The sequence below is a fragment of the Equus przewalskii genome, chromosome 26, assembly GCF_037783145.1.
Source record: "Equus przewalskii isolate Varuska chromosome 26, EquPr2, whole genome shotgun sequence".
Taxonomy (NCBI): domain Eukaryota; kingdom Metazoa; phylum Chordata; class Mammalia; order Perissodactyla; family Equidae; genus Equus; species Equus przewalskii.
The window spans coordinates 17,309,286-17,597,643 of record NC_091856.1 but is presented as its reverse complement, the minus strand read 5'-3'; the positions used below and the strand labels follow the sequence as shown (position 1 = coordinate 17,597,643).

At 42.8% G+C, this 288,358-nt stretch overlaps 4 protein-coding genes, 2 long non-coding RNA genes and 2 pseudogenes across 7 annotated transcripts; 4 read left to right on the top strand and 4 right to left on the bottom strand.

Annotated features, from left to right (window-relative positions):
* Window positions 1-17,716: 17,716 nt before the first annotated feature.
* LOC103546844 (major allergen Equ c 1-like) lies at window positions 17,717-22,192 on the top strand. The gene is made up of 7 exons (XM_008513730.2): window positions 17,717-17,981; window positions 18,343-18,479; window positions 19,221-19,294; window positions 19,967-20,077; window positions 20,428-20,529; window positions 20,707-20,752; window positions 21,917-22,192. The coding sequence occupies exons 1-6, from the start codon at window positions 17,760-17,762 to the stop codon at window positions 20,748-20,750; spliced, it is 690 nt and encodes a 229-aa protein (XP_008511952.2). The 5' UTR covers window positions 17,717-17,759; the 3' UTR covers window positions 20,751-20,752; window positions 21,917-22,192.
* Window positions 22,193-45,002: 22,810 nt separating this feature from the next.
* LOC139079560 (uncharacterized) lies at window positions 45,003-62,403 on the top strand. Its single transcript, XR_011533264.1, has 3 exons — window positions 45,003-45,063; window positions 58,058-58,169; window positions 60,553-62,403. It is a non-coding gene; the product is annotated as an uncharacterized lncRNA (long non-coding RNA).
* Window positions 62,404-81,685: 19,282 nt separating this feature from the next.
* LOC103546849 (THO complex subunit 5 homolog) lies at window positions 81,686-85,707 on the bottom strand (annotated as a pseudogene).
* Window positions 85,708-85,976: 269 nt separating this feature from the next.
* Window positions 85,977-90,441, top strand: LOC103546523 (major allergen Equ c 1-like). The gene is made up of 7 exons (XM_008513154.2): window positions 85,977-86,167; window positions 86,795-86,931; window positions 87,666-87,739; window positions 88,418-88,528; window positions 88,887-88,988; window positions 89,163-89,208; window positions 90,166-90,441. The coding sequence occupies exons 1-6, from the start codon at window positions 86,072-86,074 to the stop codon at window positions 89,198-89,200; spliced, it is 558 nt and encodes a 185-aa protein (XP_008511376.1). The 5' UTR covers window positions 85,977-86,071; the 3' UTR covers window positions 89,201-89,208; window positions 90,166-90,441.
* Window positions 90,442-110,333: 19,892 nt separating this feature from the next.
* Window positions 110,334-158,901, bottom strand: LOC139079578 (uncharacterized). The gene is made up of 3 exons (XR_011533303.1): window positions 158,756-158,901; window positions 152,353-152,474; window positions 110,334-110,875 (listed from the first exon to the last, which is right to left on the bottom strand). It is a non-coding gene; the product is annotated as an uncharacterized lncRNA (long non-coding RNA).
* Window positions 112,623-113,270, bottom strand: LOC103546531 (adapter SH3BGRL pseudogene; annotated as a pseudogene).
* SLC46A2 (solute carrier family 46 member 2) lies at window positions 154,814-166,225 on the top strand. 2 transcript variants are annotated; one of them, XM_070595071.1, is made up of 4 exons: window positions 154,814-157,577; window positions 159,248-159,331; window positions 159,748-159,904; window positions 165,357-166,225. In XM_070595071.1, exons 1-4 carry the CDS (start codon window positions 156,449-156,451, stop codon window positions 165,412-165,414), a joined length of 1,428 nt encoding a protein of 475 aa, XP_070451172.1. In that variant the 5' UTR covers window positions 154,814-156,448; the 3' UTR covers window positions 165,415-166,225. The 2 variants fall into 2 exon arrangements, with proteins under 2 accessions (XP_070451172.1, XP_070451173.1); XM_070595072.1 differs by lacking the exon at window positions 159,248-159,331.
* A 3,173-nt stretch (window positions 166,226-169,398) lies between these two features.
* Window positions 169,399-286,785, bottom strand: SNX30 (sorting nexin family member 30). The gene is made up of 9 exons (XM_008513171.2): window positions 283,147-286,785; window positions 236,915-237,106; window positions 227,455-227,565; window positions 217,004-217,162; window positions 213,481-213,676; window positions 211,812-212,011; window positions 196,954-197,040; window positions 186,146-186,298; window positions 169,399-175,548 (listed from the first exon to the last, which is right to left on the bottom strand). Exons 1-9 carry the CDS (start codon window positions 284,158-284,160, stop codon window positions 175,489-175,491), a joined length of 2,172 nt encoding a protein of 723 aa, XP_008511393.2. The 5' UTR covers window positions 284,161-286,785; the 3' UTR covers window positions 169,399-175,488.
* Between the last annotated feature and the right edge of the window lie 1,573 nt (window positions 286,786-288,358).

Genomic DNA, 288,358 nt, shown 5'->3' with positions numbered 1-288,358 from the left:
CCTAGGCTTCACCATCACCTGGGGGCGGCAGAACTAGTGAGAAAAAGCTGGCTTTTCTCGGCCCTGGCTGCCCAGGGGGAACTTGGCAAGAGCTGAGGTCTCCAGACACAATTTTCTGAAACACTGAGCACAGAACTTCCCGTTTTCTGAACTTTCCCCATCGTTTTATTCTTGACTTTCTCATATAACATTTTAGTGAGACTTAATTTTGTAAAAGTATTCATTTATTGAGGCATTTGGAAGCTCGACAGAATCACACGCTGTACTAAGTTTTCCATATTCAGGATTGTTTCTGGGGAGAAATCCCATCACAAACTCAGAGAAAGGAAAAACGTATCTACGATGAGGATAAAATATACAAACATTGGGGTCTTCCAGTTGAATGAATTGGAGACCTGTCCAAGTGCCCTGGAGAGCCATTCTTTAAGACTATAAGAAAAGGATTCAGGATCAGGAATTAGGTAACTCTTTTCTTGCTGATCTGCCTATAATGGATCTGATCATGGAGGGCTGTCCCCATGATTGATTCATGTAACTCCTCTGAATCTATTTATTGAACAGCATTTATTAAGCGTCTAATGTGTGTCAGACACCATGTTACTCACTGAAGATATGTGACGTGACCTTAAGGACATGTATAGTTCAGCAGGGGAAGATGTGGAAACAAGGGCAATAAAGTGTTGTAGATGCTGTGATGGTGTGAAGTGTGTATAAGGTATGGTGGCAGGGGGTGGGGGCAGAGTGAGGAGTGGTCGGTTCCACTGGAGATAGAGTTTCTGGAAGTTCCTTATAGAGGGTGTGATGCTTAAACTTTGCCTGTTGGAGGCATTGAGAAAAGAGCAGACTTTGAAGCCAGTATCCTCAGTCCAACTGTAATGCCTGCAGTTTTCTAGCTGTGTAATGCTGGGCAAGGGAACCTCTGGGCATGCTTCCAGATCTATAACATTAGGATTATAGTAGTAATCTCATAGTGTTGTGGTGAAAGTTACCTTAGTAACATGTATATTTAACATTGCCATTAAGGAACAGACAATTCCTGGTGGAAGGAATGAGCAGATCCTATGCTTGAAAGGACTCATTGGATTCAATCTTGTCCCTGAGACCCACCCTTGCTGGGAGCTGTCCACGGTGCTGATCTCACCAGGGCTTCATGCTCACTACCTTGGGAAGGCCTGCTGGGCACTCTGCCTAGGTCATTCTGCTGGATTCTGAGCTGTTTGCCTCCATCTCAGCCAGAAGCCTTGGCTGCTCAAGTCTGTTGACTCCACCTCCTCCCTTTCCATTCCCTTCCTGCCAGTCCAGCCCTTCTGTGAGCCTTGTGGAAGAAGGGCTGCTTCACAACCATCATGATGGCCTGGGGGTTCTCAGCATCCATTCTCATGGGCCTGCAGAGGTAGAATGGGCAGACTTGATGGGGTTTTTTCATGTCCTCCAGCTGTCTGAGAGGAATTCCAGGCTCTGATTCTAAGTTTCTACATGGAAAACACACCACTCCTGCAAGGCCTAGGAAGTGTTTAGTTTCTGTTATAGCAGTGGTCTCGAGTGGGGACAATTTTGGCCCCCAGGTGATTTGGCAATGTATAGAGATGTTTTTGGTTGTCACATATACTCATATGTCCCTGTACAAGATGCCCTGTGATAAGAAGAATCAGAAGGAGTTTCCTTCCAGAAATGGTTTTCTCAAGTTGTTGCAATTTGATGACAGAAACTTCTACCACATTGGGTTTCAGAGTGATTTGACATGGACAGGCCAACCTAGTCATGCTAAGATGGAGCAAGCACATGTCACAGGAATATTTTAAATTATCCTTCTTAAAATTATCTTTTCATGACCCTCCATCACGTCACTTCTGAGTGTAAGGAAACAGACCTCTTCGCTCTGCCTGTAGGTCAGGGAGTGAGAAGCAGCTAACACCCCCCAGGAAAAGGTGCTCCTATAGGAGTGAACCTAGGAAGCATCCCTCCTCCCCCTACAGCCTCACTTGCTTGAAACCAGCAAGAAGCCTATAGCATTTTTCAGAGGACTCTTCAACAGAGAATTCAAAGAGAATCAGGTACAAGTAGTACCTTAAGCAAAGGCAAGGAGAAGAGATGTGGAAAGCAGACCAAACACAAAGGAAAGCTGAACAAGGGGAGTGAATGGTGACCCACAGCAGGACCAAAGGGCACTACTCATCCCCACTCTGGGCATGAGAGGTTGGAGGTACCTATGGTGGTGGATCACTACTGCATATTGCAAACCGGAGAAGAGGCCTGCCTGAGAGAAAATGAATTCCTACTTACTCACTATTCAGGTGTAGACTTTGGGAGGGATGCCACAGAGGCGATTCAGGCTCTGGAGGGGGATGGAGGAGACAACTTCCAGCCATAAGAGATGAGGCAAATCTTGAGGTCAGAAACCCTGGCTAGGATTGTCTATAGGTTAGAACATGGAATGTAAAGTTAGGCTAGGCCAGTGATCAAACAGGAATTCCTGGAGGCACATGGAAACACAAGTAAGTACGGTTTGAAGATAATCAGTTTCTGTATCCTCTTTCCTAAAACTTATTCCTTTAAAATAAACCTGTGTTCACGGTAACTCTTCTCCAGGTTTATGTAAGACAGGTATGCTCCTCACACATGCCAAGCTTCGCTTCTGCATCACCACACAGATGAACGCCTTCTCTGTGATTAATGAAGACACCATGACGCCCTACGGCTTCCTCCCATCAAGGGTGAAGGAGAGGAGTAGAGACAGTGTGTTTGGCCAATATTAGGATTTGTAAAATGAGATTATGGTAGAAGGAGTAGTGGGAGTAATGAAACTTTTTAAGAACTTCTATTTCCCCAAGTGTTGCCAAAGAATGTCTTGCTCTTCAGGGAGGGTCCCTTGCAAGAAGAAAAAAGAACATCTGTAGAAATACTAATGCTAAAAATATCCTTGTTCATATAATTATACACAAACAAGTATTCTCACCTGTTCTTTATCTTCATCGCTAGCTGTGTTTTTAGCTAGGAAGAGAAAGGATTTCTGAACAATAGCAGTGAAGGTCTGTATCAGTGCACTGGGTCATCCACTTCGGAGGAAGTGAGAGGTGGTCTGAGATAAGGCTCTACAAGGACCCCTGAGCCCTGGGTCAAAGGTAGGGAGCCGTGGAGGCCGTGGTGGTGGCACCCGCCTCCTCTATTTATTCTGAGTTGACGTTGCTTTTCTTCTACCAGCCTCACAGGGTGAAGCTTTAGGTCATTGATTTTAGACTTTTCTTTCTTCATAAAAATAAAGTGTTTAAAACCACAGGTTTTCTTCTAAACACTGCATTAGCTGTATCCCCAGAATTTTGGTATAGTGTATCTTCATTTTCCTTTAACTGACCAGAATATTATAATTTTCTTGTGATTTCTTCTTTGACCCTGACGCTAGCTGCCCCATCGTAGCTCCGGTGGGCACCTGTGTCAAGCCCTGGATGCCTTCATCTCATAGGTATCCAGCCCAATGTCACCTTCCCGCAAGCCCGCAGCTAAGTGCTCAGCTTTAGAGGCACTCACTCTCCCTGCAAGAGACAGAGGATATTGTGTGCACGAACACACAGACACACACAGCGCCGCCACTACACTCCAAGAGCGCAACAGGGGCCTAGGCCCTCTGCAGTGCACTCCCAGCCTCCTGCTCTTGTGGAGTCAGGTTTGTCCTTTCCTCTCCCTTTGTTTGGGCATGGTCGCCCCTTCACTTTCTTTTCATGGTCTCCACTTTCTTTTTTTTTTTTTGTCTTTTTTTTTTAATTGAGGTAACATTGGTTTATAACATTATATACACATCAGATGTACATCGTTATATGTTGATTTCTGTGTAGACTACATCATGTTCTCCACCCAAAGACTAATTACCATCCATCACTGTACACCTGTGCCCTGTCACCCCTTTCATCCCTGCTTCTCCCCGCTTCCCCTCTGGTAACCACCAATCTAATCTCTGTATCTCCGTGTTTGTTTGGTGGTGCTGGTGTTGTTTTTCTCTTCTAGTTATGAGTGAGATCATGTGGTATTTGACTTTCTCCATGTGACTGATTTGACTTGGCATAATAGCCTCAAGGTCCATCCACGTTGTGGCAAATGGTGAGATTTCATCTTTTTTATGGCTGAGTAGTATTTCATTGTGTCTATACACTACATCTTCTTTATCCATTCATCCCTTGATGGGCACTTAGGTTGTTTCCAAGTTTTGGCTATTGTGAATAATGCTGCAATGAACATAGGAGTGCTTATATCGTTATGTATTCATGTTCTTTGGATAAATACCCAGCAGTGGGACAGCTGGATCATATGGTAGTTCTATTCTTAATTTTTTGAGGAATCACCATCCTGTTTGCCATAGTGGCTGCACCAGTTTACATGTCCACCAGCAGTCTATGAGAGTTATCTTTTCTCTACATCCTCTCCAACACTTGCTATTTCTTGTCTTGTTAATTATAGCCATTCTGACAGAGGTAAGAGGATATTTCATTGTAGTTTTTGTCTGCATTTCCCTAATGGTTAGTGACGTTGAACATCTTTTCATGTGCCTGTTGGCCATCTGTATATATTCTTTGGGAAAATGTCTGTTCAGATCTTTGGTCCATCTTTTAATTGAGCTATTTGTTTCTCTGTTGTTGAGATGTATGAGTTCTTTATATATTTTGGATATTAACCCCTTATCAGATACATGGCTTGCAAATATCTTCTCCCAGTTGTTAGGTTGTCTTTTCACTGTGTTGATGGTTTCCTTTGCTGTGCAGAAGCTTTTTAGTTCAATGTAGTCCCATTTGTTTAATTTTTCTATTGTTTCCCTTGCCAGATGAGACATGGTTACTTGAAAATATGCTGCTAACACCGATGTTGAAGAGTGTACTGCCTATATTTTCTTCTATAAGTTTTGTGATTTCAGGTGTTACATTCAAGTCTTTAATCCATTTTGAGTTAATTTTTGTGTATGGTGTAAGATAATGGTCTACTTTCATTCTTTTGCATGTGGCTGTCCAGTTTTCCCAGTACCATTTATTGAAGAAACTTTCCTTTCTCCATTGTATGTTCTTAGCTACCTTGTCAAGAATTAGCTGTCCATAGATTCAGGGCCTCTAATTTTTCTTTGCCAAGCGTGCATAGGTTTCCTGACTGCCTCTTTAGCCTGCTGCCAGGGCTAGATGAGGGCCCAGTGGGGAAAGAGGGACAGAGAAGCGCAAGTGGGTGGTTGATCTCACTATGGAAGTCATGTGGAGAAGTAGTTAGACCAGGAATCCCGTAGCACTAGAAGCTGACAGTGGCCTCAAGCCTGACTGCTTACTCACTCCCTCACTCCCTAGCACCCACCAGCCTCAACTGCAACTTTCCAAGGCCCTTTGCTGCAACTGTTGATTTGTGGGATGAACAGAGGCTTCGCTGGCCTGGCAGTGGATGAAGGAGTCAGCATTTAAACTCTAGGGCATGTCACTTAGAATGGGAGAAAATAAAGAAATTAATTAAATTCCCCACTCAAAAAGCCCATAACAACATCATGGTAAATAACAAAAGAAAGAGGAAAGGAAATAAAATTGATAAAAGCAGATATTAGTGACATATAGGACAGAAAGGCAGTAGAACTAATATATAAATCAAAATTCTCATTTTTTGAAAAAAATTAAAAACAATTACACTGACACTAGTTAACCTAACGAAGACAAAAGAGGGAGGGGGAAGGAACTAAAAATACACTAATGAAAAGTGACCAACGGACTGGATCTAAGAAGCAGGCCTGGCTGCACAATTTGTGGGGCCCAGTGCAAAATGAAAATGCAGGAATCTTTGTTCAAAAAGCAGGAAAAAAGTGCCCTGAAAGGTAAAAAAAATATGTGATTTTCCATCCTGTGGTCTTCTTGCTGTTTTTTCTTTTCTACTTAATGCCATTCTACTTAAAGGAAAATTTACATTATTAGCACGAATTTTACCTTTCATTTTTATATTGTGCAATGCCAGCTTTAAATGCAATATAACAGCAGTTACCCCATCTGTACAACGACCAGAATTAAAGTTGTGTTTGGTAATTCACATGTGCCTGTGTATTTAGTTTACCAGAACAGTAGAGATGCTGCACAAAACTAACTCACTTTTCATTTCACTTCTTGCATTGGCACGTTCTACCAACACTCTCCCTCCAGCTTCCTGATGGGTAGATAAGGCCTGAGAGGAAAGGGAACTACGTGTTGCTCTGTCTTTTCCTTTCCTTCTTTGTCGTAATTTTCAGCACAAGTACTTGCAGGGAAGTCACTCTAGTGAGAGAGGATGTGACCCGGCTCCTTGATCGTCTGTGTTTCTTACAACGCCATTGCCTTCTTTCTGAGTTAGAAGTTAGTTTCCGGTTCACACAGAAAGCACGGCCTCTTGGTGCTGTGAGCACCCCCATTTATTCAGTTGTAGGTGTAACACACTGGCCTTTTTTGAGACTCACTGCATTCCTGCACATTGTGGGTTCACTGCAATTCTGTGTTCATGGGACATTGTGAATGTTCTGTGCAAATGGGACGGCAAGGAATGGCAAACACACATATGGCGTGGACATCCTGTGCTCGTGCACATGCTCCGTTGTCCCATCAGATTTGTCTTCCGAAATATAAGTTTACAAATAAAGTTATTAAGAATTTCAAGATGACGACAGCAAAGTATTAAACCAAGCAAGGGTCCTTTCGAGCCCTGGGCTCTGTGTGACTGCACAAGTGGCACTCTCAGGAAACTAGCTCAGAAGCACATGCACACGCCCAGCCCTATGCAACTAATTTGTCAGTTTACTGATTGACCACTGTGGCCTAGGAATCAGGATCCGCGGGCCTGGTGCCCCGAGCCTGCAGCCTGAGCTGAGCGTGGAGCACGTTGATGGCCTAGTGCAGGGCCGCCCTGGGGGAGAGTCAGCTACCAGAGAGCCAGGTGCACTGTGGGACTGTGGGCTTTGTGCCACCAGTGGACACTCACAAGAGGGCGTCCCCAGAGACTGCAGCTTGTCCAGGGCCACCTCCAGTGCACCCACGTGCGTGAAGAACATGAGCATCGGCTGGGCATGCACACTTCCCACGACCTGTGGCTTGGGAATGCACATGTGACACTGAAATCTTTCCATCATTTGGTCCCTTTTTAATATGATTTACACTGGAACTTAATAGTATAATGTTATTACATATCTTTTCTTAAAACATTTTACTTTCCTTAGCGTTGCTTATTGCTTTATAGTTTTATTTTCTTTATGTACCTCTCCCTTACTGATTAAATGTGTAAGCTGCCTTTTAGTTATTTCTTTTCTTCCTCCCCTTTCTCTTTTTTTTTCCCTTCTCCCACTTCTCCTTCTTCTTTTAAACCTGGAGCCACATTCCTGGGGCTCTTCCCCGTCTCCTCTTGTGCCAACTTTCCTGCTTTCTCTTGGAACCTTCCTTCTCATCATCCTAGGAGTTCCCTTTGCTTCTCTCTTACGTATCATCCCATTTCCACATCTTTCTTTTGCTTTGTTTCCTTCCTCATTTTATGAATCTCTTCCTCCAGAAACTTCCTGATAAAGGATACAAGGAAGTAAAATTGTTCAACTCTTCATAAGTGAAACTGTCTTTATTCTGCTCCCACACTTGATTGCTATCTTGGCTGGATGTAGAACTCCAGTTTAAAAATCATTATCTCTTAGAGTTTTGATGATATCTCTCCACCATTTTCTAGCTTCCAGGGTTTCTGTTAAGAATGCCATTCTGATGCTGTATGTGACTTATTTTTTCTTTGTAACTCTTAGGCTCTTTTCTTTTTCTCCAGTGTTCTCAAATTTAAGTGTGATGGTCCTTGCTTTTGGATTTTTTCATTTACCAGCATATAAATCCGTTGTATCAGTGTACATTCCATCAAGCTTGTGTGAGAGTTCTGGTTGTTACACATTCTTCTAATATTTGGTGTTGTCAGGTTTTTTGTTTTTTTGCTTTTTGCCATTCTGGTTAGTATGTGGAAATATTTCATTGTAGTTTTAATTTAAAAATGTAAATACACAAGAAAATAGCAAAATATCATTTAAGGTTACTCCCTCCCCCTTAATAAGAATAGTCACATCCTTTTTGGTTGAGGAATTCAGAAAACCAGATTTTCATGTAATGTTGCTGAAAGTATGAACTTATTCATGCATTTTGGAGAGCAATTATCTATTCAATAAATCTTCACTCACTGTCTGTCTACTGTGCCAGGCACTGTCCTAGGCATGAGTATAACGGGGAATGAGACAGGGTCCTGTCTACATGGGAAAGACAGATGATACAAAAGTAAATAAAAGCAAGATCTTATACATCATTTCTGTGCTAAGAAGAAAATAAATAGGTGCCATGAAGTAAGAACAGGGGTCGGCATAGCTAGACGGCAGGGTCATAGAAGGTTCTTCAACGAGGTGATACTGAAGCAAGTTGCACACATACCTAAGGTAAAACATGCTTACTTCTTGTCTGAGACCGCCTTTCAGGCATCTGGATTACAGAAACCCACGTGCACACACAAATATCTATGTGCAGGGTGTTCTCGACTGCCTCCTCTCTCGCCCCACCACAAGCCATCCAGCTCATAGCAGCCAGTGTGACTTTCTGACAACTCAAATCTGCTCATGTCACTTCCCTTCTTAAAACCCTTCAATGACTTGCACTTCAGATAAAATCCAAACCCCTTGCCATATGGAGCCCACAATGATCTGGCCATTCCCTATTTATAGCTTAGCTTTGTTTCACACCATCCTCCCCCTCTCTCCCTATGATCCAGCCCACCCTGCTGTTTCCTATTCTTCACATAAGCTAAGCCTTTGTACACACGGTTCCCTTGGTCTGAATGCTCTTGCCTAGAAGCTTCGTGTGGTCGGCACATTCTCGTCCTTCTGGTCTCACCTCCTAAGACTGGTCTTGACTACATAGGTGGCTTGTGTTCTGTCAACTTGGCTAAACTGGGAACTATATTTCCCAGCACCATTTTCCATGTACAGTTCCAGTTAGAATTGGCCAAGAGAGGACCTTGGATGAAGTTTGGAAGGCAGAAGTAAAGCAGTGGCCATTACTCTCTGAAGGTCACTGTAGTGAGATGTGGGGATGGACAGAGACATGCAGAGGTGCCCGGCAGACTCCAGCTTGTCCCTGATCTCCCTACCCTCACCGGCCCTGTTTGGCTCTGCTTTCCGACTCCTGGCCCTGCTGACCAACAACAGCCTTGACCACACCCACAGAAGGGCACAAGGGGCGTGATGTAAGGATCCCAATCCCACATGGACACCAGGAAACTGAGGCTCGGAAAAGACAGTCCATGCAGCGAGTAAAACAGGAAAACTAGAGGAATCGTGAGCACCTCATGTCTGTAACACTTCTTTCTCCACAACACACACTGGGTGAGGTGGATGTGATGCTTCCCATCTGGAGAAGAGAAAAGACTGGAAGCGCAGAAATTGTCCAGTTTGTACCCCTTGGGGGAGAGTGTATTAAGAATATTTACTGATTATTTTCTATGTGCAATTTTCCGAGATCTTTGACTGGCTGTTCTACTCTTTTGAGAAATGTTGGTAAGATGTTCAGTTGAGAGGAAGCTAAAAGATTTGTAAAAATATAACCAATGACCAGCCAGTGCCCTGAAGTGACTTATTTTGTCACTGGTGTGATTAGGTCACTTACATATATCCAGAATCACAACGGGAGTAGCTCTCGTTTTATTCCCTCACTGCTTTTGGCTTGTTCTTGGAAATTCAAAACAAAACACTCTGACATGAAACATCCAAAGCAGGATTTTTGACATCCACATAGCCAATGTCTTACATTCCTCTATTCTTTATTTGTCATGTGTCCAGTTAGCTCCTGCTTTCTGCCAGGGAAAAACCAGACACAATCTCTCCAGTCCTCAAGGAGTTTATATTCGATTCAGAGAGACAGACAATAAGCAAACAAATGAAACAAATACATCATAAAATTGCAGGACTGTGTGCTATGGAGTAAAACAAAGCAGGGCTCGACAGTGGCTTTGTGGAGAACAAGGCTTGCACAGATGTAGGAGAACCGTGTTTGAGATAGAGGGAACAGCAACTGCAAAGGTGGTGGGATGGAAACAAGCTGGACATGCTCAGGGAACATCAAAAAGGCCAGTGAAAGAGGGAGCAGGCTAGGACGTGAGGTGGGGCTTGGAGACGTCAACACCAGAAACAGTTCAGATGGATTTCTAGGAGTGATGGGAAGACAGTGGAGATTTTTTTTTTCAAAGCAGCAGTTTGGTGGAAATGAATGGTGAAATCTGGACTGGGGAGCAGAGATTCAATTTTTTAAATTTTTGCACGGGAAGATTCACCCTAAGTTAACATCCGTTGCCAATCTCCCTCTTCCCCACCCAAAGCCCCAGTACATAGTTGTGCACAGTTGTAAATTCTTCTGGTTCTTCTATGTGAGCTGCCTCCACAGCATGGCTACTAACAGATAAATGGTGTGGTTCTGCATCCGCAACTGAACCCAGGCCATCAAAGCGGAGAGAGCACCAAACTTTAACTGCTAGGCCAGCAGGAATTTGTTGTCAGAGGTGAAATTGGCGAAGCCCTGTAGAGATCCTTCAGTGTTTCCCACTGGGGGCGCTGTTGATGTGTTGGATGAAACAGTGCCACCTTGTGGGGGACTGGCCCGGGCACTGCAGAAGGGTGATCATCCCCGGATGCTGGACACTAAATGTCAATACTCTCCAGTCACTGTAAAAACCAAGAATGCTGCAACCCCCCAACCCCATTTCCAAAACCTGCCCAGGACTAGTGTTGCCATAGTTAAGAACCACTGAATCTTCTCATTTCCATCAATGGGTAAATTGAGGCCCAGAGATGGGAAGGAACTTACCTAAGTCACAGACAAGACACACATAAAACCATCAGAGAGGATTTATTGAAAACCTTCTACACAGTGCTCAGGCATTTCATTAGAACCTGGCCAGGGTGAGTGGCTCAGGTGGGGGAGTAGATAAGAAATACAGAACATGGTCTTTATCTTCACAAGAGGAGAGAAAGAGAAGGAAAGCTCTAATATTTATTGGGAACCTATTGCATTCTAGCATTTTTAAAAACTTTTTGTACTCTCTTGGCAACAACTCTTTGGGGAAACTGAGGCTCATAGAGGTTGTGTGGAGTCAGAATTCAAACCAAGGTTTTTCTGACTCCAAAGTCACCAATGCCTTTCCAATGTATGTGCAACCATAGAAACTAGGGTTTTAAAAAATTATCCAAAATTTGCAAAAAGGTAAAAAGATGACCATGTCTCCTTTCAAAGTACACAAGAGTACTATCTAATAAGCCTTCCTAGGGTCTTCTAGTCCTCCCGGCAAATGTGAAAATAATTAACTTACTATTCACTGTTGTTTAGAGACCAGACTCTGTGAAGTTAGGGATTAATTAATAAATAACTGAGAAGGCGCAAGGTATTTTTGTCTGGTAAGTGTAGAAATGATCTCTATCCAATTGAGAAGGTAACCACAAAGGTTGTGATTTACTGCCCTGTAGGACATTAACCACTTTGTGTCTATCTTATCAATTTTATTCCAGCAATTTTTCTTTTATTGACAATATATACGTCAGTTTTTCATATTCTCCTTTGAACCAGCTGTCATTGAACCAGCTGCCTCCCTCAATAAGGAGTTGGTTAGATGTTTGACACATTCTCACTACATAGTTGCGTGAGAGCTATGTGTCTTTAACTCGTTGAGAATTGTATTTTGACATTAGCATGACCCACTAGGTGGCTGCCTGCTGTGTGGTGACAGTAAAGCTCTAGGGGCTGTGGGAACACACAAAGGATGAGAGGGTGAGCTCTGGGAGAATCAAAGGACAGAGATTCTTGGGCTGGGCCTTGGAGGAAAGGCAATATTTGAACAGGCAGAGAAGGGAGGGCTTTCCAGCAGGGACTGCAGCATGAAAGGAAGGAATTAGGGGTTTTGTAGAGGCTACAATTAAAGGAGAGGCACCTAGTTTGGTCTTTTTCCTCGTGTCATTCTCTTGACCTTGTGGGATGCAGAAAGTGAAGATTAAATGGAAACAGGCCACTTTAGAATCCCAGTGAGGACAGGGGTCGGAGCTATTTTGATCAACGATGTGCACTCAGTGCTTGGATAGTGAGCCAGTGATGACTATCTGTGGAATGAATAAGTTGATCAAAATAAAGGAATATGATTAACTTCCATTAATTGACTACTTACTATGTCCCAGGCACTGTGCCAAGCTCTTTGCTTAAATAATTTCATCAAACTCCCACATTGATGGTATGAAGCAGATTTTCTTAGTTTTCAAATTAGGTCTAGCCTATGGCAAAATTGTAACATGGATGATTTTTATCTTTGGGGCTCCTTAGCCCTTTCCCCCAGAGTCCAGGACCCAAGACATGATTATTATTCCTACTGCCCAAACTGTCTTCCCCCTCCCTAAGCCTGGTGGCATCAGTGGCACTGGAATAAATCAGTGCTAAATGATGTCCTACTGAGGCAGTCCTAGATGGCCTTCTGGGTAACCTGGGGCCACATGTATGTAAGTACTTGCTGAATTTTACTGAGTGGATCTGGAGACAACAATCACCAGAATTCTTGGTTTTCTTACCTACAGGGAAACCTCATGTTGTGATAGAAATTTCAAACTAGAAAACAGGGAAAAGATTCTGCTTCCATCCCTGCCCATAACCCATGTGGGGAGAGAACTCTGGACCTGTTTTGAGGAGACCACCTATTTCTGGGTATTCGGATGGTGTGTCAGACACAGAGATGTATTGCTCAGATTCTGCCTGCAGGAAAGGACTCATGCCCAGCTGTGAGGAGTGTGGTTAGCTGGCATCCTCCGCTGTTAACTCATTCAGATTTGCCTCAACTCTTGAGATGAAGTGCAGGTCTTCTAGGGGTGACTGCAGCCAATGACTGAGCAAGACTGCGGCACAAGTGCCTATCCATTTCTGTCTAACACGGGGCTCCTCTAACATGCTCCAGGGATCCCCGCTGGGCTGAGGGAGACTTTGTCAGATCAGAGACCTCATGGTCTGGTGACTCCCCTTCCCTAATCCTGCTTCCTGCCTTTTTCCTTTCCCAAGTGCTACTCCTCAATAAACCTTTTACTCTCCTAAATCTGTCTTGGCACCTGCTTTCCGGAGAACCCAGCTGACACAGATCCATGTTGTTAGCTCCAAGGAACCTTTCGTCAGTGAAGAGAGTTGATATTTTAGACCTGGATTTGAGCCAGTACCAGCAATATGCACACTCATCCTGGAGGCTGGGGACCAAGGTGTCCTTCCACTCTGGCACATGAACCAAACAAGCTTGTGTTTCTTGTTCTTCTTCTTGGCACTGACTATGCCTTGATATTCTATAACACAGTTTGAATGTTCCCACTGGCTTTCTCAATGAGTGAATTTTCCAATTAATCAAGTGTCACTGAAGACAAGGTCACTAAGTCCATTTCCAGTCAGCCAGTTAGTTTCAATCAAGTTGCCTGGTTATAAATAGACTGTTATCTGGTCATATATGAACTCCATCAGCCCCTTCCCCATACAATGACTCATGGTTTAGTCCAGGCCTTTCTCAACTACCTGGCAGACTGTCACCCTTCTCTTGGGTCACTTATAAAATGCCCTATATTTGGTGGTGGGTGAGGAAGTCTTAACGTGGTTGTTGACCAGGTACTTGGAAGTCACGAAGGGAAGGGAATAGTTATGCTTTTTGGTATGGAAGCATCTCCTACTTCCTTATTAGAAGAGCAATACTCCCCAGGTCATCCATCCATCCACTCGGCCATCAAATATTTGTTGACCAAGAGACAGTTTTTACTTGCCACTCACTTGACCAGACTCTTGCAGTTACACCCATAGGGCCACATTTTGGGGAAATCTACATGCAGCTTCTTCAGTAGCACCTACCAGCTAGACAACTCTGAGGGTCTAAAGCACTACTTGTCCCTGTTCCATCTGCCCTTCATGTCAGAAACATCAAGCCTTGACTTGTATAGTGGAGTCGATAAGAGTAAGGGCTCTGGGATCAGACAGTCTTGGGTTCAAATACGGGTTCTCCCACTTAGTGGCTGGGTGATCTTGATAAGTTTAAACTTCTCTGAGCCTTAGTTCATACCTCTGTAAAACAGGACAATGGGTTAAATGAAATAACATTTGTACAGCACTTGTCTAATACTCACTGAGTTCTGACTCTAATTCTGAGATCAAAAATTATTTTTACCAATGTGTTCCCTGACTGATGACATTTGTACTATTGCAAAATGCATCTCCATTATAACTATTTGCCTTGGTAAGTGGATTCTGGCACAATCTCTTACTTGAACAAACATCACTTTGAACAAGACCTTTTTTCTTTGATTGCCAGATTGTTTCTAAGTTTGTTGAAGACTTAAGGGCCTTATATGTAAAAGTAGCTGATGCAACTTGACTGTATTATAGCAGTTTGGATTCAAGTGTCAGTGACACTTTTCAAATGTGGGAAGGTGATTGAATATTAGCTCTCTATTCTAGAAAGACTGGTAGATATTTGGGGCCTGGACAGCTTGGTCCTGGAATGACCAGCTACTCTTAACAAGAATCAAGATGATACTCAGTTGGTTCCATAAACGAGAAGATCTGAAGTCTGATTCTCTAGGGTTTCACCAGAGGACAGGGTGTGCACTCGGTCCAAGTGTGACTGTTGTTCTGACTGAGACTGGCTCATCAGAAGTGCTGTTTGTCCCCTTACAGAAAGGAAGGAGTCCATTCTCTTGGGGCCCATAGGCTGGCAGAACAACTCAACTCTCACCCCTTTCTCCTCAAAACCTTTACTTCCCAGAGGACACTCTCTTTCCCTCTCCACTGGACCAGAGTCTATTAGAGTCGATTACAACTTGCGTTCTGTAAGTAAAGTTCTGCTCATCTGGAGGGAAAAAATACTGGCTCCATACCTGGAATTGGGTGGTCAGTCTGTAATTGAATCAAATCACGTTTTATTTTTCTCTCCTTTTATTCCTCTTCTTCGTTATTATTGGCTTCTCTGGTTTCCTATATAATTTTTTTTTTACTTTCTACCTTACAATTAGATTGTTTTCAAGTCATCCTGACAGTAGGCAGTAGTTTCTTGAGGGCACAGCCCTATCTTTCTTATTTCTTTAGCCCTAAAATTGCATGGTACAGGCCACGTGTGGAGTCGGCATTTAATTATGGTAGCTGAATCAGGTTGAATCATTATTTTTCAAAAATCCCTCAGTGGCATCATCTCCTAAAGCAACATACTACACCACAGGCAAAATTACTCTACAGTCAAACGCTGTACTTGGATATCTTGCATTACACAATAGACCTTTTCCCCATCGATGGGTGGCCAAGTGAACTTTCATACATTGAATCCTTTTTCCACGTACTTGCACCATCATCTGGGAGATGATAAGATCAGTGGTTACTTTTTGTTTTGTTTTGTTTTGTTTTTGTGTCATCTTTCCACATCTCTACCTCTTCCCATCCTCCCCAATATAAAAGTGGATAATTCATTCACCTATGGTATTTATCGATCGTCTACAAGTTGTGAGAGTGTTTTCAGATCATTAATCCACAGATTCTACCACAAATATTTACAGAGACTACAAGAGTATTATTTACAGGAATCCTATTGTAAAACTAAACGTCACTACTGATTGATTTAATACTCGTTCAGCTTTTATTTTTGCCTGGGTTTTCTTCCATCATGTCTCTCACTGGACCACCTCACACTTCTTGGGTACTTTTGCAGGCTTGACCTTACTGTCACAGTGCTTACAGGCTGTCCTGGCAACGTTCACAGTGACCATCGAAAATGTGGTAGATTTGAAATGGAAGTGAATAATCAGAGTGAGGAATGGTCAACTCAGATCTTACTAGATAAGATCATTCATAACATAGGATTCTGACCATAGCCTTCAGTTCTATGCTCTCTTTCTACTCCTGTGACCCAGTAATATATGTTAGGAGGTCACTAGCCAAGAGTAACATTTCTATTTACAACAGGATTTTCTATAAGGTTCCTTCTACTAACAAGAATCCCTAGTGCTTTCAAGAGAGGATTTAGTGTACGATCATTCCAAAGGTGATCCTACGTATCAAGTGCTGTGGTAGGTACAGGGGTGAACAAGGAAATATCTCCACTAGAAGCAGAGAGTTACAATATGGTGCTATGATCTAAGACTGCCCAGTTAGCCGTGGTGGTGGGATGGGTAGAGGTGATGTGTGCAGCATTGGTAGCTGACTTTCCCCTCAGCATCATAGCCCAGGGAGAGCAGCATTCATTTTGCAAGTCTAGTTGCCCATAGGCTGCCATCTATTCCCAGAGAGAATCAAATGGAGGGAATAAAGTACACAGTCTTTGCCACCATTTATCAAGCTCAGTTGCTCCATCTCAGGGGCAGGAAAACCTACAGCCAGCCCATGATGGCTAAAGATCTATAGGCCTCAAGATACCAGTGATTAGATACAGGTTGAGTATGAAGTAGGAATGAGCACCCAGGGCCTGGGATGACTTTTTAGAGCAGGCCACAGATAGAATGCCACAGCTCCTATGGTCACTGCCTTGTGCACAGCTCCTCCCCTGACACTAGCTACCTTCTGTTGTAGGGGGTGCAGGAGTGGGCCAGTAGCACAAGGCAGAAATAAGCCATAGCTTTTAATAAGCCTCAGCTGGGAGCATGGGAGCCTAACTCATAGGATTCCTCTCACCCGGAATCCTCTTCCCACACACTCTCCATATCTCGATACCCTCCAGAACTTTCAAGACCTTCCCCAACTCCCACCTTCTCCAGTAACAATTCTCTCATCCCACCAGCTCAGTGTGTGCCAGACACCATGCTGAGGGTTCTACGCACATCATCCCATTGAATCCCTACAGCAATCTATAGGCGGATCTTCCCCCATTAAGAGGAAGTGAAGACTCAGAGAGGCTAAATCGGTCCTCACGGCTTCAAAACGGCGGAGATAGGAATGAAGCCCAGGTCTACATGACTCCACAGCCTGTGTTCTTAAGCACTTTCTACATGACGCCACCTCCCTAGCATCACCCCCTTTCTGACCTACAGTGATCTGGTCTTGGTCCCACTCAGGTGGATTATTTCATATGCTTGTAGAATTAAGTTTTTATGGAGGATATGAAGCATTTCTCCACCTTCATTGAAAGTTGCTTGAAGGAAGGGATGACATCTTGTATTTAGCCGTTTCTCTTAGGGGCCTAGGGTATAGTGAGGTACACATAGTGATTAAACAGTTGTTCATTCATTGTGGGGAAAGGAAAGGCTGCAGGGGTTGAGTTCAGAGAATATGGAAAAGGAGTTAAAATGTACTGAATATCAGACACCATACTTTAAAGACATTAGTTTATTCAACGCTATTTTAATCAACACTGTTTTAACACTTTGTGATATCTACCAAAGATATCATCTTTGGTACAGACAGTTTCTTTGTTTCTGAGGCTAGTAAAAGTGGAGTAACTCACCTAATTCTGTACATGATGTGAGCGGTGGAACACAGATTCCCCACACATTCCGTTTCCCAGTTACACTCCATTCTTGCCACACATCATTGGCTTTCTGATTGCAAGCCAGATCCACGATTAAATCTGCTTCCAAAAGGCAGCCCTTTACTGCATCCAATATTTTTCTTGAGTATGTGTTGTGAGAAATTGAAAGTCACCAAGTAGATCTGAAAGATATGATACTGCCAGATTTCAAAAGGACAGGAACAATGTTTGGCCTCACATCAGCGAATGACAGAACACTTCACAGAGTGGGAGGAGGAAAGATGGTGCCCCAGGGACAAAAATCTGGACCCAGAATGGATATAGAGAGGAGCTGGGGAGTGGAGCCACGATCAGGGAAAGACTCACTCCCGGTGACTATAGAGGAGTCAGTGCTGTCCCCGGCCAGGATGAAGCTGCTGTTGCTGTGTCTGGGGCTGATTCTTGTCTGTGCCCAACAGGAAGAAAACAATGATGTTGCGATAAGAAACTTCGATATTTCAAAGGTAGAGTCGGTAGAGCAGAGTGACTTCTGACTGTGGGGGGCAGTTCGGAGGATTCTGAAGCAAGGTGGCCCTGCCAGAGGGCAGGAGTTGCTCGACATATTAGACAAAAGGAGTGGTTGTAGACCTTGAACTAAGAGTAATTGTACCATGTTAAAGAATGACAACACTTGGGGACCTCCATTCTCCCTGGAGGGGCAGTGGAAAGAGCCCTAGATGTGGTGTCAACTGACCTTAGTTCTAATTCCATCTTCACATCACCATTATGAGTCCTGGCCCACAGCACTGAATTCAAGAGGACCAGTGTTCATGTGGGATCCCCTCTCCTCTTTGCTTACCCAGTCATTTTATTTATTTATTGCAGATTTCAGGAGAGTGGTATTCCATTTTCGTGGCCTCAGACCTTGAGGAAAAGGTAGAAGAAAATGGCAGCATGAGAATTTTTGTAGAACTCATCTATGCCTTGGACAACTCTTCTCTGTACTTTAAATTTCAAACAAAGTAAGTGTGGCCTTTTTTACTTGGGAGAGGAAAAAGCAAAGCCTGACTATGGTTTTGGACCTCTATACACACACACACACACACACACACGTATGTACACCTACATTCTGGGTCCGTATCCAAAATCAGAGTCCTTCATCTGGCACTGATCTAGGGCTCGATGAACCTGGGGCTTTTCTAGATTCAGCAATAAGAATTGGTTACAAGAATAAATTTATATGAGATTAGAGGAGGTAAGGAGTAGGGGGGTATTAGAATCATCAATAGTGTGGCCCAATTGCATAGATTAAGAGCATAGGGTTTGTAATAAACAGCCTGTCTAGCTCTTGAATCTATCTCTTATTGGTTGTGTGACCCAGAAAACTCATCTCTTTCCACCCCAAATTTCCCTTGGATAAAAGAGGATGATAATGATTCTTTTTCTTGGTTTTCTGTGAGGACCAAGTGAGGTAATGTTTATTTATCTGAGAGGCTGGCACTTGGTGAGCACTCAGCCAGTTATCAAGACAAGTAGCTGTAATAACAGTAATAGTGGGACGTAATGGTAGGGTAACAGGGGTAGGAGTAGTTGAGTCATTCTCAAAATATCAAATAGAGTGAAATAATGAAAATAAAGTTCTTTGAAAACTGCACAAAAAAATGTTAAACAGTTAAGTGGAATAAGAAACTCAAGTTATGGGTAGAGTGTGAGGGACCTGCCACACCAGTGTCTCCTGGGCATCAGCTCATTGCATTTTACAGGGTAAATGGAGAGTGTACTGAATTTTCTGCGGTTGCTGACAAAACAGAAGAGGATGGTGTATATAGTGTTAACTGTAAGTATACAAAACATGTCTTCCTCTACTCTGCTTCCAACTGCAACTAAACTCCAATATCTTCAAGATCTTGCTTAATTACTGATCAGTGCCTATTTAGTCAATGTAATGGAGGCCACCTAATAGCTAGTATCCTGAATTTGGAGATCCTTGTGCATAAAAGCTGATACCTTGCACATAATACCATCAGATAAAGAAAGCAATCTGTTCATATGTACCTCCTGCAACAAAAGAAAATTGGCAACAAAAAAAATAAGTAAATTGGCAGGACAGCTGCTCATTCCCTGCCCACTTTCTGATGACATCTGGTGGCTCTTGCCATAGCACACTGCTCAGGAGATCACACTGGGTATATAATGCCAGAGGGGCTTATAGAGAGGACAGAGATGCACAGTTGGCAGAGATGGCCAAGAGAAGTAGGTGAGTCTCAGAGAGCATGACACAGGGTCAGTTACCACTGCAGCTGAAGTTTTCAACCATAGTAGTCAACCTGCCAGTATCCCTTAGAAGTCACCTCATGAAGCCCAGGGAGATGCAAATGGAAGGCATTAGCTATCACTGTCTATCTCTTCCAGGATATGCGCTTGAATTTGGTTAGTGGGAGAGAATAAGTGTTTTACTTGCTTCTCATGGACCAAAGAAGTTCTGAGCTGTGTTCTTTTTCCTCCACAGATGATGGATACAATGTATTTCGCATAAGTGAATTTGGTGATTCTACCTATATTATTGTTTATCTTGCGAATTTCAACAAGGACAGACCATACCAAGTGTTGGAGTTCTATGGTATTCACACTGGCACTCACCTTGGGGTGGGGAGAGAGGGGAAGGAAGGAAGCCTGGAGACACAGGGGTCCTCCCAATCTTATCCTGGGAGGCTCTCCTCCTCTGAAGACAGATGCTCAGCTTTCGTAACCCCTCAGGCTTGGTGTTGGGAAGATGATGAAATCTCTCATCATGCCAGAAGGAGATTCTAAAGATGTCAAATTCAAGACAGGTTATATCCCATCCCCAAGACTCTGCCCAAGCACTCAGTCAGTGTCATCCATCTTCCCATCCACCTGGAGCCCCACGCCCTTCATGAGCCTCAGTGACAAATATACAGGACACAGTAGTTACTGTCACTCTTCCTACAGCCCGAGAACCAGATGTGAGTCCAGAACTCAAGAACGAGTTTGTGGAAATTGCCCAAAAACGAGGAATTGTTAAGGAAAACATAATTGACCTGACCAAAATTGGTAAGTTCAGCTATCTCTGGTTTTCTCTTCCTAAATTCCCATGTTACTGAAAGGAGAAATCCAACAGAAGGTGATACCTCCAATCAGTCCCCTTTGTCCTAACCTGGAGAATCATTTGGTTTCTCTCTGGGAAATAAACTGCAGTTGGTTTGAATGTGCTCTGCTCTGCCTCTACAGATCGCTGTTTCCAGATCCGAGGGAGTGGAGTGAGCCAGGCTTAGAGGTGGGTAATCTCTGGTGGAAAGGGGGTGGCCCAGGGATCAGTGCCTTCCAAAAGCATTAGGGGTTTATGTCTAAAGATTACAACAAAAAAATTTGGAAAGGCAGCTTGTGGAGAGAGCTTGCAATTTGGATTTGGAGGACCCGGGTTCAGGACCCACTCCTACCATGAGCTTTTGAGCAAATGATCTAAGCAATTAAAAGGGAAACTATGATGTCTACTTACAGATTTACTGTGTGGATAATAATGCTGGTGAAAAGGGCTCAATGATTGATAACGTGCTAAAAATCATTAAGACTTAAAGTTTTGGGGCCTGCTTGGTGGCATAGTGGTTAAGTTCACACACTCTGTTTCAGTGGCTCAAGGTTGGTGGGTTCAGATCCCGGGCACAGACTTACACACTGCTCATCAAGCCATGCTGTGGTGGCATCCCACATACAACAAAATAGAGGAAGTTTGGTACATTCTTTAGCACAGGGCCAATCTTCCTCAACGCCCCCCCCCCCCCCAAAAAAAAGAGAGACAATGTTTTAAGTGGGAAAGGAGTAATAGCATGTGAGTATAACACTCAAATACATTCTGTATTTGTGGTCCGTCTTCCAAGTCCAGAAGGCCATCTCATCCTCAAATTTATGGCAAAAATGTCTTCCTTTGATCTCTGCACGGCCTTAACTTCTAATCTGGGAATAGAGTCGTCTAACCTTCCAGTTGTCTTCTGACTTGGAAAATAGACTCTGAGTTTCCTCATCTGTTTCCTGCCTCAGATTTATTGTGGGGCTTCATCCAAACAACTTATGTGAAATTCTTAGCCACTATAGCTTGCACAAAGTCAGCACATAATCAAAGGTAGCTATGGCTTTGGACATTATTTTGCAATTTACCAAAAATGACAGAAATGAGCCCTGGTTCCTTCATTGCTTCCATTCTTTGTTTCATAGACTCAGTCAAGGGAAGGGTAAGATGGGATCAGCAGTAGGAAAAAATGTCACTTATGCCATGTCCTCCCTCCCACTATTCTGTCAAATAGCAGAGATATCAATTTGGTAACGCAGGTTGATATCAATTTCTTCACCATCTTTCTCCGTAATATAAATTCTCTTTGTCTTCTATTCAATCCAAGATGTGCTTAACAGATTTCTGTGTTTTCTTTCTCATCGGCTTATGTAGCTGAGTGAGAGTGAACACTTCCTCACCTGGGCTCCAGAATCTTCCCTCCATGATCCCCATGACATCTTGTGACAAGTTCTGTGACCTGATTTCCATCACTATCGCATGTGAAGGCATTATCTCTGCATCTTCAGGATCTTCCCTAATTGTCTAGGAAGACTCCTCAACTCACCAAGAATCAAGGTTTTTCCCAAATTTCCCACTCTCTCTGCCATGCCCAGAACTCGACCATGCTGAGACCTTCCTCTACCTGATCAATAAATGATTAGCCTTGCAGTCATGTGACTTGTCTTTGTGTGTGTGAGAGATGTGGGGCAGACAGCAAGCGAATGAGGGGGCTTCCTTGGCCCTGTACCCATAACCCTCCTCTAGCTTCTCAGAATCTTCCCTGAGTTTCAGGATTCTCCCTCCTCCACAGTAATTCTCTGTCCCTGTGAGGGCTGCTTGCCCTTTGATTTGCCTATTTCTTAGTGAGCTGCTGAGACAAACTATAAGACTCGCCCTATAATTTGGCCCATCCTGCAATTCTCTTTTTCAATGAGTTACTGAGAGACAGATCCCGCTGAGGCTGATACCACCTGGACATGTTTCAGAGCATGCCTCCACATCCCAGCTTCTCTGTGTCATCCACCCTATGAGATGGCCCGTGTCCTTTCACGCTCTTGGGAAACCTCCTTCAACCACTGCTGTTACCCACTGTGAACATATTCAGTGAGATTCCATGACATGTGAGCAATACCTGTCCTCAGCAATCTGTACTTGGTACAGTCAGGAGGCATCAAGCAGCCTAAATGTAATTAACTTCTTCTTTATGGAGCTTGCAGTCTTTGGAGAAAGGAAAATAAAAGATCTTCCTCTACTTATCATCTTTTCCTGACAGTGTAAAATTTACACACGGGTGTTGGGGCAGAGCAAGACATGGGTGGGGGTTGTCATGCAAAAAGAATGACTCAGTCACCATGGACATAAGGTTATGGAGAGAAGGCTTTCTAGGCGTCTGATGCTCCCCATATCTTACCCCACCTCCAGATCAGAAGATAAGTTAGCTTCAGGCTTATGACTCCTGACTGAAGCAATGGGTCTGGTTTGCTGAAATATGACAAAAGGCTATGCAGAAAATCAATCTGTCATATTAGAGTCTTTCATTTAAAAATGTTGGCATTTAAGGGTCAGAACAGCTGATATCCAGAAGGGCACAGCCCAGCATTTCCTTGAGATAGCTGAGAACATTAACTACCGTAGCAATCAATGCAAGGAGGGCCACATTGATGGTGAAAATGGCTGGGTTGTACCACAGGTCAGGAAACTGCAGCCCAGTGGGAGGCACAAAAAGACCCTCAGCTGTTCCCAGGTCAAGACGGCAGCTTGAGCTCACACTGAATCCTACCCTCCAAATCCAGACATTTTAAGCAAATGAGGCGTGAAATGTTAAGAACGCTCAACAGCAAGGAGTGAAGAGGTTTGTAGATCAAAGACAGAGAGGTTCTTTCCAGAAGAAAAGAAAGAAACCGAACAGATGGGAATGATGTGGGTAAACAGGCCAGAGTAGCACTGTCCTCTGGCTTCTGAGTACAGACCTGGGTCACTCGTGCAGGGTTGGAGGCAAGCGTCACAACGGCCAGGTGGGGATGCAGCTGAAAATGCATACCTCTGAGAAGCAGGGGCTGAGTGAGAACGAATTTGAAGACAGCTCCTCTCCCTCACCTGGGGTCACAGAAAGAAGCTGACTGCCTGAGGCCTACAAAGGAGGCATTGCCACCCATTTGAGAAAGAAAAAAGCAGCCACTCCTATCCTGGAACTGGCTTGACGCTCATAGCTAGGCTTATATGTTATCACAGGCTGGCCTGATGCTCACGGCTAGGCCAAGTTTTTCTGTTGGATGGAAACAATCTTATAAAACATCAGCATCACACAAGGTCTCTCCAAGTTCATAAAAACAAAATCATTCTGGGGCCGGCCAGGTGGCGCAGTAGTTAAGTTCACCTGTTCGGATCCTGGGTGCAGACACGGCACTGCTTGCCAAGCCACGCTGTGGTAGGCATCTCACATAAAGTAGAGGAAGGCAGGCATGGATGCTAGTTCAGGGCCAGTCTTCCTCACTGAAAAGGGGAGGATTGGCAGCAGATGTTAGCTCAGGGCTAATCTTCTTGAAAAGAAAAAAAAAGATCATTGTATAATCTACAAACATGCCCCTCTCTCTGCTAGAATGAGTGACTACTACTTCTTTACTGATTACAGCTTTCTCCTCATGCTTATCTCCACTCCCTGTAGACTCTAGACAAGATTTATTGGGATATCCAATCACAGACTTCCCCCAGCACCCAATTAGAGCTTCCTTAGATCCTCCCCAAATCCTATAGTAGGTTCTTCCTAACAATCTCTTGCTGAGATACCCATGGTCCCCAATGGTGAGCATTCTTCCCAGCTGCAATAATAACCCAGCTTATTCCACTACATGGATGTTCCTGGTGGTCTTTGGTTGAAGAGTATTAACATTTTTAGGACTAGAACCCAGGCCCACTCCATGCATGTGTTGCCTGGAATTCTGGGAAGCACCAAGCTAAACCACAAAATGCAGGGCCTGGTTTAATGCTTTGCACCCTATAGGGGCTGGGACATGGGACGACTCCGGGGATTTTGGTCTGAGCAACTGGAAAGATGAAACTGCCATTTCCTCCAGTCAGCTGGAAGAACCAGCTTAGTGGGAAAAGATAAATATCTCAGTTTTGGATTTTCATTAGTTTATCTAGCTAGACTGGTATAAAAAAAGAGACCCAACCATAATCCAGTATGGTTTAATGAAGATAGAATGAATTTTGCTCTCCTAGGAATAATCTGAAGTAAGTGTTCCAAGTTGGCTGGCAGCTCTGTCCCATGTAGTCATTCAGGAGCTCTGTTCCTTCTATCTTGTTTCTCCACCAACCCTAGGACATTGTCTTCACCTGCGTGCTTAAAGCAGAGGAGCAAGAAGTAAGGGAAAAGAGAATGTGGTGGAAGCATGGTCTTATGCCCACTGTCTTCCGTGGCCCCTGGCTCTGTGAGGTTCTTCCTTGTCACTTATCCCCCATGGTCACATCCACTTCCTGCTTGTGCAGGTTTGAAGAGGTTATTCTGCGGATTAATGAGTCACATGCTTTTGCTATAGGCCACATCTAAATGTCTTTTGGCCATGCAAATTCCTCAAAAGCTCAGTAGGCTTCTGATGTATTTGTCTCTTGACTCCTCCATGTGCAGATAATCAGATCCCAAAAATCTTATCTAGACATAGAGTTAAGCCTAGAAACTCTGGTGTTTTTCTAGATTGGGCTTTATGCCCTGCCCAGCCCATCTGCTTTTCTCAATTTGATAATGGCTACTTTGAGGCCATCGAAAACAATGGATTTGGGTGGGGTGAGCCCTTAATCCCTTCTTTGCCAGCAGGCTCACAACCTTTCATGACAGCAGCATTCTCTCCGAAGACCAGACTTCCACTTCACAGCCACTACTTACAACTGCTTCACTTTGGGTAAAGAAGCAGTGACCCTCACTCAACTTAGAGTGAGGCTTCAGGCAGAGGGGGCCTCCCTTTTCAAAGCTGTGCTACCTTCTCTCTCTGCTTGCAGCCTCGGTGGCTCTAGCCTTGGTTCCTCCCTCTTGTACATTTTGCTGAAAGCAGCAAGAAGTCCTGCACATGACACCAATATTCCAACACCCTGAATCTTTTCTATTTCTTCCCCTAGCTACAGCCTCTGTCAGCACATGGTCTGTTTTCCAAGGACAGCAGGCAACCATTTGACCAAATGTTTTCCCAACATGTAATGAGAGTTACCGGCTTTCTAGGCTGTGATAGCTGAATCCTTGATGCCCAACACAAGCCCTCGCGTAAACTGACCACATCTTTTAGGTTCTCTCAATTGCCTCAGCTAGCAAATCTTCACCATATCCCACATACATTTAACTAGCCGTAACTTATTAAAATCATGAGAAAGCCAGACACTGCACTTGTTACTGAAGATCGAGTCAGTTAAAGGACCTCTGAAATGTGGAGCCATTTATGTCTGATAAAGATCAAAGCTTGAGAACCTTTGCTGGCTAGTTTCCCTGAAGATATTTAGAATACAAATCTCCATTCAAGTTGGGATGAATGACCCTTTGTATTCTGTGCATCCGCCCTCTTAGTGTAAAGTGTCCTTGCTGGTCTGATTTGCTTTGGATGTGCTCATTGACATCAAGGTCTGGACTTTTAAAACTCCTTATTTTTTCCTGGGCATGTAACATTTAGTCTTAAAGCCATAAATAGTCATTACTTTTCTTTGGGAAGTACTTTCCCCCAGTGGCTGTGATGCCCCCAGGAAATAAAAGACTGCCTTTTCTTTTTTTTTAAATAGAGAACATTAAGACTCTGGTCATCTCCATTTGTACCTGATTGCAATAAATGAATGCCATTAACAGGTTGATTTAATAAGAGATCTCATTATCAGCAAGATAAATGTGAATTTTCTTCAACAAATTAAAAGGGAATGTACTGGATCTATATATCCATGAGTGGTTGTTGAAATAGGTGTTTCTGTGGGGGGTATAAGGGCCGGCACCTCCGATTCCACATCTTGCTGATGTCAACCCAGATCAGTTACAATTGCACCTAAAAGACACACAGAGAAAAAGACACTAAGTGTTCAAATGTATTTTTTAATTTTCTAAAATATCTAATGAAATCAGGAATGAAGTGAAAGCTACGGTGGAATCAGCCATTACAGGGGCTATGCTGCTGCTTCTTGCTACACTTTGCTCAGGGACTGGAGGGCCAGGCTCACAGCCAAGTCCCATTGGGGATTTTCCACCATGATATTTAAGTCATTTCTTATTAGTTCCTTATCACCCTACTGTCCCCTCACTGCCCATCAACACGTTCTTAGGGTCTGAAAACAAGTTGAGTTGATTAAAGGAAAGGAAATCAATCTGCTGCAAAGAGCACCATGGAATAATATTCCAAATGCAGGCAAGTATGAATTAGGATTACTCAGTAGATCACAGATGCCACCCTTCCTTCCAAGACTTAAAAATATATGTACAGAAACTGTACTTGCGCATCAAAAATACAGTTACGAAGCTCTATTCTTGGCATCCAGCTGAATGGAGAAATGGGTCCTGTATTAGTTTCCTGTTTCTGCTGTAACTAATCACCATAAACTTAGTGGTTTAAAATAGCACAAGTTTATAATATTATAGTTTTGGAGGTCGGAAGTCTGACATGAGGCTCAATGGGCCAAAACCAAGACAGCCCTGTGTCTGTCATTTTATTCAGACAATCTTCTATATCCTTTCTTAGAACTTTAAAGTTTTCTCCCTGGTAATTTTCTTGTGTATTCTTAGTTGTTGATTCCTATATACTTTCACAGTTTTTGGGGGTTTTTTTTCGGTGAGGAAGATTGGCCTTGAGCTAACATCTTTTGCCAATCTTCCTCTTTTTTGTTTTTTCCTTCCCAAAGCCCCAGTACATAGTTGGATATCCTAGTTGTAACTCCTTCTAATTCTATGTGGGATGCTGCCACAGGATGACTTGATGAGCTGTATGTAGGTCCATGCTCAGGATCGGAACCAGGGAACCCTGGGCCACCAAATGGGAGCATGCGAACTTACCCACTAGGCCATAGTGGCCTGCCTCTGTCTTTTGCTTTTTTAACCATTAGTTATTGCTCTTAGTTTTTGCTGGTACAGTCATCCCTCAGTAACCGCAGGGGATTGATTTCATCACCCTCAGCAGATACCAAAGTCCGCAGATACTCAAGTCCCCTACAAAACACGACTTAGTACGATAGACACACCTAGCTCTCCATATCTGTGAGTTTCACATCCACGGATTCAACTTAATTCCTCTGTACCTGTCAAAATGTGATTTATGGTTGGCTGAATCTGCTAATGCGAAACCTACAGATATGGAGGGCAGACTACATAAAGAAATGTTATTGATTTTTGTAAATTGATCTCTCTAGCAACCTTGATGAAATTTTTTATTAGCTATAATAAAATTATTTCTAATACTTTGTGGATTCTGTTAGTTTTATAGGTATATGGTTATATCATCTGCAAATAATGTCAATGTATCTCTTCTAATCCTTATGCTTCTCTCTCTTTTTTCTTCTCTCCCGACAGCATTAGCCAGAACCTCCAGGAACACGTTAAACATTGAAACCACATTTTCTATACCAGGTGTTGGCAAACTACGGCCCATAAGCCAAATCCAGCGCATGGCCTATTCTTGTATAGCCCATGAGCCAAGAACATTTGCAATCGATGCAATATTAGGAACACGAATTTTCAACCACGCTGGAGCAAAATGTTCTTCAAAAAAGAATTCCATTCTTCTGATATACCTGGATTTCCAAAAGAAAAAAATTGTACTCAATATTATATTTTGAATTTCATCAAAAAAAGTAGAAATGTGTTCTCTCTATTACTATATTGGCACGTACATATCTGCAATCTTGTCTCTTGGACAAAACCTACAATATTTACTACTTGGCCCTTTAGAGAAAAAGTTTGCTGACCCTCTTTTCTACACCATGGCCTCTCCCCCTGACTGCTATTTGCTATAGTTTTTGTGCCACGTTTTCCCCCAAATAAACGTGTTTGTGAAATTGAGCCCTTCAGAGTGCCTTCAATAAAATGAGCATTAAATTATATGACTTAGGGATTAAGGAGATATTTTAAGTTGTCCTGTTACTGCTCCCCTTTAAATATCATGAATAACTGAAACCCAAATAGAGGAAATGCAGATAAATATCAAATGAACTTCCAGAGTAAATATCAAACCAGGACACCCTGAGGTTATTTGAGCTTTCAAGGACAACACTGAAGAATCCAAATCTCTATTCCTGGCTTAAAGGACCTTGTCAGTTGATTCTCTTGTCCTAGGACAGAACTTAAGTTGAAACTGTCTGCTCCTGGAAGCAGGCTGCTCAAAATACAAACTGCTGTTCTTAAAAACATTTCTTAAATATAGCATTCTTAAATAGCATTTCAGAAACATTGTTCTATTGGTTTCAAAACGTTTATGATGGATCTGTTTGGTTATTAGAATAATGGACAATTACTGGCTAACCACTCGGTAAAGAAAGAGAGAGAATTGGAGAGCCAGGTTGTTCAGGAGAGCCTGACCCCCGAAATAGGACCTGGTCAGCAGCACTGACAGCCAGTGCCCAGCTGCCAGGATTCCCACAACCTAACACAACTACTTGCATTTTCCCCTGTTTCCGTTAAATCTGAATTAGTTATGCACACAATTTTCCTCAAACACCCCATGAGCATTCCCATCTATAGACCCCTGTTCTTGCTTCTTGCTCCCTTTGTCTGAGATACTTGTCCCCAGTATCTGCATGGCCCACTTCCTCATGGCCTTCTGGCCCCTATGAGTCACCTCACACAGAGGACTCCTCTGAACCCCGAGTACAAAGTAGCACTCTTTCCCCACCTTCCTTGACAGGATTTCATAATTATCTGTCTAATGCCTGTACCCACACCCTCTAGAATGTAAGTGCAACAAAGTCAGGGAGCTCCTTTTGTTCACTTCAGTAGCCAACACCTGAAACACTGCCTAGCCTGACACACACACTCCATGTTCATTGTCTTAGTAAGTGGGCTTCCCTGACCTGCACAGGAAGAACGAGGGAACCCATCCTCTTTCTTCTTTGTCTTGTCCTAATATTTTCAGGAGGGTGTCTCAGCTCAGACCGCAGAATGTGGGGCCCTTAGGATTTTTCCCATTGGTGGAAGTAGAGAGATGGGGATTCTAAGGAGATTGCTTCCTAAAATCTCTTCATAAAACCCTGGGCTCTTGGAACGGAGGCCTAGTTGTCCCTCACACACAAGAGCAGGCCCTGCAGTCAACCTTCAAGAGAAGAACAAGGGATCCATGACCCTTTCTCCCCACCTCCTACAACCCTGGCCAGAGTGCTACCCCAATCCCATTTCTGTCAGCCACCTGGGGGTCTTGAAAGAAGTCAAGATTCAAGAAGCTCCTGACATGACAGGCACAGACTTGATCAGAGGGAGGGAGAAGGGTATTTCTAAAACATGACCCAGTCTTCTGAGTTGAGGCTGGGTGGGCTGAGAGCACCAGAGGTCTCTGTATACACAGATAAAAATGGATGGCCAGGTTTGAGTGTTCCGAAGAAAAGCAGGGACTGAGTGTGTGGGAAGGTCAGGAAACAGCCGTTACCTATGCTTTACCATTTCCTCTTCCCTCACATCAGTTTGACTGGTTTGAAGCACAGACTCTTGCAGTAGGTAAGTATATGTGTCTCCACTCAACAAAATAAAGGGATTACTACCTGAGTGGTCATCTTGTATGATATGTATATTGCTATCCCTCTGCCCCAAACTGACAGCTATGCCCACATCTCCACATTCCTTCAAGGCAGGAAAAGAGATGTAGAAAGCTTTCCCCATCACTGAGCTGCTGCTCCCTATATTCCTTCACTATACTTTTCTATCTCAGATCTAAAGCAAAGGATATGATAAGAATCCATTGATATCTTCCCCATCTGTAAAAGGGCCATAATAATAATAATAATACCTAAACAATAGATTGTCACAAAGATTAAATTAGGTACTATTGCAAACCATTTAGAACAGTGGCTGACACACAGTAAGTACTACCTAAAGTATTTGACGTTATTATTCTTTTAACAAATTTCTGGATTCACTTTGCTCCTAGCTTAATTGTAATTTTTACATCTATCTCCAAAATTGAGATTCATCCATAGTATGATGCATTTTTAGTTTTGCAGTATGATTCTTATCAGATTTGATTATAAGATATTGTTAACTGCATAGAATACATGACAGGTTTCCACCTGAAAATAGTTCAAATACCTTCAGGATGATCAATTCTTTGGAGATTATCATTTAAATTACAGAGAATTCACCCGTAAAACCACTGGACCATCATTTTTGTAACTTGTTTCTTCAGTTTTCTATTTCTTTAGAAATAGATATTTGTGACATTTGTGTTGTTCACCAAAGATGTATGCTTCTCCTAGGCACGTTGCAATTAGATGTGGCCCTGTGACTTGCTTTGATCAGTGTAAAGTGAGCCTAAGTTCCAATGTCCTGGCCATCAGGATTTTTAAAAGCTCCCAGAGGAGCCAAAAGTGTAGCCCAAACTGAAAAACACTTACGGAAGGATGGAATGAGTTGGTCGCGCCACCCATCTCTAAACTACACTCTCTAGCACTGGAGTCGCGGAGAGGCGGTGCCTGAAGCGGCCCCAAACGATGCTTTGCTGCTTTGCAGTTGCCAGGAGGCGGCCGGTGGGAAGCGAAATCGCGGATTGGCCCCTTCACATCCGTCCCGGTGCCCACAGGAGCCCTGGAGAACGGTTCGGGTCCCCTCGCAGGCGGCCTCGCGAACCTTCGTGTCTCAGGCTTGTCTCCCTGCAGTAGGGAGAGATGCACCCAGTGGGCGGGGACCTCGTGGTGGACAGATGTGGGAGCCTGCCTCCGCGCTCTGAGGACGTCCGCGGAAAGCCTGGCGCCACCTGCTGGCCGACCGCGCGCATCGCAGGGCGCTGCTAGGAAAGCCGGGCGTCCCGCTGCCTGGGCTGAGTCCGGCGCAAAGCAGCCCCTGTGGGAGGCCTCTCCCAGCAGGCCTGGGGCTCTCGCTGGCTTCCTCGGATTCTGTGCAGGTTCGTGCGGAGCTGGAGGGGAAAGTAGCCCAAGGGGGCTGTGGGGAGATGAGGAAGTATGAGACTTCAGCCGGCCTCGCTGATGGGGAGGCTGGTACAGTTGCTCTGTAGAATCTGGGCGTCAGGAGCCTCCAAACCTCTCTGGCCTCCTCCCAGCACCCGCAGGAGTGGCAGAGCTTAGAAAGAGTGCCTGCGGGGGCCCTGTGTTGGGAGACTTTGCAGCCAGTGGATGGTTTGTTGTTGTTTGCTGTCCGCAGGTTTATTAGAAGGGGCCCCCAAGTGTGCTTGGGAACCAGGAGCCTTTGCCTGTCAGAGCCCAGAGCCCACCTAGGGATGTCCAGAAGCTGGACCTCAGAACCAGGGTCTGGCGGGGAAGCAGGATCTGGCTGGAAGTGAGTAGACTGTTCCGGAGTCTTCACCTCACTCAGCCTTTAGGTACTAAGGGAGCACCCCCACAATAGCCCCGGAGCCTCCTCTCTGAAGTGTGTTAGTCAATGCAGTGTGGGGAAGTCATTAGTTCTGTCTTCCAAATAGAGGCATTTCCCACATCACATCAGAAATGAAAGTCATGGTCATGAAAATCAGAGGTTCTGTGTGAAAGTGCTAAGTGGAAAGTTACTTCCTATTTTTAATAATAGTTTTATTGCGGTATAATTGACAATCAACTGCACATATTTAAAGTATAAAATTTGATAGGTTTTTACATGGATATACCCATGAGACCATCACCACAGTCAGCACAGTGAATATGTCCATCATCCTCAAAAGTTCTCTCTGTCCGTTTGTCATCCCTCCCTCTCACAGTGCCACTCAAGCCCCAGGCAACCCTTGAGCCACTTTGTGTCTCGAGAGTTTGCAGTTTTTAGAGATTTATATAAATGCAGGTATTAGTATGTACTCTTTTTTGTTGTTTTTCTGGCTACTTTTACTTGGTATAATTATTTTGACATTCATTCACGTTGTTTATCAATAGTCTGTTAGGTTTTACTGCTAAATAGTGTTTTGCTGTACGGAAGTGCTACAAGTGTTGACCCATCCGTCTGTTTGATGGACATTTGGGTTGTTTGTTAGTTCTTGGCTATTTCAAAGAAAGCTACAGTGAACATTTGTGCACAAGTCTCTTTACAGCCATATGTTTACCTTTCTCTTGGGTTATACCTATGGGTGGAATGGCTGGGTCATGTGGTAGGTGTATGTTATTTAAGAAGCTGACAGAACTTTCTAGAGGGGTTGTACCATTTTGCATTTCCATCAGCAGTGTGTGCGAGTTCCAGTTCCTCCATATCCTCACCCACACTTGGTATTTTAAGTAGGAAAAATTGTAATGTGTTACACGGAACCCAGAGCTTCCCAACAGTTTCCTAAAATCCAAGTAAACACATGGAGTGCCTGTAGGAAAACAGCAAGCTGTAATGTTGGGCTGTAAAAAGCTTAAAACATCGCTTCTTTATCACCAAAAACTAACGTGGTTGCTTTGTGATGCTTTTTTTAGGACATCCGAAATGCACATCACTTTTGATGATGCTGAATGTCTTTGGAACATGTCAAGCTTTCCCCACAGATTGTTAAAAATGTTGGCTTATCCATGTTGCTTAATCTTTGATTTATGGCTCCTATCTTCGGGCTAACCTCTTTCTGTAAACTACACAATGTTTGTACAAGTTCAGCTATTTCATTCTTATTTCTAATCTTAACGGGTTGTTTTCTCCCTAGTGTCCATGTTTCCCCACCAAATAGGTTAGAAGAAAGTATTCACTCTTTCAGTTCACCAAATACTATTCAATGTCTTAGTATGTTTTCAGAGTCTGAAATAAGTTAATGCATTTCCCTAAAAGCCTTGGCTAGCTCTTACAGAAAGCCTTTCTTTTCTGGCCCCTACTCCTCCCATTGCTTGCTCCAGTGTGCCTCACACCAAAGCCCTCCTGGGCAACGGCTGCCTGCTTTCCCTCCTTTCCCAACTTCACTTCCACTAGGCTCCCTCCCCAGCAGGCTACGGAGAAGAAAATTAAAATGGTACATCAGAATGTTTCTCCTCCGCTTCCATCTTGTCTGCCTTTTAGTGGTGACTCTTGGAAGTTCACAGAGTCACTCCCACTTCTCCCACAGTCTATCTTCAGCTTTAGGTCTTGTCACATAATTCAGTGCACACTGGAGACATCTTTTACGGCAGGGCACTTAACCTGAAAGAAATCCGTGTCTTGCTCAAGGCCTAAGATGATGAGATAAGTGTAGGTTCTTATGTCTTCCTTCACCTGTATCCACACTTTACAGACTTGGCAGCTCTACACCAAGGTTTGTGCTCTGGGGTTGTTGCTAATGACTTGTTTCATTACGGATGGATTTTCCTCTCTGTTTTTCTTTATTTCTGTTGTTGACTGCCAGGTGCGGAGAAATGTACTTCTTCTCCCGCATTTTTAAGTAGAAGTCTTTATAAAAACTTTTGTAAAAATAAAGATGCTGATGATACAAAAAAAAAAAAAGTTGGCTTATCTTTTTTTAATGTAAACAAATTTTCCCCAAACAGCTGCCCCCAAAAAAACCATTATATTGAGAGATATGAGTATTCCATGAAGATTTGGGTATTAAGAACTAAAAGACTAGGGGGCTAGCCCTGTCGCCTAGTGGTTAAGTTTGGTGTACTAGGTTTCAGCAGCCCAGGTTCAGTTCCCAGGCACAGACCTACACCACTCGGCAGTGGCCATGCTGTGGCAGTGACCCACATGCCAAATAGAGGAAGATTGGCATAGAATATAGCTCAGGGTGAATCCTCCTAAGCAAAACAAAAAAAAAAGAAAAAAGAAAAAAGAAAGAAAGAACTAAGAGACTGAGAAGCATTCTGTAGCACATGAGTTTATTTCAGGTTTTCCCCTGGAGTATACAGTGGGATTGCTCTCTCAGCCCACCCACCCTCACTTCGCCTCCCCACCTTAGAGTGTGCCACTCCTTGGCGGGAGTTTTGAGAGCCAGTGTTCAATTCATCCATCTCTTCCTTTGCCGCACTGCCAGCACTCAGTGGCTACTCCATCCACCTGGTCCCAGAGAATGATGACCCGAAGCCCAGAGTCCCCAGCCAACTTGTGATGGGCAGTTTGGTTTGAGGAAGAACCTTTATGGTGTTAAGCCACTGAAATTTGAAGGTTGTCACCACAATATAACACTACCTAGCCTGCCAAGCACATGGAGTTAATTTTGAACACTCATGCTTTGCTAGGAAAGCAAAACTCCTCAAGGTTTTCAAGTTTATTGCCGAAGAGTTATACTGAATATTCTCATGTATTTTGTCATCTCTTTATATCATCTTTATTTCTAATTTTATTGCTCAGAAAAGAACCAGGAAACTTTATTTTTTAAGTTAAATGTCCAAATATGTCCTGTTTTATATGTTCCACAGAATGTATGTTCTCTATATGAGAGTTCACTAGAGCTATTATACTACTGCAAATTGTTTTATTCCTATTCTTTTGTTTTTTTTTTTTTTTTTTTGCTTTCTAGATAGCCTGGTCATTTTTAAGAGCTATTTTCAACAATCCACTAAAATTTCTTATCAAATTTCATTTGTTTGGGGAGATTTTTTGCTGTGTTCTACAGCTGGCTAAATGTAGACCAAATTTGACTACCATATCTCCTGTTTAATCTGCCAGGGGTATATAAAATCTGTTTGTCCTGTTAACGCCCTAACAGTCTTAACCGCCCTTAAATACCTGTTTGTCTAAATATGTCCCCATCTGTTTGTTTCTCTCTTTAATCTCTTTGACTTTCATTAAGGACACACAGTTGTGCTTTTTCTTTTCTTTTTAAGGTATACTTTTTGGTGAGGAAGATTGGCCTTAAGCTAATATCTGTTGCCAGTCTTTCTCTTTTTTCTCCCCAAAGCCCCAGTACATAGTTGTATATCCTAGTTGTAAGTCCTACTAGTTCTTCTATGTGGGATGCGACCACAGCGTAGCTTGATGACCTGTGTGTAGGTCTGCTCCAAGGATCTGAACCAGTGAACTCTGGGCCACTGAAGCAGAACAAGAGTCCTTAACCACTGCACCACCAGGCGGGCCCCAACAGTTATACCTTTTAATCCATGCTGACATCCCATTTGAAAATACAAATCATCTGGCTCCCATTTCACTGATTTTAATTCTTATTTTTCCCTTTTTTTCTGTGTTTACTCTGTTCCTTAGACTGAAAGGTCTGATCACGTTTTTTAATTCCTTTTTCAGAACCACCCCTGAGCCTTGCTGTAGAAGGAAAACCCATGGTATGTCTCTCCCAAATGATTGCTCAAAATTTCACTGGCTGCTGACTCTGCCATCCTCAGCCAGCGGGCTCTGACCATTCATGAGGACAGATGGGACCTAGCTGGTGTTGGGGACAAACTGGACTGACTGCCCTTTGGAAGACCCTTCAAATAGACAGAACTGGGAAATTGAATGCTCACCATTTGGCTGCAAAGGCCATGTTGGGGCCTGTGCTTTCTGACTAATGTATATCCCACTTCAGGGGCCCCCCTCAAACTGTATACTTTCCAGGGAACTGTGTTTTCCTTCAGGAATGCACTGCCTATGTGGAAGCTACACTTTGGCCTACCTCTCTCCTAAAACACAATGGCTTACACCATAAGAAGTGGTCATAAGAGAACTGGAAGTGTTTAAGGACATATCACCTTGGTCCTGGCAGGCACAGGTCAGCCTGAATTCTCTGGCCTGGGTTGTTTGCAGATGAGAGAATCACCCTAGGCTTCGTCCCTGTGGGCCAATGTAATCTGTGCAATTGATAGTACGCCCTGTTCACCTGGACTAATGCTTTGGGTTGCTATGGAAACTTAAGGAGAAAGGCACTTGGCCTTCTAAGGTAGACACTGATGGTTTATGAGCTTTGTTCAGCTGGAAGGCTGGGGGGCATAGCTGAGGTCATAATTGCAGGTTGACCAGCAGGACCAATTCTGCTCAGAGTACACATTGGATGGATTTGGTCTTAGCTCCTGTTGGCTTAACTAATCATAATGTTTGACTGAATGGCATATTCATAGGAAAACTTGCCAGAAGCCAAGACCAGCATAATCGAAGACAGACATGTGGAAATGTTCCAGACAGAGGAGGAAAGAGAAGAGTAAAAAGAAATGAAGAACGTCTCCGAGAAATATCTGACTCAATGAGGAAATGCAACATAAGAATTATAGGTATTCAAGAAGGAGAAGAGAAGAAGAATGGAGCAGAAAGCATGTTCAAAATAACAATAGCAGAGGACTTCCCAAACCTAGGGAAAGAGAGGGAAATCTGTGTGGAAGAAGCTTCCAGATCTCCTAGATTTTTCAATGCAAAAAGACCTACTGCAAGGCATATAGTAATAAATCTGGCAAAAATGAATGACAAAGAAAGAATACTCAGGGCAGTAAGGCAGAAGAAAATAACCTAAAAATGAACCCCTATAAGGCTTTCAGCGGATTTCCCTGCAGAAACCTTACAAGCTAGGAGAGAATGGAACAACTTATTCAAATCTTTAAAAGACAAAAATCTTCATCCAAGAATACTCTATCCAGCAAAAATATCCTTCAGATATGAGGGAGAAATAAAAACTTTCCCAGACAAACAAAAGCTAAGAGACTTCATAGCCACGAGACCCCCTCCCCAAGAAATCCTCAAGAAGACCCCATACTTGAAAAAAAAAGAGAGAAAGGGGTCACAAAACACAGAGTAAGGAGATAAATATTTAGACACAATCAGAATATGATAGCAAATACTCAAGTACAGCATTAAGCTGAAAGGAAGGAAAACACCAAAAACAAAGATAATCCTGTAATTTGAACCACAAACTAACAACACAAGATGGAATAAGATATGAGAAAAACAACTGAGGAGGCAAGGAGGAAAGGGACTGAATCGGTTTAGACTAAGGAAATAAGAGGCCATCAGAAAATGGACTATCTTATACATGAGATTCTGAATACACACCTCAGGGTAACCACTAAACTAAAAAAGCAGAACAGAGACACAAATAATAAATCAGGAGAAAACAAAGAAACACATCATAAAACACTACATAATTCAATGGGTAGACCAAAATACACAGGACGAGAAACAAAGGCAGTGCAGGAAAACTGGAAACAATAAAGTGTTTTATGTAATAAAACAATAAAATCACGGCATTAAGCCCTCATACATCAATAATCACCCTAAATGTAAATGGATTGAATTCTCCAATAAAGAGATTAAAGAACAAGACCCAACAATATGCTGCCTCCAGGAAAAACATCTCAGCTCCAATGACAAACACAGTCTCACAGTGAAGGGATGGAAAATGATACACCAAGCTAATGGCCAACAAAAGAAGGCAGGTATTGCAATACTTAAATCAGACAAAGTAGACTTCTAGATAAAGCAGGTAAAGAGAGACAAAGAGGGACAGTATATAATGATCACAGGGGCACTCCATCAAGAAGAAATAACACTTATGAATATATATGCACCCACCACAGGAGCACCAAAGTTCATAAAGCAACTATGAACAAACCTAAAAGAAGATATTAATAACACAATAATAGTAGGGGACCTCAACACTCCACTCACATCAATGGATAGATCATCCAGACATAAAGTCAACAATGAAACAGTCAGATTAAATGAAAAGCTAAGCCAGTTGGACTTAACAGACATACATAGAACACCCCACCCAAAAACAGAAGAATAGCGGCCATCCTGGTGGCTCAGTGGTTAAGTTTGCATGTTCTGCTTCTCAGCGGCCCAGGGTTTGCTGGTTTGGATCCTGGGTGTGGACATGTCACTGCTCTGCAAAAGGTCATGCTGTGGTAGGCATCCCATGTATAAAGTAAAGGAAGATGGGCACGGATGTTAGCTCAGGGCCAGGCTTCCTCAGCAAAAAGAGGAGGATTCACAGTAGTTAGCTCAGGGCTAATCTTCCTCAAAAAAAAAAAAAAAAAAAACCAGAAGAATACACCTTCTTCTCAATTGTGCATGGAACATTCTCAAGGATAGACCATATGTTGGGAAACAAGACAAGCCTCAGTAAATTTAAGAAAATTGAAATAATAGCAAGCATCTTTTCTGATCACAATGCTGTAAAGCTACAAATTAATTACAAGTAATAAGCTGTGAAAAGGAGAAAGATGTGGTGACTAAACAATATGCTATTGAACAAGCAATGGATCATTGAAGAAATTAAATGAGAAATAAAAAAAATCTGGAAACAGATGAAAATGATAACATACCATGCCAACTCATATGGGATGCAGCAAAAGCTGTATTAAGAGGACAATCCATCTCAATACAGTCACAACCTAATAAACAAGAAAAATCATAAAATAAGCAATTTCAAATTACACCATAGTGAATTAGAAAAAGGCAAACAAACAAAGCCCAAAGTCAGCAGAAGGAGAGAAATAATAAAAATCAGAGCAGAAATAAATGCTATTGAAACAAGAAAGACAGTAGAAAGGATCAATGAAACAAAGAGCTGGTTCTTTGAGAAGACAAATACAATCTACAAATCCCTAGCCAGACTTACAAAGAAAAAAAGAGAGAAAGCTCAGATAAACAAAATTAGAAATGAAAAAGGAGAAATAACGACAGGTACCACAGAAATACAATGGATTATAACAGAATGCTATGAAAAACTATATGCCAACCAATTGAAAATCTAGAGAAAATGGATAAATTCTTAGACTCTTACAACCTCCCAAAGCTGAATCAATAAGAAACAGACAATATGAATAAACCAACCACAAGGAAAGCAATTGAAACAGTAATCAAAAGCATCCCAAAGAATAAAAGCCCAGGACCAGACAGCTACCCTGGGGAATTCTACCAAACTTTCAGAGAGGATTTAATACCTATCTTTCTCAAGCTATTCCCAATAATTAGGGAAGATGGAACACTTCCTAACACATTCTACAAGGCCAGTATCACTCTGATACCAAAGCCTGACAAGGACAAGAAAAAAGGAAACTACAGGCCAATATTGCTGATGAACATAGATGTAAAAATCCTCAACAAAATTTTGGCAACCCGAATTCAGCAATACATCAAAAGGATCATACATCATGATCAAGTGAGACTTGTACCGGAGACACAGGGTTGGTTCAACATCTGCAAATCAATCAACGTGATTCACCGCATCAACAAATTGAGGGATAAAAACCACATGATCATATCAATAGATGCAGAGAAAGCATTTGACAAGATTCATCAGCCATTTATGATAAAAAAAACTCTTAAGAAAATGGGGATAGAAAGAAATTACCTCAACATAATAAAGGCCATATATGACAAACCCACAGCCAATATCATACTCCATGGGCAAAAACTGAACACCATTCCCCTGAGAACAGGAACAAGACAAGGATGCTCACTCTCACTACTCTCATTCAACACAGTACTGGAGGTTTTGGCCACAGCAATTAGACAAGAGAAAGGAATTAAAGGAATCCAAATAGGGAGTGAAGGAGTGAAACTCTCACTGTTTGCAGATGACATGATCTTATATAGAACCCCCCCAAAAATCCGTCAGGAAACTAATAGAAATAATTAACAACTACAGTAAAGTTGTGGGATACAAAGTCAACTTACAAAAATCAGTTGCTTTTCTATATGCCAAAAACGAACTTACAGAAACAGAACTCAAGAATAAAATTCCATTTACAATCACAACTAAAAGGATAAAGTACCCAGGAGTAAATTTAACCAAGGTGGTGAAGGACTTATACAATGAAAACTATAAGACATTACTGAAAGAAATTGATAAAGAGATGGAAAGAGATTCCTTGCTCATGGACTGGAAGAATAAACATAGTTAAAATGCCCATACTACCCAAAGCAATGTACAGATTCAGTGCAATCCCAATCAGAATCCCAATGACATTCTTCACAGAAATAGAACAAAGAATCCTAAAATTCATATGAGGGAACCAAAGACCCCAAATTGCTAAGGCAATCCTGAGAAAAAAGAGCAAAGCTGGAGGTATCACAATCCCTGACTTCAAAATGTACTACAAAGCCATAATGACCAAAACAGCATGGCACTGGTACAAAAACAGACATGCAGATCAATGAAACAGAGCTGAAAGCCCAGAAATAAAAGCACACATCTATGGACAACTAATCTTTGACACTAATATTTACATTTATGCTTACCACATTGTCTGTATTCTGTAGTTTTCTATTAAGTCTTGAAATCCACTTTATTCTTCTTTTTTCAAAATTGTTATACCTATTCTAGATCCTTTACATTTCCACATCATGTGAGAGTCAGCTTGTCAATTTCAATAAAGAAACTGGAAGGGATTGAATTGAACCTATATATCAATGTTGAGGTAACTGACATTTTAGCAATTTGAATTTTCCTCTCCACAAGCATGATCCATCTATTTAAGTCTTCTTTAATTTCTCTCAGCAAAGTCTTGTAGTCTTCAATGTGTAGGCATTACACATATTCTGTTAAATTTTCTCTAAGAATTTCATATCTCTAGAGTTGTAAAGTAAATGATATTTTATTTTCATTTCAACCCAAATTTTTCACTGTTCATATTTAAAATACAATCATTTACTATATTTTATTCTGTATCCTTGCTAAATTCACTTACTGGATGTATTAGTTTTATTTTCAGATTTCTTAGGATTTTGTATGTGTAAATTGTCTATTGTGCAAATAAAAACTAATTTTATTTCCTGTTTTCCAATTTGTATCCATTGAAAAGTTTTTATTCTTGTCCTGTCACACTGGCTAGTACCTCTAACACAACATTAAGTAGAAATGAGAAGAGTGGACCTCATTTCTTCTTTTCCAATCTTAGGAAGAAAGCATTAAGTTTTCACCATAATGTCAGCTGTAAGTTTTTCTAGATGCTCCTTATTAATTTGAAAAAGTCCCATCTATTCCTAGTTTCTGAGAGTTAGTTTTTTATTGTTGTTTATCATGAGTGGGTACTGAATTCTGTCAAATGCCTTTTCTGCATCTATAGAGATGAACATATGGTCTTTCCTTTTTCTTCTGTTAATATGGTCAGTGTTATTTCCTGACTTTAATGTTGATCCAATTTTACATTCCCGAGGTAAACTCTACTTGTTCATGATATGTTCTCATCTTTATATACTTCTGTGCAGCTAACTCTGGCTTGAATAGTCTAAACTCCTTGACCTCCCTGATGTCTGATTTCTTTCTCCTCAACTCAACTTAGTGAACCCCTGGGCTCTGAGATATTCCTCCCTGAGGATTTATCCTGGAGACTTCCTCCAGGCTGCAAACTGGGGCAAGCACAGAGCTCACCTGATTTTTCTCTTTTCTTAAATATCACAGTTCTGTACTGTTATTTAATGTCTGAAAACCATTGTTTCATATGTTTTGTCCAGTTTTCTAGTTGTTTGAGGTAAGAGGGTAAATCTAGTCTCTCTTGTTTTTTTAAAGATTGGCACCTGAGTTAACATCTGTTGCCAATCTTCTTTTTTCTTCCTTCTTCTTCCCAAAGCCTCCCCAGTACATAGTTTTATATTCTAGTTGTAGGTGTGCTGTGTGGGACACCACCTCAGCATGGGCTGATGAGCAGTGCCATGTCTGTGCCCAGGACCCAAACTGGCAAAGTGCTGGGAGGCCGAAGCAGAGGGCATGAACTTAGCCATGCAGCCAGCCGCAAATCTAGTCTCTTTTATTCCATGACGGATGGTAGTGGAATTCTTACCTCCACCCCCCGCAATACGTTTTTAAAAAATGGAGTTGTCAGGGCTGGCCCCGTGCCCGAGTGGTTAAGTTCCCACGCTCTGCTGCGGCGGCCCAGTGATTCACCAGTTCAAATCCTGGGTGCGGACGTGGCACCGCTCATCAAGCCATGCTGAGGCAGCATCCCACATGCCACAACTAGAAGGACCCACAACTAAGAATATACAACTATGTACCAGGGGGCTTTGGGGAGAAAAAGAAAAAATAAAGTTTTTTAAAAAAATAAAATAAAAAATGGAGTTGTCATGTTTCTTGTCAACTTCATCTGAAATTTAAAAGGCAAAAATTAGCCCAAAACTTCTTTGCAAAGAAGAACATTCACAGAGGAACTTCTCTACCTGATAAACTCTATAAAGCTATAATAATTAAAGTATTATCATATTTGCACAGAAATGGCCCATTCTGGTACAGAGTGGGGAGTCCACAAAATTATATATATACATAAATATATAAATATACATACATATAAATACATACATGTATATGTGTATGTATGTATTTAGAGGGATTGTATATATGTATTTAGAGGGATATGTATTTGGCATTTCAAATGCTGAGCCATAAAATTTGGATTGATAGATATGAACAAATAAACAAAAATACTATATTCCAAATTAGAAAAACAAGAGGGATTTGGGGAAAATATTTGCAATGCATACAACAGAAAAGATATTAGTATTCAGAATATAGAAAAAATACCTATAAGTAAAACAGATAAAGATAACCTATCCAAAAGAAAAAATTTGGAATAATGAAACAAGTAATTGAAGGAATAAACATATGAATGATACCTAATTTTATGAGTAATCAAGGAAACACAAATAAAATGAAGAAAATATCAAGTGGGCCAAAATAATTTTTTAAATTAATGTATAAGTCAGGTTCCAGTGAAGAAAACAGAACCTATGCTAGATAGTTCAATAGAGAAACTGTAAGACAGAGAAGTTGTTGCAAAGGTCTAAGAAAACCTAAAAAATGCCAAAAGGGGAAAGTGAGACTCACCAAAGATTAGCAACAATAGGATCTCCTTTAAGCTGTCAGAGACTGAATGTTCGTGTCTTCCCAAATACTCCAAAGGTATTTGGAGGTGGGGTCTTTGGGAGGTGATTAGGTCATGAGGCTGGAGCCCTTATAAATGGGATTAGAATCCTTATAAAAGAGACCTCAGAGAGCTCCCTTGCCCCTTCCACCCAATGAGGACTCAGGATAAGAGGGCTGTCTATGAACCAAGAAGTGGGCCCTCACTGCACAAGCGAATCTGCTGGCGCCTTGGTCTTGGACTTCCCAGCCTCCAGAACTGTGAGGAATTCTGTTGTTTATGAGCCATCCAGTCTGTAGCATGCGTCCTGTGTTAGCAGCTCAAATGAACGAAGACACATGCGCTGCTGGTAAGAGTATGAATCATTGCAGCCTTTTAGAAAGGTAGTTTGACCATGTCTGGAATGTATTTAATCCTCTGTGATTTTGTCCTAACCAAATAAGGGTGTGAATAAAGATCTAGCCATAAGCATATTTATTTCATATTTGTTCATAATAGCAAAAATTGGAAATAATATACTACTATTCAAATATTGTATTTAGACTCAGTTTGATGGAAAACTATGCTACCATTAAGATAAAAATGTAGAATAATATTTAAAGACGTGAAGGAACATTTACAAAGACCTAAATTTAAAAAACACTTTGAAGATATTACATTGCTCTTTTTAATTTTAAAAGTATATATAGTACATATCTTTGCAGATGTAATTATATATAATTTGCATATATATGCATAGAAGTAGCCTATATATTTAAATATATAATAGTGGGTATCGTAGAGTGGGGTTTTAACTGTTTTTAATTTTGTTATTTTTCCTTATCTCTATTCTTTACAATCCATATGTATTCTTTGTATAGAAAAACGCTAGTTGTGTACAATTCACTTTCAATTAAATTCATTTATTGGACTTTATTCTCAAGAACAGATGTGGAGGAGGGCACAAATTAATCTACAAGGATTCTTCTAACACTATTTTTGGTAGCGTTAAAATGAACATACCCTAAATTCCTAACATAAAGACGTACAAAACGCTAGGAAAAATTTTTACCCAAAAAAGTGGGACCTCATTCTTGGTTGAAATCTCTCTCTTTCTCTCTGTTTCTCTCACTCACTCACTCACACATACACACACACACACACACACACACACACACACACACACACACACACACACACACACACACACACACACACACACTTATAACAAAGCCTGGGGTTATCTGTCAGAGAGATTTATTTTTATGCTATATATACACCACGGCGTGAATAGTGATTATCTCTGTCATGGAATTCCATCTAGTTTAGGGGTTTTGTTTGTTTGTTTGTTTGTTTGTTGGCCTTTTTTCTTACCCGTTGAATAAAAGGTTATTTATTGATCATCTACTGATGTAATGAACGGGCATTACTTCTGTGTAAGGGGGGAAAAGGTTGTTAACGAAAAACTTGCATCCTTTTGGATTCATATTTATCTACAGCCAAAGAAAAAGCTTTTTCGTCTTCCTCTTTCTTTCCATTTAAACGTCGAAAGAGCAACACACGTTTGCAACTCCCAGCGAGACAGAAAGGCAACTCTGGAGCCCAAGAAGAAACGTTGCGCGCAGGCGCCATGCTTTTGCAGAGCATGCTGGGAAATGTAGTTCCAGTGGGCCGCGTGAGCAGGCGCACTTCCTGGCTTCAGGTGTTGAGGATACCCTGGCTGTGTTCTGAATTTTTCAGTGGAGCCGGTTAGTTTGTTATCTCCCCTGCGCTTGCATCTGGGTGGCAGTTGGGGAGGTTGCTCCCCTCAAGGGTTGAGGCGTGGCGAGAGGGGCATGAGAGACTGCACTGGCCCAGCTTAGTGGCAGGGGCGGAAGAAAGGCGGAGATTGGGCAGTTGAGGTTTGATGTTTGGTTCGCGTTGGAGTCACGTGCAGAGTGCTGCCCTGGACCCCGCTTCCCGGTTGTGCAGGCCTACGACTGTCTCTGGGTTATGAGGAGGCAGAGCCTAGCTGTGCATCCAGCCTTAAGGGAGAGGAGTTTGGACTCCCACTTCGGAGTTGAGGGTTAGGCAAACAGCTTGGGGCTTTGGGGGCTTTGGCTATCATGGGATCTGTCGGGCAGGCAAATACAAAAGACCACTCCAGACCTGGGCAGGGAATTGCAGGAAAATTGATCTAGAAGCTCAGTGGCCCTAGAATTTAGGTTTCCTGACACCCAGTCCTTTGCTCTTTCCTGTGGAATGTACCTCCTCTAGAGGTAGTTTTCTGTTTTATTTTGTTGGTAAATTTTTGAAGGCTCTTGTGTAAAGAGCTGTGGCATTGATTCCCTACTTTCTGTGGCTTTTAAACAGCAGTTGACTGTTCTTCTTTGAGTTGGCATTTGTGAATGCACTTTCAACAAGTTAAAGTGCTTTACAATTATTATTATTATTAATAAACAAGGAGGGGGACGGTGTACTAGATGTCACCCATCTTGGGAGAGCCAGAGTTTTAGGGTTAACTCTGTGTCTGGATTGCCAGATTGGAGCTGTGTCCCTGGACACTGCAGTGACCGTAGAGACTTGGCTGGGAAGAAATCTGTTCCCAGACTCGTTCTGACCTTATTTTTAGGGAGGGTGTGAGTTACATCCAGGGAGTCAGACAGGGTCCCCAGAAAGGCAATCCTGATTTCTCAGGACCCCTTTTCTTCTTTAGCTCTGTCTTCTGAAGTCTCTACTTGATTAGATGAGATGGCAAGAAGGAGGACCTGACCATTGGCCCCCTACTACCTTGTTTTTTGTGAGCAAAACTTTTCAAGGCTTTTGTACCTTAAGCTGGGTTTACTTTCTAAAGTTAACACCTGAAGTTTGGAAAGTCACGTGGAGTTAAATATGTCTTGAAATTCTCTTAAACTGTTCATAATTTACATATATACCACTATGCAGCAATATATATATGAATGTTCCAAAATATATTCTTCAAACATTAAAATATCTCTTAGCATGGCAAGATGCTCACTTATGAGAGGCATGTAAGAGTTGAGGAATTGAGGAAACAGCAGACTCTTCCATCTCACACTTCACTCCAGATAGCGTACTTTCTTGAGCCTTTTTGGCAGATTTGTACACTTGGAACATACAAGTTGATCTGTACTGCAACTCGGCTTTATTTTTTCTTTCCTGAAATATCATCTCTGTGTCCAGACGGAGGAAAGATTTTCTTTCTTTCATTCATTGACTAAATCTTGAGAGCCAGCTTTTTGCCAGGTAAGGGTTGAGGCTCTGAGGTTACAGCAATGAACAAAACAATGAACAAATACAGCAATGAGAAAGTCCCTGTCTCCATGGAACTGACGGTCTGGGATGAGCACACAGGTGATAAACAAGTAAATACAGAGTGTGTCAGATGGTGACTAGAGGAGGAAACTGTACTAGAGAAATGGGGTTAAGGAGGGCCTGGGACAGCTGTTATTTCCTATAGGGGTTCAGGGAAGGCTTCCCTGGTGGTGTGACATTGAGTAGAGACTTGAAACTGAGGAGGTGAGCTTTGCAGATATCTGGTGGTGGGGGCATTTCCCAGGTAGAGGGAGCAGCATGAACAAAGGCTCCAAGGTGCACATGTGCTCAGCCTGTGTAGGGAGCATCAAGAAGACCATTGTGGACAGAGGGGTGAGTGACACAGCATAGTCGCAGTTGAGGTGAGAGGGTGAGAAAGGTCCAGATCACACAGGGCCATGTAGGCCGCTACGAGGAGTTTGGTTTTCACTCTGAGTGAGAAGGGAAGCCATAGGAAGGTGGTTGTAGTTGTTATTGTTTAATCAGCTTTGTCAAGGTCTAATTTGCATACAATTTACCAATTTTCCAGGGAGGATTTTGAGAGGAGAAGTCACATGATTTGACATATTTTAAAGGAACCAGTTTGGAGGGTCTGTTGAATAGACTGTAGGGGAGCAAGAGCAGATACAGGGAGATAGTTTCAGCAGCTAAGGCAGTAAGCCAGGAGAAAGAGAGACGATGTCCCATTTCCTTCCCCTTCCTGCTCTCTCAGCCACACTTCACTCACATCAGACCTCCACTCCTCCCCCATCTTCACTCTCAGTTCATGATCCTGCTTCCTATTTCACTGAGAGAAGAGAACAACCAGACAAGAACTTCCAAAGGCTGTCACCATGACCTCCACCAGCCTTCCTGGAGGACTTCCCATAGGGTCTGTCTTCCTCCTCTTACTACAGAGAAAAGGTCTGTGCTCTGATTTATGGCCAGCCCCTCTGCTGTGCATTAGATCCCACCTCCTCTCACCTACCCAGGACAGTGCCTGAGATAATTGGGCAAAATTCCTGATAGTTCTGCTATTTGTTTTTTGTTTGTTTGTTTGAATATATAGGCAACATTAATTTTTCCAGAAAAATTCAAAGAAAATGCTGATTTAAGAAAATTTATAAATGATCTAATATCCATGAACACTAATTTGCTCTGGAAGAAATCTCTACTAATATATTAAGCTTCTGTCCTTCTTGAGTTACAAGGGACTTGTGTTAAAAGAGTTCACCTATAGCCCCATTGGAACAGAACCAAACACATAGCATTTCCTTCCCTTCCAAGCCCATCTCATTTTCAGTTTAGGTGACTTCAAACATAGAAAAGAAAAGACATCTTTGTCAGCTCTCACAGCTCTGGTATCTATATTTTCAACCTGGGTTCAGACCACTCAAAGGTATCCTGATTGCACTTCACTTGTGTACATATTCCAGTGTTGTTGGTGAATGGAGGTTTACAGGCAATAAGTTGCTTGTGTCAACTATGAAGCTTTCCATTTAAAATGGTTACAGCTTTCTACCTGTTTGATTAAAAACCAGCACATTATTATGATAATCGTTATTTAAACATTTACTTTATAATATAGTCATGTCTTTAGTGAGACTCAGAAAAACTTAAATAGTCCATTGCTCTTTCAAGAAAATCTCTACAGACTTCTGAACCAATGATTTAAAAAGAAAAGTTTTTCCTCTACAAATTTGATTAATAATTCAAATATTTTCTTCTGGTCAGTCTTTTCATAAATAGTGTTTGGACCATTTTAAAATGGAGAGAAATAATACTGAACTTGAGAATCGGGGAGAAGCTATAGTGCTAGCCCTGCCAGCGGCTAACTGTGTGACCTCAGCAAGTCACTTAATCACTGTTGGCCTGAATTGCATCTTGAGCAAACCAGGGAATTAGCCTTAATGTTTCCTGAGCCTCTTTGTAGTTCAAATGTGTTACAGAACCGCGGCTCACGTCTGATGTGCAGAGAGAGCAATACTACAGCAGCAGCTTTTGAGAGAAAAAGAGCTTTATTGCATGGCCAGCCAGCAAGGAGACAGGAGGCAAGGCTCAAATCCATCTCCCCAAGCTGAATGAGGACCGACTTTTAAGGAATTGGGCACGGGAGTGGTTATACAAAAGTGCTAACTTGGTGGAATCTGATTGGAGGGTGGGAGTGTAACAGTCTTATAAGTCTGATGTCCTACAAGTGAAGGGACCCCTCGCTTCTTATTAGCTTCCCCACTCCACTTTCTCTTTATATTGAGTTCTGTAGTTGGGGAACTTTTGGTTCCTACACAGCTAGAGGTCACCTGAGGACAAGGTTCCCATCTTCTGAGCATACTGCAGCTACATGACTTGCAGTTTTTGCTCTTTACACCTGCAAAACGACTTTTGATACAACTTTGTTAATGATACAATAGGACACAAAAGGGCCCCTCCGAATTGGCCTATGATGGTTACAAGTGAAGTGATATCATCTGTGGGGTTTAGAAAGCAAGAGCCTCTAGCAGTCCTTGTGTTCAACATCTTATCTTTACTACTCTAACATCAACGTCAGCCTTGGAAAAGGAAAGAATTTACAGTTGGATGGTCTGAGGGTTGTGGCAAAGATTAGGATAGTCACACATCTTTTCCTGGCTGATTGTGGAGATGGTTAAGAACTGAGAGCATAGTACCCACAGGAGGTTTTTAATAACAGATGTCAGGTCACTAGGATACTTGGAAGTAAAGAAGGCAGGGTCTACGTTACATTGTTGGTGGGTGGTCATGGGTTCTGTCTGGCTACTCTGATCCAGACACTTCAGACTCAGCAGTAGCAGCACAGGTACAGTTTAGAACTCTGATATGGTGGCTTCCAGAAACTAAACTGATAAAGGAGTAAATATCAGTTTGTAGAATACTAATCAGCAAGTACTCATTAAAACATCTGCTATGCAAGGGGCACCCTACTAAGTACATGGGGATTTTTTGAAAAATCAGTGATCATAGTCCTTGCTCAGTGCAGTGGGTTCTTGGACCCAATTCCAACGTGTGTGTGTGTGGAGGCTTCCCCACACCAACAAGCAGTTCTTGGATGCCAGCAGAGTCTCCAAGAATTCAACTCAATTCTGACACTATCTACCTGGAGATAGAATCAGATTCCACAGGTAAAAGGCTTAGTCCCACGAGACTGCCCTCCACTTCAAACACTGGTCTTAATCCCAGGTTTGTTACCTGTGCTTCTGACCAACCGGCTCCAACCTGGAGGTTCCAATAACCCCCTCCAACTCAGGATGCCTGTTGCAAGTCCAGGTTGTTACCTGTGCTTCTTACTTACTGACACCCTCTTCAGGTTCAATTAATTTGCTAGAACAGCTCACAGAACTCAGCAAAACACTTACGTTTACCAGTTTATTAAAGAGTAGAACAAAGGATACAGATGAGCATCCAAATGGAAGAGATGTGTAGGGCGAAGTATGAGGGAAGAGATGCAGAGCTTCCACCCGTTCTCCAGGCACACCACTCTCCCAGCACCTCCTTGGGTTCGCCAACCCAGAAGGTCTCCAAGAAAGGGCCAAGGAGCTGTCATTTGGGGTTTTTATGGAGGCTTCCTTATGTGGTCATGATTGACTAAGCCATTGGCTATTCGTGACTGATTGAACTTCAATCCCCCCCTCCTCCCCAGAAATTAGGGTGTGGGACTGAAAGTTCCAATCCTCTGATCACGTGGCTAGTTCTCCTGACAACAAGCCCCCACCTTTGGGTGAGGTCCAAAAGTCACCTTCATTAACATAAACAAGAAATTCCAAGAGTTTTGGGAGCTGTGAACCAGGAACTGTAAATGAAAACCACATATATATGAGAAATATATTTTGGTCATCTGAATGACGAAATATGTATTTCTCATAAATCACAACATTGCACTTAGAAGTGTAAAAGCTGACTACAAGAAACATTAACTCTAATCTTGCTTTGCGGTTAGCAGGGGTTCAATAAACATTGAATTGAAAAATGTAATTAACAATGGTTTAGCTGTAAGTCAGTCTGCATAGAGAAAAGGGCAAAGATTAAATGATATTTTAGGATCCTAAATCCTAGGCAATTCTGAACTTTTTATGGCAATATCATAAGGCACTCTGGACACTTTCCTGGACTGTTGAGACGTAGGAAAACATAGTGTCTTGAATCAGACTTCTTTAAGATAGCAGGTCTAACTAGCAGCATGCTGTAGTATAAAGACCACTGAATTGGGAAGCAAGAGAAATCTCTATTCATTCACTCTTTCAAGAAACATTCATTAGATGTGTAATATGTGCCAGGTTCTATGTGTGGGACTGAAGATGGAAGAGTAAATAAGTCAGACAGTGTCACTGTCCTCAAGAAGCTTACTGTCTAGGAAGGAAGACAAGACATTGGAAGTCGAACATTAAAGTATAATTAATGTAGTAATAGGGGAAGTATAAGGTGCTATGAGTTAATTTTTGCAGGTAACATAATTATTATTAAAGTACATGGTATGGGGGCTGGCCCGGTGGTGTAGCATTGAAGTTCACGCACTCTGCTTCACTGACCCAGGATTCACTGGTTTGGATCCAGGGCACAGACCTAACACCACTTATCAAGCCATTCTGTGGGAGGCATCCCAAGTATTAAAAAAAACAAAAGTGGAGGAAGATGGGCATAGATGTTAGCTCAGAGCCTATCTTCCTCAGCAAAAAGAGGAGGATTGGAGGCAGATGTTAGCTCAGGGCTAATCTTCCTCAAAAAATATATATATGTGATATGATTGTAATGTGACTTTAATACATATAAATAAGTGCTCTTTCCAAAAAAGATTCCCTCCCCCTGAAAAGACTGTTTCAGTTTAAACACCCACTAACAGTGTATGAGAGCACCCATTTCCCCACATACTTAAACAAGTACTGGATATTATCTGTTTTTGACAGTTTTGCACATGTGATGTTTGAAAAATGATATTTCATTTAAATTTGCATTTCTATGATTAAAAGCAAAGTTGAAAATCTTTTCATATATTTATTGGCCATTTGCATTTCTTCTGTAAATTTCCTGTTCTTATCCTTTGCTCATATTTCTATTGCATTTTATTTTTTCCTAATTGGCTTGTAGGAACTCTATATAATAAAGCTAATGATCCTTTCATTTTATTAGCTACAAATATTTATTCCCAATATGACTTCTCTTTTTTAATGTTGTTGTTTGCCTTGTATGTTTGAGTAGTCAAATCTGAGAGTCTTTTCCTATATAAACTCCAGGTTTTATATTTTTTAAAGGATCTTCCTACTGCAAGATTATGAAAGTATTTTTCTAATATTTTTCTGGTTATTTTATAGTTTTCTTTTCTTTTCTTTTTTTTTTTCTGCTTTATCTCCCCAAACCCTTCCTGTACATAGTTATATATCTTAGTTGCAGGTCCTTCTAGTTGTGGGATTATAGTTTTATTTTCAATGTTTAACTTTCATTCACTTATAATTTATTTTTGTAAGGTGGTGGCAAGTTTATTTTTTCCTAAATGGATAAGCCAGTTGTCCTGAGATTGTTTATTGAATTTCCACCTTTCCCCAAATATTGGAAATGCCACCTTTGTCATATTGTTACCACACAAAGGGCACTATCTGCTTGCTGCAAGACAAAAGCCAATCGTCAGGTGGCAAGATGGTGGCAGAGAAAGGGCATTTTATTACAGCTTGCCAGCAAGAGGAAAGATGGCCAACAAATGTCCAGAAGAACCACCTTAAGGGGGGCACGGAATCTGGAAGCAGTTATATAGACCAATGAGTTATAGGGGAGGGGGTTAGGAATGTCGACCCTCTGGTGTTACAGACTGGGCATTGCCACACAAGATCTTTCGGTTTTCATTGATGATGGCTATCAGCATAGACTCTCTGTTTGGGGGTCATCACAGTCCTAAAGAACTCAAAAGAACGAAGTTATCATCTTATGGGAGCTGGAAGGTATATGGACAAGCAAGGGTCACAAAATCTACAGAGCAGGTGGATCTCCTGGAGGGTGCAAATCCAGCTGGGTTAGTTAAACCAGAGGTCATTCAGAGTTACAACGTGGTCTCTTTTCTACAGTATGGCTTGCCTTATTGTGTTGAGCCAGTTTCAATATGTTAAATTCCTATAAAGAAATGACCTATGTCTAGACTCTGTATTCTGTGTTATTATTCTTTCCGTCTATGCTTGTGTGAGTACTACCCTGTTTTGGTTAACGTAGCTGTATAATATGTTTTGATATCTAGTATGGACAAGTCACCCCCATCCTCATCTTTTTTTTTCTTTTTCAAAAGTGTATGTCATATAGGTGAAATTGGGGGGCGTGTCAGTTTCACAGGACTGCTGTAACAAAGTACCACAAACTGGGTGGCTTAAAACAATGGGAATTTATTGTCTGACTGTTGTGAAGGCTGCAAGTCAGAAATCTGGGTGTCAGCAGGGCCAGCTGCCTCTGAAGCCTGCACGGCCCCTTCCTAGCTGCCCGTGGTTTGCCGGCAGTCGTTAGCATTCCTTGGTTTACAGCTGCGTAACTTTAATCTCTGCCGTCATTGTCATGGGGTGTTCTCCCTGTGTCTCTCTGAGTCTTCACACGACCATCTTATATGTGACGCCAGGTACCTGAGGGTTACTATAGATATTAAGCCAATTTGCTGTTTTCCTTTTTAATTTGAGGGGTGGCTGGGGTCTCGAGGATTTGTGAACTTGTTTTGCAGAAGAAAGAGAGTGCCTTCAGGGAGATTGCAATCACTGGATGGCCAGCCCTCAGCAGCCCTTGAGGCCCAGAAGTCAGATTGCCCAGGGGCTTATTGGCTCCTCCTGCCAGCCCCTTAGCTCTATAAAACCCCCCTGCTTTCTGTTCTTGGGGAGGTGGATTTAAGTGCACCCAGACTTCCACCTACTCATTTTGGTCAATTCGAATAAATCTTTCTCCATCTCCAAGCACCGATGTCTCAGTGTTTGCCTTGTGCATCCAGCACATGAATTTGAAATTAAGAGGTTTGGTATCCTAAGGACACCAGTCATATTGGAGTGGGGGCCCACCCTACTCCAGTGTGACCTCATCATAACTAAGTATGTCTGCAATGACCCTATTTCCAAATAAAGTCACTTTCTGAGGTTTTGGGAGTTAGGACTTCAACACGGTTTTTTTGGGGGGTGAGGGGGACACTTTCAACTTACAACAGGAGAGAACTGGCATCTCTAAAATATTGAGTCTTTTCATCCAGAAACATGGATTTTCAATTGATTCTCTTCAGCTGCTGAGAAGTCAGCAGAGTGCTGCTGTTTTGAAGTTACTGTGCCTGTTTCTAATCCTGTTTTTAAAGAGATAAGCATATATTTAAAGAATTACGTAAACTGTGTCATCAGGCAGTAAAACATAAAACAAGGCTAAATGGTGCTCAAAAGAAAGATGTAAGCTGTCAGAAAATAGTTGAGGTAAATAGGAGATTAACTGAAATAAAACAAGGTATCTTTTTGTTTTTGCTGATAAACATTTTATTTTAGAATAGTTTTAGATTTATAGAGAAATTGCAAGGATGGTACAGAGAGTTCCCATGTATCCCACAGCCTGTTTTGCCTATTGTGATATTCTGATTTATACTAGGAAATATATATTGGGTCTTCATCCCCATTTCTGGCACAGAGCTCCTTAAACCCTTGGAATTTCCTACGTGATGAGAACAATAAAGTTGTCTTTCATTATGTTAATGAGGTGACTTTAAGACTGCACCTAAGGATGCGGGCTTGCTGCCAGGACAACGAACCATGTGATTAGAGGGTTGGAACTTTCAGTCCCACATCTCCCACAACTTACCAAGAAGGAGAGGGCCTGAAGGTTGAATCAGTTGCCAGTGGCCAATGATTTAATCAATTGTGACTATGTAATGAATCCTCCATAGAAAAATCCAAAGGACAGGATTTGGGGAGCTTCCAGGTAGGTGAACACATGTGGGTGCTGGGAGAGTGGTGCACCTGGAGAGGGCGTGGAAGATCTGAACCCTTTCCCTGTACCTTGTCCTGTGCTTCTCTGCCATGTGGCTATTCCTGAGTTATATCGTTTTATAATAAACCAGTATTCTAGGAAGTAAAATGTTTCTCTGAGTTTTGTGAGCCGTTCTATCAAATTAAACCCAAGGAGGAGGTGTGGGAGCCTCTGATTTACAGCCAGTCAGTCAAAAGTATAGGTGATAACCTGGGCTTGCCACTGGGGTCTCAAGGGAAGTGGGGCAGTCTTTTGGGACTGAGCCCTTAACCTGTGGGCTCTGGTGCTATCTCCAGGTAAATAGCCTCAGAACTGAGTTGAATTGTAGGACACCCAGGTGCTTGGTGGTGCGGGAAACTCCTCTCCCAACCACACACATTAGAATTGGTCTCAGAACCTTTACCTATTAACATTCTACATTAGTTTGGTACATTTGTCACAATTACTGAACCAAGGTAGATACATTATTATTAACTAAAGTCTGTATTTTATTCAAGCTAGTTTTTACCTAATGTCTTTTTTCTGTTCCAAGACCCTATCGAAGACACCATGTTACATTTAGTCCTCGTGTCTCCTTAGGCTCTTCTTGGCTGTGACATTTTCTAATCCTTTTTAAAATTATCATTATTCTTTGTGTGTGTGTGTGTGTGTGTGTGTGAGGAAGATTGGCCCTGAGCTAACATCTGTTGCCAATCTTCCTCCTTTCTTCTTTTTTTCTCCCCAAAGCCCGAGTACGTAGTTGTATATCCTAGTTGTCTTTCTAGTTCTTCTAAGTGGGATGCCAACACAGCACAGCTTGATGAGTTGTGTGTAACTCTGCACCCAGCATCTGAACTGGAAAACCCTGGGCCACCCAACTGGAGCGCACAAACTTAGCCACTATGCCACTGGGCCAGCCCCTATTCTTTTTGTTTTTTAACCTCTATGCTTCAATTTGAGTATTTTTTATTGGTCTGTTTATCTGTTAGCCCAGTCTGTTATCCCCATCCAGTAGAGTTCTTAATTTCAGTATTCATTCTGTTCTAAATGCTTATTTGATTCCTTTTGGTCTATTCCAAGTTACTATTGAAATTTTCCATCCTTCTATTTTGTCTGTCCTTCTGCTTTGTTGTCTCTTGATTATAGGCCAGTGATACCGAGAACTTTGTATGTCAATAAGTTTTTATTATGTGTTTGTCATCATGATGAAGGCACCATAGAGATTCAAGTTGATGGCATCTTTCACCAGGAAGAGTTCTCTTTCTTTCTTTTTGAAGTAGATAGGATCACCTCAGCCAAGCTGAGTTAGTTCAGGGTTGTTTGATAAGATTTATTTTACGTCTTGGTTGCTTCTTTTCTAGGATGTGGCCCTCCTGGGCACTCAGTAGAAAATGTGGCAGGTCTTTCTTTCCTCAGCCCAGAAAGATTGTGGAAGATTTTCTTTTCCATTCAGAGGTTTTCAGCTTAGCTCTTCAGACTCCCACCCCATTCAGCTTAAAAATTCACTCATACTTTTAGGGAAGAGTCTGGTCATGTGTTTGAGGCTGCTTCAGTCCCTCCTTTTGTCCCTGTAGCTACTTGTGAGTGCCAAAGTCTATGCAGTTTTCTTTGTCCTTCTGGAATGGCCTTCTGTGAGGAGTCAAGCTTGGATTCTCAGCCAGAATTGGCAAGAATTTAGTTCCTCCAGGTGAACAGTGGCTGTATATCCTCAGTGTCAGTTTATCACTCCTCTAGAGATTTCTTTTGCCTGTTTTGTTTTCAGGCTCTTCCTAAGTCTCCAGAAAACTTTTCTTTGCAAACAGAGGACATATCTTTTAACATCAGGTCCTGTATCTGTTATATCTTCTCCATTACCTGTAGAGTGTAAGGCAAGGGAGATTGTATTGCATGTGAAATATGGGAGGCAGTAATATCAAAGTTTTCTAGGTAAGTTGATTGGCTGTTTGACGTTTGAGGAATCTCATATTGTGGCACTTATCTTGATGAATTCTCCATGGTCCAGGATCTAATCTTCGTATTTGCAGATTAAGAAACCTGAAATCAATATAGAGACAGATTTAACCACGTAAGTTTACAAGGGATTGATGAGTTAAACAAAAAGTGGATTTATTTCACACTAACATCTAGAACTACTATGGAATTCAGATCTGCAAGTCCTCTGGCAAGAAAAAAAAAAAAGAAAACCAAATTCTCACCCTAATTTTTCTTGGCAAGCATAGAACTATACCAAGGGGAGTTAACGGTATTATGAAGATGTATAATTCTCTTAGATAATGCTATTTTATGAGTTCTAGCTCCATGATAGAGCCTTGCCTGCTTACAGAGATAAACGGGTCTAGCTGGTACTTGGTACCAGTCTCTTTTCTCCCAGATGATGTATGAAATAGGAAGGACTTACCAATATTTGCATCTCTATCTTCTCTTTTCCTGTGTTCTGTTACCATTGCTTTACTTTTGATTGATCCATGTTTTTATGTGCATTGCTACCAAGAAGAAGGTTATAACCATGTACATTTATGCATAACCTACTTATGATATCCCTACACTTTATTTCCTGAGTTCAGTTTATATCTTACATCTATCTCTCTATATGTTTATATCTATATCTATATAAATAGATATACATAGATATTTATTTTCAGTGTCTTTGTAAGGAAACCTCAGTATTGCTGCTGTGTACTCTCAACAGTAGACACCAAATCAGGTACTCTTGGCCACTCTTGAACTTAGAACCCTGAACCCCTTTGGAACAACTTCCTAGCCCCTCACTTTGTCATTTTCAGTTGTTTGCTTTACTATTTCCTAAATGTTTGCAGGAGTGATCCCTGAGTGAGTATGTATTAGATGTTTTAGGAACCAGTGGCATTGGAGGCTATGCCACTGGACTTTACCTTGTAGGAATGAAAAGAACCAAGGCATTGTCAGATGCTGTACAGGGATGTGACAGCAGTGACAGGAGCCTTTTCTCATTGGATGAGCATAGCTCTATAATCATTACAGGGGACTGCAGTGACTATTTCTTCAAATGTCAAAACGTGGTAGTATGGGATTTACAGGTGCTTATCTGAGACTGGGTTTTGAGCTTAGGGACCAGAGATTTTTAATTTTATTTGTGCACAAATATATTTATTTTTATACTAAACAGGTGGTAGCTCTTCTCTTTAAAACCCTGTAAATAGGGGCCGGCCCTGTGGCACAGTGGTTAAGTTTCCAGGCTCCATTTTGGTGGCCTGGGGTTCACAGGTTCGGGTCCCCGGCACAGACCTAACAAGCTCATGAAGTCACACTGTGATGGCGTCCCACATAAAATAGAGGAAGATTGGCACAGACAGTAGCAACAGTCTTCCTCAAGCGAAAAGAGGAAGATTGGCAACAGATGTTAGCTCAGGGCCAATCTTGCTCACAAAAAAATAAATAAGGAAAGAAAGAAAAATAGAACATTGGAAATAGGTATGTTTATCTTGTTACCTTAACAGCATCAACATTCCTATATCTCAGAGTTCCTGAAGACGACTGAGGACATGATTCTGAGATCCATCATCAACACCCAAGCCCCTATCTTTCACCAAGAATGGGACATCAGCTTTTCAAATCAGATGTTATCTCCCAAGTAAGAAGAACCATACTAATAGATAACAGAGGGAAAAATGGACAAATGTCACAAAATACTTAGCCAAGAAAGAATCAGATATCTAAGTAACAATCAGATAGTTAGAAATCCTTGTAAAGAGTAGTCCATCTGTGCATCGTGGTGGTGGTACTAACAATACTGGTACTGGAGGTAGCTTTGGAAATATTGGTTAGTGTCTGCTGTGCAGAGCCCCCTGATCTGTATAGAAAACTGAGTTCATCTAGTGGAAACAACAACTTCATTTCTACATATCTTTATCCATCTTCTCACCTATCTCTGTGATCTCAGAGGAGGAGATGGCCCTCTTCCATTGTTAATCTCTCCATCTGTACCCCAGATTCCATTCTTTTTGACTTGTCTTAGGATCTTCATTTAGTGATTATTTCATGATTCAATCTTTTCCTGTTCTAATTTCAGACATTCAAAAGGTTTTATTGCTTTGAAAAAGTATTGTGCCTAATAATAATTTAATTTTACTTATCTTTCAATTTTATTCTCTCCTTTTATTATGAAACTCTTCATACTTGTAGCTAATAACTTCAATTCCTCTTCTGTTTCAGTGTTTGAAGCTAAATTGTCTTCTCTTTTTCTACTAAAATTATTCTGAAGAGAGTCCTGAATTCCAAATTCTTTCTTGAGAGCAACCCATTCTTTAATCCTTTCTTATTTTGTTTGGTGTTTTGTTTTCTTTTCTTTTGAGGAAGATTAGCCCTGAGCTAACATCTGCTGCCAATCCTCCTCTTTTTGCTGAGGAAGATTGGCCCTGAGTTAACAACTGTGCCCGTCTTCCTCCATTTTACATGTGGGACAGCTGCCACAGCATGGCTTGATAAGCAGTGCGTAAGTTCGCACCCAGGATCTGAACTGGTGAACCACTGAAGTGGAGTTAGCAAACTTAACCATTACACCACCGGGCCTGCCCCCTTTACTCCTGTCTGTATTCAGACTTTCTGCTGCATTTGTTATTTTGTCTTTGCTTATGTGACATCACTAGATTCTTTTCTATTCTAATCTCTTTCCAAATGCTTTTTCATTAGCTTCACTTCCTTCATAATAACAATGCATATACTTTTAAAGCCTATTTTCTACTTGTTTATTTTTTATCTCAAAGAATCCATGCATTCTGATATCCTCAAATAGTCTTTCTGTGTGATTAATTCTCTGATGTACTTTTTATATAATAACTATCAGACCAAATATCTCATTTGCATTCTATCCCCATAGTTTCCCCAGCTTAGAGTCTATCTCCACTTGAATGTCCTACTTCACCTTAAATCACTTGAAACTCAATATGGTAAAAAACGAAATCACTAGCTTTCCCTAAGTAGTCTCTTTTTCCTTCTTCAATATTTCTGTCATTAGTACCATATTAGTGGCACTATGATTTCCTCTATTGTTACCACAATTAGTTCCAGCCTTCTTGGCTAGAAACCGAGAAGTATCTTTATGCAGCTCATTTTGTAAAAGTTCCCCATAATCATGTCAGTATTTTTTCTTTCTTCCTTTCTGTGTTTTAGATTTACTCCTCTACTAAATTCTTACTATCATATTCCCAATCCAGGCCCGTATCATTTATATTACACTTTCTTGCTATATTTGACAGCCTTATTCTCTCATCATCCATTTTAGATGATACTAACAAGCATCTTCATCTAAAACACCACATGTTTGTCATGTTATTATTGTGACAGAAAACCTCAATGTTCCCATCTCCTCCTACGTGGCATAGAATTTCTCTTCTTAATTGTCAGAGTTCTTTATTATCCACTCCCATATCTTTATTCTTCTTTTTATTTATTTATATATTTTTTTTGCTGGGAAAGATTCACTCTGAGCTAACGTGTACTACCGATCTTCCTAACTGTTTTTCCTCCCTAAATCCCCAGTAAATCATTGTATATTCTAGTTGTAAGTGCCTCAAGTTCTTCTATGTGAGCCACCACCACAGCATGGCTACTGACAAATGAGTGATGTGGTTCTGCACCTGAGAACTGAACCTGAGTTGTCGAAGTGAAGTGCACTGAACTTTAACCACTAGGCCATCAGGGCTGGCTCATTCCTTTCTTATTTTTTACCCCTGCTTTCCAAAGCCGTAGGTTTGAATTAGTGTCATTGACTTGTTCTCATGTCCCATACTCTTCTGTATCTTTGCCTTTAATTATGCTATGCATTTTGTCTCAAAGCAGCCATTTCTTTTACCATGCCTATCTATACTAACCCTTTCCTGCTTTAAACATACATATTAATCAGGACCTGTACTGTATAATCTTTCATTTTATCATAGCACTGGTTTATTTTTATTTGTGTTCTCATTTTTTCTGTAACTGAGGAGTGAGTTTTGTTTTCCACTTTTGTATTCCAGAGGGAACAGACGTTGTCTTCTGCTTGATCCTGGTGCTATATTCAAAGTCTGAGCACCAACTCCGAGAAGAAAGTGTCTGAAAAACAAATAGTGTTATGGCATGATGTTAGAAAAATTTTCAAATCCTTGTTCCTAAAACTTCACATTAGAAGAATTGGAATTTGAAAACCACCAGTAAAACTAAATTACAAGAAAATTCAATTCAAGAGGAAGATTATGAATATAATAATTTGGGGAAAATATTTAATCTGAGTTCAAACTTTTTAAACAACTGAGTGTTTCTAGAAGATAAAGACCTCATAATTATGACACAAATGATAGGGTTTAAAACATAATTCTTCTTCAATAGATTTTTTAAAAGGAAATTCAAAACAAAAAATAATTTATTAGGTATAAGAAAGGATACATTTGTAGCTAAAACCTTACTTATTCTGGAGACAATTTAAATGTAAAGCCATAGTTCAGCACTGATGGAATCTGAGAAAATTTGTATGAAAGAGAAATGTGAATGTAAACTATGTGGTAAATCCTTCAGCCAGAACACTAATCATATTCAAAATCAAAGAATACATACTGGAGAGAAATCTTATGAATGTAATGAATGTGGGAAAGCTTTTAGTGAGAGAACTAACCTTATTAAACATCAAAGAGTCCATACTGGGAAGAAACCTTATGAGTGTAATGGATGTGAAAAAGCCTTTATGTATAAGTCATCCTTTAGAAATCATGAGAGAATTCATACTGGAGAAAAACCCTATCCATGTAATGAATGTGGGAAGGCTTTCAGCCATATTTCAGCACTTAGTCAACATCACAGAATTCATACTGGAAAGAAACCATATGTATGTATTGAATGTGGGAAGACCTTCAGCTGGAGCACACATCTACTTGAACAACAGGGAATTCATTCTGGGGAGAAATCCTGTCAGTGTACGGAATGTCAGAAGGTTTCTTGCCACAGCACATCATTAATTTGGCATCAGAGATCTCACACAGGAGAAAAACCCTATGAATGTAATGCACGCGAGAAAGCCTTCAGTCATACGCCAGCCTTCATCAACATCAGAGAATTTATACTCGAGAGAAATCCTATGAGTGTAACACACGTGGAAAGGCCTTCAATCGGAGGGCACATCTTACTGAACACCAGAGGATTCATGCTGGAGAGAAAGCTTATGTTTGCAAGGAATGTGGAAAAACCTTCAGCCAAAGTACACACCTTACTGAACATCTAAAAAATCATTCTGGTGAGAAACCCTATGGATGTAATGAATGTCAAAAACTATTTTGCTATAAAACATCACTAATTCGACACCAGAGAACTCATACAGGAGAGAAACCCTACCAATGTGATGAATGTGGGAAATCCTTCAGTTTAAGCTCAGCCCTTACTAAACATAAGCAAACACATGCAGAGGAGAAACCAACCTTACTGATGTAATAAATGTGGTGATGTTTTTTCTCACAGTACGTCTTTAATCTGACATCAGAGAACTCAGTTCAGAAATGAGACCCTATCAGAGTAATAAATGTGGGGAAGCCTGCAGCCATGGTTCATCACTTACACCTGAGCACTCACAATGGCAAGAAACCCTAGGATTGTCACACAAGAAAAACTTTAGGCAAATACTCACTTACTCATTATAACGTTTGTACTGAGAAGAAACACTGTTCTTGTAATCAATCTGAAAAATTTATTGTTATTGGAGAAAAACTTATAGTGGAACTATTCATCTCAAAGACTGGTTTGTTTTTTAAAGACATTTTTAAAATTATTTTCAGAGATAATTTATTAATATATGTATATATTTGCTTATAATAAAAGCCTTTTCAGGTACACAAAAATTTTAATGGGGTGGTCAAATTTCTTTACTGTTTATGTAATCTTTTATCCTTTCATTCCCACGTGATTTTTCAATGTTAAAGAAACATCTTTATGGAGGGTTTAAATTTTAAAAATTGACAAATTTGATTAATAGCCATAGACATACAGATATAATATGCATTATTTTTCAGTATTCATGAAATGTTTTTTAAATGGACCATATATATGGCTATAAAGAAAATCTCAACAAATTCTCTCTAAGGGAAATATTCAAGTCCTACATTTTTTTTTTTACCACAATGAGATAACAGTAGAGAAAACAAGTAAAAGCACATCAAAATTATTTAAATTAAATAATTTTCTAAGTAATTTTTTGGGTTAAAGAATAAATCCAAACAGAAAATTGCAATTATTCAGAGAATAATAAAGCTAGAAATTAATTATTCAATTCAAAACTTAGGGAATAGAATGATGATATAAACCTGAAGAAAAGAAAAGGAATGCATTAATAACAGTAAAAGCAGACATTAAGGGAAAAGGTACAAAAAGTACATTATATAAGCCAATAAACAAACTTCTAGCCATAGGACAATGGGAAAAGAGGGAAAACACAACAGCTGGGAGTAAGAAAAGGAATATAAATGCAGATAAAAGGGAAGTTAAATTTTCAAATTCAGTCATTAACAAGTCAAATCTAGCACCTTAGTAAATTCAGTACTGAGATTTGTCGTAGGACTTCCAGACTAGTTCAAAACTAGAAATGTACACTAATAAAGAAAGAATATATCTTAGTAGACGCTATAAAAGTATTTGGTAAAATGCTACAGGCATGGATTTTTTTAAAGTTAGGAATGGAAGGAAATTTCCTTAAATTGACAAAGGATATTTACCAGAAAACTACAGTAAACACAACAAATACATAGAAGCATTCTTACCAGAGACAAGAATGAAACAAATGATGTTTGATGTTGCCACTGTTAATGAAAATTGTTTGAAGGTCTCAGATAATTCAATAAGAGGGAAAAGATGAGCTAGTCATATTTGAAAGAAAGAAAAAAAGCTAACATCATTTGAGATGATATGTTTGGTAACTAGAAAATTCACTAGTAACATTACTAATGTGGAGATTATATACATATATGTCAACAACGCACAATTAAACAGAAAAATAGAAAACAGAATGTAAATAAGTGACAGCCACAATATTGACCAAAAGAAATCTAAAAATATCAGGAATAAAAAAATTCCAACAGAAGATTATATGATAAGCCTTTTCTAAAGAACATACAATATTATAATAAATGAAGAGACATGAGTGGAAGAATAGTATAAAGATTCAATTTGTTTCAAGTTTACCTTTGATTTGCAAATTTAGTTAAATCAATATCAATGGAGTTTTAAAACATAAGAGCTTTATTGAGGTATAATTCACATACTATGCAATTCACTCTTTTAATGTTGTATAATACACTGGTTTTTAGTATATTCACAGAGTTGTGCAACCCTCACCACTCCCTAATTTCAGAACATTTTCATCACTCCAAAAAACAAGCCCCCTACCCAATGCAGTGACTCCCATTGCCCTTCTCCCTCCAGCCCCTGGCAACCACTCGTCTACTTTCTCTTTCTGTGGAGTTGCCTGTTCTGCCCTTTTCATATCAATGAAATCACAGAATACGTGGCCTTTTGTGGCTGGCTTCTTTCACTTAGCGTAATGTTCACAAGGTTAATCCATATTCTAGCATATATCAGTACTTCATTTCTCTTTATAGCTAAATAAAATTCCATTGTATGGATCTACCACATTTTGTTTCTATTCATCAATTCACGGACATTTGGGTTGTTTCCACTTTTTAGTTATTGTGAATAATACTGCTATAAACATTCATGTGTAAATTTTTTTTGTGTGGACATGTTTTTTGTTCTCATGGGTATATACCTGGGAGTGAAGTTGTTGAGTTATATGTTTAACTTTTAAGGAAATGCCAGACTGCTTCCTAAAGCAGCTGCACCATTTTACAAGCCCACCAGCAACAGGAGTGTTCTTATTTTTCCACATCCTTGTCAGTATTTGTTTTTTTCTGTGAGATGTATATGTATATAAGTATATGTGTATGAATATATATATGTATAAGTTCATTGGAGAAACGTATATTCAGATCCTTTGCCCATTTTAAATTAGGATTGTTCTTTTATTGTTGAGTTGTAAGAGTTCTTTATATATTCTGGATACTAGATCCTTATCATATATAAGATTTTAAAATATTTTCTCTCATTCTGTGGGTTGTCTTTTCACTTCTTGATGACGTCCTTTGAAGCACGAAAGGTTTTAATTCTGATTAGTCCAGTTTATCTATTTTGTCTTTTGTTGTTTGTCCTTTTGGTGTAACCCAAGGTCATGAAGATTTACATATTTTTTCCTAAGAGTTTTATAGTTTCAGCTCTTACTCTTAGGTCTATGATCCACTTTAAGTTAACTTTTTTGTATATGGTGTGAGGTAGGGGTCCAATATTATTCTATTTCATGTGGATATTCAGCTGTCCCAGCACCTTTGTTGAAAAGACTGTTCTTCCCCACATTTAATTGTCTTGGCATCCTGGCCACTGAATGAAATTTTAACATGAAATTTAGCACACTAATAATAAGCATAGTAGAATAACTAAAAGAATGTTAAACATTAGAAACAACAGCTGGGGCTTGCCCTCCAAGTAATCCAAATGGTAGTCTGTAGGAAATAAAATAGGTGGCACACCACAGATGAAACAATTGGATCCGCGAATAGAAAACAAAGAGAAATATGCAATGTGAGAGTTTAGTATATGATAACAACATCTCAAGATAGTAGATAAAAACTGGACCAGTCAATAAGTGATGTTGGGATAATTGGATATTTATTTGGAAAAATAATTACTTCATAACATACACAAAATTAAATTCCAGAAGGGAATAAGTGAATGCCACTTAGTGGCAGTTTTTCAGGAGACAGGAGCTGGACTCACAAATCAGGTTTTCTTCAGATCCTTCCATAGCCACTATGGGAAGGACGAAAATTCAAGAAGAGTCTGAAAAAGCTTTATTATAATCACTGACAGAATTATAATGGCGTGTCTCTCTTAAAATCATTGCCAAAAAATGGAGAAAGGAAACAACATTTCTTTTGGGGGGAAAAATAAAAAGGAATAAACTTAAAACAAATTTAAAAGATTGAACGTAACCATTTTAAATAGTGAAGGTCCCTTTTAAAAAGATTCAACTTTTAAATCAGATTTACAAGAAGGAAAACTAACATTTTTTGGTTGCTCAATTAAATAGTATAAGCAATTAAGTGGTGAGGTTCTCTAACTCATCCACAGTCTTCCAGCTTTTAAGGGCAGAATCAGGATTACAGAACAAAATACACCTAAAATGAAATTATGCAAAAAATTTCATAATTCAAAAGTAGGCAAATAAACTTGTAGGGTTCTGATGACAAAGCTTGAATGAACTTTGTTACGACACCCTACACAGAAGCCTATGCCATAGGGTAGAGTCCACTACTGGGTAGAATACGGACATAGGAAGCTGAAGGTATGTATATTCACTTTCTAGGGCTGCTGTAAAAAATCAACACAAACCAGGTGACTTAAAACCCAAGAATTTATTGTCTCACAGTTCTGGAGGTCAGAACTCTGAGATCAAGGGGTCAGCAGGGCCCCATTCCTTTTGGATTCTCTAGAGGAAAATTTTTCCTTGCCTCTTCCAACTTCCGGCAGCTGTTAGCATTCTTCTCGGCCGCATCACTCCAATCTGCCTCTATAGTCATATGGCCTTCTCCTCTGTGTCTGTCTTCTCCTCTTCTGTCTCTCTTTTTTTTTTTTTTTTTTTTTTGAGGAAGATTAGCCCTGAGCTAACATCTGCTGCCAATCCTCCTCTTTTTGCTTAGGAAGGCTGGCCCTGAACTAACATCCATGCCCATCTTCCCCTACTTTATATGCGGGATGCCTACCACAGCATGGCTTGTCAAGGAGTGCCATGTCCACACCTGGGATCTGAATCTGCAAACCTGGGGCCACCAAAGCAGAAAGTGGGCACTTAACCACTGCGCCACTGGGCCAGCCCTCTTCTGTCTCTCATAATGGCAATTGTCATTGTATTTAAGAGCCACCTGGGTAATCCAGGGTGATCTTGTGTCAAGACCCTTGCTTATATCTGCAAAGATCTTTTTTTCCAAATAAAGTAACATTCACAGGTTCCAGGGGTTTGGACAGGGGCATATCTTTTGGGGGGCCACAACTCAGCCCACTATAGTACACGGAACTGGAGGACGAAAATGAATCATAATTGCAGCAGAATGCCAACAGATGAAGCCCTTCTGAGTGTTAGGATAAGAGGTCAGGCAAATGTTGAGGTCAGAAACCCTGGCTAGGATTGTCTATAGGTTAGAACATGGAATGTAAAGTTAGGCTAGGCCAGTGATCTTCAAACAGGAATTCCTGGAGGCACTTGGAAACACAAGTACGTATGCTTTCAAGATAATCAGTTTCCATATTCTCTTTCCTAAAACTTATTCCTTGAAAATGAACCTGTGTTCACAATCACTCTTCTCCAGGTTTACGTAAGACAGGTATGCTCCTCACCCATGCCAAGCTTCACTTCTGCATCACCACACAGATGAACTCCTTTTCCGTGATCAATGAAGACACCATGAAGCCCTATGGCTTCCTTCCATCAAGGGTGAAGGATAGGATTAGAAAGAGTGTGTTTTGACCAACGTTGGGATTTGTGAAACGAGATTATGGTAGAAGGAGTAGTGGGAGTAATGAAACTTTTTAAGAACTTCTCTTATTTCCCCAACTGTTGTCAAGGACTGTCTTGCTCTTCAGGGAGGCTCCCTTGAGAGAAAAGAAAAGGAACATCTGTAGAAATATTAATGCCAGAAATAGCCTTCTCCATATAATTAAACATAAGCAAGTATTTTCACCTGTTCTTAATCTGGGTGTCCTACAATTTAACTCACTTCTGACACTGTCTACCTGGAGATAGCATTAGATCCCACGGGTTAAGGCTCAGTCCCACAGGACTGCACCCGCCCTACTTCAGCTGCCAGTCACAAGTAGTAGGTTCCCAGGTTACACACAACTTCTGCCCGATTTGGCTACAAATCAGAGGTTCCCGTGACCTCTTCCTCAGTTGGATTAACTTGCTAGAACTCAGGAAAACGCTTACTCACATTTACCAGTTTATTAAAGGATCTGATAAAGGATCCAGATGAAGAGCCAGGTGAGAGATACACAGGGAAGGCCTGGGAGGGTCCCAAGGGCAAGAGCTTCCGTCCCCATGGAGTTGGGGGGTGCCACCCTCCTGGTGTGGATGTGTTCACCAACCTGGATGCTCTCTAAACCCCATACCATCGGGACTTTATGGTGGCTTCCTCACACGGGCATGACCAATTATTAACTCCATTTCCAGCCCCTCTCTCCTCTCTGGAGAAGCTGGGGGGCGGGGAGGCTGGGTTGAAAATTCCAAGCTCCTAATCATCGTTTTGTCTTTCTGGGAACCAGACCCCTCTAGGAGCCATGGAACACAAACATCTATCCAGGTTGAAAAGATTCCTATTCATAGAAACCACCAGCTTGGGGGACTGGGGCTTTAAATGAACTGTCCCAGCGTGCTAGGTACGTCCCCCTGCTCCCCGCCCCCCCAACCCAACAGCAGCCCCGGGTTCTCACAGGGAGAGGCTCCCCACTATGGTGGCCCCTGCCTCGAGAGAGGATGTGCCAGGGCCACACTGCCACATGGGGAGGAGCTGGGGACACAAGGGATCAAAGGTAGGGAGCCGTGGAGGCCGTGGTGGTGGCACCTGCCTCCTCCATTCTGAGTTGACGGTCCTCTTCTTCTACCAGCCTCACAGGGTGAAACGTTAGGACGTTGATTTTAGACTCTTCTTTCTTCATAAAAATAAAGTATTTAAAACTACAGATTTTCTTATAAGCACTGCATTAGCTGGATCCCAAGAATTTTTTTTTTAAGTTTTTATTGGAGAGTGCTGATCTAGACGATTTATCAGATTCAAATTTGATCTTTTCTTTAAAGATTTTATTTTTTTCCTTTTCCTCCCCAATGTCCCCCAGTACACAGCTGTACATTCTTCGTTGTGGGTCCTTCTAGTTGTGGCATGTGGGACGCCGCCTCAGCGTGGTTTGATGAGCAGTGCCATGTCCGCGCCCAGGATTCGAACCAACGAAACACGGGGCCACCTGCAGCGGAGCGCACGAACTTAACCACTGGGCCACGGGGCCAGCCCCCCAAGAATTTTGATATAGTGTATCTTCACTGTCATTTAACTGACCTGAATATTTTAGAATTTTCTTGTGATTTCCTCTTTGACCCTGATGCTATCTGCCCTGTCCTATCTCCAGCGGGCGCCGCTGCCAAGCCCTGGACGCCTCCATCTCCTTAGGTGTCCAGCCCAGTGTCACCTTTCTGCAAGCCCGCCGCTAAGTGCTCAGCTTTAGAGCCACTCACTCTCCTTGCAAGAGACAGGAAATGCGCGTGCATGCACACACACAGACACACACACACGTACACGCCGCTGTCACCACTCTCCGACAGCTCAGCGCAGGCCCGGGCCCCCTCAGGGCTCCAGGTCTCCTGCTCTTGGTGGTCAGTTTGCCCTTCCCCTCCCTTGGGTTGGGCAGGGTCGCCCCTTCACTTTCTGGTCAGGGTCTCCATTTTCCTCGCGGAGCCTGCAGAGGTTTCCTGACGGCCCCTTTGGCCTGCTGCCAGGGCTAGACGAGGGCCCAGTGGGGGGAGAGGGACGGAGAAGAGCGAGTGGACGGCTGATCTCGACCTGGAAGGCGCGAGAAGTAATCAGACCGGGGATCCACTTGCGCTAGAAGCCTGCAGTGGGCTCACTCGCGAGTGCTTTGTCTCCGCCTAGCGGCCACCAGCCTCAACTGCACCTTCCCAGGGCCTGGCCTTTTCTGCAGCTGTTTTCCGCAGCTGGCCGTGCATGAGGCAGTCAGAAGTTAGACTCTAGGGTGTGTCAGTTACAATAGGAGAAAGTAAAGAAATAAAATAAATTCCCAACTCAAAAACCCCGTAAAAACATCACGGTAAAACAAAACAAAGAAGAAAGGAAATGATAAAGAGAAAAGCAGATATTAGTGATGTACAAGATGGAAAGGCTAGCAATTATTAAAGCAGAACCAATGTATAAATCAAAATCTTCATTTTTTGCAAAAAATTAAAAAGCAATTATACAGCCACTGGTTAACGTAATCAAGACAAAAGTAGGAGGAGGCAGGAAGCAAAAATACACAGATGAAAAATGACAAAGGGACTGGACCTCGGAAGCAGGCCTGGCTACATAATTTGCTGGGCCCACTGCAAAATGAAAATGCTGGAATTTCGTTCAAAAAGCAGGAAAAAAGTGCTGTGAAAGGTACAAAAACATAAGTGGTTTTCCCTTCTGTGGTCTTCTCTGTGTTTTTTCTTTTCTATTTAATGCCATTCTAATTAAAGGAAAACTTTAATTATAAGCATGAATTTTACTTTTCATCTTTATATTGTGCAATGCCAGCTTTCAGTGCAATACAACAGCATTTAACTCATCTGTAGAATGACCAAAATTAAAGTTGTGTTTGCTAATTCATGTGCATATATATTATATTTACCAGAACAGTAGAGATGCTGCAGAAAACTCACTTTTCATTTCACTTCTTGCATTGGCACATTCTAGCAACACTCTCCCTTCAGCCTCCTGATGGGTAAATAAGGCCTGAGAGGAAAGGGAACTACGTGGTGCTCTGTCTTTTCCTTTCTTCTTTGTCCTAATTTTCAGTGTAAGTAATTGCAGGGAAGTCACTCTAGTGAAGAAGGATATGACCCGGCTCCTTGATCATCTGTGTTTCTTACAACGCCATTGCCTTCTTTCTGAGTTGGCAGTGAGTTTTTGGTTCACACAGAAAGCACGGCCTCATGGGGGCTGTCAGCACCCCCATTTATTCAGTTGTAGGCGTAACACACTTGCCTTTTTTGAGACTCACTGAATTCCTGCACATTGTGGGTTCACTGCAATTCTGTGTTCATGGGACATTGTGAATGTTCTATGCAAATGGGACGGCAAGGAATGGCAGACACACATATGGCGTGGATATCCTGTGCTCGTGCATGTGCTCCGTTGTCCCATCAGACTTCACTAACACAACATAAATTTACAAATAAAATTATTAAGAATTTCAAGATGACAACAGCAAAGCATTAAACCAAGCATGGGCCCTTTTGAGCCCTGGGCTCTGTGTGACTGCACAGGTGGCACTCCCAGGAAACTGGCCCTGCTCAGATGCACATGCACACGCCCAGCCCTATGCAACTAATTTGTCAGTTTACTGATTGACCACTGTGGCCTAGGAATCAGGATCCGCGGGCCTGGTGCCCCGATTCTGCAGCCTGAGCTGAGCATGGAGCATGTTGATGGCCTAGTGCGGGGCCGCCCCAGGGGAGAGTCAGCCACCAGAGAGCCAGGTGCGCTGTGGGACTGTGGGCTTTGTGCTACCAGTGGACACTCACAAGAGGGCACCCCCAGAGCCTGCAGCTTGTCCAGGGCCACCTCCAGTGCACCCACATGCGTGAAGAACATGAGCATCGGCTGGGCATGCAGACTTCCCACGACCCGTGCCTGCACTGAAGGCTTTCCATCATTCGGTCCCTTTTGATATGATTTACACTGGAGCTTCATAGTGTAATGTCATCCATATCTTTTCTTCTAACAACTTCCATTTTCCTTAGAGTTCCTTGTTGCTTTATAGTTTCATTTTCTTTATGTACCTCTCTCTTATTCATTAATTAGCTGGTAGAGGTGTAAATTGCCTTTTAGTTATTTCTTTTCTTCCTCCTCTTTCTCTTTGTTGTTTTTTTTTTTCCCTTCTCCCACTTCTCCTTCTTCTTTTAAACCTGGAGCCACATTCCTGGGGCTCTTCCCCGTCTCCTCTTGCGCCAACTTTCCTGCTTTCTCTTGGAACCTTCCTTCCCATCATCCTAGGAGTTCCCTTTGCTTCTCTCTTATGTATCATCCCATTTCCACATCTTTCTTTTGCTTTGTTTCCTTCCTCATTTTATGACTCTCTTCCTCCAGAAACTTCCTGATAAAGGATACAAGGAAGTAAAATTGTTCAACTCTTCATATGGGAAACTGTCGTTATTCTGCTCCCACACTTGATTGATAGCTTGGCTGGAGGTAGAACTCTAGATTAAAAATCCTTTTCTCTCAGAATTTTGAAGATATTTCTCCACCATTTTCTAGCTTCCAGCGTTCCTATTAAGAATTCCATTCTGATGTCGTATGTGACCTGTTTTTTTCTTTGTAAGTCTTGGGCTCTTTTCTTTTTCTCCAGTGTTCTCAAATTTAAGCGTCATGGTCCTTGCTTTTGGATTTTTTCATTCACCAGCATATAAATCCGTTGTATCATTATACATTCCACCAACAATGTATGAGAATTCTGGTTGTTCCACATTCTTGCAATATTTGGTGTTGTCGGGTTTTTTGTTTCTTTATTTTTTGCCATTCTGCTCAGTATGTAGAGATATTTCATTGCAGTTTTAATTTAAAATTGTAAATAAACGACAAAATATCAAAATATCATTTGTTTGTCCCCTCCCCCGAAAAGAGAGCAGTAACATCCTTTTTGGTTGAGGAATTTGGAAAGCAGGTTTTCATGTGCTGTAGCTGAAAGTATAAACTTGTTCAGGCATTTTGGAGAGCAATTACCTATCCAATAAATCTTCACTCACTGTCTGTCTACTATGCCAGGCACTGTCCTAGGCAGTGAGTATAACGGGGACTAAGACAGGGTCCTGCCTTCTTGGGAAAGACAGATGATAAAAAAGTAAATAAACACAAGATCTTATACATCATTTCTGTGCTAAGAAGAAAATAAATAGGTGCCATGAAGTAAGAACAGGGGTCGGCATAGCTAGATGGCAGGGTCATAGAAGGCTCTTCAAGGAGGTGACACTGAAGCAAGTTGCATACATACCTAAATGTCAAACATGTTTACCTCCTGACGGAGTCATCCCCTTTCAGGTACCTGGGTTACAGAAACCCACGCTCACACACAAACATCTATGTGCAGGGTGTTCTCTACTGCCTCCTCTCTCGCCCCACCACAAGCGGTTCCAGCTCACAGCAGCTGCTGTGACCTTTTGAAAACTCAGATCTGATCACATCACTTCCCTGCTTAAAACCCTTCAATGACTTGCACTTCAGATAAAATCCAAACCGCTTGCCGTATAGAGCCCCCTGTGATCTGGCCATTCCCTACTTACAGCTTAGCTTTATTTCATCCCATCCTCCCCCTCTCTCCCTATGATCCAGCCCACCCTGCTCTGTTTCCTATTCTTCACATAAGCTAAGCCTTTGTACAAACGGTTCCCTCAGATCTGAAAGCTCTTGCCTCGATGCTGCGTGTGGTCGGCACATTCTCATCCTTCTGGTCTCACTTTCCAAGAGTGGTCTCCTTGACCGCATAGGTGGATTATGTTCTGTCAACTTGGCTAAACTGGGAACTGTATTTCCCAACTCAGAAATTGTCTAGTTTGTACCACTTGGGGGAGAGTGTATTAACAATATTTACTGATTATTTTCTATGTGCAATTTTCCGAGGTCTTTGATTGGCTGTTCTCCTCCTTTGAGAAATGTTGGTAAAATGTTCACTTGAGAGGATGCTAAAAGATTTGTAAAAACATACCCAATGACCAGCCAGTGCCCTGAAGTGACTTATTTTGTCACTGGTGTGATTTAGGCTACTTACATATCTCCAGAATCACAATGGGAGTGGCTCTTGTTTTATTCCCTTACTGCTTTTGGCTTCTTTTTGGAAATTCAATACAAAACAAAACACTCTGACATGAAACATCCAGAGCAGGATTTTTGACATCCACATAGCCAGTGTCGTACATTCCTCTATTCTTTATTTGTCACGTGTCCAGTTAGCTCCTACTTTCTGCCAGGGAACAACCAGAACAATCTCTCCAGTCCTCAGGGAGTTTATATCCAATTCAGAGAGACAGACAATAAACAAATAAATAAAACAAATACATCATAAAATTGCAGGACTATGTGCTATGGAGTAAAACAAAGCGGGGCTCGACAGTGGCTTTGTGGAGAACAAGGCTTGCACAGATGTAGGAGAACCGTGTTTGAGATAGAGGGAACAGCAACTGCAAAGGTGGTGGGATGGAAACAAGCTGGACATGTTCAGGGAACATCAAAAAGGGCAGTGAGAGAGGGAGCAGGCTAGGACGTGAGGTGGGGCTTGGAGACGTCAACACCAGAAAAAGTTCACGTGGTTTTCTAGGAGCGATGGGAACACACTGGAGATTTTATTTTTCAAAGCAGCAGTTCATTGGAATGAATGGTGAAATCTGGACTGGTGAGTAGAGATCCGATTTTTTAAAATTTTTGCACAGGAAGATTCGCCCTAAGCTCACATCTGTTGCCAATCTCCCTCCTCCCACCACAAAGCCCCAGTACACATTTGTGTACAGTTGTAAATTCTTCTGGCTCTTCTATGTGAGCTGCCTCCACAGCATGGCTACTAACAGACAAGTGGTGTGGTTCTGCATCCGCAACTGAACCCAGGCCATCAAAGCGGAGAGCACCAAACTTTAACCACTAGGCCGTCAGGGCTGGCTCATCACTGGAGATTTTGAGCAGTGGACTGAAGTGATCTCATTTCCATTTTTATAAGTTAGCTCTGAAAGCTGCGTAGAGAATAGGTTGCACTTGAGAATGGAAATCAACAAGATGAAGACTAGAGTCAAAAGCCATTCTACATTTCTCGTACTTGCAAAATAACAGACTGTCCAATTTTTAAAACAGTTCATAATATGTACCAGTTCTGTGCTCTGCTGAGACTCTTCAGCTAATAGTTGCAAATTATGTTTATATGTATATATATATACAGGACAAAAGTAAGGAATCATTTAACACTCCTGACCGCAGAAACCTTCTCACCACGCACAGAGGAAGAAAGGAAGCAGGAAGAGGCTGCTCCACCAGCAGCAGTGTGGCTGTGCGATGCAGCTTGACCCTCCGGCCGCCCACTAGGGGGCGACAACGCGCCTTACTGCACTTCTGGCCTCTGGTCCTCTCAGCCAAGCACTGCACCATCAGTCTGCCTCTTTGCCAGCTTCCACGAGCTTCATCTGCATCCCAAGCTGCTGATAGAAAATGGAGGTACGAATTCCTCCCCTTTCATCTGCGGGATGAGCTGGAACAGGTCCAAACATCTTGGAGAGGCTGCTGCCCCTGTAGCCCCACAGGCACAGGTCTTTCTAAGGCCACCTCTTACCTTCAGGAGACTAAATCAAGCAGAAATTTTTTCAGTCCACATTTTACTTGACTTTTCACCAGTATTTGAGCTGTCCCCTCTTTCCTTCATTTTTCTCTATGCTAAATTAAAACTCCATTGAATAAAGAACACTCTCCAAAACACGAGTGGATGGACTGGACCGCACGCAGTTAAGCTGAACACGACAGTCATGTAACAAGGAATATCACACAGATTGGTATTTCTCATTGTACAATACTGTTTACATACCTGTTTTATAGTAAACAAAATGAACAATACTAGATTTGTAAATCATGTATTGAAGAAACTGGTGGATTTTTAAAAATCTGTTCCATATATACTATTTAAAAACTATTTCAATTTCTTTTTCATTCTAAATGCCAACATCAAAAGTGATCAGCCCAGAAAATTGACTCTCACACTCATAACAGAAAATAAGTTCTGAATTAACATATATTAAGTGAATTAAGTGGGGCAAAAACCAAGAAGTACCAGTTATTGCCAAATTCATATAGGCAACCTTATTAGTCGAGTTTTAAGCAATCTTAGGCATTTCTTAAATTTTCTCTCATTAATGATTAAATTATGTTTTAAAATTCTATCATATAAGATCAACAATTACATATCAGGAAAACAAAATCATTAATGTCAGCAGTAGTATCACCACCATTTGGTTGAACCAAATGAAACTGCCAATATTCAATTGTTTTTTTGACCTCTAAAGTGGCAATTTTATGTGTTTCAACTCAATAAATGCCGTGTTGTCTGCAAGTGTCCCCTGAATATGATCCAGTGTGTTTGCTGTAAGTTTCTAAGTTGGAGAAAGCTACAGAAACTAACAAAATTGCCAGACCTCATATTGAATTAAAGTTGAAAATATATTTCCTTAAAAATGGGCATTTAAGCTGATTAGTAGAGTTTAACCGTTCAACTGTGTTACCCTGATTATTATCAATACGTGACAGACTAGCAACTTCCTAAGTGAGTACAGCTAGACCCTATTTTCTCTTTAGTTCTTCTGGAGGAAAATTAAATCTGTCCTCTTCTGCCACCTTGTGGCTACTTCATTTTCCTGCTTTGCTAGTTTTTACTAAAAGAATCTCAGTGGTCTTATGAAGACTCCGCATTTCCTGAAGAAAAAGTATTTTGTTCCTTGGCTTAAAGAACTTGCTTCTTTTCAGGATGCCAGGGAAAAGGGTGAATTGATAGCAGAATGAGATTTGGTTTTAAAAGTGTATAAACTTAGTGCTTGCCTTGCTAAGCCCAGGAGGAAACAGAAGACAGAGAAGAACGGGACCCAGTGGCTTTCCCCTTAGAACTCAGCGTCCAGGGGAGGGAGATACCAAGACAATTGCCTGATGCAGGACCGTGAGCAAAGGAAGGAAGAGAAGAGAAGGTTTTTTGGAGGGAAGTCACTCAGAATGCAGCTAGCAGGCCTCCAGCTTTCTCCTGGAACTCTGGGGTTACCTGTGTCGTAGGCTTGTTTTTTCCCTCCTGATGGCAGGACCTTGTCTTCAACTTCCCTGCTGTTCTCTCTATCAGGCCTGGCCACTCAGCAAAGACCAGTCAGTTCCCAATAAGGGTGCCCTGGAGCAATCTTTTTCCCCAGAAAATGGATCTGCTCGGTGTGGCTGGCAGCAGCAAAAAGCAAGAACTATTCTTCAGACAAGAAAGAGCAACAACGTGAAGCTGTGTTTCAGGCACGGAATAATCTAGAAAATTGCTAAAATGTTTGGAAACAAAGCATAATTTTTTTTGAGCAAAACAGGCCTCTACAGTGCAGCTGTGCTCTTCCAGCCCTCAAAAAACAACAACAACAAAACGCCAGAGAAGCAGGAATTTGTTGTCAGAGGTGAAATTGGCGAAGCCCTGTAGAGACCATTCAGTGTTTCCCAGTGGGGGCGCTGTTGATGTGTTGGATGAAACAGTGCCACCTTGTGGGGGACTGGCCTGGGCACTGCCAAAGGGTGATCATCACCGGATGCTGGACACGAAATGTCAATACTCTCCAGTCACTGTAAATACCAAGAATGCTGCAACCCCCCAACCCCATTTCCAAAACTCACCCAGGACTAGTGCTGCCATAGTTAAGAACCACTGAATCTTCTCATTTCCATCAATGGGTAAATTGAGGCCCAGAAAGGGAAGGAACTTGCCTAAGTCACAGACAAGACATAGATAAAACCATCAGAGAGGATTTATTGAAAACCTATTACACAGAGCTCAGGCATTTTACTAGAACCTGACTGGGGCAGGGGGCTGGGGAGGGAATAAGAAATACAAAGCATGGTCATTATCTTCACAAGAGGAGAGAAAGAGAGTGAGAGATCTAATACTTATTGGGATCCTATTGCATTCTAGCACTTCCTAAAACTTTGTGCGTTATCTTTGCAACAACTCTTTGGGGAAACTGAGCCTCATAGAGGTTACATGGAGTCAGAATTCAAACCCAGGTTTTTCTGACTCTAAAGTCACTCTTACCTTTCCAAAGTATGTGCAACCATAGGAACTAGTGTTTTAAAAATTATTCAAAAATTGAAAAAAAGATAAGATGGCCACGTGTCAAAGTCACACAAGAGCACTATCTGATAAGCCCTCCTGGGGTCATCTGATTCTCCCGGCAAATTGACAATGTTTCACTTACTATTCACTGTTGTTTAGAGGCCAGACTCTGAAGTTAGGAATTAATTAGTAAAAAACTGAGAAGGTACAAATTGTTTTTGTCTGGTAAGTGTATAAGTGATCTCTGTCCAGTTGAGAAGGTAACCACAAAGGTTGTGATTTATTGCCCTACAGGACATTAACCACATTGTGTCTAACTTATCAATTTTATTCTGCCATTTTTTTCTTTCGCTGACAATATATACATCAGTTTTTCATATTCTCCTTAGAACCAGCTGTCATTGAGCCAGCTGCCTCCTTCAATAATGAGTTAATCAAATGTTTGACACATGCTCACTACATAGTTGTATGAGAGCTATGTTTTTTTAACTCATTGAGAACTATGTCCTGACAATTAGCATGACCCAGTACGTGGCTGCCTGCTGTGTGGTGACAGTAAAGCTCTAGGGGCTGTGGGGACACACAAAGGATGAGAGGGTGAGCTCTGGGAGAATCAAAGGACAGTGATTCTTGGGCTGGGCCTTGGAGGAAAGGCAATATTTGAACAGGCAGAGAAGGGAGGGCTTTCCAGCAGGGACTGCAGCATGAAGGGAAGAAATTAGGGTTTTTTGTAGGGGCTACAATTAAAGGAGAGGCACCTAGTTTGGTCTTTTTCCTCGTGTCATCCTCTTGACCTTGTGGGATGCAGAATGTCAAGATTAAATGGAAACAGGCCACTGTAGAATCCCAGTGAGGACAGGGGTCGGAGCTATTTTGATCAACGATGTGCACTCAGTGCTTGGATAGTGAGCCAGTGAGGACTATCTGTGGAATGAATAAAGGAGTATGATGAACTTCCATTAATTGACCACTTACTATGTCCCAGGCACTGTGCCAAGCTCTGAAATAATTTCATCAAATCCCCACATTGATGGTATGAAGTAGATTTTCTTCGTTTCCAAATTAGGTCCAGCCTATGGCAAAATTGTACCATGGATGATTTTTATCTTTGGGCTCCTTAGCCGTTTCCCCAAGAGTCCAGGATCCAAGACATGATTATTCTTCCCCCTGGCCAATTTGTCTACCCCCCTCCCCAAGCCTAGTGGTGTCAGTGTCCCTGGAATAAATCGGTCCTAAATGATGTCCTACTGAGGCAGTCCTAGATGGCCTTCTGGGTAACCTGGGGCCACATATATGTAAGTACTTGCTGAATTTTACTGAGTGGATCTGGAGACAACAATCACGGAGATTCTTGGTTTTCTTACCTACAGAGAATCCTCATGTTATGATAGAAATTTCAAACTAGAAAGAGGGAGAAGATTCTGCTTCCATCCTTGCCCATAACCCACGTCGGGAGAGAACTCTGGACCTCTGTTGATGAGGCCACTTATTTCCGGATATTTGGATGGTGTGTGAGACACAGAGATGTATTGCTCAGATTCCGCCTTCAGGAAAGGACTCATGCCCAGCTGTGAGGAGTGTGGTTAGCTGGCAGCCTCCACTGTTAGCTCGTTCAGATTTGCCTCAAATCCTGAGTTGAGGTACAGGTCTTCTTGGGGTGGCCACAGCCAATGACTGAGCAAGACTGCCGCACAAGGGCCTATCCATTTCTGTCTAACACGGGCCTCCTCTAACATGCTCTAGAGCTCCCCGCTGGGCTGAGGGAGACTTTGTCAGATCTACCTCATGGTCTGGTGACTGTCCTCCCCTAATCCTGCTTCCTCCCTTTTCCCTTTCCCAAGTGCTACTCCCCAGTAAACCTTTTTCACTCCTAAATCTGTCTTGGCATCTGCTTTCCGGAGAACCCAGCTGACACAGATAGAATGTTGTTAGCTCCAAGCAACCTTTCATCGGTCAACGGACTTTAGAACTGGATTTGAGCCAGTACCAGCAATATACACGGTCATCCTGGATGCTGGGGACCAGGGTTTCCTTCCACTCTGGCACATGAACCAAACAAGCTTGTATTTCTTGCTCTCCTTCTTGGCACTGACTATGCCTTGATATTCTGTAACACTGTTTGAATGTTCCCACTGGCTTTCTCAATGAGTGACTTTTCCAATTAATCAAGTGTGACTGAAGACAAGATCACAAAGTCCGTTTCTAGTCAGCTAGTTAGTTTCAGTCAAGTTGCCTGATTATAAATGGACCGTTTTCTGGTCATATATGAACTCCATCAGCCCCTTCCCCATACACTGTCATGATTTAGGCCTGGCCTTTCTCAACTACCTGGCAGACTGTCACCCTTCTCTTGGGTCACTTATAAAATGCCCTGCATTTGGTGTCAGGTGAGGAAGTCTTAATGCGGTTGTTGACCAGGTACTTTACTTGAAGTCATGAAGGGTAGGGCATAGTTTTGCTTTTGGGTATCGAAGCATCTCCTGCTTGCTTATTAAAAGAGCAATACTCCCCAGGTCATCCATCCATCCACTCGGCCATCAAACATTTGTTGACCAAGAGAGAGTTTTTACTTGCCACTCACTTGATCAGATTCTTGCAGCTACACCCATAGGGCCACATTTTGGAGAAATCTACATGCAGCTTCCTCAGTACCAACTACCAGGCAGACAACTCTGAGGGTCTAAAGTGTTACTTGTTCCTGTTCCAACTGTCCTTCATGTCAGAAACATCAAGCCTCGACCTGTATAGTGCAGTCGATAAGAGTAAGGGCTCTGGGATCAGACAGCCTTGGGTTCAAATATGGGTTCTCCCACTTACTGGCTGTGTGATCTTGGTTAGTTTACTTAATTGCTCTGAGTCTTAACTCATACCTGTCTAACTAATATCTGTAAAGCACTTTAATACCCACTGGGTTCTGACTCTACTTCTGAGATCAAAATATTATTTTTATCTATCTGTCCCCTGGACTGATGACATTTGTACTGTTGCAAAATATATCTCCATTATAACTGTTTGCCTTGGTAAGTGGATTCTCACACAATCAGTTGCTTGAACAAACATGACTTTCAACAAGACCTTCTTCCTTTGATTGCCAGATTGTTTCTAAGTTTGTTGAAGCCTTAAGGGCCTTATATGTAAAAGTAGCTGATGCAACTTGACTGTGTTATAACAGTTTGGATTCAGGTGTCAATGCCACGTTTGAAATGTGGGAAGATGATTGTATATTAGCTCTCTGTTCTAGAAAGATTGGTAGATATTTGGGGCCTGGGGGGCTCAGCCCTGGAAGGACTACCTACTCTTAACAAGAATCAGGACGATACTCAGTTGGTTCCACAAAAGAGACGGTCTGCAGGCTGGCTCTTCAGAGCAGCACCAGAGGACTGGGTGTGAACTCAGTCCAAACACAACTGTCATTCTGACAGACTGGCTCATCAGAAGTGCTGTTTGTCCCCTTACAGAAAGGAGGGAGTCCGTTCTCTTGGGGCCCATAGGCTGGCAGAACAACCCAACTCTCACCCTTCCTCCACAAAACCTTTACTTCCCAGAAGACCCTCCCTTTCCCTCTCCACTGGACCGGAGACTATTACAGCTTGTGTTCTGTAGGGAAAGCTCTGCTCGTCTGGAGGGAAAAAATTCTGGCTTCGCACCTGGAATTGGGTGGTCAGTCTATAATTGAATCAAATCACATTTTATTTTTTCTCCTTTTATTCCTGTTCCTCATTATTACTGGCTTCTCTGTTTTCCTATATAATTTTTTTTTTTTACTTTCTACCTTATAATTAGATTGTTTTCAAATCATCCTCGCACTGGCCAGGAGTTTCTTGAGGACACAGCCCCTATCCTTCATATTTCTTTAGCCCTCAAAGTGCCTGGTACAGGCCTAGTGTAGAGTAGGCATTTAATAATGGTAGCTGAATTTGGTTGAATCATTATTTTTCAAAACTCCTTCAGTAGGATCATTGCATAAAGCAACGTACTACCCCACAGACAAAATTACTCTACAGTCAAATGCTGTACCTTGCATCTCTTGCATTACACAATAGACATTTTCCCCATCGATGGGTGGCCAAGTTGACTTTCGTACACTGAATCCTTATTTCACATACTTACACCATCATCTGGGAGAAGCTAAGATCAGTGCTTACTTTTTATTTTAATTTATTTTTGAGTCATCTTTCCCCATCTCTACCTCCTCCCATCCCCCCCAATGTAAAAGTGGATAATTCATTCACCTGTGATACTTATGGATCATCCACAAGTTGTGGGAGTGTTTTCAGATCAGCAATCCACAGCTCCTGCCACAAATATTTAAATGCAGTACAAGAGCATTGTTTAAGGGAATCCTATGGTAAAACCAAGCACCATTCCTGATTGATTTAACGTTCATTCAGCTTTTATTTTTCTATTTTTATTTTTTTCTTGGTCAGGTGGCATTTTAATAGGCTTGAAATAAAACACCTGTCTTTCGAGAGTATCAAGAGCCATATGTGGGCCATCGCAGAAAGCAGAGGCACAGCACTTGGGGCCTTGGGGGAAGCAACAGGCTAAGCAGGAGGTCAGCGATGGCTGAAGAATCCTTGAGGATGGTTATATTTAAACGGCTTCATCCTCCTGGGACCCCTGAAAAGCCAGAGACACATCTTCTCCTGGGGAAATTCCTTGGGCCCCTCAACACTATTGTCATGGTTCTCCGTCTCCAAGTAGATGTCCAGCAGCATGCATTGGTGCTGCAGCTGATTGGTCAAGAACTGTTGGCTGGGCCGGAGGCCACACAGCTTCTTGTAGTACATGGTGACCTCACTCTCCATGGCCCGAATATTGTCATCCTTGCTGTTGGTTTCCTCCCCTTTCCAGCTGAGACAGATCTGGATAATGGGTGGGATGGAGGAGTAGCCAGGATTCAGCACCACAGTAGGCTGGAGTTGGCTGCGCCTCTTTCCACAAGAGCCATGTAGCAGAGATTGGTGTCTCCAGCCAGTCCCACCTCCACAATGTCTTTCATGAAATGCACCTCCACGTAATCTCGATGGGTAATCGTCACCCACTTCACCAGGTGAGAGACAATCTTTGCAGGGAAAAGGGATTGGCAATCACTGGTAACTGGGACAATGCCATGTTCCAAGGATGCAAATTGTTTGTGGAGGCTCAGGAGAGACTGCACCCTGGTCTTCAGCAGCTTCATGGTGGTCTCCAAGTGGCTGGTGCTCAGCGAGTGGTCAGCAGTCACTGTGTGCAGGAGCCATTCTTTTGGGAAGTGGAGGCCACCGAGCTTCTGTACCCACAAATAGACGAGACCTAGGTTAAGTACGTAGTCTCTCAAAGTCAGGATGCCAACTTTGCCAAACTGATACTGATTGGCTAGATTCCGAGTTTTCTTTCCATGATCCCCAGGACACAAACAGCTCAGGACTGAGTCAGGAGACAGCAAGTCACCTGCACTGATGGGGGTGATCAGATCCGTGGCGGTAGTCACTTTAGCTTTGACCGTCATGATGTTGAGGTTCATGAGGTAGTAGAAAGTCAGGTGAAGCACACTGTCATCTTGGGAGACCTCAGGAGGCTTAAAAAGAGCCTTGGCTTCATCCACACTGCCTTCAATCACCATAGACAATGTCTTATCACAGTCCTACCCACATGCAGTGGCCTGGACAAGGAGGACGTAGAGGGGAGGCGGCAGGTGTCTGGCTGTCTCATATTGCTTGTGAACCTGGTCGAAAGGCATGAACAGGTACCCTTGCACTGGGAGGGAAGCCTGCATGAGGCGAGGCTGGAGGCTGCTCCGGTACTCCTCCTTCACCTCGCTCTCCTTGAAGATCTTCTCCTTGTTGGCCAAGCACTCTCGGCACATCTCCACTAGGCTTTTTCACTGCTCCAGGCCCCAGTCCAGGTGTGCGAGGGTTTGCTGGTGAGGGTCTTCCATGGTGACTTCAGCCTTGCTGATATCTGGAGGAGCCTCCTTATAAAACTCCTCTAAATCGACCAGATCAATTTCTTCATGCTTTGACTTAAACTCCAGACACTTGACGATCTCTTCTGCAGGTGCATCGCCTCATACAACAGGTTCTGGAGCTGCAGGTGATAGGCATCTACTTTCTGCTTGGCCTCGTGGGTCTGATCTCTCCCTTTCTTCAACCTGTTGTGGGCTAATCTGTGAAGCTTCTTCAGGCTCATGAAATGCACACAGCCCTGGATCCTCCGATCTTCTATCTCAACTGCCACATGCTTGCCTCCCCGGCTCTTCAGGTCCTGAATCTTAGCCATGAGCTTCTGCAGCTCCCGGCAGGTGTACTTGTACAGCTCATAGTCTCTGCCAGGGTCCCACAGGCCCACCTCAGCCTCCTCACTGTAGTATTTACCTTCCTGCTCAGTCAGAATGATTGCGCTTCCCTTCAGCTGGGGCTCCATCACTTCGGATCACTTTGGGCTTCCGTTTGTTGCTTGATTCTGATGATGTGGTTCTTAGATGAGGTCAGGAAGAAACAGCAGAGACGTCAGGGGTTGTTGTGGACAGTAACACAGGAGGCACTCCACTGGGGAAGGTGATAGAGATGATCTGGCCTTAGGTGGCACGTGGGTGATCTTAATGTTGAACACCGCATGGGGCCCAGGACCTCTCAGCTTTTATTTTTGCCTGGGTTTTCTTTCATCAAGTCCCTCGATGGACTGCGTCACATCTCTTGGGTATTTCTGCAGCCTTGACCTTACTGTTTCAGTGTTTACAGGCTGTCCTGGCTATGTTCATGCTGACCACCAAAACTGTGGTAGATTTGAAATGGAAGTGAATAATCAGAGTGGGGAATGGTCAGCTCAGATCTTAGTAGATAAGATCATCCTCAACATTGGTTTCTGATCATTGACTTCAGTTCCATGCTCTCTTTCTACTCCTGTGACCCAATAAATATGTATTAGTAGGTCACTACCCAAAAGTAATATTTCTGTTTACAACAGGATTTTCTATAAGGTTCCTGCTAATAGCAAGAATCCCTAGTGCTTTTAAGAGAGTGTTTAGTGCACGATCATTCGAAACATGACCCTGTGTATCAGGTGCTATAGTAGGTACAGGGGTAAACAAGAAAGACATCTCCACCAGAAGCAGAAAGTTACAATATGGTGCTATGATCTAAGAGTGCAGAGTTAGCCGTGGTGGTAGGATGGCTAGAGATGGTGTGTGCAGCAGTGGTGGCTGACTCTCTCCTCAGCATCATAGCCCAGGGAGAGCAGGGTTCATTTTGAAAACCCGGTTGCTCATAGGCTGCCATCTATTCTTGGAAAGAATCAAATGGAGTGAATAAAGTGTGCAGCCTTTGCCACCATTTATCAAGCTCAGTTCCTCCATCTCAGGGGCAGGAAAACCTATAGCCAGCCCATGATGGCTAAAGTTATATAGGCCTCAAGATACAAATGACTAGATACCGGTTGAATAGGAACTAGGAATGAGCACCCAGGGGCTGGGATGACTTTTTAGAGCAGGTCACAGATAGAATGCCACAGCTCCTATGGTCACTGCCTTGTGCACAGCTCCTCCCCTGACACTAGCTACCTTCTGTTGTAGGGGGTGCAGGAGTGGGCCAGTAGCACAAGGCAGAAATAAGCCATGGCTTTTAACAAGTCCCAGCTGGGAGAATAGGAGCCTAACTTATAGGATTCCTCTCACCCGGAATCCTCTTCCCCCACACTCTCCATATATCCATACCCTCCTGAACTTTCGAGACCTTCCACAACTCCCACCTTCTCCAGTAACAATTCTCTGATCCCACCAGCTCAGTGTGTGCCAGACACCATGCTGAGGGTTCTACGCACATCATCCCATTGAATCCCTACAGCAATCTATAGGCGGATCTTCCCCCATTAAGAGGAAGTGAAGACTCAGAGAGGCTAAATCGGTCCTCATGGCTTCAAAATGGCGGAGATAGGAATGAAGCCCAGGTCTACATGACTCCAAGGCCTGTGTTCTTAAGCACTTTCTACATGACGCCACCTCCCTAGCATCACCCCCTTTCTGACCTACAGTGGTCTGGTCTTGGTCCCACTCAGTTGGGTTATTTCATATGCCTGTAGAATTAAGTTTTTATTGAGGATATGAAGCATTTCTCCACCTTCATTGAAAGTTGCTTGAAGGAAGGGATGACATCTTGTATTTACCCATTTCTCTAATGGGGCCTATGGTATAGTGAGGTACACATAGTGATTGAACAGTTGTTCATTCATTGTGGGGAAAGGAAAGGCTGCACGGGTTGAGTTCAGAGGATACAGAAAAAGAGTTAAAATGTACTGAATATCAGACACCATACTTTAAAGACATTATTTTATTCAACGCTATTTTAATCAACTCTGTTTTAACACTTTGTGATATCTACCAAAGACATTATCTTTGGTAGAGACAGTTTCTTCGTTTCTGAGCCTAGTAAAAGTGGAGTAACTCACCTAATTCTGTACATGATGTGAGCGGTGGAACACAGATTCCCCACACATTCCATTTCCTGGTTATACTCCATTCTTGCTACACATTATTGGCTTTCTGGTTGCAAGCCAGATTCACAGTTAAGTCTGCTTTCAAAAGGCAGCCCTTTACAGAATCCACCATTTTTCTTGAGTATGTGTTGTGAGAAATTGAAAGTCACTAAGTAGATCTAAAAGATATGGGACTGCCAAGTTTCAAAAGGGCAGGAACAATCCTTGGCCTCACACCAGGGAATGACGGACCACTTCATGGAGTGGGAGGAGGAAAGATGGTGCCCCGGGGACAAATATCTGGACCCAGAATGGATATAAAGAGAGAGGAGCTGGGGAGTGGAGCCACCATCAGGGAAAGACTCACTCCCGGTGACTATAGAGGAGTCAGTGCTGTCCCCGGCCAGGATGAAGCTGCTGTTGCTGTGTCTGGGGCTGATTCTTGTCTGTGCCCAACAGGAAGAAAACAGTGATGTTCCACTAAGAAACTTTGATATTTCAAAGGTAAAGTCGGTAGAGCAGAGTGACTTTTGACTGTGGGGGGCAGTCTGGAGGATTCTGAAGCAAGGTGGCTCTGCTGGAGGGCAGGAGTTGTTCGACATATTAGACAAAAGGAGTGGCTGCAGACCTTGAACTAAGAGAATTGTACCATGTTAAAGAATGACAATAGGGCCAGCCCCGTGGATGAGTGGTTAAGTTGGCATGCTCTGCTTCAGTGGCCCAGGGTTTCACCAGTTCAGATCACAGGCACGGTCCTAGCACCGCTCATCAAGCCATGCTGAGGCAGCATCCCACGTAGCACAACCAGAAGGACCTACTGCTAGGATATAAAACTATATACTGGAGGCTTTGGGGAGAAGAAGAAGAAGGGGGGAGAAAAAGAAGAAGATTGGCAACAGATATTAGGTCAGGTGCCAATCTTTAAAAAAAAAAAAAGAATGACAACACTTCGGGACTTCCATTCTCACGGGAAAGAGCCCTAGATGTGGTGCTAATTGACCTGAGTTCTAATTCCAACTTCACATCAGCATTATGAGTCCTGGCCCACAGGACCGAGTTCAAGAAGACAAGTGTTCGTGTGGTATCCCCTCCCCTCTTTTCTTACCCAATCATTTCACCGATGTACTGCAGATTTCAGGAGAGTGGTATTCCATTTTCGTGGCCTCAGACATCAAGGAAAAGGTGGAAGAAGATGGTAGCATGAGGATTTTTGTGGAAAACATCCAGCCCTTGGACAACTCTTCTCTGTACTTTAAATTTCAAAGAAAGTAAGTATGGCCTTTTTTACTTGGGAGAGGAAAAATAGAAGGCTGAGTATGGTCTTGGACCTCTATACACACACACACACACACACACACACACACATGCATTCTGGGCCAATATCCCAAATCAGAGTCCCTCATCTGGCACTGATCTAGGGCTTGATGAACCTGGGGCTTTTCTAGATTCAGAGATAAGGACTGGTGACAAGAATAAACTTAAATGGCAGTAAAGGAGGTAAGGAGTAAAGAGGTATCAGAATCATCAACAGTGTGGCCCAATTGCATAGATTAAGAGCATAGCATGTGTGATCAACAGCCTATCTACCTCTTGAATCTCACTTACTAGTTGTGTGACCAAGAAAACTCATCTCTTTCCACCTCCAATTTTCCCTTGGATAAAAGAGGATGATAATGATTCTCTCTCATGGTTTTTTGTGAAGACCAAGTGAGGTAATGTTTATTTATCTGAGAGGCTGGCACGTGGTGAGCACTCAGCCAGTTATCAAGACAAGTAGCTGTAATAACAGTAATAGTGGGACGTAATGGTAGAGTAACAGGGGTAGGAGTAGTTGAGTCATTCTCAAAGTATCAAATAGAGTGAATGATGGAAATAAAAGCTCTTTGAAAACTGCACAAAAAAATGTTAAACAGTTAAGTGGAATAAGAAACTCAAGTTATGGGTAGAGTGTGAGGGACCTGCCACATCAATCTCCTGGGCATCAGTTCATTGTGTTTTACAGGGGAAATGAAGAGTGTAGTGGATTTTCTTTGGTTGCTGACAAAACAGAAGAGGATGCTATATATAGTGTTATCTGTAAGTATACAAAACATGTCTTCCTAAAGTCTACTTTCAACTGCAACTAAACTCTAATATCTTCAAGATCTTGCTCAATTACTAATCAATGCTTATTTAGGTAATGTAATGGAGGCCATCTAATAGCTAGTATTCTGAATTTGGGAGATCGTTATGCATAAAAGCCAATGCCTGGCACATAATACCATCAGATAAAGAAGGCAATTGGTCATATGTACCTCCTGCAACAAAAGAGAATTGGCAAAAAAAAAACAAAAGTAAATTGGCAGGACAGCTTCTCCTTCCCCGCCCACTTTCTGATGACACCTGGTGGCCATTGCCACAGCACACTGCTCAGGATATTGCACTGGGTGTATCATGCCAGAGGGACTTAGAGAGAGGACAGAGACACACTGTTGACACAGATGGCCAAGAGAGCTAGCTGAGTCTCAGGAAACATGACAGAGGGTGAGTTACCACTGCAGCTGAAGTTTTCTACCATAGTAGTCTATCTACCAGTATCCCTTAGAAGTTGCCTCTTGAAGCCCAGGGAGATGCAAATGGAAGGCATTAGCTATCACTGTCTATCTCTTCCAGGATATGCACTTGCATTTGGTTAGTGGGAGAGAATAAGTAAAGCATTTTATTGGCTTCCCATGGACCAAAGAAGTTCTGAGCTGTGTTCTGTTTCCTCCACAGATGATGGATACAATGTATTTCGCATAAATGAATTTGTCAATTCTGACTATATTATTATTCAGCTGGTGAATTTCCGCAAGAACAGACCATACCAAAAGTTGGACTTCTTTGGTAGAGTATTTTCATGCTGACACTCATCTTGGGGTGGGGAGAGAGGGGAAGGGAGGAAGCCTGGAGAGAAAGTGGTCCTCCCAATCTTATCCTGGGATGTCTCTCCTCCTCTGAAGACAAATGCTCACCTTTGGTAAGCCCTCAGGTTCAGTGATGGGAAGATGATGAAATCTCTTATCATGCCAGAAGGAGATTCTAAAGATGTCAAATTCAAGACAGGTTATATCCCATCCCCAAGACTCCGCCTAAGCACCCAATCAGTGCCATCCATCCTCCCATCCATCTGGAGCCCCATGCCCCTCATGAGCCTCAGTGACAAATATACAGGACACAGTAGTTACTGTCACTCTTCCTACAGCCCGAGAACCAGATGTGAGTCCAGAACTCAAGGAAGAGTTTGTGAAAATTGCCCAAAGACAAGGAATTTTTGAGGAAAAGATATTTGACCTGACCCAAACTGGTAAGTTCAGCTATCTCTGGTTTTCTCTTCCTAAATTCCATTTTACTGAAAGGAGAAATCGAAGAGAAAGGGACCTTTAATCAGTCCCCTTTGTCCTAACCTGGAGAATCATTTGGTTTCTCTCTGGGAAATAAACTGCGGTTGGTTTGAATGCCCTCTGCTCTGCCTCTACAGATCGCTGTTTTCTGACCCGAGGGAGCGAAGTGGCCTAGGCCTCCAGGTTGGTGATCTCTGGTGGTGAGGGGGTGGCCAAGGGATCAGTGCCTTCCAAAAGCATTAGGGGGTTATATCTAAAGATTACAATAAAAATAATGTGGTAAGGCAGCTTGTGGAGAGAGCCTGGTTATTTGGAGTTGGAGGACCAGGGTTCAGGATCACTCCTACCATGAGCTTCTGAGCAAATGATCTAAGCAATTAAAAGGGAAACAATGATGTCTACTGACAGATTTCCTGTGTGGATAATAATGCTGGGGACAAGGGCTCAATGATTGACAATGTGCTAACAATCATTACGACAAAGTTTTAAATGGGAAAAGAGTAATAGGGTGTAAGTATGACACTCAAATACATTCTGTGTTTGTGGTCCATCTTCCAAGCCCAGAAGGGCATCTCACCCTCCAATTTGTGGTAAAAATGCCTTCCTTTGATCTCTGCATGGCCTTAACTTCTAATCTGAGAATAGAGCTGTCTCTCCTTCCAGTTGTCTTCTGATCTGGAAAATAGACTCTGAGTTTCCTCATCTGCTTCCTGCCTCAGATTTACTGTGGGGCTTCATTCAGGCAACATATGTGGAAGCCTTAGCCACTATAGCTTGCACAAAGTCAGCACTTAATCAAAGGTAGCTATGGCTTTGGACATTATTTTTCAATTTATCAAAAATTCTTCAAAACTTCTAATGCTAAAGATGACTGAAAAGAGCTTAGGATCCTTCATTACTTCCATTCTTTGTTTCATAGACTCAGTTGAGGGAAGGTTAAGATGGGATTAGCAATAGAAAAAGAAGTTACTTACTCAATGTCCTCCCTCCCACTATTCTGGCAAATAACATAGATTAGACTGCAAGTTGATATCTGTTTCTTCCCCATTTTTCTCTGTAATATAAAGTTTCTTTGCCTTCATTTCAATCCAAGACGTGCTTAATACATTTCTGTGTTTTCTTTCTCATCGGCTTATGTAGCTGAGTGAGAGTGAATACTTCCTCACCTGGGCTCCAGGATCTTCCTTCCATGATCCCCATGACATCTTGTGACAAGTTCTGTCACCTGATTTCCATCACTATCGCACGTGAAGGCATTATCTCTGCATCTTCCGGATCTTCCCTAATTGTTTAGGAAGACTCCTCAACTCACCAAGAATCAAGGTTTTTCCCAAATTCCCCACTCTCTCTGCCATGCCCAGAACTCGACCATGCTGAGACCTTCCTCTACCTGATCAATAAATGATTAGCCTTGCAGTCATGTGACTTGTCTTTGTGTGTGTGAGAGATGTGGGGCCGACAGCAAGCGAATGAGGGGACTTCCTTGGCCCTGTACCCATAATCCTCCTCCAGCTTCTCAGAATCTTCCCTGAGTTTCAGGATTCTCCCTCCTCCACACTAATTCTCTGTCCCTGTGAGGGCTGCTTACCCTTTGATGTGCCTATTTCTTAGTGAGCTGCTGAGACAAACTATAAGACTTGTCCTATAATTTGCCCCATCCTACAATTCTCTTTTTCAATGAGTTACTGAGAGACAGATGCCACTGAGGCTGATACCACCTGGACATGTTTCAGAGCATGCCTCCACATCCCAGCTTCTCTGTGTCATCCATCCTATGAGATGGCCTGTGTCCTTTCATACTCTTGGGAAACCTCCTTCAACCACTGCTGTTACCTACGGTGAACATATTCAGTGAGATTCCATGACATGTGAGCAATACCTATCCTCAGCAACCTGTACTTGGTACAGTCAGGAGGCATCAAGCAGGCTAAATGTTATTAACTTCTCCTTTGGAAGGCTTGCAGTCTTTGGAGAAAGGAAAATTAAAGATCGTGCTCCACTTATCATCCTTTCCCAAGACTGTAAATGTTACACACGGGTGTTGGGGCAAAACAAGACATGGGCGGGGTGCAAAATAATGCAGAAAGAATGACTCAGTCATTATGGACATAAGGTTATGGAGAGAAGGCTTTCTAGGCATCTGATGCTCCCCATGTCTTACCCCACCTCCAGATTACAAGAATGTTAGGTTCAGGCTTATGGCTCCTGACTTAACCACTTGGTCTGGTTTGCTGAAATATGGCAAAAGGCTATGCAGAAAATCAATCAGTCATATTGGAATCTTTCATTTACAAATATTGGCATTTAAGGGTCAGAACAGCTGATACCCAGAAGGGCATGGCCTAGCATTTCCTTGATATAGCTGAGAACGTTAACTACAATAGCAAGCAATGCAATGAGGGCCACATTGATGGAGAAAATGGCTGGGTAGTACCACAGGTCAGGAAACTGCAGCCCAGAGGGAGGCACAAAAAGACCCTCAGCTGATCCCAGGTCAAGATGGCAGCTTGAGCTCACATTGAATCCTACCCTCCAACTCCAGACGTTTTAAGCAAATGAGGCATGAAATGTTAAGAACACTCAACAGTAAGGAGTGAAAAGGTTTGTAGATCAAAGACAGAGTGGTTCTTTCCAGAAGAAAAGAAAGAAAGGAAACAGATGGGAATGATGTGGGTAAACACGCCAGAGCAGCACTGTCTTCTGGGTTCTGAGTACAGATCTGGGTCACACGTGCAGGGTTGGAGGCAAGCGTCACAACGGCCAGGTGGGGATGCAGCTGAAAATGCATACCTCTGAGAAGCAGGGGCTGAGTGAGAATGAACTTAAAGACAGCCTCTCTCCCCCACCTGGGGTCTCAGAAAGAAGCTGACTGCCTGTGGCCCACAAACGAGGTACCACCCCCGACTTGAGAAAGAAAAACAGCAGCCACTGCTATCCTGGAACTGGCCTGACTCTCATAGCTAGGCTTCCATGTTATCACAGGCTGGCCTGATGCTCACGGCTAGGCCACATTGTTTTGCTGGGTGGAAACAATCTCATAAAACATCAACATCACACAAAGTCACTCCAAGATCATTGTGCAATCTACAAACATGCCCCTCTCTCTGCTAGAATGAGTGACTGCTACTTCTTTACTGATTACAGCTTTATCCTCATGCTTATCTCCACTCCCTATAGACAAGATTTATTGGGACATCCAATCACAGACTGGCCCCTGCTTTCCAATAGCACCCAATCTACAGCTTCCTTAGATCCTCCCCAAATCCTATAGTAGGTTCTTCCTAACACTCTCTCACTGAGATACCCATGGTTCCTAATGGTGAGCATTCTTCCTAGCTGTGATAATAACCCAGCTTATTCAACTACAGAGATGTCGCTGGTGGTCTTTGGTGAAAGAGTATTAAGATTTTTAGGACTAGAACACAAGCCCACTCTGGGCATGTGCTGCCTGGAATTCTGGGAAGCACCAAACTAAACCACAAATGCAGGGCCTGGTTCAATGCTATGCATTCTGTAGCGGCTGGGACACAAGATGCCTCCAGGGATCTTGGTCTGAGCAACTGGAAAGATGGAATTGCCATTTACTCCAGTCAGCTGGAAGACCCAGCTTAGTGGGAAAAGACAAATATCTCAGTTCTGGACATTTCATTAGTTTATCTAGCTAGGCTGCTATAAAAAAAGAGACCCAACCATAATCCAGTATGGTTTAATGAAGACAGAATTAATTTTGCTCTCCTAGGAATAATCTGAAGTAAGTGTTCCAAGTTGGCTGGCAGCTCTGTCCCATGTAGTCATTCAGGAGCCCTGTTCTTTCTATCTTGTTTCTCCACCAACCCTAGGACATTGTCCTCACCTGCGTGGTTAAAGCGGAGATGCAAGAAGTAAGGGAAAAGAGAATGTGATGGAGGAGTGGTCGTATGCCCACTGTCCTCTGTGGCCCCTGGCTCTGTGAGGTTCTTCCTTGTCACTTATCCCCCATGGCCACATCCATTTCCTGCTTGTGCAGGTTTGGAGAGACTATTTTGAGGATTAAAGAGTCACATGCTGTTGCTATAGGCCTGATCTAAATGTCTTTTGGCCATGCAAATTCCTCAAAAACTTGATAGGTTTTGGCTGTATTTGCCTCTTGACTTCTCCATGTGCAGATAATCAGATCCCAAAAATCTTATCTGGACATAGAGATAAGCTTGGAAACTCTGGTGTTTTTCTAGATTGGGCTTTATGCCCTGCCCAGCCCATCTGCTTTTCTCAATTTGATGATGGCTACTTTGAAGCCATCTAAAACAATAGATCTGGGTGGGGTGAGCCCTTAATCCCTTCTTTGCCAGCAGGCTCACAACCTTTCATGACAGCAGCATTCTCTCCGAAGACCAGACTTCCACTTCACGGCTACTACTTACAACTGCTTCTCTTGGGGTAAAGAAGCAGTGACCCTCACTCAACTTAGAGTGAGGCTTCAGGCAGAGGGGGCCTCCCTTTTCAAAGCTGTGCTACTTTCTCTCTCTGCTTGCAGCCTGGCTGGCTGTAGCCTTGGTTCCTCCCTCTTGCAAGTTTTGCTGAAAGCAGCAAGAAGTCCTGCACATGATACCAATATTCCAACACCTTGAATCTTTTCTATTTCTTCCCCTAGCTACAGCCTTTGTCAGCACATGGTCTGTTTTCCAAGGTACAGCAGGAACCATTTGACCAAATGTTTTCCCAACATGTAATGAGAGTTACCAGCTTTCCAGGCTGTGACAGCTGAAGCCTTGATGCCCAACACCAGCCTTCCAGTAAACTGACCACATCTTTTAGGTTCTCTCAGTTGCCTCAGCTAGCAAATCTTCACCATACCCCGTATACTTTGAACTGCCTTGGGTAATTAAAGTCATGATAAGGGCAGACATTGCAGTCATTATTGAAGATCCAGGTCAGTTAAAGGACTTAAAACCTTTCGGGGAATCACTTCCTTCTCAGGTGCTAGGCTCCTGTAACAGGGCCATATGATCAACTCCCCAACTCTTTGGGACTTGGATCTGTATTTTCTCTTGTTCCTAGCTTATTGAGGCCCCTAACTTTGATAGTGTGACCCTCCCTAGAGGGAGAACAGGGCATTCTGATTCCTACAGAAAGGAATGCTTCAGTATCTTTGACCCTATTTCATAGGTCAAGAGCTCCAGAAACATTTTGGTGTCTCCTTTTCCTGATACTCCTTTTATGCCACACTTTTTTTTTTTTTTTTTTTGGAAATGTTTCCCTCTTTGGCATTCAGCACCGAGAATGTGGCTCCAGTATCCAGCAAGAACTTTAACATGTTTTCCTCCTACTGCGGAGGTCACCCAGGACTCCTAGGGCCAACTGGGGAGCCCCACGGCCCTGTCACATCTCATCTTTAGTCAAGGGAAGGTGCCATGGCTTGGTCTGTTCAACCCCTTCCCTCTCTGGGTATGCTTGGGACAGTCCTGCCACTAATGCCCTTCCTGTCCCTCAGTGGGAGCTGGTGTCACTCACCCATGGCATCTTCTACTCTTCCTTGGGTTACCTTGAGCAGACTGGAGAGCCACATCTAACAGGGTGGCTTGCCTTTTCACCTTGTCTTCTTTTTCGTGATCATCAGGGATCATTGGGATTCCACCCATGGTCAATCCTTGGCATAGCCTGTTAACTAGGCCTGTGAATGACTGATCCTGGGTCATATTCATTATCTGCTTGTTCTCTAGCTTTTAAGAGAACGTCTGACTTTTCCTTGGCCATAAGGAGTGTAGTTAGCAGGCTTTGAGTATCTGCTCAGGTTGGATTATGAGCGGCAGATTTGTGAATTCCTCTGCGTCAGCTCTCAATCCTTTAGTGTGTGCCTTCCAATTATACAAATCAAAGGTGGAAAAGGGGATGCACACATGAATAAGTTTCCCCTCACTGTCACGTACCTGTCTGAGGGGATATATCCCAGGTGTGTAACTGGTTCCTAATCTAGTTGTACTATCTTCAAGAGGAGGGTGAGGGGTCTTTGGTTGTTGGAGCCTAGATTCCACCTTTAACTCTTCAGTAAGACATAGTGCCATGAAGTTCTGGATATAAGGGATTTCTTCCCATTTCTCAGTTCTTTTGCAAAATAGATCTAATCATAGTATGGTATTAACATTTAGGGTCTCATTTTCTTGCCATTTTTCCCCATCCTCCAGTGAATATTATAGCCAGGCTGTGTTACCTGCTCTCGGGTCAATGGGGAATACCCAAAGGCCTTCCAATTCTGGAGGATGTAGCCCAACAGACTATCCTCTGGGATGGAGCTTGCTCTCCCCATATTCTAGTATCTTCTTATCACCTGTTTTCAACCGCCCAGGAGCAACTTATAATGGTTAGTGGTGATGCAGATGCCACAAGGTTGTGCCCAGAGGAGGTTTAGCACCTTGATAGCCCAAAACTAGGCTCAGGCCAAGTTTCCTCAGGCCAAGTTTGGCTCTGGCCAAACTAAATCTTTAAATAGAAAATAACACTGGTGGACCCTGACAGGGAGGGCCAGAAAAAAAAGAGACCTAGGAGTCCAGAAAGGCCAGACTGTAGAAAAACCAGATTGATGTCGAGCATCCTCAACAAAAACAAACAAACAAAAACAGACTCAACAACTCCAGAGGGGGTTTAACCTCATCTAAGGAGACCCCGCCTCTGGTTATAAGCACAACACAAAGACAGATTCTGCTGCAAAGAGCACCACAGAATAATATTCCAAATGCAGGCTAGTGTGAATTAGGATTACTCAGTAGATCATATATGCCGCACTTCCTTCCAAGAGTTAAAAATACACGTAAGGAAACTCTACTTGTATATGGAAAATACAGTTATGAAGCTCTATTCTTGGCATCCAGCTGGACAGGAGAAATGGGTCCTGTATTAGTTTCCTGTTTCTGCTGTAACAAATCACCATAAATTTAGTGGCTAAATAGCACAAGTTTATAATATTATAGTTTTGGAGGTGAAAAGTCTGACATGGGGCTCACTGGGCCAAAACCAAGAGAGCCCTGTGTCTGTCATTTTGTTCAGATCATCTTCTAAGTCCTTTCTTAGAATTTTAAAGTTTTCTCCTTGGTAATTTTCTTGTGTATTACTTTCTTAGTTGTTGATTCCTATATACTTTCAGTTTTTTTGTGTTTTGTTTTTTTCAACCGTTAATTATCGCTATTACTTTTTACTGGTTCAGTCGTCCCTCGGTATCTATGGGGGATTGATTCCAGGACCCCCGACAGATACCAAAATCCACAGATGCTCAAGTCTCTTATATAACATGGCCTAGCACAATGAATACGCCAGCCCTCCATATCTGTGAATTTCACATCCGCAAATTCAAATTAATTCCTCCACATCTGCAAAATTTTGATTTATGGTTGGCTGAGTCCACTAATGCGAAACCTACAGATACAGCGGGTGGACTACATAAAGAAATGCTATTGATTTTTGTAAGTTGATCTATCTAGCAAGCTTGATGAAATTTTTTATTCACTGTAATAAAATTAGCTCTAATACTTCATGGATTCTGTTAGTTTTATAGGTATATGGTCATATTATCTGCAAGTAATGTCAACGTATCTCTTCTAATCCTTATACTTCTCTCTCTTTTTTCTTCTCTTCTTATAGTTTTAGCCAGAACCTCCAGGAATACTTTAAACATTGAAATTGTAGGGGAGGAAGAGATATCCTCTACCCTCTGGGTCCTTCTGGCTGGGCTATAAACTAAACTCACATGAGACAGAATAACAGGAGAAAATCAAACAGAGCTTTATAACATGTATGCATGGGAGACACTGAAAAACTGAGAAACTCACCAAAATGGCTGAGACCGTTCCCTTAAATACTATCTTCAGCTAAAGACAAAGGAGGGTGTTGGAGGTAGTGGTTTGGGGCTTCAAAGGGGAGGAAGGCAATTCACATGGAAATGGAAAAGCAAATGTTCGATAAACAGAACTTTGATAAGAGTGGGTTTAGCAAGGATCCTCCCAGGCTACGGGTACCGGAGTAATCTGTGGTGATGACTCAGGACAGGCCTTATCTTAAATTTCTTTTAGGCAGTTGGGGGAAGGTCAAAGTTTCTTTCAGAGTCTTTTGTTCTTAAAAATAATCAAGGCAAGGCAAAGAGACATATTTGGGGTGGCCAATTTTGATCCCCCACAAAACCATATTTTCTATACCAGGAGTGGGCAAACGATGGCCAAGTATAGCTAAATCCCGCCCATGGCCTATTTTTGTACTGCCTATGAGACAAGAACATTTGCAATCAATGTGATATTAGGAACACTAATGTTCAACTCCAATTCAGCAAAATGTTATTCAAAAAAAGAATTCCATTCTTCTAATAAACCTGGATTCCCACAAAAAGAATCATACTCAATATTATATTTTGAATTTCACCAAAAAATATGGAAATGTGTCTTCCCTATTACTATATTAGTACCTACATAACATCTTCAATTTTGCCTCTTGGCCAAAGCCTAAAATATTTACTACCTGGCCATTTAGAGAAAAAGTTTGCTGACCCACTTTTCTACACTATGGCCTTACCCCTGACTGCTATTTGCTATCGTTATTTGTGCTACATTTTCCTCCAAAGAAACAAGTTTGTCAAATTGAGCCCTTCAGAGTGCCTTCAATAAAATGGGCATTAAATTATATGATTGAGGGATTAAGGAGATATTTTAAGTTGTGCTGTTACTGCTCCCCTTTAAATATCAAGAATAACTTAAACTCAAATGGAGGACATGCAGATAAATGTCAAACTTTTGGAGTAAATATCAAACCAGGACACCCTGAGGTTATTTGAGGTTTCAAGGACAACACCGAAGATTCCAGATCTCTGTTCTTGGCTTAGAGGATTTTGTCACTTGATTCTCTTGTCCCAGGACAGAACTTGACTTAAAACTGTCTGCTCTGGGAAGCAGGCTGGTCAAAATATGAGCTGTTGTTCTTAAAAACATTTCTTAAATATAGTATTCTTAAATAACATTTCAGAAACATTGTTCTATTGGTTTCAAAAAGTTGATGATGGATCTGTTTGGTTATTAGAATAATGGACAATTACTGGCTAACCACTTGGTAAAGAAAGAGAGAGAACTGGAGTGCCAGGTTGTTCAGGAGAGCCTGGCCCCCGAAATAGGACCTGGTCAGCAGCACTGACAGCCAGTGCCCAGCTGCCAGGATTATTCCCACAACCTAACACAACTACCTGCATCGTCCCCTGTTTCCGTTAAATCTGAATTAGTTATGCACACAATTTTCCTCAAACACCCCATGAGCAATACCAGCTCTGTACCCTTGTCCTTACTTCTCCCTTTGTCTGAAATACTTATCCCCGGTATCTTCATGGCCCACTTCCTCATGGCCTTCTGGCCCCTATGAGTCACTTCACACAGAGGACTCCTCCGAACCCCAAGTATAAAGTAGCGCTCTTTCTCCACCTTCCTTGACTGGCCCCCCGTATTTATTTGTTTATTGCTTGTCCCCACTCCCTCTAGAATGTAAGTGCAACAAAGTCGTGGAGTTCCTTTTGTTCACTTCAGTATCCAACACCTGAAACACTGCCTAGCCTGACACACACACTCCATGCTCATTGCCTTAGGAAGTGGGCTTCCCTGACCTGCTCAGGAAGAATGAGGGAACCCATTCTCTTCCTCCTTTGTCTTGTCCTAACATTTTCAGGAGGGTGTCTCAGCTCAGACCAAAGAATGTGGGGCCCTTAGGATTTTGCCCATTGGTAAAAGTAGAGACATGGGGGCTCTAAGGAGATTGCTTCCTAAAATCTCTTCATAAAACCCTGGGCTCTTGGAACGGAGGCCTAGTTGTCCCTCACACAGAAGAGCAGGCCTAGCAGTCAAGCTTCAAGAGAAGAACAAGGGATCCATGACCCTTTCTCCCCACCTCCTACAACCCTGGCCAGAGTGCTACGCCAATGCCATTTTGTCAGTCACCTGGGGGTCATGAAAGAAGTTGAGATTCAAGAAGCTCCTGACATGACAGGCACAGACTTGACCAGAGGGAGGGAGATGGCTGTTTCTAAAACATGGCCCAGTCTTCTGAGTTGAGGATGGGTGGGCTGAGAGCACCAGAGGTCTCTGTGTACACAGATAAAAATGGAAGACCAGATTTGCAGGGTTCAGAAGAAAATGAGGGACTGAGTGTGTGGGGAGCTCAGGAGACAGCCTTTAGCTGTGCTTCCTGTTTCCTGTTCCCTCAAATCAGTTTGACTGGTTTGAAGCACAGACTCTTGCAGTAGGTAAGTATATGTGTCTCCACTCAACAAAAATAAAGGGATTACTACCTGAGTGGTCATCTTGTATGATATGTATATTGCTATCCCTCTGCCCCAAACTGACAGCTATGTCCATATCTCCACATTCCTTCAAGGCAGGAAAAGATATGTAGCAAGCTTCCCCAATTACCGAGCTGCTGCTCCCGATATTCCTTCACTGTCCTTTTCCATCTCAGATCTAAAGCAAAGAATATAATAAGAATCCATTGATATCATCACCATCTGTAAAAGAGGGGTAAAAATAATAATAATACCTAAACAATAGATTGCCACAAAGATTAAATTAGGTACTACTGCAAAGCATTTAAAACAGTGCCTGACACACAGTAAGTACTATCTAAAGTATTTCCTGTCATTATTCTTTAATACACTTCTTGATTCAGTTTGCTCATAATTTAATTGTTTTTACATCCATCTCCAAAATTGAGATTCATCCATTGTATGATCCATTTTTTATTTTTATCGTATGCTTCTTATCATATTTGATTACAATATCATGCTAACTTCATAGAATATATAAGGGAGGTTTCCCCCTGAAAATCATTCAAATACCTTTGGGATGATCTATGCTTTAGAGATTATCATTTAAATTACAGACAATTTATCCCTAAAACCACTGGGCCATCATCATTGACAACAGGTTTCTTCAGTTTTCTATTTCTCTAGGGCTGTGATATTTGTGTTGTCATCAAAGATTTATCCGTCTTCTAGGCACGTTGCAATTAGACGTGGCCCTGTGACTTGATTTGATCAGTGAAAAGAGAAGAGAAGTTCCACATGCCCTGGCCATCAGGATCTTTTAAAGCTCCCAGGGGCCCCAAAAGTGTAGCCAAAACTGAAAAACACTTATGGAAGGATGCAATGAGTTGGTCACGCTGCACATCTCTAAACTGGACTCTCTAGTACTGGAGCCGCGGAGAGGCGGTGCCTGAAGCGGACTCAAACGATGTTGTGCAGATGACGGGAGGCGGCCGGTGGGAGGTGAAATCGCAGATTGGCCCCTTCACATCCGTCCCGGTGCCCACAGGAGCCCCGGAGGACGGTTCAGATCCCCTCACAGGCGGCCTCGCGAACGCTCCTGGCTCAGGCTTGTCTCCCTGCGGTAAGTAGAGATGCACCCGGTGGGCGGGGACCTCGTGGTGTGCAGATGCGGGAGCCTGGCGCCGCGCTCTGAGGACGTCCGCGGGAAGCCTGGCGCCGCCTACTGGCCGACCTCGAGCATCGCAGGGCGCTGCTCTGGAAGCCGGGTGTCCCGCCGCCTGGGCTGTCTGGCACAAAGAAGCCCCTTTGGGAGGCCTCTTCCAGAAGGCCTGGGGCATTCGCTGGCTTCCTCAGATTCTCTGAAGGTCCGCGCGGAGCATGGAGGGGAAGGCAGCCCAAGGAGTCTGTGGGGAGAGGAGGAAGTATGAGGCTTCAGCCGCCTCGCTGATGGGGAGACTGGTACACATGCTTTGTAGAACCTGGGCGTCGGGAGCCCCCAGACCTCTCTGGCCTCCCAGCACCAGCAGGAGTTTCTGAGCTTAGAAGTAGGGCCTGCAGGGGCCCTGTGTTGGCAGACCTTGCAGCCAGTGATTGATTTGTTGTTCTCTGCCGTCTGCAGTTTTGTTAGAGGGGAGCCTCAAGTGTGTTTGGGAACCAGGAGCCTTTGCCTGTCAGAGCCCAGAGCCCATCTAGGGATGTCCCGAAGCTGGACCTCAGAACCAGGGTCTTGTGGGGAAGCAGCATCTGGCTGGAAGTGAGTGGGTTGTTCTGGAGTCTTCACTTCACCCAGCCTTTAGGAACTAAGGGAGCACCCCCGTAATAGCCCGGGGCCTCCTCTCTGAAGCCTGTGAGTCAATGCAGTGTGGGGAAGTCATTAGTTCTGTCTTCCAAATAGAGGCATTTCCCACATCACATCAGAAATGAAAGTCATGGTCATGAAAACCAGAGGTTCTGTGTGAAAGTGCTAAGTGGAAAGTTATTTCCTGTTTTTAATAACAGTTTTATTGAAGTATAATTGACAATCAACTGCTCATAATGAAAGCATAAAATTTGATAAGTGTTTACATGGATATACCCATGAGACCATCACCACAGTCAGGATAGTGAAGATGTCCATCATCTTCAAAAGTTCTCTTTGTCGTCCCTCCCTCCCACAGTGCCACTCAAGCCCCAGGCGACCCCTGAGCCACTTTCTGTCTCTAGAGTCTGCATCTTTTAGAGATTTATATAAATGCAGTCATTAGTATGTATGCTTTTTTGTTGTTTTTCTGGCTACTTTCACTCATAATTATTTTGACATTCATTCATGTTGTTTATTAATAGTCTGTTCCTTTTTATTGCTAAATAGTGTTTTGTTGTGTGGATATATCACAAGTGTTTACCCATTCATCTGTTTGATGGACACTTGGGTTGTATCAACTTCTGGGCTATTTCAAAGAAGGCTACTGTGGACAAGCCTCTTTACGGCCATATGTTTACCTTTCTCTTGGGTTATACCTACGAGTGGAATGGCTGGGTCATGTGGTAGGTGTCTGTTCAATTTAAGAAGCTGACAAGCTTCTCTAGAGTGGATGTACCATTTTGCATTTCCATTAGCAGTGTGTGCGAGTTCCAGTTCCTCCATATCCTCACCCACACTTGGTAATTTAAGTGGGAAAAACTGTAATGTGTTACACAGAACCCAAAACTTCACAACAGTTTCCTAAAATCCAAGTACAACACATCAAGTGCCAATAGGAAAACAGTAAACCATAATGTGGGGATGTAAAAAGCTTAAAACATTGCTTCTTTATCAGCAAAAACTAACATGGTTGCTTTGTGATGCTTTTCTTAGGACATCAGAGATGCACACCACTTTTCATGATTCTGAAGGTCTTCCAATTGTATTTGGAATATAAGTCAAGCTTTCCCCCCAGATTGTTAAAAATGTTGCCTTATTTTTTTTAATGTAAACAAGTTTTCCCCAGACAATTGCAAAAAAAACCCATTATATTGAGAGAGATGAATATTCCATGAAGATTTGGGTATTAAGACTGGGGGACTGGCCCCGTGGCCTAGTGGTTAAGTCTGGCTCTGCTTCAGCAGCCTGGGTTCAGTTCCTGGGCACGGACTTACACCACTCAGTGGTGACCATGCTGTGGTAGTGACCCACATACAAAATAGAGGGAGACTGGCACAGATTTTAGCTCAGGGCAAATCTTCCTCAGCAAAAAAAAAAAACCCAAAAAACAAAAAACCAGTGCCTAACATTCAATGGTATTACTACTTCTATTTTGTTCTCTCCAAAATATTCAAATTGACACTTGGTTAATTTCTTTTCGGTCTTGAAAATATAAAAGGCATTTAAAGCAAACAGATGCCCTCAGATTTCAGCTTAAATTGTGTCACATTATTTTTGGTAGAAAATGTTCCCTTTTCATTATTTTATAGATTAATTTCACAACAAAGTAAAAGGAAATAGCTGGATCAGATTTTCAAGTCAAAATTTCTCAATTCAGATGAAGAATTTATCACCTTTATTTATTTATTTTTTTAAAGACTGGCCCTGAGCTAACATGTGTTGTCATTCTTCCTCTTTTTTTTTCTTCTCCCCAAAGCCCCCCAGTACATAGTTGTATCTCTAGTTGTAGGTCCTTCTAGTCCTGCTCTGTGGGACGCCACCTCAGCATAAATTGATGAGCAGTGCTGGGTCCGCACGTTGTTTTATTCTTATTCCTTTTTTTGCCTACCAGATAGCCTGGTAATTTTTAAGAGCTATTTTCAACAATCCCACTAAAATTTCGTATCAAGTTTCATTTGGGGAGATTCTTTGCTTTGTTTACAGTTGGCTAAATGTAGACCAAATCTGATGACTGTATTTCCTGTTTAATCAGCCAGGGCTTACGTAAAATCCTTGTTTGTCCTGTTAACGCCCTAATAGTCTCAACCGTCCTTAAACACCTGTTTGTCTAAATATTGCCTCATCTGTCTGTTTCTCTCTTTAATCTCCTTGCCTTTCATTAAGTCACTCTAAGGACACAAAGTTGTGCTGCTTCTCTTTTTTAAGGTATGCTTTTTGGTGAAGAAGATTGGCCCTGAGCTAACATCTGTTGCCAATCTTCCTCTTTTTTTTTCCTTCTCCCCAAAGCCCCAGTATCTATTTGCATATCCTGGTTGCAGGTCATTCTAGTTCTCCTGTGTTGGACACCACCACAGCGTGGCTTGATGAGTTGTGTGTAGGTCCGGGCCCAGGATCCAATGGGCAAACCATGGGACACCGAAGCAGAGAGCGCAAACTCAACCACTATGCCCCCGGGAGGCCCAGCCGTTATGATTAGTTAAGCCGACAGGAGCTAAGACCAGATTCATCCAATTTGTACTCTAAGCAGAATTGGTCCTGCTGGTCAACCTACAACAATGACCTCAGCTATGCCCACCACGCTTCCAGCTGAACAAAGCTCATAAACCATCAGTGTCTACCTTAGAAGGCCAAGTGCCTTTCTCCTTAAGTTTCCATAGCAACCCAAAGCATTAGTCCAGGTGGAACCACATGTATTAGCAATTGCACAGATTTCCTGGGCCCACAGGGATGAAGCCTAGGGTGATTCTCTCATCTGCAAACAACCCAGGCCAGAGAATTAAGGCTGACCTGTGCCTGCCAGGACTAAGGTGACACTTCCTTAAACACTTCCAGTTCTCTTGTGACCACTTCTTAGGGTGTGAGCCATTGTGTTTTAGGAGAGAGGTAAGACAAAGTGTAGCTTCCACATAAGCAGTGCATTCCCAAAGAAGGACACAGTGTCCCTGGAAAGTATACAGCTTGAGGGGCCCCCTGAAGTGAGATATACATTAGTCAGAAAGCACAAGTTTACAGTGGCCCCGACATGGCCTCCCAGCCAACTGGTAAGCCTTTGAGTTCCAAGTTCTGTCCATTTGGAGGGTCTGCCCGAGATCAATCTGTCCAGTTTGTCCCCAACACCAGCTAGGTCACATCTGTCCTCATAGAATGGTCAGAGCCGGCTGGTTGAGGATGGCAGAGTCAACAGTCAGTGAAATTTTTTGCAGCCATTTGGGAGAGACGTACCCTTGGTTTTCCTTCTGTAACAAGGCTCCGGGGTGGTTCTGAAGGACAGAGGTCATTAATGCCCACTCCCTCTGTCACACCTCCCAGGTGCTGCTGTGTTGCTCTTCCTTCACCTCCACAACATCTCGTGTCCCATTCCAGAAGCTATAACTTTACCTTCTACCCAATCGTTCCTACTCATACCCAAACCTTTTGTCTGGAAGAATCAGGTGAAAGAGACCAGGACATTTTTATAAAACTTAAGAATTAAGTTGGAAACCCCTAGGCCTCCCTTTCAGTGTCAGAGTAAGCTGATCAGCAACCTGAAGCAGTATCAGTGGTGAGCCACCTGACAGCCTCAGAGAGGGGCGAAGGGCTGGTAGAGTTGATCTGCTGGGCAGGGGAAGGGGAAACACCCTTCGTGGTGTGGCCTCCCCCACCGTGGGACAAGCAGGTCAACTTTTGAGGAACACAGTTTGAGGGACGTCTTTGATCTGTTCTTCCACTTGGAACAGTGCAGACTGCCAAACAGCTAGGCCATTGGCAACAACAAACAAGTCTGAGTTCTGCCCACTGAGTGGGGTGACCACATTCACTCCCAGCTCTGCAGGGTTGGCTCTGAGGCAGAACAGCTACATCAGCCCTGTGGACACTGCCAGGTTTCAACTTATCCAGACCTTCATCAAGCCAGAGCCAGGTAGAGAGGCACTGTTGGGCTGGTGGCTTTGCTCCTGTCGGAGGAGAGAGGATGTAAAGTCTGTAGACAAATATCTGCTACTTTTACCACGTAAAGCCAAGATGCCACTGGGGTCAGGACAGCTGTGTTCTTGAATACATTATGTTCATTTCTAAGCAAGGCTTTTGTGGACTCTTTCTACCTTGCTAGGCTTTGGGTCCAGGTTGACCCACCCCAAAATGGGGATTTGAGGACTGAGAGTCACAAAGCCTTCATGGGTCAAGTATTCCATTTCAACAAGAACTCAGCAAGCTAAGAGCTGCCTTCCAAAGGCTACTTGGCAGCCATAACACAGGGGCCACAAGTCCCAAACCCTGAGGGCACTTCCAGGTAGAATCTGTCTCCCTTTGCCAGAGGCTCCAATTGGCAAAAGTCACGCTTTTTCTGTCTCCAGTAACCAAGGAGTCTAAGATGTTGGGCTCCTCTTGGGGAGAGAGAGCTTGGGCAAAGACAGCGTTTGTTGTTTTTTCCTTGACTGCCAAAGAGATTGAGTGTCCTGAACCCACTGCAGACCTAAGAAAGTTTACTTGGCATCTGGCCCCCTGAATTTTCAGGTTTATCGGGCACACCTGCTGGCAGAGATGTGCAACACTGTAGTCAGGGCCATGGAGACTGAGGCTTATGACTTGCCAACCAACGAGACATCTATATGGTGAAAGTTTTGGTCATCAGAGGGTAGAGGCTCTCATGCTGAATCTTGACCCACCTACTGGTGGCAAAGGGCAGTAGAGTTTGTCCCACTATTTGTCATTTTTCTATGTGCAGCTCTTCCCCAATCAGGCTAATCCCCTCTGGGATGGTGAAGCGGAAGCATACAATGATTTCTATATAGTCAGATGTAGATGCAACAAAGACAGTAGACTGAGTCAGCCCAAAGGACCTATCCACAAGATCACATTAGTTTCTCTCCCCGACCGTGACCTTAAACCCCATCCAGGCATCCATTCCTGTATCAGACCAAATAGGACAGTGACTTGAGTGCCTATATCTAACAGTCATCATCCTGTCCCTACCCAAGGTTCCCTAGCCTTTTCCTTAAAGTGGCTGGTGTGCAGGTAGAGGGGAAGGGAGGGATCAGGGTGTGAAGGGAGAAAGTGGTTTGGTGCTAGTGAGCAAGGCCCCTTTACTTTGTTTCCAGCAGTTGCTCATGGCATCTCTCACTGGAAGTGTGCACAACCACCAAAAGCACAACTGGGCTGCATGTTTCAACTCTACCTCCCACCCTCAATCTCACTAACAGGCAGGATGGTGGGAGACTCTTCACCCGCCACCACTTGGGCAACAGCACTTGCTTGAGATCCCAGGGTATTTGGTCCTCGTATCCCCAAACCTACTTGCAAACTAATATGTTCACCTACTACAGTGTTATGGATGCTGGGCGAGAAGACATGAGACCTCTGGGTCAGAGACAAGAGACTATTATTTACTACGTGGCAGGCAGCATGAGCCTCATGTTTGCATGGGTTTTCTTTGTCCCCCAAGTCCCATGGGAACAATGTGGAACAAGCTTAGGTAGATGCTACACACAGCATGGCTCTGCCATAGCTGAGGATCCCTGATCTCAGGAAACCACTCATTTAAGGGGGCTGCTAACAAAATATCCAGTTTCAGCCACATATCAAAATAATATTTCCTCAAGAGTATTCAGGGAGAAATCTGCTTAGTTTTCAGTGACTTAAAAATGAATTTAATTCTGGCAAGATGAGTAGTCCCTGCAATAAAGGTACCACTGTCTACCAGTTCCTACTGCTCTCGCCTCTCCCATCTCAGTGTATTCACAAATACCAACCCGCAGTCTGGTCTGGCTAAAATCCAGAAGCCTGCTTGCTCTCCAACAGCTTTTCCATGTGTGCCTGACAGGACTACCTTCTTGCGTAGAGAATTCCATTTATTCTTTGATCGCTTGGTCCTTTGACTTGCTCGATGCTGTGGGTAGAACCTGTGGAAGCAAGCCTACACAACAAGTAGAGATAATATTCCTTCCCCTTTCCTGGGAGATGTTCTCCTTCCCTAGCATCCAACAGGAAGAACCCAGGGACCTGCGTTTTCCTGACATGAGTGTTCTTTTCCCATCCCTTCCACATGAAGATTTTAGTTGTCTTCAGGGTCTTAGTTCCTATAGGTGTTAATTTCCTCAAAATCCAGGTTTGAGGCCTTTGGGGTCTAGGGTCTGTCAGGAAAGTCTGCTGGTTTAGTGAGATAAGAAGCAAGGTGCCATGTGCCTGGTGTTTTGGCTGGCAGAATCGGATTGGGTAATATGAAGAAGAATCTCTTTGATGTTTTAATCAAAGTCTAGACTCAGGCCTATGTTTCACCCATTTTGCTTGAGAAGCTCTTAGGGGATTGAGGTGGTAGTAGGAAACAAGAGCTTGAAGCCCATTGGGAGAGTTAGGGAGAAAAATAGATTTTTATCACCAATACGAATTCCACAGTATAGTTTAAGGTCCAGGGGCAGTCATGACTCCAAGATTATTTTTCCAGAGCAGGAGATAAAACTTGTATAAGTTGTTGAATGATTGACACTCAATTACATCCATGGAATAACAGACCCATTACAAAGTGTCTTCAAGTTTCCTACTGCAGACTCGAAGCTCTGTCTCTCAATACATGTAAACCCTGCCACCAGAAGTGAAAACAGGGGAAACATTAGTGTACAGTCATACCTAATATTCTCACACTAACTTTTAAGAGTCTCTTTCATCCTAGTGTCTTAAAGATGCTGGCCATCCAGACTTCTTGATTCACCCCAACCATTTTCCTCTGGGTTTGGGGGCAAAGTTGGGTTCTGCCTAGTCAGCCTCCTGCTCCTCTGGAATCTTTTCAAACCTGATGGAATTGGAAGCCCCTGGAGTTGTTTACTAGCAATACCCCAGAGGCCAGCCTCATGTGTTTTACTTTATGCCCAAGGCCCTACAAATGCAATCCGAGAGAGCCTTAGCACAGTGATTCTCAATCGTGGGTGATTTTTGCCCCTGAAGGGACACTTGGCAGTATCTGAAGACGTTTTCCGTTGTCTTCAGACCTTGTCTTCAGGGGAATGTTACTGACATCTAGAGAGTAGAGGCCAAAGATGCTGCTAAACATCCTAAATGCATAGCCGGTCCCCCACAACAAAGAATTATCCAGCCCAAAATGCCGGTAGTGCCAAGGAGAGAAATCCTGCAAGGGGTCAGTGTAACACTATCCTCAGATGAGCTTGGTGGGTTTTTATTTGTTTTAAGGCACTGCATTGCTGCCCAAACAGAAATCCTTCATTCAGATTCTCAGTGCAGTTACACTGAGTTAAAGTGTTATCACATGGTAGGTTTGAAGAAATGTATCCGTTTTTCTGGAATGGAAGCTCAATTTCTGCCTCCTGCAGAAAGTAGTCTTTCTGATTCAAGATAGAGCTTGTCACTTCCAGTTTGGGACTATATCTCTTTTGGGTTAGTGCTCAGTGGTTTCAGGATTTCTCCCTTATTTTTACTTTTTACTCCAAGGTCAATTTAAATTCCTAAGAGTCTTTGGTATTGTTCTGACTTTGGGGAAGAGGCATCTGGTCCACTATCATCAATACTCGCTCACACCAGCTTTCAGAGATGTTCAGCCCCTGCTAGTCTTTGCTCATCTGCACCCATCCCCGTTGCCTTCATTGCTGAAGCATCTTCAGCCCACATCTCCTCTCCCTCCACTACACAGGTCTCTAGTCAGCTTCTTTTCCTAACAATGGGGCTATTCCAGGTATGCGGATTCTCTTTATGGGAGAGTTGCCATTCCAAAGCAACAAGGAAATTTCTCATGCCCTCCTACAACACTCTGGAGCCCTGAGACACTATGGGGGGGATGGGGGGGCACTACGTCAGGCTTTCTCTTGGCCTTCGTGAGCCCTGTCACGGTTCCCACTCTGCTTCAGTTATCCTAGTGAATGAGTCTCTTTCCTAGCCTAGGATCATAAACAGAACTTACATACAAGTCACATTTGTTCTCCAGACCCCATGAAACTCACCTGGGGTTTCTATCATGACCCTACTCCTCAGCAAGGGTGGGTAGCAGAAGGAAGTAGCTCAGGGTCACTCAGGAACACTCACCAACATATCATTCTCTTACAATTTTCTTCCAATTCTCAATCCTTCTCCAACTCGAGTCTTCCTTTTGTGGTCGGAAATATCTTTCTTCTACGTCCTTTGTTATGGGTAAAGCAACGCAGCCTAGACAAGGGCACCTAAGAGTGCACAGAATCCAAAGCAAGTGGTCACGCTTTAGCCTCAGCTTATGACATCCATAGTTGGAAGCTCTGAGGTAAAAAGAAGCCTCTGGTGTGTTTTGTTGTGTTGTGATGTTAAGAAATAGACGAAAGGAGAGAACATAAATGGAGGGGGAAAAAACACCTTCATTGCTACAGCTAACTGACTATTGACGGGGAAGCGAGCTGCTGCTGGGGTCCTGTTACTGACCTCCGGGAGCTATTGTGGATGAACACTGCCAGGACTTCATACCTTTCCAGGAAAAGCCAGGAACCTGGAGATATACGTGAAATGTCTTGATTTAAAGTAATGCCATGATTGTGTGGACCAAATAAGACTGGTTTGTAGGCCTGATCTGTCCTGTGTGCTGTAGGCTGGTCTCAACCTGCCCCTCAGTCGAGCACCATGAGTGATGTAGCATGATGAGTCCATAGAGAGACAGAGAGCAGGGCCATTTTTCCAGACCCTAGGGCAGAGCTTAGCCATCTGAAGTCTCCCTTGCAGCCAGGAAGCCCACTGCCAGCAGCCTGAAGCCCATGTTCACTGTTCTTTGAGCTGCCAAGGCCAAGAGTTGTGACGTCCTGGTAGGGTAGGGCTCATGTGCTCAAATACTTTCCTCCTTTAATTAGCCCTCAGCTGGAGCCTAGGCCCAAGTTCAGGCTACAGGTGAGTCAAATGTGCCAGCTGTGTGGAAGGGGAAGGAGCAGCCCCTGATCTGGGGGCTTAGGGGCTGATGGGTTCAGGAGCCTTTTTAGGAGCCAGTCTATGAAGGAAGATGATTCTGCATCTCTCTGCAAGACACTGGTGCACCCAGGGTTAAATTCTAAGTACCTTGGGCTTGAAAAAAAATGTTTTTTCCTTTTTCTTGTCCCATTCATATGTTAAGCCTTTTGCTGCATATACGTGACTCCTTGGAAAATATATAGCATGTTTTGCATGAATTAAAAACTTTATATCAATGATGTCATACTGTACATTTTCTTCTGCTTTTTCCCATTCAAATCCTACATATAAGACTTGACTAAACAGAAATAGGTAAAATCATAATCATAATGGGATTTTATTTTATTGTGGTAAAATACACATAACATAAAATTTACCATCTTAACCATTTTTAAGTATACAGTTCAGTGGGATTAAAAACATTCATAATGTTATGCAACCATCACCACCATCCACCTCCGGAGCTCTTTTCATCTTATAACACTAAAACTCTATACCCATCATCATAGAATTTTTTAACCCAGAAAATGACAGATCAAATAAACAAAAAATAAGGATACAGGAAATTTAAATAATCCCTATTAATAATCCAAATATTATATAGAGAGAGAGAAGGAAAGAAAGAAAGGACTGTGAAAAGAACATATATGCACAGGGCCAGCCCAGCGCAGTGGGTAAGTTCACACATTCCACTTCAGCAGCCCAGTTCGGATCCCGGGTGCAGACATGGCACTGCTTGGCAAGTCATGCTGTAGCAGGCGTCCCACATATAAAGCAGAGGAAGATGGGCACAGATGTGAGCTCAGGGTCAGTCTTCCTCAGCGAAAAGAGGAGGATTGGCAGCAGGTGTTAACCCAGGGCTGATGTTCCTCAAAAAAAAGAAAATAAAGGAACATATATTCACTATTTTGGGAGGACAGATACCTGTGGCCATGTTTTAGACCGCAGGAAATTATTCAGTAATTCCGTGGATATAGAGAGTATAAAACTAAAAAGATTGCCTTAATCTTTTTAAAAATCTTTTTAACCTATAGGTGTTAAGTCACAGTGGTATTAAATGGGAAGCCTTGAGGAATTATAGCCTTGTTCATACCAGTACTTTGAGAATTAAGATTTAAGTGAGACTTCCTGGGGTTAAACATGCCCTCTGGAAGTCAAGATAACCATCCCCATAAATAACAGGATTTGAGAGGAAGGTGTTGAAAGCCTGCCTGTCCAAATGTCTGTGAGCTAGGACCAACTTAAAAATTCCTGTTCATCATGGGATGTACCCTTCCTGTTCATGAATGGGACTAATGGTTTAAAGGAATTCAGTCTATTCCATTGAATTAATCAAGCATCAACCAAGGAACATACAAATGACTAAATAGAAAGGCCAGTGGAGAAAAAACAAAACAGAGAATCCAGGTATATAACCGAGTGCATATAGAAATTTCATATAAAATAAGGCAGCATGTCCAGTCAGTGGGGAAAGGGTAGAATTTTCTTTTTTTACTGTTTCTAAAAAGTACTCAGCTTATTTTAAAGCGTGACATGAAGTTTGAATCTCAGTAAACAAAGCCATGTCTTCATTATACGTTGACTTGGGCAAAGAGCACAGAATTGCATACAGCAAATGATATGATAAAGTAATATAAAGGGAAAGGAGTTTGCTTTTAGTAATAAAGTGGTGTGGAACTAAAGTACAATATGTACATCTTCTGGGTAAGTGATTTAAGCCATAATGTTTCTTGTCTTCTTAGAAGTTTTCAGAATTAAGATTTTAAAAACTGACCCCTCTATCTGATACTTGTGCCATTCACTGCAATAGAGGCATAGAAAAGATTCTCTCTGCTTAGATTAGTGGATTCACACAACATGTGCCTAAGCTGGAACAAAGAGATCAAACATCTGAGAGAGGGTGGCATTCATGATCACAGTTGTTTTATAAGGGGGAAATCTCGAAGATTTTTTCAACCAAGATCCAAGGAAAACCAGTCTTGGGCAATGAACGCTGACCTATTTTATAATAGTTAATTAAAAGTCTGAGCTCTTTGCAAAAGTATGCCATTTTAAACTTACTTGCCATCCCGTTTCCATAACATACATGTGCATATTTCACTGGGGCAAGCAACTTAGAAGCATGGTTGCATCATAGCTGTGTAGTTAAGCAAGGGACTTATCAACTGAATGCATCTTTTTTGTGTGTGGGGGGGAAGTTATTTGTTCTGATTGCTGAAATATGCAATAAAAGGCTACATTTAGAAGCCTTGAAAACCTGTGGTTCAGTACATGGAAGTTTCAGCTACAAAAGAATGGGAATATTATAATTGCCGTAGGAAATTATAATGTTGGACACATAAACATTACTTGAAACTACTTTTTGATCACAATAATGTCACATCAAAAAGGTGCGTATTTCGCTAAAATTAATGAGGCAATTTGGGAATAAGAGACAGATTCTTTCTCTCTCTCTTTTTTGAACTCCTCAGTGTAGAGCTACAGATATACTTAAGCTGAAATAATAACACGAAAAAAGGGGAAACGTGTTTGCTTTTTAAAGTCATTGAAGTACATAAAATGCCTTGGCAGATAATACTATTCTATGACGTCTACTGAAAAATTTATGTTCATCCCCCATTCTCCTCATCATAATGTTCACATTTTAATTACGTTTTCATTTTGATTGCTTACATGCAAAAACAGCAACTAATCTATTATTTCAACCTTAAGCCTATTTCTTTTGAAGCCAAGATAATTTTGTTATTTTATAAAAGCAATGGAGATCCCTTTTTCAAGATGCTTAAGGCGGAATGGTTAAGCTTCATGCTGCTTTGCTGAGCTTCTGTTTCCTTTGAACCAGGTGGGCCTGTCGAGCCTAAAAAGGAATACACTGCACTGTTTTCTCTGGCTTCAAAGAAGTCCTCATGGTCCCCACGGTACTGGCTTTCAGTGAAAATCTGAGGTGGCAGGGGGTACCCTGTGGCTGGTTGACTGTTTTCAGGTACATTTTCTCTCATCCACTTCCAATTTTCTTCATTGGATGCAATCTCTTCTTCTTCAAATCCTATTTTGTTAGCTTCTAAGAAACCAAGCACATCTTGCTGTTTCTTCTTAATCGCCAGACAGCCAGAGGAAGATGAAATATACACACGGGTCACCATCCTCGGAACAGCAACTGCAGTTGTTTGGGTCCTGAAAAAGCTGGAGAGCAGCTGCAGCCAAGGGCAGAATTTTAATAAGTGGCGTTGCCACAACTAATTAGACATGGAAAAAGATAACACTAAGATAAACTTTGAATGGATCAGAGAGCTATATGAAGGGAAAAAATAAGAATTAGAAGAAAATCTGGATGAATTCCTTTACATTCTGGCAGTGAGGGAAACTTGCCTGATTATGATTCAAAATAGAGCAATAAAAGAAAATATTGATAAAATTCACTACACAAAAGCCAGGAAACTTTTTCATGGCAAAAAACACTATAAGAAAAATCAAGGGATAAGTGACAAACTGAGAAAAAAAATTAGTAATGTATCACAAAGTGTTAGTGTCAATAATATTATAAAAACCTTTTAAGATTTGAAAAGAAAGTAATCAACGACATCAAAGGAAAAAATGGGGGGGGGGAAATATGAACAGATCACAGAAGAATAAAGGTAAATGGCCCACTCAGAGGAGAAATGCAAATTAAAATTATACCGAGATAAAATTCTTACCCATCATATTGGCAAAAATTCCATATCTAGCAACCTGCCCTGTTGGTGAGGCTGTATGGAAACAGACACTCTCAAGAGTTGCTGGTGGTCTTCAGGGCCCTTCCTATAGCACCACCTGTTGCAAATATCAATAAACAAGAGGATATTCTTTTTCTTTAAAGTTGAAACACCTCATAAGGCTCTGGGAACTGGTAGAAAGGAGTTGAGAATTTTCTTTCCCCATTTTCTTTAAATCACTAGCAATGTCTATAAAGCCTTTTCGATTATTTTTCCTGAATTTTAATTTTCTAAAATTTTAATCACTTTTCTCTAACTAAAACCATTGCCTGATTTATGTTTTCCATTGTGACACACCTCATTCTTTTAAGAAAGTCACACACACTATCAGCTTTTATTTATAACAAAGATTTGATGATCTTCGGAAAAAAAGGTTGCTGAGGAGCACCAAAAGGAAATGTGATTGCAATGGATGAAACATATAAACGTATGAAAACCCACAGTCTGGTGTCTAGCATAATGCTGTGCCTTCTGATTTCTACATGTTTGAGCCACTTAAAGATGAATTACAGAGCACTGCATCAAGATGACAAAGAGACCCCCAAATCCATTACAGTGGGGGGGAGGGGTGTGCTTTAAAACTCTAAACAAGAATGTTTGTCAATGAGAATATTTTTCAAGCGACTCCACTTTATAATTGCGAGCAAAAAATATACTTGACAATGGCGACATCTGGCGGTCACCATCTTAACCAAATGACTAAATTAAGCATCACCAGTTGTGGAACAATCTGAGATTAGTGTCTCCTTGAGTGATTCAGTATGAAGTACCTTGCATCACCTATGAGGAATTCTTGCCAACAATGTTTAACTTGAAGATAATCAAGGCTTTAGCCCTCATCTCTAGCCTACAGGAAATGCAAGGGATACAGGAACAGGTTAAATAGCACTATGAGGAAACAGACAAATCCAGAAAGTAGAGCATTAAAAACGAAAACAAAAAAACTAGCCTATCTGTAGTTAACAAAACAAGAAATAAAAAATGTTGGAGGAGATGTGGAGGAAAAGGAACCCCCATACACTGCTGGTGGGAATGCAAACTGGTGCACCACTATGGGAAACACTATGGAGATTTCTCAGAAAATTAAAAATAGAAATATCATATGACCCAGCTATCCACTACTGGGTATTTATCCAAAGAACATGAAATCAGCTATACAAAGAGACTTATGCACCCCTATGTTCATTGCAGCATTATTGACAATAGCCAAGATGTGGAAGGAACTCAAGTTCCCATCAATGGATGAATGGATAATGAAGATGTGGTGTGTATACACACACACACACTCACACAATGGAATGCTACTTAACCATAAAAAAGACAAAATTGTGCCCTTTGTGAAAACACGGATAGATCTTGAGGGTATGATGCTAGGCAAAATAAGCCAGACAGAGAAAGACAAACTGTGTGATTTCACTCATATGTGGAAGACAAACAAACACATAGATAAAGAGAACAGATTAGTGGTTACCAGAAGGGAAGGGGGTGAGGGGAGGGCAAAAGGGGTAAAGGGGCACATATGTACGGTGACCAATAAAAATTAGACTATTAGTGGTGAACATGATGCAATCTATGTAGAAACGGATATATAATAATGTACACCTGAAATTACACAATATTATAAATCAGTATGACCTCAACAAAATAATTTTTAAAAAGCTGGCCTATTCTCTTAAAAAGTCAATATCATGGGGGAAAAAATCAATGATGTAGGAAAAAAAAGTGGGAAGATTATTCCTAGGGTACGATTGATCACTGATCTGTTACTTGAAGTTTCTAACAAAAGTTCACTATGGCCAATAGGGTTGTATTTTTTGGTAGACGAGGTAAAAACTGCATGGTGCCCACATTTGACAAAATCCCAGAAAGTTACAAGACATTACCAATGAATTGTGAAGTAGAAAGAAACTTTTCTAAATTATCCGTTAAAAAATTATTGTCATGGGGCCAGCCCAGTGACGTAGTAGGTAAGTTAGTGCACTCCGCTTAGGCAGCCTGGGGTTCACAGGTTCAGATTCCAGGCACAGAATCCTACATACCGCACATCAAGCCGTGCTGTGGCAGCATCTCATATATAAAGTAGAGGAGGATTGGCACAGATGTTAGCTCAGTGACAATCTTCCTCAAGCAAAAGGAAGAAGATTGGCAACAGATGATAGCTCAAGGCCAATCTTCCTCACACACACACAAAAAGTTATTGTCACATCAAAAGGTGATCAAAGAGTGTGCAACAGACCTGAAGGGGAAAAAAAGTATTACAGAGATGTGTCAGATAGTTAATTAAGAAAAGTATTTTATTTTTCTGAATTTTGTGATGTTTGAGGTGTATTTTAGCTTTGTGAAATTTGTTAATTTGTTGTGATTTATTTTCTCATTCTTGATAAGTACTCACTTCGGTGTCTACTTTTGTTTGGGTAATTTTGAATTTTGTTAAGAAGATCCCAAAAATTATACAGTCATGAGTTACTTAGCAACACAGATACATTCTGAGAAATGTGTCATTAGTCGATTTCATCATTGTGCAAACATGGTAGAGTGTACTTACACAAACCTAGATAGTATAACCTACTATACGCTCAGGCTGTATGCCACTAATCTTATGGGGCCACTGTCTTACATGCTGCCTGTCATTGACCAAAACACCGTTATGTGGTGCATGATTGCTTAAGCTGCAAGCCCCTCAAAACTTTGATCTGAAAGTGATATTAGACAAGTTGCTTAGTTCTCTGAGCCAGAGTGAAAAGGGACTGTGAGGACGTGTCAGAAACAAACTGGAGAAGTGAATAGAAGCTACACCACAACAGCTCTTGATGCTAAGAGACTTGGGGGCTTCTCTCCTGCAGAAAATAGGGTGCCACAGAAGAGTTTTAGACGAAGGAGTAATGTGATCAGAACTTCAGTGAGCACTGTAGAGAAGGGTCCAGAGTCAGGGAGACCTACGGCAATCTAATGCAAGAGCCTAGGCAAAAAAGGATGAGGACAGATTTCTAAGGATCCAGCCATGTACTTACTCAAACTTCAGGAGAGACTGGCTGTGTGGGGGGAGCTTGAATGCTAACAAGCACATATTTACTACTTTAAGAACATATGCCCCCCAAATAAAGTGGATTCTTATGGTGATATTGAACCTCTTAATCTCAGGTTAGTGTGCCCGATGCACTGTAAGCCAAACACTGAGACATTGGTGTGTGGAGACGGAAAAAGCTTTGATTCGAAGTGACCAAGAAGGTGGGAGGACAGCTTCTCTCAAATCTGCCTTAACAGGAGAAGAAAGCAGGGAGTCTTTATAGAGCTAGGGGATACGGCAGGAGGAGTTCCAGAGAAACAAAGGGGAAGTCTGTGTTTCTTTCACTCACGAAAAGCCCCTAGGCAATCTGATCTCTGGGCCTCAAAGCAGCTGCAAGCTTGTTATCTGGTGATCCTTGACGGCATTCTCTTTCTTATATGAAACAAGCTCATAAATCCTTGTGACCCTTGAGTTACCCCTCAGGATAAACAGGAAAACAGCAAATTAACAAAATTGACTTCTTTTCATAACAAAGTCAAAAGGTAATCTTATTGAATATTTACAGTGACCCTCAGGTACCTGGCTTCAGTGGGACATTGTCCAAGCTGAAAACAGACAAGGCTTGCGGGATGCTCCTGGCTGACCTGATCTAAGATCTCAAAACCATGTGAGGGGCGGGGGTGGCTGCAGGCCAAGGAAGATAAGATCAAAACTTTATGCAAGAAGAAAGAGAGCTAGAAGTAAACCGCTCTCCTTCTTCTGTCTGTACAGAGAGTCCTCATCAATAGTGGATCATTTAATTAAACACACCTTTACATGCCAGGGCTTACTTTAAGTCACGGGCGTAGTCTTAATTATGAAATTAGAATGTCCACTACAATATGTTAATCGATACTTCAATGTTCATTGCAAAGATACATCTTCTCCCTTCTCCCTGAGCAAAGGTCACTGCAGGCAAACTGCAGGCTTCAGGGAACTATCTTTTTCTCTATTCCACATGGCTCCTCTCTCAGATTCCTAAGGGCTTCTGGCCCCTCTGAGATTGGAGTCCAAAGAGGGAGAAGGAACAGGGAGGAGTGAAAAAGTTCACACTTGGCTAATACTGTCACAAGATGGCTTTGTGCTCTCTGGACTTGGCAGGTGTTTAAAGCTGACCCTTTCTCTTGTGGATTCTCCTGAGAGGTGCCTCTGACCACCGCCGCCATGCTGTACACAGTACTCCTTTGACTGGCTTCTTCCTCTCTGTACTCCATACCCAGCATCTTCCTGTTGTGTGTCCTAGAATCTCCCCTGGCATGCTGTACTCTTGGGCAGGATTCTTATTAATCCTGGCCAATATTTCTACACCATTTCTGAGAATTCCTGGGCTTTGCCCACCCGTTGGAGGGAATGCAGTTATTTTCCAAATGCAGGCTCAACTCTGTTCCATGACCACTTTGGCTTTTTCAGCTACGAATCGGACACCAGTTCCCTGGGTCCCCAACAGCAGAGAACAGGTGTTCAGATCTATCCAATGGACCACATCCCTGAAGGAGGCTAAACTAGAATGATAGAGCACTACCACAGAGAAAGAAGGCTGGAAGAACAGACCAGGTGGAACCACAAAGCCTAGAGTTTGGAACGAGTAGTCATTCCAAGCACAGGGTATGATTTCCACCATTTGATCACTATGCAAAGGAGAGAGCTAAAGTATAAAACAAAGAATTCTCTCGCTAGTAACTCAACAGCTCAGCTGTGGGAACCCCATCTGAAGGAAATGCTGCCAGGTGTTCTGTTCATCTGTAAGAAAGACATCTGTCCTCTACTCTTTTTTCCCAGGATTCTAAGAGAATACATGATCCTAGTATGAATAACATTTAGGGTATATTTGCAAGTATCCCTGGAAATGTCTAGGACTGTTTGGGGAACTGTTTCTAGGAAAATAATGTACTTCAGGCTAATAAGCCACTAGGGGCTTGGAGCATGTATCTTTGGGGCTTTATTCTAAATGTGATAGTAGACTCCAAGAGGGCAGGAATTTTTATCTGTTTTGATTACTGCTGAGAGCAGAGCCTAGAACATTTCCCTACAGCCTAGAACATTTCTGTGTAGTAAAGAATTAACCTCTTTAAAGGGAAGTCTGGCATTTTCCCTCAGTTACTCGGAGGTGATCACTAGACTCAGAATATCCTATCTGATAAGAGCATCTGTGTGTACCTAGGAGCCTTGGGCCACACCAGATAGTCTAACAGTGTGATTTATGGTGGAGGTTTTAAGCCAAGCAGTATCAGCTCAGCCTCCAGAGGGACTGGAGACTATAGGTCAGCCACATAAGCTACCAATCATGTCTGCATGATAGACCTCCAATAAAAACTCTGGATACCAAGGCTCAGGTGAGCTTCTCTGGTTGGCAATACTCCATGCATATTGTCACATATTTTTGCCAGGAGAGTAGCCTATTCATGACTCCACTGAGAGAGGACAACTGGAGGCTCTGTTCTTAGAACCTTCCTGGACTCTGTTCTAGGCATCTGTTCTCTTGCTGATTTTAATCTGTACCTCTTTGCTATAATAAAGCATAACTGTGAGTATAACAGCTTACAGTGAATTCTGTGAATCCTCCAGTGAATTATCAAACATGAGGGTCATCTTGGGAAACCTCCCAAACTTGCCTTTGGTGTTAAAAGTGAGAGTGGTCTTGCAGACGGTCTCCCCAAAATTGCAAGTACTTTGCACAAGCAGATTTTCAATAAATGTTCATTGAATGAAGGAATTGGTATGTACCAACAAAGGACGCCATGCCACTTACCTAAGAGTAGTATTTTTGCAAATATAGCATGATTAAGTTTTGTGTTCACATGATTTGCAAGACAAAATTAGACTTCATAATCCTGTGTGTTTTCTTCCCAACTATGCCTGGACTTTTCTGATCACATATTTCAAATGCCATACTACCCTAAAAACCAAACACCAAGCAGATTTCTGCCTGAAGGTTTGGAATAACAGCAAAGTCAGTAAGCTCTTTACAGGGCACAGGTAGGATTTGAGGCTAGCCTAGAAGGAAGGTGACATTGCCCATTGAACCTTCCTTCAGAGCTACTCCAGTGTGGACATGAAGAGGGCAGCTGGCCACAGGAGAGACGCACCCTCCATCCATAGTTGGCAAAAGCTTCACATAGTCAGGAATGACCACTCCAAAAAACCTCAGGGGCATAGCACAGTCTCTAAATTACTGCCATGGACAAAATGAGGTCTCCCCTCAGGATAAGACCATGTTATTTATGACCCCAGAGAGGATAAAGCCTGTAGATGTAACTTTGAGGGCTTCCTCCCTGCTCTTTCTCCTTTGGAGACACCAGGAAGGGTCTTCTCTGTCTCCGTTGGCACCTTTGCCGCAGGGACAGATACGTTCCCATTAACAGGTTACTTTCTGAAGACTTCACAGCTGCCTCACTTCACACAATGCTTTCAAGAGTGAAAGCTGCAAGGCAGTTGCCATAGAATGATTAGCAGAGAACAGAGTGTTATTATGATAAGGAGGCCCAGCAGCGCTTGAAAAGAACTTCATATTCATGATTCCTATCAGCTTCTTGATGGCCTGGCATCGGAGTTTTCTCCAAGGAGCCAATTCTGGCCTCAGAAATCACCAAAGAAATATTGGCTACATTATCCAGACCTGAGATCCCTGCCCTTTCTACCTTTAGGACCCCAAGACAGCCATATGGTTTTGATCAGATATCCTCAAGTGATGCAAAATTTTGCTTTGAATACCCATAGTCTCTTTCCAAGAATTCCCACTTCAGTCTCAGAAATTTAAAGTCACTTCCATTTTCAAACTTCCCTGGTGGATCAATTCTGTGTTAGTGTAATCCAGATATTAGATGCTGCCCTTTAAGTTCCAGAGAACACTGGATTGAACCTCCTTTCTACAGTCTATGGAAATCCAAAGCTTTTTCAACATTTCTACAAGTTCCCAGGGAGGTGTGTTCTCAAGTCCTCTTAGCTTCCAAGCTCCAGCCTCCTTGTGGGCTGCCTTTCTCTGTTCAGCTCCTTCCACAATTTTCACAGAAATCCTATTTACATAAACAATTTAGGTGTTTTATATTTTCTCAAAAATTTGGAGCAAGTTCAGTAATGGCAGCAACCTCACATTGAACTTGAGATATCTCCTTTCTTACAAATATCCTTTAACTACCAACTGCTGGCTGATTCTCCTGCATAAAACACCTCCTCTAATCGTACCATCTCTCTCCATTCTTTCGTCTCTAACCTCCCCAAACAAATTCCACTCTTTATGGCAGCAGAGCGATTTAATTATTCTACTTTGTTGCTGTGATTCTTGCTCTTGAGTCCCATTCTTTATCAATCAGTTTATCAAGATATTTTCCTGAACAAAAGACACTACTCTGCCTGAAAAGAATCCTTGTGTAAACAATTAAAATGATTTTCTTCATTACATAAAGAACTATTTTGGCACTATTGGGTTCCATCAACCAATGATCATCCTTGACAGACTACTGATTCATGGAGATGGACTCTGAAACAGGGAATGCATGTAGAAAGTTTATCAAAGAGTGTTCTTGGAGGTAGCCCTGTAAGAAAATCAGGAAGGCAAGAAAGGGCAGAGGGAGCGGGAAACCCACAATGGGATTGCAGTTAACACCTTAGCTATGGAGTTGTACAGCTCTGAACAAGTCTGGTATGGACCTCTGGAGTTGTCCCAAATTGAAGCAAAGCAAAGAGTCCTTTGTATCCTTTTAGTAGCCAGTTGTTAGCTAGGCGATGCTCCCTGCGAAGGGTGCAGAAACTTGAGCAAAGCAGTTCCTTGTTCCAAGTGCAATTACGAGTGAGGGATGCAGCTGTGGGCAGGTGGTGTCTGAAATCCCCAGCAGCTGGGGATTAGATGCATTGGCCTTAAAGAGGGAATCTGAGTGATCTGAGTGAATTCCACAATATCCATAGCAGCTCACCTCTTGTAACTCTCAGATCCATGGGAATGGCTTTCCATAATTCTGGTTGACCTGATTTGTTAGGAAACTTACAAGAGAAGGTTTAGTGGGTTAGACTACAGACCCCACTGCCACAGCTAAATTGAGGCCATAAGGATACTCATCATCATTCCCCCCTCCACCTCCCATTATACATTTCCCTCACCATGCTGATGGTCTAAGTGGCTTACCTGGTGAAGTGACCCAGATCGTCATCCCTAAGGTGTCTGTGCCTAAATCTACTATGTCTTTGTCAGGCTATGGCTACTGCACTTGTCCATTTACCGTTAAAACTGGGCGTGGGAATGCCAAGAGGCAATCCATGGATCTCTCGAGCACCACACTTATCCTTTGCTGCCCCATTGAGTAGTTACAGCCCTGATTATCCCCTGCATTTCCTTTTTTGCCTGCTGTTCTCTTGGCACATGGGGTTGGAAGAGCCTGAGCCACAGCCATAGCTTTAAGTTCAGTGGGATTCTTACTGTGTCCGCTGATGGAAGTGGCCCCTTTTAGAGCTGCAGAGCTAAAGGTGCAGTATGGAAAACATAGATTCCCAAGAGGGTCACTGGGGGTGATGGTAAGTGGGGTCACTCCTACTTCCATCCTTTAGTTTCCAGATCCATGTTTTCTACCTTTTGGGGACAGAGAACAGCACCATATAATGGTCATTGATTTAGGGTGTCCTGGATGATGGTAGCCCATCCTTATAGGGTGTTAACTCTAAACTGAGACCTTAGCTGGTCTTATAAAGACCAATCTACTGTTCTACCATGTAGGTGACTTCTAGGTGATGAAATATGTGATAGAACTAGAGGATTCCATGATCATGTGCCAACTACCATTTCTCTTTTGCTGTAAAGTGGAACTCTGAGCTTTGGTTCCTTGCTGATACCAAGCACTCTATAAGGTTTCAGATAGTGGTGTTGGCTGAGGCCCTGAATCAGGAAAGATAAACCATATAAAGAATATGTGTTGACCCTGGTCAAGACAATAGCTGCCCCTTCTAGTGTGCAAGGGATCCAATGTAGTCAGGTTGGCACCAAGCAATTGGTTAGTTTCCTTAGGGGATGATGCTGTACTAGGGGCTCAGTGTTGGTCTCTGGTGCTAACAGGCTGGCACTTCACCAGAAGCAATAGCTAGATCAGCAGTTGAACTCATGCATAGCCTCCTTCCCACCGTGACTACCCTATTAAAGCACTCGTACAAACATACAGGTAGCTAATGACAGAGGCCGAATGATGTCCCTTGACTGATTCACTTTGTCTACATTTGTTGTATAGTGCCTCTTCTATAATGAATTAGCTTCTGGTGGGATAATGTATGTGTGAAACAAAGATCTTCACACCTCCTGTAAGTCCACCTACATGCCTCTTCCCCAGACCTCCTTGTCCCTGATCTTCTAATCTGTCTCCTTCCAGGCCCCAAAACTGCCAGCCAGACCACTGGCTACTGCCTATGAATCCATCCATGTATCTTCATGCCTTGGGAAAGTCATATGACAAGGTATACTTCCCAGAAATTTTCCCGTTGAGAGGATTTCCCCACTACTATCTTTCAGTACCACATCTGAGTGTGTTCTGGTGCAGCAGAAGTTGACCCATTTGTGAACCAAGCTCAACTTCTTTTTCCCCCATCAGCTGTCATAAGAGATCCCTCGTGCAGCTGGTGCTGAGGGAGACGTACATGATGACACAGGATCTGGGCCACCTGTTCATACACCTTAGTTGTGCCCTCTGGCCCTACTTGTGCCCTATCCCAGTGTACCACCTACATCTTAGGATGGGTTGCTGCCGGGCTCACTCGATCTTACAGTTTGGCTGTCTGAAAGAAAATGGTTCATGATGGACAGTTCTGGTTGTGTGGTGATCTGATACCCCTTGGTCAGATGCTCCATCTCCTCTAGACTGGACACCAGAAACTGCTTTCTGAATAGTGCATAGGTCTCTGCTGTAGATGGCATAACCTTTCTCCAGTTAGCACAATATCCACTACAGTTCTCCTTCATGGCACTTGGAACTCGGATAGGTAACAGAGGTGTAATTTTATTTCCCTCTCTGGCCTAGGTTACATTTTAAGCCCGGAGGTCAGAAATATTCTCCCCTTTTTTGTCATTGATAGCTATGAAAGATAATTGGTCATTGCATACCTTAATTCACAACCAACTTCATCACCACTCTTTTGCCTTTCAAGCTTCCTCCCGCTAGTCTGAACAGCCAAATTTCTTTACCCTCTGGTTAGGAATTTTCACCAAAATGTCTCTGCCCCTGCTATAGGGGCAATTCTGTAAATTCAATTGGGAATTTGTAAATTCTGTAAATTCACATGGGAAAAAGTCTTCCAGGCACAATGGTATAGAGCTTTCTTAAACACATTTTGTCCTGTGGATCTTATATTAATTTTCCTCCCAGCTAGTAGGATTATTCTGTTTTTTATGCACTCTTTTTCTGAGCCATCACATTTATTCTCATGACTTCTGCTATCAGTATTCCAAGTCTTAAATCAATCACCCTCACCATCCTGGGATCTCAGAGTACAATGGTTGTAATTCCTTTATTCATGACCAATCTTTTGTTTTCGATCGCAGATCTGATAGGGTGAGTAGTATATTATTTAATTTTGCACACTTTTCATTATTCATGAGGCTGGACACTTGTTTCACACTCTTACCATGGAAATGATTTCTCCCTGTTTGAATTGCCTCTTCTTGTTGTGTGCCCGCTGTAGTGGATGCTGTGATACTCTCTCCAGCTCTCCCTTTCAGGACTGAGGCATTCATCCCCTCAGACACTGAGGGTTGATGGCTGATAGTTCTCAGCTGAGTCCCTCTCTGGACCTGGTTTCGGCTGAAGGAGCTGCCTGACCCAAAGGCACACCCCCTTCTCCAGGGCAGCCTGAATCCGATGGCTGAGCAGCGTTGTAGGAAGGGAAGAATAAAGGCTTGGCCCCCTTGCCTCAAGGTGAAACATCCCAGCTCCCCATAAAATCAGTTGAGGCCTCTATTACAACTGCATCACGTTTCAACTCCACCCTCTGACTGAACCCCCTTCCCTCACTCCCCCATGGGTGTTGATCCCCAAAGCACTCCACAATATACCTCCTGCGCATAAATCTCGGCCTCAGAGTCTGCTTCTTGGGGGACCCAATCTAGGCACTCATTTTTAAAAGCTCAGAATGTTTGTCTTATTCTTAACAATTAAAAATAAAGCTTAAAAAAAAAAACACTGCATTAGCCCTAAATGTTACGTAGGTTAAATTTTTTTCTCTCGGTTCATTCTTATCTTTTCAGAACAAGTTAAGGAAAGCTATTTTGACACCTAGGTGAGAAAGAAGAATAAAGAATATACACCACTGCGAGGTAGGAAGGGGGTTAAGGAGTAGCAGCTCCTGTGTTCACATAGGGTGGCTTAGGGGAAGAGATGAATAACCAGACTCACCCTCCCTAATCCTGGTCTTCTTCTCAGCTTTGCTCCTGAGCTGGAAGATTTATGTAAAAGACCTTAATAAACCTAGTCAGTTCTAACCAGATGATTTAAGACTGTTATACACTGGGTGAGTGGCCGTGGAGAAGGTGCTGATGGGAAAGCCCCACAATGCACTTGTAACAAACATTGTGCAAGATGTGAATGAAAAACTTGTACTCAGTTTACACTGCATGTCCTTTCTCGGAGCTTTAGATGTGTCTCATTCTGAGCAGCTCCTATGGAGGGAGTGGTAAAAATGACCCCCCCCCCCAAAAAAATGTGACTATGCAGATTTTAGTCTGTTGATATGCATCCTGAACCTTCTTTCAGTCTCAACTGCCTCTCAGTCCCCAACCTACAGGCCCTAGAGTCCTGTTCTTTAACCTGCAGGCCTCCTAAACTCCTGAGACCCACTTGTGCTCCCCTTCCAATCCCAGATTCAACATCTCTGTCACCACTACACACACACACGTGCATATACACACCTTCACTATTCTTTCCCTGGCCTCAACAGTGGCATTGTAGGTATCCTATCTTGCCAGCTGTCCCCTGTCTTAACAGAAATGACTGCTTCTCTCTTATCCTTTATAATGGGACTCTCCTCACTCTCCTTCCCCATCTTCTGAGCCAAGACTTCATGTCTGATATGGAAGAATTGTTGGCCCAAATTGGGGCCATTAGCAAACACCTGAACTGGAGGCTCCAATGTCTGATCTCTTCTCTCAACACACAGTGGGTGCTCCAGTGTCCCCGTCCTCACAGGTGGTAAGATGGTGAGAGATTGAGCCCTACCCTCCTATCTCTAAAGAAAAACTGAGGCCTTCACTAAGAAGCGCTGAGGTCCAAAGATACCAAAACAGAGTGGCATAAGCCTAGGGTTTTGGAAAAAGAGGGCTGTGAGCTAATAGGGGATTAGGAGAGAATTCCCACATTGAGGGAAGTGAGCCAGTAGACAGGAACTTCTCCCACATTAGGAGAGACTGAATGATTGTCCTCTGGACCCAAACCCTATAAAAACCTGGTCTTGCTGGCCTCCTACACGACAGAGGGACAAAGTCAAGAACCTCTGATTTCAGAAATCAATTAGAGCAGGTCTCATTTTCTTGGTGAAAAGTGATAAATCTGAGAAAACTTACCTCATATAATATTTTCCCAAAACATGTTCAGTGGAAAAGTATTTGTCTCTGATTTAAAAGCTCAAATTGTCCAGAAAACAAAATGTTCTCCCCTAGGGCACCTTCTTGCTACACAACATCTCATTTACAACCGGCCCATCTTGTCTTCTTCTCCTCAGCCTTCTTCAGTTCAAAGAGAGACCCACCCCTCCATCTCTTCCGCTTTACTGTAGGATCTTGATCCATTTCTTGTTTCCTCTCCATCCTAATTCTTCAACCAGTTCCTTTCTACTGGTTCTTTTCCTTTAGCCTAAACCCCTTTCTAATAACCACACCTGAAGGCCTGGGATGCTAAGCAGCACGATTCCACTAGGCACCATCAACATCATAGTCTATGTGAATGGTGCCCCCTGGAGCTGAGCAGTGCACATAATAAAATGAAAGACCAAAGATGAATGGGAAAAAGGAGCATTTCCTCTGCTCACTAAGTGGCACTCTGGCAGTTTTCAACTACACGATGTGCAAGTGGTTGAGAGGTTGGCCACAGCAATTCAGTGAGCTTGCTACCATTTTCTTAACCAAGTAAACCTTTATTACAAGGGTCCTGGGATTATAGACTCAGATTCTAAAAGAAGCTTTGAGTTTGTGTAGCCTCAGCTTAAAACTTCTCCAGTGGAAGAAGTACAATTCCCACTTAAACAACTCAGTGAGCTCTTTAGTCATCTGTTCGTGAATTCAATCAAGAAGCATTTATTGAGCACTTCCTATGTATCAGGCACTGTGCTCCATGCTGAGGATTCAGGTGAGGATAAAAAGAAAACAACAAGATTCCTACACTCATGGACCTTTTTGGCATTAATCAAAAATTCATACAAATACCATTAAACTGTAACAGTGGAAAGAACTGCAAAGGAAAGGTACATGATGCCATGAGAACATCTAATAGACCAAGACAGGAAGTTCAAGGAAGGCTTCTTTGAGAACAGGATGGTTAACATCTGAAGGGAGAGTAGGCATTGATTAGAAAAAATGGAAGTGAAAGGTCAGGAGCAGAGATAAATGCATGTTCTAGGCCTGTGGGGAGCTTGAAGAAGTGAATGATGAAAACTAGAGTGACCAGAACACTGTGAGTAAGTGGGAGTGTCGAGTGAGATGGGGCTGGAGAGATAGGGAAGGCCAGAACTGGTAAGCCTTACAGGCCATAATACAGGTTTTGGTCTTTGTTCCAAGAATAACTGGAAGTCATTTAAGGGTTATAAGCAGGGAAAAGACTTGATCATATCTGTGTTTTAAAAGAATCACTTTGGCTGCAATGTGGCTAACATATTGGAGGGGCCTTAGAGACGTGGGAAACAAATTAGGAGATTATTGTAGTAGAGCAAGAGAGCGAAGCTGGTGGCTTGTACTGAGGTTGGTTTGGAAAGCTCTGACTATTAAAAGTTCCTTCCTTATAGCAAAGCAAAACTTACATCCAGTGGCCCCAGCTCTTTCTTCTGGGACCACGAAGAACAAGTCAACTCCACGTCAACGTGGCAGTCCTTTAAGTAGATTAAGTAATGCATTCCACTGCCACTTCTTCACTCTACCTCATCTTGCCCTCGTTGCTTAGTCCTCTTTTCTTCCTGTTTAAAAAGTATAACTCTGGAGTTGGCCCCATGGTGTAGTGGTTGAGTTTGGCATGCTCCACTTCGAGGGCCCAAGTTCACAGGTTCGAATCCTGGGTGTGGACTGACACCACTTGTCAGCCATGCTGTGGCAGCAACCCACATAAAAAAAGAGGAAGATTGGCACAGATGTTAGCTCAGGGTGAATCTTCCTCAGCAAAAGAAAAGAAAGAAAGAAAAGAAAAAGCACGATTCTTTTAATAGGCCCTCGAATGGCCTGAATATTAATCCCCTTCTCCATCCTTACTGCCCCTCTCAGAAAAGCCTCAGTTGGCCAATAAAGACTAAATCTTTCAATGAGTCAGAGCTTCCAGAGACTAAGAGGAACACAAAAATAGGATTGAGATGTTAAGCCCTGATTACAGTATGAAAAGAAACAAGGAAGAGTTGACTCTACAACTTGACAACTAGAAGATTATTAATTAACCTCTGACTTCTCCATCAGGCTAATAATAATAGAAATCAACATGTATTGAGACTATTTTATTTTATTTTCTATTTTATTTTAAAGATTTTATTTTTCCTTTTCTCCCCAAAGCCCCCTAGTACATAGTTGTATATATATATTTTTTAGTTGTGGGTCCTTCTAGTTGTGGCATGTGGGACACTGCCTCAGCATGGCTTAATGAGCGGTGCCATGTCCGCACCCAGGATTCAAACTGGCTAAAACCTGGGCCGCTGAAGCAGAGCGCGTGAACTTAACTACCCAGCCACAGGGCTGGCCCTGAGACTATTTCAAACATATTGCACACATTAATTCATTTGGGCCTCACAGCAACCCTTGAGGTAGGTCCTAATATTATTCCCATTTTACAGATGAGAAAAATAAGGTCTGAGAGACTAAGGTCACACAGCCAGTAAGCATCAGAGCCAGGACTCAGGTGCAGTCTGATTTCAGGGCCTGTGCTCTTAGCCACTACGCTACACTGCCCTCAAGAGCAAGGAAAAAGTACATTCAAACTTCTAAGGGAAAAATAAACACAATGAAAAGGAACTAAAGCCCCAAATTAGAGAAGAAAAGAACTGGAGAATTTCTAACTACTTGATTTAATTTTCGTCTGAAGCCCAGATGAAAAATAGTTTAAGACGCTGAAAGAACAATCATCTATGAACCCAAAATAACAGTTGGCCGTCTTTAAGAACTATTGGAAGATGACCAGAGACACTCAACAGATTAAAAGGACAAATGTTCAAAACAGAAGAAGAGTCGATTTTAGGCAATTGGTGTTCTTCATAGCTCTCTCCGTCTTACCTCACTTCTGTATTAGTATCTTTTATTGCTGATCAGGATGTACCAAACGGCTTTAGAAAAGACTTTGAAATTCTGGCTCTTTTAACTAATCATCCATTCATTCATTCACAAATCTTTATTGAATACCTGCTACTTGCCACACAGACTGGTAGGTGCTGGAGAGTCAAAACAGACAGAGTTCCTACCCTCATGGAAATTTCTGGTGAGGAAGATCATTGCTGATATAATAAGCACATAAATGTAGGCATAATTATAAACTAAATCATGTGCTACGATTATTTAAGAAATTGCTTCCAGAGCAGTTTCTAACTGTTTAGTGAAAAGCAAGAATGTAAGTGATTGTTCTATTACCTATTTTTAACAAAATTTACACAATGGAAAAATATATTTCAAACCTTTTAGGGGCTGGCCCCCTGGCCAAGTGGTTAAGTCTGTGCACTCCGCTGCAGGCGGCCCAGTGTTTCATTGGTTTGAATCCTGGGCACGGACATGGCACTGCTCATCAAACCACGCTGAGGCAGCGTCCCACATGCTACAACTAGAAGGACCCACAACGAAGAATATACAACTATGTACTGGGGGGCTTTGGGGAGAAAAAGGAAAAAATAAAATCTTTAAAAAAAAAAAAACCTTTTAATGACTTAAAAGTTGGATCATAGCCTTACGGTAAGAATAGGCCTAAAATTAGACAATAAAAAAAGATTGTAAAATTATATTACATAAATAACTGAAATACCATTAAAAATATTAATAAAAATGAAATTGAAGAAACTGTTTTAAGCCAATTTTTTAAAATTTATTGAGATATAATTCATATACCATAAAATTCATCCCTTTCAAGTGTACAGTTCAGTGGATGTTAGTATATTCACGAGGTTGCACAACTATCATCAGTGTCTAATTCCAGAACATTATCACCCCAAAAAGAAACCCCATACCCATTAGCTGTCACTCTCTGTATTTCCCCTCCCTGCCGTCCTTGACAACCATAAATCTGTTTTCTATCCCTATGGATCTGCCTAATCTGGACATTTCGTATAAATGCAATAATAGAATAGGGGGCCTTTTGTGTCTGACTTTTTTCACTTAGAGTGTTTTCAAGGTTCATCTATGTTGTAGCATATATCAGCACTTCATCTCTTTTAATGGTGGAAAAATATTTCATTGTACAGATATGCCACATTTTGTTTATCCATGCGTCAGTTGATGGACATTTGAGTTGTCTCCACTTTTTAACTATAATGAATAATGTTGCTATGAACATTCATGTTCAAGTTTTTTGTAGACGTATTTTTTCAATTTTGGGGGGTATATACCCAAGAGTAGATTTGCTGGATCATATGATAACTCTATGTTTAACCTTTTGGGGAGTGGTAGAATGTTTTCCAAAGTGGCCGCACCATTTTACAGTCTGCCAGCAGTGTACAGGGCAGCACTTGCTATTGTCCTTCTTTTGATTATAGCCATACGGGTGAGTATGAAGTGGTATCTCATTGCGGTTTTGATTTGCATTTCCCTGATGGCTAATGATGTTGAGCATCCTTTCCTGTGCTTATTGGTCATTTGTATGTGTTGTCTGGAGAAATATCTGTTCATATCCTTTGCCCATTTTTTGTTGGTGGGATGCTGATTCTTTTTAATTTTGAGGTATTATCAGATGCAGTAAATAAAATCAAGGTTAAATATTTTACAGAATTTCTTTTAGGTAAGTTTTACATAAATCAATATGGTAATTATAACTTGTCAAATCATATAAGATCTTTATTCAAATTATAGTCAAGTCTTATCTTATTAAATGCTTTCTTTTCTACTTCCATTAACAAAAAATAAAATTACATGCTAGTTAGCAGACCAATCAGATTTTAGCAATATATTCTTTTCTGTTTCACTAAGTATATAGGAAAAGTTTGATCATGAACTCTGATGAAATTAATGTATCCATTTCTGATTTTTACATATATTCTTAACCGTCCTCAAAGCCCAACACCAGAATTTGATAGATGTAAACATATACATTTGCTGAAGGCATACTATATCATTTTTCTCATTTCATAAACTTATAATGGAAACAATATTTTACTGCATAGTTATGAAAAAATTAACTATTTACATGTCATTTGACTTTATCACTTTAATAATCTACCTTGTAAGATGTGTTCTAAAATGCATTTCTCAATGGTTTTTGTTAATATTCCTCAAAGTATCAAAATCTATAAAATATACATTGATATATTAATTTGAATTGAAAGAATGAAGTCAGACGTGCTATTGGTTTGATTTTGCTGACTCAGTTGACAGTGAGGACTACCTTTGCTAATTATGTTAACATAGCCAATATTTCTTATAAATTGAATTAATTAATCTGCAACCTCAAGTTTTGACACCAGCCAAAGTTGACTGTAAGTGAAATCCTAACCCAAATTGTTGTACTTCTGTTGTTTGTTTACTTTTGTGAGGAAGATTGGCCCTGAGCTAACATCTGTTGCCAATCTTCCTCTTTTTGCTTGAGGAAGACTGTCGCTGAGCTGACATCTGTGCCAGTCTTCCTCTATTTTTTGTATCTGGGACACCGCCACAGCAGGTCATGATGAGTGTCTGCGCCCAAGATCCACACCTGAGAACCCCAGGCTGCCAAATTGGAGTGTGTGAACCAGGCTGGCCCTGTTGGAATTTTTTTTTTAATTGAGATCATAATAGTTTATAACATTGTGAAATTTCCGTTGTACATTATTATTTGTCAGTCACCAAATAAATGTGTCCCTTTATTTAACCCTTATGCCTGCCCCCCAATCCCCTTCCCCTCTGGTAACCACTAATCAGTTCTCTTAGTCTCTGTGTATATCTTCCACATACGAGTGAAATCATGCGGCATTTATCTTTCTTTGTCTGGCTTATTTTGCTTAATGTCATACCCTCAAAGTCCATCCATGTTGTTGCAAATGTCACAATTTTGTCTTTTTTATGGCTGCGTGGTATTCCATTGTATACATATACCACATCTTCTTTATCCATTCATCAGTCAATGAGCACTTGAGTTGCTCCTACTTCTTGGCTATTGTGAATAATGTTGCAATGAACATAAGGGTGCATAAGTCTCTTTGAATTGTTGGTTTCAAGTTCTTTGGATAAATACCCAGTAGTGGGATACCTGGGTCATACAGTGTTTCTACTTTTAGTTTTTTGAGAAATCTCCATACTGTTTTCCATAGTGGCTGCACCAGTTTGCATTCCCACCAGCAGTCTATGAGGGTTCACTTTTCTCCACATCCTCTCCAATATTTGCTAATTTTTGTCTTGGTGATTATAGCCATTCTACAGGTATAAGGTGATATCTTAGTGTAGTTTTGGTTCACGTTTCCAAGATGATTAGCGACATTGAGCATCTTTTTGTGTGCCTATTGGTCATCTATATATCTTCTTTGGAAAAGTGTCTGTTCATACCCTCTGCCCATTTTTTGATCAGTTGTTTTGTTGTTGTTGTTGAGTTGTCTGAGTTCTTTAAGTATTTTGGAGATTGACCCCTTGTTGGATATATGATTTGCAAATATTTTCTCCCAGTTGTTGGGTTGTCTTTTCATTTTGTTCCTGATTTCCTTTGCCTTGCAGAAGCTAACTTTAGTCTGATGAAGTCCCACTTGTTTATTTTTCATTTCCCTGGCCCATGTAGACATGGTATTTGAAAAGATCCTTCGAAGACTGATGTCAAAGAGTGTACTGCCTATATTTTCTTCTAGGAGTTTTATGGTTTCACGTCTTACCCTCCAAGTCTTTGATCCATTTTGAGTTGATCTTTATATATGGCAAAAGATAGTGGTCTATCTTCATTCTTTTGCATGTGGCTGTCCAGTTTTCCCAACACCATTTGTCGAAGAGACTTTCCTTTCTCCATTGTATGTTCTTAGCCCTTCGTCGAAGATTAGCTGTCCGTAGATGCATGGTTTTATTTCTTGGTTTTCAATTCTGTTCCATTGATCTGTGCACCTGTTTTTGTACCAGTACCATGCTGTTTTGATTACTGTAGCTTTGTAGACTATTTTGAAGGCCGGGATTGTGAAGCCTCCAGCTTTGTTCTTTTTTCTCAGGATTGCTTTAGCTATTTGCGGTCTTTTGTTGTCCCATATGATTTTTGGATTCTTTGTTCTGTTTCCATGGAGAATGTTATTGGGATTCTGATTAGGATTGCATTGAATATGTAGATTGCTTTAGGTAGTGTGGACATTTTAACTATGTTTATTCTTCCAATCCATATGCATGAAATATCTTTCCATTTCTTTATGTCATCATTGATTTCTTTCAATAATGTCCTATAGTTTTCATTGTATAGGTCTTTCACCTCCTTGGTTAAATTTATTCCTAGATATTTTATTTTTTTATTGCAATTGTAAATGGAATTGTAGTCTTGTGTTCTCTTTATGTTAGTTTGTTATTAGAGTATAGAAATGCAACTGAGTTTGCAAGTTGATTTTGTATCCTGCAACTTTGCTGTAGTTCTTGATTATTTCTAATAGTTTTCTGATGGATTCTTTATGGTTTTCTATTATAAAATCCTGTCACCTGAAAACAGCGAGAGTTTCACGTCTTCTTTGCCTATTTGGACTCCTTTTATTTCTTTTTCTTGCCTAATTTCTCTTACCAAAACCTCCACTACTGTGTTGAATAAGAGTTGTGAGAATGGTCACCCTTGTCTTGTTTCTGTTCTCACAGGGATGGCTTTCAGTTTTTCCCTGTTGAGTATGATGTTGGCTGGGGGGTTCTCATATATGGCCTTTATTATGTTGAGGCACTTTCCTTCTATTTCCATCTTATTGAGAGTTTTTATCATAAGTGGATGTTGGATCTTGTCAAATGCCTTCTCTGCATCTATTGAGGTGATCATTCTGTTGTTATTCCTCATTGTGCTAATGTGGTCTATCACATTGATTGATTTGCAGATGTTGAACCATCCCTGCATCCCTGGTGTAAATCCCACTTGATCATGGTGTATGATGCTTTTAACGTATTGCTGTATTTTGTTTGCCAATATTTTATTGAGGATTTTTGCATCTATGTTCATCAGCAATATTGGTCTGTAATTTTTCTTCTTTGTGTTGTCCCTCTCTGGCTTTGGGATCAGGGTGATGTTGGCCTCATGGAACCAGTTAGAAAGTGTTCCATCTTCCTCAATTTTTTGGAATAGTTTGAGAAGGATAGGTATTAAATCTTCTTTGAATGTTTGGTAGAATTCTCCAGAGAAGGCATCTGGTCCTGGACTTTTATTCTCGGGGAGGTTTTTGATGACTGTTTCAATCTCTTTACTTGTAATTGGTCTATTCAGATTCTCTATTTCTTCTTCATTCTGTTTGGGGAGGTTGTATGAGTCTAAGAATTTATCCATTTCTTCTACATTGTCCAATTTATTGGCATATAGTTTTTCACAGTATTCTCTTAGAATCCTTCATATTTCTGTGGTATCGTTGTAATTGCTCCTCTTTCATTTCTAATTTTATTTGTTTGAGTTTTCTCTCTTTTTTTGTTAGTGAGTCTGGCTCAGGGTTTGTCAAATTTATCTTCCCAAAGAACCAGCTCTTTGTTTCATTGATCCTTTCTACTGTCTTTTTTGTTTCAATTTCATTTATTTCTGCTCTAATTTTTATTATTTCCCTCCTTCTGCTGACTTTGGGCTTTGTTTGTTCTTCTTTTTCTAATTCTGTTAGGTATAGTTTAAGATTGCTTATTTGAGATTTTTCTTGTTTGTTAAGGTGGGCCTATATTGCTATAAATTTCCCTCTTAGGACCACTTTTGCTGCATCCCATATGAGTTGGTATGGTATGTTTTCATTTTCATTTGTCTGCAGATATTCTTTCATTTCTCCTTTAATTTCCTCAATGATCTATTGGTTGTTCAGTAGCACGTTGTTTAGTCCCCATATATTTGTCACTTTCCCAGGTTTTTTTTCTTGGAATTGATTTCTAGTTTCATAGCATTATGGTTGGAAGAAATGCTGGATATGATTTCAATCTTATTAAATTTATTGGGGCTTGCCTTGTTTCCAACCATGAGAATGTTCCATATGCACTTGAGAAGAATATGTACTTTGCTGTTTTTGGCTGGAGTGTTCTATACTTATCTATTAAGTCCATCCAGTCTAGTTTTTTCATTTAATTCCACTATTTCCTTGTTGACTCTCTGCCTGAATGATCTATCCATTGATGTAAGTAGGGTGTTGAGGTCCCCTCCTATTATTGTGTTGTTGTTAATATCTCCCTTTAGGTTTGTTAATAGTTGCTTTATGTACTTTGGTGCTCCTGTCTTGGGTGCATAAGTATTTATAAGTGTTATGTCTTCTTGGTGGAGTGTCCCTCATATCATACACTACCCCTCCTTGTCTCTCATTACCTGTTTTATCTTATAAGCATGGTAACACCTGCTTTCTTTTGTTTGCTATTAGCTTGGAATATTGTCTTCCATCCCTTCACTCTGAGCTTATGTTTGTCTTTGGAGCTGAGGTGTGTTTTCTGGAGGCAGCATATTGCTGGGTCTTGTTTTTTAATTCATCCCACCACTCTGTGTCTTTTGACTGGAGAATTCAATCCATTTACATTTAGAGGGATTATTGATACACGAGGGCTTGATGCTGCCATTTCATCACTAATTTTCTGGTTCTCCCATATTTCCTTTGTTTCTCATCTCATGTATTTCAGACTCCCAGTTCAGTTAGATAGTTTTTTATGATGGTTTTCTTAGTTTTCTCTTTATTTATCATTTGTGTTTCTCTTCTGATTGTTCGTTTAGTGGTTACCATGAGGTTTGTATAGAAAGTCTCATAGATGAAATAGTCCATTTTCTGATAGCCTCTTATTTCCTTAGTCTAAGCCGATTCCATCCCTTTCCTCTTCCCCATCTAAGTTATTATTGTCTTCACTTATTCCATCTTGTGTTGTGAGTTTGTAGTTAAAATGATGAGATTGTATTTATTTTTGGTGTTTTCCTTCCCTTTATCTTTAGTGTTGTAATTAAGTGTTTGCTAACCTGTTCTGATAGAGAGCTGTAATTTTCTGATTGTGTATACCTATTTACCTCCTTTATGAAGACTTTGTAATCCCTTTATTTTATTTTTTTTTCCAGGTATAAGGGCCTTCTTGAGCATTTCTTGTGGGGAAGTCTTGTGGCCATGAACTCCCTTAGCTTTTGTTTATCTGGGAAAGTTTTTATTTTTCTATCATATCTGAAGGATATTTTCACTGGATAGAGTATTCTTGCCTGAAAGTTTTCGCCTTTCAGCATTTTGAATGTATCATTTTACTCTCTCCTAGCCTATAAGGTTTCTGATGAGAAATGTGCTAAAAGTCTGATAGGGGTTCCTTTATAATTTATTTTTTTCTGCCTTACTGCCTTTAACGTTTTTTCTTTGTCATTGACTTTTGTCAGCTTTACTACTATATGAATTGGAGAAGGTCTTTTCACATTGATATAGTTAGGAGATCTGTTGACCTATTTCATTTATATTTCTAGCTCCTTTACCAGGTTTTGGAAGTTCTCAGCTATTATTTCTTTGAACAAGCTTTCTACTCCTTTCTCCTTCTCTTCTCCATCTGGAATACCTATAATCATTATGTTGTATTTCCTAATTGAGTCGGATTTTTCTCAGAGAATTTCTTCATTTCTTTTTAATCCTAGTTCTCTCTCCTGCATCTGAAGCATTTCTATATTTCTGTCCTCCAGATTGCTAATTCTGTCTTCTGTAATATCAGCTCTGTTATTCAGGGAGTCCAGATTTTTCTGTAGCTCATCCAATGTGTTTTTCATCTCCAACATTTCTGATTGATTCTTTATAGTTTCAGTCTCTTTTGTGAAGAATTCCCTCTGTTCATTAATTTTGTTCCTGATTTCATGGAACTGTCTATCTGCATTTTCTTGTAACTCATTGAGTTTTTTTATGGTAACTACTTTGAATTCTCTGTCATTTAGATTGCAAATTTCTGTGCCTTCCAGATTGATTTTTGGGTGCTTGTCATTTTCCTTGTGGCCTGGAGTACTAATATATTTCTTCATACTGTTTGATAGTGTGGATTTGTGCCTTCGCATAGTGATAGTATCTGGTTGCAGATTCCACCTGCTGCCACTAGGGAGGGTGGGCAAGAGCTGTGAATTCTGAGCCTGCCATGATCCTTGGTATCTATGGTTGTCCTTAGAATCTGTGCTGACAGGGCCCATGTGCGATTTCCAGCTTGTTCGCTCACAGCTGCTGCTTTTCTAACCAACACAGGATCTCTGGCTGACTGGCTGAGTTGGAGCGCTGGGTGGGGGGAGGGACAATTTTCTTCATGTGTGCTATCCTGGGGACATTCCCATTCTGCCCTCACTATCTACTCTCCTGGGGTTCTGGCTTGATGAAGACACTCCCACAATAGCTTAGCCACCTCTGTGTGGGGCTTTCCTGTGGGCTGTGAGGAAACTTGGAGAGAGAAGGCATTCCCACAGACAACCACCGCTCCCTCCTCTCTTTTCAGAGCAAGTGGTCCCACTCCCTGGGCCACTGCCAGGGAGGGAGAGGAGCTCCCCTTACCTCCTTCCACTTCCTCCTGAGGGGTCCAGCACCTCCACTTCCAGACATATGGCTGTGTGGGCCTCTCAGATGTCTTTTGTGTTGTATGACTGTCCTCTGTTGGTTTATGAATGTCCTTTTTGTTGTATCTTAGGGGAGAGAGTCTAAGGGAAGAGCTCATTCCACTATGATGCTAATGTCACCTATCTATTTCTGTTTTTTGATTATCCCAAATCCCCCCATGGCCACACTGGCTTTGTGTTTCCCTTCCAGCTGCTGACAGAGATCCACCCTTTGCCCATTTTTAAAATAAGTCATCTATCCTTTTATTATTGAGTTGTAGGGGTTTTTTATATCTTCTAGACACAAGTCCCTTATTAAACATATGATATGCAAATATTTTCTCTCATTCTGTTTGTTGTCTTTTCACTTCCTTGACAGTGTCCTTTGCAGCACAAAAGTTCCTAATTTGGACAAAGTCCAATTGGCCAATGAGTTTTGATCAGAATTGGGGAATATCACTTCCTGGACCAAACATTTAATTGCCAGTATGAGAATCTCTAGAGCTCTCTTTAAATGGTAACCAGAAATATTTGAGTTGGTGGTGGTCCTGTCAGTTTCGGTCTCTAATGATTCCACTGAGCAGAGCCCCTCTGCCAATCCATGATAGAAATGTAGTCTGACAGAGAAATAAATCTTGGTCATTTTAAGCCACAGAGATTTAGGGATTATTTGTTACCACAGCATAACCAACCCTGTCGTGATCAGTACCTATGTATTTTGTAACTCCATTAGTTGTCAGAATATCATCAAATAAGAATTAAAACACTTTAAAAATAAATTAGTTTAAGTTAAATGAGTTTAAAATCTCTGCTCTATGAACTATTGAGCAGTTTATATTTCTTCCTATATTCAGTCAAGAATTTCAAATGTTCATTACATGATATGGGAAAATGCTCTTGACATATTAAGTGAGAAAAAAAAGGTTTAAATTTAAAGACAAAATTCTAGAATGTTAACAGTGGTTGTTTCTCTTGTGGGATTGAATTTTTATTTTTTTCTTCAGAGTTTACCTGTATTTTTACATTTATTTTTACAATTTTATACTCAGAAAATAATATTGTTTACTTAAATATATTTTCACCTTAGAAATAGTATTTATATATGTTTATTATCAGAAAAGAATCTAGCATGAAAGATGTCTGCCATTCTATATACTTTTATCTCACCATCTAACAATGTTTACAGAAAATCGTGATAAGAATTTTTGTCCCAGGGCTGGCCCAGTGGTGCAGCAGTTAAGTTCACATGTTCTGCTTTGGCAGCCCAGGGTTCATGGTTCAGATCCAGGGTGTGGACCTATGCACTGTTTGTCAATCCATGCTGTGGCAGGCATCTCACATATAAAGTAGAGGAAGATGGACACAGATGTTAGCTCAGGGCCAATCTTCCTCAGGAAAACAAAGAAAAAAAAAGAATTTTTGTCTCATGATCAACAGAATATATTTTGGACCATATTTTTTTAAGTGATTATCCAAAAGGACACAATTTTATAAGCAGTAAGTATCATTGCAATAGACCACACCACTAATTTCATGTTTTTCATTTAATTTCTGGATTCTGGAGTTAGGTATTATGATCACAAATACAGGTTTATGTCAAATGAGCCACAAACTATCTTTATTATACACGAGCCTGGACACTTCGAGATATGATATGGCTTTTATCTCAAGATGTTGAGTGGATATATGCATTACTTCTCCTTCCTCTGGAATTATTATTGAATGCAGAGGGAACATAAATAAGTATAAATAAGAATAACTCCATTGAGTCAAAGGCAAACAGGATGAATGCCATCAAGGAACATCTGGAAAATGCTGAGCAGAGAGAATCATCTTGAGAGAAAAATCCATGGAACTTACAAGTCCCAAAATACAAGCCACTTAAGAGAGAAAATGGCACTTTTCTCTTCCCTCATCAAAGGGAAATGACATGGAATAAACTGTCGCCTGATATAGAATGACTCAACCTAAATCTTCAAAACATTAACTTGATTTTTTTTTTTTTGAGGAAGATTAGCCCTGAGCAAACTACTGCCAATCCTCCTCTTTTTGCTGAGGAAGACTGGCCCTGAGCTAACATCCATGCCCATCTTCCTCTATTTTATACGTGGGACACCTACCACAGCATGGCTTTTGCCAACTGGTGCCATGTCCCCACCCAGCATCTGAACCAGTGAACCCCGGGCCGCCGAAGCGGAACGTGCACACTTAACCGCTGTGCCGCTGGCCAGCCCCTTAACTTGATTTTTGAAAGAGGAAGCAGATGTATTTTGTTTTCTCCTCTGCCCTTCTGTGATTCTACAAGTTGGGCAATATCCACATGTGGGAAACACCCTTGACTGTTTCTTTTCTTCCTCTGCACTAGTTTCAGCCTTTTCCACAGGGTTTGCATTTCCCTGACACTTTCGCTCCCTAAAATCAGACAGTGATTATGTGCCTAACTTGATTTAGCTCATTGCAGAGTTGTTTCCAGGCCTGTGCCAGCCACATCTCTCCAAGATCTACTTTTTCTGTTTCATAAAGCAAAATTTGATAAAATGATACTGCAGACCACCAAATACTGAGTCAGGGTGACTCATATATCCATATATTTCAGTTTTAAAATAACAGAAATGCTGCCCCTTTTTTTCTGGTCTCCTGTCCTCCCTGAATTACACAGCATGGTTTTTGAGACAAAGCTTCTTTAAATACTCAGGAAGAGAAACTTTATTTTCATTTCTTAATTTTTTTTAACATTGTGAAGATTTTCACTTTGAGGTAGCTGATCATGTGTTGGGTAAGAAGTGTAGCTCAGAGCCCCACTCCCTAGATTAGGAACTTCAAGTCTCCATCAGCTAACAAAAGTTGGGGATCTTCAGCTCTAACGAATCCAAAGAGTGACGTACCTGAGTGGAACAGATGGTGGAGTTAGCTTTTGACAGAGAGTGGGAAGCACAGATGGATGTATGTTAGGCGTTGCTATATCCTGACCAAGGAGAACTGACAAATAGAAATGGCAAGCAATATGATATATTGGAGTATATGAGGAAGCCATTTGGTGTAAAACTAATTCGGCCTGACTTTGTTTTTTCCAAAAAGGGCCTGACTGTAGCCATTGAGCACGCATTACATATCTGCTTTAAACATTTACTATGGCAAGAACAAATGCCCTTAAGATAAAGGGGCAACTTCCCCCCACATTGGCATTTCCTTAAGGATAACCATCTTTCCTTAGGCTAGGAACTGATTGCTGCACTCACCTTCGACCACCCAGCTCACCTGTGACCACCCAGCTTGAGAGAAAAGACCTGCCATCCTGCTGTGTTCACTGAGACAGCAGACCTACCTGCTATTTCCATCAATCACTGCGCCGACAGAGCAGTCTCGCGACTGTTGTAAAAGGGCCATTTCAATCCTATGTGAAACATCCTGTTTGGGGGTATATAACCACTCTGCGCACCCCACTTCTTTGGTGCCCTTTCTTCCTTTGGGAAGAAAGGCCCCAGGCCATGGTCCTCAGATTTTAGCTCAGAATAAACTCTCCCAAATTTTCATTCATAGATTGGTTATGGATTATTTTCATCGACATTTCTTGGCATAGTCGCAGCAGGATTTCAGGGAAACCCACCGGAGACCACCTGGAATCTACACTGAACCAGCATTTGGTACCAATAGGGACCCATTGAGCCCCCAGATCACCGCATTCTTCAGGTGACCTTGGTGAGTTCTCCTGAAACCCGGACCACCTTATTTTAAGTTGACGGTCCAAGAGTTTATATGAGCTGGGTAAGGTCTTAAGACTAGGTGTCTTAAGGGGTACCGATACATACCCTAGGTAAGAGGATCCTAGGAGGAATTTGCTAGGCCAGGGAGCCTAGAGGGAAGTTCCTAGGCCAGAGGAGCCTAGAGGAACTTGGGAGTGAATGAGGAAGGCTGACATTTTTAATTTGGCTTTAAATTGGAAAGAATTGTGTTTATAAAGTCTGAACAAACTGCTTGATAGAGAAATGAGAGACTGAACATGTTCAGCTCTGAAGAAAAGGGACATTAGCTCCTCCTAGCTTTTACCAAAAGGCGTCCTTAGGTGACTAAGGACCTCAGCAGGAGTGTCAGAGGATTAATCCTCGCAACGTGTAGCAGTCCCATAGGGAGCTCCACTTTCACTCACGGTAATTAATTACAGGCTCGTCCAGGGACACGCACATAAGGGCTGGTCACCCAGCACTCTGAGCCCCCACGGTGGTGGTAGACTGCCAGAGGGAAAAACCAAGGCACGTAAGAGAGTGTTTACGACCTTTCTATAGGGAGTAACACTCACAAGCAGCACACTTTCTGACCCATTACACTGTCCTTAGAAGTTGTTCGGACTTTATAACAAAACAAAATTAAAAGAGAAGCAGGAAATCGAGCTTCTAAAACAGTCCAATCAGTTCCCGAATAAGCAGCCTCTCCTCTGGACTCCAGTTGGCTTCACGCTGTGACTGCAACTGCTTATCAAAGGGCGATCCCAAGCCAGATTGCTAAGGCCAAAAGAAAGAAAGAGAGAAAGAAAGAGGAAAAAAAAAACCTGGGAATACAAGTTTTTCCACCTCGGTCTGCTATGAGAACACCCAACTCAGAAATCTACAGAAAATCTTTGTTTTATATGTCTGTCTGTGTGTGTGTCTATATATGTTACAAATATATGATATTTCACCTCCGGATGGTACAATTTCTAAAGAGCTCTATTCCATTGACTTAAAGTGCTTACAAAAAGTTTTAACCCAAATGTCTTTCAAGTTAACACGATATAGGTTAATCTTTGGTTAATGAAAGTTTAAGGTGTTGGTTTGATTGAAAAGGCATGTCCTTGTTGGTATTTGAATATGATGCAGGCATGCAGCCTGGGTTTACTAGTCAAATAAGCTCATGTTGTCTGTTAGAAATTCGTCAGCAAAATAATAGCTTTAAATGATAGCTGTTTGTCTAATGCCTCATGAAGCTTTTGTGGGTAATCTGAACATAATTGTTGGAAACAAATGATTTAAGTAGATAAAAGTGGGTAAAATAACTTTTATGGTCTGTATACTCGGGAAAAAACAGTTTCCAAATTCTTTTTGGTAACAATCTTGAGTTTTGCCAAGTTAAGTTAAGTGATAAAAATCTGAGTACCTGGGTCATTTTTGGATTGGATAGAACACTGAAACATTATTGCTAAGTGTATCTGAGTTATCTACTTTTGCCTTCTTATTGCAGAGATGCTAAAAGTGTTTGGGTGTTTTACTGTAAAGTGGCATGTCTCTAGAAATTATGAAAAGTGTTTAGAATGCTGACATAAGAGACAATTCATAATTGCTTACCATTTTAGTGTTTACTATGGTCTGTTAAAGGTAAAGAGTTCTAATATATGTGATTAAAGCTACTAGAAGTTAATAAGGAAAATGTATTTATATTCAAGGAAAGTAAGGTGTAAGTTTTCAGTAAAGAAGATATAAAAAGAATGGAAAAAATTTGTTTGATTGGTTAAGAAAGAGAAATTTGTCCTAAAGTACTAGGTGGAAAAAAAATAAAAAGACGTGGGACAAATTCTGAATGTAAAAGAAAGTTATAGAAGGTTTGTGTAAGAGAAAAGAGTTTTGTACCTGGTCAAGTTGGCTAAGATTGAAATGAATCTAATTAAGTAAACGGGTTTTAATATGAAAAAGTAAACTGGTACAAAAATTAGAATTTGGCTTTCTCTCTTAAAAGGATAATTTTCTTAAACTCAGTCTGCTCTTGACAAAGAAATTATACAAGGTTTTTCCTTCTGAGTAAGTTTACAGAAGATCTATGTTTTGTTAAGATAATTTCCTAGGTGCAAAAAGACAGAGGTCTCTCTATTAAGGTTTTTTTGCTGTTGTCACTTTGGTTAAATGTTATGAAGCATTGTTTCATTGACCCTTGTTTTACAATGACAAGATCAGCACCCTCTTGATCTTGTTTAAGTAAGTGTTTTTAAAAAGTCTTGATATTTTTGACAAGCTTCTCCCTCAAACAAATAGTCAAGTCCTAAATAAAGATTTTCCTTTGACCCGGATAAAGGAAGAGAATTTCTCTGAGGATTTTCAGAGGGCCCCTGGGACTTCTCAAAGAAATTTGTTCTCTCTTTCTATAAATGAGGGATACTAATTAGGCTTGTTTGGAATGCTAAATTGCATGGGAAGCATTGTGAAGTAAATGATGGTAAACCTTAGGTTATGTGGTGTAGGTAAATATTATTCACTATTTTAACCCTGCTACCTTGCTTCCAACATCACAAGGGGAGAAGATCACGACTGTATTCTATTGTTTAATTTGGTTTACAAATGGTCTTACTTAAACACATTTAACAAGGATGTTATCAAGCTGGATATGCTGTCCAGCCTCAAGAATGCCTACTACTTTCTGTTAACTCTGCTAATCCAGTAAAAAGATTTCCTTCTACAGGCTTAAGAAATCGCCACAGAAGAAAATATATATATACATAAAGGTTGCAACAAAAGGGAAAAACAATACTTTTGGACACTTTTTCCCAGTGGCTCATATAGCCTCTACTTGTTGTGCTATATGCCCAAAGTATAATCCAGAGAAGCCACTTCATGAGTCACAAGGCCACTTTCCCTCCTAAGGGACCCTTTGAGGTATGACAATTGGACTTTGTCCAAAGGCCACCATCTCAAGGATAAATATACCTTGTAATGATCTGTATGTTCTCACATCGTTGTGAGGCTCTTCCTTGCAGAAGAGCAACGGCTTTAGGTAAATTATTATTGAAAAGGATAACTCCTGTTTGAGGAATTCCTCCCAAGTTACACAGTGACTGGGGAACTCAAATCTACTTGTAATATTTGGCAAATATTGCAGCATTTCCACTGTGCTTACCACCCTCGATCTTCAGGATTGGTAAAAAGAACTAACGGCACAACCAAAACTTAATTGGAAGGCTTTCAGAAGCATTTACTCTCTCACGGCCAAAAGCTCTTGTGCTAGTGCTCCTTAATCTTAGATCTATACTTTTTGTAAACATCGGCTGTCTCCTTTTGAAATAATGATAAAACAGCCTATGCAATTAGATGAAGAAATAGATGAACCAACTTTGCTTGAGGGAAATATTGAATTGTCACGGTTTTATTGAGGTGCTTAATACACAATGGAATACTACTCAGCCATAAAAAAGGACAAAATCGTCCCATTCACATCAACATGGATGGACCTTGAGGGTATTATGTTAAGTGAAATAAGCCAGACAGAGAAAGACGAACTCCATATGACTCCACTCATAGGTGGTAGTTAACATATAGACAAGGAGAACTGATCGGTGGTTACCAGGGAAGAGGTGGGGGGGTGGGGAGGCACAAAGGCTGAAGTGGTGTACCCACAACATGACTAACAATAATGTACAACTGAAATCTCACAAGGTTGTAATCTATCGTAATCTTAATAAAAAAAAAAAGAAAAGGAAAGAAAGAAAGAAAGATTGGTAGCTGATTCTTTCACAGAGCTCCCAGAACTTAAGGATCATGGACTATAACCTGGAGAATTTACTTATTGAAAGAGACATCAAATAAGACTGTTTGCAGCCCTGTTGGAAAGCATACCAGGAGGAGAAGACGACGGCATCTGTTGCAGACAGCTGTCCCAAGACTCTGGACCAGGCCTGTATTCCCAACCTTCTAGCTCCTCATTTAAACATTTGTTATGCTTAAACTGTATACCTATTTTATAACTTGTTTGGAATACTATCATACTTAAAGAAAGTGATTAATTTGGAACAGACTGATCTTGAAGGCCAGGAATTTATCGAGTGACTCCTAATGGAACTCAATGTTTATGTGGAACAAATCTCTGGCCTTGGCTACTGCCTGGATGGCTAAGACACTGCACCCTGAGTTTCCTTTAAAAGCAGGGAAGGAGTCAGGCTGACTTAAAAGCTGTTGCCAATCTCCCTCTCTTTAAGGCCAGATGGGCTCATTCAGTGTTCCACTGGTATGACCACCTAGCGGCTATATGTGCTCCTTCTTTGGGGCTAAAAGATGTCGTTCTTACATGTGGAAGCTCTGACTAAATTTACTCAAGCCCTTAATGATAGACAAGCAGGAATAACCTTATTTAAATATTGAAACGTCTTTTATGAGAAGGGCTGTCCTTCAAAACAGAATGGCTTTAGATATTCTTACTGCATCCCAAGGTGGTACATATACCGTCAGTCAGACTGAATGCTGTGCTTTTATAGGTGATGAATCTTCCAATGTGTCATCTCTGCTAAAGACATGAAGAAGCAGGTGGATGCCTTATGCGATCCTACACCCAGTTTGATTTGTTTGGTTGGCTCCTTTTTAGTATTGGTTCCCTTTTTCGATCTGGATTGCAATTCCTATTTCTAGTGCTTCTTGGAATCCTTGTACTAGTCATAATATTCAAACTAATTGTTGTTTTCTTTAATCAGTGCTGTAAAAATAGCGTACAAACTAGAATAATGGTTGCTTGGTGACTCCAGATGGTTGATCTGTCTTATAATCCTGGACAAATTTCCTTTTCTGATAAAGACTTTACCTAAGAACTCATTTTAACTAATGTTTGCAAATATGTTGAATTATTATTGTTATTGTACTTGTTCTATGATCTTATGCAATGTAAACGTTAAGAGTCATAGAAAAGCACATATACAATGTTTGTGCAACAGTCTAAAATTAATTGAAAATTACATAACCTATGAGATGCTTCCTCTGTTAATATATATATCCCTATGCTTGTCCACTATTTCCCCTCAACGTGGACAACAGGGCAAATAAACGAGATAAAAGCCTAGCACTGAGGGACACGATGGACCCAGGGCAGGCAGCAACAACCCTGGCGCTGAGGGACAATATTTTGATCGTCAATGCTTTCTATCGAAAGATTAGAGATCAAAAGGGGGAAATGACAAATAGAAATGGCAAGCAATATGATATATTGGAGTATATGAGGAAGCCATTTGGTGTAAAACTAATTCGGCCTGACTTTCTTTCTTTCCAAAAACGGCCTGACTGTGGCCATTGAGCACGCATTGCATATCTGCTTTAAACATTTACTACGGCAAGAACAAATGCCCTTAAGATAAAGGGGCAACTTTCCCCCACATTGGCATTTCCTTAAGGATAACCATCTTTCCTTAGGCTAGGAACTGATTGCTGCACTCACCTTCGACCACCCAGCTCACCTGTGACCACCCAGCTTGAGACAAAAGACCTGCCATCCTGCTGTGTTCACTGAGACAGCAGCCCTACCTGATATTTCCATCAATCACTGCGCCGACAGAGCAGTCTCGCGACTGTTGTAAAAGGGCCATTTCAATCCTACGTGAAACATCCTGTTTGGGGGTATATAACCACTCTGCACACCCCACTTCTTTGGTGCCCTTTCTTCCTTTGGGAAGAAAGGCCCCAGGCCATGGTCCTCAGATTTTAGCTCAGAATAAACTCTCCCAAATTTTCATTTATAGATTGGTTATGGATTATTTTCATCGACAGAACCAATGAGTTAGCTGAGATTAATGTAATCCCAAAGGCTCCTCTGCTAAAAATGTTTCTTGGTATATTATATTAAGAGCTGACAGAAGGTAACAAGACAGGAAATATGGAAGCATGGACTGGAGCTTCTCGCTCCACATCCAGCCCCACTGGCTGCAAAGATTTTAATAATAAATCAGGGTTTGGAGGAATAGCAGGATTCTGAGTTCACCTTTGTAGATTTCATTCAGTGGTGACGATTTGTCCAAAGTGTAGTGCTGCTGAAGCTAAGAGTCTCATCCCAAAGGTACCAGTGAGTTAAACCTAGACCCATGGTCACTTGCTCCTCCCCTGCAATACATGCTAAGATGTCACAGGGTTAGTTGAGTGCACTCATCGCCACTGCTGAGTGGGAGGGAGAGTGGTGCAATGGAAGGTGTGAGTCACAGAATTTGAAGACTAGTCCTCACTAACTGCAGGCTTTTGGCCTCAGGTTCTTCAGGAAGCTGGTCTAAATAATGACTGGCATTTAACTTTTCTATCTCTGAAGGTCTAAACCCATGTTTTCACCAGACAATGGGAATGTAGTACCATCTTTATTCACTTATTTAACAAATATTGATTACATGCCATCTAGATGCCAGACAATGTGTTAAGCTCTGGGGCTTTGATGGCAACCACAATATGGCCCCAGCCCTTGTTGATTTTACAGTCCAATGGCGCCAAAAGCCATGAATCAAATTTATCACCAAAGCAAATGTATATTTGCAACTGTGACAAGAATAAGAGTTACAAGGTGCTAACGGACCCTATATTGGGGGTGGAGTGTAATGACTTAGCCAGAAAAGTCAGAGATTGCTTTCCTGAGGAAGTGGCACTTGAGCTGAGAACCAAAGGACAAGTAGATGTTAACTAGGCAAAAACAGGACTTTATCAGGTTTTAGATAGAAGGAATAACATGTGCAAAGGCCTGTGGTATGAGGAGCAATATTTCAGAAATAAAAAGCCAGAATGCCTAGAGTAGAGACAATAGGAAGGAGCGTGGTACAAGATGACGGTGGAAAGGTAGGTAATGAGCAGGCCACGCAGGGCTGACAGACCATGATAAGAGGATTTGCCTTTATAATAGGATGTGTAGTTTTAAGAAATAAAATCTGGTTTCAGTACTGAAGAGGAATGAAAATGGACAGATAAACTAATTAGTACTTTATTCTGTGGACCAAGCAAGAGATAATGATACTTTGAACTAGGGTGCTGCTATGAAAACGGAAAGAAGTGGATGGATTCCAGAGATATTTAAGAGATTAAATAAAAATGTTTTGGTAAGGAATTGTGTAAAGAAGGCAAGAGAGAGAAAAATATCAAGGATACCTTTCTAGCTTACACATCTGGATGGATGGTAGTGCTATTCACCATGAGAGAGAACACTGTAATGTGGGTGAGAAAGGGAGACCATGACTTTGGTCTTGTGCATGTTGAAAAGATATCAAGTAGGTAGTTGATATACGGGTGTGGACCTCAGAGAAGGGTCTGGATTGGAGGTACACCTTAATGAGACATCTATATATAAGTAGTAGTTGAAGTTATATGTGTAGATAAGATTGTCTAGCAAAGAGACTGAGAAGAAAGCCTATGACGGAGCCATAAGGAGCTCTAACTTTAAAGGCTGGTTAGAGTTTGATAAACCTCCAAAGGTGACAGAGAGGAGCCGTAGGAGTAAAAGGAGATAAGCCAGGAGGGTGTGGTGTTACCAAAGCAAGAGAATAAATTCTCAAAGGTTTAGGAAACAGATAAACTCCCAAAGGTTGCTCAGAGTCAAGTAGGATGAGGACTGAAAATGTCCATCAGATTTAATGAGATGGAATCACTGATGACCGCAGAAAATCCATTTTAGTGACATGTTAGAGCTGGAAATAAAATAGGAAATAGTAAATGAGTTTGAGATTAGAAGAGAATGGTAAAGTTCTGGCCTTGTCATTTTGGAAAATGAAAAAGTAAGAGTTGGCTGAAGAAACATCATAGGACTTCTGGGTAGTTTTGAGAGCTCATTTGAGATTGGAGTTTGTGAATTTATAGCTAAAACCTGCCCTGGTGTGAGACTTTCCTCAACCATTCTTAGCTACTAGAATGCTAGCAAATGATTGGGTTTATCCAAGGTTGACGTACATTGAAAAGATAAAAGAACCAGAGAGTCTGATCTATTCAAAAAAGTGCTGTTGAAATGATGTACCATGAAATCGAAATTAGATAGTAGAGGAATAGAAGAAAGGGAAAAGCCACCAGTTTGGAAAATCATACATCACTGTAGGGGTACAAGAGTCCTGAGAAGATCCAAGAAGCATTGAAGCGGAAGTAGTCCAACAAGAAACGTAGGAGAGGAGGCTGCAGTCAGAGAATGAGATATTTGAATTAATGACTTTGGAGGCGGCACAGCTCCAGCATCAGATGATCAGATCCAGGATCCAAGGGAGTCTGTGGCTCAAGAAGGGTGACGGTCACTAAAGATGAGAGGCCTTGGGTTAGACTCCACCAAATCTCTTTCATTAGTGATTGATAGAAAACTCAAATCAAACTGGCATTTAAAAAGAGGAATGCAGAAGCTTTTGTTACTAAAAAGTTGAGGGGTAATTTAGCTTCAGGCACAGCTTACATGATGTCATCAGGATCTGACTCTTTTCATCTTTCAGCTCTGTTGTCCTCTGTATGGGCTCCAAGCTCAGACAAGCTCTTCTCTAGTGGTAGAGAAACAGCTGCCAGCAACTCCAGGCTTTCATCCTCATCAGTCCAAACCAGCGGAAAAGAATAAATGTCTCTTCCCTAACTGTTTAAGTCAAAGTCCTGGGCCTCATTCTTATTAGTCCAAATTTGGGTCACATTTCCATCTCTGAATCAACTGCTGTGATCACAGGCAATCCATGCTGTGATTGGCCAGTTCTGAGTCTGACATCTACTTGGAGGATGGTTCATCAGAGGAAAAATGGGGTGTTGTTACAAGAAGAAGAGTCAACGTATGCGGCCAGCAAAAAACAACAGATGTCCTTCTTCTACAGTATTGAGCAGGTTGTTCATGAGGTCATTCACATTGGTAGCAGAGTTTGGAGTGGAGAGGAATCCCATAAAGCCAGAGTCTTTGATGAAAGAGGAGGCAGGGCCTGGTGTCAGTGACTTCATGTATAAAACAGAACTTGGAGTGTCAGTACGAGTGCCTTTCGATAACTCTTCAGACTGAAAGATCCTTGGGGGCAAAGGATTTTGCATCCCTGGTACCTACTACTGGGCTTGATACTCAAAAGATGCTTGTAAATAAATGAATAGATGGATGGATGGATGGATGGATGGATGGTAGATGGATGGATGATGAATGAATGAACAAGTGAACCACTGAGTTTGAAAATTTCTTACAGTATTTGATGGAAAGTGTTCAACAAAAAAAATGTATCTCTTCTATCTAATTACATCAGAAATGGGGCATTGTGCAAAATGGCATAGACTCTGAAGTCACACAAACCCAGATTTGAATCCTGCCTCTGTGTTACCCTGTGCAAGTCATTTGACTACCCTAAGTCTCAGTTTCCCCATCTATAAAATTGGGCAATGTTAGGGTGCCACCTCTAGGAAGACGGGCCAATGAAACAATTTCCCAAGAGGATCCATGGGTGGCATTCATTATTTTGATGAATTTATTACGGACGGGGCCTAGCTCTCAGCCTGACAAAAAAAAAACCCATTTCATCAGCACATGGGGAGGGAAGCCATTTCTCAGATAGAGACCCACCTTAACCAAACTAGAAAGGTAGGTAGATAAGCAAGAATGCCAACTTATTAACTTACCATGAGAAATTATTTGGAATCTTCAAGTAACTAGCACATTTTCTCCCTTTGCGCAGCTATATTTGGGAAGTAAAACCATAACTAGAAGATTGCTTGTGATCAGGTAGGGGGACTTGGGCTGTAGTGATGGACCAGCCATTGGGAAACCTTCAAAAGAAAATGCTTGGATGGTCACTGACAAGGTTTGTCTCTGTCTCCTACAATGAGTTCGTACATCTTTGCTTTGTTCCATTATATATTTATGTTTTGGGAGGCATCTTATTTTCCTCACTTGAAGTGTCTCGCAGAAAGGCTTACTTCAACCCCTAAAATATTAACAATTAAAAGAATAACACCTTCCTCATCAGTGCAGCCTGCACGTCAGCAGCCAGGGTCTCTCTGGCCCTCAAGCTCTGGATGTGATGGCTTAACTCCCCACATCTGCATCCTGTGAAAGTCCAAAGCCCATCCCAGATTTCAGCAAATCCTTGGGAGATTTGTGTTCTTGTGGTCTCCCCTTCCTATTTCCTCATGATCTCTGCTCAGCATTATATCAATCCAGACATGAATCACAGCTTCTTCACCAACTTCCACCGTAATAAAACCCAGAAAATCCCACTCACACAAAATCTTCATGAGTAAATTTTTCTAAAGAACTGAGGAGACAGGAGAGCTTTCACGAAGGATTCGTATACACACAGGATACAGCAAGCTGTTTAAAATCCATACTAGACATTCTCATTTTTCTAAAGTCCCTCTGACCCCCTGACCCCCAGAGGTTCCTATCCTGACCCTTCCAACCAGCAACCCAGTCTCACTTCCTCCCCACATCTCTTTTCCCCTCCCCCTCCCTTCCCTCTCCTCTTCTCTTTCTCAGGCTCCTCCTTCTCCAGTGCATCAGACAAGTTCCTCTCTGACTCACACGCAGAGGTTCCACCTCCTTTCTGGAGCCATCTCCACAGCTGAAACCCAAGCCTGAGGATGTCACCTTCTAACTGATCAAAGTTACTTTGCAAACAAAGACTGTTCCTTTCTAAAATGAATTTGGGGGCCATCTCTTAAGCAAATAAAAGTATTTCCTACTCGATTGTGAAGTGACTGGGATATGCCTTCAATAAATAAACTTCCATCCACCCCTCTCGTTCCTCTCCCTTTATGCAATACTTAGTTGATCAACAATAATTTCATCATGACTAAGGTGTTTCTGCTCCTCTCCACATTCCTATGTTGGTTGAGAGGACACCCTCAAATAAAAGTCCCTCTTACCTGTATTTTCTCCACAGTTATTGGCTTTCAAAGACAGTCTGGTACCAAATGCTGGCTCCCCAACTTACTAGCTGTGTGATCTTCTGCAGGTTACTTAACCTTTCTGGCCTGAGTTTCTCCACCTGTAAAATGAGGTGATAGACTAGCTCATAGGTTTCTTGGGAAAATTAAATTAATTTATTCATGTAAAGTGCTTACTATATAGTAAGGGCTTGGTAAGTGTTAGCTGCTACATTTTTTTTAAGTCCCTTTCTCCTCATATAGTGTCACTTTTTCACACTATTTGACAAGACAAGAGAGTTTAACCTTTGCATTTTAATAATCCAGCCTTGAACTAGAGACTAAAGTGTCAGGGTCAGGGCTCGACTTGGCTCAGGGGCTATACCCTGCCGATAGCCTGGGCCACAGAGGATGGCCAGGCATTAAGTCAGTTGGGGCCTGCATTCAGAGACAGAGGGGAGAGTGGGGACGTGATGAAACCATAATCCAACCCAGAGTAGACTAAGCTGGAGGAGACTTGGACTGCCCTGGGTCTTGCTCTTTTCCGGGCCAGAGGATTCTGGTCCCAAGCCTGGGGGGTCCCAGGGCTGACCAGCATCAGGATGACCCAGCTTCCACCAGATCTGTCCTAGATCTGGTGTGAATCTGTCAAACCCCTCAAATGTCCTTAGTTTCACAAGAGGATGGGAAGAACTGAGACACCATGGATTCTCCCATGGGGCATAAAGGCTGCTTTCTCATGTCTGCAGCCCCAAGAATAGACAGACCCCTTGATGAAATGGCCACAGTGGTCTGTCTGGTTCAAGCTGTTGTTCTTATCGCCATATCTGATTGCTGAATACCATCTTCCCCCATAACCTACCCAGCCCTTGGAGCCTCTGCCCCTCACAGGAATAGGCTGGTTGGACTGCTCTGTGGCAGCCTCTGGAAAAACAGTGTTAGGAATGGAGTGGGAGAGGCAAGTATGGGTTGAGTGAAACCAGTACCTCCCAAGGTGGGCCTAGATGAGAGAGAGGAAGAGGGAAGTGAGAAAGCTTTGAGGGGGCTGCCAGGCCAGCTCCACAGGGCATGTCTTGAACGGGGAGACTAGGTGGGTCTTTCTCTTTCCAGAAGGCAGACTTGTCTGGGCCTAGACAAAGGGGGCTGGGCACGGAGATGTAGAAAAGGAGATGATAGCTCACCTAAAAACTACCTAAAGGGTACATAGCTACACAAGATCACTTAGAGTCTAGTCCCTACTCCCATGAGTACTTTCTCCATTTGGCCTTTTAAACTCTCCCTGTGGACTTGAGTCCCAGCTGCGTGTCTTCGGGTTCCTGCTCATTCATGCTGCCGCGGCCATGTCAGAATGGAGCAGACAGGAAGAGAGGTTGCATGTTTTGACTCTCCTCCCTGGGGGTGGACCTGAAGAAGGGGCTCTCTCCTTGGTGCACTTTGCCACTGCGCACTGCAGGGGGAAGACCCTGGTCCTCTTTGCAGAAGTGTGTTCTTAAAGGAGGAAGCAGGCAGCCTGAGAACAGAGGCCTCAGCCCAGCCCAGGGTCGTGAGCCCATGAGATGGAAGATGAGCCACAACTAAGTAGAAGGGGTTCTGGAGACTTTATTCAGGAGAAGATAACTCTGGTGACTCGCTTCTTTCTGGGGCCAGAGAGAGTACAGTTTTATCATCTGGAGGGACATAGAGGGCAGGCAGGTCCTCCCCCTCTCTCCCTTGGCCCTGGGGTCTGAGACCGGAGCCCTGCAGGCTGGGGCCCGTGTTGGCTCCAGGCCCATCAACGCAGGTGCACAAAGCAGAATTCTTCTCTAAGAGGCCTTTGTTTTGGAGGAAGGGCTGAGCCTCGATGCTCCTTAGGTTTTGTTTGTTTGGGTTTTTTTATTTGTTTGTTTGCTTTTTTTTAAATTGCGGTAAGAACACTTAACATGACAGCTACCCTCTTAACAAAGTTTGAAGTGTACAATACGTTATTGTTGACTATAGGAGCAATGTTGAACGGCAAATCTCTGGAGCTTCTTCATTGAAGATAACTGAAGCTTTATGCCAGCTGATTAGTAATTCCTCATTCATCCACCCCTATCCCCACCCCCAGCCCTGGCAACTGCCATTCCACTCACTGATTCTATAAATTTGACTGTTCTAGATACCTCATATAAGTGAAATCATGCAGCATTTGTCTTTCTATAACTGGTTCATTTCACTCAGCATAATGTTCTCAAGGTTCATCCATGTTGTTACAAATTTCAGGACCTCCTTCTTTTTTAAGGCTGGATAGTATTCGATTGTATGTATATACCACATTTTCTTTATCCATTTGTCTGTCGATGGACATTGACGTTGTTCCCACATCTTGGCTATTGTGAATAGTGCTGTAATGAACACGGAAGTACTAACATTGTTACCGAACCTGAAGTGAGTTCGCTCACCCATTGCGCAGCAAGCCAGTCTCTGACACCGGGGGTGGTGGAAGAAAGTAGGAATTTTATTTTTGCACAGCACTGAGCAAGGAGAGAGGGCAGCTAACGCTGAAATCCCAAACTCCCCGAAAAGCTAAAAGGAAGGGTTTTTATTTGGGGTTTTAGGTAGGGGAGGGGGAGCATATGGCCTTGCTGGTCGGAGCTTCCCCCCAGCCTGTCTTTGGCCTTGAGACACTTGCAGAAAGAAGGAAGCCTGTGACCTTGCTGGTCAGCAGCTTTCCCACCAGCCCCGATCTCTTTGCGGGAGGAGAAAGTCCAGGTGCTTGTCCTTGACGGTGTCTGTCTCCATGGAGGATAGTGGATTCTGAAGCCAGGAAGCCAGAGAGTAAGCAGGGAATGAGTGTTTTGGTTTTAACCCCATGTATGCTGGGTTTAATGTGGGGAAACTGATATCAGGGTCGATATCAATATCTCTTCATGATCCTGAAAATAAACAAGTGAGACTACCTCAAACCAAAAAGCTCCTGCACAGCAAACAGTCAACAGAGTGAAAAGGCAACCTACTGAATGGGAGAAAATACTGCCCACCATGTATCTGATAAGGGGTTAATCTCCAAAACATATAAGGAACTCCTACAATTCAAAAAAAATTTGTTGTAAAAACAAAAAGAAAACAAATAGCCCAATTGAAAAATGGGATAAGGAGTTGAATAGACATTTTTCCAAAGAAGAATACAAATGGCCAACAAGCACATGAAAAGTTGGTCAGCATTGCTAATCACCAGGGAAATGCAAATCAAAACCACAATAAGATATCGCCTCACTCCTGTCGGCGTGGCTATGATCAAAAAAAGATAAGTGTTGGTGAGGATGTGAGAAACTGGAACCCTTGTGCACTGTTGGTGGGAATGCAAAATGGTGCAGCTGCTATGGAAAACAGTACAGAGAGGTCTCCAAAAGAGCTAAAAGCAGAACTACCATATGATCCAGTAATCCCACTGCCGGGTATTTATCCAAAAGGATGGAAGTCAGAATCTCAAAGAGATGTTAGTACTCCCGACTTTTTACTTCTCTAAGTCTATACTACCCAGCTCCCTAGAGCACATGGGTCCCTGTTGCTGCTAAACGCCACAAATAAAACCTCACATCCCAGCGTTAACGCCAGGCAGAATCCTAAGCAGCCCACCCCCCGCCCAAACCTGCCTTCCAGGGACAGGGGAATTTTGCTCCCTGCCTGAGGAGATCTCAGCCCCTGCCGTGACAAACCCTAGGGGAATGTGCCCAGCGACCCGCGGGAGGTCCAGACACGCCAGGCTGTGGCGAAATCAGGCCCCGGTCAGCGGCCGCGCTCGCAGGGGAAGCGTGACGCGGCAGCCAGAGGGTGGGGGCTGCGGCCGACACTCGCTGGGCGCTCCCCCGCGCCTGGATTCCCTGGGCGGCCGCCAGCCCCGCTCAGCCTGCGGGGGCGGAGCGCTGCCTTTTCTGTCCCAGGTAGGAGTGGCCGCGGCCAGGGAGGTTACTCGGCCGCTTTGCTGGCAGCTGTCACACGCGCCCCGCGCCCCGCTCACCTCTCTCCTGTGCTCACCCGAGCGCACGGTACACTCTCGCGCTCTCGGACTGAGCCCGGGTCCTCCGGAACAGCTGCCAGCGAGCAAGCCCCTCCATCCTCCCATCAGAGAGACCACATGGGCCCCGAGGCCACCTGCCCGTGGAGATGCCCCCTGCCTCGCCTCCAGGTGTGGACCTGGATCGAGCCCGTGGTGGCCTCCACCCAGGTGGCCACGTCCCTCTACGACGCGGGGCTGCTCCTGGTGGTGAAGGCATCGTTCGGAGCGGAGACCTCCTCCAACCACAGCGCCAGCCCGTCGCCCCGGGGGGCTCTAGAGGACCAACAGCAGAGGGCCATCTCCAATTTCTACATCAACTACAACCTTGTGATGGGCCTGACGCCCCTGCTGTCCGCCTACGGGCTGGGCTGGCTCAGCGACCGCTACCACCGCAAGATCGCCATCTGCGTGTCCCTGCTGGGCTTCCTGCTCTCCCGCCTCGGGCTGCTGCTCAAGGTGCTGCTGGACTGGCCCGTGGAGGTGCTGTACGGGGCAGCGGCGCTGACCGGGCTGTGCGGCGGCTTCTCGGCGTTCTGGTCGGGAGTCATGTCCCTGGGATCCCTCGGCTCCTCCGAGGGCCACCGCTCCGTGCGCCTTATCCTTATTGACTTGATCCTGGGCTTGGCGGGATTCTGCGGGAGCATGGCGTCTGGACATCTCTTCAAGCAGATGGTTGGGGGATCCAGGCAAGGTCTGGTGCTGGCAGCCTGCAGCGTGAGCTGTGCCGCTTGTGCGCTTCTGTACAGCCTCTTGGTCCTGAGGGTCCCCGAGTCGATGTCCAAGCCCAGCAAGGCACTCCCTGCTGTGGATACCGTGTCTGGCACGGTTGGCACATATCGCACCCTAGATCCTGATGAGCCAGACAAGCAGAGTGTGGTGGAGCACCCTCCGTCTCCTGGGAAAGCAAAGCCCCCAAAAACCATCATCGCCCTGCTCTTCGTGGGTGCCATCTTATATGACCTGGCAGTGATCGGCACAGTGGACGTGATTCCCCTTTTTGTGCTGAGAGAGCCTCTCAGTTGGAACCAAGTGCAGGTGGGCTATGGGATGGCTGCAGGGTACACCATCTTCATCACCAGCTTCCTGGGCGTCCTGGTCTTCTCCCGCTGCTTCCGGGACACAACCATGATCATGATTGGGATGGTTTCCTTTGGGTCAGGAGCCCTCCTCTTGGCTTTTGTGAAAGAGACATACATGTTCTATATTGGTGAGTCTGGCATGCTTGGGGAGGCAGGACAAGAACATTGCTGCCCCTTGCATCATGGGGCTGACACCGGGGATGCTGTGTCTAGGTGTTCCAGTTTAGCACCAGAGATTATACCTGCTACCTAGGAGGTACAAGGGAGATGGAATTATGTGCACTTGAGTTTATCTGTATTCTATTGTATATGGCGTTATCTGTATTGCCCATTGAAATGTCACCAGAGTGGTGTCTATGGCTCTAGGAGTTCAAGGGAGGGGAGGTCAGTGGTGCCTTGAGTTAGTAGGGGAGGCTACAGGATGGCCTTGGATGGGGGAGATGGGATTGGCTTTCTTCTTTTGTTTGTTTTTTCCAAGGAAGATTAGCCCTGAGCTAACATCTGCCAGTCCTCTTTTTGCTGAGGAAGACTGGCCCTGAGCTAACATCCAGGCCCATCTTCCTCCACTTTATATGTGGGACGCCTACCACAGCATGGCTTGCCATGCGGTGCCATGTCCACACCCGGGATCCGAACCAGCGAACCCCAGGCCGCCAAAGCAGAACGTGTGCACTTAACCACTGCCCCACCGGGACGGCCCCTCTTCTCCCCAGTTTTAAAGGGCTAAAACATTAAGAAGTCTAGCTGAAAAGGTCCCTTAATTCAAACCATTTTGGGCCAAGAACAGGCTTTTTAAAAATGAATAAAAATTCTCCATAAATCCCTTCCACAACCAATGTCATAAATTCCTTGAAGGAGGTAGAATGAAGTTTCCATCTGAGGACACAGGTCAGAAAATGCAAGCAGAGAGTTCTAGACCAATGCTCCAATAGAACTTTGTACAGTGATAGAAATGTTCTATATCTGTTCTGTCCAATATAGTAGCCACTAGCCATGTGTGACTACTGAGCACTTAAAATGTGGCTAGTACAACTAAACAGAATTTAAAATTTTATTTCCTTTTAATTTAAATACTTTAAATTTAATTAATTTAAAGTCATACGTGGCTAGTGGCTAACATATTAGAAAGAGCAACTCTAGATGGTTACCAGAGGCTGTCCCTTGGCCGAGGTCACACATCTTAGAAAAACACCCAACAAAATGGCAAGATCACCTTTGGCCAGCTCCCCGTTAAACAGGCTGTGTGCCTCTCTTCCCATCACCTCTCCCTCTCCCTCTCTGTCTACACACACACTCACATACATACCGCATCTGGATAATGAATAGGGCTTGAGGAAAGAGGGGTGTGTGGCAGCCGTGTTAGTGGATTTCTGGACGCAGTTTGCCGGAGCTCCTGGACCTAGAGGTGTTCGTGAACGGCAAGGGCAGGCACCTCTCTCCCCAGGGACAAGGAAAGAAACTTTGAGTCACTTCGGTGACGTCAACTCCACTTCCCTAGAAACCACTTAACTCTGCCCGTAAACACACCCTTCACCCTTCCCCATCCATCACCATGTCAACCATGCCTTGCCACCTTGCAGATGGGTCTGCAGCATCTACGGCTCCATCAGAGCTCAGGGAGTCAGCCTGCTCCCAGAAAAGTGCTAGTCTGCCAGCAGAGTAACCCCTTATTCCAGGCCAAGCCACGGAGGGGTTGTGGGGAGAGGGGATTCTAAGTGAGGCTTTTGCTTTGTTCTAATTTACTCTTTGGCCAAGGCTGGGCTAGAGCGAGGAGTGTTCTTGTGTGATTTCTTTCCAGCTCGCGCTATCATGCTGTTTGCTCTCATTCCCATTACAACCATCCGATCAGCAATGTCTAAACTCATAAAGGGCTCCTCTTATGGTGAGTACAAGGAATCTCTCTGAGGTTCTCTGCCCGGACTGTTTCAGAGCTGCTTAGCTTGAGGCACAGGGTTCAGACTTGGTGAAGGCACATGACAGAATTGCAGAAGCAGCCTCTAATACACTAGGAAAACACTGGTGTCCATCCAGGGCAGAGGAAGTGAAAACAGGAGGGTGGGAAAGGCTCAGAGAGTCAGTCACTGAAAAGCTACAGTCAAAGGAAGACGCTGCTATCCATAGGCTGCAGGAAAATCCAGCTGGGTGGAGGCAGGAGTCCTGGTGGAAAGAGCTAGGAAGAATGAGAGGGAGTCCTAGGAAGGGCAAGGGGTCCCTGAGAGCTCCCCAGAGACTCAGCTAGCAGGGAACATGGGAAGGCACAGCAGCACATCTTCTTGGTAACCTCTGTCCCTTCCACAGGAAAGGTGTTCGTCGTCCTGCAGCTGTCCCTGACTCTGACGGGAGTGGTGACATCCACGGTGTACAACAACATCTATCAGCTCACCATGGAGAAGTTCGTCGGTACCTGCTTTGCTCTTTCCTCCTTTTTCTCCTTCCTGGCCATCATCCCAATTGGGTAAGAAGGGAGCAGTGTCTGCTTTTGGGCTGGGGCCCTGGGGCAGAGGTCAAAGACTGTTGGACTATCTCCAGCCTATTATCATAAAGTGTTATTTGTTTTCAGCATTTATGTAGTGGGTTCTGAGTAGGCTCTCTCACAAAGAAAAAGTCCTGTTCCCCCAAACTAATAATCTGGCAATTCCCCAAAGTCCTAAGAAACGAACCAGCTGGCATGCTTCCGGCGGTTTTGTAATACAGTTTATTTATAGGAGCCTCATGTACTTCCTTCTAATCAGAGACTGAGATTAGAAACTCTCTTGAACCACTCAGACCACTTTTGTTTAGCTCCCTTTAGCTCAGTCATCCCGTCTCACTTCTGAGTAATCTTTCATCTGTGTCCCTCTACGGGCTTGGCCCCTGGCGGCGTCTGTGTTCAGTGCCCCTGAAATCTCATGGCCGCTGTGTGAGCTCCCCGTACGACTAAGGCAATTCGCTTGACCTCTCTGGGGGAATTATTTCGTTTGTAAAACAAGAGCACTCAAGTGTGGGAAATAACAGGCAGGAGGAAGGCTGGATGAGCAAAGGAGAGGAACTCCGGTCCCACGGCAAGAGCACTAGCCTAGGTCATCACCAAAATGGACCACATGGAATAGTCTGGTCTTCGGCCAGCCCTGTCCAAGGAAAATATAGTGTGAGCCAAAAGTGCAAGCTACATATGTGATTTTAAATTTTCTAGACGCCGCATTTAAAAACAATAACAGTAACAGGTGAAATTAATTTTAAGACTATATTTGATTTGACCTGGTATAGCCAAAATATGATTTTAACGTAATCAATTTACAAAATTAATCAATGAGATTTTTTAACTTAGTCTTTGAAATCTGGTATGTATTTTATGTGGACAGCATGACTCAATTTGGACTCAATTTGAACACACTTCAAGTGTTCAGTAGCCAATGGAACCGGTGGCTACCATATGAGACAGCACAGCTTTGGACGGTTTAGGTCCTTTGACCCCTCCCCCTTAAGTGAGAATCTCCATGCTTTTATCAATCCCACCAGAGGAGAAAGGAATACAATACATATATCCGCAGTAAGGTACAAGGGATTTGATGTACATGTGCATTTTAAAGGGACCTGCCTGGTAGCACATGAGAGCCCTACCTATCAGTGATAGTGGTATTGTAGGCAGCAGAGCAGAAAATAATTGAAGGCGGGTTGGAAGAAGTGGGGAGTGGATGGCGGTAAGGCCCTTTTCTGAATTCTCACATCACATCATAATATACGTCCCTGACAACATAGAAGCTTGAGCCTCCTGAGATAGGATCCATCCATCATGAAGGCTCTTTGCTTTATTTCATAGTTGAGAAAAATAAGATCAAATAGCTGAGAGAATTTGTGCAAGCAGTGGGCATGATTACTAGTGCTTTCTTGGCTCAGTTTTCATTGTCTCCAGGTGTGGGACTGAGCCAACCCTGTCCTCCAACTTCCCAGCTCTTAGCCCTTTTCACGTGCCCCTGTCTTCATGTGAGTCTTGGCTGAATGAGTTGGGCTTAGCTAGACCTAGCACGCAATGCAGACATCTCAGGAGTCCCAGCTCTTTGTCCAAGTGAGTAATGGATTAGCAGCTGTGCCCCTTGGAAGTGCTCCAGTCCTATTTGATTGGCAGTTGGTTGAAATAGTCTCTTTAACCTAAACAAATAAACAAAACCAAAAAACAACAAAAGAGAACATGTCTGACTAGTTAATGTGTGTCACAGCTAGAGATACAAACAGACAAATGAAAGCAATGAGAAAATACAGTAATTGGTTCCTTTCTAAAGTTTCAAGGCATCATGTGTACTAAGTAGGATGCTTTGCCTTCGTTAAGAGACTTTAGGGCACATGAAGCAGGTGTGCTGCCCTTGACATCTCACCCCAGTGCATTGTTTAACATGCACTTAGCCCCAGTCATACATTCCCTGCACAAATCTTAATTAAGCTGTGCAGGGTATCCATGATCTTACATCAGAGAAGAAGAGACAGAATCTTGAGCCAACAAATAAGTAATTGAGTGCTTATTGGAAGGAGGCACATAAGTAATTGCTAATTGTTTCCCCCTGTTGCAGACATTTAGCAGTAAAGAGACACACGTGCAAATAAAGCCTTGTCCGCTTACATTGGAATCACCTGGAGAGGTTTAAAAATTACTGATGTCTGAATCCCACCCTCAGAGATTCTGACTCAGTTGATCCTGGGTGCAGCCTGGGCACAGGAATTTTAAAAGCTCTCCAGGTTATTCAAAAATACAACCAAGATTGAGCTCTGGTATAAAGAGAGAGTTTCTATTACCTTTCCCTTCCAGAAGTAAATGAGATTCTGAAATATTCTTAGAGCTAGAAGAGGCCAAGGCTGGACCATCAATCATTAAGTGAGAGCAACAGGAAAGACCAGTAGAGCTTTCTATCCACACAAAGGAAAGCTACATTCCAGCAACATAAAAACCCAGGAAGGTGCGTCAGAGCAGGGCAGCAGGGGAGGCCATGGAGGGTAGAAGGCTGAGTGGAGAGGTCATTGGACCAGAGCTGCCAACAGCCTGTTTGCAAGAAGGGACTGTGACCCCACCCCTTCCTGATACCAAAGTGAGCCAAGTACACATTACTGTGAGAATCTGGCGTCTCCTGCTTGATCTTCTTTACCTGCAGTGGGGAGATGCTGAGAAAATAACTGTCTGGCTCTGCCCATCCACAACCAACTCACCACCCAATAGCTCTCAGCAGCTGCCTCATGCTTCTTAGAGAAAATAGAAGCCATCAGAGAATGTCCTCATCTTCTCCAGAGTAAATCTACAAACCTCCGTTCATTTGTGCCCATCCTATTCTCCTCCCCTCCACCCTCTTTTAAATGATAATAACCAACACTTAGCCCTTATTATGTGCCAGGCACTACTTAAAATATTTTATATATTTTAACTAATTTAATCTTCCCAAACAATCCTCTGAGGTACTTACTATCATTATCCCCATTTTGCAGATGAGGACACGGAGACTCTGAAGTATTCTGTAACTTGCCAAAGTTTACACAGCTGTTAAGTGACAGAGACAGGATTTCAACCCAGGCAATCTCTCTTGTCCACTACATGACATTGCTTCTTAGAAAAGTCGCCGGGTATCTGCATGCCGCCTCTCCCATGTCCTTAGACTAGAGCGCACTGCACTAGTTAGCTGCTGTCTCTCCTGAATTCTACCAGAACCGACACGTGATCTACCACCCTCTCTCTCCTCAACCTCCTCTTTATAACCAACTTCTCCAAAGGCTGGGCTGCACGCGCTGTCTCACGTCCTCACTTCCCATTGACTCTTCAACTCACCAGTCTGATGTGCTCCCTCAACTCCACCAGAGCCGCCCTCACTGAGGCCACTAACGACTTCTTCAAAGCCTAATCCAGTGGACTCACCACAATCCTCAGCCCACATGACTTCTCAGTGGCCACCAACACCGTGGGTCACTCTTTCCTCGGGAGGCACTTGTCACTGTCACCTGGCTTTGTTAACATCTCACTCTCCCGGTTTTTCTCCTACCTCTCTGATCACTTCTTCTCTACAAATCTCCAAATGGAAGAATACTTTGGGGCTCTGCTCTGGGTCATCTTCTCATTTCATATTTTCTCTCTAAGCAATCTGAAGCACTTTCAAAACTTCTAAATACCCTTTAAATTTCCAGAATTGGGCTTTCGATGTCCTAAGCCTGCTCCCCCTCCAGTCTTTCCCATCTCATTAAGTGACACCGCCACTCACCCAGGATAGAAATCTCTCCGTCTTCTTCATCTCCCCACACCTCCAATCCATCAGGCTTTGTTGATTCCACCTCCAAAGTATGCCTCGAATTCATCCTTTTCTTTTTATTATTACAGCTACCACCCCTAGTCCAAAGGACTTGGATGACTGAATTAGCCTATGTACCATTCTCCCCTCCTCCACTCTGTTCCCCTCCTGTCCTTTCTCCACCAGGTAGCCAGAGCAATTTCCTTAAAGTGTAAATCAGATCATGTCATCTCCCGCTCAAAGCTCTGCACTTGGCTTTCACTGCCTTTAGAATAGAACCCAAATGTCTTACCATGGACCACAAGGTCCTACATGATCTGGCCTTGCCAACCTCTCTTGCTCCTATTCCTGCCACTAACCACTCTTCCCAACTCTGCTTCAGCCCTAGTAGCCTCCTTTTATGCTCTTTCCCATTCTCACCCATACCTCTTTCTTAACCCAGCTAGTCGTGGTCTTAACTTAAACACCATTTTCTCAAAAAGGATTTGAGAAAATCCCCTTCTCAATCTAAATTAAATCCTATCATATCCTCTGAAAGATTCCTATACTTTTCCTTCAGAGCATGACAGTTGATAATTACTTAGTGATTATGTGTTTCATATGCTTGCCCACTAGCCTGTAGGCTCCCTGAGGGCAGGAACCATGACTGTTTGACTCACCACATATCTTCTGTCCAGCAGAGAGCCCAGCATGTAAGAAGTACTCAAAAAGCATTTGTTTAAGGAATGAATCATCTGCCAGATCTGACACCTACTAGCCAGCACCGCTGACCATCCACATTCCAGAGCCGCCTGTTGGCGGACCATGAAGTCAGGGGCTGGCCATCACCACGTGGCTGTGCTGTGGTGGTCCACAGTAGGGGTCTGCTGTGGAGTCAGGGTTGCATCCTGGAGTTCACTGGGTCCTGGGCTGGCTGCCTCCAAGTCTTGACTCTCCTCTTGCCAATTTTGTAATACAATGAGTTTTAAGCACAGTAAGTGCTGCTCCCTGTAGAGCTCATGGAAGGTGGGAAATCCATGTTTGGAAGTTTCCACAAAGCTTTCCCTTAGAGGGTTTGGATTTAAGCTCGTACCCCATCCAGCAGCTCCAGGCGCTACGCATCAGTCAGGAGGAGCTATGCTCTAGCTTACAACCTGGGCTCAAAGAGCTCAAACATGAGAAACTGAAGGCCCAAGAGGTTGAAGGACATGCCAATTGTCACACAGATCCAAGACTTCAACTCAGAGCTCCTCATTCCTAAGCATCCAGTCACCTACAAATATTTTAAAACAATGTAATGATGATTTATGGAAGAGATAAAGGGGTTGTGGGAAGACAGAAGATGAGGCAGCTAATTCTGCTTGGGATTAGCGAATCTGGGCTTGAGATACATGTGGCAGCTCATCATCAAGCAGAAATGAAATGGAAAGAGATTTCCGGGAAAGGAAAATGTAGATGCGAAGGGCTGGAGATGTTATGGACTGGAAGGAGCCTGAGTGACAGAAGTTCCCTTGGGCCATCTCGCTCCACTCAGTACAGCATTCTGACGACGGAATGGATAAAGGCTCTCAGTCTACTAGTGATAAAGAGGTGGCTAGAGACCTCCCTGCCATCAGTGGAGAGGAAAAGGCACCCCCTCTGCCCCGTTCCAGCTGTTCTCTTGTAATTCTCTATTGTAAATTCTTACAGCATCGTGGCCTATAAACAAGCCTCATGGTTGCAATATGGAGACATGACAGAGAAATGAAGGTGCTGACCTGCGGGAGCTGAAAACCCCAGCAATGGCCGGGACCAGGAACTGGTGACCAGAGCAGCCCACTACCCAAGAAACCCAAGTTCCAGCCACAGTCGGCCTCAGAATGACCTGCTCTGGCTCAGGGGTTCCTGGTGGGTGGGGAAAAGCACTTTCCTGGTGATGGAAGAACTTGCTGAGCTTTCAGACATTCCTGTTAGGCAGAAGTTAGGTTCTGTGGGCAGTAGAGTATGAACTTTCAGGGGTTATGCATAGCCATACCAGACGCTATAAAGGGCTTCAGACAGTAGCCCTCTCCTGCCAGGCACTGCCTCAGGGCTCCAAGGTCTGGCTAACTAGTCACCTGGGTGCTGTGCTAAGGGTCCCCTGTGAGAACTCAAACCCAGGCACGCATTTTCCACAGCCTGAGGGCAATGTGGAAGGCATATTTTGCAAGAAGTGCCAACAGTGAACATCGGTCAAGATTTTTAAATTAAAATAAAACCTTGAAAAAAAGTTATTTTTCTTCCCTGAGGCCTTGTGAGCTGTGAACACTGAGGAGGGATATGAAGCTCAGGTTCTTGGCATCAGGGTAGTTTTGTTGTCATTGTTAGTGTTGTTTTTTTTAAAAAAAGCAAATATCAAAACTCTTTCTCCAATGGAATATTAAATTGAATACTTTCAGTCAACAATACTTCCCAAAGTGAATGGTGTGAAGGAAGAGAGAAAAGGAGATATATTTAGACCCATTTTATTTTGAGGTGGCCTGTTTCACTTACGTATATAAAAGCAGACTCATCTCCTAAATAAATCAACATTCACAGTATGTGTATGAATCCTTCTCTCCCAGGTCAGCTTCCTTCCATAACTACAGACATGGCATTCTTCTACTGGGGTAAAACGTGAAGCTAGAGAAGGCATTTAAACCCCAGAGCATTTGGGCTCAGAGAGTTGCTCTCTCTGATCCCTTGGAGGGAATGAACAAAACTTTATGGCCCCGGCACCATGCTAGGTGCTGCGACAGAGCGAGAGCATGACTGGTCCTGCCCTAAGAGAGTGTATTGTCTAGCAGGTGGAGCAGACAGAACAGCAGACAATGATATAGCCTATAATACTAACACAAGGGAGCGTATCATCCAGATTTAGGAGAGCAGGGAGGGCTTCTCAGAAGAAGTGGCATATGATAAGACTGGAAGGATAAGGAGTTACCAAGGCTGGAAGTTGAGGGACATTCCAGGCAGAAAGACCAACATGCTGGAAGGCCTGAAGGTGAAAATATCCCAAGATATAGGAATTCAATGTGAGGGGAGCTAAGAGGGAGGAAGGGAGAGGTATAATGGAGGAGAGAATCAAAAGAGGAGACCAGAGTCATAAGGAGGAACAACATAAAATAGAGCCTTTAAAAAAAAGCTTTCTTTAGAGTAATGGGGATAGGGGCCGGCCCCCTGGCCACGTGGTTAAGTTCGCGCACTCCTCTGCAGCAGCCCAGTGTTTCATCAGTTCGAATCCTGGGCGCGGACATGGCACCGCTCATCAAGCCATGCTGAGGTGGCATCCCACATGCCACAACTAGAAGGACCCACAACTAAGAATATACAACTATGTACCGGGGGGCTTTGGGGAGAAAAAGGAAAAAAATAAAATAAAATCTTTAGAGTAATGGGGATAGCTGCTGAAAAGTTTTAAGCAGGAACACGGAATGCTTCCATTTGTATCTTAGAAAGAGCACTCTGGCAGCACTGAGAACGAATTGGTGGAGGACAGAAAGGAGACAAGCTGGAAGATCCTTGCAGTAATCCAGGTAAAGGACAATGGTGGACTGACATTGAGTAAGAAGCTATGAGGATGGAGAAAAGTAGATGGACTTGGAGAAATATTTGGAAGCTAGGGGTCAACAGGAGTTGATGATGGATGGACTGTGGAGGGTGAGGTAGATGGAGGCAAGAATGACTCATATTTGGGGTTCAGGCAACCAGGAAGAAAGCAGAGCCCCTCACTGAGACAAGCAACATGAGCAGAGAAGGTAGGCTGAGGAAGATGAGTTCAAGGCCTTGCTCCACATCACTAAACTCTCACCAGTATGCTCTTTCCTCTTGACTCCTTGCCTTTCACCTCAGCCCCTGACCAGTTTCCCAACCTAAATGAATCTAATCGTTGGCTTCTCCACTCCTGCTCCTGAAAAGCTTGCTCTCAACATCTAGAAAAATTCCCTTACTTGTTCACATGGACCCTGCCATTGACCTTGTGGATTTTACCCCGAGTTGGGCTCTCAAAGCTCTAGTATTAGCTCCTTTTCCACCCCACCTGTCACCAGGTAGCAGTTTCGAATCCTCTCTACTCTCCCCAGGTCACTGCTTCTTCTAACAACTGTTAGAACAACTGTTCTAACCCAGTGGTTCTCAAAGTGTGGTTCCTGGACCAGTGGCATCAGCCACCCCTGGGAACCTGTTAGAAAATGCAAATTTTTGGACCCCACTCAAATCAAACTCTAGGGATGGGGCCCAACATTTGGGGTTTTCACAAGCCTTCAAGCTTAAGAACTACTGTTCTAATCTATGGGTCAGACTTTTTCTCCTGAAGCACTTGGCCTGAGTCCCCCCCCCCCCCCCCCCCCCGCATCCTTAATTCTTGAGGCCCTGCAAGCCCTGTCCTTGGTTCTCTTCCCAAGTAATCTAGTTTTCTCCCATGGACTCCAGAACTCTCTTTCCAACAATCTACTCAACATCTTCACCTGGATCTCCTCAAACATAAATCCCAACCAAATTCTTCTTCTCCAACCCACCATCTAAGCCTACTCCATCTTTTATATTTTTCTCCTGATTGATTTCATTTTTCAGTTAAGGGCATCACCTCCCAGCTCCCAGGCTGGAAATCTTCAAATCTTCTCTCACCCCTTCCCCTCACCTCAGAGATCCCTTCAATCCACCAGCCTTTATATTACATCTTGCCACATCTTTTGCTATCTGCTCCCATCTATTCCATAGGCCTTCAGTCTGACCACAATCCTCTAGCATACTATCTCCATCGTCTTCTTAAAAAGAAAACAGTTAAAAAAGGTATATCCCGCTTTTTAATTTTCAATGGCCAAGTATTCAGGAAGGATTATGATGGGAATATCTTTAATATGTAAGTTGGCCATATCTAAACAAGTAATAGGAAAGGTCTTCCCAGAAGGGCAATCACATAATGAGTGCCCAGCAGACACTTAGGTCTTTGTATACATTATTGCTAGTCCTATGGGCAGCCCTTCACGGAAGGCATGTCTTCATTTCAAAGATACTGAAGTTCAGAGAGATGTGGCTTGCCCAAAGCCACATAGCTAGCGAGCCGAAAAGCTAAAATTTCATCCCAGACCTTTTTCTCTTATCCCACCCTGCTGCCTCATTCTGTGTGACTCCAGTCTTATATTCATGATGTCTACTATCAGCAAGCCAAGTTCAGTACTTGGTTTAACTTCATTTCCAGTCCAATGCCAACATTAAGTAAGCTTAACCAAGCATTCTGGTCTCTTAATTTGCAACACTAACACTCTAATGAACCACAGACATTTCTTCTTTCCTTACAGATTTTTTTTAAACATCATAGCAGACAAAAAAAAAAAAAAAATCAGGAAATGTCTGACCCTGACTCACAGGATAATGTTGTGCTTTGCTCTGGGATGGAGCAGGAAGAAATCCTTCATGTAATTACCTGGGCTGGCTCCCAGCCGGCCCACGACTCACAGTGGTGTATTATGCTTACGTATAAACACTAGGTAGTTTCTTCATCTCCCCAGATCGGTGCCAACTTATAAAAGGTAGAAGGAGGTAAATTGAGGATGAGTCTATAAAGAAGTGAAGAAGAATAAAGATAGTTCAATTACATTTTTTTCCTGTTGCTCTGTATTACCCTGATTCTTGCAGGCAAACCGTTACCTCTTTAGAGAAAATAGGAAAACAGAATAAGAGGCACGTATGTTTTCCCGTCCTATAAATTGGTACAAATGAGAACGACTCAAGGTAAAGAAAGCATCTTTTATAGGTTTATTGGTCCATTACTTTAAGTTAATTGAGGTAAAGAAACCTTTTTAAATTCACAAGCTAATAGTTTATCAAGCAATACAAATTCTTTTGTTTACCTCAAAATGTAATACTAATCCCATAGTAAACAACAGACAATTTTTATACACAGATATATGAAAAAAAGTGGACAAAAACCTCGTGCCAGCATCAAAAATGCAACAAAAACTTTTTTTTTCTTTTTACAATCTCTGGGTTCCATAACAAGGAAAACATAGAGGACATTCTTTTTAAAGTTTGGTGGCTTGATGAAACAAAGACTTGAATCTGTCAATAAATCCCTTTCTCCTCGACACCCATTCTCCAGAGCATTTGTTTTTCACAGCTTTTGATTCGGCGTAATGGCAGCATGGCGAGAAGAGAACACATCTACACGGAGAACTTCATTGATACCCCAGAAGGTTTTTAAAAAATTTCGAATGTAAAGGATGATTTCTAAAAATAAGAAATACAGTCCATCATTTGGACAGGACCTAAGCAAGTTTTTCTCTCTCTTTCAAGAGTTAAAATACAAGTTAGAAAGTTTGCTGGCAGTTTAGTTCAATGGGAAGCTACCAGATGTGCGTCATCTCTCAAGGCATTCCCAACTCAGACACCAAGGGAACAGGCACACAGAAGTACAAGGGACAGGGTGTCTACTGGACTGGACCAAAACCACAGGGGTGTCCAGGTGAATGGTGTTGACTGTTAAGAGCTGGTGGTCTGTTATTTGGTGAAGGCCCAGCTGACACAGGCATCGTTCTGTCATACTGATTCACATTTTTGTTTGCAATCTACTTTCCTCTCCCCATTTCCAGAGTGAGGAAAAAGCAATCTCTGTTTCTTCCTCCCAGTATCATTTGTGAATGGAGGGTTGGTCTTGACTGTGAACCAGTCCGTCATACGGGGGTGTTGACAGGGGCGACCTGCTCTGACCCAGCCTACAGGGAGCCCAGAGTCACCTGGGGAGGGCGGCGCTGCTGGGCGAGGTGCATGTGCCACACCCAATCACTGGTTTTAATAGTACAAGCTCTGTTAAAATAGACTAAATTATGTGAGTCAACACAACATGCTTTATGTTTTTGGCATTTCAACCTGTGGAGCATTTCTATCCAACATATGCTGCTCTGAAGCCCCCACAGTATGCTTTCAAAAGCTGTTCTGCAGAATCGGAGTAAACCTTTAATATTGTCATAATCTATAGAGTTCCTTATAGCTATGTGATTTGTCAATGCTGATACCATACATCCTCTACAATCAAAAGCGTGCCAAAAGGCACTAAAACACTTTAAAACAAAAAAAGGTTTTGTGGTCCCTGTGTTTCCTTACATTATCAAAAATATCATTTGGCAATAGCAATACTTAGCTTTCTCCTCCCAAAAGGCAGCCCTTATTATGAACCTCACTTTGTTTGTTTCTTTGAGAGGACTGAGGACCGGCTATGTTAGACCTCTGGTACTGAAGCTGAACAACTGGCTACATTTCTAAAAACTTCCTATCCAGAACCTAAAAGACACTAGCTGAAGAATAAGGCATATTAATAGGTGTTGACAGATTCTCAAAAAGTTGAGTTAGGCTTTTAACAGTCTGTGGCATTTTTGAAAAGTCTGGATTTGTTGATTTTCAAGTGCTAAATACACAGAATGTTTACATTTGAGACAAATATCTTATTGGTTTGTTAAAGTTATTTTTTCAAAGCACTTATTTATAGCCTATCTGTAGTAGTAAAAACTATCAGGATTACATATTTTTCTGCCACACAGAAGGGGTTAGACAGCCATACCCAGAAAGCATTTCAAACACATATGATTAAGAACAGTCAAACCCCCTGTAACAAAGTGCCCCCCGCAACCTTTCTAATGCACACAGCCCTGTGCATGCTCTGATCTGTGCAACTACGGGGAGACCAGGCGTCCTTCAAACAAAAAGCTACCCGTCTATCAGGTGGGTTGATGAAAAAGCGGGTTTCTGGTTTACTCACTGATATAAACCACAAGGAAGAGGAGAACAACTCCAACACACCCAGCTCAATCTGTAAGTCTGGCCCAAGGGATGACATTTTCCTCGAATTTACTAGTAAATGCCACCTGCCATCTGAAAGGAAAAAACATAAGAAGTGAGAGGGGATGCCCAACCTGTTGCCATCTTGAGGACTTTTCAAAGTGAGAAGGCAACTCAAATTCCCAACATAATGTCATAAATAGGTCAAAGCAGCATTACCCCAGCCTTATAATTAGATTACCCAGTTTCCACAGGCCTTGAAAGTACACATCTGGGAAGGTGGGGTCCAGGATTGGCACACCCTTCCATGACCACAGGCAGCCCATCTTCTGAGCAGACACAGCCTTTACGGCAGCCAGAGAAGAGCCCAGTGCTAACCCAACCAAAGACCCAACCAGATGAGGCTAACACAGACCTACAAGGTCGCTCTACACCTTACTCTCTCCACTCTCTCAGGAGAGTGCAGAGAATGACTATTCTGCAACCCAATGAATGGCATCAAAACAGAGCCAGGTGCCCGTTGATTTCAATGTTATCAACGGCAGGACCAAGTCACACAAACTCTGGGTGTTTCTTGGGCTGACACCATCCCAAGAGAGAAACCCCACTTGCAGACTACCACACGGCCATCACACCCTCTTCTAAGGCAGAACTTCTGTCGTCCCATCACTAAAGGCAGACTCACAAGAAATGTGCAGCAAGTGTGCACTTAATTTCCTCATGTGGATGGCAACTGCAAAAGCACATTCAATTCAACATGTAGAACACACTCCGAGTGTGGCTTAAATTTGGCATAAAGATCAACTTCTCTTACATTCACCACAGCCCCCAGAGTCATGCTGATTTGTTCAATGAGCAGCACAGTGAAATACGAGCCAATCACCTCCATAATCGCACTTAGCAGAGTTCACCAGGAATCACTATGAAGTCTTATTAAAGGATAAAACCCAACCCCAAACCTGGCTATGTAAGATGTCCCCTCCTCGATTAGGAGCAGTGGTTCCTTGCTTGGAGCAGAGTAGCCTAGAATTTTCCTATAGATCCAGCACATGACAAGGAAGAACAGTGTCTGTACCTGCCACAAATCACAACTGTTCTCTTCAACATCATTTGCATCTCTGAAATCTGCTCAGTTTCTAGAATTCTCTCTTCTGCCTTAGCCTAGATTTTTAACCTGGGTGAATGGAACCTTCTACTTTCCAGGCTCAGAGGCAGGCAACAGGGATGACTTTCCATCACTGCCATGTGCTCAATCCTCAAAACCTATCCATGTCTGTCCGCCTGAGGTAGGGCACATCCTCAAGCAAAAATCTCCTGGAAAATAAATACAAGAGAGGAGTCAGCAGTCTCAGCACCAGGACTTTGTGGGGCCAAGAAGGATGGGATGACGAAGCCTCTACGAGGCAGGCTTTGGCACAGAAGTCTCCGGGTTACACTTCTCATGGGGAATCACCTCTGTGCTGATGGAGGTGAAGAGGTGAATGCTTGGGGCTGCTGACCCTCAGGGGCCCGAGGGAGCCATTGGGGTAGGAAGGACTGGAGAGCCTCCTTCACTGCCTTCTGTCACCTCATCACATGCCAGCCTGAAGTAAGGGACAAGGGTCCCTTCTCTGGAAAGACCATTACTCCAAGGAAATCTAACATACACCGCTTTTCCCAGCTCTGCTATCAATGGCACGCTGGAGGGCAGTTTGCCTTGTTCCAGCTCTCTCTGCTGTTTTAAAGCACTTGCGGACCAAACGAACAGAGAAAGACAAAATCCTAAGGTGTCTGAATCCCTTCAAAACCAGTCTTCTGCCTCCAACACTGTAAGGGAATAACTGTGTACCTGTTCCCTTCCCCATATGTCCCAGGATGGAACCTGATGACTTTTTTGAAGGGCTGCCTTCTTTCCCAACTAAGCCTTAAACAGGAATGTCCCTGGGCTTTGGCAATTAGCAGCTGACTAGATTCTAGTCTTCCTGTAACTCTTCCCACAGTTCTTTCCAAGTATATGTTACACTGGACAACATTTTTAAAGCACATATTCCACAAGGCAAGGCTTCACACATTCCCAAAGATGAGCATTTGCTGCTGGGTCAGTCTAGTGTCTTCTGCCAAATATCCATAGAAGGCCACCAACCCACGACTAGATACCCACCCCAACTCTATCAGCAGGCTGTCAGGCTGGATCTGGACATCCGGACCCACAGCAACATGATGGTTTAGAGGTAGAATGAAACACTGAGTCACCACTCGGCGTAGATGGACTGTTTTTACCTTCTGCTTCAATGAATATTTCTAACTGTACCAAACTGAAAATTCACAACAAAGGACTTTAAATGGCACGAGACGGTCTAACAGTGCAGGCAAGTACCAACTGATATAAAATTATAATTTAAACTGTCACTTTTTCAAACATGATGAAACAGAACCAAACGGTTCTGTGCCATCCGATTGCTGCCCCCACAGCATCAGAGCTGCGGCTGAGACAAGGTCGACCCTGCAGTGTGGAGGGGAATGAAGTGACTTCAACAGGCTGCACGTTGACCGGTATTTGCAAATTAACTTGCGTATGCAGCAGCATCTCAGCACAGCTGTTTCGTTAAAAAAAAAAAAAATACTATCGTTTATTTGAGGCTCAGATTGATAATTTTATAGGGATGAGCCACAATGAAAGAACACAAATATGACCTATGCAGCTTCATTTCAGGAGGGAAAAAAAAATGAGTTGGAAGATTGGAAGACAGATCCTCTTTGTCTGTTAGTTTTGTGTTGATTTGAAAAGAAAACCTGGTAATAGTTTGAAATGAAGACTTTAGAAGCAGCCAGCAGTCCCCAGGGATTGGGCTGCAAATGGAGGAGATCTTAGCTTAACTTCTAGAAGCAAAGAGTTTGCTGGTGCACTTGTCATCTCTGAGGCCCATCCAGATACTGACTTTTCTTCCTGACCAGGAAATATCGAAGGTTAAAGCACTTCGTGTAGAACATTCACATTGAGTTTACAAAATCTCGACTGTGTCATAACAACATACCAGCCTCTCACCAAAAGGTTGCCCAAACATTCAGTGGACATAGTAGGAAACGTGAAACTAGGACTTTTTGGTGAGGTAAAGGCAAATTGCACAAAGCAGACGTGGCAGGTGGGCTTGGTATATGCCCACTGATCTCAACAACTGGGGAGCTACTCTGACTTCAAGACGATAGATATTTCCAAACAGGCCTAATCTCTACTCTAATGATATTTAACAAGGGAAAGAAAAACATTGAAGAACTTCACAGAGAAAAATGCACCTTTTTTCATTTTACACAAAAACAGGTTCAAATCTACTGCATTCTAGTGTCAGAAACAAGTTCGGGGAGCACTGCCCCCCGCCCCCAGCTTCCCGAGGCATCGCCTAAGGACAAGGGCGGTGGCTTGCCTGCTCTAGCATGGATACATATAGACGCTGATTTAAATGGTCCCGTACGAACCGGAAACCATAAAACAGGTGTCGCTCATCACAAGCAGGCGGCAGGTTACACTCACAGCTGCAGGCCACAGTACATTAAGGACTTCCCACGGAGGTGCCAACACCTCCTTCTAGGCTGAGACCAGCCAATGCCCATGGAGGTCGATTCCAGAGCCGCCATGTATCCACAGAAAGCAGGACTGCCTTCCATTCAGGCCTTCCTCACGGCCTTGAAAAGCAGGACCTGGGTTCTCGCCCACAACAGCTAACTCTGCTGTCCCAAAACTGGAAACTGTAATGAGATGTCAGAATGTCAGTTGAGGGTTGTCTTGTCCCTCAGGTTCAAACCTTCGTAGTGTTCCGTTTAATAGGTTCCTTCACAACACAGAGGTATGCTGCTTCTGTGGGAGATGATCATAGCCTTACAGACTCCACCAAGGAATAAATACTAATTGAAAACAACTGTTGGACACAGGAAGGGGAGTAAAGGAAAGAAATACACAAAGGAGAGATGTTTCTGTGGTTGTTTTCCCAGTGCCACCTCTCTGGCATGGCAGGGACATTCTGGTGTGCGTGCCATGCCTTGGGTAGGCAGAAAAGTCTCTGTCCCACGAAGGAGCTTACTTGGCCTCTTGCTTCTCCTGCAGTAGTGGAATGATCGACTCCCACGCCATGAGGCACTGAAAAGATAACACATGCACACAGGATGAGTGTCAAGTTTCAGATTCCGGGGTCAGCTTCTTAGTTCTGCTCTGATCCACCCTTTCATTGTCAATCCTGCTGGTCACCTTTGTCTGATCACGCCTACCTGTATTATCCATAACTGTCAGAAACAAGGGAGCTAACAGGTGTTTGTTTTGAATACGTCACCTCGACCTCTACAAAAGATAAAAGCATCTCTACAAGGCCTAAATGCATTGCCCAGTGAGCGGAACTGTAGTCACTGAAAGAAATTCTTTTCCTTCAAAAAGCAGAAAAAGACCAGGCTGCAAACCTTTGATGAGGCCCTGGGTTCCCAGCCAGGATGGAGACACTGCTCCAGGTGTGGGTGGTGCTTGCATAAGCACGTAAATCACATTGGAATGGGCCAGCCACCTGACTCAGAGGGGGTGGAAAACTCACTCTTCTTTACCAACCTCAGATTTGCTTGTATGGGTCAGACCTGGATTTCCCAACAGGGAAAAGAGGGGGAGGGAACTCCATATTTATTGAGATTTATTATGTCTAAACACTGTTATGTATTTTACAGCCACTATCGCTCATCCTCACAACAATTCTATGGAGTAGAATTATTATTATTTATTACACACACACACATATTTCATAGATGGGGAAAATGAGACCCAGAGAGGTTAAATAACTTGCCCAAGATACACAGCTAGTAAGCGGCAGAGCTTATGATTCCAAAACGGATATTCTTTCCACTACATCAGTCCCCTTTCATTCCAGATCCTTGTGAAGAACCAAGAACCTGGAAGACTCTGGCACTCTCCTCTGAGAGCACCCTGCTTAGCAGAAAGGATCCTCCCTTTGAGCAGTCTTGTGCATAAAGGGAAGGACAGAAGAACCACACAAGCCTTTCTTTGAAACAGCCACGGAGCAGAACTTTGCACTGGGTCATTTGGGGAAGAGTTCTCAAGAGGTGGAGGAGAGAGGCATCCTTAGGTCAAGCCGGGGAGGGGAGTGGTGAAATCGCTCCCTGCTTCTTTCCCTGGTGACTCTGAAGTTGGAGAAGAAGCCAGACTCAGACCCTGCCCTACATAAGGAAGCCTGGGGAGCCTCAAGGAGCTGGCTTTCAGAGAGAGACCCAGTGCAGGAGTCGGTGGCATTCTGGGTCCTGCTGTCTCCCTAGGCCAGCATCTCAAATCTAGAAGAGTCCTTCAATGTTGGCCATGGGGAACCAAGGCCATATCAGCTTTCCTCTCAGTCCTCAAATGCTCAAGCTTTTTCCTACCTCAGGGCCCTTGCATATGTTGCTCCCTTTGCCTGGTGTACTTGTTCCTTAAGTCCTTGTCTCTGAGACTCAGATGAAATTTTACTTCCTCAGATTGGCCTTTCCTGCCCACTCCACTGGCCCTCTCCCATCCCTAGTCTAAATTATGCCCCCAGTATTTCCTCCCTCAGTTTCCTATTCTTTTCCTGTAGAGCACATATCTCACTGTGAAGTGCCGGGATTCTTGGATTAACATGTATCCTCCACTAGACTGAGGGCTCCTTACGGCAGGAGTCCTGCTGTTTTGTTTACCAATGTATACCCAGTCCTTCGCATACAGCAGGTGCATAAAAAGCATTTTTTTAATATATGTAGGAGCCAAGATGAGGCCCCAAGACAGTGACCCTGTTTGCGGTATAGAGGGGAGACTACTAAATATGGATAAATGACCTGGGTTTCAGTGCTGGGACCAGGGCCTTGGGAAGGCTAGCATTAATCACCAAGGAATGATGGACACATCCGATTGAGTTGGCGTTGGTGTAGTGGGAAGGCTGTTGAACAGTGGAGGGAAGGTGAAGGCATCAGGGAAGGAAGTACCATTTACTGAGTACCTACCACGTGCCAGGCATGTTCTAAGCACTCAGGTACGCCTTATTTCATTGTGGCTTCACAACCATTCAGTGGAGAAGGATCACTCCCATTATACAGATGAAGAAACAGAGGCACGCTGCCTATGGGTGCAGTCACTAGAGGAATGAGGCCTTGACCTCACATGGAGTGATCTTCTCATCTTTGGGCAGTCAGGACTGTTCTCGAGGACACATGGCCCCTGTCCCCACCACTGTCAGTATGCGAGAGTGGGAATTTTCAGATTTGTGAACCTGGTAGAGCTGAACCTGATCTTTGTACAGTCACTCAAAGCTGTATAACCTTGGGCAGAGTTTTAAAACCTTGCTGAGTCTCCAGTTCTTCAGCTTTGAGAATTATAAAACCCAAGCGACAGCCTTACGGTGAGGGATAAATGAGATGACATGCGTATCCAGCCCAGGCACACAGCAGGGGCTGCATAAAAACAGTGTGGAGAAAAGGAGTCTGCCACCTTTCTCTTTCCCCTCTAAAAGAGTCCTTCCTACGACCTGACAAGTAAGAGCTATTCCATGACTGTCTTCCTTAACCCTCCTCCAAGTAAAGATGCAGACATACTGCCTCTGAACAGCAGCCAGAGCCATCAAAGCCTTTGAAAAAGATGGATTCCTCTAGCTTGGGAGGGGGACATGTTTCTAGAATTGTGGTGGGAGTAGCCAAGTGAGTGTTTGTTCAGCCTGATTTCAAGTCTACAGGTTACCTGTTGAATTGTGAGCAGGCCATTGTTCACCTATAACTAAGCTTTTAAGGAATATTAGGATTCCTTAACAGAAATGATTTAAGTTGGATAGGCTAGGAGCAAACTTTGACTGAGGAGACTGGGCTGTAGCTTGATGGGAGCCGTGTGTTTTTGTGTGGGGTGTGTGTTGGGGGTGCTTAACCCGAATCCAGAGATCAAGGGGATTCATGAAAAAACTGCTTTTAACAGTTTTCCTTTATAATCCTACATACCTTTATTTTATGTATTTAAAAACAGTCTTTTTAAAAAAACAAACAGTATTTTGATAAGGGTTCTAGAGGCTTCAGCAGACGACCAAAGGGTCCATGGCACAATGAAAGTGAAGAACCCCTACACGCAGAACCACAGACAGCTTAAAGCAACCCCCAAGCCTCCATTACTGGGGGCATCCCTGTGCTAAGGGCCTGACTGACTGGTGGAAGCAGGCAGCTGGCAGGACCAGAGGGCATGACAGATAAAACTGCTGCTTCCATCAGCAGCGTGTGCAAGTGAAACCTCTGCGGGCACCCAGGGGGCCTCTGCTTCCAAACTCAGCACAGCAGGGAAGGACATGCAGGGATTGCTAAGACTAAACATATAAAATTATGGAAGGAGATGGGACTGGCAGGATTGTCTCTGGGTCTGGATTTCCGGCAGGTCCTTGTGAAAGGCTGTGGCTATTAGAAATGCTTCCTTAACGGGAGGTCTGTGGGGGACCGTGTCAGGATGGCAGCGTAGGCAGACTCTGAACTCACCTCTTCCCAGGGACACAACAAATTTACAACTACTCCTGGAACAATTACCCCTGAGAGAGAATTGAAAATTTGATAAAAAGAACCCCTACAACTAGGGACAGTGCTGACTGAGGTGGAAGGGGCAGAAATTCCTTTCTGGAGAGAAAAAAACGCCACCTTTGCGAGCTGCGGTGCCTCACAGCCGGCTGGGAGCAATCGTAAGGCATGAAGCCTTCCCTGGAGGAGCAGGGGATCTGAGTGGGGGAGTGTTACTGCTATAAGCAGCTTTTGGACTCAGCACAACCGAGACGACTGTCACAATATCTGGCTTTGCTGTCTACTAACAACAATGAGGAATACCCCCAGAAAAGCTATGGGACACAAGGGGGGAAAAAGCCTGCTGTTAAAGGGCCCACATACAAATTCACCTGTTTTAGAAAGCTACCTGAAATCACCAGAATGAAAGGTGCACAGTCCTTTGGTGAAAAGAGACTCACCTAATAGACTCTGGATACATCTCAGTGAGAGGTAAGACCCCTCCAGGGACTGAGACGTTGGCAGCAGCCATTGTTGTGACTAGTACAGGTGTGCTGACACAGATGCTGGCAGACACCGTTGGTATTCTTCCCCTGGCCTGATAGGCCAAGGTCTGCCCCACGCACTAGAGTACCAATTTAATCCAGCTCAGCCAGAGCAGGCAGCCCACCCTAGGGACTGGCCCCACCCAACAGCAAGCTCTCAGGCAACTTATGGGCCCACATAGGTGGGGTGCCAGGAACCTCAGCAGCCAGGTGAGTGGTTCTTCCTCTGTGGGGTAGGGCATGTGTGAGGGGTGGGCCTGCACTGGTGGAGCGGGGGGCCTCTGCAGTGGGGCAACTGGGTCTGCCTTAGTGGATTGGGGAGCACACTTGAGGCAGGACTTTGTTGAAGGGATGTGTGGCCCTGTGGGGAGTGGGGCTTGTCAGCTGCAGCAGACTTGTGATTCCCAAACAGCCACATACGGGATCGGGCCCACCTTCCAAAGCCTGAAACAACAGGGTACTCCCATGCCTGGGGATGGCCCCCACACAGCAGGAATCCTGAGAGAGCTGACAACAGCCTTGCAGGCTGGAGGCCTACAGAAATTGTAAGCCCCTGAGCCTAGCAACCAGCCAGGCTGGGAACCTACTCACTTAACAGAAAAATTGCAACAGGAATGGGCTATTAGACCTTGCAGCCAACTGTGCTGGGGCTCCCCAGGCCCGATTAAGTGACTGCAGGGTCCATAGCAGCCACACACAGCTGAGCATTGCAACTAGCTGCCTAGGGGGACAGCCTAGCCTCCCTGGGCACCTGCAGCAAGAGCAACCCTGCCACAAAAGAAGGACATATGTAGCCCACACAGGGGTCACTCCTGGAACATCTGGAACTGGTGATGAGAGGGAAGCACACTGCTGGGCCTCATAAAGCATCTCTTACATAAAGCCACCTCTCCAAGATCAGGAGACATAACTGACCCACATAATACACAGATATAAGCACAGAGAAAGAAGCAAAATGAGGAGACAAAGGAATAGGTTCCAAGTAAGGAAACAGGACAAAACTCCAGAAAAAGAACTAAACAAAAAAGAAATAAACAATCTACCTGACAAAGAGGTCAAACAAAAAGTCATAAAGATGCTCACTGATCTTGGGAGAAGAATGGATGCACTCAGTGAGAACTTCAACAATGAAGTGGAAAATATAAAAAAGAATCAATCTGAAATGAAGAATACAATACTAGAAACAAAAAATTCACCAGAAGCATTCAATAGCAGAGTAGATGATACAGAAGAATGTGTCAGCAAGGTGGACGAAACACTAGAGGAAATCACCCAAGCTGAACAGATAAAAGAAAAAATAATTTAAAAGAATGAGGATGGTCTAAGGGACCTCTGGGACAGCATCAAGCACACTAACATCCATGTTATAGGTGTCCCAGAAGGAGAAGCGAGACACAAAGGGGCAGAGAATCCATTTGAAGAAATAATAGCCGAAAACTTTCCTAACCTAAGGAAGGAAAAAGACATCCAGGTACAGGAATCACAGAGAGCACCAAATAAGACAAACCCAAAGAGGCCCACAACAAGATACATTATAATTAAAATGTCAAGAATTAAAGATAGAGAATCCTAAAAGCTGCAAGAGAAAGGCAACAAGTGACAAACAAAGGAAACTTCATAAGGCTATCAGCTGACTCCTCAGCAGAAACCTTACAGGCTAGAAGGGAGTGGCACAACATATTTAAAGTGCTGAGAGGAAAAAGCCTACAGTCAAGAATACTCTCTCTGGCAAAGTTATCCGTCAGAATGGAAGGAGAGATAAAGAGTTTCTCAGACAAGCGAAAACTAAAGGAATTTATCACCAAGAAACCAGCCTTATAAGAAATGTTAAAGGGGCTTAATTAAGTGGGAAAGAGAAGACCACATATAGGAATAAGAAAATTATTTTTTTAAAGGCAATAAAATCACCGGTAAAAGCAAATATACAGTAAAGGTAGCAGATCAACCACCTATGAAGACAATATGAAGATGAAAAGACAATTTCCATGATAAGGGGGTAACGGATACACATGCACAAAAAAAGGAGGTTAGATATGATATCAAAAACATAAAATGTGGGAGGAGGAGAATAAAAGAGTAGAGTTTTTTTAGCAAGAGGCCAAACTAAAGAGACCATCAGCTTAATATAGATTGCTATATACATAGGTTATGATATATGAACCTCACAGTAACCACAAACCAGAAACCTATAATAAATACACAAATAATTAAGAGAAGGGAACCCAAACATAACACTAAAGAGAGCCATCAAAGCACAAGGGAAGAGAGCAAGAGAAGAAGAAAGGAATAGAGAAGAACTACTAAAACACAGAAAAAAAAAGTAACAAAATGTTAAAAAGTATATACTTATCAATATATACTTTAAATTTCAATGGACTAAATACTCCAATCAAAAGGCATAGGGTGGCTGATTGGATAAACAAACAAGACCCATATATATGCTGCATACAAGAGACACCCTTCAGACCTAAAGACACTCACAAATTGAAAGTGAAGGGATGGAAAAAGACATTTCATGCAAATGGCAAAGAAAAGAAAGCTGGGGTAGCAATATTCATATCAGACAAAATAGACTTTAAAACAAAAACTGTAACAAGAAGGGCACCTCCTAATGATAAAGGGAACAATCCAACAAGGAGATATAACACTTGTAAATATCTATCCACCCAACATAGGAGCACCTAAACATATAAAGCAATTATTAACAGACATAAAAGGAGAAATAGACAGTAACACAATAATAGTAGGGGACTTTAACACTCCACTTGCACCAATGGATAGATCATCCAAACAGAAGATCAATAAGGAAACACTGGCCTTAAATGACACATTAGACCAGATGGACTTAGTAGATATATACAGAACATTCCATCCAAAAACTGCAGAATACACATTCTTTTCAAATGCACATGGAACATTCTCCAGGACAGATCACATATTAAGCCACAAAACAAGTCTAAATAAATTTAAGAAGACTGAAATAATACCAACCATGTTTTCTTACCACAACAGTAGGAAACTAGAAGTCAACTACAGGAAGAAAATCAGAAAAGCCACAAATATGTGGAGATTAAACAAAATGCTACTGAACCACAATTGGGTCAATGAAGAAATCAAAGGAGAAATCAAAAAATACCTGGAGACAAATGAAAATGAAAATACAACATGCCAAAATTTATGGGATAGAGCAAAAGAGGTTCTAAGAGGGAAGTTTATAGCAATACAGGTCTACCTCAACAAACAAGAAAAATCTCAAATGATCTAACAGTGCCCCCAAGAGAACTTGAAAAAGAACAACAAAGAAAGCCCTAAATCAGTAGAAGGAGGGAAATAATAAAAATCAGAGCAGAAATACATGAAACAGAAGCTAAAAAAGAAAATAGGAAAAAAATCGATGAAATTAAGAGCTGGTTTTTTGAAAAGATAAATAAAATTGACAAACCTTTAGCGAGCTTCACCATGAAAAAAAGAGAGAAGGCTCAAATGAATAATATCAGAAATGAAAGAGAAGAAATTACAACCAACGCCACATAAATACAAAAGATTATAAGAGAATACTATGAAAAGCTATACACCAACAAATTGGATAATCTAGAAGAAATGGATAAATTCTTAGAATCATACAACTTTCCAAAACAGAATCAAGAAAAAATAGAGAATTTGAATATACCAATCACCAGTAAGGAGATAGAAACAGTAATCAAAAACCTCCCCTGAAAAAAACAGTCCACGACCAGAAGGCTTCCATGGTGAATTCTACCAAACATTCAAAGAAGACTTAATACCTATCCATCTCAAATTCCTCCAAAAAATTGAAGGTGAGGGTAAGTTTCCTAACTCATTCTATGAAGCCAACACTACCCTGATACCAAAACCAGACAAGGACAACACAAAGAAAGAAAATTACAAGCCAATATCACTGATGAACATGATGCAAAAATCCTCAACAAAATACTAGCAACTTGAATACATTAAAAAGATCATACACCATGATAAGGGGGATTTACTCCAAGGATGCAGGGATGGTTCAACATCTGCAAATCAATCAACATGATACACCACATTAACAAAATGGAGAATAAAAATCATATGATCATCTCAATAGATGCAGAGAAAGCATTTAACAAGATACAGCATCCAATTATGATAAAAACTCTGAATAAAATGGGTATAGAAGATATGACAAATCCACAGCTAATATCATTCTCAATGGAGAAAAACTGAAAGCTATCCCCGTAAGAACAGGAACCAAACAAGGATACCCACTTTCACCACTCTTATTTAACATAGTATTGGAAGTCCTAGCCAGAGCAATCAGGCAAGAAAAAGAAATAAAAGGAATCCAAATTGGAAAGGAAGAAGTGAAATTGTCACTATCTGCAGATGACATGATTTTATATATAGAAAACCCTAAAGAATCCACCAAAAAACTTCTAGAAATAATAAGTGAATATAGTAAAGTTTCAGAATACAAAATCAACATACAAAAATCAGTTGCATTTCTATACACTAACAACAAAACAGCAGAAAGAGAAATTAAGAATACAATCCCAGTTACAATTGCAACAAAAAGAATAAAATACCTAGGAATAAATTTAACCAAAGAGGTGAAAGATCTCTACACTGAAAATTATAAAACATTGTTGAAAGAAAGTGAAGATGACACAAAGAAATGGAAAGATATTCCATGCTCTTGGATTGGAAGAATTAACATAGTTAAAATGTCCATATTTTCTAAAGCAAGCTGCAGATTCAATGCAATCCCTATCAAAGTTCCAATGACATTTTTCACAGAAATAGAACAAAGAACCCTAAAATTTATATGGAACAACAAAAGACCCCAAATAGCTAAAGGAATTCTGAGAAAAAAACACCAATCTGGAGGTATCACACTCCCTGATTCCAAAATATACTACAAACCTACAGTAATCAAAACAGCGTGGTACTGGGGCCAGCCCAGTGGTGCAGCAGTTAAGTTCACATGCTCCACTTCAGCGACCCAGGATTCACTGGTTTGGATCCCAGGTATGGACCTACGCATCACTTGTCAAGCTATGCTGTGGCAGGCGCCCCACATATAAAGTAGAGGAAGATGGGCATGGATGTTAGCTCAGGGCTAGTCTTCCTCATCAAAAAGAGGAGGATTGGCAGCAGGTGTTAGCTCAGGGCTAATCTTCCTAAAACAAAAAACAAAAAAGACAGCATGGTACTGGCACAAAAAACCCATACACAGATCAATGGTACAGAATTGAGAGCCCAGAAATAAACCCACACATCTATGGACAGCTAATTTTCAACAATAGAGCCAAGAACATACAATGGAGAAAGGAAAGTCTCTTTAATAAATGGTGTTGGGAAAACTGGACAGCCACATGTAAAAGAATGAAAGTAGACCATTATCTTACACCATACACAAAAATTAACTCAAAATAGATTAGAGACTTGAATATAAGACCTGCAACCATGAAACTTCTAGAAGAAAACATAGGCAGTACACTGTTCAACATCGGTCTTAGCAGCATATTTTCAAGTACCATCTGACTGGGCAAGGAAAACAATAGAAAAAAATAAACAAATGGGACTACATCAAACTAAAAAGCTTCTGCACAACAAAGGAAACCATCAACAAAATGAAAAGACAACCTAACAACTGGGAAAAGATATTTATCTGATATTTGATAAGGGGTTAATATCCAAAATATATAAAGAACTCATACGTCTCAACAACAAAAAAACTAACCACCCAATTAAAAGATGGGCAAAAGATCTGAACAGACATTTCTCCAAAGAAGATATGCAGATGGCCAGGAGGCACATGAAAAGATGTTCAACATCACTAATTATCAGGGAAATGTAAATCAAAACTACAATGAGATATCACCTCACTCCCATCAGAATGGCTATAATTAACAAGACAGGAAACAACAAGTGTTGGAGAGGATGTGGAGAGAAGGGAACCCTCCTACACGGCTGGTGGGAGTGCCAACTGGTGTAGCCACTGTGGAAAACAGTATGGAGATTTCTCAAAAAATTAAGAATAGAACTACCATAGGATCCAGCTAGTCCACCACTGGGTATTTATCCAAAGAAAATGAAAACACAAATGTGTAAAGATACGTGCACCTCTATGTTCACTGCAGCATTATTCACAATAGCCAAGACCCGGAAGCAATCTAGGACCCCCATCAAGGGACAAATGGATAAAGAAGATGTGGTATATATACACAATGGAATACTACTCAGCCATAAAAAAAATGATGAAATCTGGCCATTTGTGACAACCTGGAGGGAGCTTGAGGATATTATGCTAAGCAAAATAAGTCAGAGGGATAAAGTCAAATACCATATGATCTCACTCTTAAATGGAAGATTAAAACAACAACAAACAAACACATAGAGACAGAGATTGGAGTGGTGGTTACCAGAGGGGAAGGGGGGAGAGAGGAGGGGAAAAGGAGTGATTAGGTACATGTGTGTGGTGATGGACTGTAACTAGTCTTTGGGTGATGGACATGATGCAATCTATGCACAAATCGAAATATAATGATGTACACCTAAAATTTATATAATGTTATAAACAGTGTTACTGCAATTGAAAAGATAAAAATAAATTTAAACATTTTTTTTAAAAAAAGAGGGCTGTAGTCTTGTCGACACACTCATTACCTTCTCATAATACTGGATGTTCTTGTCAGCCATTCCCATGAGCAGCTGCCGGAAGTCCTGCCTCTTGTTGTTCTGCCACCTCTCCATGTCAGCTTTCAGATCAGCATTGAAACATTCCATCCGATCCTGACATTTCTCAACGTCTGCTGGCACCTGGAAGGCAGACACATAAACGGTATCTCACGCCTCGATCTTCTCTGTTGACACGTTTGTGCAAGAACAAATTATACATTAAAATGCCATAAACACACTCCCTCGTCTGGAAGCATTTGTTTGAAGGTAGCGGCTTGGGTTTTCAGGTCTAAGAAGGAATTCTGAACAAGGCTAAGCTGCCCCAAATCTTCAAATTCATCCAAGCACAACAGGGAATCATGGGGTAAACAGCCCCTTGTTGATAAACAGGAAGAAGAAACGTTGCAATTCAGAGTCATCTGTCTTTAGTTCCTTTCTTTTACCCATCCATACATAAAAATGTATGCAGATGGGAACGTACAGCATTATTTGGTATTGCCCTGCCCTGTCTCTTGTGTCTCATAATGAAACTAGAAAAGACGGTTTTCCCAAATCATGTGAACTATTCCATTACTTGTGATGTTTGATAATGCCTACCCTCATTAGTGAGAGAATTAATTGCAACAATAAGACTATTGACCAGCTTCCTCCTCTAAACCCCACGACACCATTAAGCTGGAGACTTGTCCATGTACCCCCAGATAGCAGATAATCAAAAACGAAGGGTTAAAGTTAGGTAATTCTGGGCAAATGGGAGGAAAATTATTTATGCGTGTCAAAAGAATCTGAAATACAAAGAAGAAAAATATAGCAGGCTATTTCAAGTTTTTCTTGAAGAAGTTTAGAAGACTTTCTCAAAATGGAACTATGTCACCTGAATTTCACAACTTTCACTTTGCTTTGGTGAGTTTCATCCACCCTATACAGCTAGAGAGAGAACGTCCAATAATATGAGAAGGTAATGGGACATGATTACCCTGGTTCCCAAAGAACAAAGCTAGCTTCTCTCCTAACTTAAGAGCTCCAGTGGGCCCTAATGGTGGCCAGGGCATCAACATGCCCAAAGCCGGGTCATTCACCTGCCAAATGCTTCGGAACGATGAATGAAGCCTTGTAATTTTGTGTGATCCCAAATGTTTCCAAGCTGTGGGTCACCATCAAGGTCAATCTCTACCAACCAAGGAAGTTTAAACCAAGGTCTTGTGGGCAAGGAGTCAACCCAGAAACACCAATAATGGTGAGGCCAAGCCTGAGGGAGCTGGACGCCTTCAGGGCTTCCAAAAGTGCCAAGAACACTTGGCCATCTGTCACCCAGACCATTTGGAGATGGCTGCAGTACACAGGAGCAAGGAAAGGGAAGCAGCCTAGGTGAGGGGATTCAAATGTGCCTGGCACGGGAACCAAGCTTGGGTAAGAAAAGGATGAATCGGAGAGAATATAGCGAGGCATGCTGGGCAACTTAAAGTAAAGCAACTTTTCTTTTAAGAGGGGAAAAGAAGGCTTCTTCAAAGCACTTAAGCTTCTGGAAGGAAAAAAAAAAGACTTGACTCTTTCTTTGGGTGCCATGACGGAGGTCACTCTTGTCTTTCCCTGCTGGTTCACCCATTATTGTTGGCCACCCTGGGGGGAAGTGAAATAAAACAAGAATGCCCTGACTCAGCTTCCCCTGAGCCATTTACCCCCACAAACACCCAGTGAACCAGCCTCAACAGGCACCCAGCAAGCCAGTGTCTCCAGGCCAGCCTCATCTGAAGGCATAGTCCAGTTCCCTTATGCCTCTCCCAGACACTGCTCATTTTAGTATCTGGGTGAAAGTGCCTAGGAGCAACTTCCTGTTTGCTTAACATAACTACTGCCACAAGGAGGACACAGAAAGCTCTCAGAAAAGACTCCCATCAGGGTACCGTGAGAAGAGGGAGGCTGGGCTCTCTGACTCAAAGGAAAGATTCTTGGGTCTGTTCAGGCGATGGGAACTCTGGCTGGATCACAGATATTAAGTCAAAACTATATCTCTAGATTTCATGATTGCCTGACCCTCACTTTGGGAATATTTTTAGCTTACCATTTTCACAACACATTCCATGCTGGACACTGAAGAATACGAACGTGCTTAGGTCTCAGTAGGCAAAACTTATCACAAGTCACCTACAGTCTCGTTGGGGAGAAAACGAACATGTCTGGATAGTAAGGTGAGATGTTGTGAGTGCTTTCACTTCACTCTGAGCCCTGAGATAAGCACACTAGGAGGAGGAGCTGGAGAGTGAGACCAACTTGGATGAGGGGTCAGGCTTAACTGAGGCTTAACTTAACCACTGAGGCAATTCTTCAAAGATGACAGAAGTGGGACACATGATGATGGGGCTGGAGGGCACTCTAGAGTGACAGTACGTGCAAGTGACAGAGATGAGACAACTTCTAGACCCACCCAGGAAGAGCTCACAGGCCACGGTGCCCACGAAGGCATAGAGAGAGAACTCAATCACCAGCTGGCAAGATGGCGGGTTGGGGGGTGTAGAGGGGGAGGGTAGAAGATGAGAAGCCTGGGACTCTTCCTGAAGGCCAGGTTTTCTGAGGTCCATTTAACTCATGCCCCATTTTCGAAAACAGAAAAGCTTCATGCTTCCTCTAACTATACAGAAAGTTCTAGAGCCAGACTTCCAGAGTTTGAATATTTCATCTACCACTTACTAGTTGGGTGACTTTGGGCCTCTCTATGCCTCAGCTTCTTTTTCTGGATATGGTTGTTTTGATACTAAATGAGATAATATGCAGAAAACACTTGCACCTGGCATATATTAAGCACTCAACAAATATTTGTTAGTTCTGATCAGTATCAACATTGTAAATCACTGTTCACAAAAGATATCATTTGCATAGTGCGTCAAGTTAAGAATATTTTAGCGAGCTTTATTCTATGTCTTAAAAATGCCTTGTTTTCCAAATATAAAATATGTTCTTTCAAACGTCATTCTTTTTCTGGATAATGGGTTCTTCCTACCCTTCACCCATGCTACCCCACCCTGAGATTTCACCAGAGACCAGACATGAGTCAACACCAAATTGCCCTTGAGATCACAAGACAACCCTTGGCTCCCTGGAACCAAAGCAGTGGCTGTAACACCAGAAGAGAGTAGACAGATTACACCAACCTGGTGGAAATGGAACTGACAGATTTGGCAACCAACTGCACGTGAGAAAAAAGATAAAGAAAGTCAGAGACGAGCCTGAAGTTTCCAGTCTGGGTGACCAGAGTGGCAATAGTCCACTGCAGGGCTCAGGATAAAGGACAGGTCCACAGACCAGATAAAGCAGGTAGCTGCTGCCATGGGAAAGGTAAGACCTCCCCTCCACAAAAGGGGGCTAAACACTTTAGCAACAAGAAAACAACCCTATCTTTAAATGAGCAGAGGACTTGAACAGACATTTCTCCAAAGAAGATATACAAATGGCTAACGAGTGAATGAAAAGATGCTGGACATCACTAATCATTAGGGAAATGCAAATCCAAACCACAATGAGATACTGCTTCACACCCATTAGGATGACTATTATCAAAAAACCCAGAAAATAACAAGTGTTGGTGAGGATGTGGAAAAACTGGAACCTTTGTACACTGTTGATGGGTATGTAAACTGGTACAGTCACTGTGGAAAACAGTATGACATACAAACTGATATATTTGTACAGCCATGTTCATAACAGCATTATTCACGATAGCCAAAAGGTGGAAACAACTCGTGTCTGTTCACAGATGAATGGACAAACAAAATATAATATACACATACAGTGGAATATCAGTCAGCCTTAGAAAGGAAGGCAATTCTGACACATGCTACAACGTGGATGAATCTCGAGGATATTACACTAAGTGAAATAAGTCAGTCACAAAAAGACAAATCCTGTATCAGTCCACTTATATACTTATATAAGGTATCTAGGTAATCAAAATCATAGGGACAGAAAGTAGAATGGAGGTTGCCACGGGCCAGAGGGAGGGGAGAACGTGGAGTTGTTTAATAGGTACAGAGTTTCAGTTCTGCAAGATGAAAAGACTGCTAAAGATTAGTTGCACGACAATGTGAATTTACCTAACACTACTGAACTGTACGCTTAAAAATGGTCAAGATGGGGGGCCAGCCCGGTGCGCAGTGGTTAAGTTTGCATGGACCACTTTGGTGGCCCAGGGTTCGCTGGTTCGGATCCCAGGTGTGGATCCGATCAAGCCATGCTGTAGCAGGCATTCTACATATAAAGTAGAGGAAGATAGGCACAGATGTTAGCTCAGGGCCAGTCTTCCTCAGCAAAGAGAGGAAGATTGGCAGATGTTAGCTCAAGACTAATATTCCTCAAAAAAAAAAAAAAACTTGAAAAAAATGGTTAAGATGGTAAATTTTATGTTATGTGTATTTTGCCACGATTAAAATTTTTTTTAATAGACAGAGTAATAAAAGAGGGGGCTGAGAAGGGGAGGGTCAAAGAGTAGAACTCATGGAGAAGCCTACATTTATAGAGTTAATAAAGGAATCGGCAAAGGTCACTAAGAAAGATGGGCACGGAAGCAGGAAGTGAGTCAGAAAAGTCATAGAAGCCCAGGGATGGAGCAGGGAGGCGGTTGGAAAGCGGTGGGGGTGGAGGGGCTCAAAAAGAAGAGGAATTGAGGTGAGCTGTCTCAAGGGACTGGCTCCTGAATTTGCCCAACTTTATGAAGAGGAAGGCTGATGGCACCAGACGCTCAGGCTCACCTTCTTCTCGCTTTTCTTTCTCTTTGGATGGTGTCTTTGTGACAATCAACTCACTGACCAGTAACATCCAGCATTCCTATTTATCTCAGTGTTTTAATTTTTTGACTGAGGTTTTATTAGAGGTACGCTATCTTGTGTCTGAAGAATGTTGAGATGGCGATATCCAAAGCTAATAATGGTTGGGGGTTGCTTATCACAAGACACCATTAAGAAAAAAATCACCAGATAAGACCTCAAAAAAACAAAAACTCCTAAATAGAACACAAGACTGCATTTTTCCCATTGGTTCCCCTATCTCTCATGAGAATTTCCATTATACAATATGGGTTGTTGGAGCGACGGGAGAAGGATAAAGTGAGATGAGATTAAGCTTTTTTTGTGTGTTGGGGAGCAGGGTGGTAATATAAATTCATTCAACATTCATTTAAAAATGTGTTATTGAGTTCTTTCCAGGGACCAAGCATTTCTAGGCCCTATAATATAAACCTCTACTTAAGTTTCCTTCTTGGAGCTAGGCTGGAGATGTCACATTATCTGCTCTCATGATGACAGTAGGGTAATAAAGTCCCCAAAGATGATATAAAGCAGCCATGATCCCAAGACTTGGGGGAGAGGGGATTCATGGCTGCCATGAGACAGGTGCTAGGACCCATGACAGAACCAATTCAAGATGATAGTCTTCTCGTCCATATGCTGCTGAGTGAAAAGGTGGGGCAGGGCTTCCTAACTGGTGCTGTGGGAATGACAGCAATATTGATCCCTAGCCCTCTGGGAACCCAGAGTTCCAGGCTGGCCACCTCCAGCTTCAAGCAACCTGATCTGTTTATCCCACTGTGCCAGACAAATATTTCCATTTTCTATGTGAGCTGTGAGATGAAAAAAAGTTGAGAAAACGCTGAGACGGGTCAAGGTTAAAAAGAGGCTACTGAATTTGGTAAATAGGAAGTCACTAGTGCCCTGAAAGAAATTTTTTTTAAGAGATAAAAAGAAACAAACTTCAGAGAATGACAGGTGAAAAGGTGTGTGATGGAGGGAGGGAGAAGCAAGGGCATAAGAAGAGTCTAGAGCAGGTACCTTGAGAACAAAGGAGCCAAGAGCTTACCTGCATGATGGATGAAAGGAGCTAGTGGACACAAAGACTGAAGACCTAAGAGGAGATCCATATTGTCTCCCCTAGCCCCTCTACCATTCATCCGTAAACGCTTACAAAAGCCAGAACCCACACTCAATGAAGCAAAGATAACGGGAGCCCATGTAGTGGGGATAAAGGGCTACAACTTTGGAGCCAGACACATCTGGGGGCCAATCCCAGCTCCACCATTGGTTAACTCAGGCATGTAAATTATATAAATCCCCTGAGCCCTGGTTCTACATCTGTAAGATGGGGACAACCACACTGATAGAGGCTTTTGTAGGAATTAAACAGATAAAGGACGTGACAGAGTTCTGGCCTTCTCTGGCTGATGTGACCTCTGCCTCATTGGTCTGGTTTTCTAACCCAGGTTGAGATCACAGCTGCTGTGGAGAGAACTGGGAAACATCAGGCGTGTCTCTCCTCACTTGTCAAAAGTGTCTGGAAACAACACGTAGCCTTGCTTAACTCGCAGGTCTGTAGAAGCTCCATATTAAGAAGTCTCCCTGCTCCCATCTGTCACTTTGGAATAGAGTTCCTGCTGTCTGCCACACCTTCCCAATTCCAGAGTGTTAACCATTTCGGTGGTTCTAAGAACTTTTAAAGATCCAAAGCCTTCAAGAGGTTTGTCCAGGTGATCCCACGTTCTACTTCCCCTCCCTACTTGGGCTCCACCTGAGAAGTGACTGCTCAGTACGTCTTGTTTTCTGCTCCCCCACCTCCACATCACACACCTTCTCACCTCCACAATAACACTACCCATTTCCAACAGCCTCTTCACCTGGCACTGTACCCACTAGTAGGCCAGCTGTGGGTCAGGGCCTAAGATAGCACTCTCCCCCTCCTTTTTTTTTTTTTTTTTTTTTTACCTTTTGCATTCTCTCTTGGCTTCCCTTCTTTGTTCTTTTTTGAACTAAGGGCTCATGAATATATTAGCATTGAAAAGAGTCAAATGCAGAATAGTGCAAAACATGCACATCCCCCCGCCCTCAGTTTACCCTCACGTGCACATTAGGGTATGTATGCTTCCCGTCCAGTTTACGTGCAATTCCTCGGCGCCTCTTTGCTTCGAGTATTAGCTCTGAAGGCCTCCCTAGCTTCTAAGGAGGGTCAGATTCTCAGATTTCTACAAGTCTGTGGTCCTGACAGATGCAGGAGGGAGCCAGCCCCCTACCAAGTGCCTGTAATTTCTCTAACCTCAAAATTAAAATGAGGAAAGCCAAGTCGACACAACAAAGCTCCATCTCCCTGAGAATGAACCACCTCAGGGTCTGCTGAGTTTCCTCAACCTAAAAACAAAGCAAAACTTCAAATTCTATGAGACTAACACTTTCCCTCAGCTCTGGAGGCCTCATCCCCGTGTGCCCTCCATACACACGGAGGAGCCACAGCCAAAGGGCTCCCAGTCCAGCAGCTGGAGCCACAGGGCTCACTCCTTCAGCCTGAGACGTCCACTCCAGTGTGAAACTTGCAGTGAGAGTCACAGAGACCCGCGGGGCTACTTTCTTCTTCTGGGCTACAGAGAAGCGATCAGATTTTGATACCCTCCATGGCTTCACAAAAATCAACTTTCCCTCACTCTTCAGAGCAACTTTTCAAGATTTCACCTCAAAACAAGGTAAGCCCCTGGATCTTCTGTTAACATGCCCAGACCTGGGGCCCTCCTCTGTGAAAACTGCCCATCTTTTGGCAAGAATCTCCCCTTCCCTCGCATGGACCTGTGAACAGCTTGCTCCCACGGCAGTTACTAACAATGCAACTCGTTGAGTCCTTGGGTGGAATGAGCCCTGCCCGACTTCCTGATACCCTGGCTTTTATCTCACCGACAGGAGCTCTGGAAAGCAGGCTCAAAACCACATGAAACAAAGTACAGCTAAACCTTAAGCTACTCATTTCCTAGATGTCTCTCTACCTGCTGTTGGGTGGTCAGGGAGGATAGGCATTCGGAAGGAGTGGGCAGGCAGGGGAAGCTTTAGGATACAAGAAGCAATTCCCAAAACAGTGCGGTCAGAAAAAAATTTTAATTAAAAAAGAAAAAACATAAGTGGCAATAAACCCAGAAAATAAGTTCTCATTCAGCATTCCTACTCGAGACAATTGGAGCCGGTATGGGAAACAGGGGGTCCACCAGCGGAGCATCTGTTACCACCCCTACATCTTCACAAGTCACATGGACGAAGCCCACAAAGGCTAATGAGCAAATCGGTCCAAGCTGGGGGCAGAGCTGGGATTTGAACCCAGGACCATCTGATTCTAAATCCTGCACTCTTTCTACCAAACCATGGTCGACTTGGACAGGCCACCAACAGAGACATCCTCTGCCCATCCAAGTAGCTGCTGCCCCAGATCCCAAACTGGCGGCACAATTTTTGCTGCCCCCACTGTTAGATCACACTCACTGGTACAGCACCATCATGACGCCCCGTTTTGTTGTTAAATATCACAATTGCTAAATAAGCAATAAAATGAACTTTGGCATGGCTCAGCATCCCACCAGAAAGAGAGAAGACGAAGACTACCTACTTGTGGTGTGCTAAGAGAATGCAGGTGTGTTTGGAACCTACGAGTTAGTCTCACTGGCTGGAAAGAAACCCGTCCCCCTCTTGTAAGAACTCCTGTGGCCTAGAGAATGAGTCGTATGGCTCAGTGATGCTCCAGGGAGGTGAGAGCAGCAAGAGCAGGAAGAACACCCACTTGGAGAAGAGAATTCACCCAGGTCAGCAAAAAGGGCAGAGCATGAGGCGGGAGCCCCCACAGCCAGCCAGTAGAATGTGGGAGCCAGAAACAGCTGTCCTGTCTGCTCCATCTGCTCTAAGGCAGGTGTGACCTTCAGGCAGCCAGCAAACCAGAGGGCAGCCAGCTTTTCTTCAGTCTATTATTCATAACCTCCAGTTCCTGTCTTTGGAAAGGAACTACCCCATATAGGGCTGAACATATATTAAATGACAAAACCAGCCTCTGAAAAAGCTTGTATTCAGTGCTGAGCAGGTATAAATGCTGACAGAACTATTTAGGACACATCGTTTAAATACAGGATCCTCAGCTTCCCAACTAGGCCAGTGGCAGAACTTGCCCTCGCCTCCCCTCTCTAGCTGGGAAAAGTGACTTCTCTATTTATATCGGGGAGCTGAATTGTTAGAATGAAATTTTTAAATATCTAAACACAGTATTCCATGTCATTCCTTTGATGAGACTGAGACATGGGCACAGAAGATGGCACGACGTTCCAGAATATCACAGGGACAGCTAAGAACTAGACAACAGGACAGGCAGCTGGAAGATAGAGGGCAGCTGTGCACACAGCTGCATTTCCACCATGATCTCCCTTGTGACATGGGATAGAAGGCCAACAGCCTGTGGCAAGAGGAACAAAAGGGAGGGTGCCTGGCTCTCGGGCCAAGTCCCAGCTGCATACACTGGGCCAATGACAACAGTCCCAATCCTTATCATCTGATTTTCCATAAGATGTATGCAGCCTTCCCTCGCTGGTGTAGATCACTATGAATGACACACGGAGCAATGCAACAAGCATGCGCTATCTGCCCGCTGTGGCCAGCATGTGGGAGAAAGACCTTTGGCTTCGACAAAGCTGGCCAATTTACTGAGCTGCTCTGTGCCCCTCGTTTTTCCTCACCCATGAACTGGAAAAGAACAATGCCTTCCCTCTGGGCCTCAGATGATTCCTGTGGCGATCATGTGAAGCAATTAATATAAAAAAATACTATATGGGGTCAAGGTGTGTCATTTCCAAGATTCAAGTTTCAAATTCCCAAAGCTGGCTCCTTTCCAGGTGTATCTTGGCCCAGCAGCACCACTGAGAACTAAGACAGAGGAAGACAAAGAAACAGACAGTTCTGATGTCAAACTATTTCTCTGAAATGTGGGCCCCTGCTATTTATCTTTTTAATATCATTCCTTACCCTACCCTGCTTTCAGAAAAAAATACACTTTCCAATTACAAACCAAAAGGAGCAGAGTAACATAATGGTAACTGGTAAGGTTCTCAGGTCAGCCTGTAGGATGTGATCCTGGCTGTACCACTTGCTAGCTGAGTGATCTTGGGCCTCGGTTTGCTCATCTCTCAAATGGCAATAATAATGGTACCTAAACCACATGATTGTTGTATGGAATAAATGAGATAATATAAATTGCTTAGCACATTGTAAGCATTTGCCTGTTGGCTATCATTACTCTTGTTTTTAATCCTGGCTGCAACAAATGCAAAGAAGAGAAAGGCAACAAATGGGAGAGACCATTACAACAGGTGCGTTTTTACAACTGTGGTCGTCCATCGAGACCCAGAGCACCGGAGCTAGAAGGAGTCAGAAACAAGCTAGATCAGGGCTTCTCAAACTTCGTGGTAAAGGACTACTTTTTGTTGGCTTTTCCCCCAATAGAACCACACTGTAGTCCTACTATGCATAACTAGTATGCAGCTCACTCCACACGCAACTCTCCACGCTAGTTTGATAACACTCACCTTGGGTGTTCGACAAATGTCAACTTGCTATAAAAGTGCTTACTCTCAGCTTCTGTACTTTTTTCATCATGGATCAGTTACCAGTCTGTAAACCACAAACGGCAAACTACACCTTTGAGAACACTGATCTAGATTGTTCTTCCCCTTTCTCCTCAAGCCCATTTTATGGAGAGAGGAACTGCCCATGAATGGCAGAGCTGGGAGTCTTTAAAAAAAACATCTCAGGAAACAGCAGAAAACTCAACCCCAAGTGCACATTAGGAAGTCCCAGAAATAAGACATAAAAGGGAGCAAAAAGAAGAAAAGAACAGCATCAACACAGCCCGGCTGGCACTGACCAGTTTAGTCGGGTGTATCTGGGGACAAGAATTCACTTAGCACCAGCAGGGCCATTACAGCTTGCAGCCCAGAGCAGCCCACCCCTCCCCGTGGCCTCCCTGACCTTGGGCCGGTCTTCCTTCCTCAGAGCCACGGCTTCCAGTTTGGCTTCATACTCTGCTTGCACTTGGTCCCTCTTCTTCAATACGCTCTGTGGAGGCAGAAGGCGAAGCATGTAACACAGAGTTCACACAGGGGCTTCCAAGCCCCAGGCAGTTGCTTCTTTACCTATTTCCTCTCCGCATCATGGCAGGCCCATGCCTGCCGGGCCCAGCCACATGCTCCTAGGACAGTCTGGCTGTGGTGTGACACGTGACATGGACTCCGGAGGAAGCAGGGGTGGCGGACAGAGAGAAGGAGAACCATCCTCAGAGACTGAGCTTTCTAGTGCAGGAGCTCAGCCTGACGCTGAAAGTGACAGAATTCCAGAGAAGGGCAAGTGGGGGAACAGTGCCCACCCCACAGCCACAGTGATGAGAGGACTCAGCTATGCCGAAATGTGGAGCTTGGCAAGGGGACTATGCAGCACATTTCCTGAACTGTTAATGGAAAAGTTTAAGTCAAGAGAGTTCTTGACTTTAATTTATCGAGTTGATCCCTGGCGGACCAATTTGCTCATTGATCTATTAGCCACTTATTTGTCCTCCACTCTGGGCCAGGTATACAAAGAGAAAGATACAGCTCCTACCTGAGGGGTTCTGGCTAGGGGAGAGGTGCAGATGCAGCACGAGGCTGCCTGTGATAAAAGAGCTACGTACAAGTCCACAATCCCTAGAGCCATGCAGCGAGGCTGCCAGAGTGAGCAGCAAATGGGCTCAAAGACAGCCAGCCTGCACAAGACTAGGGTAAGGCAAGCCAGGCGCCCAGGACATGAAATTTAAGGAGACACTTACCCTTGGGCCTGTGTCAGCACAAGGTCAGCACCTGAGCGTGAGTGTCTCCCTAAATCCGTGCCCTGGGTACCTCCCTTGCCTCACCTAGTCCTCGCTCTGCCGCTAAGACCCCACCAGGTAGAACAGAAAAGGTTGCAGTCAACATTCTAGAAAAGCATCTGTTTCATCCAAGGGTTTCTTTTTTCTTCTTTTAGTAGAATCACAAACGGCAAACGAAGTGTGATAAGAATTTTCTTTCCCACTAACTCAGCAGTCACAAATTGTTAGGAAGGTTTCTAATCTCACACTTTTCCAATAGGGACCTTCCAGCAGAGATGGAGTCAGAGCAGGAGGGAGCCATTCCTTGGCTAAGCAGTGGGCACCTTGTATCCCTGACAATGTGCTAAAAGGTGACGAACAACTGGATTGAGAGCACTCTGGGGACAACCTTCTAACAGAACGCATCAACACAGGGAACCTCGAGTCTTCCCCGGAAGTAAGTATTTACGTTGAGAAGTGTTTACCATGAGAAGAACATGAGGTAAAACTTGCAATAGCTCACTTTTCATTGTTTGCCACTCATCTTTCTCCCGTGAGCTCTGACGCTCCCTCCCCACACTCATCGACCTTTGAGTAGGAATGTGTACAGTGCTGTTCAATAGAACTTTCTGCTGTGACGGAGACATTCCATGCTTTGCACTGTGCATTATGTTCCATAATACCATGGCCACTAGCCCCACGTGCTGATTGAGCTCCTAAAACATGGCTAGTGTGACTGAGAAGCTGGATTTCAATTTTTAATTTTAATTTAAACTTAAATAACCCCCTATGGCTCATGGCTACCTTATTGGACAGCACAGATCTATAAAGTAAAAATAAACAATGAAAAATCAGGGGTCCTTTCTGGATTTCATAGAGCCCAGAAAATATTCTAAATCTATTGGTGTGGTCTCAACAGTAGTAAGAATCATAATCTCCACCAAAGAGAAATAAACACAAGAAGCTATCCATGGAGACGCGAATGTGGTTCTCGGAGGGACAATGGGACAGCAGGAAGTGGGTTGACTGGAATCCTTATCACTGCCGTGTTCTCCCTTCATAGCACGCCTTACTTAACAAGCCTGTTCTTATTGGGACAAGCACACATCTACACTAGGAATGGGGTTGTAGGAACGAGGGTGAGCTGTTGCATGACACGCTGTCAGTGTGGCAAGAACTTCATAACCAAGGCTAGAAATGCTTTTACAACAATGCCTTGGAATACAGTCAGCGTGGTGTGGGGCTGCCTGCCCCTCTTCTTCTCCAAGTCTCTCTGCTAAGCTTGCCAAGGCCCGGAGGCAGGGAGGCATGGTCAGAGGAGACGTGTCAGCTCCACACAGTTAAAACAGCCGAAATGTATCTCCCCTCCCTACTCCCAAAGCAGGTGTGGGGACCCCATGATTCAGCCATACTCCCTCCCTAGTTACCTGGGGCCTTCCGTGGCCCAGAGGAGAGGTAGATCTGTTTCCTCAGTCACTGCTAACTTCTAACCTCACCTGGAGTGGCCAGAACGCTGCTTTCTCATGTAGGCTGACTGGAGGATCTGTGCTAACATCCCCGCATCACCAGGCAGCAGAAACACCTTGCAACGACAATAAAAGCTCGCAACAGCCCTGCAGAGTTGAGAGTGTACTACCCCCATTTTATAGTCAAAAACACTAAGGTATAGTGGAGGGACCTGGTTGAGGCCATATCGCTGGCTAATAGCACAGTGGTGACTCAGGCTTTTCTTGCTGCATTCCAGGACAGTCGGTGGTTTCCCAGTCTGCCTGCCACCCAACCACACTAAGGGTTGGGAAACATGTTTTGAATTAAGATAAACTGTTTAAGACTACTGTCCTTGTTGAGAGGACTTTTGCACCCCATCGGTGATGGTCCCAAAGAACTGGCCCCCCCCCATCCACAAACAACCCAGGCTCGATAAAACTGGTCAAACCAGCCTGTGGTTGATCGGGCCTGAGCCTGTATGGGGTGAAAGGACCAACAGACAGAGTCAGCCTCGACAGAGTGGTCCCTCCACCACTGAGTGACAAGCAAAAGATATTCATCATTTGAGCTTCTCACAGAACTTTATAGGGATTTCTGATTCCAGTAGATACCAGAAATCAAAAAGGCGCAGTGCGCGGAGTAATTTTCTCATTACACTGTGTGTCCCAGTGCCCCTCCTCCACAGAGCCATCCGCCCTGTTTCCGCCCTGATTCCTCCACATTTCTTCATTCATCTACCTAGGTGCTGGGGAGACAGAGAACAAAACACACAAACCCTTGCCTTCATGGAGCTTGCATTCTAGAGGGGAGGCAGACAATACACAAATAAGATATATTAATACAGAGCATGTAAGGTAGTGTTAGGGGTTGAGGAGAAAAAGAAAACGAGAGAGGAGGATGTAAGGTGCCAAGGGTTTGGGGGATGGTGGAATTGTACACAGGGTGGCCAGGGAGGGCCTTGATGAGAAGGTGATTTTTAACTAGAGACACGGAATAAATTTCTCTTAAATGCTGTATTCTTTTTTTTTTTTTTTTTTTAAGATTGGCACCTGAGGTAACAATTGTTGCCAATCTTCTTTTTTCTTTTTTTGTCTGCTTTTTCTCCCCAAGCCCCGCCGCACGCCCCCGCCCCCCCCACTCCAGTACACAGCTGTATATTTTTAGTTGTGGGTCCTTCTAGTTGTGGCATGCGGGATGCCGCCTCAGCATGGCCTGCTGAGTGGCACCATGTCCACGCCCAGGATCCGAAGCAGCAAAACCCTGGGCCACCGAAGCAGAGCACGCGAACTTAACTGCTCGGTCACGGGGCTGGCCCCTGTATTCTTTTAATATAGAGCATTTCATCACAATTTTGAAATGGTCCTAGTAATCTGGAACTTCACTACCCTTCTTTTCAAACATAGAGAGGGAAAATGACTCAGTTTCTTATAACAAATAAATTCCAAGGAAAAATAAATAGATGTGAGGCATTTAAAAGATACTTAAGAAACATATTAACCAATGTATGGATTTTATTTGGATCCTGATTAAGAAAATAAAGACTATTTATAAAAATAGTGTCTGAGACAACTGAGGAGACTGAACACTAATTGGATATTTGAGGATAATAAGAAAAAAATGTCTTCAGGTATGATGATAATGTGGTTCTTTTTTAAAAGAATTGCTTGTATTTTAGAGATAGGTACTAGACATTATTGTATGGAATGATATGATGCCTGAGATTAGTTTTAAAATAATCCAGGGGGTGGGGGTTGGGAGCAGGTGGGAGCAGGGCTACAACAAGATGGACCGTGCACCAGCAAACTGTGGGAGCTGGCTGATGGGTGGGGGGGGATTGCTATACTTTTACTCTAGTTTTAGATATGTTTGAATTTTTCCATTAAAAAAAAAAGTTAAACAGTGGAAACATAATACCCGTCATCTAAAATGTTTCTAACAAACTAATAATAGCCATTAAACTACAATGACAAAAGTGTCTGGAAGTTAGGCCACAGATGCATTCTGTGGTTTGGCTCTCAACATCCACACTGGATTTTTTCCAAGAAAGTGCCACAATGGTCAGTATCAACAGGAAAGCTCAACAGCCCCTTCTCTGCCCACAGAGCTCATGCTCTTGTCTTTCCCTGGTAAGGCTGTGGGCTCACAAACTTGTAGGAGGTAAGGGCAGCCCCAAAACAGCCCCCATCTCAAAAGGTCAGCAGCTACCAAGAAACCCCCTCAAGTCCGGAAGGTTTTTAAGCTTCAAATCTCTTTGTAAGAGGGACATTAGGATGCAGGGTTGACAAAGTATAGGAACAGCTCAGCCACACGTAGAGAATTACAGGACAGAATGGTTTGCATCCTGGTACACCAGGGGCTGACAGTCCAAAAGACCCAAGAGGAATTCGTGTAGAATAATGAGTGTTCAATAAAGAAAGAAAGAAGCTCAAATGAGACTAAAACTCAAACACTCAGCATAGCCCTGTGGCCTGTTTTTGGGTGGCCCTCTGGGACCTACAGGCAGGAAAATGAGTCTGACTTAGTCTTGGTGACATAACTTCTGATTAAATGATTGAACTTAGGCTGCCTTTTCAACATGCTCCTTTTTACACATTCATTCAATTAAAAATGGGACAACCTGTGAGTTAATGTTCCAGGGCCCTGCAGGTGGTACTGAAATCACAGATTTCCCCCTAATTTTAAAAGATATTTGTTATAGAATACTTGGAAAATAAAGAAAAATTTAGAAGAGGGGAAAAAAGGCATCCATAATCTCATCTTTCAGGCGCAATCAGTAATACCTCATGTCTCCACTTCTAGCATTTTCTCTTGAATGACCTCTTTGATGCTTCCATTTCTCTGCTTCTCTTGCTGGCACTCCTGTTATTCAGATGTTGGATATTATGGTCTGGTCCTCTCATTTTCGTATTTTTTCTCTCCAGTCCTCCATCTGTCTTTTTGTCTCACTTTATATGTGATTTCCTTAACTTTTTCTTCTAACTCTTCTATTTTTTATTTGTTTTCATTTCTATCATGGTTTTAATTTCTAAGAGCTCTTCAGCCTCTGGATTTTCAAAAATTCTTGTTTTATGGCTGTGACATGTTCTCCTCTCTTTTTGATGACATTAATCATTTCTTTCCTGGAAATTTTTTCTCCCTTAGTGATGTTTCACTCAATAAACTTTTTCTTTGTTTTTACTTGATATTTATATTAGAATCTTCCCTTAAATATTTGGTGACCTTTGTCTGACCCCTCACCCAAGAGGGAAACACTAAAAAACTGACTGCAAGCTTTCTGCACACTGACAGCTTGTGGACAATTTTCTGTGGAGACCCTGCTGGCTCATTTCATTGATGATCCTCACCCAGTATCGTCAAGTCTCTTCTCTTAGCCTCTTCAGATTTTCTAGAAAAGGCTCCTCTAATCCTTGCAGGGAAGACATAAGGCTAAGAGCCAAGCAGGTGAAAATGACTAAGAGTCTCAATATTCAGTAAACTTGTGCTTAACTCCCTGACTTTAGGATTTTAGCCCCCAGCTTCAACTGTGCCTGGTGTCTCTTGGCCCAGAGACCCTCTATTCACCCCTCCAGAGAACATGCCCCCAGTTCTGCCAGAGTGGAGAAGGGACGGTGGCCCCTGTGTGAGGGCGGAGGACGGGCTTCACTGAATCAGAAGCTCTGCTTCTTAACAGATTCCTGCCTGATTTTCCCTTCAGCTCCATCTTTCTCTCTCAGTCCCAGAGGTACTTGGTGCTGCCAATTCTTCACCTTTTTGAAGGATCCCACAGTGTAAATGAGGTGGCTTCTCAGTTTTTCCCAGAGTCAGCTTCAAAGGCAGCTTTTTTGAGTCACCAAAGTCCCTCATTACCTCTCAATTTGCTTCCTAGTCCCCAATTGTCTGCTAACGATTCCCTTCCTGTTGCTTACGCCTTTAAAAAAAAAAATCATTCCAGTGTCATTTTGGTGTGGTTCCATGAAGAAGAGGAAGTTCAAATATGTATTCAGTCTGTCATCACTGGGAAGCTCAGAGTTTTAAATTTTATATTTTTCTAATTTTTTTAAAACATTTGAGATCATGTACATTTCCATATTCTGCTCCTTTATATTTTCAAGAAATTAGATCCTCAATCTACAATCACTTTTGTTTAGGAAGAAGGACTTTTTCCCCCCAAATCAAGCTTCCAGAAAGTCTCCTTTTGATGAAAGGCACCAGAAGTGGCCAAGAAAGCATAAACTAGCTGACTCATTAGTTCCACCTTGTGGTCCTTGAGGGGAGAAGGTGGGCAGGCTGAAGAAACCATCTGACAGTTGAAAAATCAGCAGATGAAAAGAGCCATCTGGAAATGTTCAAAGTGTCTCCAACTCAAAGACAAACTCTATCTTTTAACCCAAATTTCTGCATCTACATGTCACACCTCTAATCACGATCACCAACGACTTCCATATTATTAAATCCAATGGTCACTGTCTACCATGCTCCTTCTGAAAATATTTCTCTTGACTTCACTAGGGCAATCCTCTACTTTTTTTCTCCTACCACACTGACCATTCCTTCTCAGGCTGCTTTTTTACTTGTTCCTCCTCCTAATTAGGTGCTAGACCACTAAACATTGTCATGCTCAGGGCTGCAGGCCTAGACTATTTTTCTTGGTCTCCTGTCAAGAGATGATCTCCTCCAGTCTCATAGATTTGAATCTTATCTACATATAAATGACTCCCAAATATCTCTTCCCACTCTGAACTGAAGCTCATAATCAACTGCCCTGACACGTCTACTTTAATGACTAACAGGTATTTTTTAACTCAACATGGCTAAAACAACTTGATTCCCAACTGCCCAATCTATTCCTCCCAGACTTCCCCATCTCAATGAAGAGTACCACCATCCGCCTAGTTGCTGAAGCCAAAACCCCAGGACTCATCCTCAATTCCTCCCTTTCTTACTTTGCTTTAATACAGCAGCAAGTCCAGTTAAGCACTAGATGTCTTCTTAAAGTAAAGCTTGTATCCTGTCATTCCCCTGTATCAAACCAAATGGATTCCCTCGTATTCCTAAGAATAAAATCCAGACTCTTACTAGCCACAGCCTTTAAAATGCTACTATACATCTTGGCCCCTACACCGTATCTTCGACCTCACCTCCTCCCACTTGCTCCTTTGCTCATTGGGCTCCCCTCCCACTCATATTCCTGCTCTGCAAACACACCAAAGCTCATTTCGGCCTTAGAACCATTGCACTGGCTGTCCCTACTGCCTAAAATGCTTGATCCTCCAATCCTTGCACAGCTAACTCCTATATGGCATTCAAGTCTCCAACTGAAGCCACTTCCTCTGTATGGCTTTTCCTTACCACCCACTCTTCCTTTTGACTTTTATCTACCCTAGTCATTCACCAAGACCTCGGAGATAAGCATGCTCTTTGACTTGTAGATAAACTCCTCCCTTAAAAATAACAAGATACAAGACATGCAATAGTTATACATCTGTAAATGTTCCAAATTCACCACATTGTCAAATTCAATTAAGCATTCGCTGATTTCAATGAATAAGGCAGTGTAGGAAATAGGATGGGCCTGCTCTAACCTTCTTAAATAAAGCTTCTCCAAGTCTTGGCTTGGTCATAATGATGCCAGTACTCAAAAGGCACTGCCAGGGGCTGGCCCGGTGGCCAAGTGGTTAAGTTTGTGCGCTCCACCTCTGTGGCCCAGGGTTTTGCCAGTTCAGAGCCTGGGCAGGGACCTAGCACTGCTCATCAAGCCATGCTGAGGTGGCATCCCACATAGCGGAACTAGAAGGACCTACAACTAGAATATACAACTATGTACTGGGGGGCTTTGGGGAGAAAAAGAAAAAGAAAAAGATTGGCAACAGATGTTAGCTCAGGGGCAATCTTAAATAAATAAATAAATTTTTTCAAAGGCGCTGCCAGAAATTTGGTAAGAACTCTAAGATGTTCTCTCTCAGCCCATCTCTAGCCTAATTACATTTGACACACACATCATCTATAGGATGTGAAATCCCATAAAAGGGCTCACCTTCAGATGTCTACAGGGTGTTTAACTTGAATCTGGGCCTAAGGGTAGCTTTGGTACCCCTCCCTCTCAGGCACTGTTCACTCTCACTCCACAGCATCCTTGGAATACACGTCTTCAACCATCTTTCTAGTACAAGCTGCCCTCATTGTTCACTGTACATTGTCCATCTGTTCCACATGGTCTGGTAATGACCCTACTTTTTCTATGCTTTCTCTCTACCTCCAAAGAGAACAGAATGTACCTAGCCACAATTGCACTTGAGAGACAATTTGAGGTTCAGCCTTGAAAAGCAGGAACTGATCTGGTTTCCTTCTTGGAAGGAATAGTGAAAACACATTAGAACTGGGGCCATGGAACAGAGAAAAGGTTTACCTGTGGGGCTGTTTCTTCACCTATAAAATGAGCAAGTTAGACAAGATGATCCCAAAGGCTTCTTCCAACTCAGAGAGGAACCCCGACCTCAGCCCCATTAGGAGAGGGTGTCAACGATCTCCAGCACTTTCTCCATGCAGGGCTAGACCAACCCTCAATGACTTCAAATTCCTAAGGCACCACCCCCTGACTCCAAATGATGAGGGCAAATACTCACTTTGGCTCACTCAAGGTCATCATAAAAGGAGTAGACTGACAAAATGTCACACCAATACTCTCCCACCAAAATAAAACCAGAATGGCCTTCTCAGTTCTGAAGACCATTCAGTAGTTGAGAAAGAACACATCACAACCAGGCCTTCAGCAAGCCCTCTACTCTGTGTTTACTTCTCACGCTGAATAGCAAAGTCTGTCCCACTTATATCTCAAAAATCAGAAAGTTATTTTGGAAGTAGAATTACATGACTCTCTCAGAGGAATAAAATGTAGTTAAGAATTCCAGGGGCCGGCCCCATGGCCGAGTAGTTAAGTTCATGCACTCCGCTTCGGCGGCTCAGGGTTTCACTGGTTCGGATCCCAGGCGTGGACATGGCACCGCTCATCAGGCCATGCTGAGGTGACATCCCACATGCCACAACTAGAAGGACCCACAACTATAATATACAACTATGTACTGGGGGGATTTGGGGAGCAAAAGCAGAAAAAGAAAAAGAAGATTGGCAACAGTTGTTAGCTCAGGTGCCAATCTTTAAAAAAATATATATATAGTTAAGAATTCTTAAAGAGCTGCAATGTTAAAAGGCAGGAGAGCCACTTAAGACAGCTATCATTCTCCTGATGTCTTCAGTCCTGACCACATGGACCGTGACAATCCGACACGCAGTCTTGGCTTTACCATCAAGTCACTCCGGTCTTGCCCAGACCGCTCTGCAGAGATATTTTGCTGTTAGAACAGGGGGGAGCACGTGGCCTCATTTCTTTCTAACTGGGCTTAGCTCAGCTCTCCACGGGGCAGGGCTAGGGTTTCAGAGACTGTCATCAACAATTTCTCTTTACCATGCTCTTCCCCACACGACACTGTATATGATCCGGTTCTCCCAGCTTCATTAACCCGATTAGTATCTTTTCAGGCTCAGTGATAAAGAAACTCAATACCTGTTCCTCATACATAGGGTAAAGAAAGAGAGCAAACAAGTGACTCCTTGATGCGTAACTTGAATTACTCATACAAGCTTATGTCCCGTTGTGTAATATTTTAATAAAAATGCCCAATAAATCCTTGCTAAAGGACAATTTAAAATTCTGCTTCAAGTACAAATATATATTAAGTACTAACATACTTGCCACATGCAAGTACAGAATAATTTGTACTCTAACATCCCGGGACCATGTATGCCTCAGATTTCCAGCCTGGTAAGGTTGAGGGCGCATTTGACGAAAGGTGTGTCTATAGAAGAGACAAAGTCAAGGACACCCTAGGAATCGTAAAAAATTTATTTTTGTTCCAAAAACAGATACTATTAACTTTATAAGTAAATATAAGCAAATACAAACAAAATATTCTGGTTCATTTTAAGGCAAGTCAAGAAGCCTTTTTTTAAATTGAGATATAACTGACATACAACTTTTTATTAGTTTCAGGTATACAACATAATGATTTGATATTTGTATACACTGTGAAATGATCACCACAATAAGACTAGTTAACATCCATCACCACATATAGTTACAATTTTTTTTTCTGTGATGAGAACTTTTAAATCCACTCTCTTAGCAACTTTCAAATATACAATATAGTATTATTAATTATGGATTTTGTAACTGGAAGTTTGTCCTTTTTGACTCCCTCAGCCATTTCGCCCACGCTTCACCTCAAGATGCTTTTTTATAATTGTTCCAGCCATAGGGTTAAATGTACAATGTATAGATTTCAATTTTTTTAATTAAATTAGTAGCTTTATAAAACACTGTAGATGTCATAATTTTTTTTTTTCGAGGAAGATTAGCCCTGAGCTAACTACTGCCAGTCCTCCTCTTTTTGCTGAGGAAGCCTGGCCCTGAGCTAACATCCGTGCCCATCTTCCTCTCCTTTATATGTGGGACGCCTACCACAGCGTGGCGTGCCAAGCGGTGCAATGTCCGCACCCAGGATCCGAACCGGCAAACCCCGGGCCAGCAAGAAGCGGAACCTGCGCACTTAACCGCTGCGCCACTGGGCCGGCCCCAGATGTCATAATTGTTAACACAACAACTTACCAAACTGTAGTTAACTGGTGCAGTTGGCTGAGCAGGGTTTACAAAGGAAAGGGAATGCCAAACCCATTAACGTTGTTCCATTGCAGCCCAGGAGAACAAATGAGATCTGTTTCTCAGACACTTAAATCAGGCAAACAAAACAGGTAACCATTCTCCCGTCCCCATCTGAAGCACTCCATCAGGAGAACAGTTGGATAAATATAAACTACACAGTCTAGGCATTCAAGGGGTTCCACAGCTTGTAAGGCAATCATGGAAAAGTTTATCTTCTTCAGCTTCAAAGTTGGAGGGTTTGGGTCATTTAATTTTTTTTAAGTGTCAAACTAATGCTTTTCAGTCACCATATCTTCACTCTGAGATAAGCCGTCTTCTTCACAATGTATTTGCAATATCCTCATACTCAATTTTTAAAAAAAACAATTTTAGTACTCGGTGCATACCGCATGCCCTTGCTATAAAGAGCTTTTCTTGACGAGTTATGAAGTCGTTCAAGGAGGTATCGTTCAGGCTGTATTAATGAAGGGTACTGGTAAACACGACACAATTCTTTGTCATGTTGCAAGTTCCGTTTCCAATTTAGTGACTACCACTATGAATCAGATGGCAACAATGACAGCATTTTAAGGCTTGTGTTTTTAAACTATGATATAGCAGCAACTGAGGATCCCAATTAACTCCTTGGCAGCAAGAGCCTAGTTCCTTCATCTGCATATTAGCACCGAAGTGTCAAGGGGTTAAACAGTCAGCAGAAAAGATAACTGCACTTCTGATTGTAGCATTTGGCAGAACTGAAAGGAAAGAAGTTATGCTACATGTTGAAGGGATTGTGGTCAACAGAAAGAAGACACCAGGAGAAGATAAAATGTCACATGAAGTTTTCCTAGTCTTGTATGTAGCCTCCGCCATGACCACCATAATCTGCCAGATCGTCTTTCATGGTGGCTTCTAATGCCCCTCCAGGAATCACATCTATCTTCTCTCTGGCTTTGCTTTGTTTCCGTTTTTCACTGTGAACCACAGTCAATGAACTGGTCATCTTTTTCAAGTCATCAATCACCAATGAAATACACACATCTCGAATTAAGGCTTCCAAAAAACTGGCACAAGGGCCAGCCCAGTGGCGCAGCAGTTAAGTTCAGACATTCTGTTTCAGCAGCCTGGGGTTTGCCAGTTCAGATTCCGGTTGCAGACCTATGCACAGTTTGTCAAGCCACACTGTGGCAGGCATCCCACATAAAGAGTAGAGGAAGATGGGCACGGATGTTAGCTCAGGGCCAGTCTTCCTCCGCAAAAAAGAGGAGGATTGGCAGCAGATGTTAGCTCAGGGCTCATCTTCCTCAAAAAAAAAAAAAAAAACCTGGCACAATATAGTGACTTTTCATATTGCGTAATTTTATCTTTAAGTAACTTTCGAAACTCTGTGTAGCCATCTCTTGAAGATGGGTTCATAGCATCTATTCCATAAGCTGTATTATTAACATCAAAGTTTCTTTTGCTAATTCGAGGTTTGACTCTTTCTGTAATATCTTTAACCACTGTTTATTTGCTAATTGCTCTTCTGGTGTTAACACTTTAGGTTCTTCAAGTTCTTCTAACCTCGTTTTTAAATTTCTTCCTGCCTTTTCTTCTGTTGTATCTTCTCTAGTTTTTTCTTTTTTGAAATTTTTACTTCTGGTTTTACTTCTGCTTCCTCTTTTTTTCCGTCGTCGCCATCATCATCCCAGTTATCCTTGACATCCTTGTCCTCGTCGTCCTCGCCTTCCCAGTGGTCCCCACCCACCGCCTTCCACAATGGGTCTTCCACGGAAAACATGTCTGCTCCCAGGACGCACAGCCCCCACCGCTGCCGCTGCTGCTGCCATCTCAAGCTGGGTGTGAGCATCGTGAGAGGAGAGCTCAATTAAAAATAAAAGACAATGTAATAGAGGAAGTGAGTTGCAAATTTGGAGTCAGAAGGCTTGCTTTTCAGCCGCAGTTCCAATAATTACCAGCAAAGCTGCCTCGGGCTAACGGTCTCATGTGTGAATTTTATGCCTATCATCACCACCACTACCATCATTTCCACCATACAGATGAGGAAATTCATACCATTTTCCCTAATCACTGCAAGATCCAGACCCGACCCTGTCTTTGAAAGTGTTTTATTAGCAGCTTTATAGAGTATACATGAGACAGTGACTCATTCTACCAGGAACAAGCTCCATTTTCCATTGTCCACACTTTAATATGCATCAAGAGCCTTAAAACTTCACACCTGATGAAACAAGATGGCATAAGAATGATGGGCATATATGGGAGTTCAGCATACTATTCTCTCTGCTTTTGTACATGCTTGAAATTATCCATAATAAAGTTTTTTTTAAGTTTTTATAACCAGTTGATTCATTACTTTTTTTACTCCCCTTCTCAAGGTGTAGAATGTTTTCATGGCACCATGATTTTTCTTGTTTTCCATTTTGACAACCCGAGGTTGATGGACAGGTTTCTCTCCAGACATTCGTGTCAGTCCCTATCCAGGTCCTTCCTAAAGGGATGCCCTAGATCTGCCCCAAAGACAGATCAACAATTCAGAGGTCTCCTTTGGGAAGTAGGAAATTGGCTACCTGCAGACAGGGACATTCACCCTTGAGCCACATATCTTTTTCTGTTCGCCAGGAAGACTGACCCTTTTCTCCAACTGGTGCCACCATCAGAGTCCCCTGCAGCTATGCTCTCCAGTCAGTCTCAGTGTTGGCTGGGGCAGTGTCTAGTGTGGGCATTAAAGCATCTGATCCCATTCCCCATCCTTATTCTGCATATAGAATTTGAGGTTGGAAATCATTTGTCCTTACAGTTCCTGTCTTTTCTCATCCATTGGTGGCGAGACCAAAGTCATTCTGATTCCTATTCCTCTAGTACATTACCTCCCTCTCCCTCTTTCTTTAAAAGCTTTTAAAATCTTATCACTTTTATTTTAAAATTTTACAGTGATATGCTTTGAGTTGACCCTCTCTTCATTCCTTTTGCTGGGCAATTAGCATATTCCCTTGGGGCCAGCCTGGTGGTACAGTGGTTAAGTTCACACATTCTGCTTTAGCAGCCCGGGTATCACCGGTTCAGATCCCAGGTGCAGACAGGCACAGCGTGGCAAGCCATGCCGTGGTAGGAATCCCACGTATAAAGTAGAGGAAGATGGGCACGGATGCTAGCTCAGGGCCAGTCTTCCTTAGCAAAAAGACGAGGATTGGCGGCAGATGTTAGCTCAGGGCTATTCTTCCTCAAAAAAAAAAAAAAAGAAGAATATCCTTTTAATTTGAAGACTCATCCTTCAGCTTTGGGGGATTTTCTTGTATTATTTCTTTCATAATTTCCTTCCCTCTGTTTCCTCTGTTCTCTCAGTCAGGAACTCTTATCAGTCAGATGCCCAACCTTTGAGATTAATCCTCAATGTCTCTTGTCATTCTTTGACATGTTCAGTATTTTTGCATTTTTGTACTTTCCAACTCCTTTTTTCGTTTGTTTTACTTTCCAAGATTTCCTCAATCTCATCTTCTAACCTTACTCTTTGATTTTATTTCAGCAATTGTACTTTAACTTTCAAGAGCTCTACTTATCCAATTGTTCTTTCTCCACAGGATCCTGTGCCTGTTTAGTAGATGTTATATCTCTTTGAACTCCCAGAAAACACTAATGAGAATTTCTTCGAAACTTTTTTTTTAATTCACACACTTGGTTCACTATGTGTTCTATTTATGTGTCCATGATGTCAGTCCACCTATCTGATCCTGCCCACCCAGGAAGAAGGACACGTGGACCACATGCAAATAGGCAATAATCAATTACTTTTTGATAATGACTACAACAAGGAAAGTACCTGAGTGCACAAGAAGTGGGCCAGCTTACCTTCATGGAGTCAGAGTATAAAATATATTCCCTGAGCACAGGTAGAAAGTCTTCTGTCATATCATCCGTCAGCTCTTCCAAGGCTGTAGAGCAGTTCCCGATGCAAGCAGATACACCTTCCAGGGGTTCAGCCAGCTCCCCCTCTAATGCGCTCCACGTAGAGTACACGGGCCCATATTCTCTCAGTTCCACAAGGTACTCTAAAGGTGGAAGAGAAACCAGTTAAGATCTGTTCAGTAGCCATCACTGGTATTACTGACTCAGTAACCACGGCAGCCAAGAGCTCTCTACCTTAAGATGTGTTTCCTTGGCCATTCACTCACCTGAGCATGCTCTCCTTTAAGGAGAACATTGTTTATAACATAATTTTTTTAAATCTCTAAAAGCTGATGTTAGAGCTAACATCGTAACATCAATCAACTCCATCCCATAATGGGAACACCATGCCTCTGGATAACGGGGGACCACAATGCCTTTTGGGAGAACGTGGTAGGAGCTACATCCACCAAGTATCTTTAAAAATAACCACTTACCCACCCATACAGTGAAGCAGGATTTTAATAGGCAATGGCAGCACAGTTTCATATAGGTTTAGAGGGATGTTTTTAAAGGGAAAAAAAACATCTACCACGATGCGAAACTAATGGGATTTTAGGAAACATTTTCATACAGATGTGGTCTTACATAGGCAGACTCACTCTCTCACTCAGGGGTCACCCCAACCCTTTGATCCCATCAGAATTTACCCCACACCATCCTTAGGTGTGGACAGTACCTAAAGCTATCTCCAACACCTACAGGCCCCACAAGATACCATCAGTGGGTAAAGGAGAATGAAAGCACGAGGAACAAGGAAAAATATTGATTTATTGCCCCCTACAAAGAAAATCTGGCCCATCAGTCATTACAGGGATTCCTGCCTTTACAATAAAATGTTGCCATTTTTTAGTAACCCATGAATGGTAACTACTGGAGAATCCTTTTGAATGTGTTTCACGTGCCGCCATGATCATTAACACTGTTCAGGTCTGTCTGGCCTACATATGTGTAAGAACACAAAGGCCTCAACACTTCAGGACACAGAAAAGCAAGTAGCCACTAGAGGGGTGGGGAGGAAGTGGTGGCAACAACCGGGAAGGATAAAGAAAGGCTTTGGTAACTCCCCAGGTCAGGAAGAGTGGGTTTGAAACGAAGCTGGGGTGGGGCAGATGAGTCATGTTCAAGTCTGAAGGCTCATTAGGATCATAACTCTTGCAAACATAGGGCATGCTGTCCTTTTGAACCACCCTTCTGCCAGAAAAGAAAACCTAAGGTTGTTTTTCAAATTCTCATTCCCATCAATAAAAGGAAGTGGAGTCAATGTCTCTACTTTTAGAGCTAAAGTTGAGAGAGAGAAAAGTGGAAAAGCCTAGAAGCTCAGAAGTGGTTCTTTCCCATGGGGAAAGGAAACACAAGGCTGAGATGCAGGACAAAGGATGGAGCACAAAATTATACTATGGTCACAACTACTTCCTCCCCTCCTTATGTTTATTTATTAGCCTTATAAGTAAAATATGGCCTAGTTCTGTCACTCCAGCATTTTTGCAGTATGATTCTACTTAGCACACATGAATGTCATTTCTGCAAATGCAGTCCTTGGGCATGATCAAGGTCCCGAAACAGAGCTCACCTATTTCTTCTTTGATGATGCGCTGGGCTATTCGATCAATGGTTCCCAGTTTGAGCGCAAACATATCCAAGTATTCACCTATGGCTGCAAACTCCAGAGGCCGACTCCTCAGCTTGTAGCCCCCAGTGACATGCTTGACCGACTCGCCCACTCTAGTCAGCAGCGCCATCCCTTGCTTCTTGTAGGCATTCAGGTCCTAGGATGACACAGGAACACACAAACTCAAAGGACTCTATCACTCACATGGCCAGGATGCAGTAAACCGATGCCCTTAGGCAGTTTCTTTGGGGAAATGGAAGGCTCAGAAAACAGGAGCTGAGTTAGAGGACCTAACCACGTACACAACGGTATCCCCTCCTTGACATCCCAACCGCCAAGCTCCCACCAGGCATGCTCTCCTTTAAAGACAACACTGTTTCTAACATTATTTTTTAAACCGTTGACCAAAAAAAAGTGTCCCTTTCTCCCAGAGAAAATATCCTAAGCTGTCTTTAGGAGCAAAATTCAAGAGCTGAAATTCATTCCATTCATTTATTTATATCCCAACCAAAGCCATATATGGAAAACAGAGAGTAAAGGGTGGGAAGCAGGAAACAGTGACAAAGCAGCAGCGCTAGAAAACCCAGTCGAGGAGAGATGTAGTAAACCACAAAGCATTTTACCCCCAATTTCTTGGTCACAGCATAAATGGGAAACACATTGAGCAACATAATCCATCATATCTCAATTTAATAAGCATATTAGCCAGCTGGGCAAAACAAGTTTCTTCCTATCATTTAACTCTACGAGAAATCTACAGTATCTTCAGGTTGTTCTATGTCACTTTAATGGTACCTTCAAAAATGGTTTTACAGAAGATGCAGGTGTCTGTTCCTTATATCTACCCTCAATACAAACAATGTTAATTCCCAGACCTGGAAGGGCATGTCTACAGGGAGGTAAGGGAACACGACACAAACCATTACTTTCTGGTGACCTAGCCAGATATAGGGACAGAGCAGAGAACAGGGAATCATGGTTAACACAGCTGACCGACAGCCCCTCCCATTTGAGACACAATCACAGGCTCAGGTCTCCATAAGTGCCTAAGTGTAGACTCCTCCTGATTTTACTTCCTCTTTCTTCTTCATATATCCAAGGCCTTCGCTTTTGCTCTTTCCTATCTACACGACCCCCTCAACCAAGACCCTTGTTCTATCAACTATCTCCTTTCCTGTCTGTATCTTCAATTTCTAATCCTTCAGTATGTAAAATATACACAAGGCTCATCCATCTTAAAAACAGCAGCAGTCCTCTCCAATCCCCCTCCTCCATTGCTCTCCCTCCTGTCAATGTCAGGCTGCCTGAGAGAATGTCCTCCAGATTGCATCTCCTCTATAGCCTCATACACTCTAGACAAAAAACAACGCTATAGGCACCAGGCTTTCACGAGACCATAACTGAAGCTTGGAGGTCTAGGAATTGCTTCCCTAGACTATTTTGGGAAGCAGGACTAGATCCAAATGGGCTCCTTGGACCGCACAAGCTCTACTTGAGGTAAAAGAGAAGACCCAGTTAACCTAGTTAATTCATATGCTGAATAAAGTTATTTAGGAGTGCCTATCTGATTGCTGCATCCATTTGGCCAAAGGTAAAAATATTGATTTGAACACAGTTGATCCTGAGCGTCCGCCACCTTTCCCAGTATTATTGGCTTCTTCTTAAAGACGCTTCCACTTTGTGATAAGACCGCGTTATCACAAGGAGAAGGAATGCTTCGGCATTCGCTGGGGCAGAACATGGAAGTGGCTCATCTAAGAGCAAAACCAAGTTATTCAGGGTGTATTAAAAGAAAAGATGGGGGACTACTCACTCACATGAAGCTGGATTCTGATTAAGACACTAAAGGACTTTTTTTTAATCATTTCATATTGCTTGGCCCATAGATAAATATCACACACACACAAAATTCTTTCCTACTTATTCTTCACATAGATTCCTAATGACTAGGTGCATGCTTTTTCCCTCTTTGTCTCTCTGTTCAATAAAAATGGCTAGGCTTGAGGGCCTGCCTCGACAACAGACCTATAATTTGGGTGACACAGTGAGTTGCACTGTTGGAGACCAGGTTGAATTTTACTTTGCATATAAGCTGAAAGAACTATATCTGAGGATCAGTTCACCAGGAAATACACATTTTTAAAAAGAACACAGGTTTGACCCACAGGGGGAAAGGCTTCTGGGGAAAAGAGAAGATTAATGGGAATGTCATCAATTAGGCTAAATGTCAACTGAGATTTAAAAAAAGAAACCCCAAATACTAAAGGGCTTTGCCATGTGGTTTCCATGGTCTGGAGAATGGCATCCTCTTTAAAGTCTCCGACATCAAGTGATGTTATCTGTAAATATTTCTCAATTTTGCCATTTTGAAAAAGAAAACTAAAAGGCACCTGGGCCTCAATACCTTGCCAACATGAAACAAATTACCTGCGGCCTGAATGTGGGAATGTGATACATGAAACTAAACAGATGGGGCTGAAAGGAAGTTGGCATGAGAGTCTGAACGTGAGATCCTGTTTCTTCAGACAATTAGAGTGGAGCATCTCAGGTTTTCTGGCCAGTTCTGCCAACAGGAAGTACAGAGAGAAGTCAGGGAATGACCAACTTGAGTTTGAATACACAGAATCTGGCAACTGTGTAGGACCCAAATATTTCTCTGGCAAATGCTCGGAAAATACCCACCCAATAGGAACTCGGCTGCGGGAAGTAATGCTGAACTACTCTTGCTCAGATAGTCTGATACAGAGGGAAAGCGTGGCCTCAGGAGTCACAAAGACCTAATTTCAAATCTTAGGGATGCCACCTGAACAAGTACAAACTCTCTGAACCTCAGTTTCCTCGTCCGTAAAATGAAGCTATGAGTAACCACTCACAGGGTTCTTGGGAAAAACATCCTTACCAAGCACTCAATAAATGTTCTTTCCCTTCCATGCCCTTGTTGGTCAGAATGGCCTCACCCAGTAAGACGCCAAGAAGTGTTTAAGGAAACACTTATCCCTGTTTTTGGCAAGTGAAATATTCTAATCTCCTCTGCTGCTGTGAGGAGGGTGCCCCTGAATTCTAACCTGGAAACCGTGCTAACGCTGATGGACGCCAAAAAAACAGAGCAATTCTATGCTGTCCACTACAGTGGGCCAGTCATGAAGGTGGCCTGCGAGAGATCAAAGCAGCTTTTAAGAAAGAGCACAAAGAGGAGCTGGCCCCGTGGCCAAAAGGTTAAGTTCACGCACTCCGCTGCAGGCGGCCCAGTGTTTCGTTGGTTCGAATCCTGGGCACGGACATGACACTGCTCATCAAACCACGCTGAGGCAGCGTCCCACATGCCACAACTAGAAGGACCCACAACGAAGAATATACAACCTTGTACCGGGGGGCTTTGGGGAGAGAAAGGAAAAAATAAAATAAAATAAAATCTTTAAAAAAAAAAGAGAGAGCACAAACAATGCTAATGTTGGGGAGGAAAATGAAAATATTCTGCCTTTACCTTCGCGGTAAGGAAAACATTAAAGTGTTCATTGAAAGAGAGCACAGGATGATCTGTGATTCTTTTTAGGAATTTATCCAAAGCTTTTCTTCTGGTCTCCACAAACTCTTCTGAAAAACGATCCACGACCCCTTTCACCACAAACTTCTCTGGAAGCGGCTGTGAAGACAGGAAGAAAGACATTTAGAGCAATTGATAAGAGGGTAGGAAGAAAAAACACAGGCTAGCAAATAATTCTTATGACCCATCGGTCAAGAACAGTCTTTCTGAATCAGTGGGATTCTTATGTAGTCATCAAAATAAACATCTCTGAAAAATATAGATGGAGTAAATCACAACCAGCCCCATCAATTTTACAACACAAGAAATAAAACATTAGAACATAGTCCCTGGAAAACAGGAAACAGTCAACTTCTATCTAGTAAACCCAACAGTATCATTATCTTTACATTGCTTGATGCACAGATGATGTAACGGGAAAGTTAGGCAAGATAAGAAAATTAGTCTAAGGAAAGAAGGCAGACAAGATCAACCACACAAAAGTTATCTAAATAGCTTAAGATTCTACTCCCACTTAAGAACTTGGTAAATGATTTGGAGAAATAAGTACATTAGGCAAACCCATATATCCAAAAAATAGCTTTTCTGAGCCAACTTTTTTGTTTAGGTTTATGTTCAAAAGTTCTTTAAAATGTAACTTCCTTTACTCAAGCAAATTTCTCTATCATATTTTCTTTGAGCCAATATTGCGGGCAATTTAAAACTACCTGGCTACCAAGGGATCTTTGAGCTTTAACCCATTTCTGTAGCATCTTCATTAAATGCTTGATTAAAAGGTCTTCCTCATCACTACCACCACAGGGGCACAGAGCATCTGCTAGTGCACAATTTGAAAACGTTTTCGTTATAAAATATTAAAAGAACATTTATGGGGCCAGCCCCATGGCCGAGAGGTTAAGTTCGCACTCCGCTTTTGCAGCCCAGGGTTTCGCCGGTTCGGATCCTGGACGCGGACATGGCACTGCTCATCAAGCCATGCTGAGGCAGCGTCCCACATGCCACAACTGGAAGAACCCACAGCTAAAAATATGCAACTATGCACCAGCAGGCTTTGGGGAGAAAAAGGAAAAAGTAAAAATTTTAAAAATTTAAAAATTAAAAATAAAAAAAAGAACATTTGCATTAAAAAATGAGCAAATGGGGGCTGGCCTCATCGTGCAGTGGTTGGGTTCGCACGCTCCACTTCAGAGGCCCAGGCTTCACAGGTTCGGATCCTGGGTGTAGACCTACACACAGCTCATCAAGTCATGTTGTGATGGCATCCCACATACAAAATGGAGGAAGACTGGCATGGGACAATCTTCTTCAAGCAAAAAGAGAAAGATTGGCAAACGATGTTGGCTCAGAGTCAATATTCCTCACCCCCCCAAAAAAAGAGCAAATTATCTGGCAGTTATTTTTCTTTTTTTCTTTTTTTGAGGAAGATCAGCCCTGAGCTAACATCTGCTGCCAATCCTCCTCTTTTTTTTTGTCGAGGAAGACTGCCCTGAGCTAACATCTGTGCCCATCTTCCTCCACTTTATATGTGGGACGCCTACCACAGCATGGCTTGACAAGCAGTACATAGGTCCGCAACCAGGATCTGAACCAGCAAACCTGGGGCTGCCAAAGCAGAACAGGCAAACTTAACCACCGCACCACCGGGCCAGCCCCCTGGTAGTTATTTTTCCAAAGAACATATACAAATGGCCAACAAGCACACGAAAAGATGCTCAACATCATCAGTCATTAGGGAAGTACAAATCAAAGCCACAGTGAGATATCACTTCGTGGCCATTAGGATGGTCATAACAAGGAATAAAAGAAAGCAAAGCCAAAAAAGAACAAATGTTGGTAAGAATGTGGAAAAACTGGAACAAGTATTTAAGCCCGCAACCTCCTTAAGCCTCATATTACGGCAACAAGGAGATTTTTTTCAAGTTATAAATCCTCAAGCACACAAACACAAAAATAGAAATAAAGACTTAGCCAATCCAAAAAAGTGGGATCCTAAGACACTTCCAATGGGAAAGCCAAGAAGCAATCCAGATTCATAACATAAAACCTTTCAAAGATTTAGGAATTGACAACACCAGCACCTCTGGAAATGAGGACTTGTGGTGTGAGGGAATTCAACAGCCTCAACTTGAAAAAGCTTTGGAAAAATCAGTATGTCTTAATTCTCAAGAGTAAAGACTCTGGTCTCATGCTTCCTGGGTTCATCTGTTTGACTTTGATCAAGTTCTAGAATCTCTTGGTACCTCAGTTTCTTCCTCTGTAAAAAGTAGACAATAGTAGCAACCTCATAAGGTTGTTATAAGGATTAAAATGACAATTAGGTTGGATATGCTTCGAACAATTCCTGCCACAGACTAAACACTCAATAGAAGTTTGGGTATTTTTTGAAGTTGGAGTGGCAGCAGCTTCAGGGGATGACTAACCTTCAGGGACAGCCAGTTTTCAGTTAAATCTTGAGATGGTGGGAGTGTTCAGAGAAGAGCCTAAGCACTGGGGGATTTCTTTTTACCAGATCAGGAGATCTAGGGGGCAGAGTGGAAAAGTTTGGGAATGAAGGAAGAGAGTGGAATAGAGTCAGGAATAAAATTACGGAGCCACAAGGGGATAACATGTCCAAGTTAGATGCCCAGTGGAGCTGACACTTGGGTAGAATAGTAGAAATGCATGACTGAGTCAGACACAAGGGCCACCCAGCCCAGTGTTCCGGCCCAGTCAAAAGCACTAGAGAAGCTGTCTTAAAAGGGTATGTCTGTTCTGTAGGAGAACTCCTTCATTCTCATCAGTTCTTCCGCCATTCCCTTAGACGGCCATTCTCCTTAAACCCTACACCCAACCCCCAACCTTTCATGCTAAAAAAATTACCATCTTTCTGAAATAGGAACCAGGTGTAGGACATCACATGGAAATTCCCTAACCATTTGCTTCCTCCAAAACCCATCTACTGGGCGCCACCTTCACCTCCATTCCTCAGGACCCTGTGACAACATATCCCTCCCCAAAGCTAACTATTCCATCTATGTCCTTGACTCAGTCATTCATTAGTTCACTATCATGCACCTGTTGTCATCAATTAATTATACCTTCTCTTCCCTGTATCTTCAACATCTCCTTAGTCAATTCTGTTCCATGTCTACAAAAATATGGTTAGTTCTCTTTCTACCTGAAAAAAATAAATCCAGCTATCCCTTAACCTTATATCTTCTTCACTCTCCTTCCTGTCTCAGTCAACCTTTTTGAAAAGAATCATTTATCTTTCCACTCTTTCCATTCATTTCCCAACCCCCAACCTTCCTCCATTCCAAAACAAAGCTGTCTTTGGTACTACCTTCAATGCTGCATTTCTCTGCCCTATCTCTACCCAATGCAGAAAGTGCTCTTTTAAAGATGGTCAATGACTTTCTAATTACCACATCCAGCGGATATTTTCCTGTTCTAATCTCACGAGTCCTGTTGGGCATACACTCATTTGCCTAGGCTGAATAGGACTTGGGAGAAAGGCCTAATGAGCAAATAAGTGGTTAGGTGTGCCTCATTGAACATAACAGATAATCTCCTGAAATAGTTATCCATTCTGCAGATTTAGTACATTGAACTTTATGTTCAATGAATCAGAGAAGCTTGCTATTTAAAGGAACCCTGGGGTGAATCCGTCTGCAAACAGAATTTCCTTCTATAATAAGCATTATTATCCCCAAATGTACATGGATTTAGAAATTTGTTTCTTTCTATTTCAAACTTCCTTAAAGGGACACACCTACTCTCAGCCCTGCCTTTATAATTACTTTCTGGGTTGTTTATGCCTAGGAATCTGGGTTGCTGATGAAATCAAGTATAAATGAGGTAACACAAGTAAAGAGCTCAACATAGCTCCAAGCACGTGGTAGATGTCGAATGAATGCCAGCTATTTTTACTTATTTGTAAACACTGAGAGCAGAAAGCAAAAAGGAGCGTGGACTAAAAGGTGGAACTTCCAAATATCTTTTCAGCCAAATGGTTTGGATTTTTTTTTTCACTGAGGGAAATTTGCCAAGCTAACATCTATTGCCAATCATCCTCTTCTTTTTACTTGAGGAAAACTCGCCCTAGCTAACATCTGTGCCAGTCTTCCTCTATTTTATATGTGGGTCACCGCCACAGTATGGCCACCAATGAGTGCTATAGGTCCACACCTGGGAACCAAACCCAGGCCACCAAAGCAGAGCACGCCAGACTTAACCACTGGGCCACAGGGCCAGCACCCAAAATGTTCTTTAAAATCATCTGGGATACCATTTCCCATTCACTAGGATGTATACAAAACTTAAAAAAAAAAAAGGAAAATAACAAGTGTTGGCACATATGTGGAGAAAGAGGAATCCTCAAACATTGCTGGTGGGAATGCAAAATGGTGACCCACTGTGGAAAACAGTTCGGAAGTTCCTAAAAAGAATTAAACATAGAATTACCATAGGCTCCAGCAATTCCATTCTTTGGTACATAGCCAAGATAACTGAGAGCAAGTGTTCAAAATAAAATTTGTATGACAAATGTTCAAGTGACATTATTCATAATAGTTGGGCTAAGGAAAAGAGGGAATGGGGAGTGATTGCTTAATGGGTATGGGATTTATTTTTAAAAGGGAGATGAAAATATTCTGGAATTAAACAGTGCTGGTGATGGCAAAATATTGTGAACATACTAAAAGCCACTGAATCATACACTTTAAAATGGTGAATTTTATGTGATTTTTACCTCACTTTCATAAAAAGGATGCAATGATGGAAGCAGATATCAGAGAATAGAGAAGATACTATGCTGCTGGCTTTGAAGCTGGAGGAAGGGGCCACGAGCCAAGGAATGTAGAGCAGCCCCTGGGAGCTGCAAAAAGCAAGAAACAAGCTCGCCCCAAGTGCCTTCAGAGGAATACAGCCCTGTCTACACCTTGATATTAATCCACTGGGGCTGATTTCGGACTTTTGACCTCCAGAATTATAAAATAATAAATTCCTGTTGTTTAAGTCACTTTTTAGAGAAATCACCTGGTATGCGGGTGAGGGAGCGGATAGGGATAGAGATGAAACAAGACTGGCCATAAGTTGATAAACGTTGAACCTGGGTGATGAAGGCATTCGGGTTCACTGAACTGAAGCTCTCTACTTTAGCATATTTGACATTCCTCATAACGAAAACGTATTTTAAAAACTACATATGCATATATATGTTGGAACCTACAAAGAATTCTATTTGCATGCCTTACAAGAACCCGTTACATATTTCAAGGTTCAATCTTAAAGCATTTACATTTTTATAGCACTTGATTCTTTGGTAAAGCACTTTCTCATACATTATATTTCATACTAGTTCACAAGAAAGTATTTCATAATCTGTGAAACAAAAGCAAATTTCCTGTAGATGTCACTGAAAAGCTACTATTTCTGAGCAGGAAATCTGGACAAAGAGTTCAATTGCTCAGTCTTGAAATGTCCAACTTCCTCTTGTCAGCATTTAAATTGCTTCTTCTGTGCAATTCAACAAATGTTTCGTGCATACTCACTACATGACAGAAAACTATTTTTCCTATCCTTGCCAAACTAACAGAAAATATTGCTCCTAAGCAAAAATAAGTAACAAGTAAAAGAGCATTAAGATTAAAAACCTTGTCCCTACAAAGAACAATCACCAAGCTTGGTTTAAGTCATAATGCTTGAAAATTCAACCAATGTTCAACCACTTCTTAACTTAGCTACTGGGTAAGGTAAAAGCATCTATATGCTTTTTTAACAGTACAAAATAAGGAAGGACTGACTAGAAAATGAAGTCAGAGTTTTTACTGATTATTTCGTATTAAGAAAAACAGTTGTTGCATTACACATTTCTTATTAATTCTTAGGAGTTTACCAGTATCCAAAACAAAACTAGGTGCATGATAAATACTAATGCATCCTTCCTGCAAAACTTCCTTGATAAAAATGGAAGCAAAAAGGGGCCGAGTGGTTAAGTTCCTGTGCTCCGCTTCAGCGGCCCAGGGTTTCACCGGTTCAGATCCTAGGTGCAGACATGGCACTGCTCATCAAGCCATGCTGAGGCAGCGTCCCACATGCCACAACTAGAAGGACTTACAACTAAAATATACAACTATGTACTGGGGGAGGCTTTGGGGAGAAGAAGAAGAAGAAGAAAAAAGAAAATTGGCAACAGATGTTAGCTCAGATGCCAATCTTTAAAAAAAAAATAAATGGAAGCAAACATTAAATTTCCCAAGTGAAATTAAACACTAAATGTATGTGCTCCATCTCTAAAATCTATCTGTGGCCATCGAATCATAAAATCTCTCTGCTGTGTAACTAGTTGTGTCCCAGCAAATGAAGTAGTGCTAAAACCAACTTCTGAGCCAAAAAGTAAACTAAAAAACAAAAATCATGTCACAATGAAGACTTTCTGGTGGCTCCAACTATCAGATAATAAAGAAAAGTGAATTGTCATCATACGATGATGAGTACACACATCCAGTAAACTTCTGGTTTTAAGGTAGCATTTTAAGAGCATAAGATTATTTCTTTCTGCTTTTAAAACTGCACAGGAACAAAGTAATATAAAAAGAAAAAAATCTGTTGCAGCACCAGAAAATAAAAAGGTACCATTAACAGGCCAGAATTTGTTACAGACACAAGGCAGAAAAGACTGCATTCAGAGAAAAGTCAACCAATATCAACCATCTTGTGATTCTACTCAGGCAAAGGAAAGGTTGGCCTAGGAAGGAAGGGGTTGGGTTTCTCCAGCAGAGCCCCAGAAACTGCCGAGTTCAGAGCTACAGGGCTGGAAATAAGGGCAGGCCTAAGGACAGCCAATGGGAAAAGGGAAGTGAAAGAATTTGGGTTTCACCACAGAACCCCAGTCTGGCTGGCTGCTCACCCACAGCTTCACAGAGCTCCAACGAAGCCCAGGTAAAGAAGGAACTTTATCTCCATGCTCCTAATATAAGCAGTAGAATCTGAAAGTTCAGGGATTCTCACACATTTTTAACCACAGCTGACTTAAGTTGGCCAAAAAAACCCTGAAAACATGATGCTAAGTGAAAAAGTCCAGTCACAAAAGACTAACTAGTATATGATCCTACTTTTATGAAACGTCCAGAACAGGCAAATCTGTAGAGACAAGAAGTAGATTAGTGGTTGCCAGGTCCTGGAGAGGAGAGAAGGTTTGGAAGTGACAGGCAAGGAGGGGGAGGTTTCCTTTTGGGGGGATGAAAAGGTTCCAATGTTGATTTGCTGATGGCTGCACAACTTATGACTATACTAAAAGCCCTTGACTTGTACATTTTAAATGGGTGAATTGTATGATATATGAATTATATCTCAATAAGGCTGTTTTTTTAAAAAAAAAAAGAAATAAAAATTTAAAAATAATATATATTACACAGTTTACAGGGTCTCCATCTAATAAACTTCCCTGGGCAGGGGTCCCTGTCTGTCTTATAACCTCTCCCCAGGGGTACTCACCAAGCCTAGTAAAAAGACTAACACCAAGTCGATACTTAATAACAGATAGGCAGCTCCTAGAAAAGTTGCTATAAAATGAATTTCTGCAGGGAGAAAAAAAGAGTTTGTTTCCAGTTTGACTTTCATGTTTAAATCAGAGATACTCTCCAATACTAAATCTCTCTCCACTCCAGAGATGCACCAAGAATTTATGAAGAAATTTGAGTCTCTACTTGCTTCTAAAGTACCTTCCTACTCCCCAGACTATAGCAAACCATACTTAAAGATACTCTGCATCCACCTTGAGCATTCTGGAGTTTTGGCTTCAATGTCAATGCATGAGTGCTACTATATTTCACCAGCAGGTGGCGCTGTCTAACCTTTGATCTTTAAGTACCAAACTTCAAACACTACACTAGCCGCCAGGAGGTGGAGCATAATTCTCCTGATGCAGAGTGGGCTATGCATAAAGAGCTACTTGCTTCCAAAGAGAACGGTATAGAAAGGGAGAGAAAAAATAGTACCTGTACAGTGGATTTGAAACCTGACAAGCACTACCTAAAGTCAGGTGATCAAGGTTACCATCAACAGTGATAAATACTGTTGACAGTAGGTACCCTTGATATGATACGATGCAAATGGCACTTTACCTCTGTGCTTTTCCTCCCCAAAACACATCACCCCAGTCTAATCATGAGAAAAACATCAGAAAATCTCAACTGAGGGACAGTCTACAAAATGCCTGACCAGTAATCCTCAAAACTGTTAAGCTCGTCAAAAACTAGGAAAGCCTAGGGGCCAGCCCTGTGGTGTAGTGGTTAAGTTCATGCGCTCTGCTTTGGCAGCCCAGGGTTCACGGGTTCGAATCCCAGGCACAGACTTACACACTGCTCATCATGCCATGCTGTGGTGGCATCCCACATACAAAAAATAGAGGAAGGCTGGCACAGATGTTAGCTCAGGGCCAATCTTCCTCACCAAAAAAAACAAACAAACAATAAGGAAAGCCTAGAGACAGCCTTGATGGCCTACTCAGCACTTTCACCGCTTCGTTTGATGGCCAAGATTCATTTCCTGGTCATGGAACCACACCACCCGTCAGTAGCCATGCTGTGGTGGCAGCTCACGCAGAAGAACTAGGACTTACAACTAGGATATACAACCATGCACTGGGGCTTTGGGGAGGAAAAAAGAGGAAGACGGGCAACAGACGTTAGCTCAGGGCAAATCTTTCCATGCCAAAAAAAACAAAAAAACAAAAAAAGGAAAGCCTCAGAAATTGTCACAACCAAGAAGAAGCTAAGACATGATAACTAAATGTAATGTGGTTTCTTGGATGAGATCCAGGAACAGAAAAATGCCATGAGGCCAAAACTGACGAAATCTGAATAAAGGACTTTTGGTCAATAATAAAGTATCATCACTGGTTCATTAATTGTGACAAACATGCCATACTAATGTAAAATGCTAATGACAAGCAAAACTGGGTGTGGGTATGTGAGCACTCAATGTACTATCTTCATAATAATTCTGTAAATCTAATACTGTTCTAAAATAAAAAGTCTATTTAAAAAAATTAGCTAGCTGCCAATTTTGCCAAATTAAGGTTTTATTTTAAGAAATAGTTCCAACTGCTTAAAAATTGAAGTTTCTTCTTCAGGAGAGTTTGAAGTGATTAGAAGACAGAAAAGCAAAACTTCAGGCTTGGAGAGCAGAGCAGATACATGGGAGGGAGGGAGATTCCCCAATAACGAACGGAGCCCCAGCAAGACCCATCATTTCCATCGCAGCACTAGCATCACGGCCACTTTTGCCTTGAAGACCAAAGAAACTGCCAGAGTGGTCACAGCATATTCAGCCTCTACCAAACAGGGGGGAAAAGCAGCACTAGAAGATGCAGTGTTAACAGGAAAATTGGCGGTGCTAAGAAGTTATTCAACCAAAGTTTTCACCGAAAGATAAAATCCCGCTGAAAAGTTTTATGGCCCAAATTGCCCTAAAGCACCTAAAGCACCTAAAGCCCAAAGAAACATGTGGGGTCTAAATAATAGTTATTACTTCTACTAAAAAAAAAAAGTAGGGTGCTGGCCACATGGCCGAGTGGTTAAGTTCATGCGCTCCGCTGCAGGCGGCCCAGTGTTTCGTTGGTTCGAATCCTGGACACGGACATGGCACTGCTCATCAAACCACGCTGAGGCAGCGTCCCACATGCCACAACTAGAAGGACCCACAACGAAGAATATACAACTATGTACCGGGGGGCTTTGGGGAGAAAAAGGAAAAAATTAAATCTTAAAAAAAAAAATAGTAGTCAGAAAAGTACTCGATACCCATGTTGATTTAAGTAGTCTTTTAAATCTTATTTGCTCCAGTTCCCTTAAAAAAAAATGTGCAGATATAAGCAGTAGATAAATGTTATGCTGCTTCAATCAACAGAGGTAGGACGCTTTTGGATTCGTTTTTTAAATGAAAAACTATGGTTGAATGGACCGTGTGCTGGATTCCTGCTCCCTGAATTACCCTCGTCTAAAGAAAGCCCAGCCAGCTGTAATCTGAGGCATCATCCCTCACCTGGCGGCTATCCAAACCTCAAGAATAGCGTCTAGGAAGGGTGGAACAGACAGGCTTTACAGAGGCAGCAACTGAGAATTAGGACTTTCCATACCTCAAAGAGGTAATTGTCATAATGAAAGTGAAAATCTACCCCACGCCACTCAAGATAACTGGCATACTGCACAGCAAACTAGAAACGAAAACCCCAAAGGGGAAATAATATACCGCATCCACAAGCATGCTTTACGAACATTTGATGGGTGAACCTGGTATAAAATGTCAGGCAGTTTGCCCATAGTTTAAGGGGTGAGAGCCGAGTGAACATCGTCAGAAAAGATACTGCAGGAAGAATGAGTAGCAAGCTGTAATGACTTAGTACCTACGGGAATGAGATGAGTGGGTTGCGATTCTTCTAGTTTGTTCCTCAACCAGTCAAAATCCTGGTATCTTCGACGAACAGAATATTCCGGCAGGTCAAACTCCACCCGAGTGCTCTGCAAATAAGAAGAGGGGAACAAAACAAGCATAAGGGAATAGTGGCATATCTTGGCAGAAGAGAAGGAAAAAGCTCTCTCTGAATAAGCAAGCTGGGCAAGGACACACTTTCCTTCCACCAAACACATCAGCCAAACGACAAGGCTTACCAACACAGCATGATGAGTCTGGGCCACCGGGTCCAGTGAGACACAAGGATCTCGAATGAAAATGTCAAGGGTTTTTTTTTTCTACCCTCAGGAAATGGAACTCAACTATCCCTCACAATTGTGCTTAGAAACATCTGATTCATTTCCTCCAAGCTTAACTTTAACAATTTCTTTTAGAAGAATAGCTCCAATGAGGATATTGCTACCAAACCTGAATTACTAAGTCTTCACCTTCTGCTAAACATGCTTATGAGTTTTGACAAAGGCAGAGGGGAAATAAACAAACAAAAAGTAAAGATAAGAGATCACCTGCTTACTTAGGAACCAGATTAAACGAAAAAACGTTCTGCTGAATCTGCCATATTCTGCCAGAACCATAACCTTGAAACTATACTGTATTTTAGATTCACAAGAAAAAAATCTAGAAGGGAACAATAACAAAATATCATTGTATTGCAGAAGAATATTAATCTCTTCCCCTTTTCCTAAATTTTAACAGTTTTCTGAAATGTGATTGTGGCACTTAAATAATGAAAACCAATGTTAAATAAAATTAATTTATATCAAAACAAGATTTACACATTAATTCGCCCCAACTAAAATTGTGTCTCAGATAAACCATTTTTCCCTATTAGGGTTAATGACTAGTCATAGTTCTCAAAAATTAAAGTACAAGATAAAAATTGCCCAAGCGCCATTTATAAACTTACTCCCTCAAGCCAAAAGTCTGTTTTAAACTCCAACACCAAGAAAATCCTAAAAACACACAAATAAATGTCATCCATCAAAGAGAAAGCTGTGGACAGCACTGGCACTCAAAATTATGATTTCATCCTCTCCAAAAGCCATGCTCACAGTCTGAGCCAAATTGTGACGTTAAAGGACTCCGTCTTGGACTAACCCCCAACCAACTCATCCTGCATCTTTTCCCCTTTTCAAAGTCCCACGAACCAGCACGTGCCCGTGAAACACAACCCTCCCCTGTGATGGGCAGTAGGGGTGGGAAGATGCGGGGACATTCATTCAACTTAGATATTGGTGATTTATTAGAAGACTCCCCAAAGGAATTAGCACGGTAGAACTGGAGGGGAAAGAAAAGAATACTTAAATCGAGAGAAGAAATCACTATTAAACATAAGGTGTACTCAGGCATAAGGGTGATGAAAATACCGGGGGCAGATAGCCCGAGACTCCTTCTGAGGCAGGGCAGGCAGAACTCTGCACCTGAGCCATCCTACTGCCCCTGCCAGACCCCTGAGACACTACCACGCCTCCGGGAGCCTTGGTTTCCTCAACAATAAGAAGAGAGTTGGAAGGGACGTTCTTCAAGACCCCACAGAGGCCCCAAAAGGCTCCATCTTAGGACTTGCCGATGATTATGGGCCCATGAAAGGTAGACATGGACAGGTGGCAATCGAATACATTGTACATTGTTTCACTGTAAACAGAACTGATGGAGGCTCTACTTTCTGTCTTCCTAAATGTTACATGATATTAACTGATCACTTCTCTTTATCATTTGCAAATCCACTTCATAAATTATAGCTTATGTGACATTTGGGCTCTAACTTTGAAATCAGTATTTGCTAACTACAAAAAGGAACATGATAAAACACAAGTTTTGTTTCTGCTGTAATCAGTTTTACTTTCGGGGTACTGACTTTTTTCTTCCCCCTTCTATTTATTCAGGTTAGATATATTTACTTTAAAACTTAAGGAAAAATAAAGAAATAAAAAATAAAAGATCAGCCATGATCCCCCTAAACAGAGAAAAATGCAATTAATATTATGGTTTTTATCTTTCTTTATTTTTTCTATGCATATTCACTCGCTCACTCATATTTTCTATATCTCTTTAACACATATATGTTTCTATGTCAGTAAGTTCAGATCTAAACAATCATTTTTAACATACATATAGTATTTCACTGAATGGATATACCATGATTAAACCAAAACCCCATTTAAGTTAATTCCAATTTTCCAATCAATAAACAATGCTACAGTAAACATCACTGGACACCTGTTTGATAATTCTCTTAAAATAAATGCCTAAAGATAGAATTGCTGGATTAAAAAGTACATCTACTTTTGGGGCTGGCCCCGTGGCCGAGTGGTTAAGTTCACGCGCTCCGCTGCAAGCGGCCCAGTGTTTCGTTGGTTCGAATCCTGGGCGTGGACACGGCACTGCTCGTCAGACCACGCTGAGGCAGCGTCCCACATGCCACAACTAGAAGGACCCACAACGAAGAATATACAACTATGTACTGGGGGGCTTTGGGGAGAAAAAGGAAAAAATAAAATCTTTAAAAAAAAAAAAAGTACATGTACTTTTAATTGAAAAACTGCCTCCAGAAATATACCAACTTATATTCTTATCACATATTCTCATCAACACTGGTTATCTTTGATGGGCTTCTAACTGAAAAATAATATATCATCTTTGTTTTCCTTTGTTTCTTTAATGACTTAGTATTGAGCAGTCTTTCAAATATTTGTTGGCTGCAGATTTTTCTTCTTTTGTGAGGGCTTTTTTTAAATTATAAGTCTTTTTCATTTGTGTCAGCTCCTTACAGCCATTGGCCTATCATAATTTCCAAATGGTTTTTCTGATACAGCATTTTTTTTTTTTAAGATTTCATTTTTCCTTTTTCTCCCCAAAGCTCCCCGGTACATAGTTGTATATTTTTAGTTGTGGGTCCTTCTAGTTGTGGCACGTGGGACGCCGCTTCAGCATGGCTTGATGAGCGACGCCATGTCTGCACCCAGGATTCGAACCAGTGAAACCCTGGGCTGCCAAAGTGGTGTGCATGAACTTAACTACTTGGCCACGGCGCCAGCCCCCTGATACAGAATTTTTAAATTCATCCATTTTTTCCCTTTATGGTTGCTTCTTTTGGTGTTATCAATAAGAAGGCTGTCCCCATTGCATGCTTTTAAAAATAGTCACCTGTCGGTTCTCCTTTATTTACGGCATTTATGTTTATGTCTTTAATTACTGCTATTCTACTTCTAGGAATCTACCATTAGAAAATAATTTTTAAACTATGGCAAAGACATCTGTATAATGATATTCACTGCAATATTATTTAAAATAACAAAAGAAAGAAACTAAATGTCTAACAATAAAAAACAATTAAGGAAATTATGGTATATTTATTCTACAGTTATCAGTAATCATGTTTGTAAGACATTTTTAGTGACAAAAATGCTTTAAAGGACTTTTGAGAGAAAACGGCAGGCTACAGAATTAACTGTGCATACATTATTATTTCATTGGTGTTAAAAATTTGGATATAAAAGGTTAGAAGAAAAATCTAGAACTGATAATGGCAACTGCCCTCTATATACTCATCCTTATTTCCAAATTTTCTACCATTCTCCTATAATACTTTTATAGTCACACACAAAAAGAATGTTCATTTTTTAAAAGCTTTAAGGGCATAAGGGATTCAGCAAAACAGTAAAAATTCGATTCTTTGGAAAGCAATAACGTAAAAAATCATCACGAAACACAAGGGTGCTCACATTCTCTGACCCAATATTTATTTTACTTATTTTTAGCACAATTTGTTGTAGAAAAGATACAGTGATAGATGAAATACGATCAAGTGACATAAATTAGGGGGCTGGCCCAGCGGCGTAGTGGTTAAGTTCATGCACTCTGCTTTGGCAGCCCAGGGTTCAGATTATGGGCACAGACCTACACACGGCTCAACAAGCCATGCTGTGGCAGCATCCCACATGCAAAACAGAAGACTGGCACAGATGTCAGCTCAGGGACAACCTTCCTCTGGCCAAAAAAAAAAAAGAATTTCTGTTGAAAATACAAAGGAAAAAGCATAATGTCACAGTAAAACAACAACAATACTTATAATGTCAATAAGTAATAATCACCCAAGAATAAGGCACCGTAAACCATCACGGCTAAATCAAATCCAGAGAATTTGCAGATGTTGAAATTATTCAACACATAAAATCAATAAGTAAGTTTAACGTTTCTAGGAATAAATTTTTTTTTAATGATGTAAATTAGAAGCAGGTAAGAAAGATAACAGAAAAACAAGGACAGAGAGAAAAAGTAGAGCCAGGAGCGAGGCTAGCAAAACACACCCACCACAGAATTCTGCATACTTGCTAAAACTGGGCCACAGACATTACTGTGAATTTCTGGAGAGACATCCAGTCAGTTATAAGACTCGAAGTACTCATAAAAGATGCAAGCCAATAAAACTCCAACTATGAGTTTGTAGTAAATTTTTCCTCTGTGAAATTCAGGGTCCAACTTAGAAAGGAAAATAAAGTAAGAAGTGTTTATCTCTATTTTGTAATATCTGTGGTAAACAAAACAATAAAAAAGAAAGAAAAGTGCACACCAACAATTCCATAATCAGAGACAAGCACTCCAGCATTTTGTCCTGTGTCCTTGCGTACCGTGTTCCGGTTCCACGATCTAGAATGCTCCACAAAGATCACCAGGTCATGGGGACACACCTAAAGTCAGATCTACAAATAGGTAACCGAGCACAAGAGCTGTAATGAAGAACATCCATTTTCACCATTGCTCCATATGAATAATATTTCCTTGGTCATCTGCAGGCATCCCTGCTAATTTTTTTAAGTTCAACACTTTGGAAGACCTAGCACAGAGCCACAGGGTAATCAATCACCCAGCACAGCACCCTGTGCATTGGGCCTCACCCTCCCACAAAAGAACTCCTCTTCTCCCCCAGGAGCTGATGCGCCCAACAACTATGGCCTGGAGCCATTCCAAAGAATTTCCATTCGATCCAGAATTTATGACCAATTCACTCTAGAGAGATTTGGTTTTCATCATAAATGCCATCTGTCCAGGCCACAGCTGGACCTAAGAGGTCTGAGTGACCCCCTTCCCCACAAAGGGACTTCTTTCCTTATCACACAGTAGTCAGCTAATCTTATTCTGCTTCAGAGGCCCCCTACCCTAAGAGAACACCTGAGAATGATGACTAGAGAGACTTTTGGCCTTTCCTCACGCTCCTCTGGGCTTCCTTTCTTGGGACATGAGCGGCCAGTTATCTCCTTCTCAGAGCTTTCCACCAAGCCCTCTGGAACACTCACTCCAAAATTAATAAATTCCTATAGTTCTTCAACCTATCCAAATTCTGAAAGCTGGCTCTCCCCTGAGAATACAGCCTCTCTGCTGTCCCATAAGTGGAAAGCTGCTCATTTTCTCACATTTCACAAACCTCGCCCCACCCTCCAAGACCAAGAGTTCCTGCTGACATCCTCTTCATTCCACACTGCCCCTTACCACCACTCCTCCATGGCCCTGTGAAAACTCTTCTGAGGCTCATGCCATCAACATATATACGCCTCTATCCCTCCTCATACCTGTCCTCTACTGACACCCCTGACATTTCTCCTGATTCCCTGAAGATTCCAGCAGCTGGCTCTCAGGTTTCCTTTCCAAAGCTCTTTTGTAATCCGGGTGCCCTTGAGATCCAAGTGGTTTGCACATAAAACACCTACCTCTAAGCCAACAATGTCTCCTTCCCCTCCCATGACCTCTCCACAGGCTTTGTCATCAGGCAGAAATTCAGACGTCGCCCTCTCTAACCAGCACCTCCTGTATTTCAGACTCTTCCTTTCCCACATCCCTGGTTTTTCAGCCTCTTGGGACCTATGGTTTCTTGACATTCACTCCATTTCTATCTTTACTTCCTGCCTTATTCAGCATCAATTCCAGGATGCTTGCTTGCCAATATCCTAAAGACCCCTTCTCCACTGTCTGTTCACACAACTCTGGTAAAAATGCAACCATCCATTTCTTGCTTTACTAGCCCCGCGCGTGTGAGTACACTCCTGGAGGAAAAACAAAATCAGGCAAACACCAATTGACACAATAAATTCTACAACTGGACCCTCGACACTGCCAAGCAATCTTCTCATACTTCCTTAGTCAACTCTCTCCCTCATTTCTATATCAGTTAATGCAAGACCTGAAAAAGTTTTGAAGACTTCTAACCCCCACTTCGAAACCTCCCCTTTGTTCTTAGAAGACCTCATCATCTATTCACAGAGAAAACTGCAACTATAAGCAAAGCCTCCCTCAACTTCCTGCCACAGAAAAAAACCCTTCCCTTCTTCCTCAAGAAACAGTGGAAAAAGTACAACTTTCCCATCGGAGGCCACTCCCTCCCTCCACTTCTCACGATACTCTCCTTCCACCTTCTCAGTGGCTTCCATCCTACGCTCCAATCTTCAACCTCATGTCTCCTTCTCTATCAACACTGGCTTCTTGGCACATAAACCAGTCTCTTCCATCCTTTAACAAACAAACAAACAGCCCCTCCCCCTCAAATCCACATCCTCCTCCCACTACTGTTCTTTATACTGACTTTTCATTGCCAAACCAACACTCGTGGTGCCTTTTTTTTCTTACTTCTCACTCATCCTAACCCGCTGCAAACTGGGTTCTGCCCCACCGCATCAATGAAACTGCTCTCACCAGTCATCAATATCCTTCTTGTCATTAAATCTAACATTCACTTTGTGATCGTTATATATAACTTGACCTCTGAGCAGCATTTAGCCTCTGTTGACCAGTGAGGCATTTGAAAAGAGGAACCAATTGGGCCATAAGACTTGGTGATGACTAACTGGTGATGGAGTAAAAGACAAGAGGGGGAGGGCCTCTAAAGGGAGCTGAAGGCTCCTCTCTATTTCCGCAACCTCTAGTCTATCTCCACATCATCAGCAGTCTCGATAGTCAGGCCATGGTGTAGACCACAGCGCTGGGGAGATGGAGAGGCAGTGGGGGAGCGAGGAGGCAACCCTCTCTTGAAAATCACGTCTTTTGGAAGTGTAGCACAAGACAGACCTGGATTCAAATTCTAGTTCTACCGCATATTGGCTGCATGTCTTTGAGCAATTTTGTTAATATCTCAGTGTCTCAGTTTCCTCATCTGCAAAAATAAGAATACTACCAGTACCCACTTAACTGATGATATATTTAAAGCACTTAGCACAAAATAAACGACAGCTCATCTATACAGTGGAACAGTATCACAGGCTCAGAAATGATAGCATAAAAAGTGTTCTTACTGGCATTTACTAGCATAGAAAGATGTTTGCAATGTATTAGTGAATTGGTACCATGGAAAATACTCATTTTTGTAAATGTATATAGAGACAAATAGTTCAGAAAGTTATAAATGATTATTTCTGGCTGGTGAACCTATAGGTTTTCTTTTACTGTTTTAGCTTATTTGAGTTTTCTAATTTCTCTACAATGAGCACTTATATGAAATACAAATTAAAGGGTTTCTATCACAAAAAAAGTACAGTATGTAGTAAGTGCTCAATAATTAGCTACTACAGTCATGCACTGCATAATGACATTTTGGTCAACGACAGACTGCATATACGACAGTGGTCTCATAAGATTAGTACAATATAGCCTAGGTGTGTAGAAGGTTGTAACATCTAAGTGGTACATTCTATGATGTTCACACAATGACAAAATCGCCTAACAATGCATTTCTTAGAATGCATCCCTGTCGTTAAGTGACACATGACTGTATTACGATGTTACTTTCTAGGATCCTGCAGAGAAAAGAACCAGGATCTGCCTGCCCTGAGAAGGCCTAGGCTGGCTCTCCACCACTGGAGAGAGAAGATAGCCACAACTTAGATCTCGGTGAATGCTTTGCCTACATTGGCTCTCAGCCCTAAGCTCACTTGAGCTCAGGCAAAAAAGCTCTGTACTCTATCCAGCGTTGGTCACTGGAATCTGAATTAGGACTGGGGAGTTGAAGCTCAAATTAATAAAGTAAGTATTTGTATGACGTTGGTCTCTGACCATTAACTTTGCTAGAGAACCACAGCAGAAGTAGGGTCCAGAGATAAGACGAGGTGTTAGGAGCTTGTGTTCCTGTTTGTCTTCTCTCTGATTCCCACACATCCCTACATACCCTTTAACACAACATTCAGAAAGAAGGCTCCAAAGGCATCACCAAGATATCAAACCTGGTGTCACTATTTGAAACAGGAAAAGAAAATAACTCTGGTTTGGGATCAGAAGTGGAATTGACGGTAAAAAGTACAACTTAATTCTGCCACAAGTTCACCTGGAGATGTTAGCATCACAGCCAAGTGACAACGTGGGACAGAACATGGAAAGGGTTATCCCAAGTCATTATCTGACTTACAGGAAATCAAATAACCCCAGGAAAAAGGATAGAAATAAGAACACAAAGGAGAAAAGGGAGGAAGGAAGGAAAAAGAAGAGGCACAGGAAGGATCGGTGAGCTGCAGCGTGTGCCCGAGCCTGTGAATCAGTTAATAGGCCCTGCAGTATAAGCATTTGGGGAGGTAAACTGCAGAGCAGAGGAATCAAGGAGGGCTGGGAAAACCTCAAGGTAGGCAAGTATTGCTGCGCCAGTGAGGCAGTCACCTTGTCATTCAGCTGTTTAGAGCACAAATTAAAGCAAAACAAGTTTTGCATTTCACTGTCTATAGGGTAAAAAATAAATTGACCCTAAGGGGAAAAAAATAAGTAACTAGAAATAATTCATAGGAATATATGCAGTGACCTAGGACCTCTGAGGATATAATATACTCGTAAGCACCAAGCTCAACACCCGGGAAATAGTAGGCACCCAGTGGCAATGGTCTTGGGGGTGACTGCTAGTGCATATGCGTGAGCACGCACACACAGACAAATTTTCAACTGTGAACCAGGCGTGGAAAGGACAAGGCAGTAGTAGCGGCACATGGCAGAAAGTCAATAAATATTAGTTCCCATCCCTCCTTCTCTTACTCCTTTCTCCCCTTATCATCAAGTCTAATTTCACCAAATTATGATCAGGATCTCATCAGAGAATTAGGCTGATACGATGATTCATAAATTTCAAGAGCAATGTGATATTAACATGTTAAATAGTATCATGATAGAAAATAAGTGAAAGTACAGGGATTAAATGTTTTATGTGAAAGACTGTAGTCACAATTTCTCCTTCATTTTAAGATAAAAACTTGCATATAATCCTTTTAATCTGAATATATCCACTCGCTCACAAAAGCCATACCCACAATTGTAATAAAGGTGAACAAAGTTGTACAAAGGGAGGGAGAAAGCAAAGGCCGAAATCACGGTAGCAGGACTCCAATTCTCCAAGACCATTCAACACAGGCAGAAGACAATGAAGGGACCTACTTTGGTGGTGATCCTATACGTGATGTAGGTCTCCATTGTACAGACATGCTTCTTGGGATCATCAACAGTGACAAAGAGATCTCTGGTCTCACCATCAAGGTCATCATCAAGTTGAAGTCTGTTGAGAAGGGAAGATGAAGAAGCTGGACTCGAAGTGCCCACTGGAGTACCACCGTTTGGCAAAATGAGATCCTGAAAGAAAAGAAACACCTTATAAATTAAATGAAAACACACACCTGGAGAATATCAGCAAAAGTAGCTGGTTTAGCCAAATCAAGAGACATTTCTAAATGCAAAAGGAACTTTCAAAGTATCTGAGCCTCTCCTCACTTCATGTTTCTGAAGTGAACAGGTCTTTTACGACCAAGAGAAACAAACTACGGCAGTGCCCTACAGCAAAGCCGTGCCAGTTAATCCTCCAGCAAGTGCCGGAGGAACCAACAGAAGCAAACACTTCAGGGACAGAGAACGTAATAGCCCACCACTGTCAGACTTCCACACAGAAAGAACTCTCTGGGCACACCACATATTCTCTTTTATGAGTATCTACTTTTTGAGAAAGTATATACTTTCTCACAACCACCACCTGAGCCTGGGTAAACATTAACGGGCCTGACAGAAATAGACACACAGATCAATGGAACAGAATCGAGAGCCCAGAAATAAACCCACACATATATAGACAGCTAATTTTTGACAAGGGAGCTAAGAGCATACGATGGAGAAAGGAGAGTCTCTTCAATAAATGGTGTTGGGGAAACTGGACAGCCACATGCAAAAGAATGAAAGTAGACCATTATCTTACACCATGCACAAAAATCAACTCAAAATGGATTAAAGACTTGGATGTAAGACCTGAAACCATGAAACTTCAAGAAAACATAGGCAGTATCCTCTTTGACATCGGTCTTAGCAGCATATTTTCAAGTACCATGTCTGACTGGGCAAGAGAAACAAAAGAAAAAATAAACAAATGGGACTACATCAAACTAAAAAGCTTCTGCACAGCAAAGGAAACCATCAACAAAACAAAAAGACAACCTAACAACTGGGTGAAGATATTTGCAAACCACATATCAGATAAGGGGTTAATATCCAAAATATACAAAGAACTCATACGTCTCAACAACAAAAACAGCAACAACCCACTTAAAAAATGGGCAAAAGATCTGAACAGAGCTTTCTCCAAAGAAGATATATAGATGGCCAACAGGTAGGTGAAAACATGCTCAACATCATTAGCTATCAGGGAAATGCAAATCAAAACTACAATGAGATATCAGTCAGAATGGCTATAATTAACAAGACAGGAAACAACAAGTGTTGGAGAGGATGTGGAGAGAAGGGAACCCTCCTACACTGCTGGTAGGAGTGCAAACTGGTGCAGCCACTATGGAAAACAGTAGGGAGTTTCCTCAGAAAATTAAGAATACATCTACCATATGATCCAGGTATCCCACTGCTGGGTATTTATCCAAAGAACTTGAAAATACAAATGCATAAAGATACATGCTCCCCTGTGTTCACTGCAGCATTATTCACAATAGCCAAGACTTGGAAGCAACCTAGGTGCCCATCAAGGGACAAATGGATAAAGAAGATATGGTATATATACACATGGAATACTACTCAGCCATAAGAAATGATGAAGTCCAGCCACTTGTGACAACATAGACAGACCTTGAGGGTATTATGCTAAGTGAAATAAGTCAGAGGGAGAAAGTCAAATACCATATGATCTCACTCATCAGTAGAAGATAAAAACGACAAACAAACACATAGCAACAGAGATTGGATTGACGGTTACCAGAGGGGAAGGAGGAAGGGGGGAGGGAGGAGTGCAAAAGGGGTAATTAGGCGCGTGTGTGGTGATGGATAACAATTAGTTTTTGGGTGGTGAACATGATGCAACCTACACAGAATTTGAAATATATTATGATGTACATCTGAAAGGTATATAATGTTATAATCCAAGGTTACTGCTATAAAAACAAAAATTAAAAAATAAATAAATAAATAAACCATTAAGGGACCTGAACCCCCTTAATACTTAACCCATTTAAAAACTCAATCAACCATCACAAAGAGACAACTAAACAGTATGTGCCTCCTGAAAGAAGTTCTCATCACCACCTACAAAGTATGCTTGCCAAAAAATGGAACCTGAATCCTGAACAAATCTCTAGACACATCAATTTATAGGAAGTATAGAGGAGCGAGGAATATGCTCAGCAATATTATGAGGATGCAGTCAGCAAAATCCACACTATGTGTAACTAAAGAGAACCAAAGACCCAGTTTCTTCAATAAATAAAGTGCAAGGAAAAGGGCGAGACAGAGAAGGAGCATCTACAGATGTAAAGAAACAAGAAATCCATTGACAATCGCAAGGGATCTTGATTAAAACAAATGTTAAAAGATTTTTGAGATATTCATGGAAATTTGAATATTGATCAATTATTTGATGATATTAAGGAATTAGTAGGTGTGATAATGGAAATATGATTTTACAAAATCTTCATCTTTTAGAAGTATATACTAAAATATTCACAGATGAAATCAGAGGATGTCTGGTATTTGCTTCAAAATAATTAAGAACGCGTAGATGGGATAGACAATACAAGATGTCCCAAAGCTGATAATTGTTGAAGTTGGTACTTATAAGTTCATTATACAAGTCTCTCCTCTTTTGTATACGCTTAAAATTTTCCAGAATAAAATAAAATTTAAAAAGTGTGGGGGAGGGGAGCAAATGTCAGAAAAGAAAGGGAAGGAAAGATAAAATTATGGACTTCTTTCTCTTTAGGCCTTAGCAGGAAGCCACATCCCTACAATTTCAAAAAAAGGCACAGTCTTACAGTTACCTTTTTTGGTTTTAAGGTTTGATGACAGAACAGAGCCCTGTCTAGCAGCAGATGCGAATGCCGCTGCATGTCACCTTGGAGTCATTAGGAGGCAAAGACTAAGGAACAGGGCAAAAAAGTAACGACGCCATGGAAAGGGCCTTGGTCAGGAATACAGAAAACATTCCTGACCTGTGGGTCATCAGATCACAGGGTGAGGGTGAGAATTCCCCCGAACTGTCTTTTCTCCTGAGCAGTCTGGATATGACTTAGCCCCAAGATAAGAGAGAACACAGAGGAAAGAGAGGTCAACCTAGCAGTCACATCCCTGAGCTGCTGCTGATCATGGGACATCTGGGAAGAGGGCTGGGACAAGGCAGAAGGAAGGAAGCATGGCCTGGGGTCAAGGGCAACATCACCCAACTCTGCGGATGATGGAAAGTAAACAGAAAAGGCACCTTCCTTTGTCTCCTGTCTCCACTGACCACAGACAATTCAGTCACATAATTACCTAGGCAATGTTAAAAAAATTTTTTGTCATTACTGAAAGGGTACCATTTTCACAGAAGGTACTCACGGGAATGGACCCCACCCTCCACTTTTCCTCAACTATGCTTCCGACTAGAGGGCAGATCCAGGAGCTCGTCAGCTGGAAAGTCAAACCCCTCAGCAGCTGCTATCCGTGTGGACAGAACTGCAGAACCTAGCCACAGCAGCATCCAGCAGATCTGTCTGCTTTCTCAGCATACTGACACCACAGGGCATGCAGTGTCCATACCCCACTGTCTAGGGATCTGAGTGGGGACATCTTCTCTGAAACACTGAGACAACCATCATGTCTTCATCATTTCAGTAAATATTTAAACACTGACTTCAGGCAAGGCACCATGGCATTGCAGAGCCCCCCCTTACATTTTATCAACACTAGCACACTGGGCCTTAGAAGGGCTCAACCGATGGCTAAACACCGCACAAAAGAAGGAAAGAATTCAAAATCTTTAGTCAGATAAGCCAACGTCAGCTCAGAGAGCAGTTCTCCACAATCTGGCCTGGACCAATCTTAGCAGCCTCGTTTCTCACCAGGCCATCAATTTCCCGAACCAACCATGCTGTTTCATACCCCTCACCTTTGCTTGCAAAGCGTCCCTCCTCTTTTTTATGTAGAGGTCTCCACGTATGTCACAGGAATCTGCTCAAATGCCCCCTCCTCTTGGAACCCTTCTTTGACCCATTGCCTGGCAGAATTTGTCACTCCCTTCTCAGAACTTTGAAGATACTTCCACTGAAGCAATTTTCACAGTTTTAATCACTTATTTACATACATAACATCCACAAACACTGGGAGTCCCCAACAACTGTAACTGTGCCTTGTTCACCTCTGTGTGTGTGTTGTGTGTAATTATCTGTCCATCTGCTTGCAGGTCTCCCAGTGACTCTGAGCCAACTCCCCTAACCTTTGCTCTGGGGACCTCAGCCAAAAACCTTCCAGAAACAGCCCACACAAAGGTCTGAAACGTCTTGGCCAGAGAGTGGGAAGTTAACTAGTTCTCAAATCAGTTGGTGGAGGTGGGGGAGGGGAGACTCAGTCAACCAGATCTCGTCACACACTGCAGACTCTTTCCTCTTAGGACAATACGACCAGGAAAAGGCTGGAACTCTCATTACGGGGCATTTCACGGAATATTATTTGAGCATGTACAAATAGTTAACAATGCCTGTAATTCCTAAAAAGGGATGTTACCACCTCACATTTCCATGGCACATCTGTACACAGTGCTTCCACATTCTTATTTCATTGTACCCCCCAGCAGCCTCATGAGGTTAGCAGGACAGACACTGCCTCTACGTCCCAAGAAGCAGACTTGAAAAGGTTATGTAACGGGTCCAAATATATGGGAGCTAGTCACTGCTATGCTAAGAGTTGAACCCGGTTTCTGGTTCCTAGTTCGAGGTCCTTATCAAGCTGAATCCCTTTTGCATGGCTTTTTCCAACCCAATACTGTCTCTCATCTCCATTCTCTGACCATAAATCCTTTCGGGTAAACAAGGAGCTTCTGTTTTCAAAGCCAGTCAAGGAAAGCTAATTTTTCCCCTTAGGGTCTTAATACAAGTTATTCCCCAAATGACTCCCCTCAACATATGGTCTCCATGAGAAATAAAGGTGGAGGGAAAATAGGAAAATCTCAGGAGGAAAGTGCAGGGGGTTAGGAGAACGGAACGACCCAGGTCCTCTGTCCCGAGAGTCTGCCTCCCTGACTCACTGGGAGACCTGAGCTCCAGAGAGGGTGCTGTGGGATAGCAGCACCTTTACAACCAACATCAATTACAGGAGTGAGAGCATCCCTCGCCTCAACGCGAAAGCCTCCAGTTCTATTTTCGCCACCCTATAATCAGTCCTCTATGCTGCAGCCAGGCTGTTCTTTTAAAAATGGGAATCAAAACATGTCACTCTCCTGCTCAAAACTCTCAAAGACATCATCCAATCACATTCAAAATAAAATCCAGGCTTCCTCCCATAACTCGCCAAGGGCCAGCAGGACCTTGTCATTCCCAATGACCTCATCACGGACATGCTCCCCGCAGCTCATCCCGCTCCAGATGCTCTGCTCTTGGCTCATTTTGTCTTTAGGGCCTTTGTACTTGCTGCTCACTCTACCTGGAACACTGGGATTGCCATGTGGCTGGCTCCTCTCTTCAAAAAGGTTTCTGCTCAAATGACACCTACTCAGACAGGTCTTCTCAGCCCACAAAAGTCTAAAACCACCCCTGCACCCCTCCATCATGTTCCAGCCCCTGCCCCGGCATCATTTTAGTCACAGGACTTATCATTATCTGATCATTTACTGCATATTGATTGACTGTCTGACTCCACACTAGTCTGTAAATTCCAGAAGAACAGAGACTTTGTCTTGTTCACCCCTCTGTCCTCAGGCACAGAGTAGGTTCTCAGTAAGTATCTGATGAATGAATGAGTCTTCGAAACGACCCAACTCAATCCCTTGCCAACTCAATAAACGTCTGTTGAATGACAACAAAACTGAAGCTAACCTGAGCCAGACTGCCCAGTTTTGAATCCCATTTCCACTATTCTCTAGCAGTGTGACTTAAGCCAGTTTCTTAATCTCTCTACTCTCCAGTTTCCTCATTTGTAAAATGGGTACAATGGGATTGAGTTAGTATATGGAAGCAAGTGGAATCGTGGCCTGGAACATGGTAGGTGCTACGTCACTATTAACATACTCACACACACAAAAATGAAGTCAACTTGTCTGCGAGTATTCTTGCATTCCCGTTTAGACTATTGGGCTGGCTTCACAGTAGACAATAAATACTGCTGAAAATACAAATTGCATACAGAGTCACAGTTGGTGCCTCAAATACACTTTCCTTAATGATTTCACTGTAGCAACAGATATTGACAGTAGCCCTTGCAAGTGTTACAACTATATAGTTGATAAACAAATGAAAACTCTTCATTGCTCCAAAATATCAATTCTCACCATGTAGGCTTCAGTTATAAGAGAATTCCTTCTCCCCTTCTATCCCTTTTTATCTAGGTAGAGAAACACATTGCTAGGCTGCTTCAGAAACTCTCTGGTCCAAAGAATGTCACTTATAAGATCCATCATTTAGTCAGCCAGCCACAAGACAGATTATTAAATTAACATAAATCACCGGCAAAGTCCTATATTACATTAAACATATGGTTTATGAAAAGAAAGTGGCATACATTAGGACCCAACATGGGTTTAATAAAAACAAGTCACACTAAGATACTCTAATTTCTCTTTTTGATACTATTAGAGGAATATGGGCAACATGATGATCTAGTTTCAGAAGAGCAAGACAAAGCCTCTCGAGGCATCCTTACCGTTAAGGGGAGAAGGAGGGCCCTCTGAATGCACAGACTGCAACTGGTTTGTCTTCATTTACCTCCCTCCTGTCAGGCACACAGGAGATGCTTGAAGAATGAACGTGACCTCCACAAACTGAACAGAACACTCTTGATTGTTGACTTTGTTATAAAGTTAAATTTAAGCCCACTTTGGAGAATAAAGCCAAATGGAAAATCTCAAAAATGTTCTGTTCAAAGATGTTCATAATGGAGCAAAGTACACAGAGTGAACTCTGGAAAAATCCCAAAGGCTCAATAACCAGGAAATGATTGTGTCCACATTAATAAGAATGTTACACACTATGTAAAAATTATAAATCTAGATTTCTAGATAAACTCAGTGAATTGAGCACAAGCCTTTGCTTTCTCCCTCTTTCTAGTCTCCAGAAACTAACTTAGCAACCTAGAGAGTGGGAGAGAAAGAGCAGTGAGGGAAAAAAAGAAAAACAGTGACTGGAATCGTACCAGATTGGAAACTAGGAAAGGCTGCCACCCAAATGCCAAAACTTTCAAAGATTTTCTACCAGATATAACTGGGACACAACTGAGAAAAGAACTAAAAGGTATCTTTAACCCATGTCACTGAGGTTTACTTAAGGTTGTCAAGGTTACCTAAGAAGTAGGAAATAACATGAACCCCTCACATACACCCTAATTTGAAAGTGCAATTGGTTGGGGGGGATGTGGGAGTGGAAGGGCCCACAGTGGGGGAAGACCACCAGAGTGGCTGTGTGAGCAAGGGGACGCCAAGCACAGGCCGATATACCACGTAAGGACCACCAGCAGAGGGCACCCTGCCCACACGGCTTCATCTCACCATGAGATGTAGAGATGCAAGAGAAAAGTGCTAAGAATATGAAGGCACCTGGCTGGATCGGCTGCCCTGGGTGGGTCCAACAAGCACAAAGCAGGCAAGACTACAAATTCAGAAGGGTATGGGCTCTACTGAGATGGGGCGAACATCTAAAACAAGAAGGAAACTAGGCTACACTGCATCCAGACACGGAGAGGCACGAAGCTAAGGTCCCCCGACTGGCCGCCGAGGACCCTGGCTTTCTTCTTCCTGACTCCTTTCCCCACTGACAGAGCACTCAACTGATCTGTCAATCAATTACTCAACTCAACTCAACCTGAGATCCAGGAAGACAATTCTAACATTAAGTAGAAACAGAGGGGATCCAATAATTCACCTGTTCTGATGAGAGGCAAATAGCGGGCCTGCATTACCTCATCAGACACAGGTAAACCAAAATATATACCAAGCCTGCGTTATCTCATCCTTCAGACACAAGGAAACCAAAACATGAAGAAAGGAGCATAGTTTTCAAGAGCAGATAAAAATACACATTTGAAAAAGATTTACCCCATGAAACAGAACACTTTGGGCCACATCTACTTTGTGTTCCCATTAAGAAAAGAAAGTGGAAAAGGGAATAAAAAAAATCAAAGCATAAACTGAAAATAGAAAAGAGAGAGTAAGTTATAAACAAAACCAAAATTTCATTCTTCTAAAAGATGAATTAGATAAACTAAAACTTACGAGGCCTGACCAATATAAAAAGAGAGGGGGGAGAAAGAGCTGGGAATAAGTACTAAAGTTTTAACTCTATGTATGACTTTAAATTATAAGGATGTGCCAGGAATAACCATGCCAATAAACATGGAAGTCTATATGAGCTAAATGGCTTTGTAGGAAAATATATGGCCAAAGTGAAATTAAGTTGAGGTAGAAAACCTAAACAAATCACTACAGAATTGTTGTCAGAGAACTTTTACTGAAAGGTAAGCTCAACCCCAATGGTTTGGAGCTGGCCCGGTGGCGCAGCAGCTAAGTTCGCACGTTCTGCTTCTCAGTGGCCCAGGGTTCGCCGGTTCGGATCCCGGGTGCGGACGCAGCACTGCTTGGCAAGCCATGCTGTGGCAGGTGTCCCACATAGAAAATAGAGGAAGATAGGCATGGATGTTAGCTCAGGGCCAGGCTTCCTCAGCAAAAAGAGGACAGGCAGTAGTTAGCTCAGGGCTAATCTTTCCAAAAAAAACCCCACTGGTTTTACAGCTGAGCTCTGATGAACCTCAAGGAGCCACTCCTGTTTTATTCGAACACTCTAAGACATTTTTTTTAATGGAAAAATCTTCCAAATAATTTTATGAGAGTTGCCTATATCTGATATCAAAATATTAGGACCAAAAAAGAAATCGAATATGAGTGAAAACATCTACAATAAAGTAATAGCAAATGTAATATTAAAAGAATTTTTTTAAAAAGAATATACCAGGATCAAGTCAAACATATTCCAGAAAATCAAGAATGATTTAACACTGTCGGCCCTGTGGCCGAGTGGTTAAGTTTGCACGCTCAGCTTCAGCGGCCCAGGGTTTCACTGGTTTGGATCCTGGGTGCAGACATGGCACCACTCATCAGGCCATGCTGTGGCAGCGTCCCACATAGCAGAGCCACAACCTACAACTAGAATATACAATAATGTACTTGGGGGCTTTGGGGAGAAGAAAAAAGAAAAAAAAAAAAAAAGATTGGCAACAGATGTTAGCTCAGATGCCAAAAAAAAAAAAATGATTTAGCACTAGGAAATTTATTACATTAACTGATCATATAATCATTGTTGAATATAATGATGGCCACAACTACCAAATGCTTATTGGTATCATTCACTGGTAAATATCAGCCATTCCACTAAATCTCTAAGTAAAATCAAGGAATAAGAGGAAAGTTCCTAAATATCAGAAAATATCAGCAATGAACCTTAAAAACATTACTCTAACTGAAAGAAGCCAGACACAAAAAGCCACATGTATGATTCCACGTATATGAAATGTCCAGAACAGGCAAATCCATAGAGAGAGAAAGCAGATTTTTGGTTGCCATGGGCTGGAAGGAAGGAGACATGGGAATGAATGCTTAATGAGTACAAGGTTTCTTTTTGGGGTGACAAAAATATTCTGGAATTAGATAGTAAAGAAGGTTGCACAATGCTGTGAATAGGTATGCTGTAAAAAAATATATGCTGTAAAAATCACCCAATTATATACTTTAAAATGGTGAATTTTAGGGTATGTGAATTAAACCTAAATAATAATTTATTTAAAGGCAGCAAACAACATGAAACACTGGAGGCACGTCTACTACATTCAGAAACAAGACTCTGATACCTAAGATCACCCCATTATTCAAATCATTCTGGAGACTGGCAAATGCAACAACATACAACAGAGCTCTGTGCATTGCATTACTCCCTGGGGAAAGGACAGTTTCCCCCAAAATTAATCTAAAATTTTAATACATACGATAGAAAGAAAATGTATTTAAAACATTTAAAATGATAAGTCTGAACAGATGCAAAGTATTTACTAAATAATATTCAGTGACAAAATGAGAGGACACAAACTATATGCTAGATTTTACTATCATTCGTAATTATTAACTCCCTTCCTGTAAGAGGATTACACATTCTCACTATTGCCAAGTGACTGCCCACAGGAGGACACATCCCCACCGCACTGACTTTTGGCTTGGCCATGTGACTTGCTGTGGCCAATGGCACATGGGTGAATGTGACATACACCAGACGGGAGCAGACGCATTAGGAGCCATTTTGCATGTTTCCACCAGCTCTCTTCTCCTCTCTCCTCTGCCTTGAAACCAGCATGTCCCAAACAAGGGCTACTGCTTCAGAATGGGAAGACTGTGGAAGAGAGCCATGGCAAGTGACCCACAGACACCGACATGTAACATGACCTAGTAATTAATATTTGCTGCTAACCTTTGAAGTATTGGAGTTATTAACAAAGCAAGGCTGACTCATACAAATAATTATTAAAATGCGTATATATAATTTTTCAATCTAGATAGAAAATAGTGACATAAACAGTACTAAATTTTAAAATATAGAAATTTATCTTTGTTTTTTCCTGTAGAGTTATTCAAAGGCATCTTAACTATATGTCCTAAGTTCTGGGACCCTACTTGCTTATTAGTAGGAAGCTCAGTCCTCCTTCCTGCCACCCCTGGCCCTAGAATACCTATCTCAAATATTCTCCAAAACCTCCAAGGTCACTTGCACAAGGATCTCCAAGTTCCCAAGGCCCACCAGCCTGTGGTTTCTGGATTAGCATCTTCCCTGAACAGGCTGACATTTTCCTACTTTGGATTCTGGGCCATTTCTTATGAGGCAAAGACTCTCCTTCTTTAGACAGGGGTTAAGAGACCACTTGTTTCAAAGCTTTATTTGCAGATTAATAAAGTGATTTAGAAACTGAAAATGTTTCCTTAGCGTTTTTATTAGAAAACCTGCCCTCCGAGTAAAACCCATCCATTGGCCTGATGCAAAAGACCTCCAAAAAGACCCCAAATGAAGTCAAAATCAAAGTGCTCAAGTCCACATTCCTTGGTGAAGTTTCCAATGTCTCTTACTAGCTTTTTCTAAGAATCTCCAGACTAGTAATCACTTTTCCAGACATTCTTGTGATTCCTGGGAGCAAAGGTTTTCCTCCACTCTCAGCTGAATTTAAACATGATCCCTCTTCATTCCTTCTAAGGAGGATGCGGTATTTCAAGCATATAGTGAACACCTAATACACTTCAGCCAGAAGGCTGATGCAGGGCTACCAAACAAAATAGGATGTGACACTTGTGTTTCAATAACTCAGTCTAGCTGTGCATATGGACACAAAAACCTCTAACTATGATGCAATGCAATATGGGTTATAAGAGAGCTCCATGCAAAATGAAGGAGGCAAACAATGGATGCACATATCCAAAGAGAATGTGGCTCCCTCTAAAAGCTTGCTCTCTTTTCTGCCCACCTCGACACATTCTCAGGATCGTGCCAACTGAAAACCCATAAAGCTAAGTAAGGCGTTACTCCTCCGACATTTCTGCATCAAATTCACACAAGGGTTTGGGGTACAGAATCCCTCAGAGATCATCCAAGGTGTTTGTATTACACATAAGAAAAGTTTTAGAAGTAGTAGCATGAGGTCACTCATGGTGCGTGTGGGGTACGGGTGGGGGGGCGCTGGCCCCCAACGTAGTGGTTAAGTTCCACGAGCTCCACTTTGGCGGCCCAGGGTTTGTGAGTTTGGGTACTGGGTGTGGACCTACATCACTCATTAGCCACACTGAGGCACCGACCCACATACAAAATAGATTGAGACTGGCACAGATGTTAGCTCAGAGACAATCTTCCTCAAGCAAAAAAAGAGGAAGATTGGCAACAGAATCTTCCTCACAAAAAACACACACAAATGATGTGTGAGGAACCCAGGTCTTTGGTCTGTCATCTAACACTGTGCTACACCATAACCCAGGTGCTGCTCCTCGTATCTTCCACAGGAAGAAGGTGAGTGACACAGACGAGCCGATAAAGAGCTCTAACAGACCAACTGAGAAAAATTACATTGTGAGTGGTAATCAACAGGGGAAAAATGAAGTTTCACAAAGACCGTGAAGTTAACCTACCACGGACGCTCAGTCTAAGGTTCTCATTTCTACGCTCTTCCTACCCTAAGCCACTGCATCCACTCTAATCTTTAACAGAAGAGGCAAGGAAGGAAGATCTGGGCTTAGCGTCCAATGGCTGGTCTAGCATTCTGGCTTTGCTCCTTGGCAGGCCTGGGGTAAGGTAACTCGATTTCTCTGAGCCCTCATGTCTCCATCTATGATATGGAGGGTGTGAAAATTAAAGAAAACATATAAAGTGCCTAGTATAATCCCTTAATAAATGTTAGTTCTTTCCCTTCCTTCACCTAATACCGCTTAACCAAACCATTTGTTCATCTTGCAAAACCTGGTCCTACTTTCCACGGGGTTTTTGTGCTACCATCTGACACAGTATTACATACACAGAATGCACTTGGTGTTTGATGAAACAAGTCAGATGCCTACGGAAAGTTAAATGAAAGGGCATTTATGGTTTTCAGAACAAAGACCTAGACAAAACAATATACCATACAGAGCTGAATAAATACTCGGTGATCAACCAGGTGTTGACTAACCATCACCCTAGACCAAACCTTTTCAAGGGAAAAAACCACTCGAGTGAGGAACAGAACAGGGCAGGACTCCACTACCAACAGCAAGAGCCAAGTGGCTACTGTTAAGTCCACGCTTACAGCCCACACCACTCAGCTGTGCTTTTAAAAAAGCCTTGCACATTCAGCAAGACTAAAAGTGTCCTTGCCTCAAAAATTACCTAAGGCTCACCATTTCTCTACAACAAGGACTCTCTCCCTGGAATCCACAGGCACCTCACATCAAAAATTATGTGCAAAATTCTGCACATGCAGATGTGAATTCGAATCTTCTTTTGGAGAGAATCTGTCATTTTTAGAGTCCTAAAAATACTCATGGGAAAAAAAAGTTAGGCAATGCAGATTCTAAACTCTCTAAACTAAAAAGAGGAAACAGAAGTACATTTCAACTTCCATGAGCTCCCCAAATTCAAACTGCCCTCTAGTAAAACATTCTCACATTCGATGATTTGTGACGCATATACTCAACTCTTTGACGTAGAAGATATCCTTAAAACCTTGACCCAAACCTAAAACTAACCCAAAATGAGAATTTGTTAAATTAGAAGGAACGTAATTATATTCAAATAGGTCACGTTTGCTTGAAAGAAGTGTTCATTTTTTTCTCCTCATACAGGACGCATAGGATTCCCTCATTAGTAGTTCTGTGGCATTAAACACTATTGTGTTGATTCAGGAATCTGCATCTTAGCACAAAGGAGCTAAAAGACATGTTTTTCTGCGGAACTTTTCAAAACCTGAGACACAGTCTCCCCCTCAGCATCCGTCTGGGAAACCTGAAGCGTGCCTGCCTCCTACCCAGAAGCACGGATGGAGTTCCAGGCTCGGGATGCACCTGGCTACCTGGTGGCTCCAGGTCTAACTCCCACATCCCCACTGACACGACTCACGCTGAACACAGGGGATTCCTTTCTATTTCCATGGGTAATTGATTTCACTGGAAAAGAAAAAGTCACCCAACAACCAAGAGTCTGATCACGGTCAAAAAGAGTAAAAGAAAAAGCAGAATAGGCCATTCCAAAGCAAAACAGCTCAAAAGAGTTTCGAAACTAAGTACCCAGACAAAGAAAGTAGGTAAAAGACAGGAAGGGAGGACATCAAAGAGAAGGGCCTTAAACTTAATCCTTGTCAGTCTTGCCTCACACACAGGCATTCTGGGCTCAGAGGCAGAAACGGGCTCTGTAACTAAGGGCAAGTAGAAGGATTTCAGACCAGGTACAGATGGCAGAGGGACAGAAACAGATGAAGGAAGAAAGGCAACAAAAGAATGAGGAAGAACATCGTACAACCGTATTTGCCTATAAACTATGAGGATAACACAAAGCTGGAAAGGAGGCAGCTCCTACACGGCAGTGCAGCAGTGGCCATGGGGTATCGATCTACACGGGGAGGTGTGGAGGCTCGTCTTGAGGCCAATATACAAGAGATCAGCAAGAGGCAAGGATTTCTCAAGATGCTTTTATTCGCACTTTACATATGATAGAAAAAAATGTCAACTGTCCAAAGTGAAGAATATTATTACTTTTTAGTTAAGGTTGGCGGGGAGTGGGTGTGCTGACAGATTAAGGAGAGCTAACGTTCCTCAAAGCCGCTCCTAGGTATAGCTGTTGTTGGACAAAATTCGGCTAAAGGGTTACATTTATATAAGATATATAATTAAATATGTTTTAAGCATCTTTGTTCAAGAAATGAAAAACCTGATTACGTCTCTATGAGATGGCAGAGAGAATGGGACAAAATAATTATCGCTTTCTATTTATTCTGTAGACCGAAAGAGAGATGTTTTCCAACACATAGGAGATTTAAGTACCTAACTACCAGGGAGCTATTCTCCCCCAAACCACAAATTAGAGGACACGGACAGAAAAATCTATTCATTCACTTATTCATCCAAACACACGCTTACTGGGTTCCCACTGAGTACCAGGTCCTATTCTGGGTGCAGGGAAAGGCAAGCCAAAAAGGAATGTACCTGAGGAATCAAGGATTAGGGTGGAGTATGGGGGTGGCGTAGACCCAGGATGAACAGCGACGTGATATAACGCGATAAATACATGAATAAGGAGAAATCTGCTGTACTAGAGGCTAGAGAAAGCGAGAGTAACTGCCCTCTGGGGAAGGCGTCAGAGAGGGCAGTTTGACTGGGCGTAGTGGAATGATGGCAGAATGCCTGCGTTTAAATTCCAGCTCTCCTACTACTTATGCGACCGAAAGAAAACCACTTAAACTTACCAACGTTCGCTGGAAAACGACAAGACTACCCTGTCCAGGTGGCTATGCTCTCTGGAGAACATCGAGAATGTCTCTGAAAGCCCACCACAGAGTGAAGAGCCACTCCAAGGAAGCGGAAGGTGGGCCTGGCATGGAACCCTGCGTCAGCAAAAGCGCCACGGGGTGAAGTGCAGAAGGTACAACTGGGGAACCTCATGGACAGAATGGGAGCCCCCGGGGGAAGTGGCAGGAAATGAGGCCTGGAAGGCTGATTAGCTCCAGGCTGAGGGATCTTAAATAACATGCTTAAGAATTTTGGGGTGCCCCCCACAGGCAACAGCTAAGCATTCAAGCAGGAGAGTGGCAGAAATGTGTAAGTTTCACAAAAAGACTTCAGGCAAAGCAGAACAAATAAAAAAGGGAAGAAATAGGAGACGAGAGATGGATCAGATAGGGAGCTACTGTAATTGTCCAGGCACTCCCTCCCCCGGAGATAGCACGTGAACCAGGTGGTAGACGCCACAGAGAGGAAAGGACACATGAGAAGTGTCACCAACACTAAGGTCGGATGGCCTAGGAAATGCTCATGAAAGTTTCCTGGGCAGAAAAAAAGAGTCTGGCCACACCAAAGGGATGTTTCAAACACAGGTAAATTACAGAGGATTAGAAATTGCTTCAGTTCTAGCAAAACTGAGTGAACCCAAGTTGAACAGCGCTGTCTGCCATCCTTAAATCGACGGAGCCCATTCTTAAGACAAGAGGGCAACTCCTGTCACAAGGGCTGCTCAGCAAAGGCTTAAACTAAGGTCCCCAGGGATTTGACATCCCTACCCAAGCGGGAGTTGCTTCCCAGAGTGCAGCCCTCCCACTCACCTTCAGTCATCTGCCTCAGTGATACCTGACTCAAGTCATTTTCTACTGTCACAAGCCAGCACCCCTCACTGCAGGCACTCACATGGGGAATCTTGCACCGCCATCCATTTAAGGAGGCCACATGAACAAACAGCCCTCAGGCTGTCATCACGGCCTGGCTCCGACACCTGGCCAGAGCGTTCTCCTCGGGCCATCTGAACTCACCCTTGGCAGAGAGCAAAATGCGGCCAGCTGAGCATCCTGGGAGCCTGGGCCATGAGCTGACTCAAAAACACAACAAAACCCCAAAATAGAAAGCAAACTCTTGGGGCTAAGAAAGACTACAGGACTTGGAGACAAAACCCATACTTTTCACAGAGATCTTACCCATACATCTCTAAGTCGAAGGGAAGATAAGGAAATTAAGTGTTTTAAGCTTATAAGGCACTGTGCAAGCTTTACACGTTATGTCTCATTTAACCCTTAAAATAACAGGGGGCGAGGGGATAGGGGGATAAGCTTTATGATCCCCATTTTTCTACTAAAAGAACTGACCCTGGGAGGTTAGAGGATGGGCCTAAGGTCACTCAGCCAGTAACAAGGAGAGGTTTAACTGGAGCCCAGCCCCGAGGGTCCAGAGCAGAGGCCAGTAGCCTCTACCACCTGCTCCCTTGTCACACATTTCATTAAGCAGGCACCAACTCGACAAGGGACGCCCACTACCACCACATTCACCCTTGCATCTGCGGTAGGGACTGGTCATGAGCAATCCTTCACACGTATTTCTTAAAACAATTAAATACCCGATTCACCAGTGTCAGGGAAATAAATCATCACTTCTCTCAAAGAAGTTTTTTTTTGTTTCTTTTAAAGATTGGCATCTGTTGCCAATCTTTTTCTCCATCTTCTCCCCAAAGACCCGCAGTACATAGTTGTATATTCTAGTTGTGGGTCCTTCTAGTTGTGCTATGTGGGACACCGCCTCAGCATGGCTTGATGAGTGGTGCTAGGTCTGCGCCCAGGATCCGAACCAGCGAAACCTTGGGCCGCCGAAGTGGAGCGCATGAACTTAACCACTCGGCCAAGGGCCAGCCCACTGAAAGCAGTTTTAAGAACCAGCCAGCTCCAGAGAAGATCCAACATAAAGGACCAGAAACCATTAACAAACAGCTCCACGTGGCCATCAGCAATCCCCCGTGGACTCCGGAAAAATAAAACAAGGACCTCACCATAGCATCTGCACGTAGAAATAAGCCTGAGTGGTCAGATACCACTGCACACAGGCACATCTGGCTTGAACATTCAGTGTTAATGCCGGAGGTAAGGGCTTCTCATGCCCAGAGAACTCCTGGGTAATACACATCCAGCCCAAATAGCATGATTCACCCTATCTTTCCCTAAATTGATGGAACAGATCTGAGTTTTTAATATACCATAACTATGAAACTTCAAATTGTGAGGAGAGAATAGATTGTTCAATTAATGCTGATGGAGAATCTGGTTAATTATTTAGAAAACAATTAAGATATATCCTTCTCTAACGCCAAATGCAAAAATAAATATCAGGTCGTGTAAAGAATTAAACACAAGACAAAAAAAAAAAGTATGGGGCCAGCCCCATGGCTGAATGGTTAAGTTCGCGAGCTCCACTTACACGGGCCAGAGCTTCGCCGGTTCGGATCCTGGGCGCGGACATGCTGAGGCGGTGTCCCACATAGCACAACCAGAAGCACTCACAACTAGGATATACAACTATGTACTGGGGCACTCTGGGGAGAAGAAGAAGGAAAAGAAAAAAAAACAGAATACTAGATAATGATTCCTATCAGGGGGCTGGCAAATTCTTGTAAAGGACCAGAGAGTAAATATTTTCAGCATTGTTTGCCATTTAGTTTCTGTTGCAACAACTCAAGTCTGCTGTTGTAGTGCAAAAGCAGCCATAGACAGCAGGTAAAACAACTCACTTACGGACACTGAAATGTGAATTTCACTAATTTTCACAGGTCACAAAATAGAAATCTTTTTGTTTTTTCCAGCCATTAAAAAATGTAAAAACTAGTCTTAGGATTGAAGGTGTCAGGGGTTAGGGATGGGACATGGGGTGAGTGTGGCTATAAAAGGGTAGCAGGAGAGAGCCTTGTAGTGATGGAAGAGTCTGTATCTTGATCGTGGTGGCGATGACTACAGAAATCTACACATATGATAGACTGCACAGAACTAAATACACACATGCACACACACACACACACACACACACACACACACAAACGAGTAAAACTTGTGAGATTTGAATGAGTTCTGTGAGCTGCACCAATGTCAGTTTCCTGGCATTGCCATGCAAGAGGTTACCATTGGAGGAAACCGGGTAAAGGGCATCTGGGACCTCCTTAGACACACTTTTGGTAACTTCTTGTGAATCTATAATTATTTTAAAAGAAAAAGAAAAAAAAATCTTAACTCATGGGCTGTACAAAACCAGGTGGCTGGCCAGATTTGGCCTTGTGGCCTTATCTTCCTGATTCCGAATTTAGACAAACTGTATAAAATCCTGTGGTTGGGAAAAGCTTTCTAAAGCCAAAACCAAAGGCAGAACCCATAAAGGAAAAGTAACAGATTTAACGACTTTTTTCTCCAAGTCAAGAAAACAATTAATAAAATGAAAAGATAAACAACAAAGTGAGAAAAGGATCTGAACATATACAACCATAGATTTTTCACTTTAACATATTAAGGGTTTTGAAAGCCAATATCAAAAAAAGACAGAGCCTGATACAAAAATGGACAAATGAGATAAATACGGCCAATAAACAATAATTGTTCAACATCCAGAGTAAACAACAAGATGAAAATGAAAACAAGATATCCTTTCTCCCACCAAATTGGCAAAGATGGAAAAAAAAAAATTGCCTCTGGTTCTAAAGCCATGCTGTTTCTACTATACTACACTAAAAAATATTTAGGACAACAAAATAAAACGGATTTTTCAAAGCTCTGTTCAGAGCCAAAAGAGGAAGGAAGGACTTCATAAACAAGAAGAGAACATGGGCTGGATGACAAAACTTGGTTAGGAGATTCTGTGACTGGTTGAACTACCTTAGCTAAAGAGAAAGTGTTGGTTATAGAACTGGTGTCCCCTTCTTCAATCTTCAGCCATGCCTAAGTGTCATCAATGCCTGTGCCAAGGACAAAAATGCAGGAGACATTACCCACATGCATTTGTCTTCAATGCCCCAGGTGCTTTTCCTCTGACAGCTGTGACTAACAGCAGATGGTAATGTTTATACCCAGTGAATTTCATCTCACTGTGAAATTCAAGCCCCAGCAAAGCAGACAGTCCTCAAAATCACCCAAGGAAGCACAGAACACAAACAGCAGTCAGCTAAAGGCTGTACTGAAACTCGCTGTAAGCAGTATTTTTAATTCTATGCACAATGCTATTACTACACCAAGGGAGGAGCTCACACAGAGAAGGCAGGAAACCCATTCTTCTTGTGTTTTGGTGCAAAGATAACAGCTTCCAAAAGAGCAAGTAAAAGGCTTAAAGATCTCCTTCCAGCTGCCGTCAGCAAACCCACACGTTAAGTTCTTTCAGGACTCTGGAATGATTCCTTTGGCTGTGCCAAGCAGGGTTTACAACTTCCTCTTTTTTTTTAAATTGTGGTAAAATACACAGAACACTAAATTTACCATCTTCACCATTTTTAAGTGCACCGTTCAATAGTGTTAAATACATTCATTCACGTTGTTATGCAAACAATCTCCAGAACTCTTTTCACCACCTCCTATTTTTAACCAAAGAAGTTTGGGGCTATGATTGGGCTTGCCCCCTCACCCCAACTCTGCCTGCTTGGTCACACACATGTACACGTTCACACACACAAACATGCCCCCCAGTGGTGGCACAAGAACAAGTCTCATTGCTTGGGGGGCAACAGCATTATGCCTCCCCAGGAAGGCAGAAGCAGCAGAACCTCACATACGCAGACTAGAAACTCAGTGCACTCTAGTCAAATGGTGGTCAGCTCCTGCCCTAAGCCAAGATCATCATCTTGGACACATATCCTGGAGAGAAGCACATGGCTGAAGGCATTATGGGGGAACACTGGCAAATAACCCTGTGCTGTGTCTGCTCCTCACTAGCCGAGAGAGTCCATCTGTAACACAGGCACAATATTTTATTATCTACCTGCCTTGGAGAGTAACAAATGAGGGAAAATCTGTGGAATGCTCAGCCAAGCACCTCGCAGTGGGTAGGTTCTCCAACTCTAGCTCCCATCCCCCTCTTCCCTTGTCCACCTTTATCCTTCCACACTGAACACAGTCCCTTTCTACATGCTCACTTGAGCTACAGATGGAAAAGGAAAGAATAAATAACAGAAGGGGAAATGAATGATGGAGAACAGAGGGGATCTGGGAAAGGATCCCCAAAGTGGAGTTGATGAGGCTTGCTCTTCCATCATCCCCTCAAGCAGCCCATCCATCACCCCTAAGGAGACACTTAAGTTTCCAACTAATACACTTTGGATACAGAACCAACTGAGGGCCCTCACAGGCCAGGCCAAGGATTCACAAAATCTGAAGGTGGAACACACCTTTGCTATGGTTTCACCTCCCATCACATGTACCAGCAGCACCCCATTACTGTCAATCCTCAGTCTACCAGCAATTGCCCCAAAGTGCCATGAGCTCTCACCCGCCCCCACCATGTCCCAGAGAGGGATGTTCCCTCTTCCTGGGATGCCTTCTTCCTCTTTGTTCACCCACCCAATGTCCACTTGTGCTTCAAGACTCAGCTCCAAAGATATCCCCAACTATCTTTCTCAACCCACCTCCCCATCCACGCCCAGCACTTGCCCGGTCAGGGTGAGATATCCCCCACAATGCTCTCATCATGTCCCTTTCATAATGCTTATCATTTGCACTGTTATTGCCTGTTTATCTTCCTGCCTCTGCCACTGAACTATAAGGCGTGAGGAGCTATAAAGCGTGAGGTATCAATTATCTTTGTATCTCCAGCATAGTGTCTGTGGCAGTTTTTATTTTTTAAAGGATAGTCCTAACAATATCTCCATCCCACATGTTTATCTGCAATGTGACCTGGCCACTTCCCCATCAAGAGTTGGAGTCTATCAATCCACCCTGTTGAATATGGGCTGGCCCCATGAATGCTTTGACCAAAAGAATATGGCAGAACGGACGCTGTGCCACTTCTGGGCACAGGCCTCATACAGCCCAGCAGCTTCCATTTCCCATCTCTTGGAATGCTCATCCTTGGGACACATTCTGCAGGAACCCATCTACCATGCTCTGAGTAGCCCAAGCCACATGGAGATGTCACTTGAGTCAACTCTCAGCCAGAAGTCATCTTGGGCATCCAGCCCCGTCGAGCCTTCAGAAGACCACGAGAGACTCCAAGCAAGAACCACATAGCTGAGGCCAGGCAACTCATAAAACCATGAGAGCTAAGAATAAATCTGTGTTTTAACCCACTTCATTTGGGGGGAGGGGGTTGTTAAGCAGCAGCACATAATCAGAACAATGTCTGCCTGGTACACAGCGGGTAAAAAATGAAAGAACAATTAAACCAGCTCTGAGATGATAGATGGCAGACAGCAAACACTCCATTTAATTGCTGCTGCTATTACGAAAAATATGTGGAGAGGAACAAACAAGGAGAGAAACCGGTTAAAGAGGACTTTACAAGCCCGCCAGTGAAAAATAATGAGGTACACTAAGTCCACAACGGTGACGGGCTGAGCCCCAGGTTTGACTCTCATGACACTCCAAATTCCAAGGAAATGACAAAAGAAATACAAAAAGAAGAATAAACCCATTAAAAAGCCAGAAAAACAGGAATGAATGCTTCAGTCAAAAAAAAAAGTTTTGAGGAATTTCTGGAAGAGATTGAGCAGACAGGACCAAATTTACAAAAAAAAAAATCAAATTTAGCCAAAGTTGAGAAACGAAACCTAAGTGGACCACAGTGGGAGATGCTGGACACGGGAAGAGTCTGGGAAAACCCCAAATTCAGAAGTGACAGTGACTGAGAGCAGAAGTAGGCACTGAGAGGGCAGGTGGGGATGATGAAAGGACTGTGGAGCGCTGAGTTTCAAGTGCAAGTGGAAGAAAGAAAAGAGGAAGGGTATTTTTGAATCAGCTGTGAAATTTTCCATCTGCAGGGCAACTCTTTTCCCGCTTCTTCAATTAAAAAGCGTCCATTCGGCCTGATGTCTGTTAGCCCTTCACCATGGCAGGAAGCCCACTGAAGAGCAACTGCAAGGATTCATTCTTTCCTGACCACCTCTCATCGCTACCCTAAACACGGCAGTCAGGGCAAAATCCGACTACAGAGTCTGTCCACTGCTTATGGACACCTATGTACATTTATATATGCAAACATAGACACGCACGCATGGCCACACAAACATGCCCCCCAGTGGTGGCACAAGAACAAGTCTCATTGCTTGGGGGGGCAACAGCATTATGCCTCCCCAGGAAGGCAGAAGCAGCAGAGCCCCACAGGTGCAGACTGGAAACTCAGTGCACTCTAGTCTAAAGGCGGTCAGCTCCTGGCCTAAGCCAAGATCACCATCCTGGACACCAGCTTCCGAGAACAGGTCCAAAAACACGATTGCAAAAAAGAAACGTAAGGGAGATTAAATTTAAATAGAAAAGTAGAAGTGCCAAAATGGAATGAAATAAAAAATAAATTCATCATTCAGAAGATCAAATCAAGGAATTCTCCCAACATGCATTGTGAAAATAGAAGGTGATAAAATGAGCAAGAAAAAGTGAAGCCCCAAAAGGACAGACTAAAATCCAAATATTCGTAAGTCGTTTCTCCTAAAAGAGAGAAGGAAGGATGAAAGGGATGGAGACAAAGCAGTAAAACTGGAAGAGTTTCAAGTGGAAATAGCTAAGAAAAATAGACATCTAAATTCCAGCAGGTGAAATTTATAAATGTAAGAAGGAAAACCTGGGGGTATGTGGAAGATTATGTACAGGAGAAAATGACTCACTGGCACCGAGTTCTCGTCTAGGACTGTACATTCTATACTAACGGAGACAACGGAGCACTATCCAATCATTAAAAGGGAAGGGAGGGAGGGAAGAAGATCTTTCTGTACCAATACGGAACAACCTCAAGGTCTATGGCAAGTGTAAAGCAAGGTATAAAACACTGTGTAAGGTATGCTACCATTTGAGTCTTAAGAAGGATTCCATGTTGCATTTTCGTATTTATGCAGAACATATATCTGTAAAAAGTTTCTCCAGAAACTGGGAACATTGGTTGCCTCTGGGGAGGGAAACTTGCTGCCAGAGGAAGGGGATGATGGACCTGGGACAAAAGGAAGACTTTTCACCAGATAAATTTTTGTAATTTCTGAATTTTGTGCCATGTGAATGCACTGCCTACAACAACAACAACAACAAAAATCTCATCTCTCTCTCACATCCACAGACATATAAATTTAAAGCAAAAAAGACAAGCCACAGAATGGGAGAAAATACAATACATATATCTGACAAGAACTTGTATCCAGAAAACATCAAGAGCTCCTAATAAGAATATATATGTGGTATATACATACAATGGAATTTTATTGAGCCTTAAAAAAGGAAATCCTGCCATTTGTGACAACATGAATGAGCCTAGAAGACATTATGCTAAGTGAAATAAGCCAGACACAGAAGGACAAATACTACATGATACCACTTACATAAGGAATCTAAAATAGCCCACCTCATAGAAGCAAAGAGTGGAATGGTGATTGCCAGGGGCTGGGGCAGGGGAAAATGATGGGGTATTAGTTGTACTGTACAAAGTTTCAACTATGCAAGATAAATAAGTCCTAGACATTTAATTACAGTATAGTGCCTACAGTTAACAATACTGTATTACATACTTAAAAATTTGCTAAGAGGGCAGATCTTATGTTAAGTGTTCTTATCACAAATAATAATAATAATAATAATATAAAGAGGGTGGGAGGAAACTTTTGGAGGTGGTAGATCTGTTTATGGCACAGATTGTGGTGATAGTTTCACAGGTGTATATTTATCTCCAAACTCATGAAGTTGTATATATTAAATATGTGCAGCTTTTTGTATGTCAATCATACCTCAATAAAGTGATTTTCTAAAGCATATGTAAATAATTGTGCATATATATGCATGTGTGTATACATATATGAATAATAAGAAAAACCCAATAAAAATAGGCAGATGATTTGAAGACACTTCACAAAAGATATACAAATGGTTAATTAGCATGTGAAAAGAGGCTCAACATCATTAGTAATCAGGCAAAAGCAAATTAAAACCACAATGAGATACCACTATATACCCACTAGCATTGCTCAAACTCAAAGGGCTGATGACGCCAAGTCTCAGCAAAGATGTGAAGGTACTGGAACTCACGTACACTGCAACTCCACAATCAGGTATTCACCCGAGAGAAACTAAAATATGTCAACCAAAGACTTGTGCATGAATGTTTATGGAAGCTTTATTCGTATCTAAGAACTTAGCCATTCCATCTAAGTTATATAATTTATTAGCATAGAATTGTTGACAGTATTCCTTCATAATCCTTTTTCATTTCTGTAAGGTCAGTAGTCATGTCTACTCTTTGACTTCCAATTTTAGTAATTTGAATCCTCTCTTTTTCGTGGTCAATCCAGCCAATGGTCTGTCAATTTTGTTGATTTTTTTCAAAGAAGCAAATTTTGGTTTCATTAATTTTCTCTATTGTTTTTCTATCCTCAAATCCATTCATTTCCACTCTAATCTTTATTTCCCTCCTTCTGCTTGCTTTAAGTTTAGTTTGCTCTTCTTTTTCCAGTGTAGCAGCTTATTTTGTTAAAGCTCAAAACTGGAAACAATCTACATGTCCATTAATGAGTGAATGGACAAACAAATGGTGGTATATTCATTCAATGGAACACTATTCACTAGTAAAAAAGAACTACAGATACAGCAAAAATATGGATAAAGTTTATGTTGAGTGAAAAGAAACCAGACACAAAAGAGTATACGTTTTGATTCCAACTATATAAAATTCTAGAAAATACAAACTAATACAGTGATAGAAGGCAGATCAGTGGTTGCCTAGGACCAAGGGAGAAAGAGATGGACTACAAAGGGGCAGGAGAAAACTCTTGAAGGTGATGTGTATCTTGATTGTGATAGTGGTTGCACAGATGTATACAACTGCCAAAAGTCACTGAATTACACACTTGAATAACACAGTTATTTTATTTAAATGACAGCCTAAGAAGTTAATTTTCAAAAACGCTTTAACCTTCTTAAATGTTTTTAAAGTAAAAAAGAAGGCAATGAATGGAGCAATCTCTATATATGTCTTAAGGGGGGAAACTCAGCCAAATTACCACTCAGACAAGAAAAGAATAATGTACACCACTCGGTTATTGTTATATAATGTTTAATCCAAGGTTTCCTTTTTTTTCCTTAAGATACAAACATAACGCAGCACACTGGAAAATAAATCAGAACAAAGCTTTGTTCAAGAAAGAAGACATCAGTTTAATGGAGAGCAGACATTACTATGAAGTTTGATGCAACTGTTAAGAAAAAAATTCATAAAATACAAGTGGCATTAATTTAAAAAAAAAGATTGATCACAATTAGGAACTCAAATTCAGGATGATTTCAATAAAGCCGTGAAGGGGAAATAAAAGCATGCCCAAGGTCTCTCCTTGTTCTGGAGAAAGTCAGAGATACTAATTAAATCTTGCCTATGGTAGAAAAATATAATTAGAAACATTAGTCATATAGAAACAGGAAACAGAACTTGTAGGAAAATAAAATTGAACAAAGCACACTTGATCAATCCAACCAAAGTCAGGAAATGGAGAAAAGCGAGGAAAAAAAGATGGCATAAAACAACAAATAAAGAACAAATCTAAAGTTCCATATAAAACATTAGCAAACTGAACCCAAGACGGAGTAGAATTTATCCTAAGTATAAAAGTAAGCACAGTTCAGTATTAATAAATCAATTATATTAAAAGATTAATGCAGAAAATCAAATGATCATTTCCATACATCCTAAGAAGGCATTTTATTAAATCCAAATTTCATTCCTGATATTTTTAAAAAATTAGTAAGCTATGAATAGAAAAAGAAATTTTTCTTAACTTGGTAAGAAACCAACAGCAAACATTATATCTAATGAGAAAATACTCAATAAATTCCCTTAAACAAGGAACAAGATAAGAATGCCCTCACTATTTTATTTCAGAATTTCCATAGCTCCTGGCCAATGCAATAAAGGGGAAAAAACTTAGTTTTGAAAGGAAGCAATGTGTTGCAAAATATATAATTATTTTGGATTTTCTAATTAGACAATAAATTGAAAAATGATTCTAAATTCCTAAATGATTAGGAATTCAGTAAGGTGGCTAGATGCAAGATAAAATTACAAAAATCAATAGCTTTCCTACATTCTGGCAATGAGCAGTAAGAAACTGCAGAGAGCAATAATTCTGATTTTTGACCTTTATCTTTTAATCTTGGGGTAGAAGAAGAGAAACAGGAATGTGGAAAGCCCTGAAATGCAATGGACTGTCCAAAGGGGATTTGGCTAGAAGCACCTAGCATAGTGCTGGGCACTTGATAAATATTTAATATATAAATGAATGGAATATGAACTTCCTGATTAAGTCTGGTTCCTTTCATCTATTTCCTTTGGGAGAGAAATCTGTTTTCTTGTCAGTTGAAATAAACCTTTCTCTTCAAGGTATATAGCTCACATATCAGAAAGATTCCTCTTTTGCTTTTCAGCATCACGTTGAAAGAGCCAAGAGTAGGGACCAGCCTGGTGGCGCAATGGTTAAGTTCACATGTTCCGCTTCAGCGGCCTGGGGTTTGCCAGTTCGGATCCCAGGTGCAGACCTACACACTGCTTGTCAAGCTATGCTGTGGCAGGCATCCCACATATAAAATAGAGGAAGATAGGCATGGATGTTAGCTCAGGGCCAATCTCCCTCAGCAAAAAGAGGAGGATTGGTGGCAGATGTTAGCTCAGGGCTAATCTTCCTCAAAAAAAAAAAAAGAGCCAAGAGTAATTCACTATTACTCAAACAAAATGAAAATCAAATAAAGGAGAGGAAATCAAAATGTTTACCATAATCAGATCATGGTAATAATCAGATCAACGGTAATGTAAACATAACATAATTGTGAATAATTATTGCAGGCTGTTTGTTAAAGCTATCTACAATTTGGCCTGAAAGTCATACTGTATAGAAAATAATCTTAGAGCTGGCTCAAGATTTTCTTTCCCACAATGTATGTACTCTTTTTGCAGAACTGGGTCTGCATTTTTCCTTGTTTTCATCTTCTCCTTTCTGAATGTTACCATCATAAGATGCATCTATCCTTACCATCCGGACCTATCACAAACAGGCAGAGAATCATCTTTGTAGTCATCTAAAATATATTGTTCATATCAGTCAAGAGAACAGTTTCTGGGGCCTTCTCTCATTAAGTTACCAGAACAACCATATGAGGTAGGGACTATTATGATGCGCCCATTTTACTGATGGGATAACAGAGGATCAGGACAGGTAAGCGACTTGCCAGCCAGTAAATGACTGTATTAGGACTCCCTTGGCTGACTCTAAAGGTGCCATTCTTTCTACTCAGCGGCAGCTGCTTCAAATCTACACCATTACTCTAACTAACCTCTTTAATATAACAGTTCTAAATTTCTTTACATAGTACACTTCCTTGCTTTGGAACTAGAGATAGCAAATAAATTTTATTCATTCAGCTGCTGGCAACATTGTTTCTCATGATTAACAGATCCTTTTTACCCATTTACTATAACATGATAAAGCTACAGATAGATGAAGTGTCCTCGATTCATGAATAAATCAACAGCAAGAATTTTCTGTCAGTCTCATCATAAGTTAACCACAAAGAAAGTTTACAATGGACAGTGTTGTGTTTTTGTTTGTTTTAAATTAAGTAGCAAATGCACCAAGGGCAACACTTGTGAACATATTCATCTACGTGATACCAAAGCAGGTATAGGTAAAATGCAAACATTGCTTCTACAACTTATAATCTTGGAAGACTGCAATGTGTCTTTAGTACATGTTACCCTTTCCACTCACACTCAGCACTGGACACAGCAAAGAGAATAAGAATGATTGAGAAAAAACAAAAAAAAACAGTGGCTACCTTGTTCTTCAGAGTCAGGTTGAAAGTGGAGATGTGACCATTTTGCTCAAACGAAGGCACCTGAGACATACTCAGAAATCTGTAGACGAACATGTTAGCCCCAAATTTGGATCTCATTCAATCTAAAAGTCTAAACAGTCTACTCTATCAAACTATACAAAATACTTTCTAGGTTACTCAAAAAGCTTTATGGATACCTAAAATAACGTGCCAAGCCTCCCAGTATACCTGGGGAGGAGAATTTGGTTACACCAAAAAGATAAGTCGACTCAATTGCACCCTCTTACAAAGAGACATCAGTCAAATCACTAACGTAACCACCTCCCAGTACCACATCTTCCATTTCCACTTGGAAAGTTGGCCACCCCTCTCTCTACGAAGCTGTAATGAAGCCCAGGTAATCCCTCACCAGGATAAAGATTGCTACGAGGGAGACTAGAAGGAAAAGAACTAATATCATCGGGCTGAAAACACCTCCTCCTCTTTCACAGAGAAAGGCAATGTCCACGGCAGCCCTTCTGCCAGGAAGGACGGAAGCAAGAACATGGAGTGAGGGTCCGACAATGTCGAGACAACCTGTGAAACAACGGAAGGTCTTGCCCCTCCTCTGTAACTTGAGCTAGGAAAGAAAGGAATTTCTTAATGGGAAGAAAGTTTAAAAAATTGACTGGCCATCAGGAAAAAGCAGTAAAGCTCATTCTGAGCTAATATTCACCCATACTTGATCAGAACTGATTCAAAACTACCAGAAGAGCATTGTCTCTTTTATCTCCTCAGTTAACAGCTTAGCCCTATCCCTTTTAGGGTTTGAGCAGTTATGACTCAGTTTTCAGGCAGGGCCGACATACAGATCTACCTAACAGGACTATGAGCACCCCATTTTGTTTGTTTGCTTGTTTGAAATATGATCAGGGTCAGTCAAGGGTTGGTTGGTCAAGTTTTTCCCTTTTAATCAATATCAACTATTATTAACCCAATTAGGAAGAAAAAAGGAGGGTTCTTTCTCTCTAATTTGGTCAAGTAGCTCCAGGGGAGGAAGACTACACTCTTAAAGGGTCAGAAAATGACCCTTCTGGGAGGAATGTTGCATCCTTCCAAGGCTAGTGTACACATTCACACCCATACTCATACACACACCAATGACAGGAGACTACACACGGTTTGTACTTTTTCTTCTTTTACTTAATATAGCTTGCCATTGCTGCATATCAGCATATATAGGGCTACCTTATTCTTTTTAATACTGCATTTAAAAAATTACTATAGTTTACAATATTAGCTCCTTATTGATGGATATTTAGGCTGCTTATCTTTTGCTATTAAAAAAAAATATTGCAACCAATACCTTTGTACACACATCATTTAGCACATCCATTTAGTAAGTCAACGAATACTTCGGTACTCACCCCATCCTAGGCTTTGTTCGTGCACTGAAATTACAGCAATAAGTAAATCAGATAGAGCCCCTGCGCTCAAGGAGCTTACAGCACAGCGGAGGAGATGTGCATGTCTGATGGTGAATTCCCTCTGGGTCGACCAGAGAATTCTTCTAAGGCCACTGATCTCAACCTTGGCTGCACATTAGAATTTCCTGAAAAGAACTTTTAAAGAAATACTGGTCCCTGGGCCATCCTAGATTCACTATATCCAAACTTATGAAGGTGGGGCCCAGGTATCATAAGAGGTCCTCATATGATGTGAATGCTTAGCTAAGCTTGATAAGCTTGTTCTAAAACACTGCTGCTCAATTTTTATTGTGTATACAAATGACTGAGGGATCATGTCAAAATGCAGACTCTGATTCAGTAGGTTTGGAATTAGGCCTGAGATTCTGCATTTCCAACAAGCTCCCACGTGATGCCAGTGCCACTGGTCTATGGAGTGGCAAGGTTCTACAGCAACAGTAGGAGGCAGCTGGAAACACACACAGGAAACCAGTAGACAGTTAGCCATTAATGATTAGGTAGCTAGTAACTCAAGTTTTTTTTGGCAGCTATTAACTGTAGCTTTTAGTTGTTCACCCACCCATTGTTAGCTGTGCTTTTTTTTTTTTCCTTTTTCTCCCCAAAGCCCCCCGGTACATAGTTGTATATTCTTTGCTGTGGGTCCTTCTAGTTGTGGCATGGGGGACGCCACCTCAGCGTGGTTCGATGAGCGGTGCCATGTCCACACCCAGGATTCAAACCAACGAAACACTGGGCTGCCTGCAGCGGAGCGCATGAATTTAACCACTCAGCCATGGGGCCAGCCCCTGTGCTGCTTATTTTAAAAAGTCATGTAGACCAGCAAGACTTGGACAACATATTGCCATCTACATGACTTTTAAAAATAAGTCATCTCCCTAATGCTTGGGTCACCATGGTAACAGATGCCTGAGTGTTTTTCAGGAACTAAGAGTCAACCCCTGTCTGGTTCAGGCTGGACGAGATCACCGACCCACCAACTGGGCCTGTGCAGGTGTTTGACAGGTGAACGCCTGATGCCAGGGAGCCAAAAACTCCACCCTCAGATCATGTTAACGCTACCATTTTGGGAACATGCACCCTATGAAGAGCCATGAAGCTTGACTATGCTCGCACAGATCATCAATTACCTCACTTCTCCTTACCTCCAATCACCTATCCCTACACTTCAAATCACCCTGCCCTTTTATCCCATAAATATCCCTAGTCCCCATTTTTCAGGGAAGTGGACTTGAGATTTGTTCTCCTGTCTCCCCACTTGGCTGCCTTGTGAATAAACCCTTTCTCTGCTGCAAACCTGTCATCCTGGTGGTTGGCTTTTCATGATTGGGTGATTGGGGTGGGCAAAACGAACCTGGTTTGGTAACACAGAGAGAAGACAACCTTAGCAAAGGTGGGCAAGCAAGAATTCACGTGACACGCCAGGCAGCTCATGAGTAAAATCATTTGGCAGAGATATAACTTCCTAGGAGAGGATCAGAGAGGTAAATAGGCCCTTGATCACAGAAGGCCAGGCTAAGGACTCAGACCATCACTGTGTAAGCATTGGAAAGTCACTGCAGGTCTCCAAAGATGGGAATGACATATACGAGGTAGTATTTTAGGAAGGTGAATTCCAGCTACATTGTTCAGAATAGATTAGATTAAGGAGCAGGGACCTGACTGAACGAAAGAAGAAAACCAGTTAGACAATCATACATCTCAAATAGGATATTAACAATGACAATGGCAATGAAGAGAGACATTAAAGAACAGTGATGTTATATGCAGGAAGGGGATACTGGAGAGGAGAGGAGAAGAGAGAAGGTTTTAAATACTCTCACCACAGAGTGATTATAAGGTGCTAAAAACAAGAATCAAAGAAACACTTGGAAAGATGAGTTTGAAGCTAGAAGTCAAGATCGGGGAATCCTAAGTCCTGATGTAATAGTAAAGACCATCCAGAGATGGTATATAAGGAGCTAGAAAAGGGCAGGAACCACGACTGGGTGGACCCACAGTTACAGCTGAGAAGGATTTTTTTGAGGAGGGTCCTGAGAAACAGGGGCAGCCCAGGGGAAGACCAAGAGGGGAGAGGATCAATTCATTCAGTGAATATTTACTAAGCATCTGCTATGTGCCAGGCACTGGGCTGGGAATACAGTAATGAACAGAATAAGACCTTGAGAAAAAAGACAGATAGTGAAAAAATAGGTTGAGGCGAGGCTGGTTAATGGTGTTAGTCAAGGAAAACGGACACTGAACCAGGTCTGGAAACCTGGGTGCTACCCTCAGCTCTGCCATGAACTAGGTGGGTGACCCCAGTCTGACAAATCACTTCTCTCTGGGCCATAGTTTCCTCAAGTGAAAAAAGAGGGTATTGGAGTAGATGACCTTTGAGGCCTCTGCAGCTCTAAAGGGCTGGGATTCCACAGCAGAAAAACAGCCCCTGCGATCTCTGTGAGCAGTGAGTGGCAGGGAGAGAACCTGGACCAGGGGGCTTGATGCTGAGGTAAGAGGAGGCAGATGGCGAGGCAGATGGAAGCAGTGCACAAAGACTGCTCATCTGAGAAGCCCGGCACTGATGGAGACAGGGAGAGAGAGCAGGCAGAAGGTAGATAGACTTAGGAAACTTTTCTAACAAAGGAGACTGGTACGATGAGGAAGAAGAGGCTGAAAAACCTAGAGACTGAGAGGAAGCAGGAGACGCAGGTTAAGATACAGTAGAGGTTGGTTTCATTCCCCCTTGGCCTGAAGACTGTACTTTGTATAAGAAATGCAATGTGGGGCCGGCCCAGTGACATAGTGGTTAAGTTTCCACGCTCTACTTCCATGGCCCAGGGTTCGCAGGTTTGGATCCTGGAGGCAGACCTACACACACTGTGGTGGTGTCCCACGTACAAAATACAGGAAGACTGGCACAGATGTTAGCTCAGGGCCAATCTTCCTCACCAAAAAAAAGAAAAAAAAAAAATTAACTGAAAAAATAAAAAAGGCCTGGCCCTATGACCAAGGGGTTAAAGTTCTGCATGCTCCACTTCGGCAACCCAGGTTCGCAGGTTCAAATCCTGGGCACAGATGTACTCCACTCACCAGGCATGCTGTGGTGGTGTCCCATGTACAAAAAAATAGAGGAGGATTGGAACAGATGTTAGCTCAGGACTAATCTTCCTCAAGCGAAAAAAAGAGAAGGATTGGCAATAGATATTAGCTCAGGGTGAAAGTTCCTCAGCAAAAAAAAAAAAAAAAAAAGAAATGCAATGTGCAGTGCCTAACGCATGTACCTGCTCAAAAAAGGGGACAGGAGGTTTGGAAAAGGATGCCAATTCTCTCACAGTGGTGGTGGTGAAGAGAGAGGGCTCTGAAGTCAAATCCTCGCCCCACTTGCTTCTAACTTTTTGACCCTGAGCAAGTAACTTTACCTCGCAAAGCCTGTATTTCCCCAGCTGTCACAGGGGAATGAGACAGTAACTACATCACGGCAGAAGGCACTGAGATGATGCAGTAAAACTCCCAGCCAATGTAAGCACTCCACAAATGTCTGCAACGATCACCAACACATGCTGCTCTTCTCTCTGGGTGAAGGTGAGGATAACTGAGGGAGTGCATGCTCCACTTGGGCGGCCCAGGGTTTTGCATGTTCAGATCCTGGGTGCGGACATTACACCGCTCATCAGGCCATGCTGAGGTGGCGTCCCACATAGCACAACCAGAAGTACTCACAACCAGAACATACAACTGTGTACTGGGGGGCTTTGGGAAGAAGAATAAAAAAAAAGAAAAAGAAGATTAGCAACCTTCTTTTAGATGTTAGCGCAGGCGCCAATCTTTAAAAAAAAAAAAAAGACAAAATGCAGCTGTTACCTGTAATAGGTAACCCAAGGCCTCCTTCATTTTTTTTTTTTCCTTCTTCTCCCCAAAGCCCCCCAGTACATAGTTGTATATTCTAGTTGTGGGTCCTTCTAGTTGTGGCATGTAGGCCGCCGCCTCAGCATGGCCTGATGAGCAGTGCCACATCCACGCCCAGGATCCAAACCAGCGAAACCCTGGGCCGTGGAAGCAGAGTGTGCAAACTTAACCACTTGGTCATGGGGCCTGCCCCCCAAGGCCACCTTCAAACATGCTTTGCTCTAGAATTTCTTTTACTCAAAGAAATCACTCTGATTACTCTCATTGCATTCCGTACACAGTAGTCCCCCCTTATCTGCAGGGATACGTTCCAAGACCCCCAGTACGTGCCTGGAACCATGGATTGGACCGAACCTATATATATATACACCATGTTTTTTCCTATACATACATACCTATGTAAGGTTTAACTTATAAATTAGGCACATTAAGAGATTAACAATAACTAATAAAATACAACAATTATAACAATAAACTGTAGCAAAAGTTACTGTAGATCTTAGCAAACTCAGCACAGATTTTTATCTTTCCTCATTAAGTTGAGAACTTTTACCTTTTCACTTAAAGGAAGCACTTTACGGCTTCTCTTTGGCACATCCGAATTGCCAACATCATTACTCTACGGTTTGGGGCCATTATTAAGTAAAATAAGGGTTACTTGAACACAAGCACTGCGATACTAATAGTTGATCTGATAATCAAGATGCCTACTAAGTGACTAACAGGGAGAAGGGTGGCGTATAGAGCATGGATAAGCTAGACAAAGGAATGACTCACATCCCTAGCAGGATGAAGAGGAAAAAGGCAAGATTTCATCACACTACTCAGAATGGTGTGCAATTTAAACTTATGAATTGTTTAATTCTGGAATATTCCATTTACTATTTTCGGACCATGGTTGACCATGGGTAACTGAAACCAGGGAAAGCGAAACTGCAGATAAGGGGGGACTACTGTATAGCCCTATCATCACCTTAAATTGCAATTCTTCACTGGTACCTCCTCTGTCTCCTTTCCTGGACCTTGAGTGCCTAGAAGGAGGGTAATCTTGTTCATCTATGTAACCCCCAGGGCTAGCACGAGATAGGCCCATAGAAATCTTTGAGGAATGAACAAAAAGTCCAAGTGCCCTTCACAACTGCTGATGCAAGTCATGAAATAAACAAGATTTGCTTGACCACACAGTGCAGAGAAATGCTGCTATATTGCATTTTTGCAGTATAGACGATGAGGCCAGCAGGATGACAAGCCCAGTTCCTTAGAGCACAAGTCTGCCTTAATTAAATAGCCCTAAAGAAGGTCTAGGCTTTCATTTTTACAGTAAAAACAGCTATTCCACAACCATTTTTATTCTAATTACAGTAAGACATCATTTACCTGGAATGTCTGAGAACTGACCTGTCCCAGGCTAACGTCATTTCCAGAATCGAGATATCAACTCCTAAGGAACACAATGCCTTACACAGCACATAAGACAAAGAAGTCACTCAAACTCTTGCAGAATAAATTCATCCTAGCATTTCAAGTATCAGTATAGTTTATTGATGTTAGTAAGAAATTAGCTTTATAAGTATATTCACCCTCCATGGGGAAAGGACAGTCTTTTCAGCAAGTAGTACTGGGAAAACTGGATATCCACATGCAAGAGAACTTCTTACACCACATACAAAAGTTAACTTAAAATGTATTAAAGACCTAAGCTAAGACCCAAAACTGTAAAACTCCTAGAAGACAACATAGGGAAAAAGCTTCATGACATTGGACTTGGCAGTGATTTCTTAGATATGACACCAAAAACACAGGAACAAAAGCAAAAGTAGACAAAGGGACTACACCGAACTTAAAAACTTTTATGCAAAGGACACAATCAACAGAGTTAACAGGCAACCTATGGAATGGAAGAAAATATTTGCAAATCATGTATCTGATAAAGGGTTAATACTCAGAATATAAAAAGAACTACACGTCAGCAACAAAAAATCAAATGATTTTACAATGAGCAAAGGACTTGAACAGACATTTCTCCAATGATGATATACAAATGGCCAACAAGTATATGAAAAGATGCTCGACATCACTAATCATCAGAGAAATGCAAATCAAAACCACAATGAGGTATAATCTCACATCCACTAGGATGGCCACTATCAAAAGGAGAGAAAATAACAAGTGTTGGTGAGGATGTAGAGAAACTGGAATCCTTGCGCAGTGTTGACAGGATTGTAAAATAATGCAGCAGATATGGAAAAGACTATGGAAGTTCCCCAAAAGATTAAAAACAGAATTACCACATGATCCAGCAATCCCAATTCTGGGTTTATATATCAAAAAAAAATTGAAAACAGGATCTCAAAGAGATATTTGCACACCCATGTCTATTGCAGCATTATTCATAATAGCCAAGAGGTAAAAGGAAACTAAATGTCCATCAATGGATGAATGGATAAAGAAAATGTGATATATGCATACAATGAAATATTACTCAGCCTTTAAAAGGAAGAATGTCCTGTCACACCTACAACATGGATGAACCATGAGGATATTATTCTAAGTGAAATAAGCCAATCACAAAGAGACAAATATTGTATGATTCTAGTTCTATGAGGTATCTAAAGCAGAGGTATCAAATTCATAAAGACAGAAAGTAGAATGGCGGTTACCAGGGTCTGGGGAGACGGAGAAAGGGAGAGTTGTTGTTTACTGGATATAGAGTCTGTTTTGCAAGATGAAAAAGATCTGAAGATCTGTTTCACAACAATGTGAATGTACTTAACTCTACTGAACCGTATACCTAAAAATGGCTGAGATGGTGTAAAAAAAAATCAGGGTATTTACAACCATCTCATCGTACATTTATATCTAAAACTACCATTAACCTCGAATGTCAAAATTATTGTAGGAAATTAAATAAATTGTATTCAATGTCTTTTAAAAAAAAAAGTATATACGCCTAAGAAACAACTCAAATGGCCATCAACTGATGAATGGATAAACAAAATGTCGTCCATCCATACAACAGAATATCATCCACCCATAAAAAGGAATGAAGCATAGGGGCTGGCCCCGTGGCCGAGGGGTTAAGTTCACGCACTCTGCTGTAGGCGGCCCAGTGTTTTGTTGGTTCGAATCCTGGGCGCGGACATGGCACTGCTCATCAAACCACGCTGAGGCAGCGTCCCACATGCCACAACTAGAAGGACCCACAACGAAGAATATACAACTATGTACCGGGGGGCTTTGGGGAGAAAAAGGAAAAAAATAAAATCTTTAGAAAAAAATTTAAAAAAAAAAAGGAATGAAGCATTGATACATACATATGACATAGATAAACTTTGAAAACATTAGGTTCACCTTCTTGCTTAAGTTAGTGGGAGCTGGATTTCTATCATTTGCAAACAAAACTCCTGACCAGCACATTCTTGAATCCAATGAGTCAAAGACCTACTGAAACTGCTCCCCCATCCTTCCATTGCAACAGCCTTCTCCCTGGACTCCCTGCCTCTTGGCTCCACCCACCCTAGCCCCGCTAGGGGCTCTACAGTCACAGTGACCTCTCTAACACAAATATGGCCCTGCGCCTGCCCTGTCTGAAATACAATCAGCCTCCCAATCACTTGGGATAAAGCCTTACTATTTGCCATCATAGACCACAATCTGCCCACTACCTACCTCTCCAGCTGTACTGCCCACCAACACCCTCACACACCGCTCAGCAAACTGACACTGCTAAGCTTGTCAAAAACACGCTGGTTTTTCTGCTCCAGTTACTCTTCCTCCCTGTGTCCATCTGTAAAACATCCACTTCTCCTTCATTTTCCAGCTCAAACATCATCTCCTTTGGAAAAGCCACCACTCTCCTAAGCACGGTCACTCCCTACTTCATTCCCTATATGTCATTTTCATAATAACTGTAGTAGATGCTGTCAGTGCCCCATCCACAGCCCCTCGCCCTGATCAGTTCAGTGCCCACTGGCCTGACTTCCAACTGCCAGCACCTGCTCTTCTTGGCCTGAGTGCTTCCCCTGGCTGCTGAATCTGCTTTGCCCAGCCATGGGGCAGGCTGGAAAGCACCTGGGGATTACTGCCCAAACACCCTACTCACGCAGAGCTCAACCAATGAGTGACGAGCATTGCTGTTTAAAGACCCCAGCTCCCTCACCCAGGGTGGGGATAACCAGATGCATGTTCTATACAGGCCCCCAGGGTTCCCCAGGAGAGGAAAGCTCCAGCCATGCCCAGTGGAACTGGCTTGGTGACGTACCTTTTACTGGTTGCCTCCCCTTCCCTGCCACACTTTCCTTCACCTCTCAGATAAACTACTGGCAGTTAAATCTTCTCTCAGGGTCTACTTCTAAGGCAATAAGAACACCTGGCATTTTCACAGTATTTACTGTGTGCCAGACACGATTCTAAATATTCATTTATTCTTCAGAACACCCCTGTATAATAACGCAGAATTTAGACAGGTGGACACTGGGGCATTACAAGTTTAAGAAACTTAACCAAGGCCGCAGAGCTAGTAAATACATTTAGCATTTTTCACATTCTATTGCAACCACCTGTACATGTGTCTCTTTTTGCACTGGACCATGAACCTCTCAAGGGAGAGACCTTTTTTTCATCTTTCTCAGCGTCCCCAGCATTTAGCACAGAGCTACACACATAGCAGATGCTCAAGAGAGATGGGTTTTGAAAAGCATCCGCACTCTGCTACCCAAATATGCTGTGTGCTTTTCCTGCCTCTGTGCTTTTTCTCAAACAGGAGCCCTGAAACACTTTTTCTGCATATCCCTCTTGCCCTTGTCCATTCCCCCCTTCCCAAACACACACACGACAATAATTTCTGATCCTTGCTCTGCGGCAGCCAAAATGAGGAACTCTGGGCGGCAAGGCAGACATGAGCCAGCATGTGACCCCTCTAATACCTAGTGAACAAACGCAATTGCTCACACATGAATTACTGCACCTTGGCCAAGCTGTTCTTTATGTACTTCTTTTGAGAGACTCTCATTTATCACAGAACATCTGTCTTCTCCGTAAACTTTCCCCCATCCTAAAGGGCTTTCCTCAACCCTGTTTTTCCCCCAAGCTACCACCCTTCCTACTACCAAACTGCTATAACTGCCTGCCTGATTGTCAAAACCCACTTTGTCTAAGTTCTGACTTCAACCTCTGCATCTTCCACTCCCATCTCTGTTGGATCAACAGGAGTTACACATCTTTATAGTACAGAAGAGCTTCCCAGAGGCAGCTTTTGTGCTAATCCTTGAATTCTGACTGGGCTTTCAACAGCAGGGTTCTGTCCTAAACTCCTGACTTCAAACTGCATCCCAGCCATCTCACACCCCCTCTCACACTTGCTTCCCAATCTGTGTTCCCCCTCTCAATGAGGGGACCAGTCAGCATCTGTCCCCCACACTAGAAAACCAGTCATCCCCACTATACCAAAACTAGTCATCTTTACATTTTCTAATCTTTCTTCTTCCAGGCAACCATTCCAACCTAAATCAGGATAATATCTTCCTAACCTACCTCTTTCACAGCCAGTCTCGCCCCAACCCAAGCACTGATCACACATTCCCCTGCTGAAAAACCCCCTAGGCTGGCTATTGCCTAAAGAATAAAAGCCAACCTCCACTGCACAGCATTCGAAGCAGTCTCCCACCTCCTCTCTCACTAATCCCCACGTCTAACTCTCAAAGCCCGCTCTCGACATGACCCAGCTCAATCAACCTAACAGGCACGGGTCTTTTTCCAGCTCAGGAGCTTTGCTCCAGCTCCTCCGTCGGCCCCTGATGCTTCCTCCATCACGCCCCTGGAAGCCTCCTCAGACTCAAGGACCTCGGGAAAACACACCTCTGCCACCTCTGTGGATTTGCAGACACACACCCCGAGAGAGTGGGGCTGACAAGAGGAATTAAGCAGCCCCTTCTCAATGCTCCCAAAGTAGAACTCAATTTCCACTTCACATTTGAAGATAATGTATTGATTTTTTTTTTTTTTTTTAAGTTTCAAGTGACAAAGCACAATGAAAAGAGTGTGAACTAAAGGGAATTCATGACCTCCTGTAACCAAGAAGCACAGGGAGCAGTGCCGGCTTCAGGAATAGCTGGCACAGGTGGATCCAGGATTCAAGTGATCTTCCGGGCTCGTCCCCTCTTCCTTCCCAGCTCTGCTTTCCTCTCTGGTTTCAGTCTGAAGCAGGCACTCTCCACATCACAGGAAACAAAGGTTCACGATCTAACAGAAAGACAGACTTTTTCCCCCAGCATCCTTCTGAGCAAATCTCAGGAAAGACTGTTTGGCTCTGCCAGGGTCACGTGTCCACCAAGGAGGATATTTTGGCCAACAGAAGATACTGATGAAAGACCAGAAGACAGGATGAGGAGAGAAGCCAGGTGTTTGTCCCCCAGTTCTAGGCCCTTCTCTCTAGTTCGGATAGCGTCCCTGGCAGCAGCTGCTTCCTCTCCAGGGCTCCCTTCCTCTGTGGTCCCCACTCTTGTTGAACAGCCCTGCCATGGTTCTAGTTCCCACAGAAGCTCCTGGATTGCGCTAACATCACTTCCTCCCATTGACTCTCCAGCCATGAGGGTAACTGCAGCTTCCTGCTATTGCTACTTTCTGGGTTACTCACCATCCCCTGCTGGACTTCCCATGTTTCCATCCATGTAACTAATTCCCTGTATTATTGTCTCTCAGTCTGAAAAACCTGCAGTGGTTTTTATTCCCTGACCAGAACACAACTGATACAGAAATTGACAAAGAATAGGCAAAAATGGACAAAGGAAATGGGGAGAGTAGAATCTCAAGGAATAACAACCACCACCACCCCCGTCACATTTATTAAAGGCTCACTATGTATCAGCCACCGCTCTAAGTATGAACTCACCAGATCTTCATATTAACCCTGTGAAGTAGAGACTTCTCTTATCCCCTTTTTACAGATGAGGAAACTGAGGCTCAGAGAGGTTAAATAATTTGCTGTTACAAAGACTGTAAGTAGTGGGGCTGGGATTCAGATCCAGACAACCTGGTTCCAGAGGGCATACTCTAAAACACAAGGCCAGGAGAAGAGTGTTTCCAACAGCGGGGCACTCAACAGGATCAAGCGCTGCCCACCAAAAGGTCAGGTAAGATAAGGACTAGGCAGCATCTACTGGATTTAGCAATAAGGAAGTCACGAGGGACCTTGAATAGTAAAGTCAGAAACCAGACAGCAGTAGGCTAACAGTAAGCCAACGGTTAGGAAGTAGAGACAAGAGGAGAAAATCTTTTAAAAAAGTTTGGCTGTGAAGAGGAGTCAAAAGATAGGGCATGAGATGGAGGAGAAGGGAGCATCACAGCAAAGTTTTCTTTACTCTTCCTTTGTTTTAGAAACAAGAGCGACCTGAGCATGTTTAAACATTGATGGGAATGAGCCGGTTGAGAGGGAGTCTGAAGACATAGAAGTGAGGCGGGCTGACAAACAGCGCGGGGTCTCCGAGAGGCCAGAGCAGGCGGGTCGTACAGTCCAGGATCAGCCTTAAAAATCTCTTCTACTGCAGCAGGGGGCAAGAAAGAAAGGACAGGTACAGGGTCAGTTCATTTTGTAGTTTAGTGAAAGGAAGTTCTTTCACGGTGGCTTCTAAGGGAGGCCATCAGCAGAATGGGAGGGTGGAGTAGAGGGGTGGAAGGTGTGAGGAGCAGAGAAAAGCTTCAGATGAGCCAGACAGCAGAATGGGAGCCTCTGTAGAAAGGAAGGGTGACCAGCACCACTGAGGTCCCAACAGTGGTCAGAACCTGAGATTTTGCACTGGCATCAATTCTCAAGGTACCCCCGCACCCTAGGTGTAGGCAAAAGACATGAAGAAATGGAATGACCCAGGTTGAGTGTAAAAGCGGAAGAGCAAGGGAACTGAGTAAAGGACAGGGACAGGAGCGAAGGACCAGATGAGCCACAGAATCTGAGGAGGGACGTGAGCACAAGAGGTCAGAGAACACGTGTCATCAGTTACTGCTGCCTGAGAGAAGGGTAAGGCAGGAGTATCTGAGGGCATTATTTCAGAGCTGGAACAGTTCCAGGCATTATAACACAAGGGTGTGGCCATGGGAGAGGGCAGCTGAACTGAAAAGAGGGGAAGGTGACTGGGAATAGGGTCAATAAACTGACAGTTTTGGAAATTTGGACAGGGTCCCCCAGATGAGGGCACGATGTGAGAAGACTAGTTGGAGTCTAAAGATTTTAATGAATAAGAGTGAGAAGTAGGGAAGTTAGAAAATGACAGGGAAGAAAAAACGAGTGGAACGTCTGTAATAGACATGTGTTGTTTCTGCTTGTCCAACAGTCATGCGTTCCTCCTTCTAGTAACATCATCCTGATTTTGCTTTGGAAACCATCTCCTTCCTCCCCAGGCACAGAAGGGGCTTCCAAAATACTAGTAATATTCTATGTCTTAATCTGGGGGGTAGGAACATGAGTGTTCATTTTATTATTCTTTTAACCGTATAAATACATTTTATTCTTTAAATTATACAGATACATTTTATATACTTTGTATATACATTTCAGAGTTAAACATACAGAAACTTCCCTTCGCCAGGCTCCAAAGATAAGGACACGTCCAGGTCTGGGCAATCAGTTACAAAGATTAGTTTCAGCGCCTGACCCAATTTAGGCCCATGAGACACCAGCCCAGAGCTTTTGCTGGAACAATCGGGAAAGAGGTGCTCTCTTTCTGCTGGAGTTGTGAAGCTTTTTTGTAGAATATATGCCTTCACCAGTTTGAGAATTAAGCTAACACAGAAGAAAGCAGAGCCAAGAGATGGAAAGCGACAGATTCCTGACATCATTTGAATACCTAGTTCCAGCCATTCCCGAAGCCAAAATACCTGGGGCTTTTCAACCACATGAGCCAGCAGGGTCTTTCTTTTCTTCAGCCAGTTTGTGTTTGGTTTATGTCCTTTTAACTACAGTCATGCATCGCTTAATGACGGGGATACGTTCTGACAAATGCATCGTTAGGCGATTTCGTCACTGTGCAAACATCATAGCATGTACTTACACAAACTTAGATGGTATGGTCTACCACACACCTAGGCTATATAGTAATAATCTTATGGGGCCGTCGTATATGTGGCCCTTTGGAAATGTCATTATGCAGCGCATGACTGTAAAAAGAAACCTAATTCAGTGGAATAGCCAAATAAAGGATTCTTAATTCAAGAGACGGTGGGGTCCTTTTTAAGACTTAACTCAAACCATGCCCTCCTTTTGCTCAAGACCCTGCAATGGCACTCAAAGGAAAGGTCAAAGGGTTCAGGGTAGCCTAGCAGGCCCTATACAACCTGGCTCCCTGTTCTCTCTGCGCCAGCCACACTGGCCTCTGGGGTATTCCCTGACACACAGGCAGGTGCCTTCAGGCCTCTGCTTCGGCTGTTCCTTCCACTTGGATCCTCCTCCCGACGTCCACCTGCTAACTCCCTCACCTCCTTCAAGTCTTGGCTCATATCTCAAGTTCTCAAGAAGGTTTACCTGAATCCCTCTTCCCACAGCCCCTTCTCCCCCTCCTGCCCTAGTTTTTCTTCCTTCCACAGCAGTTACTATACAGCATAGTATGTACTCACTAAAATGTACCCAGTGAGGGCAGGGGTCTTCAACCCTTGATTCATCTCAAGTTCCTAGACCAGTGCCCAGCTTACAGCAGGCCCTCAAATATTTGCTGAATGAACAAGTAAAACGACATGAGCCTTGAAGAAGGAGAGCCTGGTTTGTAAAAGGCAGTGGAAGGAGAGGACGCTGACCCCCATCTCCTGATCCTGATATAAGCGGAGTATAGGAGGAAAAGACACCTGCATTTTGAAGACTTCAGAGGAAGCAGGGACCTAAGGGGGCAGGAAATAGGTAGAAGAGTTCGATGAAGAGGTTTCGGGTGTGGGAAGGGCTGTTAACCACAGCTGGGGCTTGAGAGGGTTTGGTGTTAAGTTTCGGGAGGCACACAGGAGCTGGAGCCGGAGTCAGGGGTGAAACTGCTCAGAGCAGTTTGCAGATGAAAGTAAAAAAGAGAGATGGGCCAAGTGGTTTATTTACATTTTAGGTGGAGATGAAAGAGGTAGTGATGGAAGCTTGATGAGTTTAGCTGACATCAAAATAATCAGCCCTAGCAACTCCCAGTAGATAGAAAGGATGCCTCCCATCGCACCATGGTTTGAATGATTCTAGAAGGTGGTGGAGGGACAGGCCATCACATTTGGTCTTTCACCCCTACCCAGCATCCCAGAGGCCATTCAGGAGTGTCTGCTGGACCGAGACACAAGGCTTTCCTGTTTGTGGCACCATCCTGGACCCACAGAAAGCAATTCCCCTCCACATAATACAGCAACCCTGCACTATGAGCAGCCTATCATTCTCCAAGCTCAGAACTGACTCTGAACCAGGCCCTCAGGATCACAACCCCAATGTCCAAAAAGGCAAGAAAACAGACTTCTTTTCAAAGACAGACCATAGCACGTCCACTTTCCCACCTGCTCTTCCATGACCCCCACGCTGCCAGGCAAGAGAAAGCAGGGCAAAGGAGAGGCTTCCTTCCACGGGTCCTGACTCACCTCTGTTGCTTGCTAGCTTCCCTCTGCAGAAATTCTCCTGAGTTATAAGCATATGCGTATGCCCAGATTCAAGGAAAATATTACTCCCACTCAGAGAAATTGCTAAGCCTCTAAGGAAGAGTGGCTTACTATAAATCAGGCCCTTGGGAGTGATGTCATTTTGATGCTCCTCATAGCTGTAAGGAGACTTATTAAATAATAATTAATAATAATGCCTTCAAGACTGTCTCTCTCACAGAACTGTCCCTGTAAAGGAAGCCAGAAGTACTTAGACTTAGGCCTAACTTCTGGCCTGCCAGCTAGATCTTGGCGGTACAGGGCATTTGTTCTCCCAGTACACACCAGTAAACTGCCCATATGTACTTCTGAATCAGGTATCCTCCAAGAGTGGATCATTAAGCAAATATTTAAAATAGCCACCTGTGGTAGCCAGCCTCCAAGATGGCCCCAATGATCCCCACCTCCTGGTATTCAGACCCTATTCCCACACTGTACCAGCATTGGTCTGTGTAACCAAGAGAATATGGCAGAAGCACGTCACTTCTGTGATTAGATTACACAAGACGGTGGCTTGAGTCTTGGGATCGCTCACTCTCTTGGATCTGGCAGAAACCAGTTGCCATGTGAAGCAGCCTATGGAGAGGAACTAAGACCTGCCAAGAGCCACGTGAGCGAGCTCAGAAGCTGATCCTCCCCCAATCCAGCCTCCAGACAGCCGCAGCCTGGAAGACAGACCGGAATCAGAACCACCCAGCTAAGCTGCTCCCAGATGTTTGACCCCCAGATACTTTTTTCAGGTGCTAAATGTTGGAGTAATTTGTTACACAGCAACAGATAATTAATTCACTATCCTACACAGACCTAAGAAGGAAATCAGAAGGTTTAACCTGAGTTCCTCTCCTGCATGCAGTTAGGTCTAAGTTCTCTGTCCACAAGAAAGCAACAAATTATCCAGTCATTCGATAACTATTTCTTGAATGCTAAATATAAGCAAGGTAATTCCAAGCAACATTAAGCTTTCCTGTAGTTTATAATCGCCTGGAAAATAAAGAGAAATAATCACAAAGACACACACACAACACACACACACCCTCAAGGTGCTCAATGCATTGGTTTCATTAGCTTTTTAATTCTTCATCCTCCCCACTCACTACTTTCACAAACTGTCTCAGGAAGATAGCTAGTTCCTCCTCCCTGGTTATTCTGAGTGCTCAGTGCATTCATACTCATTTTTACCGTACCACACCCTCTCCCATCTAAGAAGGAAAGAAAGTTAGGTCCCCTAATTCCTTTTAGTACTGGGACAAGGAGGAATTCATTTCCTATTTTACTGAGAGGAGGAAACCCTGATCACGAGGAGAAAAATTCTAATTTCTGCAATTAGTGACTAAGTGGCAACAGCAGCGCTGATACAATGAAGGCTCGAGTCCCGGTCACAGCTGAAATGGAGATGGGGAGGGGGATGCCAGCCCTTACCCCTCGCTGGACTCGGCTGTCTCTCAAAGCAGCAGGAGGCTGACGCTGCTCTAAGAAAATCAGCCTCCCTCTGCACAAAGAAGGTGAAAGGGCGAGCTTCCTTTTCATCCACCACAAAACCAGCCTCTGGCAAACCTAAACAGCGTGGGAGGCCGGCAGAGGTGACGGGGGCCCGACAGAAAACCACAGCGAGACTTCCGTCCCGCCGCGGCTGGGGTCTGAGTCAGGTGACTCCTCAGGGCGCACATCAAACCTAAACAAAGATCACTCTCCACATGACAGACAGGGGAAGACAACGACTCTGGCGGTAAGACCAAGGCTGCCCAGTCCTACCACGAAAACCATTAACTCTCGCTCCTTTCAGTCCCAGGAAACTGGAGGAGCTACAACTTATTAGGCAGTTCAGCCTTCAGGGATGCACCTGGAGGAACATGGGACCCCATCTCAGGATACAGCGCCGAGCCCTGCACACACGCCTCAGTCCCCAACACGCAGGCGGGACCCCTCCCCACCAGCTGTCACCGGCGCACACGACCAGTCACAGCAGAGCATGCCTGTCCCCCATGACCGTTCCCCCTGCAGCTGCGACCCCGCGGGGGCGGCAGAGAGGAGACGCTCCTTCCGAAGGCTCTGGGGGCGAGCGCACGCCCACCCCCGGGACAGGGCGCCAGGGTGGGCGCGGCCCGGTGCCGAGGGGGGCTCCGGATCCACCATCCCCCTCTGGAGCCAAATGAGCCTCCCGGTCCCCAGTCCCGCGCGCCCCACCTTGTCGCCGAAGCTGCGGGCCATCAGCAGGTCCGGGCTGGGCGTGCTGTCGCCGCCCACGGCCTCCTCGCTGCTGGAGCCGGCCAGCGGGTGCGGCATGTCACGCAGGGAGTGGGGCCCCGTGGACTGCAGGGCCTTGGGGGGCCCGCCCGACATGGCGCACACCGCTCGGGACGCGCCGCCGCCGCTTCCTCCTGTCGCCCGCCGCGGCGGGTGCCCCAGCGCCCCGGGCCAGGCCCCGATCGGCCGCCTCTCGCTCCCAGGCCCTGCACCGGCCGGGCTGGAAGCCTCCGCCGCCGCCACCCGCCGGCTCCTCGCTGCCCGCGCCCGGCTGGGCTGGGCTGCCCGGCGCCGCGCGCCCCAGCTCCACGCCCGAGCCCGCCGGGGGCCGCCCGCACCTTGGCCCGGGCGCCCAGCCCGCACCGCCACGCCACCCTGCCCGCTCGCGGCCCCGCCCCCGCCGCGCCTCGGCGGGCCGGGAGGGGGCGACGGGCGGGAGGAGGGGGAGAGGGGAGGAGCGAGGGAGGAGGGAGGGGGAGGGGGGAGAGGGGAGAGGCGGGCAGCCCCGCCCCCGCCGCCGCCGCCGCCGCCGCCGCCGCCGCCGCCCCGCAGGAAGTGCGCCCTTAACCCTCGGCCGCTGTCCTCCCGAGGTCCAGCCTCGCCTCCGAGAGGCTGGCCGTGTGGAGGCTGCGCGCTGTCCCCAGAGCAAATATTTAACGGAAACCAGGGGTGGAAAAAGACGTTGGAGGAGCCTGTTCCATTCCACCCGCGGTTACCAATGCGCCCACGGGCGGCCACGCCTGAGGCTGGGGGCTTTGGGGCACGCACGTGAGTCGGGACCTTCTGGCCTCTAAAATAACCCAAAATGGCGGGAATTAGGACGCCTATTATAAGAAGGCTATAAAAGGCCATGAGTCTCAAAGGAGATAGAGAACATCGGGTGAGGAACCTAGAAGAGAATTCAAGGAAGCGCAGCGGGGTTTCTTCAAATGCACGCCGAGGTCCCCAGGCCATCTTGCTTCTGCAGTTAAGCCGGGTTTATGGGCGGTTAAACCTCAGAGGAGTGAGCAGCAGTAAATAAAGACAGGGAGTGCTACGAATGATAGATGACTCTTAACCTCACACCTTGACCGAACTGCCTTTGGAAAGAACCGTATTTTTCATGCTTGTATGCTTCCTTCTCAGGCCTTTGGCTGAGCTGGATTCTCGGCTCTGTTTGCTAGCGGAGTGGAGACAGGCCAGGCGTTAGTGGGCTCGTTGGGGTGTAAGTTCGCCTTACCTGTCTCTGCAGCTTGTGTTCTTAGGGCCAAGTAAGTAGAGGTCAGTCATCACCCCACCAAGGACAGATAGATAGGGGCAAGGAAGTGGGTAGGGTGGCTCATGGTGAGGGAGCACATTTCCCCCATCTGTTCCCAAACTCCTTCAGTGTGTCCAGTTCCATCTGACGAACCTTGAAGTTGGAATTCACTGTGGTCTCTAGAAACAAGTGATACTTCAGCAAGAGCAGAATGCAGAGAATTGAAGCTGACCCAAAATGTCACTCGGAGACTCACTGACCTTCAACGACCTTCCCTTATTTCTGCTGTAATTCGTTGGGCTTAGTCCTCAAGTTACCATCCTTTCTCTCCACGCCCCCCCACCGCGCCATGGGTCTGCCTTGGTTGGGAAGAATGCGATTCAGAGGGTAGCGGGAACAATTCTAAATGCTGCATCTGCCTCACAGGAATGCCGATGTCTGGTCCTCTTGGAGTTGGGCAAAATGAATACTTTTATATTCAAGGGCTGTTTACAACCACTACAGACCCTATTATCTGTTCTGATTAGCATTAAAATAAATAGCATGAATATAACTAGAAATTAGTGTTCCATAGATGTATAACATGGATATTTTTATTGAATGGTGTTATTTATTTTAACAGCCAGGCTGCTGTAACATAATGGAGATCTTATTTTATTAAGACCCCGCTCAGTTTTCTCCTCGGGACACCAGGGAACCAGGGAAGAGTGAAAAGAGAGCCACATGTGAATTCCTGCCTAGTCACTATGAGTGGATGACCATGAGTGACTTATCTAACCTTAATAAACCTTTTTCCTCACCTAAAAGGAGGACAGGGAGCAGGTAATACTTACTTCCGCGGTGGTTGTGAGAATAAAATAGCATTCTCTATGTAACAGTCCCAGCAAAATGTTGGCATGGAATAGATCCTCCCTAAATGTTAATTCCCTTCCTTCCCCTCTTTGATGGATTTTCTCTACTATTCTTATGAAACGGTAATGGTAGAAATTTCGTAATTAAACATACTGCACTCCAAACTCCTCTGTTTGCTCAGTTTGGGTCAGAATACCATTTTTCTATGCTCTCACCAAAAAAAAACAAAAACAAAAAAAACCCCAAACCAAACAGAGTTCCTAAAAGGCCTTATGAAACAGTTTATTTATTTTCCAATTTCCTGGTTGGTCAATGGCACCTGGCCACAACGATCCAGTGGGTAGTCATCAAAACTAAAGAAAGTGGACTTCTATGGAAAACATTTTGGTATAAAGTTTCCCGCATTCAAATTTAGCCGAGAACTGCCTATTCATATTCACCATTTCCTGTTGTATTTCAGTGTTCCTTGTGTGGGAAACTGTCAATGAAATAACGTTAAGTATCCCGGAGTCTATGACTATGCTTCTACGAAAAGTTTTCAAAGCAACACGGTGGTGAGGAGGAATATGAAGTTTTTATATCAGAAGGTTGTGGTGTTTGCTGGAATTTGTGGAGAAAGCTTGGATTTCTAGGGCTGAGTTCTGAGGAAGAATTCACTGGATGTATGTGCATGGGGACATGGGGGAGATGCCACCAGAACCCAAGAACACAGCAGGTGGCCTTCCCCCATCCATAGGGAATTGTAGGCTATCCACTTAGGCTGGCATCTTTCAGGAGACAGGGCTTTGGGCCCCAGAATTCTGTAAGCTGGGATCCTGTAAATCTCACTAGCAAGTCTATCAGCGCTTTACAGGAGCACGCAGACCTCAGAAACAAAGCAGAGTCACAACCAAGCACTCTCTCTTTCTCTCCTCTGGTACAGCATGTGCTTAGGCCTTATTCATGTTTGTGTCAGCTGCTTATCCTCTTCTGGTTTTGAATACAATCGTAGCTTTATTCTATATGGCATCCCAAACCCTGCATCAAAATAACATCACCACTTCTGAAGTGGACGGCTGATGAGGACAAAGGAGGTTTTCAAAGGGCATTCAGAGTGACATGTAGAAAGCCACAGAGGGTTGTCTCAAACAAGGGGGGCCACTGAGAAGGCACTATTGCCAACAGAGGCAAAATTGTGTGGACAATTTAATTCAGCCAATGATGTCCCAGGGAAAAGCAAAAGCCAGCAGGTCCACTTGAGGCCAGGACCTGAAAAGTTTTGCAAACAAGAAATTGGACCTTGGGGGCCAGCCGCATGGCTGAGTGGTTACGTTCATGCACTCTGCTCCGGCAGCCCAAGGTTTCGCTGGTTCAGATCCTGGGCGTGGACATGGCACCGCTGGTCAGCCCACGCTGAGGCGGCGTCCCACATGCCACAACTAGAAGGACTTACAACTAAAAATGTACAACTATGTACTGGGGGGATTTGGGGAGAAAAAGCAGAAAAGAAAAAAAAAGAAGATTGGCAACAGTTGTTAGCGCAGGTGCCAATCTTTAAAAAAAAAAGAAAAGAAAAGAAATTGGGCCTTGCCCCAGAACCGGCAGAGGAGAGGCTTGTGGGTAAAATGATAGGATCATTTTATCTTTCCATATTAAAGCTCCTGGCCCCAAAAGCTTGGAGACCCTCTGCAGTAGGTAATGCATGGAGTCGGTGCCTAAGAAACACCTGTGTTTGTTAAATGCAAATTTCTAGGTCCCGCCCAAGAGATTTTGATTCTGAGGTGGGGCCTGAAATCTGCATTTTTTAAACACCCTCCTAGGTGATCTCGTGCTGATGCTGGTCTGTATACTTTGAGAAACACCATTCTCAGAGCTCCACCCATTTCTCTAAACCATAAATTGACATTCCAAAACTCCTTTTGTAAATAGCATTTTTGAAGTGCTTACTGTGGAGAAATTTCCTGTTTGCTGAAAAGGTGCTTAAAAGACAAATTTCTCTTACAATATTCTGTTACAGGATCCTTTTGCCCAAAACTTTTATGGTTATTTTTATTCAGCATCCACCGGTGCTTAAAATTTGGGAGAAGAGCTCAGATGAACTAGTCTATCTGTTGACAGATTCATTTCAGAGCTCTGGCTATGAAGTGTCTCACAATAGAATGGATATTTTCCAGAGCCCCAAAAACTTCTTTGGCTGGCCCTGCGGTCTCCTAGTAACTGAGCCTCATCCGCCCATAGAAATGTAATTCACTGACGTTACAAGTGATGCCTACTACCTGGCTTTCTTCACAAGGAGGCTCTGGAGCGTGTGGGGTGTGGGTGTATATGCATTTTTTTGTGGTGGCTACCCACTTAGGTTGGGCAGGAGAAAATATTGAACTGACAAGTACTGGAAGCTGTGGCATTGAGTCTTGTTAGCAGTGAATCTTTGGCTGAGATGGAAAACCTATCTATTAGCTGTGTGCTCCACAATAGTGTTTTTTGGTTCCATCACTAGGAATGATCCTTAAAAGGATCTAGAAGATGATCATTCAGACATCATAGGACCTGGCAGTTCCACTCCCAGAACACAACAGAAATGCATGTGGATATTCATCAAAAGATGGATTTAGGGGCTGGCCCCGTGGCCGAGTGGTTAAGTTCGCGCACTCCGCTGCAGGCGGCCCAGTGTTTCGTTGGTTCGAGTCCTGGGCGCGGACATGGCACTGCTCATCAGACCACGCTGAGGCAGCGTCCCACATGCCACAACTAGAAGGATCCACAACGAAGAATATACAACTATGTACTGGGGGGCTTTGGGGAGAAAAAGGAAAAAATAAAAAAAAAATCTTTAAAAAAAAAAAAAAGATGGATTCAAGGGGCCAGCCCAGTGGCGCAGCGGTTAAGTTCACATGTTCCGCTTCGGTGGCCCAGGGTTCACCGGTTCGGATCCCAGGTGAGGACGTGGCACCGCTTGGCAAGCCATGCTGTGGTTGGTGTTCCACATATAAAGTAGAGGAAGATGGGCACGGATGTTAGCTCAGGGCCAGTCTTCCTCAGCAAAAAGAGGAGGATTGGTGGCAGATGTTAGCTCAGGGCTAATCT

Bases quoted from the DNA above. Each gene is read 5' to 3' on its own strand.
- LOC103546844 (XM_008513730.2), top strand. From the start codon at position 17,760: ATGGTGCCCCAGGGACAAAAATCTGGACCCAGAATGGATATAGAGAGG. The intron at 17,982-18,342 runs GTAGAGTCGGTA...TATTTATTGCAG, and splicing joins GAAACTTCGATATTTCAAAG to ATTTCAGGAGAGTGGTATTC. The intron at 20,530-20,706 runs GTAAGTTCAGCT...CTGCCTCTACAG, and splicing joins AATTGACCTGACCAAAATTG to ATCGCTGTTTCCAGATCCGA.
- LOC103546523 (XM_008513154.2), top strand. From the start codon at position 86,072: ATGAAGCTGCTGTTGCTGTGTCTGGGGCTGATTCTTGTCTGTGCCCAA. The intron at 86,168-86,794 runs GTAAAGTCGGTA...GATGTACTGCAG, and splicing joins GAAACTTTGATATTTCAAAG to ATTTCAGGAGAGTGGTATTC. The intron at 86,932-87,665 runs GTAAGTATGGCC...TGTGTTTTACAG, and splicing joins TACTTTAAATTTCAAAGAAA to GGGAAATGAAGAGTGTAGTG.
- SLC46A2 (XM_070595071.1), top strand. From the start codon at position 156,449: ATGGGCCCCGAGGCCACCTGCCCGTGGAGATGCCCCCTGCCTCGCCTC. The intron at 159,332-159,747 runs GTGAGTACAAGG...TCCCTTCCACAG, and splicing joins CATAAAGGGCTCCTCTTATG to GAAAGGTGTTCGTCGTCCTG. The intron at 159,905-165,356 runs GTAAGAAGGGAG...AAATTCTTACAG, and splicing joins CTGGCCATCATCCCAATTGG to CATCGTGGCCTATAAACAAG.
- SNX30 (XM_008513171.2), bottom strand. From the start codon at position 284,160: ATGGCCTGGGGACCTCGGCGTGCATTTGAAGAAACCCCGCTGCGCTTC. The intron at 227,566-236,914 runs GTAGGTCCCTTC...TCTTATTTGCAG, and splicing joins CGTATAGGATCACCACCAAA to AGCACTCGGGTGGAGTTTGA. The intron at 197,041-211,811 runs GTAAGCTGGCCC...CTGCCTCCACAG, and splicing joins TATACTCTGACTCCATGAAG to AGCGTATTGAAGAAGAGGGA.